General features: G+C 42.4%; 2 protein-coding genes across 2 annotated transcripts in view; one reads left to right on the top strand and one right to left on the bottom strand.

Annotated features, from left to right (window-relative positions):
- Positions 1-291: 291 nt before the first annotated feature.
- On the bottom strand, positions 292-116,391 carry LPCAT1 (lysophosphatidylcholine acyltransferase 1). Its single transcript, XM_075921518.1, is given in 16 exon segments — positions 292-2,679; positions 19,052-19,190; positions 34,067-34,168; positions 35,354-35,507; positions 41,922-42,047; positions 49,389-49,471; positions 54,561-54,615; positions 56,491-56,525; positions 62,165-62,223; positions 64,450-64,510; positions 73,370-73,482; positions 103,247-103,461; positions 104,467-104,609; positions 116,103-116,245; positions 116,248-116,289; positions 116,292-116,391. Coding segments are annotated over 16 exon segments (1,740 nt in total). The 5' UTR covers positions 116,377-116,391; the 3' UTR covers positions 292-2,494.
- A 164,332-nt stretch (positions 116,392-280,723) lies between these two features.
- The window catches only part of LOC142827230 (uncharacterized), a 10,375-nt gene continuing 2,740 nt past the window's right edge, over positions 280,724-288,358 (top strand). The window contains exons 1-2 of the mRNA XM_075921519.1: positions 280,724-281,334; positions 287,698-288,358. The exon at positions 287,698-288,358 is cut by the window's right edge and continues 2,740 nt beyond it. Of these exons, the coding sequence (XP_075777634.1) occupies positions 287,704-288,358 (655 nt within the window). The 5' untranslated portion in view covers positions 280,724-281,334; positions 287,698-287,703. The remainder of the gene's footprint in view (positions 281,335-287,697) is intronic.

The following is a 288,358-nucleotide window of genomic DNA, read 5'->3' on the forward strand; positions in this document are numbered from 1 at the left end:
AGGGTTGTGGTGCCAGAAGCAAGCTCTGGCTGGGAGACTTACCTGCTTGACTCCCTGCCTGTCCCACCCCTGCACTGGCTGCAGGGGCCACATGGTTTTTCAACAGCTATGAGCCTGAGGGGAGGGGACATTGACAACAGGCAGCTCACACTGGCCCAAAACCATACACTGTGGTTTCTGAGTATTTTTTTTAGAATTCCCTATTTGGGGAGAGGAGGGAAAAAATTGTCAAGTTAATTTCTTTTTTAAAATGTGGCTTGTTTGAAGCTGCTCAGAAATTTCTAATGTTAGAGCAAGTTCAGGGGCGGGGAGGGAGGGTAAGTAAGCACAATGAGGGTTAGACATTACATTAATTTTACTCACTATTATACAACAGAGCACATGGAGAGAGCACCTTCACATATACAAGAGAATCTCAGAGTTACAAACATCTCAGGAATGGAGAATGTTTGTAGCTCTAAAATGTTCATAACTCTGAACAAAATACCATGTTTCTTTTAAACATTTACAGCTTTGAAACTTTACTATACAAGAGAAAAATGCTGCTTTTACCCATCTTAAGCACAATTGCCTTACCTTGTCATCTCTTTTTAAAAATGTCCCCCTTTTAGTAGTTTACCTTTAACATAGTGCTGTACTGCATTTTTTTTAAATCTCTGCTGCTGCCTGATTGCATACTTTTGCTTCCAAATGAGGTGCGTGGTTGCTCGATCAGTTTGTAGTTCTGCTGTTCATAACTCTCAGGTCCTACTGTATGGTGTATAGAATGTAGCAAACCAACTACACAAATGTGCTACTCATAGAATAATTTGCATACATATGTGCAATAACTTACTGATTTACTTACTTTACATGAAATCACCTTCCCTGTCTCTGTCTAGATTTCTCTCTAGGAAACGTCCTAAACCTCAACAAGTTTCAAGCAACTACCATTTTTAAAAAACAACTTGCCAGAGAAGGGTTTCTGCCTTCTCTTTCCCCTCTCCACCTATTACCCGAAATTAGCATGGTTTGTTGGCCGGGGATGGACAGGATTAAAATACAAAATCAGCGTCCGTTTTTCTAATCAGAAACATGCCTGAGTTTTGAAGTCTAATATAGTGCAGCTCTGCAGAGATAGTAATGGGTTTACTAACCATGTAGGATTAAGAATTTTTACCATTAAGAAGGAGAGAGATTCCTTTGGTCTCATTGGAACCCACCATTACTTCAAGCCCTTAAGGCACATTCTGGAATTTCAGTTTTTGACATTCAGAAATACGGTATCATTTTAGGAAGTTTATTATATTAGTTTTGATGTCTCTCTCCTTATGAGTCCTGCTCAGTTTTATTCCTTGTAACTAAAGTACCTGGATTTACAAAAGGAAAGAAATAAGAAATAGTGTCAATAACATTTTTTAAAATTTCTGTAAAACATTCCTAATTTTTTAAACATCTGCATCCTTTAGAATATACATCATGACATTCCTTTGGGATGTCTTTATATAACTCACTTGTGTCTGCCATTCCTAACTAATGCAACCTTTTCAAAAACATGCTGATAAAAATCTTTATTCCGGTGTACAACATATACTTAATTACATATGCACTCATGTGCATGCGTATCTGTTATAAGACTTTTACCAAAGAAGCTGCACCTGTGTGATTCCTGGTTAATATTTGGAATTAGTTTATAATAAATTCCTCATTTACTAAATGGAAATGTATGAAAAAATTTACAGAAAAGCATGGAAAGCATAATTTGTTTGCCACATATTTGTACACAGAGACATATGTTTGTTTTGAAAGTATTCCATATTTCACTGTGTTTTGTAGAGATGTGTATGAGAATAAATGTCTGGGACCTAAAGCCTTTCACTTTTGATTCTACTATGTAATGGACTCAAAAGACAGCGACAACTTCATCATTTAACAACAAAAATAAAGCAAGTAATCGTTGGCAAAAAAAAAATTGTTTTGCATTACTGTTTCTTGCACTGATTTCTAAAACCAACACAGGGGGCCAAAATTTAAATTTGCCTTTCTCATGTGAATAATCCTACTTAAATCATTGAAACTGCTTATGTAAATAAGGACAGCAGATCTGACCCTAAAACACCTTCCTAAAAAGGGTGGGGGGAGAAACTAATCACCAAAGTGCATTCACCACCAGTAGCTACAATTCTTCATACATTTACACTTTGGGCAATATTATGTACATGAAAAAAACCAAATATAAATAAATGTGTAGCTTCCCTTTAAGTATGCACATTTATAATGAAGCACATCACATTCCTGGCTTTCAAAGAACATTTTGAAAAAATAAAATAAACCCATCTCTTGACAATTAACCTTGAAGATATCGATAAATACAGCATGTAGGAATTAAAGAACAGTAATAAGGTAGTAAATCTTTCACACAAAAGTTATGGTTGCTGTAGAGTTGGAGTGACTATGAAGATTCCAGGAAAGAAAATACTCCTCTCACCAGGAGAGGAGTAGGATGTCTGCAGTATTAATTCAGTTTCTTCTCCAGGGGACTCTTTTTATCATCAGCATTTTCTGGACTGAAGTCAGTACAGAATCCATTAGGGGCTGGCAGAGAAGAAGTCTTCAAACAATTTTCAATGTCCATCTGATCATTGTACAGATACTCTTCTGCAAAATCTGGATACATTTCTGCATATCTGTAGAAGTCATCTAAAAACAGACATTTTTGTTACAAGGAAGCAATACCACGAAAACAAAGACCATTTAACTTTTGGATATTTAGAACCATTCACATTTCACTGATAATTCTCTTCTACTAGAGGACCACTGTCACATTTGTCCTCTTCCCCTTTTCACATCCAGCCTTCCAGAACTGCTCCTCTAGGAAAGCAGGTATATTAACAGATAGTACATTCATTTACTAATTCAACTAAAACACTATACTTTGATAGTGTTCCTCATTACGAAAAGAAAGATTTTTAATTTTGTCTATTGTTGTGATGATGGAAAAGAATAAAAAAGTTCTCTTTACGAGAAAGGATTTCTTTTATAGTGCCAGAAAAAGCTTCTGTTTTGTGTTAATGAGTCTGGCACTGGCATCTTGCCACCAAGTGTTTTGCTTATATTTACTCAGACATAGCTTTAACTGTAAAATACTTTGGAGACCTCAAGTCGTAACAAGCAATTTTCACACCATAAAGGATACTGATGTCAGAGGCAGCAAAGTGCAAATTGTAGTACTTCCTACATTAAGATTATACTTCAGAGTATTTTATATACAAACATGCTATATTAATTTGGCTTAAATGTGTCAGATCACTGCACCATTCCAGAAAAGCATGGTGAGGGCTTGTGCTTGGTTTCCCTAGTGTGAGGGCTATTCTTTAGGACAGTTCTACCCTACAGCCTAAAGCTGATAACATTTATGTTGCTCAGGGGTGTAAAAAAGCTCCTCTCTTGAGCAATGGAAGTTTTGTGCTTTCCACACTGGTGCTATGTCAGTGGGAGATGCATTTTCTGCTTCTCACCAAGTAAAATCATGCTAATGGGAGAGTGCTCTCCCCCAGGCATAGTGCATCTTCCCTAGACATGCTACAGCTGCATTGGTGCAGCAGTGCCAATGTACTGCTGTAGTGTAAACCTGGGCCTGGTCTACACTATGAGTTCAGGTCAAATTTAGCCATATTAGGAAAATTTTCTCAAAACGAGTCCACACCACCACGCCTGTTCCACCAACTGTAACGGCTGCTAAAGTTGATTTCAATCCTCATGCTTGTCATGAGGATTAATGGTAAATTCAAGCATACATGGTCGAATTTCTGGTAGTGCAGACCGTGCTGTGAAAGTCGATGTTTTTGGCCTTCGGAAGGTGTCTCACAGTGCCCCAATGTGATCGCTCTAGCCACAGCTTTCAACTCTGCTGCTCTCCAGATGCACAGGAAAAGGCCCAGGAAAGTCTGAATTTTATTTCCTCTTTAGCCAGTGTGATGAGCAGAGGCGGCAGCACACCTCAGCAAGATAGCTGACCATAAATGCTCCGGGTCAAAAACAAACTTCATGGATTTGATTGCTGTGTGGGGATGGGAATCTCTGCAGGAAGAAACTACAAAGCTGCAGAAGAAATACAGATATCCATGCCAAGATCGTAAATGGCATGGAAGAGAATAGATACACTGGGACACTCACGCACACATACAGAAGACAGAGGAGACAAGCGGATGATTTGAAAAGTTCCTTGAAAGAGACCTTATGTATGCAGAAGTTTTGCAGCCATTGCTGGTCATCCAATAGCTGCATAACTATGCAATCCCACCAGTCTGTGCTTGTCTCTCAGCATCAGAATAGGCGGTCCACTGGATTGACTGTTGCCAGCATCTGCTGGCTACTCCATGCAAGTGTTTCAAACATGTCTGTGTTCATGACCTCATTCTTCCTCGCTCTGGCAGATCCTGACTAGGCTCTGAACATACTGCAGCATAAGGCATGAGGTGTTTGCAATGATTAACACAGCACTTTGCAACTGAACACTTTATAGCTGAATGAAGTCCATATTTCCTCTGCTATGGATAACCAAGGGAAAAGGGCACTAAAGGTTGTTTGCCTTTGCTTTCAGGCAGGGGGGAAGGAGGATGAGTGCGCAATGGGACACGGACAACATGTCGTCATAACCACCCACTACACTTTCTATCCCATCAGGCACTGTGAACCTAACTCAGAATGCAAAGGGGCAGCAGGAACTTCAGTTTAGCTACCCACAGTGCATTGCTGTCAAAGTTGACAGGAGCCATCCTACTGGAGATGCACTACATTGAACTCTTGCACAACTGGGTGCTAAAAAAATGGATCTTAATAAATTTGACCTAATCTCAGAGTGCAGACATGGCCTCATGCTCAAAAAGGTGCAAACTGCTCCCCTTGGTGCATCTGGATTGGCATGGAGCTCGGAGGGTGGCAATATCTTCTCTTTATTACCCCATTTGGGGTGATGTATTTCCTTTGTGTAGGGAAAAGTCATTGGGCTTAGGTGAGCACTGCATAGTCTTTAAATTGGTGTTTAAAAGGGTAAGTGATTTTACCAAGTCTGCCCTCCATCTTCCAATGCAATCTGGATACTATATAACCCTTTATATTTTGTTCCATCTTTAATCCTACACTTTACAAGGACATGTCCTCTCAGGCCTTAATTCTGTGACTTCAATGGAAAATGATGATGTTAAACACCTCAAAATCTGGCTCTATCGCATAAGTTGAAAAACTTCTTGTATCTTTTTTAAATGTGTATTTGCTTCTTAATTTTGCACTCCTGCCTCTACAATCCCCAAACAATGGCTATATTCAAACTAGGCTAAGAAGTGAATTTAAACATGTCGAAGTCTCTGGTGGGGGAAAAAAAAAATCTCTTCACAAAAAGAATAAATAAACCTGGAAAAATGTGAGTAGCTGTACATTTTGGCATATTTGAGCAAAAACAAACTGAAATGTAAACTCAAGGAGCAATCTTTCTTTGCACTGATGTCACTGGTAGCAAAGAGGAATTCATCCTCACACTGCTAAATCAATAGAAAAAACATGTTTTGTCTGACAAATCTTTTGCAACGTTTTACTTCTTAAAAAGGATGAACATTCTGTCCAAAATAATGCATTTAAAACAAGGGTTTACAAATTCTAACACAATACAATCAAATATTTAAAATATACAGTTTTAATACACCGATTATTCAGAACTGGAACCACTTACTGCACTCAACAAATGTGATACTTACAAGAATACTAGTGACTGAAAAACTGTGCTGTCACACAGCTACAATTTGTACTCATATGAGTAAAAAAAAGCAACATGGCTGAGAATTTAAAAACTGAAGGTTAACAGATTGTGAATCCCAGTGATAAATGAACTTAGTGATATTCCAAACAAAAGGAGCACTCAACCATGCTTTGTAGCTGTTTCCATGACTTCACAGTGACTCACCCATTCTAAGCTTCAGTGATATTTGGGGTTATTATATATACTGGCTCTGTTGCTGTGTGGGTAATTGGGTTGATTTGTGTTTTGTGTACTGGAGCAGCTATGGATGGTGAATGAAGAGTAGGTGCTGTGGTGCAAATCATGAATTTTGTGGTTATTGTGTATTCTAGTTGTGTCGCTAGACTGTGTTGATGTGCGTAACTGTGTTGATTTATGTCTGGGGGCATTATTCTGGGATATTTGTGTTTCTTTGTGCAGGTGGCAGCTGGGCCTAGTAATCCACCATCTGTGCAGTTTCTCCCATACAACCAATGAAATTGCTGCATGCAAATAGATGGTGACTGGCTCAGTTACCTCTGATAGCACAATAGTTTAGGACTCTTGGGATAGCCTTACTGTAGCTGTACACTGCATGGGTATGAAGTCAAAATGTCAGAGAACTTAAAAATCAGTAACACACTATAAAACTCAGTCATGATTGAACCTAGCGATATTCTGAACAAAAAGTGCTCACCCACCCCGTACCTATTTCTATCGCCTCAAACTGACTGATAACTGGCTTCAGAGACAAAGTGACAATTCTGGAACCTTATTATATAGGTAGTATAATACAACACATGGTAACAAATTTTAATGCACTAACTCAGGGGTGGGCAAAGTACGGATGCAGGTCACATCTGGCCCATCAGACTTTTTAATCTGGCCTCAAGTTCATGCTGGGAAGCAGAGTCAAGAGCTTGCTCTTTGTGTGCTCCCACCAGGAATGGGGTTAGGGGTTTGCTTTGCCCCATTCCATGTGGCTCCCAGACACAGGAGCAGCCAAGGGGCTCTGCACACTACCCACACCCCAAGTGCCAGCTCTGACCCCAACCTTCTGTCTCAGCACCGATCCCCCTCACATCCTCCAACCCTTTGTTCCCAGTATAGTGCACCCTCCTGCACCCCAAACCTGATCCCAGAGCTTGTAACCCCAGCTGGAGCTCTCACCACCCCTCCATACAATTTCCATCCTAAGATGTGGCCCTCAGGCCAAAAAGTTTGCCTGTCCCTGCTCTGAGTAATGCACTTGACTAATCTCTAAGATGAGGGGGCCTGACATTTCTCAAGCTGTCCCAATGCCTCAAATACAGTGGTTTTCTGACTATATTTTTCTAGTTGACTAATAAAGAAGGGTTCTGGAAACATCTGAAGTAAGGATCTTGAGAGTCATGTAAAGTTCGGGCATCATCTCATCAGTTTAAGTATTGTTTGGGAAAGAAAATGCGGAGGTCCATGGTCTTTTGAAATCTGACACCAGCATGATTAAACATTTAGGATAAAATATCACTACCACCTTTTCCCCATGGAAGAAAGTAGATTTCCACGACAGTTTAGAATCTCACTAATTTTCCTGGCAGAGGTGGTAGTCCCTCGGAAGTTAGTGGAGAAAGTAGTTGGAAGGAGGTTCCCAGAAAGAGGGAATTCATAAACTATGGAATAGGCATGAAGCAGTCCTTTTACAAATTCTAAAATATTACAAAGGTTGAGCATTGTATAAATATGTCCTGGAACTGGCATGTTGAAACTGCAACTAAGTGGACCCTGACAGAAATAATGATAAGGCTCAATAGCATGAGCTGAAAGTTGCAGTCCAAAATCTTGGGAGTAGGAGCTTCTAATAGGTTTGCACAATGTTGTGAAGCCTAGATGTGATTTTTTCTACTTTGAATTGTTCAATTATTTTAGACTCACAGAGTTTAAGGCTAGGAGGGACCATCAAGTTGGCGCTTTTGTGTGTCATAAGTGTTTAAATTTCACCAACTTATCCCTCCATTAAACTCAGGAACATGTGTTTAACTAAAGCATAAGTTCAAGAGAGGCATCCAGTCATGATCTGAAGAAATGAAGAGCTGGAGAGTTCACCACTTCCTTTGGTAGGTATTTTTTCCAAAAGGTTATTCACCTTGATTGTTAAAAATATTGAGCATCATGGTGGGCTGGATCCGAACATTTGACAGGCCACAGGCCGTATTTTGCCTGCTCCTGTCCTAACCAGGGTCAAACTGAGGATGACTGACTGAATGAGTTTCAGAACCTTTCTTGGCACTATCATGGGGAGCTATTAGGGTAGAGAACCAGCTTATAGAGGTTCTGAGAGAGTGGGTTCTCTGCGATAAGACAGCTTTTCTGGGAGCAGAGGAATGTCTTTGCAAATCTGACACTCCTCTCAAGCACTGCTCCAAAAGCAGAGCTTTTGCCAGCTCTGGAGTGGTGCATTCTGATGGAGAAAGATCAACATATGGGGCAACAGTCCAGGACGCAGCTCACATCCAAACAAAAAACATTGTGTTCACCTGTTAATGGACTACGCCCTTCACACAATAAGCATAAGATGGGGGTTTAGGCTCAGCCTTTAGAAGAAAGGTGCTTTGATGCAGAGTAGTAGTCAGAAGAAAGAAAACAATGTTAAAAGTGGAGAATTGTTAATAGGGCATGAAATATCCATAAACTATATAGATTGTGGTAAATGCTAACATGTAAAAATATTTATAAAATGGATTTGATAAAAGGTGATTACAGTATATCCGGGTCACATTGCTGAATTTCTGTCTCACTTCCACTGGAAGTAAAAGAGAACTGAGAGACACTCAGACCTGCTCGTCCGTATATACCAGGGGTTCCCAAACTTTTTGACACAGGGACCAGTAAATCCATTGACAAACTTTCAGAGGACTGGTAATGTTCATTTGCATATTTGCATATTCATTAATCAAATGATGAATATTCAAATAAGTTGTTTCTGATCCTCCCAAAACCCCCAATGCCAGCTTTAGCAAAGCTTCTGATATGGTCACCCACAATATTCTTGCCAGCAAGTTAAGGAATATGGATTGGATAAATGGACTGTAAGACATACAGAAAACTGGTTAGACCAGGGTTTTCCAAACTTTTTACTTTAGTTGGAAACCTTTCTCTCTCCCCCCCCCCCCCCCCCAATACTGCTTTTTGCAGCCCAAAAATATAAACACATAAAAAACAAACTGAGAAAATACCAGACATATAACATGTCTGGTATTTTCTCATTTGGTAAGTTGTATTATTACTAGATGTATCAGTTTGTAGTTTTGAACTGCCTGGCTGGTAAATGTGCTCAGGCTGCATGAGTGTGTCTGCCAGCCAGACAGTTCACAACTACTCGAGGGATGTGTATGTGGGGGGACAACAGAATCCCCGGGCCGGACTAACTCATGCTTTGTGCTTTGCGGGGGGAGGGGGAAACAGGGGCAGCATCTCAAGATCTACATATGGCCGGGTCAGTCCCACTCCCCGCAGTCCGATTAATTCCTCCCCCCTGCTCCTCCCGCTGTGCCTCTGGCCAGCCCCACTTCCCCCAACTCCCTCCCGGGCAGCCAGTTCTCCCCCGCTTCTCCTCCCAATCTCCTTTGGCCAGCCCCACTGCCCACATCCAGCCCTCCTTCTGGCGGCCGCTTCTTCTCCCCCCCCCCCCCCCCCACATCTTCCCTGGACAGCTCCCTGCCCCCAACCTCGCACCTCCTGGCAGCCCTGCTTCCACCGGCCCCCCAATCTCCCCAGCCTGCCCAGATTCCCCCATCCAGTGCTGCTTCTGGTGACCAGCTCTCCCCTCCTCCTCACCCGAGAATCCCCTGGTACCTGCACCTTCCCTTAGCCCTACACCCTCCTGATGCCTCCCCCTTCCCTTACTGCCCCTGCCCCCTTTGTCCTCTCTTTCCCAATACCCACCCCCTCAGCACTCTCTGCCCCATCCCCTCCTGCCCCTCTGTGCCCTCACACATGACTTACTCCATCCCCACCTCTCTCATGTCCATCCCTTCTTTCAAGTCTTCTCCCAGCACCTCCCCCTCCAGCCCCCAATGCCCTTCCCCTTTCCTCTCCTCTCCCAGCATCACCCTGTCCCCCCTCCCACTGACACCTCCCCTCCTACTCGTTCCCTCATTGTCTGCACTTGGCCCCCTGGCATTTGTCTCTCTGGGTATGTCTACACTACCACCCTAGTTCGAACTAGGGTGGTTAATGTAGTCAATCGAAGTTGCAAATGAAGCCTGGGATTTAAATATCCCGGGCTTCATTTGCATCTTGCCGGGCGCCACCATTTTTAAATCCCCGGTAGTTTGGACTCCGTGCCCGCGGCTACACGAGGCACAGAGTAGGTAGTTCGAATTAGGCTTTCTAATTCGAACTACCGTTACATCTCGTTCCACGGGCATGGAGTCCGAACTATCGGGGATTTAAAAATGGCGGCGCCCGGCAAGATGCAAATGAAGCCCGGGATATTTAAATCCGAGGCTTCATTTGCAACTTTGATTGACTACATTAACCACCCTAGTTCCAACTAGGGTGGTAGTGTAGACATACCCTCTCTCCTGTACCCTGTCACTTGGTGCCTTCCCCTCCCAAGCCCCTTCTCCTTCCACTCCTCCCACTCCGCACAAGCCTGCTGCCGCCGCTGCCACCTCCTTGCCTCCTCCCAGGCACGTTCCCTACCTTATGCCTTCAACATTGCGGGGTCAGAGGCCGCCGGAGCCAGCGTGGCCCCGCCACGTGCCTCCGAAGACTTTTAAAATCCCGGGCCGTGACGTCACGTCACGCCCGGGTGTCCTCCCCGCCCACATGCAACGCTGCACATAGGCAGCAGCAGGCAGTGAGGAGGAGCCGCACATGGCGGGAACGCTCTGAGGGCAGGGTGGGAGGACGTGTGGGGGGGGGGGCGGGGCCGGGGCCGGGGCCCGCTCCAGGCAGAGCCGGGGCGGAGACACAGCTCCACATATCGGTGGAGCAGGGCCCCCGGCTCTGTAACTCGCCGGCACTTCCGGGTTCAGAGGTGCGGGGCCAGCAGCCACCAGGTATGCTGAGGCCCGGTATTTTTTGGGAAACGCTGGTATATACCCTCAGATGGAGGGGGTGGCACAGAAAGATATCCAGGGTGCAGTCACCGCCCCCTATGGACACTGCTGAGAAAAAGATTCCAATCCAGCCCCTTTTAAAACAAGCTAGACAAAGAAAGTATTTTCTGATTTGCTGCATTGCTTCCATTCCTTCTGGCATACTATGGTCTTTACTAAATAGTCAAGTGGATGGGAAAAAACCCCCAGCCATATAACTGAATTAAAAAAAAAAATCATATGAGCATAAATCATTATATGCAAGAAAACAGCATTGACAACACAAATAGAAAGGTGGCTATAAAAATTTCAGAAAATCCCTGCTGAAAAGCCCTGGCAAATTTAAAAATGTTCTATTATAAACAGAATTTTGACCATCTCATTTTCTATTCCTTTTCTATCAGTAATGTCTTCTATGACTGCAGTGTTCATCTGGATGGAAAGAAGATATTTCTCTCATACAGTGTTCATCAAAAACTTATTCTTCACTCATAAAATTCTTAAGATCTAGTAACATTAATTAGTAGGGAACATAATGAGATAGTTATATACACATCCCAGCAAACTGGAGCTTTGGTCAGCTTAATAAGGACCCCAGGGTAATTAAGCAGTTTGTGATGCGTGTAAAAATAATAGAACAACCTGCCTTAAGATTCAGGAACTTCAGGGGGTAGCCGAGTTAGTCTGTTACAGGCAAAAAAACAACAAATGGTCTGGTAGCACTTTATAGACTAACAAAACATGTAGATGGTATGAGCTTTCGTGGGCACAACCCACTTCTTCAAATGACCTCTACACCAACGTTCCACACACAGATGGATTACAGGCCATCAGGAACACCATTCCCGACATCAACACTGCACACCTGTTTACAGAGCTCTGCGACTTTGTCTTCACCCACAACTACTTTCAATTCAGAAACAATTTCTATCTGCAAATCAGCAGCACAGCCATGGACACTCACATGGCACCACAATATGCCAACATCTTTATGGCGGACCTTGAACAACGTTTCCTCAGCTCTCGCCCCCTAACACTCCTACTTTACTTACACTACATCGATGATATCTTCATCATATGGACCCACGGAAAAGAGACTCTTGAAGAATTCCGAAAGGATTTCAACAACTTCCACCCTACTATCAACCTCAGCCTGGACCAGTCCACAAGGGAAATCCACTTCCTGGACACTACAGTACAGTTAAATAATGGACAAATTTCCACCACCCTATATTGGAAACCCACCAACCACTACACTTACCTTCATGCTTCCAGCTTCCATCCAAGACACATTTTTCAGTCGATACAACCAGATTTGCTCCGACCCCACAGACAGAGACAATCACCTGCAGGATCTTTATAGAGCATTCCTAAAACTGAAATACTCACCTGGGGAAGTGAAAAATTGACAGAGCCAAAAAAATACCAAGACATGAACTACTTCAAGACAGACCCAAAAGAAAATATAACAGAACTCCTCCTGTTGTTACCTACAGTCCACAACTCAGACCCCTCCAACGCATTATACACAATTCATCTTGGAAAATGATCCCTCACTCTCAGAGGCCTTAGGAGAAAAACCTATTCTTGCTTACAGACAACCCCCGAACCTAAAATGTATTCTTTCTGATAACCATGCCACACAACCACATCATAGGCCTTCAGGAAGCCAGCCCTGCAACCAAAAAAAGATGCCAACTCTGCCCACATAACTACACTGGCGAATTCATCATGGAGCAAACAACATAAGCCACAAAATCAAAGGGTCATTTGACTGCACATCCAGTAATTTGATCTACGCCATCAAATGCCAGCAGTGCCCCACTGCTATATATATTGGACAAACTGGACGTTCTCTGCGGGAAAGAATCAATGGACACAAATCAGAAAAACGTCAAGGGAACATACAAAAGCCTGTTGGTGAGCACTTCAGCTTGCCTAACCACAGTCTGACAGACCTGCAAGTAGCTGTCTTGTAACAAACCAGCTCCACAAGCCAGATACAGAGGGAGACCCTAGAATCACAGTTCATCTACAATTTCAATTCACAGGCTAATGGACTCAATCTTGATATAGGCTGGTGGGAACTCTACCTACTTAATAACCACTGACGGTGCTAACAGCTCTCTGAGTGGTATCTTTCCTGTCTTAGGAATCTATCTGTTGACTTTGATTTTTATCTGCTTAGGTTTAAGTACCCATTCTCCAGATACTTAATGATGCTCTGTATCCTACCCACCTCCCTTTTTTTCCCCCTCTCCTCCCTCCCCTTCCCCTCTCATTTATTTCGAGTTTTCATATCCCCAACTCATAACTCCGGTCATCTGAAGAAGAGCTTTCATTGGCACAGCCCGCATGATACCATCTACATGTTTTCTTAGTCTATAAAGTGCTACCAGACCATTTGTTGTTTTTTTGCCTTAAGACTGGTATTCATGCTCTTGTGTCACTATTGGGAACATTACACAGACATAGCTGTGGCAGGATTCACCTACTACAGATCAATTAAGTATATCGAGCATAATCCCATGCTGTTTAAATGTTAACTTAATAGTGATGATTTTAAAAGGCAAAAGAATAGACCTAAGACATGAACCAGAGATCACGTAAGGGAAAATTCTTTAGAAGGAAACCCCAGATCAGGAGCTAAGTGAAAGTGGGCCAACTGCAGAACTGGAAAGCCAAAGAAGAGCATGAGCACCTGATGACAGACTGATGTCAGAATTGCGGATCAGGGAGAATGGCTGCATAGAAGAATACCCCTCCTCTTTTGAAAACAGATGCCTATCCTCTTAACCAGATTAACTGGAAAAGTAAGACAAGTTTTTAATTATATGGAGAAGGGTGATGCTAAAGCAAACAAGAAAAGTAACAAAACTATTGAAAAGATTAACGATGTTCCCTGAAACCTATCTACTGATGTACTGAAGTCTCATACTATTTGACAATGTTGCTCATTTTAATATGCACAAAAATGTGTAATTTTATGAAAAAATGGATAAGAGGGGTGGTGATTAAAGGTGACTATGGAAAATAGTCTGATCTAAAGGCCCAGGAATAACTGTTATGGGTAATTGTAGATGAGGTAAAAGCAGTCATCTGCGACTAAAAATAATCATTTTATAGGATGCAGAAATTCCTGATCAATACGTAGAATCAAGGGCCAAATCCCAGGGGGAGAGAAATCCCTTTGTCACTCTGGTTAAGCAAGGAGACAGTATTGAAAATAAACCTAACCCCATCTTTCATAATTCCTCCTCTACTAAGGGAGCCCAGAGTTTAACCCTTCACACATTAAAATGAATAGCAATTAATCTGTCATTAGTATGGTGCTCCCAGCCACATAAAACCTAACTGCCCAAGACTCAAAGTAACCCCATTATCACAGCTCCAAATGCCCCAGCGTATGCTTTCCCTTACTGCTTCAGAGGCAGTGGTCTAGCAGGGAATTCTAATTAATTATATTAGGTCTAAAGGACATGGAAGGTGGAGTGGAAGAGGTCCATGGGTTTGTGCTAATCCTTTAAAAGTAGAAGCTATTTGGAACTGTCAAACAAATCAGGAAGCTACTACCTAACATTTGTAAAGGGATTTAGCGACAATGTGGTTCCTGTAACTGACCTTACAATAAAGAGGGAACCAGACAACGTAATCTGGACTGAAGCCTGTTTAAAAAAAAAAAAAAAAGAGGCTTTGTCTAAAGGGCAAGTTTTAGTCAGCCCTGATTTCAGCAAATCTTTTATACTGTCTACTGATGCTTCTAATATTGGATTAGCTCCGTACGTATGCAGGCTGGGGAGGGGCATAAAACAACAGTGTTGTGAGCCATCCAACCGAACTGTAAACCCCGCATATAATGGAAACCACTTCAAGCCAGGGGCACTGCAAATTAAAGAGCTGCTTTACTATAGAAATTGTTATCTCCCACCCTGAAAGAGGAGGTTGACTAATTACCGGACAGGCTATAAGTTGATTTTACTGCAGGAAATTTTACATATCTGGATTGAGAAATCAACAAAACGACTAAAGACTTATTGTTCTGCTCTCCTGCCTTTGACCCAATCACCTGAGTTCACAGCTCAGAGCACTTGGCAGGAAGTGAATAAAAAGAAGGAACAAGGATCTCTATTTTGCTTGGACTCAGAGTGGGAAGGAGGCAAAGTGTTTCTAGATATAAGAAAGATATCCCCAGCAGCTTAGCCTGGGTTAGCCATAAAGGAAAAACAGAGCTTGCTAATTACAGGAGCCCTTATCACCTCATTCATGTGTCCATGGTTGCTTGCTTTAAACTTGTAAATCTCTCTCATTTCCTTTTCCTGTTTAATAAACCTTCATATAGTTTACTATATGATTGGCTACAAGCCTTGTCTTTGGTATGAGATCTGAATCACAATTGACGTGTGGTAGGTGACTGGTCTGTCGGGATCACAAGTAATTTGAATACTGTCAGGACTGATTGTTGGTGCCACTGGAAGTAACCAGAAATAATATTGCTTTGTCCTGCCTGGTTTTTCTCTGGATTCTTGGCAGTATAGGAAAAATGTATATAACCATGGTAATGATCATTGAACAAGGAATGTGTCTCCCCCCACCACCACTGTGCTAGCTCCAACCATCCCTGGAGCAATTCTTCTGGAACTTTTTGTTTTTTTTATATGAAGTGGTTCTACGATAGGCAGATTCGCTGCTTTAATAGAATGTGGCTTATGAAGCCAAGTAGCTCGCACTCATGGTCTTTGGAGAAAATATCTGCTCAGACTGTCAGTAAGCCTGTTTTGTGCTCCAGGTAGGGGAACATCAGACAGGGAGACATGATACATACACCCATTCCAGCCTCTATGCATAGGCAGGAGTATCTTGTCCCTTCTTGCTTGCTGATAAAATCAACTTTTTCCTGGTGACTGATATGACTACGGCATGCATTCCAGATTAACTGTAGGAAGAGTTTGCACCTTTAGCATTGAACATTCCTCTAATATATTGATATGGAGACTACAGTCTTGCAGTGTCCAGGCAGAGAGGAAATTTTTTTTTAAATCAGATTTTAAAATTAAATACAGGTTTATACTTTAGACAAATAAATTTCTTTAAAACTATATTTGAAATTGACAACCTATAAAGGCTAATCTATTAATCTTCAAATGATGTAAAACCAAAAATATTAAATAGCTATTACATTAAGAAAATTTTCTGCCAACTTATATAGGAAGTTCATTGAACTGGTACAAGTAACTGTTAGCACCTAGTACCATAGTTTGCTGAAGTTTTTAACGCTTTTTTGGCAGCAACAGTCTCTTCTGCAAAGAGAACACATTTTCTTCATTTCAGTTTATTCAACTAGTTTTGTTTGTTTTTATCCTCCACTCCATAGATTTAAAACAAACAAAGAATCAAACAAACAACCCACAGAGTGAGAGGATGAGATCTATTGGTTCTACTATCTTGGAAGCACATGGTGACTAGATAGGATTAATTCAATTTACTAATTATAGTTAGTACTTCCTTTATTTAATAAAAGTTAGTTTTAAACGCAAAGCATGTTTTCATAAATGTCTGGATAATCCAGAACATTTAAGGTAGCTCTGTTCAATTTTGTTTAAATCAATATGCTATTTTTGTGCACCATTAATTGAATTTGAATTTCCAGCCAAATAGGACTAGATACCAATTGCAAATAAAAAAATTCAAATAAGAAATGTTACACTCAATGTTTGCTAGCATTAAAAAGCTAAAAGAATCTACTATATAATTGCTTAAATAAGTGCATAGAAGTATATCTTGATTAGCCGACAGAAGCACCAAGCATGGACCATATGGGCACTGGTACCAAAATCTCTAATCAGCAGTGCTTAGGTATGCTCACACATCTGAAATGGAGCTTCCATAAGGACAATTTGAAGAAAAAACGGGTATGCTTTGATGACACAGATCAGCTGCAACTACAGGCAGTCCCCGGGTTACGTACAAGATAGGGACTGTAGGTTTGTTCTTAAGTTGAATCTGTATGTAAGTCGGAACTGGCGTCCAGATTCAGCCGCTGCTGAAACTGATCAGACCAGGGGGACAGGGAGCAAAGCGGCGGAACACGCGGGCAGCGGACAGCCCAGACGCATCTGGGCTGTCCGCTGCCCGCGTGTTCCGCCGCTTTGCTTCCTCTCCCTGGTCTGCTGGAGACCAGGGAGAGGGAGGGCCCCGTTCGTAACTGCGGATCTGACGTAAGTCGGATCCGCGTAACTCGGGGACTGCCTGTACTGCCAGGACCTTTGTAAACACTGAGCACTGTTCACAGGGGTGATGTATTGGTAATGTCCAAAGCCAGTAGTAAACCTGGGCAACTCCTGTGTGCTGGGTATATGTCTAAGTGAAAATAAAGCTTCTTTCTGGTTTTGCCCACAAAAGGGCATGATACTATATAGTGGTTATTCTCTAAGGTGCTACAGAACTACTTGTTTTTAAAGTTACAGACTGACACAGCTACCCCTCTGAGTCTTTTGGGTTGACTTCTAGGAGAGAGGGAGTTTAAGTGACAGTTGGTGCCAAGAATCTACGTAGCTGAACAATGGGTTTGTCTCTCAGGAGGGGATGCCAGAGACAGTGTACATGCTCTGAGAATATGCTTGCAGATACAAGTGAGGGGCAATGTCTGGGCTCCACTAAGGCTCTGAAGGCTTGAGAGAGACAGCAGATGAGACCAGAGAGACAGCAGATGAGTTATGTCATAACGGTCGAGTTGAGTTCCCACTTGTTTTAGGATTTTCTCTGATTACGCCTATTTAAAGGTTAATGACTGATGATTAGTAATGAAGTCTTTTACAGCATTCACATTTCTGTACAAATTAGATATATTTTTAAGTACAATTTCTTTAAAATAAAAATTTGAAAAATTATTACAGTAAGAAATTATTTTTATGCATGGGAACCACAAACATACATGCAAGTCGCAATCACTTCTATTTGGGGATGCTGCTGCCCTTAGGTTTACTGCATCCAAACCTTATGGCTGTGTCTACATTGGGGCACTTATTCCGGAAAATCAGCCACTTTTCCGGAATAAGCTGCGAGCTGTCTACACTGGCCCTTGAATTTCCGGAAAAGCAACGACGCTCTACTGTACAAAATCAGCCGCTATTCCGGAAAAGCTACGCTGCTCCCGCTCGGGCATAAGTCCTTATTCCGGAACACTGTTCCGGAAAAGGGCCAGTGTAGACAGCCCAGTAGTCTTTTCCGGAAAAAAGCCCCGATCGCGAAAATGACGATCGGGGCCCTTTTCCGGAAAAGCGCGTCTACATTGGCCACAGATGCTTTTCCGGAAAAAGGGCTTTTCCAGAAAAGCAGCCTGCCAATGTAGACGCTCTTTTTCCGGAAATACTTATAATGAAAAATATTCTGTTTTAAGCATTTCCGGAAATTCATGCCTGTGTAGACACAGCCTATCTGATGCAGTCACTTGTAGGTAGGGCTGCCTGATTATTATTTGTTATTAATTATTTTTCTTCACATCAATAGTACCTGAAGGTCTGAACAGAGATTAAGGTGTAATTATGCTGAACAATGTACAAACACATAGTGAAAGAAGATCACTACTCCAAAGGCCTTGCAACCTAAATACACAAGACAGCCAAAAGGTGGGAGAGGAAATGGACAATGACTTGCCACAGGTCACACAAATCTCCTGGCTCCCTGTACAGGACTTTGCCCATGGGATTACACTGCCTCTCTGCTGCACCCTTTCTTCTAGGTTACCCTAGTTTGACTAGAGCTGAACAAAATAGTTGACAACAAATGTATTAATAAAGTAACCTTTTTTTCCTGTTCCTGACCTGTCTACAAACATAGAGGGGGGAAGTTTCCCTGTCCGCACATTGCAGATAGATGACAATTCAAAGACAACAGGGAAGAGATACACAGAGGGAGTAATGAAACACAAAAGGACAAGAGAAAGAGGAAAATCAATCACAGAGCAAGTGTTGCCTAAGAGCAGCTCATCCAGGATCACCTGACCTACGATAAATTAAATAAATATTGAAAATGAAACACCTACTCATGACATTTGATATTTTAGACACATTTTTTGCCTAAATAACTTGGCAGAAGCACTGCAAATGACATTTTTAGCTATTATAAAACAAAAGAAAATGAAAAAGAGTTAGCAGTTACATCCTTGATAATCCATAGTTGTGCAAAGATTTTCAAATATATTTAATTACTTGCTTACCATATGTGATTTTCCCTTTTTCTTCTGCATCTATAGCTTTAAAAAGGTGTGTTACATTAAGCTCTGACACACCCAAGGCAGTCTTCAGAATGCAAGCTAAGTCGTCTTCTGTTATAGTTCCATTTTGTGATTGATACATCTATGAAATAAGGCAGGAAGGCAAATCATTGCAAAGCCAAGTACTAATTTTCAAAAGAGCAACACATTTAAAATAATGTTATATGGGTAAGCTTTCTTTTTGAAAAGTCAAATTAATCTCAAAGTGATAACAATCCAGTGAGAGCTTGTGGGTGGCGTATCTGAAATAAATGAAGACTAGACACAACCAAGTCATTAGTGAACCACTGTATACTTAGTGAAAAAAGACTGATAAATCCTTCCTTGCTGGATGCTGAACTGATGATTTTTCATATATAAAGTACAGCAACTCTACTGCTTGAAATAAAGGTCAAGAAGAAGAACTGCTACTAATAGTAGTGAATCTTTGCACACATACAGTGCTTTCCATGTGAGGATCTCAGAATACTTTATAATAGTTAATTAATAAAGCATCATAAAACTTTGTAAAGTAGTTGATTAATTCCATTTTACAAACACGGAGGCATAGACTTTGGAGCCCGACTTGAAATTCATCAGGACTAATTTTCAGATGTATGATAAAGATATTATGCCACAATGGGAATAGCCGATGAAACAAAAAAGGTAGAAAATTTTATATAGTTAAAAGGAAATACCTTGTCACACACAAATTAGTACAGAACTCACTGCAACAGGACTTCAAAAGCTTAGCATAATCAAAAAGAATTAACTATTTTATGGATAACTTATATAGTTACAAGAACATTCTTACACTTTCCCATTAAAAGTCTAGCTACTGCTGGAGACAGAATGCTGGAACAGAAAAACTAGCTTGATGTAATTCATAAATGCTCAGAGGCCAATAATGAAAGTAGGATTCTGCCAGAAGGGGTTGGAAGAGCCTCATAGCTCTTTGCTGGCTCAGACAAAGATGGTTCTCAACTCCTGTCTCAAGTATGAAGGCTAATATTGTCAGGCTCAGGGGCTTGCCTCAGGCTATATAGATCAATTGAAAGATAGACTTTAGAAGTAGCTCATACACAAGATTTCTACGAATCTTGCAGTTTCTGCATTATACTTTATCAATATTATTTGGAAGAAAGAAAAACTTTCACACTTGTTGCTAAATTTCTTAAAGGATCCATATTAAATGTAATTTTAACTTATAAACTATGTACTGTAACTTTTCACAAAACTTTGCATTCTCATTCTGTATTCAAACAGTGAGACTTGGGGATACACTGTGCTATTTATAAAATAACAATAAGTGGCTCAAGCCTTGTGTTAAGTGCAAGACTCAGCCTTCACAATGTAACCGTGACCACCAATTCCACAAAATAGCCTAAGAAAGGGAGGCATGCAACATCTTGTAAGGAGCCCGGCTCACACTCTCCCCTCTTAGTGCTGCCCTAGAAGGCCAAAAAACATGAGCTGTGGGAATTCTGTTGGGTGTATGCCAGAAAATACAACTCCAGGAATAAGAAACCTATTAGATGAAGCCTTCAAAGAAGCAGAAATACAGGCAACAATTTTCGCTTTCTTCTTCTGAATCTCCATCTCTCACCCACCTACTCCTGTCTTCATTCCTATTTCCATTAAAGCTAGTTATGTTAAATCTCAAGTGATAGAGCCACCACCATAATAATTTTTTCCAACCCAGGTAATTTAAATGAGGATTTAATCTTTGCAAAACTAATTAGGATTGTCAAAATGTTTCAACTGACCCATGAGTATGTATCTTTGAGCAATGGTCCTCAGCACATGCTAATTTGTATCAATGTGTGAGCAACTGTCTTACTTATAAGTGGTATTTAATTTAGTTGAAGGATCTCTTAAAGTGAAAGGTTTCAATATTTTGCTTTAGAGTTTGAAAAATGTATCAGATGCTTACCAGCCAGAGGTAAAACCTACCAGACACAGCAATCCCAAAGATGGGAAGGTATTCAATACCAAAGTCCAATGATAGCACTCTAGTGTAAATCCAAGGCCCCCTCTCCTTCAGTTGCTAGAGAAGGGGGAGGTGCTGGAAATGCTGCCAAATCTTTGACCATGCTTGAGAACCTTTGTTACCAGAGGGTTTCATGGGAAGATATACAGAAGTGATTCCCCCCAAGTCAGGGGGGGCCACTTCAGAAATTTTTGAGGTGGTCCCAGGCCACCCTGGAAGGGGCAGGACCTCAGGCGGGAGAGGCGGGGCCAGGACACTTCTGTTCTTCATCACCCAGAGATCCTGATTAGTCTGGGGATGGGGATGGGGAAGCACACAAAGTCTTTGCCCTCCACCCCCCCGAGAGAACTGCCAGCTGTTCTGAAGAGCTGGCGATTCTCCCTCTAGGTACTTGTGCCCCTAGCAATGGGAGGAGACTTTGCGTGCTCCCCACTGCTGCCCCCAGGTCAATCAGGGCCTGGGGAGGAGGCGCACGTGAAGTTTCTCACTCCCTGCCCCACCCTGAAAGGGGGCACTATGCTTGGAGTCAACGGCCAGCTGATTGGCTTGGGGACAGGGGAAGCACGTGAAATCTCCTCCCACCCTGCACCCCTCACAGGACCAATCAGAGCTTGGGGGCAAGGGGAGCATGCAAAACCTCCTCCTGCCTTGTTAGGACTGCATGGCACTGGGACCTGGGGGTGGGGAAAGCAGCAGGGCCTCTGTGGGATGGATCAACTTGCTTGACAGGCCGGGTCTGGCCCACAAAGGCCCTTTTGCCCACCCCTGCCCTAAGTGAATGGAGAAGGAATTCCTTACTAGAACACTGAGGTATACCTTGAGCTGGGCTTTGGGATATCTAGTGGATCCTTCCATTTTTATGGTTGGGTTGGCACATGCATCCTGATTGGCAGGGACTCCAGAACACCAACCAACCCCTGGATGTTCCTAGGAGGGGGCTTTGGCCCACAATGCCAACGCCTACCTTAAGGCAGTGAGATAACTTGCATACACATTAATCTTTTCCTGTAAGTAGGGAACAGAACTACTTATTAACAGAATAACATATTGCGGTCCTGTTGCTTTTTCTCACAAATGGCTGAGCCATGGAGCATTCATTTGCAGATGTATCTGATTCAGGGATTCATGTGCCTTTTCCTTTAGGTTAGATAAAATTGCTACCTCAGCCTGTTCAAGGGGCTGGATGTGTACCAACAGAGATATTGCTTCTTTAAAAGACTTTTGCCAGGTACTATACTCTGGGGCTACGTCTACACTGCAGGCTTCTTGTGCAAGAACTGTTTTGTGCAAGAGTTCTTGTGCAAAAGGTCTTCCACAAGAGTGCGTCCACACGGCCATGTGTTTTTGCGCAAGAGATGTGCTTTTGCGCAAGAGCATCCATGGCAGTGTGGACGCTCTCTTACACAAGATAGCTCTGATGGCCATTTTAGCCATAGGGCTTTCTTGCGCAAGAAATTCATATTGCCTGTCTACACTGCCTTCTTGTGGAAGAGCTCTTGTACAAGAGGGCTTATTCCTTGTGGAGAGAGGAATAACTCTTCCAGAAGAAGCCCGGTTTTCCAACGCTGTACTGTAAATTTACTTGCACAAGAACGCACGTGCAGTGTACACACTGCAAGTTTTTGCACAAGAACAGCTGTTCTTGCGCAAAAAGCCTACGGTGTAGACGTAGCCTGGGGGGAAAGTACTCCACAATGCTTGGTCACCAGCAAGCTGTAACATTTTAACAAAATCATCTTCGGGCAGTGTAAACACTTAACCTATAACCTCCACATAGTGTGCACAGAAGAATCTTCTATTGGTACAACCTGATTGGCCACCAAATGTAGTATTTTAATGTCTATGACTACTCAGTATGGTATGGAGTATCAGAAGAAATGCTATCTCCAGAGTGCACCTCAAAATATAATTCCCGGAGATATGAGTATTGGTGGAATATTTCCAGCTGAGCATAAACTCCTCATCGACAACATCCCCATAGCAGAGAAAGGAGGCTCCAATTCAGGTTGGGGCTGGGATAGGTACAAAGGGAACAATTTGGGTAAACACAATGGATGGAGAAAGTCTGTGGGGCCTGGGTGTGAGTATTGACCATGACTAGGGCTTGCCAAGCGGCGGCAAGCCCCACTCGCCAGCCGCGTGGTTTCATGCTGTTCTGCGCATGCGCAGATCGCTCTGCACCGGCTCTTCCGGGTCATAATCTACTCGCCTGTGGCGAGTAGATTACATTATTTGTTGATATTTGTCGAGCCCTGACCATGACTGACTTGTCATTATTGTTTGCATGACAGTGGACTGCAGGTGACCACCCTTCTTGGTGAGTTCTGAAGAGATTGCATCTGCTGTGCTGGTTGGCCCTAACTCAGGATATGACGATAATGCTCCTAGCTTTGTCCTGCCTGTGGCACTAGAGTGGGAGCATTTCTTTTTTTTTATTGGTTTCAGTTAAGAAATTACAGCCTCACTCACAGTGGATGCTTGTGACACCATGTCTTCTAAGCCCCTGACAAAATTGATTATGGTTGGATAATCAATTGTCTCCCCCCCCCACCCCCCCGGTATGTTGAAAGTATATGCTACTCCTCTGTCTCATCTCTTTAATCTGTGTCTCTCCTCCCCCACCCCCCAGTTCTGTGTCAATCTTTCGATCTTCCCACTACTTCAGAACTTCCCTCTTAGCGGTCAGTTTCCACATCCAAAAGAATGGGGTTAGGTTTACTTAACTTCTCCTCCGCTACCACTGTACTCAGTCCTCCCCCTCCCTTTCCTCCGTTCTGTTTGCCAGTGGCCTTTCACTTTAAAATAATCAACTTCCTCATTTAACTTCTCCTGCTGCAGCAGTTTCTGTTACACAGCAATGAGCTGTGCTGCCCTGATTCTCCTAGCTTCTTTGCCCAGATGCTGGTAACTGGTTCTAGGGATTGTTCTGTCCTTTGTGGTTCCACCATACTAATAGGGACAGGAACCACTATTTGGCTTCTTACCTCCCCAGGAGCTCTCTGTGGGACAGCCTGCACTTCTTTGTACACTTTCCCTCCTGCAGCTAAAATGCTTTCTTTAGCATTCAGCTCCTGCAACCTCCAGAATTTGTTGGTTTGCCTTGTCTTTCCCAAATTCTGTAGTATTTCAGGCATTCTCTAATCGCCTAATCAACACCAGCAGCAATTCCTGGTCGCCTTCCGGTGACCTTGAGCAAGCAGAAGCCTTAGCCTGCCAACAAAGCACTATGTACTAAACATCCTTTGAGTCTGACTTAGCTCTAATCTTTTTTCCAGTTCCTGTCTCTCTCAGTAAAGCAACTGCTCCTCTGTAGAAGCATGCAATAGGTCTTTTAACTGCTGAGTAACTTTTCTCTCTTTTTTGAGAGTCTGCTGTGTCTGGCTGTGCCTTCTTTTCAACTTACGTGCCAATGCATTACATGCCAAAAACATACATTAAACAGTATCTCTTTCAACTCTCTAGTCTTCCCTTCCCTTTCTTTTGCCTGCTTCAACCTCAGACAGCCTCTATCAATTTACTGAGTTTTGGTGTTTGTTTCTCCTTAGGGGGAGGAATGAACCAAGGGAAGACCACCACAGTTTACAGGTGTAACCTTGGGAATCCACAGTTCTGAGGGCTGCAACTGCAGACTGATAAAGTATCTTTGAAATGTATTTCAGTTTCACAGGTTTAAAATTTGAGGTACAGAGCACTGAGCATAGCTCCATAGCTATAATCATCTCAAACCACCAGGCTATATCTTCTTTGCAACGGCTAATTGATCTATGTAGACTGCTGGTTTGCAAAGAAGGTTCCCTGATGTGCTTCAACATTTTATAAATAGTACCATACTTAAGTATACCAAGCAATCTTGAGTGCACACCAGACACAGCAGACACAGCCAGTGCACACCAGCTGTGTCTGGATCAATTAATGCACAACACATCAGTGTACTTTGAAACTCACACCCTTGCAGACCACATTACCCCACCACATACAGAAGCCCTGAGACTGGCATCTCTTAGGACACAAAATGCTAGCAAAAGGCAGCTAGGTTTCAAACAGGAAGAAGTGGTCAAAAAGGGTCGAGAAGTCTTTCAAAAGAGGAAAGAAGAATTACAAAAATAAATGTAAAAATATGTAAAGTAGTGGGAAATAGTAGGGTAAATGTTAGAAATGCCTATTACCTCTTGTCCTGCTGCTGGGAAATATTTTCCACCTCCCCTCACTGCTCCTAATGAAAGGCATATTTACTTTTTCATACAAGGCATTTTAATGAATGAGCAAAGCTTTTGAAGATATAAGCTCTTTCAGGATGTGTATTAGTAGCCTATTTGTGCATTTTTCAGATGGATGAAGGTACTTAGCATCATTCTTTATTCTCCTGAACTATGGCAGCATATCTCTTTCTAAAACCTTGCAATGTTGCAAAGCATAAAGTTACCAAGAGAATGGTTTTAAGAATTTTTTTTCCAATGGACAACCAGTCATCCAGTTCACAATATGTCCAGCTGATTGCTGCATCAAGTGACTGATCAGTCACCTCTTTCTTATCTTCTAAAACATTTTGCTCTTTAAAAATTTGCAGTTCAGATGTAACGCTTACATGGGTCAACATAAAACACCAGAGGAGCTGTTGTAATTAATCTAAACTTTAAAATTAGATACTTAATTATACAGAGAGTGGGATCAAAAAGATTGAGATGTCATGCAAAATACTTGATATGGCAAAGTCTGTAACATCCTTTACTCTGATTTTTTTTTTTTTTTGCTATTCTTTAGCCACTCATGTTTGTTTATATTTAAATTGTAGTGATGAATGCAAGTTTTCTAAAACTCAACAGGAGTAACAAATCAGAGTATATAATTAAATGCTGGATTGCTATATCTCTTGCTTAAGGGATGATTTTTCTGCACAATTTTTATTTCACTTGGAGAACTGATATAAGCAAAGCAATCAAAAGCATTATTTTGCTGATAGTAGCTGCATCTACATGGCAAGGTACTGCTGACATAGCTTTACTGGCAAATATTTTTCAGGGTGGACCTGGCCTTGGGGTAATGGAAAACAAATATTAACTCCTCATTATCCCCCCTCCCCAAGCCTGTTGAATTGCACTATTTCTGCCTCTCACCAATGCAAAAAAAAAAAAAAAAAAAAAAATCACAAATCTATCTACATTTTAGAAACATGCATCTGTCCATTTGTTAAGAATTCCTCCTAAACAGTAAAGAGCTAGGACTACCAAATTTTGGTATGCAGCGTCCTCTTATACTAACTTAAAGCAAGTTCAGGAAAAAGGGATGTGCCTGGAATCCGATTGTTTTCCACAACATGGAAAGGAAGAAGGCTAATGGGGGGGCCGTCATACTGCAGAGTGACAACTGGGGGTAACAAGCACCGCTATTAGCTATACTGCAGAGTGACCACAGGGGGACGGCCGCACCAGGAACAGAGAGGCCAGCTGGAGCCAGAGTTGTCTATGTTGCCATCCACCATCCACAGGTGGCCACCTCTGACCCAAGTGCATTCCTCCCAAATAAAGGCAATAGTATAGTAAATTAAATCTTAACTAATTTCTAACTACAATGCAATGGAGATAGGCACAGCAACACTAGAAACACATTACCACAAATTTAGTACACAAATAGGACTTATGTGGATTCATTTTTAAACTCCTGCAATACATTATTATTAATGTGGCTCTGACATTAAAGAATTCCTAAACCTTAATATATAATGTATTCTATTGGACCTGAGGTCCCAACAAATCACCAGTCCGATATGTTATTTCTCCTGAAAGACTCGCAACAGTGATCCAGACTTAGCCACCCACTTTTCAGCTCAAGTCTAATTCTGCCTCCTCATTCTCTTCCAGATCTTGTGCTAGTGTGATTTACACTGGTGGCTGCTGTGACATACAGGAGTAGAACCAAAGGCATCTCAGGGAAGAACACTCCTGTGAACCACAAGCAGCACAGGATCCTGGAAGTAGGGTTGGGGATAAGAAAGACAGTAATGATCTAAACAAGGAGATGAAGGAGAAAGGTGCACTCATTCCCATAAGAAGTTATTCACCTTGTGCAGTAACGATGGTTCTTCGAGGTGTGTGCTCCACTGTGGGTGACTGTGGGTGTTGGGCCCGTCCCGGTGCCGCAGATCGGAGATCTCAAAGGTGTTGTCTGCCAGACCCTGCATGCGCGGTGGCCATCTTGCGGCTTTTCGCGCCGTCTTCTGTCAAGCGGTCCAGCTCCCGCCTGTTCAGACTTCGATGCTTAGGAGGAAAGACAGAAAGAAGAGACTCCAAAGAGGGGAGGAGGGCGGGTCGTGGAGTACCCACGGGGGGACACACCTCGAAGAACCATTGTTACTGCATAAGGTGAGTAACTACTACTTCTTCTTCGGGTAGTGTCCCCGTGGGTGCTCCACTGTGGGTGATTTCACAGCAGTAGCCTGGATGAAGTTGGCGGGTTCGGAGTTAGTGGGTTACCACCATGGTTAGCACTGCAAAGGCTACGGCTGCGTCTGTTAGAAGGATGTTCTGCAGGGCATAGTGTTTAGCAAATGTAAAGTCTGAGGACAAGGTAGCTGCTCGGCAAATGTCCTTCAGGGGAACTCCTTTGAGGAAGGCCGCAGAAGAGGCTAACGCTCTCATAGAGTGGGCTGTAATGGTCTGTGGAAGCGGCTTACTTCTTAGTTCGTAACAGCGGGTTATGCAGGAGATGATGATTTCTGAAAGTCGCTGCAAGGAGAGGGGAGCCCTTCGAGCGAGTGTCTAAGGAAATGAACAAGTGCTGAGAGTTACATGCTTCCCTAGTTCTCTCAATATAAAATGCAAGGGCTCTACGTACATCTAGAGTGCAGTCTTGCTTGGTAATCTGAGGTATGAGGTTTCGGGTAGAAAATTGGCAATATAATGGGCTTATTTATGTGGAAGGCGGAATTAACCTTAGGTAAAAAGGATGATTGGGGACGAAGGATAACCGCCTGAGGAGTAAAAATAGTTTATGGTGGCTGAGAGCGCTGCCAATTCTCTTACCCTCCTCACAGAGGTAATAGCCACAAGAAAAATCACTTTCATCGATAGGGTATTGAAATCACATGTGGCTAACAGCTCAAAGGTGGGGGGGGGGGTTGCATTAATGTGTCCAGGACCAATTCCAAATTCTAGGGTTCTGGAGGACACCTGTGCTTGGTGAAGAGATTGGTAAGGTCTTTCAAGAATATCTTCATGGTTGGGTAAGAAAACGGGGTAAATCCGTCAATTAGTTGATGAAATGCTGTAATCGCCGCCAGATGCACTTTGAGCGATGATAAAGCGAGACCAGCTTGTTTAAGACGTAGGATGTATTCCAGTATGGAAGGCAATGGGCTAGTGGTGCAGGGCACTTTATGGGACATGCACCATTGTCGGAATCTATGCCATTTTTGCAGGTAAGTCACTCGTGTGGAAGATTTTCTGCTGCTAAAGAGAACATTCTTAACCTCTTGAGAACAACTTATTTCTGTTTGTTTGAAGCAACTAGCAGCCAGGCATGAAGGGCGAGGCGGTGTGGTTGTGAGTGCAGTATTCGGCTGTGATCTTGTGACAGGAGATCTAGATGGTCCAGGAGATGGAACGGAGGATGAGAAGACATTCGATACAGGTAGGGAAACCATATCTAGCGAGGCCAGAATGGAACTATTAGAAGTACTGTTGCCTCGTCTAGGAGTATCTTCTCCAATACTCTCATTACTAATGGAATGGAAGGGAACACATAAATGGAAAGTAGACTCCCTTTCCAACTGAAGAGGAAGGTGTCTCCTATTGAGCCTAGGCCGATTCCTGCTCGTGAACAATTCTGCGCACACTTTGTGTTGTATCGCGTGGTGAAAAGGTCGATGGAAGGGTCACACCACCTGTTGAAGATGGTATGTATGACATGTGGGTGTATCTCCCACTCGTGCTGGCAAGCGAACCTTCTGCTCAGTGCATCCGCCATGGTATTGTCCTTCCCTGGTAATTAGGCGGCGATGATGGTCACACCGTGCTGGTTGCAAAAGGTCCAGACACGGATCGCGTCTGTGCACTGGGAATGGGAGCACACTCCTCCCTGCTTGTTTATGTAGTAAACGGCAGTAATGTTGTCCGTGGGCACTCTTGCAACCTGATTGCGAAGGAGGGGAAGGAAATGTTTGCAAGCATTTGCGACGGCCCGCAACTCCAACAGATTCATGTGGAGGAGAAACTCCTCGGGAGACCACCGGCCCTGAATTTGGATGTCTTGCATGTGTGCTCCCCATCCCAGTAATGAAGCGTCTGTTGTGAGCTGAAGCTTGCATTGTGGTTTGTGAAAGGGGATACCAGCCAGCAGGTTGCCTGTAATGGTCCACCAATAAGAGATCGCTTGACCATGATGGGAACCACTACCGTCCTGTGCACATCGTGCCTGCCTGGTGAGTATATTCTGGACACTCAATGCTGGAGGCAGCGGAGGTGGAGCTGCGCGTTGGCTACGATGTATGTCATGGAAGCCATGTGCCCTAAAAGTTGTAGACACGTGAGGACAGGTACTGTAGGGCTCGTGTTTATCACCTGAACCAGATCTTGAATGGCATGGAATCTGGCAGAAGGTAAATAGGCTCGAGCTGTTGTGGAGTCGAGATGGGCTCCTATGAACTGTATAGACTGTCGAGGAGTTAGTGAAGATTTGGGACTATGAGACCCAGTGTATGGAACACGAGCCTCATCGTGGCAACCGCCCACTCAGCTTCCTGGAACGAGCGTGCTCTGATGAGGCAATCGTCTAGGTAGGGAAGGATGATAATTCCTAACTGACAAAGAAAGGCTGCCACTACGGCAAGCATTTTGGAGAAGACCCTTGGGGCTGAGAATAGGCCGAACGGAAGGACCTTGTACTGGTAGTGGGCTGTGCCCACCAGGAAGTAGAGGAAACGCCTGTGTGCAGGATGGATGGGGTTGTGAAAATAGGCATCCTGCAGATCAAGGGACGTGAACCAATCGTTCTGTTGTAGGGATGGGATGATTGTTGCTAATGTCACTATCTTGCAGCGCTGTTTGCGTACATATCGATTCAGTTGCCGAAGATAGAGTATGGGCTTCCACCCTCCTGACTTTTTCTCCGTAAGAAAATAGTGGGAGTAAGAGCCCCTGCTGTGGAAGGCTTCTGGGACCCTCTCTATCGCTCCAATACTGAAAAGGTGGTCTACCTCATGAGCGAGAAGAGACTCGTGAGATGGGTCCCTGAAGAGGGAAGGGGAGGGAAGAGTAGTGGGGGGAGAGGGATAGGAATGGAATCACGTAGCCAGATGTTATTAGCTGCATGACCCATCAGTCCGATGTTATTGTGGCCCAATGGTGTTGGTAGGGCTTCAAATGATGTTGAAAGAGCACTTTGGTAACACTGTGAGTAGGTAGCAACTGGATGGTTTGCAGTCCCTCGACGCTCCCATCAAATCTGCTGTTTGCCTGCCTGTTGGTGAGCTGGTCTGAGCTGTTGTGGGCGACGCCTCTGGGGGAGTTGGCGACCTCTTTGGGCTTCATATTGTCTCCTCTGGGGTGGTGCATAGGGGAGCGGTCTCTGCCTCTGGTATGGTGTGTAGCGCCTCTGTCTAAAAGGCAGAGTGTACATACCCAGAGTCCTTAGTGTGGTGCGCATGTCTTTGCCAGAGTGAAGCACCTGGTCTGTTTTGTCCCCGAACAAATTCTGTCTGTCGAATGGCAAATCCTCGATTTTAGACTGGATTTCCTTTGAGGCTGCCGCCATGTGGAGCCATGATGCCCTGCTCATCACAATGGATGTGGCCTTGGTGCGGGCTGCTGTATCAACGGAGTCCAGCGCAATATGGAGAGCAGAACGGGAGGACGTCAAACCTTCTTGTATCACCGCTTTCAATATCTGGCGTTTAGACTCTGGAAGGTGCTCGAGGAGGGGGACAAGTTTGGCGATATTATCGAAGGTGTAATTTGCGAGCAAGGCTGAATAGTTCACCATACGGAATGATAATGTGGCGGACAAGTACATTTTTCTGCCAAAGAGGTCCAGCCTCTTAATGTCTTTATCCTCTGGAGTAGTCTTATGATGGGGTGCTTTGGACCTCTGTTGGGCAGCATCGACCACCAAAGAGTTAGGAAGCAGGTGGTTAAATAAGAACTCCATGCCGGTGGCCGGACCAAAAAACTTTTTGTCCGCAGGTGGGATGGAGGCCGGTGTTTGCCAAATGCCATCAGCTATTTCCAGGATAGCAGCATCCAATGGGAGGGCAACTTTTGAGCAGTGAGAAGGATGAAGATTCCTCAATAAATGGTGTTGTTTTTGTTGCACCTCCCCCACTTAGACGTTTTGGCTATCAGCAACCCTCTTGAAGAGTTCCTGAAAGTCCTTGATGTTGTCCGTAGGTGAAGAGTCCCCATGAAACACCGCATCATCAGGGGACGATGATGCTACCTCTGTGGGGGACTGGTGGTGAGAGTCCTCCGTGTCAGAGGGATGGCCGTCATCGACATCAACGGTCTCCACTGTAGTAGGCTGAACCACCGAAGGAGTAGGTGGCCTGTCTGACCATGGGGAGACGGATGAACTCCTAGGTGGCGGGGGTAGTGGAGAAGATCATGACGGAGATCTAGCTGTAGAATGAGGAGGTGAACGCAGAGATCGGTTCCTGGAAGTATAATATCGGCACCACCTGTCATCGTGGTAAGGTGAATAATGACGGTGAAATGAGTAACGATGTTCGTAGTAAGAGGTTCTATGGTATGTTGGAGACCTTGGAGACCTGGAGCGCCATCTAGAGTAGGATGGAGATGGAGAGTAATATCAATAATAGTGATGTCAATGGTGCGGTGAGGCAGTGTCAGTTTGGTATACTGCGGGAGAAGGAAGGCGGGATACACGAGGCAAGCATATGGGTGGTGAAGGAGGCTCGGGAGAGAAAGCCTCTGGCCCAGGGCTTGGAGACAGAGAAGATAATCTGAGAGTTCTCTCCTTTAATCTACCGCAGGCCTGGATAGGTGATGCAGATGAGACCGACCTCGTAGATGATGGGAGGGCGTGGAAGACTGTGCTTCGTGCACGTCGGCGCCAGCTTAGCAGAAGTGGAGGCAGAGGGTGCCTTCGAGAGAGGTGGTGCTCGTACTGCGGTGGTCGGTACCGGAGGCGGAGCCGTAGTTTTTGGTGCCGATGAGTCAGTGTGCTCTGCAACCAACGGTGCCGAGGCTACAGGGGGTGCCGTAGCGCTCGGTGCAGCGGCCACCGGTGTCGATGGTGGAATTGGTGCCGTAGCTCCCGGTGCTGAGGGAGTCGGTGCCGAGACTGCCGGCGTGGATACCGGTGTTCGGAGTGGCCACAAAGGAGACGGCATCGACGGTGCCGGAGCTGATTTGGGTAGGTGTGCCGAGCGGTCCAACGCACTAGTCGTGAACGCGCTACGAGGCAGTTTGTGCTTCTCCGTCTTGTGGGAGACCGTAAGCCCCGAGGTCCCAGGCTGGTCTGTCATGCTCACTCTTGGTGGCAGAGAACGGGACGGTGATGGAAGCTTTTTCTTGTACGCCGCTTTGGTTGGTATGAGGTGGGGTGGATCCATGGGAGGCTCCAACTGCAGCCAAAGGGCTTTGTCAAACAATAACATCTTGAGACACATTTCGCGATCTCTTCGAGCCCTGGCCATCAGTTTTGAACAGTGAGGACACCTTTGTGGGATGTGCCCCTCACTGAGAAATTTTATACATGTGGGCTGTGTCTACACTGGGCCACTTATTCCGGAAAATCAGCCGCTTTTCCGGAATAAGCTGTGAGCTGTCTACACTGGCCCTTGAATTTCCGGAAAAGCAACGACGCTCTACTGTACAAAATCAGCCGCTATTCCGGAAAAACTATTCTGCTCCCGCTTGGGCATAAGTCCTTATTCCGGAACATTGTTTCAGAAAAGGGCCAGTGTAGACAGCCCAGTAGTCTTTTCTGGAAAAAAGCCCCGATCGCGAAAATGGCGATCGGGGCTCTTTTCCGGAAAAGCGCGTCTACATTGGCCACAGATGCTTTTCCGGAAAAAGGGCTTTTCCGGAAAAGCAGCCTGCCAATGTAGACGCTCCTTTTCCGGAAAAACTGAAAATGGAATAGTATTCCATTTTGAGCAGTTCCGGAAATTCATGCCAGTGTAGACACAGCCGTGGAGTGGCCGTCCGAGGCAGGCATGGTGTCTTTACATGCTGTGCATTTCTTGAAGCCTGGGGAGCCAGGCATTGTGTTATCTAAACTACTAACTACTAGAAGAAAAATAATTTTTTTTTAAAAGAACGAACTGTTTAACTATTTAAATACTAAAGAACTATACTATTTACAGAAATAATGGTACAAATTCTCTCCTCTCAGGTTCTAACAAATGACATGAGAGGGAGCTATTTCTCCATCTGCGCCTGAAGACGGCTAGGAGGAACTGGCGGGAGCCGGACTGTGCGACAGAAAACGGCGCGAAAAGCTGCAAGATGGCCACCGCGCATGCGCGGTCTGGCAGACAACAGCTTTGAGATCTCCAATCTGTGGCACCAGGATGGGCCCAACACCCACAGTCACCCACAGTGGAGCACCCATGGGGACACTACATAAAGAAGAAATAAAACATATAAAATTTCACCTCAAACCATAAATGTTTCAAAAAAAATAATTTTGTGAAAAAAGGTTACAACAAACACATTTTAATAAAGCATAAGCACAAGAGATAATGGTTAAGTTTGGAGATTTCAACATAACGGACCCCTGTCCTCCAATGAAATGTGCTAATAGGTCATAGTTCATGAACAGAAGGAACCATGCTAAAAGCATATGGTGGGACTGATATCTAAATCTGTATTTCATTACTTCTGAGGTGCCTGATCTCTGAAAATAAGCAATTTATTGATGCTTTTTTAATGTGTAAATGTAGATAAGACTGTATGGAATAAAATTCAGTCACATCAATTATTCTTTATTTTCTACATGTTGTAGGAAGAATATTGTAAGTAGTTTCTACTTGCCTTAAACGCCAACTGAATTGTTTCTAAAGTTTTGGATGGCCTACATACTACAGATAGAGCAGTCACGTATTCCCGTACATCAATTACATCATCATCTTCATTCTGTAAATGAAATAAAATAAGTCAGAATTCAGTTATATGCCTCAGAACTTCAGAAACTTTTAACAGCTATTAAAAGAATGATAAAGATTAAATATCACACACATATTGTAGATGTTGAGAACATCCAAGATGGGGGGGGCCTACCTCCTTTGGTTCTTTTAAAAATCCCAACCTCAGGCTATAATTCTATGCCGAAAATTTGTATTTCTAACTTGGAGTAGAGTGAAGAACTAACTAGTATCATTAAGACAAATTACTATGATCAAAATTCAGTCCAAAAAATTAGTTTTAATTGTGAAAGGATTTTCTCTTGTTTCCGTCATGGGATGGAGAATGGCCATTTTCTAAATACATTGTTTTGGAAATTGTGGGTGACAATCAAGGATTCGGTGCTATTCTGAAAAGTTACATTACAAAAGTTCACTCGTTTGTCCAGAAATGTCATTGTGGATCTGACAGAATACATTGTTATTTCTTCCATGGGAGAAATATCCCATTTCAAAAGGACAAGTAGGTAGGTTTAGATTCAGTTAGTTAGCTGGAGTACATTTGGAAATTTTGTCATCTTCGTAATGCGGATGGACTCCTAATCAATGTGAGTGCCTAAGCAATGAGAGAAATTCCAGCAACCATCATGGAGAGTAAGCAGAAACCGAAAGGGCACAGAGTTGGTGGAGCCCTTTATATTGGTGTTATGTGTATGCAGAAGCAGAGGATTCTGGAACCAATCCAACAGATACCACTGAGAACAAATGCCAGCAACTCTCCATGGGGAGCACATACACCTACACTGGCATGAACAGTAAAACACCCGAAGAAACTAAAATCTGAGGAAGCTTCTCTAAGTTTGTGTTTCCGACATTAGACAATAATTTGTTTCAGTACTGAAATACTAATTCTGTGTACTTACACTGTGAACAATCTTTGGTCTTGCCAGAAAAGCAGCCTATGAAGAACTGTAACATAAGTTTTAGAAAGCGATAAGAATTTGAGTATGGTGCCAAGCGTGGAAGGTGGGGTATCCAAAGTTAGGTAATTTTCACCTGAATTACCCTGATGATGAAGTGTGTCCTATTAGCTCCAAACCAGGAGCAGTTTGAAAATTTCTATGCAGAGAGAATTAGGAGGCAGCACAGTTAGCAGGTACAGCTCTGTAATTCTCTGTAATATTCTGGTATTTCTTACCTCAACAAAAAGAGAAAACATGTTTTTTAATGTGTCAGAAGTTGAGACTTCCAAGTATGCAGCAAACTCTTTAAGGCTGATTCTTTTCTCTTTCATTTTCTTGGCTCTTTCCGAATATCTATCAAGATCTTTTTCAAGTGTCTCTGGTTTCAGCCTATATAAGAAAATTGACAGTTTCAGACTACTTTTAAGAAATATTGCAGACTACTTCTAAAAAGGTTCTTGCATTTTGTAAAACAATGAATGGTAGCACTGTAAGATCCTATGCAAGAACTAACTTACTTATTCTGATTCAGAATTAACCAACATGCTTGGGGACCAATATTTAAGGCTCTAAAGACAAATCACCCACTTAATTTCCAACATAGCTCAAAAACCTAATATTCACTTTTATTGTTTCTATTAAGTGTAGGGTCTGGGAGCGCATAGTCATAGATCAGGATCTCATTCTGCCAATTCTTTACCCTTTCATGCAATTGGCAATTGCAGACTATTAGTAGAACAGTGACAAACCAATTTATTATTTCCATGTCACAGAATAAGAAAGACAAGACACATGTGGGTGCAAACCAAGATTATTAATAGTCGTTTCACTCCTAATTCTGTTTGTCAGAGTCCTCCCTTTTCATATCCTAACCTGTAAATGCAGTTACTGACTGCACTATCACCTACCAACAATCAAGGAGACAAAAAGATCTATCAGCTAAAGCTAAAACTTAATAAACAACAAAAAGTCTAGTAGCACCTTAAAGACTAACAAAACATGTACATGGTATCATATGAAGAAGTGGGTTGTGCCCACAAAAGCTCATGATACCATCTCTACGGGGCTACTAGACTATTAGTTGTTTATAAAGTTTTTCCTGTTATAGACTAACTCGGCTACCCCTCTGAAACAGTTAAAGCTAGTTAGTATAGAACTAGCATGAGTTCACCCATTTCTTTTCCAATTACAGAGCCAGATTCTTATCTAAGGCCTGGTCCTGCACACAAATTTTGCGCTCTTTTAGTTATGGGTATGACTTTATCAAAATAGTAATATACTTAAAGTGCTAATGATGGAAACTAAAAGCTTCTAAAGTTGTATGCTTTGGGTTACATAAAGAGTAAGTTCCATGCCCTTCCCCCATAGTATCCACAGAATCTCAACCAGCAAATTTATTTTGAATGGTGAGTAGCCAAATTAACACAGGACAATGTGCCCTTTTCAGTCTGAGGATAAATCCTTTTAGAAATAAGGTAATTCAGTCAATGCTATAGGTCAGTTTCTATGACCCAGTTAGTTCCTTTCTCTGCTACTCAGGCATAACAAAAAAAAAAGGAAGCAGGAAACCCACTAGGGATTCCCTGATGCTGGGGACGTTAGGGGTGGTTTACAGCTGCACAGCCAGGTCCCACAACTCCTTTCTTCCTTGCAAGCCTTAGTGTTGCAGTCCACAGTGGCTCAAATCTGATCCCTATCCTGGATTGAGGGAGTCATCTGGAAATCAAAACAGGCTATGATCCCCCTCCCACTTTCCTGGCCTTCCCAGGTCTGGTGTTGAGCTCATATCCTGCTCTCTGAGGCATGCTGCTCGTTAGAGATGCTCACAAAGCAACCACAGCTATTCTCTTCACCCTTCCTATGATGCAGTACCAGCCAATGGAGGAGCTGCAGCAGGAAAGAACAAACAGCTGTTCAGAGAGTTCTAAGCTCAGCCAGAACTGTCCTGAGGCTGCCACTGAAATTAAAAGCAGCAGCTGGGGACACAGTGTCCCTACCCATGTCTCTACAGAAATATGACTAGTTCACTTACAATTAAAAAGTCACAGGCTGCAACTGGGAAAGTACATTTCAATTCAGAATCCAATACAAATTTCTTTATCATCACCATGGTCTCAATGGCCACAATTTAGATCAAGGGCTGTAAGTGGACCACTGTTGTTGTTGGTTGTAGTGACAGCACTAAAACCCAGAATTCAAGAGGACATAATTTGGTGAACAGCTTTGAGGCTGACTGGTAGCCTGCTGAGCAGGAACAGAAGCCAGTCAATGTTGTAAGACGACTAAAATGAGCTTTAGGATTAGCACCTGCATACTAAAGGAGGAGGTGGGGTTTAGTCTGAGTCTAGATCAGGACTTTAAAGGTAAGTTTGGTGTGGAAAAGAGACCATTTCTGCTGAATCCCTGTAGCAATCTCTCCTTGCCTGTTGGAGATCTTTTAGGTGCAAGGTCTCTATAGAAAAAGGAATTATTGTTTTTGTTGTTCTTCCATCTTCTATATTCCCTATACTAGAAATTATTTTCTCCTTTCCCTCCTTGTATGTACAGCTGCTGGATTAATTGGTGAAAGGAAATAATTAGAATTGGGAATGGAAACATGGGTTGCACTCCATGCTTCCAGGTGAAGCAAACAAGAGAACTGGAAAGAAAGTGGCCAGACTGGTGTTTATATATCAGCTTTAATCAACATTGGTAGACAGAATCTAAAGTGTTCATAACTACTTCCTCTGGACACACCAGGAGAGGAGCTACCAGTTGAATCACGGGGTATATACATTTGTTGTGTTATAAGATTACCTAAGACTTGTCTGAAATGTAACAAGTGTGAGATTTTAAAAATAAACCCAGTAAAATGACTCTAGGCACTTCAGGAAAACAAAACACCAATAATACTGTTTTGCTAGGCCACACTCCAATCAAGAAACACATCTGGGAACAATCTGGCAATAAAACAGAAAAATCCTCCTCCTTTCTGTAAATTGTGCTACCTAGATCGGCCATTATACCATACTCCTTCCCCCCCCACTCCCAACCTTCTCTTTACCTCCTGGGGGAGGGCTGTCCCCATCCCACTCCATTACGCACTGACCCAGCATTGTTTGCTGGGTTTTGACTGCCTGTCCTTATATGAAAATTAAGAGATGAGTGGGTTGACTCCTTGCCATACAAGACATTAGGAGTCCCAATTTCATTCCCAACCTTCTTTAGGAGATAACTTCTTTTAATATGCGGTAGAGCTGCACCACCTATCAAATACTACTCCACACGAGGCACCCACCCATTTGTTACGTGCATTTTACAATCTGACTGAACCCAAGAATTTCCTATGCTGCTGGAGAAAAAAGTGAGAGCACCTCATAGTGTGCCCAAGCCAATCTGACAGCCAAGGGAAAATTCCTTCCCAGCTCCTCAAAAGGTAACTAGGATGATGCCCAAATCAAAGCCTCAAAACCTGGGTCCTACCCAGTGTTCCCTGTAAGACAGGGGTGGCCAACCTGTGGCTCTTGAGCCACATGTGGCTCTTTGCTCACAGAAATGCGGCTCTCAGGGTTACGGCTCGTTTGGAGCCACATGCCTGCTTTGTGCACGCACCCCAGTTGCTGGAGGGAGAAGTCCGTGGCTGTGGCGGTGGCCGCTCCGGTGAGACCCAGGCATTGGGTTAGAATGGGAGTGGCCTGGGGGGTGCCTTGCTCTGGGGGAGGGATGTGTGGCTCTTTGCACTACTATCCACAGCTTTTTTGGCTCTTCGTGTCTAACTGGTTGGCCACCCCTGCTCTAAGATTTTCCATCCATAAGTGGAGTGAGTTTTGTCTTGTGCACCAATATTGAGGTCATGTGTGCATGTACGGATGTGTGCCATAGTGGCACACAAGTTATCAACAAATTTAACTATCTTTAAAATGTTATGGAAAAAAGGATACTAAAACAAGGAATAATTAGCAAGGTGCATGACAATCTTCTTTTTATTTGACTTGAGAGTAAATAAAAATTTAAATACTGGAAAACTTTCAGTAGCCAGCTTCCTGTTAATAGTCCTCTCCCAGACCCTATCCAAGATGGGCTTCCTCCTCAATTAAACCCAGCTCTCCTTTCAGGGAACTGTGTTAATTGGCCTTTCTGAGCTTGTGTAGGTATGCAGTGGAAAGTGTATCCTACACAACAGCTTATTGAATATTTCTACTCATTCACATTGTGTCTCAGGGCTATACTTTATTTTGGATCAGAGGTGAAGTCAATTCAGTATAATTCTAGACAATTCTTTTTATTACAGATAAATAGCCAATTTAAGAAATAGTAGTTACATGGAATGCTTGTTCTGCATACAAGAAATATAAATCAGAGTTAAGGCTCTCTGATGAATCAAGTGCAGATTATCCTTGTCTGATCTGATCCACTCATACATATTCTCCAAAGCTTGAATGTCTATTACTAAATATAACTTATAAGAAAGGTGACAAATAATATTCTATGCTTTATGCCAGATTGCATAAGTACTTGATTGTATCATTTCAAGTGATCAACTCAACTACAAGAGTTATTTTTCCTCAAAGTAAAGAAATGTGTATTATCAAAGAAAGATTATCAAAGGAATTTATGTAAAGCTAAACACATGCTGGATGAGTTTAATGAATTTTTGCACTTTTAAATTAAAAAAAAAAAATCAAGCAGACAAGAAAACAAGGGACATTTAAGGCCTGTTCTGATACTTCTTGAAGCTAACAAATACATCAAAGTATTCAGAGAAAAATATTTTTTCTCTACCGTTTTGTAAATATAGAAACAAGAACTGATAAAGGTCCTTGTAGGCCAAGAACTTTCAAGGTCCTCTTTTATATAAAAAATGGTACTGAGTAACATTTCTATACATTATGCAACCATCTACCTTGGTGGCTCTGAGCTACAGACAACTTCTGTCTCCAAGTTCTTAGTTGCAAAGCTTCCAGCTGAACAGATCTGTATTTTGTGTTATGAATGCAATAAGCACAATCTCTTTAGCACCTGCACCTTCTCTTACCCCCTTCACCCTCCTGATACCTCCCCCTTGCCTTACTGCCCCGTCCTCCTTCTCCCTGATGCCCACCCCTTCACCATCCTTTGCCCCAGTTCTCACACATGATTTACTCCATTCCCCTGCCTATGTCTCCTTTCAACCCCACTTCTCCTAGCACCTGCTCCTGCCCTCTCCTCTTCCTCCCTCTTTCCCCCATTGCCCCTTCCTGTATCTTTCCTTCTGCTTCACCCCCCCCCCCCATCCCCTTTCCTTTCCCAGCATCACTGTTCCCACCTTCCCTCTCCTCTTCCCTCCTGCCCTTTCCCCTCCACTGTCTCCTCTTGGCAAGCTGGCATTTGTCTCTCCTCCACCCTGCCCCTTAGTGCCTTCCCCTTTCTTTGCCTGCCTTGGCCCCCCTCCTTTCCTGTCAGCACAAGCCCCTTCCCTTCCTCTCCTCCCACTTTCCCCTTAGTTCTCCCCTGCCCCTTCCCTCAACTTCTGCCTCCCATGTGGCAAGTGGCTGGAGCACAGAACTAAAAATAGCATTGCGGGTGGTCCCAGCATGTGGGGCAGCCACCTGCCATGCAATCCTGCCCTGGGAGCAGCTGGGGTCCGAGCTGAGTGGCAGTTTTTGGGCTGGGACCGCAGTATTAAAAATAGCACCACAGCTCTGGCTCCAGTCCCAACACACGGGCAGCTGCCCCGTGTACCAGGACTAGATCTGGGGCCGTGGTGCAGCAGCTCCTGGGCTGGGGCCATGGTGCTATTTTTAGTACTGTGGCCAAGGCTCCAGCTCTGGCAGCCGCCATGGCACACCATGGCTGCAGCTTCAGCCCCGGGAAAGGGCTGAAGCTAGGGGCAAGGCTGCATAGTGGCTGCCCAGCTGCTCCTGAGGTGGGGCTGTTGCTCACCATGCCACCCACCCCGGGGCAGCTGAGTGGCCTCTGCGTGGCTCTTCTAAGAAGGTGCACGGGAGTCAAATTCTTGGTGCACTCACACACAAGTGTGCTCCTTAGAGGGAACCCTGGTCCTGCCCTCATCCCAAGAGGAAGAACTTTGTTCAGGATGAAGAATGATGCCTCAGGCAGGGGAAGGGCTTAGAAACCCTCAGCTGAATACTCAGGAGCCAAAAGACAAACACTGCAACCTTCTGTCCAGCCAGTTAGTCAAAGACCCCACTCCCCAGCCCCAGAAGTTCTTCAGGGAGAAAATCAGAGGTAAATCTTTAAAGAAGCAAATGATTTTTTTTCACCTGCTGGTCCAGACAAAGCCTCTCAAATGTTGGAGGGTGCATGGAAGGGGAGGAGAAGGGCTGGCCTTCGCTGAAATTAACCTCTAGTGTGGTACTTCTTGAAATATAAATTAGTGCTTCCTATTTGTACAGGTTGAACCTCTCTAATCTGAAACTCTCTGGTCCAGCAATGTCTGTAGCGTGATTTTAGTTAGCCAGATGTCCACTTATCACTGGTCTGGTCAAGTTTCCTGAGGTCCCATAAAGTTTGTTTACACCCACCAGTCCTGGCTCTTAGTGTTCTGTACTGTTATTTAGCTTTAATTTACCCCCTAAATGTCTCCTATAGGCCCAGTAAACAGTGGAAGTGTTGGTAATGCTGCTAGACAATATTGACCTCCTCTGGTTCAGCAAATTCTCTAGTTCAACATCAGTCAGGTCCCGAGAGTGCTGGACTACAGAGGTTCAACCTGTAATAATATAAAATGCCCTTTTCCACTCAGAGGTAACGTGCATGTGTATAAATATTAGTGAAACAATATTGGAATAATCATGCTTTAGAAATAAAATTGTATGTGCTCACCCAAGGCTTCTCACGAGCTTTGCAAACTCTAAAAGGCAGGTATCTGAAGGCAGACGAAGTTGTCCTTCAGCCAAAGCTAGCTGGCAGTCTTCAAATGTGTAGTCTGTTACTGAAACTCCCAAGGCCCTTGAGTAAAGAAATCTGATAAAGTAAGTATCTTTTGATACACACAAATGAAATCTTCTACACACATGCACAATATTAATTATCCTGGTTGTACCGAGCATTAAACCCTATACCAATATAACAAAGCAAAAATTTTAAAAAGTGAATAGCCAATAGGAAAAATGTAAGTACAAAAAGAAGATATATACTATGGAAACATGCTGCAGAATGTTTACTTTACCTCTTCAAATACAAGTCCAAGGGGATGCAAAAGAAAAAACCCACTACGGATAATATAAAAGGTGAACAAAATTAAGTAAATAAAATTAATGTTAAAGCTTCCTGAAATATGAGCTTGGAAAAAAGTAGTACTGAACTACAGGGTCCCAGAGCCCAAGCTGTGGCCCAAGCCTGGAACACTAGAGAGCAATGAAATGGCTCCATAACATGCCCAAGCCAATCTGGCTGTCAGGGAACTGGCATAGGCCTGCCATGGAGTTTTCTCTGTTGTGTAGAAACTGAAGAGCATGGTGTCCTGAGGTGAAATTGACATAGGACACTGTGAAACTGAACAAGAAGCCCAGAGATGAGGTAAAATTAATGAAGGCTCATTAATTACAAGAATGCGTGTGAAAGCAAGGATGGCACTGTGAGAAGAGTGATTTGGTATGGACACATACTATTGGCACTAACTTGACTGACTTCTTAGCTAGTACTGAGGATGTTGGTTTGAACTAAGGTGACCCTCAAGAGTCTTGTTTCTTTCTCCCATGACTAGCAGAGGTCTCTGAATGCTCCAATAAGAATCTCAGTCTGTTGTAGCAGATTCTTATATTTATAAGGTCTCTTAAGACCTCTACTGCTTGGAGAGAGATTTCCCTTATAAACAGACATATGCCTTGATTCACTAACCTTTCATGTTTGTTCTTTGAAAATCTTGAAAAAAAATTTTGCTGTCAAATGGATTCTCCCTAAGGAAGTATTAACAGTTGTGTCCATCTTTCAGAAGTATCACTGTAGAAGCCAGGAGAGTGAGAGGGGACAATGCATACTGTAGGCCCTCCAATGAAATTTCTTAATACCTTACAACTAACCTGGTACTTAAGCCTTTTTTAATACTAATAGCCCTCCCCCCAAAAAATCTATACTAACTGCTACATGAACCTACATATCGTAATCTAAAACTAAATAAAGTTATAGGAGGAACACTGAGAAGTTCTAACTCTTCAACAGGGTGATCACAGGTTGGATCGCTCCACCTCTTATGCTCTCTCAAGGGCAGAAGCTTGATAGTATTAGGAGCAACTGCATGTCCCTCACTTCCAGATTTAAAAAATTCCAAACCCCTACACAGGGGTGACAGGCATCATAATTGTAGCTCACAGAACATTTCCCCAAAAAGTACACAGTGAAAAACACCAGTATAACTAGCCTGAATACAAGCAAGGGTAAATTTCCCTCAAAATATTTGGAACCAAGTGAATACAGTAAAACTCTGATAGTCCGGCATGCAATTGTACGGCACTCCCAATAGTCCAGCATCAAAATGGCAAGAGCCTAGTGAGTGAGCTTTGGCCAAAAATGAGTCACAAGGCAGCAGTGGCAGCAGCTGAACTGAGTGAAAAGGGTAAAAAAGGGTTTAAAAAACTAAAACATTACAGTATACTGTATATAGTATGTACAATAAAAGGGTTAAAAACACTTTATATACAGTATATACTCTGTACCAGTGGTCTCCAACTTTTTTATACCCAAGATCATTTTTTAAATCTCAGAACAGGTGAAGATCTACCGCCCCGCCCCTTCCTTGAAGCCCTGCCCCCCTATTCTCCTCCTGTCCATCACTTGCTATCCTCAGCCTTTATTTACACACTCTGATAAACAGTTTATTTTTAAATTATGCGATATATAAAATTAAAATCACATGTTTATAGTTATGAAATAAATGGTCTGTTTTTATTCATGCTATTTAAATCTAAAATGAAGCATTTATAATTATACATTTTGTGGGGACAGAGTTCTGCAGCCGGGGGCAGGGGAGAGGGAACAGGGTGCTAGGAGGGGAGAGGACAGGGTTCTGTAGCAGAGGACAGAGTGCCAGTGGGGACAGGTTTCTGCAGCTGGGGACAGGGTGCCAGTGGGGACAGAGTTTGGGGAGTGGGAATGGGAATAGGGACAGCGTTCTGCAGCTGGGGACAGCATTCTGTAGCTGGGGAGTGGGGTGCCAGTGGGGGCTGAGAGTCCCCTGTATCTGTCTCCTCCCAGGATTCCCCCCAGAGGGAAACCAGCACGTGCCTGCCCCGGGGCCGACCCTCCCCCCCAGCGGTGCAGGGAAGCCCCACGCGCGCCTCCCCCGGGGCTGACTCACCCCTCCTGTGCAGTGCAGGGAGCCGATGCGCCCTCCCACAGTACACGCGGCAGACCAGCTAGAGCACTTCCGGAATCGCCGCGAAGCTGCGGGACTTCTGTCCATCCCCGGGAAGCCGACACTACCTCCATTTTCACTTGAGGTAAGTAGTGGGGCTTCTCGGGGTGGGAGGGAAATGGGGGCGGGGCCGACAGGACACCTCGCGATTGACTGGCCGAGGCCTCGCGATCGACCTGTTGGTGACCACGGATGTATACAGTGCGTGCGTGCGCGTGTGCATGTACATGTGCGTGTATATATTAAAAAACCATTTTATAGTACCTCCTGATAGTCCGGCATATCCAATAATCCGGCACCACCTAGATCCCAAAGGTTCCGGATTATCAGAAGTCTACTGTATAAAGAAAAAATCCTACAGTTCCCATAATCCAAACAAACTATATTAAAAACTTTTAATCTGCATGGAGACTGACCCTATGAGGTGCCAAAAAGGGACCTAAACTGCCATCAGACTACTGAGTATTGTTTTCAAAAAATGTAGTAAGCATGCCACAGAAAAAACGTCCCCTGGACAGAATATAATTATCAAAGGCACGGTTACATTGTCCAACTGAGAAAAGTTTCACAGGTAAGAATTTTTCCAGTCTTCTCTCCATGTCAGACAGACAGTTAGGGATGTAGAAAGCAGGAAATCATCCCAAAGGAGAAAGGGCAGGCAAGATTCAATTTACCCATCTGGATCTGAAAAGGCATTGAAGAGGTTACTAGAGCTCAGCAAGGGTAAAGATGTTGACTATGTTGTTTGAGAAAGCATGAATGGAAGTCCCTGTAGCAGCCTTAAAAATGCCTCCTAAAACTACAGGTGGAGGTCCTTTCTGATGATTTTGAGGTCAGTTTGCTCCATACATAAATCATTCTGTTCTGGTCTCATTCCTAATCAGACAGAATGCTGCACGTTACTATAGTGAGAAATAATTACAGCTGTAGACAGCTAGTCCTAATGCCCTTCACATGCTTAGTAGCAGCAGAAACACTGAAAACACAAGAGAGGATACCAGTAGAACTATTCTAAATGCTGTTACAACATTTTATACAAGTACTTCACTTTGGTTTGCCTCTGTAGAGGCCAATGTTGAAGTCAGAGAGAGCTCTGTAATTAATCCAAACAGATCTTTGCAACTGGAAGTGCAATCCTTTCCTTCTGTTCATTTTAAAATAAGTTCAAGTGTTTGAATTTTCTTCAGGATAGAGAAATGCCTCTTTCAAGTACCCCAGTGGACCCTGAAATTCACAGCAATAATCTGGCAATGAAAACTTTGTACTTCCAAAGAATCATCAGGAGACAGACACAAATTCTGACATCAGTAGAATCACATACATCTCCTTAAATATCCTATAGAGCACACTGATACTGATACATCCCAAAACTAAGAGAAGAAGAGGGATGTAGAAAAAACTTGCAGTCACAATGAAAAGGAGAAGCAAACAAACACAGGCATTTCAGGTGATCTTTTACAAAAGGCCCTTTGCTCCCATGTGCAAAACTATATAGATCATTACAAAAACCCAACAAGAGTCTTATTGGAGACATTCCTTTCTGTCCTGAAAGCAGAAGAGCTACTGTTATAGATGGAAGAGTCTCTACTATAAGAATTACCTAGGGCAACATTAAGGGTTAACTACTAAGGTCTCTCTCACTTAGTAGCTAAGGCAACTCAAATAGCTCTTGCATACCAGCCTCAGCATATAAAACTCTATTATCTGAATCAATACAAAAACCCCCGAATTATCAGGTACTTGAGCATGTTAGTAATCTCTACTGGAGAGTACATAACAGGAGTTGACCACTATTTGGATCTGGAGTTCATTTATGTGGTCTATTGGGCAACTTCTGATCCACTGAAGTACTTCAAGGTGATGCTTCATGGAACCTGTGCTAATGTTGCAGAAAAGAATTCTTCCAGATGTTGCTGAAAAAAGCCTTGTCTTTTCCTTTTGCTTTAAGGGGAGGAAGAAATTGTGATTTCTCTGTGATACTATAAAGGAAAGCAGAATCTATTAAGTCAGTCAGTCCTAACTAATCACACGGGTGCATGACATAGAACCCCTAGGGCTGCTACTGGTTTCTGTAGCCATGTGCCCGGAGGCTTTAGTCAACACCAAAGACTTTGGCAACCAGGATTACTTAAACACTGAAGAAGCCATCACACTCAAGATGACTCAGCCTGCACCTAAGCCATATTAGACAAAGATGACTTGAGAACTGATCTAGAAGCTGATCTTCTGGACCTTTACAGGTACTCAGCTCTGAAGCAGGTGGAACCAAAGATTGGCCTTCAGCGTCTCCTATAAAAAAGAAAGCCTGTAGACAATGATATCTTTATGAGCATGAGAAGATGCTACTCCCTAAGCACTTAGCAGGGAAGTGACAAATGGCATAAAAATTTCCAGAAATTTTACTGCCATCCAACACACACCTATTAAAGCTTTTTTTGTCCAAGTATGTTTCGTTCAAAAGCAACAATGGAATTGGTTCTGTTTAACACGGCTGTCTTGCAGGAGCAGCAGCTGCCCTTAAAGATCACAATCCCAAAAGAATGTGGATTTTTCCAAGGAAAACTATTTTCACCTTCTCATAACTATTTTTAGAAGTTATAAGGGATCAGTGGAGAAGGGGATACTGCTTTAAGTAGAACCTTACATTTCAAATTTGACAAAAAATACCTACCTCATATGGATATAGAAGAAACAGTCTCTTTTGTGCAACACATGCTTTGTTACACTTCAGAAAAAATTGTTGAAGACAGACACCCAGGTACAAAATGCCTTTCCATATTAGCAGGCACCTGAATGTGTCGTCCAAATATATGTCGTGTTAATTTTGGTGCCCAGAGCCATTCTAAAGTAGTCCAAAATTCTAGACAAGTTCAGGAACCATTTGGAAAAATGGTTAATTCTTTTTACATACTGAACTTCTGCAGAGTGGCCTTAATATTCATTTACAGTTTAGAAAATGTATTTAGTTAGACTGCCTTCCAAGACCTGGGAATTTTCAATTCCATTTCCTGCTTGCTGACTCAACGTGGGAGGTCTTATTGCATCTTCCCAGGAAGATAGCTGGTTAGAGCAAACACTTCCCACCTGGACCACAGCAGAGCTGTTGGATCTAATCAGTTTACGTGAGAGGAGTCTGTGAATCCTATCTGCACTTGACCCAAATAAATGAGGTTACGTATGGGCACATTTCTCAAGGCTTGCGCAAAAAGGGCTATGATCAGGAGCTGAGGTAGGTATACCATAAGATGAAGGAGGCAAATTGTTTCTCCAGTGCTGAACTTAAGATCTACCATTTCTATAAGGAGCAGATGCTATCCTCATTGGTGACCACCTCCACCACCAAAAGCCCGGTGTATACTTCAGAGGGCACAGAGGTGGCAGAAAAAGGAACTAATCTAGAGCAATCATTAAAAACATACATCAATACAATCCTATCTAACCCTTTATGTGTATGGGTGAGTGGGGATGGTTTATGTATGCATGTGCAATACAGGGTTACTGACCAAATTAAGATAAATATATAGAAAGAAAAACAGAAGTTTAAGTCAAAAGAAACACTGGACTATTATGAAAGGGGAATGATGTAAGAATAATACAGTTCCATGTGCATTGCTGAGTTGGTACAAAAATTGTACAATATATAGTATTACTCGATAAATAAATGTATTATTGTGTACTTCTCCTATCAGTGCATAAACATAATGGAATAGTGATGAAGTTTGTGGATTGCATGAATTAACTGTGCAATATTATTTGCCCTGATAGCAGTGTTTTACATTTAATCAGTATTATATCATTAAGGCAGTCTGAGCTCATTACTATGAATCTTTTTTTATTTCTGTATTTTAACTTTTGAAATAATGTCAGACTGAAAAATTATATACAAATTTATAATCCTAGCTGTAACCTATTTTTCCTCTAGTTTTTTAAAACAAGTAAATTCACTTATATAGCTTAAACTTCAAGTTATAGTTACTATTTCTTTTTGCTGATTTGAGTTAAGTTGGCTAAAAACTATAATAAAGGAAACACACTGATTCTATATTACTTGCTTTCTTCCAATCATTGCAGTTTCTTACTTTTCTCAAACAACAAAATACATCAGAAAAAAAGTTAACGGTATATAAAAAGTTTTAAATAAATATATCAATAAGTAGTGCCCTACCAAATTTACAGCCATGAAAACTGTACCACAGACTGGGAAATCTGGCCTCTTTCCTCCTTCCCTCTTCCCATATCCCAGTGAATCTGGTATTTTCTGTGCTTTTACTCTATACTATAGAAATTTCACAGGGGAGACCAGCGTTTCTCAACATGGGGGGACTGACCCAAAAGGAAATGGCACTACAAGAGGAGGGTGAGGTGCTGCCACCCTTACTTCTCCCCTGTTTTTAGATCTGGGTGGCTAGAGAGCAGCAATTGTTAGCCAGGCACCCAGCTTTGAAGACAGTGCTTTGGCAGTAGCAACGGATCAATAAGGGTAGCAATACCAATACTTTGACATCCTTATTTCTGCAGTGCTGCCAACGGCTATCCTGTCTTCAGAGCTGGGCTCCTAGCCAGCAACCACCGCTTTCTAGCTGCCCAGCTCTGAAGGCAGCACAGCCACCATCAGAAGTGAGAGTATAAATACCACAACAACCCCCTAAAATAACACTGTGACTCCCCCAGAACTCCTTTATGAGTAAAGACCCTTAAAATTATAACACTATGAAATTTCAGATTTAAATAGATTATATAATGCAATATATGATTTTTAAAACACGAAGACCATAAAATTGATCAAAATAGACTGCATTTGATAGGGCCCTATCAATATAAAATGTAACCTACAGGCAGGCAAAAGTTTATAATGCCAAATATTTCTTTTTGATACCGAAGTGAAATCAAGCATCTATTTTTCTAGTCTATAATCAATATATTAACAGAATACTTACTCTGCCATTATTCGTCTGACATTATTTGCATACAAAGATGGATTTTTCTTTTCCTCTTCTGAAGGTATATACACAGGTAGAAACTGTACAAAGAAAACTAAATTATAGCAAAATATGTAATATTTAAAAAACATTTATACAATCACACTACAGTGAAAGAGTAAAGTAGAACTGCTACTTATAGTTATAGAAATGCAATAATAGTATCAAGTTGAAAACAATAAAAATTAAGAATATTTCAAAAAAATAAGTTTTCACCGTGAGTTAAGAAAAGCCATATCAAATGCCACAGGTGACCATAGAAACTTTGGCTCTGCTTACTTCTACCTTACAAACAAAAACTAAGTGATATTAGACTTCCTCTTTTGAGTCAGTCAGGAAGATTTGAACTGTTTTCCCAAGCTCAAGGATTTTCCATCTTCACTCTGTATACCATTTCATAAAAAACTGGTTTAGAGACAATTCCCATACCTCCAATCTTTCAATCCCCCATTATCTGGCTCCTGAATGTGTGTATAATCAGGAAGAGCAGTGACCACACCAATGGCAGTGATCCATACCTTGTTTTAAGAACTTTGATGGTTCTAATTCATTAGATGTACTTACTGCTTTCATTATCCATCTTAGGGTTATATATCACTGCTTAAGCTAGCATCAAAACACACCTTTCACCTAAAACCAATTAGCAATAGTAAAGATCTTTGTGGACATCAGGCAGTGTCTGGCTTTTCTCCCTTTTTGGATACTGTGACCTAAAGCACCATGTATTCACACCCCATTTGTGACTATAATAATCTTTGTATAAAACATACCTCATGAAATATTAGTTTAAAACTAATTGACTAGTCAATAATACCACGGTGAAATGTATTTAGCATCATATATAAAGTTATGAAATATTCCGGCTTGATGTTTTAAGCACATGTTGAAAATCAGATTGCTCTACTTAGCTTGAAGAATTCTGAATTTACATATAAGTACTAAAGAGGGTCTGAGACACAGCAACCAGAGGAAATGGCAGGAGAAAAAGCAAATCTGCATTTCACCAAACACAAGTGAGAAGAAAGAGCATAGGAGCCTCCTTCACCACCAAGCTCCACGTAGCCTTCTTTAACTGTTGGAATAAACTTTGCTTTGAGGGGTAACACTCAGAAGAATCCACTTGAAAGACTATAAGAGAAAGTGGAAAACACCAAGCTTGCTCTCTCTCTTCTACCTAAGACAACAAGGGAACCAGCCCTTTGATTTCAGAATGAGATCTTTACCTGAGAATGTGGTCAGCCATGTTGCTGAAAATATGTGGTAAGGGATTTTCCTTTAACCATACGTAGAATATTAAGTTTTAAGCTACTAGAAAACATTTCATCTTTATTTCTCAGGTTTTCCATCTCTGACCAATACCCTACACTCGAATTCACTTAAAATTCTATCTTCTTTTATTAATAACTTAAAAATTTTAAATGTAACTCTTCGCTAACTCCAGGTAAAATGGCTAACTGTTGAATTTGACCCTTTACAAGGGCAATGAACTATTAGAGCCTGAACCATCCAGGAGAAGCCTGGATAGTGCAGAAGATGCATTTGGGACTGGGAGTGTGTTGCGGTCAACCAGCAAGTAGCAACCAAAGCCAGTGGAAGCCAGAGTGTGACCGGTGTATTGTTGACAGTCCACTGGAGTAAGAACTGCTAGACCAGGGCTGCAGCGATACAAAGCCAGCGTATGACCTGCATGTTAAGGGGCTTTTTGTGAGTGGCCCAGGTTGGGAGCTACAATACCAAAGCATTGTGAGGCATCCATGGTTGTAGGGCAGATAGTGGGAACCCCTAACTTATTTATCTGTACTGCACACTAGATTGTGACAGGTATCTAAAACTTTTGTCATGCTGTTAAATTTTCAGTATTTAAGTGCCTTATGAGAATTACTTGCTTGTCAGAAGTATACAATTTATGACAGAAGTACCCTTGTAATGCTTGCGCTCTGAAGGTATATCACCAGGTTTCAGTGTGGAGCTACCAGTGCAGACAACCAAAGATTCTCCTCACATTTAAAGTTAGTTTGTTTTTTTGGGAGGGGGAGGTCTTTCTGGTGCTGGTAGCTGTAACCTACAGTGTTCTTACCATTCTATAATACCTTTTCTCCTAAAATCTTCTAAATAAATTCCTTAATTAGTGGAAAGCAATGACTCCTAAATTTCAGTGAATTCAAATCATTAAAATTACATCAAAAATCTAGATGTATGAATAAAATTTCAACTTTTAAAGAGAGTGGGAGATTAATAGGCTGGGTCAAATTCTCAAATTCAGTGAGGCTTCTGACATAATGTGTCAAGAAATTTGTGGTTCCTGGAAAGGTATCAAATGAAAAGCTGGCAATCTTAGCCAGCAAAATAAGAAACTGGGGCAACACTGGATATTCTAGGAACAAGTTAAAATGTGTCTGAGGGTACGTCTAGACTACATGCCTCTGTCGCCAGAGGCATGTAGATTAGGCTACCAGGCATAGGAAAATGAAGCGGCGATTTAAATAATTGCCACTTCATTTAAATTTACATGGCTGCTGCGCTGAGCCGACAAACAGCTGATCAGCGGTAGTCTAGACGCGCGGGTGTCGACATCAAAGGCATTTGTCGACCACCCAGGTATACCACCTCCCAGGTATACTTCCCTCCTTTGATGTCAACACCCGCGTGTCCAGACTACCGCGCTTAGCCAACAAACAGCTGATCATTTTCCTATGCCTGGTAGCCTAATCTACATGCCTCTGGTGACAGAGGCATGTAGTCTAGACGTACCCTGAGCTACCAGTAATTGAGAGTAATGTTTCCCAAAACTTGGCCTGTGGATCAATGCTGGTTCCTGAGATCTCCCAGGCACCTTTCTAAAAGGCAGCAAGACAGTTCTTAATATCCAAAAGATTGAGAAATACTGATTTTGATAACCAGGATACCTTTGACAGCTAAGAGTTCCTTGCTCACTTATACTGGAAATACAACATTCCTGAGCAGACACCAAGTGCATAGTACTTTAAAATGTATTTGTAATGGATTTTGTTTAAACTTGTTTAAAACGTAGACTTTACTTAAAAAAATGTTAGTATAGTCTAGGTGTCAAATACATTTTATATAAAAGGTTACCGGTACTTTATCTTAACTAATACCAGAATTATTTTTTAATTTATTTCAAATACCCACTTTTCATAGAAATGATTGTTTAGATCTCAACTTTTCTTTTTGCCTTTCTTTTTAACACCACTTCATTAGCTATTTTAATTTCATTTTGAAATTTGGAAACCTTCTCAATCTGCTAACAAAGTTAAGTGCACAAATACAAAATGATCAATCCTTTGGGACAGGGACTATGACCTTCTCTTGGTACAGAATGACAAAGGCAAATTTTTGTCAATTATAATTGTATAAATCAAAATTAATTACCCTGACTCAAAAGTAGTTGCACTCTGCATCATTTTTGTCTCTCTCAAAGATGATAAAGTAAAAAGAGGTTGAGAGAAGGCTCCTACAAGAGGCAGATTCAATTGCCTTAATTTCTCAGAAGTATTTTACTATCTAAACAGTAATAATGATTTTCCATTCAACGTACCACAAACATAGATTTGGACTAATGGAAACATAAGATAGTATGCAAGCAAGACAAAGGGTAATAGAAGCAGGCCCTTTATAACTTGTAGGTGTTATAAGGTGAACGTAATGAAGAATCCGTTCACATGCATATTATGAAGGTATATAGGAGGAAGCTCCACTCTAAAATACCTTAGGAATAAAATGTCACCTACTGCCACATAGTTTTAAGTTCATCTGTCTATGAGGTGCACAAGAATGGAACTTGTACTGAGTAATACACTATTTATGCCATACATTGTTTTAAAAAAAATAACTTACACTTACCCAGTGGTATATTGTGTAACAGAACAATAGAAAGCATTAGTTTTACAGTTAATTGCCTCATCTCTTCTACTAAATTATCAAATTAGATCATCACAATGATGCTTTCTGGCCTTAATCTACAAACCTACTGCACCTAAGGAAGTTTGTGTTGCTGGTCTGACAGAAATAGCTGGTAAGTTATTAAATATGTACCCAAGACAAGAAAAAGAAACGATCAAAGATACCCTGGACAAATTGTATAAATATTCAAGAATGAAATATAGTGCAAAGTGTTACAATGCATAAGGAATGCTATCGAAAATTGCATGTTAAACTATTTTTTGAGAAAAATATTATGTGATCATGTAATTAAAGACTACGGTAGTAAAAATGCACAAGGGAACAAAGTTAAGGTTGTATACAAAGTCTTAACTTTTGCATTTCCTGATTCTTGTGTGCTTAACTGTGCAACTTTAACATCTGAGACATGAAGCAGTAGTTTATTGGGATGAGAAGAAATTGTAAATTGTTACTTTTACTCCTGAAAAAAAATCTTTAGTTGCACATTAATATAACTTAAAAAATTAGGCATACACCATGATCAGCATGTTAACTTAAGAATGACAATAAGCCCTACAGACGAAAGCATTATGTTCCCTTAGGAGACAGAAATACACGGTGATAAAGAGGTTAATCTTTTAAGTGCAGAAGAAGGCTAGTTCTCCTGAAATTTGGTGAATCAAGCTTTCAAATAAAGAAAACAATTTATACAAAATATGAGTGGTAGCCAGTCTGTATCAATGCAGTTTTAACATTTTAAGTCTGATCATACATTTTCATTATACTGTTTGGCTGCATCTAGACTGGCATGATTTCGCGCAAATACTTTTAAAGTATTTGCACAAGAGACTGTCTACACTGGCACAGATGCTATTGCGCAAAAGACATCTTTTGCGCAAAAGCATCCGTGCCAGTGTAGACGCTCTCTTGTGCAAGAAATTAACTTTCCTGTCTACACTGGCCCTCTTGCGCAAGAATATTTGCACAAGAGGGCTTATCCCTGAGTGGGAGCATCAAAGTGTTTGCGCAAGAACCACTGATTTTGTACAGTACAAAGTCAGTGTTCTTGCGCAAATACTCGCAGCCAGTGTAGACAGGCGGCAAGATAGATCTTGGCAGTCTATACGCACCCTTTTACTGCAGAAATGACAGCATGCAATACATATGTATCTACAAGAAATGAAGTTTGGTATTGCCTAAAATAGAATGCATTACTGCTTTTATACTAACCTCAATTTCCACAAAACTGTGAAACTGACACAAAGTAAGCCACAGAATTTCCAGCCTTAAAAAAAAAAGAAAAAAACAAGACAAGTTTTGAATGTAGCAAATAACCAAATAGCACACTGAACTCTTCACCTAATGGTATGTCTTTTGGGTAAGATATATCTTTAATATAAAAAACTATTTCTGGATTGCATCTTTATGTGCTTTTATGGGTTTCTGGAAGCATATAAGAATATTTATTCCAAAGTTGCATATTAAGATCCAGGCAATAAAGTGGGAATTCTAGAGTAGAAGACCCCAGCACATTTATATACTTTTAACAAAATAGTAAATTTGCATTTAAAAAGTGTCATGGTAAACAGCGGTGTCATTGAAATAGAAGTAGAAGTTGCCAATACTTTTTGTTTTGACGTATGGAACAAAGTATTACCTTCTTTTATTTTGAAGTTGGATATAAAAACAGAACAGTTTTATTAGTCTAGTCTAATGGTATGTCTACACTTGCACCCTCTTTTGAGAGAGGGATGCAAATGAAGACATTCAAAATTGCAAATGAAGCCAGGAATTAAATATCCCATGCTTCATTTGCATATTTGCGTTATGGCACTATTTCGAAATAAGTTAAGATGCGGTTATTTTGAGAGAAAACCCTTCTCTCGAAATAACCCTTATACCTTATACAATGATGTTTACCAGTTATTTCGAGACAAGGATTTTCTCGTGAAATAATTGCGTTTTAACAACATCTTAACTTATTTTGAAATAGCGCCATAACGCGAATATGCAAATGAAGTGTGGGATATTTAAAGCCCGGCTTCATTTGCAATTTCTAATGTCTTCATTTCCATCCTTCTCTCGAAAGAGAGTGCAAGTGCAATTGTGCCAGGTTGCAGAAGAGGAGATCTAGATTGGATATTAGGAAAATTTATTTCACTAGGGTTCTCAAACTTTGTGATACCATGACCCCCCTCTAAGTTGCTCGCGACCCCCCAGGGGGTCGGGACCCACAGTTTGAGAAACGCGGCACTAGGAGGTTGGTGAAGCACTGGGATGGATTACCTTGGGAGGTGGTAGAATTAGGCCTGGAAGACCTGGCTGGGACGATTTAGTGGGGGTTGGTCCTGCTTTGAGCAGGGGTGTGGACTCGATGACCTCCTGAGGTCTGTTCCAACCCTAATCTTCTATGATTCTATGCTATATCACAGTAGGTGAGATCAATTGATGCACTCAGCTAATAGCTCAGATACAGGAGGCTGATGGCTGGACATTTTCCATAGAATTCGTTTTTCCTCTTGATCTACTAGATTCAAAATCTGTCACTCAGTTCTTATTCAAAATGCTCTATCTTCAGACATTTTCTGAGTGGAAATAGAGCTAAAATAAAATTCACTGAGGTGAGCGTTTCAACTGTAAACATTGATCTGTTTTGTACTGTACGGGACGTGGCTTTGGTTAATTCATTTTGGAAGGGCTTACTGAACAACGGATAGTTTTATTTTAAACCACCTGCTCTTCTCACTTGTGGAACAGATCGTTTTCAAAAGATAGCAATAAAATCATAATCAACATAAAAATGCCAAGTGATACGGAGTCACTAATAATATAATGAGTAGAATGATAATCTCCTTTCACATAGGTGAGCCAGAAGTATTAAAGCTGACATACCAAAACAAAAATACACAGCATAAGTCTTCAAAATGGTAGTAGCAAGACTTACTTTCCATTTACATTTGGGCTCTAGTTGCTGAATATTTTTATAATGCAGCAACCAAAGAAAAGGCATAATTTCATTCTGTGGAATGCTCTAAATAAAGTGATCTAAATAATCAGAAATATCTATTTGAAAGTACACTTGTACAATTTCAAATAACAATACCAAAGTAACTGAAGAAAGCAATTGCAGAACAAAGAGAAAAGAAGATAATTAACTTACGCTCCTGGACCTTGCCATGTCCATGTGATCGTATCCTACATATGAACAAAAAAGACAACACATTGAAAATTAAATTAATTTGTATTATAAAACTCTTTCACGGCACAATGAATGGCATATATTCTAAATCACTACAGAAACTACAATCCACCATTTTAACAATCCACTTTACATTAAAAGCCAGCTCTCTAAGACGGGATCTTCAATGAAAATAAGCCTGGATTTTACACACAAAATAATCAAATGTATAGAACACTTAAAGACCCAGAGATCACTCAACAGACAGAACATGGAAAAAATATTTAGGAATAGATATGGTGCAGATTCGTTTCCTTTATTAGCAGATTTTTCACATAAAAGCGAACACTTTGTCAGCATTGTAGTAGTTCAGGACAGTGATAATGTAAGTTCAGGATTCACTGGTGTGGCATCCTGACTCCATCAGTGATGATAAATTTCAGCTGCATGTGTTTTCATATGCTCCCTCAGTACATCATGCCACCTGTATGCAGGTAGCTAGCATAATACACTTCACGAGAGCCTCCAAAGACCATAGACTCAGATAAGATATGAAGGCACATATGAATGTTAATAGCCAGATGGCCTCTGAGCCCCTACTCGTTTGTATCTGTGACAATGGACACGGCTCAATAGTATGGATGTTACTATTGCCCCGTAGGCTGGACAAAGAGTTAAGTCGAGGTACCCCATTTATAGACAGAGATCAACAATCTATAATACACACCTTAAGTATCTCACGCATTAATGACACATTTGGTACCCCCTTTTGTATTTTCCTCCAAAGCATTCACTACCCATTGTTATGCTTTCACTCTTGTTGTTTCAAACTATTTTATTATGTACTCAGCCGGGAGTTCTTGTACTGTCCTGGTTAAATGTATTTACATATTTCATGTGCTTTTACCAGTGCTAGCAGTTTTAATGCCAAGAGACACTGACTTGCAGGCAATCATCTGCTTTAGACATGGCCTGTCTATTACTCATAGTATAACTTTTGCTTACTTTGGTTTAAGCATCTGGCCCATGCTTCAGGCTCTTTCTTTCTTTCTCCTACAAGCATACTTATCTGTTGCTTAAAAAACTCCAAACCATAAAGGAACAGAAATACTGTCACATTGTCTCTCTTCTGAATCTCCATATTGACCTGAATAGTTTATTTTTCTCTGAAGTCAGCCAGCCATATAAAACTGAAGATACAATATGCAAAACAAAAGCCTTACAAAGATAGCTTCCCCAATTATCACCTTTAATATCATTAGCTCACAGACATTTACCTCCCCCCATCCTCCTTCTGTTCTGAAATTTGATTTGTCCTTTTCATACGTGTTCATTTTTTTAATTGTATCCTTTGGTATATATGGTTGTAACAATTTTCTTCCACTATTTGATCTGAGGAAGTGGGTCTGGCTCATGAAAGCTCATCACCTAATAAATCATCTTGTTAGTCTTTAAAGTGCTACATAGTCCTGGTTTTTGTTTCAGTTACAATTACTCCACACTCTGCCTTATAAATTTTTTCATAATTTAATCATGTTGGAGCTCTGCATTGACTTTGTGACAAGAGAATTACCAAGAAAGGCACTCATTTATATAGCAGCAGAATTCAATATATGGTAGGTGGTTTGCCATGAAGAACACATAATCCAAAAAGACAAAACTAGTGAAAGACAGAAGAGAAGGATATAGCATACAGACAAGCACCAATTTTTATTTATTTATTTTTTTTAAGTTTGGTGACTTCCATTTTTGTTACATAGAAATAAAAGCTATTCTCAATTGCACCTCTATCTTGCCAATATAAGCTGGCTACCTTTTTGTTGGCATTACAGTAGAAGTGGGACTTAAGTGGTATTTGAAACAGGAGAGGGTAGTGCCTTTGCACATTAGTTCAGAAAAGGAATTCCATGTGTAGGGGAAAGCCTGGAAAAAAGCAGAGAAATTATTGTGGAAGAAGTGGAGAAGCTAGGCTTCAATGCTATCCAGGTTGGAGTGGCACATGACATAAGAGGCAGGGGTAGAAAGAAGGAAGAGATGGTTATAAAGGGTCTACAAGGGGAGCCCAAGAAACAAACTTGATCCAGTGAAGAAAGGAGAAATAGGGAGATGCAATGTTTAGATCAAGCGAGGAAGGTTTTCTTCGTGCCCACATTCTGAATGGGCAGGGATGGGAAAGTGGGTACAACATACGTGCTAGGGAGGCAAAAAAAGGAGCAAGTGACAGAAACCAAAAGGGAAGACTATGGGGCCTATACAAAAAAGTTTTCATTGTGTGGACAAACAGAAAAAAATACAGAACCTTAGAAATTCTGGAAGAAGAAATTGCAAGATTTGGCAAAGACCCAAATTTGTGGGATAAGGGAGGGGAGAAGTTTATGATGACTTCTGGGTTATGGGCTAGAACAACTAGGTAGATGGAATATAAGACACCAATGGACGCGGAGTAAAAAGGATTTAGAAGAAAGATGAGTTAAGTTTTCAAGAAGGAAATGTCAGATAAATAGCAAACAAACAGCAATGTAAGCATTACAGCAGGCGTCTCAAACTGCTGGACCAAGGACCATCCCCGGCCAGCGTAATTGCACAGTCCAGCCACGACTCCCAGAACTGTGGGCTGGGAGCTTGAGACCCCTGCACTATTCTCTCAACTGTATTTTCTAAATTTGATACTAGGTACCCAAGCTCAATTTAAAGTCAATAAGATTAAGAGTCCCAGGATCTTGAAAGTTATACACAATGGCTGCGTCTAGATTGGCATGATTTTCCGGAAATGCTTTTAACGGAAAAGTTTTCCGTTAAAAGCATTTTCGGAACAGAGTGTCTAGATTGGCATGGACGCTTTTCCGCAAAAGAATCTAGATGAGCTTTTCTGCAAAAAAGCCCCGATCGCCATTTTCGCGATCGGGGCTTTTTTGCGCAAAACAATCTGAGCTGTCTACACTGGCCCTTTTGCGCAAAAGCTTTGTGCAAAAGGGACTTTTGCCTGAACGGGAGCAGAATAGCATTTCCGCAAGAAGCACTGATTTCTTACAGTAGGAAGTCAGTGCTTTTGAGGAAATTCAAGCGGCCAGTGTAGACAGCTGGAAAGTTTTTCCGGAAAAGCGGCTTATTTTCCAGAAAAACTAGCCAGTCTAGACACAGCCAATGTCAATATCTTAAATATTTCATTACTGCCTAAAACACAAACAGAATAAAAGAAAGTAGAACGTACCAAAAAGCCCATTAAAGAAAAGGTTAGCAGCTTAGAAAAAGAAATTTGACTATAACGGATGAATGAATTATAAATTATGCCTTGATTTTAAAATTTTGTGATTTCAATAAAAACAAAAAATGTTACATTAAAAGAAAAGGGGCCTTTCCACCATCACCAATTCTGGAATGTAACTTTAGACTTACCTTTACCCCTAGGGTGATGTGGTGACTTCTAATAGCCAGTTGTAATTTTCCATTGTTAGAAGGGCTGCTATTAGTGATATTGGTGCTACTAAAATACCCTAGCACTGCAGACCTATTAAGTCTGGGTTTTTTGGTCTTTCATTTTCAGGCACCCTTCTTTAGGCTTCTGAGTGTGTGCCTAAATCTCTCAAATCACAGAGTGCACTTATGGCCTAGAGCAGCGGTTCTCAAACTTTTGGGGCTCCGGAGCCCTTTACATGCGTAAAAATGTATGCGGAGCCCCAGCGGGCCACTGATTGTATGTGTTGTACCTATCAATGTTTCCAGTTTGTCAACCTCGCGGAGCCACTGGAGATGTCTCGGAGCCATGGGGCTCCGCGGAGCACAGTTTGAGAAACACTGGCCTAGAGCATTAACTATAGCCCTATAAATATCAGAGAAATTAAGCCTCTTATCTAGATTGCCACTATCTGACCGGCAAATCTGATAGCCAGGTCTCAGAAGTGGGCAATTTAATGGTAACTCATTTTCTGGGCAGCGATATCATTAAGTGATAGATTCAACACAGCATTCTGCTGACTAATTTAAGCCACTAAAATAGCATCTCTTACCTGGGAAATTCTAGCAGTTTGTTGCATCTGTTACCATTCCTAGGAGAAACTCTCAACCCAAAAATCATCTCAAGTAGTTGTAAATCATGTCCCTTCCATCCCACGTGTGCATTAGCTATCCCTGCTGAGTAAAGATATGGGAAGCAGCTGCAAAGACCAATGATCAGTCTCTATTTTGGAATGTGGGGTTCGGACTGCAGACAAAAGACCTGAGTGAAGCTTATAATAGTCTCTCACTACCTGGGTATATAAACATAGACAATGACTAATTCCAGGAAAGTGAGGTTACCGTTGTCTGGAATAGATACCCTAAATACTTATAATAGCTTTTAGCTCTCATGAACAACACTGATTATGATAGGGGCCTAGCACAAGCTAATGCTTGTGTACCTAGAAAGCGAAGCTCTTGAAAGATTGCTCTTCCACACAAGAGTGCAAAAGGAACAAGAAAGCGTTGAAGAATGTGTCACAGGCTTGATGCTCAAGACCCAGTCTTGCAATTTTGGCCCCTTTGAGGTTTTCTTGATAAGAGACAGGCTGGTGATAGGATACAGAGATGAGAAAGCACATATACATATATATATGGAGAGTTTGTTATCTGACTGGAGAACAAACCATAGAAATCTTGCAAGGTAATGAACTAAGTAAAAGTGCTATTGTAGGCTTTAAGGATGAAAGTCAGAAAAACAAAGGAAATTATCATGCAGCAGAATATGAAGGTGCATGAAAGTAATACATATAGAAATCAGATTGTTAATGATGTGGAATGTTGCAAAGGCTATTAAAGATATCAATGCTACTAGTGCTGCAGTTCTTGGAGCTCCAGCATTAGCTGCACTAGCAGAGTGCAATTTGCTGATTCAACAACCCTTGATTTTATTTAAAAAAAAAAAAAAAATCACAGGTTCCATTTTGTGTCAAAGGCACTTAAGCCAAGTTTACCGGCAACAAAGCACAGTACTAGCGCCTCACAGGAGCTACAGGTATATTAACACAGGAAGGCCTGCAACAATGGTACTAATTCAGTCAGGATGCAAGGATCCTGTTCCCTAGACTAGCTCAAATATTCTCCTGCTATCACCTCTTTTATATACTGATAGAAAAAAGTTATGTACTGCACTGCAGGTGTTGTTAGTTACTAACCTGATCCTCACACATGAGTTTGAACAAAAGATCCACATTCATCATCCTGTCAGCCCCTCCTTATCTTTACAAGGGGTCAGCATATTCGTGTATCATCTCTTAGGAATGCTTTCGGATACAGATACTTAAGAGATCTGTGTCTTTTTTGGGTTAGGTAATACGCAGTATGTTATTATTCTACCAAGGCCAGCCCTACTCTGGTTCACATGGCTAGTTATGCTACGTAGGACTCCTGCAAGGCTTACATTCCCTTCCTTTTTTTATTTTTATGATGAAGAGGTTTACCCGTCACCCCAGAAAAATATAATGAATTAACTGAAAATGATCCTGTGGATTAAATATTATTTCTTTGTCATTTTAATTTACCCATCTATACATTCATGCCCCAACTGTCCAATGGTCTGAACATTCCCTGCCTACAACCTTCATTTTTCTAACTGTTCTAAGAATAGGTCCAAAAATTAATATATCCTGTACCCTCAATCTGCAGAGTAAGCGGAACTTACCAATTTGTTAGGATAACGTAAAACTACTGGCTGGACAGGAACTCCAGGAATAAATGCTCCTGGAAAGCACACAATACACATCATTACTCTTTGGCATATATTTTGATATTTTTAAATAAATTACTTATTTCCAAAAAAATTGTGACCATTGGTTACATCACTACTCTGATATGTACAGTAGCAGAAATTCATAGCATGCTGGTGAAAAAAAATACAAGTTCTGGAAGTAGTAAAATCTCTCTCAATATGCCACAAAGAAATTTTTAAATATGTGCCTATATTTATTTAGAAGACACAAGCATTTCAAAGACTGGAAATATAAATATTCAAAATCCCCCAAAGCCTACATAAAACATAATTAATTATGAAAACATACATTTTCTATTACAGCCCAATCCCTTACATTTGACTCATGGCAAGATCAGCTCATATAAACCAACTGACGGTATTAAAATGGCCATCCAACTAGGAACAAAGGGACGTAGGTCAAACAGAATGGGGAATGTATTCTGCAAAGCAATGACTCTGAGAAGGTCTTATAGCACCAAGAAGCAAGTGGGAAAGTCAGAGGCAATAAGATTTCAGAGGAAGGGGGCGAAGGGAATGGAGAGTTAGGGTATGTCTACAGTAGACAGTTTTGTCAACAAAATGAACATCAACATTCAAAAATCGACAAAACAAAAATCGCCGGAGGCTATTTGCACTTGCCCTCTCTGTCGATACAGCCTGTCCACTCTGGGGGCATCATCATCGGCAATGGGAGCAATGCACTGTGGGTACGTATCCCACAGTGCATCACTGTGGGAAGATACAGATGATCACAGCGCATCTTGGGATTCCCTCTGAATTCTCCCACAGACTACTCAGCTGCCGGGAGTAGCATCATGAGCAATTCTCTGATCTCTCCCTGCTGAGGAATGTCTAAGTGGCACAGCAGCTTGTCCCCTTCCCCTTGAAGCAGCAGTTTGCCTACCACTGTGCCTCTAGTGCAGGGGAGAACAGGAGCATTCTAATGATTTGCTGTTTACCATACTCAGCTGTCCTATACTTCCCAGAGCTTTGAAAAGGGAAGGGTGTTTGCCTACAGGGCAGCAGAGATCAAAACACTCTGCAGAGATATCAGGGCAGGTATTGTGGGATAGTTTTGTAGACAGAACTGGCTTCCAAAAGTAACAGCAGTGTCTATGCTGGCTCTCTCTGAGAGGAACAAAGTCTTGTGCACAGAGGAAGCTTTTTGTCACCAAAACTGGACATTTTTCCTGACAAAAGTCGTACTGCAGTGTGAACGCTATCACTGTTTCATAATCAAAAAGCAGTTTTTGGCAACAAAACATAGTAAGCTGCTATTCACATTTGTTGGAGGGATTTTCCCCGATCAGTACCCATCAGGTTGGCTACAGAGCTGCTGAAGTGCCTTCATGGGGCCTGAGCTCATCGGTTAACCTTCACAGTTACACGCAGCTCTCCCTCCCATGCTGTACCAGAGGCAGCAGAATAGGATGGGCAGGCGGCTCCCCAGGAACTGGTGCTTGGTTCTCACCTGTGCCCGTGTGTAAATGTGTAACCACTGATTTTTACACGTTTACCTAAATAAATACTTTTTAACATTCCTAGTATATAGAACCGTGCTGACCTGAAGAGGTACCACTAGAAGGTTGCACAGCTGACCCAATGGGTACTGCTAGGGAAAAAAGCTTCTGACAACTGTGCACACACCTAATTGAGAGGGACATAAGCAAGCATTTGAAATATGGCTTTTGGCAATACAGAAATTTTGAATGGAAGGGTAAGGTTGGGAGAGAGTCCTCCTAGTTGACAATATATTGCCAAATGCTCCAGCATAGGGCTGGTCAGAGGGCATCTCCTCAGAAGAACATGTGTGACATCCAACGGGAAAAGCAGAGTCAACAACAGGTTACCCAGCAGCAAGTACTGCAGCAGCCTCGAATAGTCACAAACGTACAATAAATCTTTAGTCTACACATTTCACAGAGGTGCTAAGATTGCCCCAGCACTAAAAGGTGTACAAAAATTCAGCAGGAGAAACACTTGTCTTTTAGCTTCTTATACAGATTCCAGAAAATAGTCAAAAGTGTTAATTTAAGTCAAGGTAAGATTTCTGTAATAATAAAGCTAGAATCCATCTATAGGATCAAAAGATTCCACTTCAACCACACTTCAGTACCAGTTTTAATTCAAATTCAAAAACTGCAAACTACTGGCAATAGCAACCAATATATGAAATATGAGAACATTCTTTAAATAAAAATATGCTTCATGCCTACCTGGCTTGAAGGTAATTAGACAAGATCGGTTTGTGCAAGTTCCTTCTGGGAATATCATTATCTTGGAACAAAAACAAAATTTACTGTTCTTTATTATACTTTTGAAAACCGGTATTAGAACTCTTCACATCTGAGATACAGTAATTTAGGAAAAAGTAAGCAAGTTAGGGAAAATGTTTCAATGACAGAATGGCCTTTTGAAGACAAAGACTTTCATATGCATGGAAACGGAGATTAAAATATCCTATTCCGCAGGTTTTTATTCTTTAAATCAGTGTTTATACAGGGTAGCACGAAGGATTAGCTGGTGGGAAAATAGGGAGACTAGATGGTCACTATTTTCCAGATTCTCAGGTTCATTTAAAAAAAAATACATGAACCACATGTAACTGATGCAGGAGGGCCTGCCTGACTTCGAAAGAGAGCATGACAATCAATGGCTATAAGATGTAACTGTCACATTCGTTTCAACAAGTGCTAACTTTGCAACCATACTTTAAATATCAACATTGATAACTACAGTATTCAGAGCATTTAAGAAAGGAAGCACGACTGAGGTTTCTCAAAGTGGTTTCTATTTGGGAGGAGTGACCACATGGTGTTAACACTCCCAACCTCAGTTTGGGATAAAGGTCTCAAACAAAGCAGTATGTGTTCTGCTTAATTTGTATTTAAGCATTAAATAGAGTACTCAAATAGGAAAGGAAACAAAGAGGAGGCTTCAACAGGTGAGGAAAAGCAGCAGGAAACGTCCTTTCCTATGGAAACTCTGTCTCCTGAATCTCAGCTGGAAATGTGTACCAAAAAAAGGCACCCATACTACAGAAGTGAGGGACGAATACTTCAAGCCACTGCTCCTCTTTCTCTGTCCATCAATTCACTATACGAAAAGGAACAAAGGAAGCAGCCAATGAACCAGAGAAGCAGTCCTGAACCAAGAAGTTTGATCAGAGAGACTGCTGAGAGCATCTGGTGAGAAATTTTTTGTTCTGAATTCAACATAGTTTATTAAATTAAGTACTAGTTAAGTTTTGTCTTTATTTTTCTAACAACCATTTGCAACTTTAATGCTTCATCACTTGTGTACACAAAATCTCTTTTTACTTGGTAAACTTGGTTTATTGTTTAATCTGATGTGTTTATATTGAAGGGTCTGTGAAACTCCTTCTGAAGTAACAAAATATGTGCATTTTTATTAATAAAATGTGGAATTTTTTATAAAAGTTTGCATTGTCCAGGAAAGAAGTAGACAGCACAAGAAAAATCTATAACTGGAGATTGAGAGTCAACTTCCAATGTAATCAAGGTGAGGACGGGCTGGCTGCAACACACACGCAAACAGAGGTGGGAGTGACACGTTGGAGGCGCCTTATGGGCACTCCTGACTAGAGGTTGCTACAGATGTTAAGTAGCATTTAATTAGCTAATCCAGTAGTCGACTTGATTAGTCGATAAGTGCTCCCTACCCCTGCTGCAAATTTGCAGTTTAAATTTAGTAGGAGCTGGTCGTGGCCCAGCTCCTACTACATTTAAACTGCAGAGCCAGAGCAGGCTTAGCTCTTGGAGGGTGGGGCAAGCTACGACTGAGCAGTCCCAGTTAGCACTGGGACTGGGTCCCCCACTGGGGCTCTGCCTTTCAAATGTAGTGAGAGCTGCCTGGCTCTCACAATATTTAAAAGGCAGAGCTACAGTGGAGGGCCCAATGCGATCCAGGACTGAAGCAGTCCTGGCTCGCACCAGGTCCCCGACTTCTGTGCCTCTGCCTCCTCCTATGGAGATGGTGCTGGGGGGAAACAAACCCAGCTCCCCCCAGCACTAGGTCCTGCTTCCAGAAAGGCAGGGGGAGGGAGGGGGAGAGGAAAACAAGTAGTTGAGTAGTGATAAGTCTAGGCCTATTGGGTAGTCGACTACTCGACTAGTCACTGACATCCCCAGAGTCTACAGCAACAAAGCAGTTTAAAGAGCACCCCATGTTAGAAGGCATGAGTTATAGAGTCTCGATTGTACCCTGGGTATGTCACAGGGGAGGAAGGAAAGAGAGAAGGAGAGGCAAAGGACTTGCCAACAGGGCATGGAAGATGCATAAGTTAAACTAGGGAGACTATGATCAACACAAAGTGAGGTTACATGGGGTGCAATTCATTTCATTTTCCTGAACAAGAGCATGGCATTGAAGCGATTAAGAAACACTACTTAAACTATACCATTTATTTATATTTTAATTGCAGCAGTAAGCAAGATTGCATTACATTTTATTTTACCTTGAGTTGCTCAGCAAAGGCATAGGATCAAATATTAAGGACCCAATTGTAAAACACTTCTATTAAATCACTGACTATCTTATGGCATGGAAGTATTTTGTTTCTTATTCATGTTGGCTATAGGATTAGAGTGTGTGTTTAAGAACAGCTGTAATTTAGGTTGCTTAATATTTCATTCTATAGGTTTTTCAAAAGTTCACAAATTTTCATCTCTCAGTTACCTTGCCTCTCCCAAAATAGGGTTTCGCAGTTCGGTGGTTTGCTTTTTTAGTCTGAACCAAACTAGTTCTGGTTTTCTGAATGTGAAGATAGTGGTTGGGAAAATAAAGGGCAAGGATAATATTTATATCAATTAGAAAGCACTTTTTTAAATGCACAGGTACTTTGTGATGGTATGCTGTAAAGCTACAGGCTCTTCTTCCTTGTGGTGGGTCCCAATGCTTTAGGAAAGAGAACATACACTAACTAAGACCTCTCTCACTGAGGGACCCTACACAGTAAGGAACTAATTTAATACAAATGTAAGCCTATTTAAAATGTACTTGTTTGCCCAATCATGTAGGCAGATATGCTTATCAAATATGACTTATTATATGCACTTATAGAGATAAGGTATCACACAGGTGCATATCTAGCGCTAATACTAAAGCCAAAGACTTGGCATCTTCAGAAAACAGGACAGTTTTTAAATGTGCTTCACATTTTAAAATAAAAATGCACATGATTCTAGAAAGTTTAAGGCTGAAATACCATAGCCATAATCATTTCTTCTTTTATATTACCTCTCTTCATCCAAAAAGTGTATCACATCATAACAATTATAATTCAAGAGCAAGAAGAGACATTTATTCAGCTGTGCGGTAACTGAAGTTCTTCAAGATGGTTGTCCCTGTGGGTGCTCCACAGCTGCACCTCAGGTTGGAGAATTATAGCAGCAGTGCCTTCCGTAGGCTATGCATGCAAGGCAGCCCCCATGCACTGTTTGGAGCAGTTACACTTCAGTTCTTTCTCTGCCACAGAAAAAATAAGATGCTCCGAAGCAAAGGGAAAGCAAAGGGGAAGGAGGAGGGATGGTGGAGCACGCACAGGAACAACCACCTCAAAGAATCTCAGTTACCGCACAGCTGAGTAACTTTCCTTCTTCTTCTTCGAGGAGTGTACCCAGGGGTGCTCCACCTTAGTTGACTATGAAACAGTACTTGTGCTTGCAGGAAGGAGCTTCAGAATTTCCACCTGTGCGGCAGACAGTACGGTATGTCCAAATCATGCACCAGAGGCTGAGTAGCTCTCTAAAGCATAATGCTTAGTAAAGATGTGCATAGAAGTCCAGGTGGCTGCCCTATAAATATCACTTAGAGCAGTGGTCCCCAACCTTTTGAGGTTGTCGGGCGCCAGGGGGCGTGGCCGTTCGCCCGCCAGGCGCCAAGGGGCGGGGACACTTGCGCGCCCGGGGGCGGGGCCCCCCATAGCCGCATGCCCGGGGGCAGGGCCCCCTCCAAGGGCCGCGTGCCCAGGGCCGGCGCCCCCACCCTCAAGCGCCGCGCGCCCGGGGCCGGCGCTACCCCCGCCAAGCGCCGCGCGCCCAGGGCGGCGCTCCCCCCGCCAAGCGCCGTGCGCCCAGGGCCGGCGCTCACCGTGCGCCATGTGCCCGGGGCCAGGCCAGCCCCGAGCACCTGGCAGGCGCATGCAAATGCCCCTGCGGGCGCCATGGCGCCCACGGGCACCGTGTTGGGGACCACGGACTTAGAGCAAGGGTTCCAAAGTTTGGGAACCACTGGCTTAGAGGAAAGTTCTAAGGGCTATAGAAGCAGCCATTCCTCTTGTGGAATGAGCCTGCACACCAACTGTAATGTCTTGATTAAAGGGGTCATAAGAGAATTGAATGCATTTGGCGATCCAATTAGATAATCTGTGCTTGGAGACTGTCAGGCCTTGAGATCTTTTAATAGAAGACACAAAAAGTCTTGAAGATTTAGGGAATGGCTTAGTTCTATTTACAGGCAGTCCCCGGGTTACGTACAAGATAGGGACTGTAGGTTTGTTCTTAAGTTGAATCTGTATGTAAGTCGGAACTGGCATCCAGATTCAGCCGCTGCTGAAACTGATCAGTTTCAACTGCGGCTGAATCTGGACACCAGTGCCGACTTACATACAGATTCAACTTAAGAACCCCAGGCGTCCCCAAGTCAGCTGCTGCTGAAACTGATCAGCAGCTGATTCCAGGAAGCCCGGGGCAGAGCAACTCTGCCTCGGGCTTCCTGTAGTCAGCCACTGGTCAGTTTCAGCAGCGGCTGACTTGGGGATGCCTGGGACAGAGCAGCTCGGGTGCTGCTGGGTTGGTCCAGTAGCGCGGCCGCTCCTCGGCGCAACTGGACCAACCCAGCAGCACCCCAGCTGCTCTGCCCCAGGCGTCCTGATTCAGCCGCTGCTGAAACTGGTCTGCTGGGGGGGGGCACTAGCTGCGTCCCCCCCAGCAGACCAGGGAGACGCGGAGCAGAGCGGCGGAGGACCCGGGCCGGACCGCGGCACTTCCAGATCAGCGCCGCGGTCCGGCCCCGGGTCCTCCGCGGCTTTGTTCAGCGTCTCCCTGGTCTGCTGGCTCCCCCAGCAGACCAGGGAGACGGGGAGCAGCTTTTCTCGCCCTGGAGGAGGCGGGCGGAGGGACCAGGCGTCCCGCCGCTCCAGTCCTCCGGGGTGAGAAAATCCCCGTTCGTAACTGCGGATCCGACATAAGTCGGATCCGCGTAACTCGGGGACTGCCTGTATATAAAATGCAATAGCTCTGAGAACATCTAAGGTATGCAGGGCTGTTTCTCTGTTGTCTTCATGAGGCTATGGGAAGAAAACAGGAGGTATATTGGCTCATTACAGTGGAAGGAGGTAGGTACTTTAGGGAGAAACTTGGGATGTGGACAGAGAACAACTTTGTCTTTATAAAAAATTGTATAAGGAGGGTCTGCCATGAGGGCTCCAAGCTCTCCAACCCTTCTTGCCAAAGTGATGGCCACCAAAAAGGCTACTTTCATGGATAGGTGTAATAATGAACAGGTAGCCAAGGATTCAAATGGCTTGCCTGTAAGTGTCCATAGTACCAAGTTGAAGTACTATGCTGAAGTTGGGGTTTTTACAGGCAGGTATATATTTTGAATTTTCTTAATAAAGCATTTGACGCTGGGATGAGTGAGGACAGAATGGTCTTCTAAAGGCATATGAAATGCTGTTATAGGGAACTAAGGGAGAGGCTGGTGTGTTTGAAGAACAGAAGATATTCATGTATTGCAGGAAATGGAGTTGACGTAATTTGGAGAAAGTAAGGGAATCATGTATGTCTGGGTCAATTGGGTGCTACCAGAATGACTGCAGCCTTGTCCTGTTTAAACGTCACAAGTTCAAGGTGCAGAAGTAGGTGTGGTGGAAAAGCATACATGAGGGGTACAACCCACTCTATTGTGAAGGCAATCCCTAAGAATGGGGACTTAGGCCTGCTTGGGAGCAGTAATGTGGGCATTTGGTATTGACGCTGGTTGTGAATAGATCTATTGTGGGTTACCCCCACCGTTTGAATACAGGGGTCAGCATTTTGGAGTTGAGTTCCCACTCATGATTTTGAGTGAAATTCCTGCAGAGATTGTCCACTATGACATTGTCTTTTCCAGTAAGTAAGCATCTCTCAGATGTATGTTGTGGGGAATGCACCACTTCCACAGTTGAACCACTTCTGAACGTAAGGGGTAAAAGCAGGCTCCACCCTGATAATTTATGTAATACATCATTGTGAGATTGTCTGTAAAGATCTGAACCATCCTGTTGTGAATCAAGAATAGGAAGTATTGGCATGAATTGCACACCACTCTCAGTTCCACGAGATTTATATGAAGTTTGGATTCCTCTGGAGATGAACATTCTTGGACGGTATGATGGTCCAGGCGAGCACCCCAACTAATGAGATAAGTGTTTGCAGTAATCGCTACGGATAGTGGTTTGGGGCAAAAAGGGAGTCTGCTGCAGACATTGGATGGGGTTATCCACCAGGATAGGGACTCTTATTTTGGCTAGTATGGTCAGCTGGTTGTTGATCTGGTTATTGTGTAGTCTATAGACTGCTCTGAATTGTGTCTGTATTGGTCTCATGTGAAGTCAAGCATGTTGGATGTAAATGTGGCTGCTGCCATATGGCCTAGCAGCTGTAGACAAGAGTTTGGCCGTGACTTGGCAAAGAGCTTGGAACCCTCAAATGGCAAGTCTTCTACCACTAACTGGACCTCCCTGAGGAAACCTGACAGGTGTAGCTAGGATGTCCACTGCATGACCACTCCAGTAGAAACTGCTATGCTGCTGTGTCCAGTGTGGCCTGGGGCACTGTGTGGGAAATGAGTGAACCCACATTGGTATTTGCTACATATGGTTCTTGTTTGTTGTCTGGTATTTGTTCAATAAATGACATATTTTTCAAAGACATTGCGAGTATATTTGGCTAACAAAGCCACATACTTTGAGTTGAAGGGTAGTTGATGAGTATACTTTCCTATCAAATAGATCTAGGCATTTCCAGTCTCTATCATAGGGTGTAGTATGTGCAGCATTCTGCTTGCCCCTTTGGTTCACTGCATTCTCAATTAAAGAATTCGGGGGGAGGGGTTAGAACATAAAAAAAATCTGCTCCCTGTGGTGCAACATTGTACTTTATCAAACCTTTTTACAGAAGGGAAGAATGGTGGCAGGAGTCTGCCATATGGTCATAGCAGCGTCCACAAAAACTGGGTTCATTGGGAGGACCAGTTTTGCACCAGGGGAGGCATGAATAATTTCTGTGGGTCTCTGCTGGGTCTTTGGTAGATTTTCTAGAGAAATCTCTAAGGAGTCAACAACCCTTTTGTAAAGTTCCTGAAATGATTTCATATTGTCCCCTAAAATGGGTGGAAGGCATTATAGCGTCATCTCGTGAGGAAGAGGATGGGTGTGCCAGTGCTCGTGAATCAACAAGTGGATCCTCTTCCGTCACCTCAGGGTCTTCCTCCTTTTCAGCTACCGATGGATTAATTGTATGAGCTGAGACAGCCGGTGACCTGTACGATGGAGCTGGCTGTGAGGCAGGCTGAGATTGCTGAGGTATGTACATGGCCCATGGATCCCAATACAGCCTCCTGGATGGCACAAGTATCAGTGGGGGCAGCCACAGAAGAGGCTGCCACTGAGGTGGTTGTTGAGTTGACCTGGCCGATGAGTGACAAGGGATGCAGAAACCCAGAGAAACTTCTTCCTTCTTATTGATTCGGTGCCAAACAGTGGTGTTCCAGGCACTGAAGTAACAGAGGGTATGTCTACACTACCCCCCTAGTTCGAACTAGGGGGGTAGTGTAGACATACCCTATGAGATCTGCATTGGTAGTAGAGGACTGCTGTACCTGGAAGGTCAGCACCAGCGTGGGTGTCAGGGCAAGCACTGGTAAGCTGGCCTGCACCAGCCGGGCCAACTGATTGGTATGCAGAATAGATGCAGCAGACGGTGGCATGGAGATGTTTGGTGCTATGGTGGAGCATGGCTTTGTTGGGGCTGACAGGGAAGACTTAGGCTTTCCTTGAGAAACTGCTTTAGATCTGACCTGTGCAGAGTCTTTTGCTCCTTCGGCTGCTGGACATACCCAGGGTCTCACAATCTGGAGCTTTCAGTGCCAGAGCTGATTTCTTTGAAAGAGAGCACTTCTTTGCAGGGGAATCACCCCAGGATGAAGAGTGAGGCCTGAAGCAGAGTCTGTGGAGCTCAACTGTGAGGGGGGTGATTTCTCTGACACTGGAGACTGTTTTCTTGGTAGTGTCATATGCTCTAGATCAGAGGCCAGGCAGAGTCACTTCAATTTAAGCTGAAGCTTGCTAGCCTTCCTGGTCGTTGTGGTGAGCTTCTTCTAGTGGGAGCACTTGTTAGTTGAGTGCGCTTCAGCCAAGCAACGGACAAGTGCCCGTCAGAAACAGGGACTGATAGTCTGCAGGTCAGACACTGTTTAAAGCCTGGGGAACCAGGCATGTCTGAGAAACAGACCACCTCAGAAGCAAAAAAAAAAAAAATTTGTTCCTAAGTGTAACTAACTAACAATTAACTACAATTAATTAAATAACGAATAATTATAGAAATGTTACAGATAACTACTAAATCTAATGGTTTGTTTGCAGAGGCTGAGAGAGTGACTGCTGAGTTCCAACCGAAGCCTTTGGTGACAGAGAAAGAACTGAAGGGTCAGTTGGCAGCGCATGAGGTGTAACTGCTCCAAATGGTGTGTGCCAGCTGCCTCACATGAGCAGCCTGCCAAGGAAATTGCTATCATAATTCTTTGACCTGAGGAACAGCAGTGCTCAAACACCTAAGGTGGAGCACTGATAGGGACATTCCTTGAAGAACCTTAGGGGTTATTAAATTTAGAGACTTCAAATGCTTCTAACATTTTTGGACCAATGGAAATTTTCTCCAAGAACTAAACATTTTTACAATAGAACTTAAAGATCATGCTAGCAATGTATTGTACAAAGAAACATTTTAAATCTTGCATTTGTGGAGAAAAAGCATGTAGGTCTAGTGTGTCCTCTAGAGAGAGAAAAAATTACATTTGGTTCTCAAAGCCAACAAATGCTAAATATCTTGTCACATAAAAAGGCTTATAAAATACCTGTGGCCATTTGCCATTAGATTGAGCTCGTCTCTTTATCTCTTCAACAGTTTTCCTGCGAGAATCCTGGTCTGACCGAGACACAAATACTGGTCGTATATATTTTATTAAAGCTGAAAAGAAACAAAATTTTCATAAAATTGCTTTAAAATCTATGAATCTATAAAACAGTCAAAGAAGGGATCATTGTGATCATCTAGTGTGACCTCCTGTATACCAGACCATAGAACTTCCGCAAAATGATTCCTAGAGCATAGATTTGAGAGAAGATAACCAAACTTTAATTTAAGAAATGCCAGTGAAGGAGAACCCACCAGAACTCTTGGCAAATTTTTCTAATGTTTAATTAGTCTCACTTAAAAATTTACACTTTCATTCCAGACTGAATTTTTGTACTTTGAAATGTCTATCAACTGTACCACATTATACCTTTCACTGCTAGACTGAAGAGCCCATTGTTACATATTAATTCCCCGTGTAGTTACTTGACCACTGCAATCATATCACCCCTATATCTTTCCTTTCTTAAGCTAAATAAATTCATGTTATATCATGCCCATCCTTTGAACAGGAGACTTTCTTACCAGCAAAGAATGACTCTTGATTGGCTTACATTACTGCATTACAAAGTAAAATTAAAGCAAATCCTTGACTCATTTACACTAAGCTGAGAGAAACACTAAGAGTCAAATGAATAATGAAAAGTCAACTAGACCTTATTTGTAACAGGAGACTTTATGTGAATGTGATTTTAAAATAGGAATTTTAACTTTAAAGCAGGATTACTTTTTGGAAGCAGAAAAACAGTTGTCTGACCACACATGGGCCAGAACATTTCCTCCTGTGACTTAAGGGAGGAAAACCTTTGCAAGAATCTCCCACATTGAGATCCCTCTCACAATCCTAGTGGAAAGCAGAATTTATTTGTTGTGGTGTAATTCACAAGACATGCACCAAACATACCTTGGTAAAGATGTTTGGAACTTCAAGTTGCTGCTTTACAAGTCTCCATCATGGAAACCTTCTTAACATATGCTGCTAAAGCGTCTATGGCTCTTATGGAATGTGTCTAAACCAGGGAAAATGACTTTCTAAATAAGGCAGAACAGTATATTTCTTTATCTAGTGGAAAGACGTTAATAAAAGATTCTTCCTCATTTCTCCCCTTGGGCAACAGATTATCTATTTGATTTTCTAGTGGCCTAAGTCTTTTCTGGATAGATTAACAAAACCTTTAGTAAGCCAGTATTTTTTCTTGTGAAGGATCTGATAACATGGTAATTAAGTCACCTTCTAGCCTTTTGGATAAGCTAAAGCGAACTACCAAAAGTCTCTTCCTGTAAGGTAGTAGAGCCCATCCTTATTACATATGAGGGCCACATAAACCTAAGCATAATCTTGTGTGGGCCAAACAGATTCTATGTATTTTAATATTTAAACTCACTTGTACTGATTTATATTTTAAGTTCAGCTGGCTTCATACATTTTTAGGTTTCTAGATACAGTATTGTCTATTTACACATTCACGTAAACTAAAATTAATGTAAATATAATGAAAAAATGCTAACAAATCAGCTATTAGTATACTGTGTTGAAGCAGACTGTGGGCCTTGGGAAAATGCTTTGGTGAGCCACATATGGCCTGAACGCCATAGGCTGGGCACCCAAGTTATAAGGTATTTCTCTGCCACTCTCAAGTTGCTTTGTGGCTCTTCTTTGCACCCTCTCCCATATATCAATACCCTTTTTAAAACATGGACAGCAAAACTGTATGCAGAATTCTACAATTGGTGTAACCACTTAATTTTCAGAAATAAAAAGCATAATATTACTCCCATTTATACATATAAGGCTTGCATTAGCCATTTTGCCACAGAATCATTGGGAAAGTGTTACTTCCCGCTAAAACCCCTATATCCTTTTTATAGTCACTGCTTTTCAGAAAAAACTTAAACAATGAATAGTCCTGCAGCACCTTAGAGACTAACAAAAATTGCAGATAGTATCATGAGCTTTTGTGGCACAGCCTACTTGTTCAGATGAATGGAGCAAGGGGTACAGAGGCACAAATAAACAGCAGAAAAGGAGGGGAGATGGGGAGGGAAAGAGAAAGAAAAAAAATCTTGTCAATTAGAGTATCCGTGCTAAATGAGGCTAACAGAGTGGGCTGTAAGTGCCCGATGTTTAGCTTTTTATGTCATTAGGGTTATTGATTGTAGCAGCCCATCCAGGTCAGGTCTTTGTTTAAACCTTGATTAAAGGTGTCAACTTTGCAAATGAAGGCAAGTTGCCAGGTGTCTTTATTAGGGATATATTAAAATATCCCACCTGCCTCTCCTCCCTCCACTGCTGCCTCTGTGTCAGAGTCAGCGGTGTGGGGGGAGCATGTGGCTCCACGGGAGCCAGTGCTCACGGGGAGCTGGCTTTTAAGCCAGTTTGCTGTGAGCACTGGCTCCCGCCTGCCCCTCCCTCCACACTACTGCCACTGTAGGGGGAGGGAGGGACACGGCTCTGTGGGAGCTGGCTCCCCGCATATACTGTACTGGCTCCTGCCTGCTTCCCCTGCTGCCTCTTTATCAGAGGCAACAGGGCACAGGGAGGAGGCTCCACAGAAGTTGGTATGTACGGGGAGACGGCTTAAAAACTGGCTCCTGCTAAATGTCTTAACTAAAGCCTTTTCGAATACTGGTACATTAACCTTTCTCCAGTCTTTTGGAATTTTCTGGGTATCATGATTTATTAAAAACTATCAACAGGCCAAAGAACTCCTCACCCAGTTCTTTTAGAGCTGCTGAGTGTAATATAGTCAGGCCTGCTGATTATAGAATATTTTGCCTTAATAGAAGTTAATATGCTCGTGGATTACGAATGGACTGGAAAACAATTAATCTGTCTCATGCGAAAAGAGTGTATTATCCTAATATTTTCCAAGTAGAAAACATTGAATTGAATGGTCTTTCTTTTCTGAATCATTAGTAACAATTTATCATCTCTAAAGGACCTTTACCCATTACCAAGATTTTTTTTTTTAAGTTCTTCATATACTTTTAAAAATTCATTGCCCGTGTAAGCCATATGTTTTCCCTAATGTCCCTGGATTCCACTTTTCATCTTTCTATACTTCCTAAGCTTTTAATTTATATCAATTACTATCTACTTCCCCTTTGTTATATATTGATTTATTTCCAATTTATACCATCACTGAACCATATTTTATTGGTTCTGACGGTCCTTCATTTGCCCATACTGAGTTTCATTGGGTTGTGATCATTAAACCGTAGGCAACCATCAGCATCTGTTTCAGCAATTAATTCACCTTGGTGTGACAAAATGAGGTCTGAAGTAGAACCACCTTGTGTTGGATGGAATATATTTTCTATTAGAAAACTACCTATAGAATGTCTAAAAATTAATGATGTTGTACTACTGGCTGCATGAAACCTTTAGCAAAACACTACTGACAGATGCATAAGAAGAAAGTAATTCTGTTCTTATTTGATTCAAATAATCTGTAGAACACCCCCACCAATACCCCATTTTAGGCTTCATTTACATATTGATCCAAATGCATTCCAAGATGCTGCAGTTCTGAGTTATCAAGAACTCAAAATACAGGCAATGATATCCTTAATATGAATTGCCACCCACCGCACACACAAATTATTCTGGGAGATTTCTGTGATAGCAGTTATAGTATATTTATTTTCAATAAAAGTTTCCAGTTCTTGCTCTTTGCCCAGAACCCAGACATGTCTTCTCTTCACATGCGTTGCCACCTTGATTCAAGTTCTTGACACATTGAGTCTCTACTGTACATGGCTTTCTAGCACTCTCCCTTCACACTGGGGAATGCTCTTTGATCCAGACTGTCTCCAACTGAAAAGATTAGCCACCCTGTTTGTGAGGTGCAGTCCCATTCTGTTTATTCCTGCCCAGATCCTAATGGAACTTGGCCTAATGCTTCAAAGAAATCAAAATCTTCAGCTTCACACCAGTAACACAGCCAATGGTTCGTCTTCAATATCTTCTGCTTTCGTCCTCATGAAACAAACTATTTTCAACAAAATAACATGATCTTCCCTCTTCTGCTCTCTTCAAAGTTCTCTGAAGTCTTTTATAGTGGGTGGTCTTCCATGTGATGACATGATCCTAATGTACATTAACACCAGCAGAGAGTTGCCAGATATTGCATAATCCCATTCAATCACAGTCACAGCTCATGTTTTCACTCCAGTTAGTCAGGCATACTATACTGCTGTCCTTTCTGAATTATCTCTCCATGCTAAAAAGATTTATCAATGATAATTGCTTACATTCTTAGGATGGCTGAAGTACCTCTCTTGCTAGCTGCTTGCTTCACAAGAACTCCCATCAACAATGTAATTGTAGCTTTTGAATTCTGTTCTTTCATATATACCTTCTCCAGTAATTGCTAAATACTTCGTAACTTTTGATATTTCCAGCCAGGCTGAATGATTCCTGGCTACTAGATGTTTTAGGAGCTAAAGGAATTCTTTTCATTGGTTTATATTGTGAAGGACTGGAGGGAGACTTCCACTCTTGAGCCACACATTTCAGGTTTCAGATCTGAGGAAGTCTCAGAATTACACTCTCTATCAGTACAGAAGGTTTTGGAACAAAGTGATAAATAATAAGATGTCACTAGGAGCAGAGATGGTATTCATCCAAGAGTTCTAATGGAACTCCAATATGAAACTGCAGAAATCCTAACTGTGGTATATAGTCTATTGCAGGCATGTCCAAAGTCCGGCCCGTGGGCCAATTGCGGCCCGTGTTCCGGTTTAATATGGCCCCCCAGGTAATTTGGCAATATCTATCTTTTATGGCCCCCAACGAATCCATATGTATTGAGATGAATACATTGTAAAATCTCAGTTAATGTCAGTTGGTCTAAATCAGTTATAAATATATTTGGACACAACATGTATACTTGGTGTTATGTTCCTGTTCATATTTTTTGAACTTAAAAGTTGACAGACAACCTTTATTACCAATAATATGTAATGTACTTTACAATGTTCCTGACATATATTTCAGCTTCCTGGATTTTTTTTTCATCTGGCCTTCAGATATGAAAGGCAGAATGATTTAACACCTGTTTAGATTTGTCATCCATGTGACGAAATGAAAAGTATGCCATTTGCAATAAACTTTGCATAAAATAGTTAATTTGCATTTAATTTTAATGGTTCAAAGAATGTCAGGCAAAATGGTCGGCCCTCACGCATGTTCACTTCATCAAATCTGGCCCTCTTTGAAAAAAGTTTGGACACCCCTGGTCTATTGCCTACATCAGCCTGTGTACCAGATGACTGTATGGTAGTAAGTCTAACTCCATTTTTTTTTCTTTTTTGTAAAAGGCTTCAGAGGCAATCCTAGAAATTACAGCCCTGTAAGCCTAGAGTCAATGAGAAACAAATTAGTGGAAACTATAGCACAGAACAGAATTATCTGATACACAGATGAAAAAGGGTTGTTGGAAAAAGTTAGCATTGCTTTTGTAAAGGGAAATCATACCTCATCAACAAGGGAAACAATAACCATGTAAGTTGAGGAAATATGGATTGGATAAAAAATATGGATTGGATAAGATGGATAGAAAGCTGGCTAGACTGTCAGGCCCAATGGGTAGCAATCAATGGCTAGATGTCAGGTTGGCGGTCGATTTCTAGTGGAGTGCCCCAAGGATCAGTTCTTAGACCAGTTTTGTTCAATATCTTTATTAATGACCTGAATGAGAGGATGGATTGCACCCTCAGCAAGTTTGCAGATGACACTAAGCTAGGGGGAGAGGTAGATACACTCGAGTGCAGAGATAGGGTCCAGAGTGACTTGGACAGATTAGAGCAGTGGTCCCCAACGCAGTGCCCATGGGCGCCATGGTGCCCGCTGGGGCATTTATGTGCACCCTCCGAGTGACCACGGACAGCCCAAGCCATTCTTGTGCCCCGGGCCTTGGGCAGGCGGCGCATGCATGGCCGGTGGCCCCAAAAGGTTGGGGACCACTGGATTAGAGGATTGGGCCAAAAGAAATCTGATGAGGATCAACAAGGACAAGTCCTGCACTCGGGACGGAAGAATCCCAAGCATTGTTGCAGGCAGGGGACCAACTGGCTAAGTAGCTGTTCTGCAGAAAAGGATCTGGAAATTACAGTGGATGAGAAACTGCATATGAGTCAACAGTGTGCCCTTGTAGCCACGAAGGCTAATGGCATATTAGGGTGCATTAGGAGGAGCATTGCCAGCAGATCTAGAGAAGTGATTATTCCCCTTTATTCGGCTTCGGTGAGGCCATATACGGAGTAGTGTGTCCAGCTCTGGGCTCCCCACTATAGAAAGGATGTGGATGCATTTGAGAGGGTCCAGCGGAGGGCAACCAAAATGATTAGGGGACTGAAGCACATGACCTATGAGGAGAGGCTGAGGCAGCGTTTCTCAAACTGTGGGTCTCGACCTCCAGAGGGATCGTGAACAACTTACAGGGGCGGGGGAGGGCGTCACAGCTGGATCCAGTTTTTTTCTTGCATTTGTGTCTCCCCAGCATCTCCGGGCAGTCCGGTCAATTTTCTCCTGCTACGTCTGGCGGGGACGGGGAAGTGAGGAGCGCTGCAGAGTCTAGTGAAGGGGGGGCGAGAGGGGGCAGTTGCCGGAGGCCACAGTAGGGGGGTGCGGAGTGCGTGCTGCTCTGGGCCACGTGACCAGCAGAGACTGGCAGCTGGCCACGTGATGCCTCCCCTACAAGCTGTGAGCTGAGGCAGCCGGCAGAAGCAGACACTTTAAAAGTAAGATTGTTCCTCCGTACCTGGCTCTGTGGGGGAGGGAAGGGATTTGATTGGAGCGGGGCTTCCGATGCTGATGATGCCTGCCTTGGGGGGGAGGGACAGGAGTCTGGGATGGGGGTGTACTAGGGGGGCCTGGCTCTGAGGCAGGGGTGAGTGCATTGGAGAGGGGTGGGTGCATTGGCAGTTAGTGTGCAGTCTCAAACTGTACAAAATGGTGCAACTTTTGCTTAACATCTTTGGCTTCCTCCCCCCTCCCCCCCCCTTTTTTTTTTTGCTTAACAACTTTGAAGCAGAGGGGGGGAGGGGTTGCCACACAAATTCATTTAGCATTTTAGGGGGTCGCAGTATCACAAAGTTTGAGAACCCCTGGGCTGAGGGATTTGGGTTTGTTTAGTCTGCAGAAGAGAAGAATGTGGAGGATTTCACAGCAACCTTCAACTTCCTGAGGGGAGGTTCAAAAAAGGATGGAGAGGAGCTGTTCTCAATGGTGACAGATGGCAGAACAAGGAGCAATGGTCTCAAGTTACAGTGGGGGAGGTCTAGGTTGGATATTAGGAAAAACTACTTCACTAAGAGGGTGGTGAAGCACTAGAATGAGTTACTTATGGAGGTGGTAGAATCTCCATTCCTAGAGGTTTTTAAGTCTCGGCTTGACAAAGCCCTGGCTGGGTTGATTTATCATAGAATCATAGAATCCTAGGACTGGAAGGGACCTTGAGAGGTCATCAAGTCCACTCCCCTGCTCTCATGGTAGGACCAAATACTATCTAGACCATCCCTGATAGACATTTATCTAACCTACTCTTAAATATCTCCATAGATGGGGATTCCACAACCTCCCTGGGCAATTTATTCCAGTGTTTGACCACCCTGACAGTTAGGAACTTTTTCCTAATGTCCAACCTAAACTTCCCTTGCTGCAGTTTAAGCCCATTGCTTCTTGTTCTATTCTCAGAGGCCAAGATGAACCAGTTTTCTCCCTCCTCCTCATGACACCCTTTTAGATACCTGAAAACTGCTATCATGTTCCCCCCTCAGTCTTCTCTTTTCTAAACTAAACAAACCCAATTCTTTCAACCTTCCTTCATAGGTTATGTTCTCTAGATCTTTAATCATTCTTGTTGCTCTTCTCTGGACCTTCTCCAATTTCTCCACATCTTTCTTGAAATGTGGTGCCCAGAACTGGACACAATACTCCAACTGAGGCCTAACCAGCGCAGAGTAGAGCGGAAGAATTACTTCTTGTGTCTTGCTCACAACACACCTGTTAATGCATCCTAGAATCATGTTTGCTTTTTTTGCTACAGCATCACACTGCTGACTCATATTCAGCTTGTGGTCCACTATAACCCCTAGATTCCTTTCTGCCATACTCCTTCCTAGACAGTCGCTTCCCATTCTGTATGTGTGAAACTGATTGTTCCTTCCTAAGTGGAGCACTTTACATTTGTCTTTATTAAACTTCATCCTGTTTACCTCAGACCATTTCTCCAATTTGTCCAGATCATTTTGAATTATGACTCTATCCTCCAGAGTAGTCGCAACCCCTCCCATCTTGGTATCATCTGCAAACTTAGTAAGCGTACTTTCTATGCCAATATCTAAATCGTTGATGAAGATACTGAACAGAGCTGGTCCCAAAACAGACCCCTGCGGAACCCCACTAGTTACACCTTTCCAGCAGGATTGTGAACCATTAATAACTACTCTCTGAGTACAGTTATCCAGCTAGTTATGCACCTACCTTATAGTAGCCCCATCTAAGTTGTATTTGCCTAGTTTATTGATAAGAACATCATGCAAGACCGTATCAAACGCCTTACTAAAGTCTAGGTATACCACATCCACCGCTTCTCCCTTATCCACAAGACTCGTTATCCTACCAAAGAAAGCTATCAGATTGGTTTGACATGATTTATTCTTTACAAATCCATGCTGGCTGTTCCCTATCACCTTGCCACCTTCCAAGTGTTTACAGATGACTTCCTTAATTACTTGCTCCATTATCTTCCCTAGCACAGATGTTAAATTAACTGGTCTGTAGTTTCCTAGGTTGTTCTTATTTCCCTTTTTATATATTTGCCCTTTTCCAGTCTTTTGGAATCTCTCCTGTCTCCCATGATTTTCCAAAGATGATAGAGGAGGTATCTGAACCTCTAGCTATCAGCTCCTTGAGTATTCTAGGTTGCATTTCATCAGGCCCTGGTGACTTGCAGGCATCTAACTTTTCTAGGTGATTTTTAACTTGTTCTTTTTTTATTTTACCTTCTAAACCTACCCCTTTCCCACTAGCATTCATTATGTTAGTCATTCCTTCAGACTTCTCGGTGAAGACCGAACCAAAGAAGTCATTAAGCATCTCTGCCATTTCCAAGTTTCCTGTTACTGTTTCTCCCTCCTCACTGACCAGTGGGCCTACCCTGTCCTTGGTCTTCCTCGTGTAAACCATTTATAAATGTATTTATAAAAAGTCTTCCTTCTAATGTATTTATAAAGAGTCTTCTTGTTTCCCTTTATTCCCGTAGCTAGTTTGAGCTCATTTTGTGCCTTTGCCCTTCTAATCTTGCCCCTGCATTCCTGTGTTGTTTGCCTATATTCATCCTTTGTAATTTGTCCTACTTTCCATTTTTTATAGGACTCCTTTTTTTAGTTTTAGATCATGCAAGATCTTGTGGTTAAGCCAAGGCAGTCTTTTGCTATATTTTCTATCTTTCTGACGCAGCAGAATAGCTTGTTTTTGGGTTCTTAATGTCCCTTTGAAAAACTTCCAACTCTCCTCAGCTGTTTTTTCCCTTAGTCTTGATTCCCATGGGACCTCACCTATCAGCTCTCTGAGCTTACCAAAATCTGCCTTCCCAAAATCCATTGTCTCTATTTTGCTGTTCTCCCTTCTATCCTTCTTTAGAAGTGTGTACTCTATGATTTCATGATCACTTTCACCCAAGCTGCCTTCCAGTTTCAAATTCTCAACCAGTTCCTCCCTATTTGTTAGGATCAAATCTAGAACAGCTTCCCCCCGGTAGCTTTTTCAACCTTCTGAAATAAAAAGTTGTCTCCAATGCAGTCCAAGAACTTATTGGATAGTCTGTGTCGCGCTGTGTTATTTTCCCAACATATATCCAGATAGTAGAAGCCCTCCATCACCACCAAATCTTGGGCTTTGGATGATATTGTTAGTTGTCTAAAAAAAGCCTCATCCACTTCTTCCACCTGGGTAGGTGGCCTGTAGTAGACTCCTAGCATGACATCACCCTTGTTTTTAACCCCTTTTAGCCTAACCCAGAGACTCTCAACACTTCATTTAGTTGGGATTGGTCCTGCTTTGGGCAGGGTGCTGGACTTGAGGACCTCCTGAGGTCTAGCTCTATGATTCTATGATCAACTGGAAATAGTACACCTGGACTTCCTGAAAACCTCTGACAAAGTCCCAGATCAAAAGCTCTTAAGCAAAGGAAGCTTTCATGGCATAAAAGGGAAGGTGATTTCATAGATCAGTAACTGGTTAAAAGGGTGAAACTTAGGATAGGAATAAATGGTCAATGTTCAGAATGGAGGTAAACAGTGGGGTGCCTCTTCTCCCTCCAAAGCTGTATACTGGGACCTGTGCTGTTCAACATTAACAAGTGATCTGGAAAAGGGGGTAAACCATGAGGTAGCTAAGTCTGCTGACAATACAGTTAAGGTCAAAGCTTATGGTGATGAATCACAAAGAGAGCTCACTAAACTGAGTAACTGGGCAACAAAATAGCAGTTAAATTCAGTTTTGAAAAGGGGAAAGTAATGCACATTGGTAAAAATAATCCCAACTACACATACAAAATGATGAGGACTAAATTAGCTGTAAGCACTCAAGAAAGATTTTGTAGCTATCATGGATATTCTGAAAAAGTATTCCATGTGCAGCTGCAATCACAAAAAGCTGAAAGACTGTTAGGAACCATTAGGAAATGGGTAGAGTTATGAATTCTGGTGTTCAAAACTCAGATTCTGTGGTTCTGTTTGTGCCATCTGGGCCAGCGCGTTGGGGGTCCCCCGTCTCCTGCACCCCGAAATGGCACAAACAGACTGCACCAGCCGGTGGAATAGAGGAAGTTTATTGCCTCTCCAGGATACAGCACAGCACAGATGTAATCTGGTCACAGAGCTGCGCTAGGATGCCTCAGGCCCCCTTGAGATGGGGGGAGACTGGGCCCCTAAACTCCAGTCCCTTTCCCTAGGCTGTCTCCTCCATGCTCCCAGACAACAACTAACCAACTCTCTTCCAGCCCTGCCCCCACAGCCAGGGCAGCATTCCACCTTCCTTTGTTCCTCTCCATGGGTGGTGTCTGGCCATACCGGTTGAGATATCCCTTTGCATAGTGACCCATCCTGTTTTGCTGGGTCGTGGTACCCATGGCAACCAGTGGGGGTTACCCCAGAGCCAGCAGCATAGAAACCAGCCAGGCACCCCCACTACGTCACACCATCTCAAAAGAAATATATTTCAAATGGAGAGAACAACAAAGAAGGGCAACAAAAATTATTCTTTTATTATGTCATATCCCATAGATTAAAAAGAATGAAACTATTCATCTTAGAAAAGAGATGACTAAGGGTCTATTAAATTATGAATGGTATAGAGAAAGTGACCAAAAAAGTGCTATTTTATCTCTTTAAATAAATAAACCAAGAACCAAGGGTCCCCAATTATACTAATAGGCAAACATTAGTGCTTATCCACACAATGCACAGTTAAGTTGTGGAACTTGTTGCCAGGTGATCCTGAGAGGGTGAAAACTATAAATGGATTTTAAAAACCAAATAATTAGATAAATTAATGGAGGATGTGTCCATCATTGTCCTGGGAATGGATGACCCTAAGCTGTTCATTCCCTCTCAAGCATCTGGCACTGGCCGCTGTCAGAAGACAGGAAAGATGGACCATTAGTTGGACCCAGTAGAGTCATTCTAATGTTCTCACTCCCCCATAACATGAGGTAACTTCTTGCTGATGTTTCTGGAGGCTAGAGATGAAGCTGTAGTTGAAGACTTTTCCAAAGGGATATAAAGAGAAAGATACTCACTGTGATGGGGTGTCTGCACCACAGTGACCCTACCAAAAGTTAAATCCAACCCTATGAGAGGGTTGGGACTGTGGAACCAACATCTGAGGCAGGTAGCAACCAAATAGGGCCCAGCTGAGGCTATATAAACAGGGACTTCTGCAGAGAAAGGAGAGAACACTCTTGTTCCAGCTGTTGAGCAGGAGGGACCTGAGACAGGGTGGTGCTAGTAAACGGCAGGCAGAGCTAGGGAGCTCTGGAAAGGCCCCAAGCTGAGGCCTTGCTGCCTCTCTCTATCCTGGAAGCAGCCAGGATAGAAAAAGCATCAGATCCACATCCTCTTGCCAATTAAGGTGGCCATTTCAGACTTCAGTTTGCCTGAGTCAGGGGCTAGATGATGATGTGCAATGGGACACTGAGGCAAGTTGTGTATAGAGGGCTGGGGTTCTCTTGGAGGGGAGGACCCCAGAGTCCAGGTGCATTGTTGTAAGGCAGTATTGCAATGAAAGGGCACCATGAGAAGGAAGGTCTAGTCAAAGCCCTGCGAACTAGGTTGATTTCCCAGGCTAGATCATGTGATGTCACATGCGGGAAGAGTGTCCTAGTGCCCTTAAGAATCTATGCATCAGCCAGGTGAGCAAATACTGAGAAGTATCTACCTGGTGGTGGAAGGCCATTTTCACTGCAAGATATACCTTCACAAAGCTCAGTGAGAATTTAGACCTTTTGAGGTCTAAAATATAGTGTAAAATCAGAGGGAGGGAAGATACAGTTGGGTCTATGTATTTAGATTAACCACAACTCGGAATCATTTCTATTTTGAAGGTACAATCAGTCAAGTGGTCAACTTTGGCTGTGTAGCAATACATCTTTTATTTCATCAGAGCATTCTGTCTCCAAGCCTTGGAACTTAGAAGGAACCACCCCTGAGGGTGAAGGACTCACAAACTGGAGTAAAGGAGCAGACCTTTCCTTGTTTGAGGAATCAGCCGAGGAGGAACAGGAGGGCATATTGCCATCTGTGTCAGAAAAGGGAGTCAGATCTGTCTTGTCTAAAAGGAGCAATTAGAATAACTCCCACTTTGTCTTGCTGAATTTTCAACCAGACCTTGGATAGAAAACTGGGAAAAGGTATACAAAAGGTTCCTGTGCCATGAGAGGAAGAAAGCACTTTCCAGTGAATGTATCCACAGGCCAGGCCTGCGCCAATAACAAGGACATTTCTTGCTCTGGTAAGTAATGAAGAGATCTGTAGTCAGGGTTCCACAAAGAGTGAATATACGTCAAAACACCTATGAGTTCAGTATGGGTTGTGACAAATTCTGACAGACTGTTGTCACACTCTGTATCCCTGGTAGATGGATAGCTGGGATGAGCACATTGTGAGGGATGCACCATTTCCAAAGTCAGTGCTTCCCTGATGGAGGGAGGGACATCTGGAACCCTCCTGGTGATTTATGTAAAACAGAGAGATCATATTAAGTCCATCATGACTTTCACATGGGTGTTTTTGATGAAGGCAGAAGTGCATACAGGCACTCCCGTCTGCAATTAGTTCTAGAAGAGTGAATGGAGGGTCTCTTCTGTGGAAGGCTATTTTCCCTGAATCTTGTAGTTGTGTAGGTGAGCTCCCTAATCTATTAAGAAGGTATCTGTACCAGTGTGGTGAGTCCTGTGTACTGCAGGGCTACTCAACACGTGGCCCGTGGTGCAGTTTGGATTTATGCAGGGCTCAACATGCAGCCCATGGGTAGGAGCCAAAACAAAAAAGTAGTGAATATAATGGTCTTCTATTGATATGTGTTTTAGTAGTAATTCCTGGACTGTCATTGCTCATTAAAAGTGCTGTCATATGGGTGGAAATTGGGTAAATATTGCATTTTATTAAGATCAGTAGCACTGACTTAAATGGGGCCTGTGTGTTGTGTAGTCTTGCCTTAATCTTTTTATTCAATCTTTTTAGTCAGTGTGAAATAAACTATTTGCATATATATTTGCAAGTATATGCAACTGCACTTAAATTGTGGCCGTTGGCATGTGCTGTGAGTATCACTGTGGACCCTGGGGCTTCCAAAGTTGAGTAGCTCTGGTGTAGTGTGTTGAAGGGAATGCTGAAACACTCTGGTTGGTGTACCGAGTTTAGTGCTCTGGTTCAATGAGAGAACCTTGGAGAATAACCTGGGTGGAGCAGTCTGCACTGGTAATGATCTTGCCCAAAGAAACTGTAGGAAATCTCATTGTTCGATGGCTGAAACAATGGCTGCGAGCATGGCCATCTTTGAACATCTGTGCCCTCCCATATTTGTTTAATACCCTTACATGTAGAATGGAAATCCAACCTCTCTTCATTATGAGGATCAGTAAATAATGGGGGTAAATTCTCTTGCTCCTGAGTTCCAACTGGACTGGTTCAATAGCATAACAAAATGATATATTTCCCGATGAAGTAGGTTCTCATGAGAAGAGTCCCTGAAGAGGAACAGGTAAGGAAGGCTGGAATGAGGAAGGGACATGAATTGAATATCATAACTCTTCAAAATAATCTCTGACAGATGGATCCTGGAGATTGTACAATTGCTAAGAAATAAGGCCAGGCAACTTCTGAAGGGGAATGACATGTCTATAGTTGGCAGTTGACATTGCATCCCAATCTGCTACCTTTCAAAGCATTTCTTCTAAGCACTTTTCATGGGGCAAGCAAGAGACTGAACAATTATATCTTGCAGACTGCTTCCAGTTTTAAGCCCTGGTCCTCTTACATTGTAGCTTGTAACAGTGCTGAGATAGTGAGTATGTGTGGCTGAGAGGTATATCATTTTTTCTGCTCTACAGTGTAGATTCCTAGGTACTGTAATGTGGTCCAGAAATCCAGGATTGGGGAGAAGAATCTATCTTCTCCGTAAAAGAGTTTGGGCCCTTCAGACAGGAAGTCTTTTGCAACTTTTTGGGCAATCCAAAAAGGTGTAGTCAAGAAGCCCACCTTAATACCACCATCATGAAGACAGGGCAGACCACGGTATCAGCTATGTATAGTGCTCTCTCTAGCATCTATCTGGTTAACAACTGACCCTCTTTAAGGATGGCCTGAAATTGCTACATGTGTCTCCACTAAATGTTCCAGAAATGCTCTGAATTTCCTATAATTACTAAAACTGTATTTGGCCATAACCATTTGGTAATTCACAATTCTAAACAATTATGTCAGCAACAAATATTCCATCTTGCCAAACATGACTAAGGAGCTGAGCTATTATGTTGTTTGTTTCATGCATTAAATCACATTCACAATGATGGAGTTGGGTTGTAGATGTTGAAAACGGGAAGTCTGCTACTTGCAAGGATATAAGATGTTTTCTGTTGTTGTTCTGTTGCTATGGATGACTTTAGTAGGATCTAGAATCACCTCATAAATTGGAAAGGTAATTCTGAATGAGGAGGTGGTGTGCAGAATAACCCCCAATTTGTGATGTGTAACTGCCACCCTCTTGTAGGGGAATCTGCAGCTCATCTGCCATCTTCTTGGCAAGATCATGAAAGTTCTTAAAATCATCACCTAGTGATGGGAAAAGTGGGGGAAGGAGGCCTCATTTGGTAGAGATAAGTTTGCTGGAAGGGTTGCTTCCCCTTCGAGCTCTTCTTCATGTTCAGAAAAAGCTTCCGCTGCCCCTGGCTCACGGGCTCTGGACAGCCGTGTTGTATGAGACCATTTGGTGGACTCTTTCAGAGAAACTGGATGGTTCTGTGTGTGTGTGTGCACACCCAAGGATTGCAAGGCATGGATTATGGGGTTACCCCAGGTGTCCCATAGCATGATTTATGGATTGACTTGATGGAAATAGGGAGGATTCTTATATTGTGACATTGGGATATGACTTCCTCCTGGCCACTATGAGACTTGCCACCGGGTATGGGCGTCGCTGACTGGAGTAGCGGCAGTATGCAGCCCGCTGCCAAAAGCTATTCCATGTACCTGGATGCTTTTGGTACTGAGGCCCAGGCACCGCATAATGGGGATTGCTGCTCTTCCCCATCCATCAGGTTGCCAGTGAATCAAAGTTCATGTCTTGAGCTTAGTTGGTACCGCAGAGGAGTGTCTATGGTACTTTATCATTAACCATGCGTGAGATGATGCAGTGTTCTCCCTTGATGAGAGTTTTGCTACACCAGATACCGAAAGTTGTCAGATCCACTCTTTTAGAGATGGTACAGTAACTCTCTTTCCCTGAGTACCAAGGCCACAGGTCTCAAGGATACCAGAGCTCATGAGTTACCATGAGCTCACATGGTACCACAGAGGAATGTTCATGGTACACTGTCAGTACTTATGGTTGAGAAGATGCAGAGCACTCCCTTGATTAGAGTTCTTTCACATCTGGTACCAAAAGTTCTTCTTTGTGCCACTTTTAGAGATAATGCAGTAATTGTCCATTTCCTTAGCATTGCCTCAGAGTTTGACTGCCCCTGGTTGGTACTGAGGTTGGTGCCAAGGTGGTCAGGCTGAGGAACCGCCCTGGCTGGCCAGTCACTCATAACTTATTTTTACAAGCTTTTCTGAGAGAAGTTGCTGTGTTGTTGGGTTTTTTTTAGTGACTCTACCCCCTTTTAACTTAAAGACTCTGGGAATAATCCATCAGGGAGTGCCCTGGAGACTGACGTACCCTCTCCATAAAGAGGAATTTTAAACTTCAGCTCCCAGTTTCTGTGAGACTGCCATTCAGTAATTGAAGTTAATCTGTGAGGCTGTTCCAGGTATTGGACACAGTAAGAGTATCTGGCTGTTATAGGAACCACTTGTAGAAGAGGCACCTTTCAGAGCTGGGAGGGGGAGGGGGAAGAGATGGGGCAAGACCAATCTTTAGTAGTGAGGAATGTAGAAGAAAGATATTCTTTGTTGCTCTTTTCATTTTTTAAACCAAGAAAACAAACAAACAAACACAAAAACAAAAAAAGTCTTCTAAATGCTGGAGGGGGGGGAGCACGATTCCAGACAGGAAACAAACTAAAGTTTTTTCTTTCACTTTTTTTAAATCGCAAGGGAATTATTATTTTTTTAAAAAGGAAACACTATTAGGGAGAACACAAGAAACAAAAACAGCTACTAATTATGCTAATGATGCAGAAAAGGAAGGGACAACTGCTCTCTCAGCTGTGAGGCCAAAGATGGCTGAGAAGGAAGAGAAAGGCTTTTGCCTGTGCAGTGCTAGATAGCCTTGAGGCTGATCAAAGGGAGAGCACATGCCTGGGCTCAATGGACACTGCTACCAAAAGACTCCAGAGGTGCAGGGGCACACATACACCTATAATGGAGCATGCATAGAGACACTACTCAAAGAAGAAGAGGAAGTTACTCACCCTGTGCAGTAATGATGGCTCTTCGAGATGCGTGTCCCGTGGGTGCTCCACTATAGGTGTTGGGCTTGTCCCGGCGCCACAGATCGGAGAATTTTCGTAGCCGTAGTCCGCCGGACCGCGCATGCGTGAAGCATGGCTCGTGCTCTTTCGCGCCGTTTGTGTTCGCACGGTCCGGCTCCCGCCAGTTCCTCCTGATCCTCTTGGTCTGAAAGACAAATAGAAATTCCGAAGAGGGGAGGAGGGCAGGTCGTGGAGCACCCACGGGACACGCATCTCGAAGAACTATTGTTACTGCACAGGGTGAGTAACTTCCTCTTCTTCGAGCAGTGTCCCGTGGGTGCTCCACTATAGGTGAATTTGCAGCAGTAGCCCCTAAAAGGAGGGGGGTTCGGAGCTATCGGGCTGCAGCTGTGGACAGCACCGCTGTTGCCACTGCTCCTTCTGGAAGGTGGAGGTTGGGAATGGCATAGTGCTTGGCAAAGGTGAAATTTGACGACGACCATGTAGCAGCCCTATAAATGTCTTTTAGAGGTACGCCCTTCAAGAATGCAGTTGATGTAGCGACTGCACGCGTGGAACGCGCTGTCGGATTCTGTAGCAGCGGTTTACTACATAGGGTATAGCATTCCTTTATGCAGTTCACTATGACTGACGAAATGCGTTGTGCTGACAACTGTTGACCCTTAGAACGATCGGCTGTAGACACGAACAGATTGTTTGTCTTCCTGATGGACCTGATTCTGTCTATGTAGAAAGCCAGGGCACCTCTGGCATCCAAAGTGTGTAGCCGAGCTTGTTCTGCCGAGATGTGGGGCTTTGGGTAGAAAGTGGGAAGCACTATCGGCTCATTGATGTGAAATTTTGAATTCACTTTTGGCAGGAAAGTGGGTTGAGGACGTAAAATGACTCCTTGATCAGTAAACAGAGTGTATGGGGGTAAGGCCGATAAGGCAGCCAGTTCACCAACCCGTCTTGCAGAGGTTATAGCCGTGAGAAAGATAACTTTCATTGTAAGAGTGCGCAAGTCACATGTGGCCAAGGGCTCAAAGGGTTTTTGAGTTAACGTATTAAGAACGAGCTCTAGGTCTCATGGTTGTGCTGGTTGTGTTCGGTGTGGAAAGAGATTATGTAAGCCTTTCATGAAACGTCGCATCGTTGGCTGAGAGAAAACTGAGTAACCATCCACAGTGTGGTGTAACAGTGATTGTGGCGACGTGCACTCTAATAGAGGAGCAGCTGAGAGAAGAGTTCGAGATGCACGAGGTAGTCCAGAATACGGTGGATGGGCGCGGAGTAAGGATCCAGGGATGCCGACGCACACCATGCGGAAAATCGTGCCCATTTGTGAAGGTAGGTGAATCTCGTGGATAATTTCCTGCTATGTAAAAGAATGTGTTTGACCTCTTGCGAATAGATCATTTCTGTTTGTTGGAACCAACTAGGAACCATGCCGTCAGTGCCAGAAGATCGATCCGGGGATGGAACACGTGCTGCCTGTTCTGGACAAGAAGGTCGCACCTCTTGGGCGGAGGGAATGGATGCCGCACTGACATATGATGGAGGTAAGGAAACCACGTTTGTCTTGGCCAAAAAGGAGCTATCAGTATCTTTTCTAATACTCTGGGGATTAGAGGTGTGGGAGGGAACGCATACAGCAGTTGACTCCAATTGTATAGGAAGGCGTCTCCCTTGGAGTTCCGACCTATTCCTGCCCTTGAACAGTATTGGGGGCATTTGGCATTCATGCGCGTCGCAAATAGGTCCACTGTTGGGAATCCCTAGGAGCGGAATATGGTTAAGAGGACTTCCGGGTGAAGCTCCCATTCGTGCTTCAGGGAAAAATGTCTGCTTAATGCATCGGCTATAGAGTTCTGCTGACCGGGTAAGTATTCTGCAATCAGGGAAATTTTGTGGTGGATGCACCAATTCCATAAGGCAATTGCCTCGGCGCAGAGTGACCGGGATCGGGCCCCGCCCTGCCTGTTTATACAGTATACTGTCATCATGTTGTCGGTAAAAATTCGGATAGTTTGGGCACGAATCTTTGGGAGAAAGTGACGACAGGCATTGCGCACCGCTCGTAATTCTAGGAGATTGATATGCATCATCGACTCCTCCGGGGACCAAAGCCCTTGTACCTGATTGTGTTCCAGGTGTGCGCCCCAGCCTATTAAGGATGTGTCGGTGGTCAGCTGTATTGTTGGGTGTTGGCGATGAAATGGCACACCCGACATCAGATTCTTGGGGACTGTCCACCAAGTTAGAGAATTTGTGACGTGCACGGGGATTGATACCCGTTTGTGGACGTCTCGAACATTTGGAGTATAAACCGTAGCTATCCAGTGCTGAAGGCAACGGAAGTATAGTCTTGCATGCTCAACGACGTATGTTGTGGCTGCCATGTGTCCCATAAGCCGGAGACATTGTAGGACCGAGGGTCTGGGACTGGTGGTGATGGCCTGTATAAGGTCTTGCATTGCTTGAAATCTGGTTATTGGCAATAGAGCACGAGCAGTGGTTGAATCGAGTTGTGCGCCTATAAATTGTATTGATTGTTGTGGCATCATGGCCAATTTTGGAATGTTGATGATCAGGCCCAAGGTTTCGAAAACTGTTTTCGTGAGGCGTGTCACGCGCAGAGCCTCCGCCGCTGAAGGCGCCTTGATTAGGCAGTCATCTAGGTAGCGGAATATTATTACGCCTAGATGTCGTAGGTACGCTGTTACTACTGCCAGCGTCTTGGAGTAAACCCTGGGAGCCGACGAGAGACCGAAGGGCAGGACCCTGTATTGGAAATGGCCTGCTCCTAGTTGAAAACGTAGAAATCGTCTGAGAGCCTGGTGTATCGCTACATGAAAGTAGGCGTCCTGTAAATCGAGGGACGTGAACCAATCTCCGCTGTGAAGCGCTGGAATGATAGTGGCTAGGGTAACCATTCTGATGCGGTACCTCCGGAGGTACCGGTTTAATCCTCTGAGGTCGAGGATCAGTCTCCATCCCCCTGATTTTTTCTCTGTTAGGAAATATCGAGAATAGAACCCCCGTCCCCGGAACTGTTTTGGTACTATTTCTATTGCTCCGATGGTGAGGAGGCGATTGACCTCTTGTTGTAAGAGAGGCTCGTGAGATGGGTCCCTGAAAAGGGATGGGGCGGGGGGATTGGGTGGGGGTAGAGTGGTGAATGGAATGGTATGCCCTAGTGTGATTGTTTGCAGTACCCATCTGTTGGTGGTGATGTGAGACCATCGGTGTTTGAAAGGTCTCAGGCGGTGGTGGAATAATGCCTGTGGAAGTTTGGGATGGGTGTTCAGCGGAATGGTGCACAGTCCCTCGGCTGGGATGTCAAACTTGTTGCTTGGCATTTAGACGGCCAAATGTTTTTGGCTGAGGTCTTCTCTTCTGCTGTCGCTGCCGGTTGCGTTGCTGGTCCTGCTGTCTGTATTGGGATGGCTGAAAGGCGAACGATCTCTGTCTCTGATATGGAGTATACCTTTTCCGACAGAAGGGAGGAGTATACATGCCCAGAGTCTTGAGTGTGGTTCTAGAGTCTTTACCCAAATGAAGCACCTGATCAGTTTTGTCAGAAAAGAGATTCTGTCTGTCAAAGGGTAGGTCTTGAACTTTGGTCAGAAGGTCTTTAGGAACTGCCGCCTGGTGTAGCAACGAGGCCCTGCGCATGACCATGGATGTAGCTGTGGTACGCGCTGCGGTGTCAGCCATGTCCAGAGCTATGTGAAGAGCTGTTCTGGAAGCTGTATAGCCCTCGTGGACCACCGCTTTAAGGACCTCCCTTTTGCCCTCAGGTAGATGGTCCAGTAGGGGTGCTAGTTTGGCATGGTTATCAAAGTTATGATTAGCTAATAGTGCCGCATAATTTGCCATCCGGAGTGAAAGGGTAGCAGACGAGTAGACCTTTCGTCCGAAGAGGTCTAGCTGTTTCATGTCCCTGTCCAGGACACTCGGTCTTTGCTGCGGGCCCCTTGTTCTTTGTTGGGCCACATCGGCGACCAGAGAATTCGGTGAAGGATGAGAGAGAAGAAACTCCATCCCTTTCGCCAGAATGTAATATTTGTCTGCCTTTTTGTTGGTGGCCGGTGCAGAAGCCGGCAGCTGCCATATGTCATCAACAATCTCCAGGATAGCATCATCCAATGGGAGAGCCACCTTCACCTGTTGTGAAGAATGAAGGTTTCTAAGCAAGTGGTGGGATTTCTGCTGAACTTCCGCAAGCTGTACTTTTTGTGATACCACCACTCTTCTGAAAAGGTCTTGAAACTGACGAAGGTCGTCCGACGGTGATATGTCTTCCTGAAATACAGCATCACCCAGAGAGGAAGAGGATTGGTCGGTAAGAAACTGATGTTGAGACTCATCCTCAGTGGTATGTTGTAGGAGTATCTGAGGCTCAGGTGGTTGGGGCGGCGGGATACCTGATGGAGTTGGTGGTCTGGCTGCTGCTGGTAAGGATTGACAGTCCCTGCTGGGTGGTGTGTGTGAATGATGAGGAGAGTAGGACACCGATGAATGTTGAGACAGAGTAGTGCCTATAATAACTGTGTTCTGGTGACCCATGATAATATGAGGAGCGGTGCGGAGATCTAGAATAGTAACGGGATCTGTGAGAGGTATAATACCCATAATGCCCGGAGCATGATGGAGACCCAGGAGATCGAGATCGTTCTCTGGATCTCGGGGTTGGTGGAGGTGACCGGTGATAACGGCATCTTGGCGAGACACGTGGAGAATGGTAAACCCTCTGCGAGTGTCTGATAAATTGGGGAGAGAGTCCTGATGAAGGAGAAGGCGGTTCAGGTGAAAATTGGATGTTTTCTGGGAGAAGGTGTAATGATTCTCCTCAATGTTCGGTGCGTGGATGACGCAGTTCGTCCCACAGAAGGTTGTGCAGGCTGCACATTTCCTTCCATCGGTGCCGATGGAACAGGCTCCTGAGCCAGAGAGAGTTCCTGCATCGAAGAGTAGCTCGGCGCCGACTAGTTACTCGGTGCCAGCGAAGCGCGCGGTGCCCAAGCATCTGACGGTGCCAGGGGGCGACGCGGTGCCAGCAACGCGTTCGGTGCTGGAGGTTCCTTCGGTGCCGAGGTGGAAATCGGTGCCGTAGGAGTGGTCTGCGTCGGGGTCGCTTGCGGTGCCGCCGTTGGCGGTGCAGCAGGTGTTCTCAGTGCCGCATGTGATGTCGGTGCTGGGAACGGCTTTGGTGCCAACGATGACTTAGGCGCCTGAACAGTCGCGGGCTGCGGCGCCGAGGTACTGCGGCTGGGCTTCGCCTTAGAGCCATGCACGCCCGAGGTACCAGGTTTGTCCCCCACGCTAACACGCGTCGGGGGAAGGGAACGAGAAGGCGATGGTCTTTTCTTCGTCTTCTTTGGGGACGGCTCAGCTGAAGGACCAGGGAGGGATCCGGGATTTGCTCCATCTTGTGGCTGTAATGCCCTATCAAACAGGAGCATTTTGAGCCTCATGTCCCTGTCCTTCCTCGCTCTCGCGGTAAGCTTGGAGCAGTGAGGGCACTTCTGGGGTATGTGCCCCTCACCCAAACAGCGGATGCAGAGAGCGTGACCGTCGGAGGCAGGCATTGCTTCGCGGCATGAGCTGCACTTTTTAAAACCGGTAGAACCCAGCATGGTCACCTCTGTCTTCTTCTGACGGGGTAAAGAAGAAAACTATCTACAGTAGAAACTATTTACAGGTAACTTCTGAAGAAAAATTTTTTTTTTTTAAACTAACGACTACGACTAATACTAATGTCGCTATATAACTGGAAAGAACTAACTATGAACTAATCTAATTCCTAAAAGTTCTCTCTCTCTCTCAGCCTGACAGAGTCTGAGGAGAAAACAGTATTCCGTCCACGGCCGAGGACGGTCAGGAGGAACAGGCGGGAGCCGGACCGTGCGAACACAAACGGCGCGAAAGAGCACGAGCCGCGCTTCGCGCATGCGCGGTCCGGCGGACTACGGCTACGAAAATTCTCCGATCTGCGGCACCAGGACAAGCCCGACACCTATAGTGGAGCACCCACGGGACACTGCTCGAAGAAGAACATTTGCTTATTTGGAGTTCATAATCACCTTTGTAAATGTTATGATTTGCACTGGAGTTAACTTTAATTCACTTTGAACCCCAGGGAAATGAGGTTAGCACTGTGCATAAAGAACTGGTCATCTCTGTGACAGAGTCTATGGGGTACAACTTGGACTATGAGACTGCTAAGCCCTGTGTCCCAACAACCGAGGATGCCTCACATGCTGAAGCTGGTATCAAGCTACAAGCCTCTAACTAGCAATGCCATACATCAACCTGTCACTTACACAATCATCCACCAGCATGGACACACTCAACTGTATTCATCAATGAGCTCACAGCCATTCATAAACCATTAATTGATACACTCCAGCCAATTCTCCCACAAACTCCCTGACTTTGTACCCCCACACTGTAGTGTCTTGCACTGGTCAGAAGCCAGACCAATGCAAATTCTTTACTGAGATCATCAGGTGTCCATAGGAAAGTGGACATGCACCAGTCTTTATAGTCTCAGCTGAGAATTTCCAAGCACTCTTTCTGAAATACACTTGTTTAGGTAAAATATAAATCTGTTTTATTAACAATAAAAAATGGATTAAGTGATTATTAGTAGCAGACATAAAAATTAAAGTTGGCAACCTAAATTTTTTTTTCAATTTAAACATTTAAATCTTGTTTAATGTAATCAAGCAATGTCCCAGGGCAGGTTTACACTATGGGTTAAATTTGACCAACATTATGCAACTTCAGTGTCCATTGTGCTTCTCTAAGGAGCCTCTGGGACAGTGGAATGTTTTCTTGTGTGGGCCATTAATGCTGTTTGGACCCTTCTGTTTTGCAGCTGAAAGGCTGGTTGTGGATGTTCCCAATCTCACAACATATTTCAGTAACACACCTAGAAATACTTCTTAACTTCAAATACAATAGTACACAAAACCCAACAGGATACAACAGATCAAGATTTACAAGATGAGATCTCACAAGGCAAACTTTGTACAAAACATATAATCATAACACACTGGGCTAAATGTGAGGGTTCCAGGTAGGGATGTTAAATTTAATCAACTATTCAATAGAATTTCTATTGACTAGTCGATAAGAAGGGGAGCCGCAGCGGGGTTAGATCCCAGCCCCAGGATTCAAATTAGATGAAAATGAGAAACAGAAACCATATACACAGTCCAAAAGGTTACGTGTTTCACAATATTTCAACTACAGCATAAGTGGAGGTAAAAAGTGGATATCCAAACAGTCCTCCAGCCCCAATCTCCGCGGGATAGCCCCGCTGCCCCAACCCTGCTTCCGCCGGCCGCCAGTCCACCAGCCCCCATCTCCACAGGACAGCCCTGCTGCCCTCAACCCTGCTTCTCGGCGGCCAGTTCCCCCCTCCCCACACACACCTCCTCCCAGCCCGCCCTACTCCGCTCCCCTCCTGGCAGCCACGCTGAGGCCCAGTATTTTTTTCCCGCGGCCCAGTATCAGGCCGCGGCCCGTAGTTTGGGAAACGCTGCCATACACTATGCAGCTAGGCAGAAAGGATCTGCATCTGATCCAATACTGCATGATGTCGATCCAAAAAACAATCATCTACTTTGAATGTTCCATATACCATCTTTACAACTAATATCACAGAATACACAGCAGAACCAAAATTCAGTGACTATGTCTTGACAGAATGTTTTAATAGATACAAATGATTGTTCTCCAGCTCTGAAACCATAAATACAGGATATGGTATTTTTCTTCAAATGTTAAATTTTAAAAATCTAAAACAGGCTGAACAGGTTTTAATGAAAAGCAAAGCAACAATAACTCTGTTAATTACATAATACTACATGGCTATCGTTCAGTCACCTGTTCATGAAGCTGATACACTGAATAATGTTAGGAAAAGATTTGCACAAGTCACACATTACCTTCAACAAAAAAAAGGGAGGGAGGGTCTTGACTGTTGCTTAAATACTTTACCCTGCTCCCCTGTACCACAATTAGGATGTCTGGATAGATCAATGAACTTCCTAAAAGTGCTGGGGTAGCATACACAGAATTCTGGATTGTTATGCACGTGGACTGAAAGTGGAGTTTTAGATAGATGAATGACAGAGCGTGTAATTGCTACTAAACATAATGCACAAGCCACTTACCCTCACAAGATCACTCTACGGGCAATTTGGCAACTGCTGTAAGCACAACTACAGAGCTATCTAAAGCAACATAAGAAACTCAAAGGAAAACTATTGGATTTTGCAAAATATGATGCTGCAGAAGATTACAATAACCTAGTGCCTATTCTGTTACCAGATGGCATCATTTGTGCAGTGCAATATGGACAACCACCTCAATTTCCAATATGGATCTCAGCACATGGATATGGTGTGTATTTTCCTACTCTTCACCAGAGCTCAACAGAATGCAATTTGGGAGCTTTTTCTACATGCCTTCACAAGAATGTTCCATTCTCTCACTGGTATAACCACACAAATTACGCTCAATGTGGACATGGGTACTTATGCAGAGATGAACAAGCTCCTAATAGAGAGGTACTTGAAGAGTTCCAAAGAAGGCAACTGGGTACTGAAAGATTCCAGCCACAGATTCAGTGAGGCAGATCTGGATCAGTCCCTAGAGTGCCTCAATGCCATTGGTAAAAAAAAAAGGAGGAATGAAAAGGTAACAGAACTGTAGCCTCAGCACGTAGAAAATGGGATTTCCTCTATAATCCATGTATCCAAATTGCAACCCAAACGAACAAATTGTTCAGTCTTGTACCTGATCTTCGAATGATGCACAGTGAATCAACACCAGCACAAAAGCAGCGTGATCATGTTGGTGGAAATAAAGAGATGATGACACTTCAAAAATTCAGATTATTAACAAGTGAGTCAGCCTCCAGCATGTTGCAAAATATTGCAATGAAAGATTTGGCTACAGAAGTGACTCTGGAAGCTCTCCTAAATGAGGAAATATTTGGCCAGGAGAACATGAATCTCTTTGTTCAGGAAAGAGTCATGACACCAAAGGAAAGAAGATCTCATAACAAATTCTGTGACCTACTGAGGAGGACAAGGGCGCTGACATTTTTCTCCCTCTATGCTGCTGGAAAAGAGCTGAAAAGACAAGGTAGTCACAATAAAGGCCGATCTTCTGATACTAAGTGCATAATTATTGCCTATAAGGACTGTGGATTTGCAAAAAATAGTGTGTCCTGAGCAAATGCTAGTTCCATTTAGTCTGAGGTGAATGGGTGTCTAATTTTAAAAGTGTATTATAGCAGTCTTATTTCTAACTAGAGACATCCTTGTCCTCATGCAATAACACTTAATACTACATCCTTTCTAGTGAGGGATGGTCAAGCATGTGTAGTGGCACTGGGAAAACCTTTTTGATGTACAATCATTGAAGCCCCTGCAATTATGTTTGTTGAGTGAGATCATCATTCTATACTGCATTTTAGCAGGGTAATGTAATCTTTGACAGGGAGAGTCAGGATTCTATTAAAGGAATTATGGAACACACGCTCCAAAGCTTCTGGACCAGTGGATCTAAACTTTTTGGCCCACAGCTCAATGAAGATCTTTCCATGGACCACCAGCCAACTACCCAAGATGATAAAATAGGTGCAGGAGTGCGTAGGAGTATGGGATCTGGCCGTGAGGTTGGGCATAGGAACAGGCTGAGGGTGGAGGTCTGACCAGGAGGTTAGGTGCAGGAGCAGACTAAGGATAGGGGATCTGGGAGGGAAAGAGCAGGAACAGGGTCTGGCAGGAGAGGGATGTGAGAGGGGGATTGGAGTGCAGGGTCTGGGAATGAGAGGGATGGGGAGTTACCTGTCTCCATCTACTCGCAGACACTTGCCCCCTGCTGCTCCCAATCACGTTGATTCTGGCCAATGGGAACAGCAAGAAAAGCCTCCAGGCAAGCAGTTTCCTATGTTTCTGTTCCCCCAGCCACAAAGGAGTGGGAGCAGCAGTGCACAGAACTGCTTTCTTCTCCCAGAAGCTGGATGCTGCCTGCAAGGCTCACATTTGCCTCCCCCCATCCTGCAGCAGAAAGCCAGTATTAGTGCTCCAAACTCGGTGGAGGTGGGGGCAAGGTTGGAGTGCCAGCGCAGGCTCCTCGCTAAAGGGAGTGTGAGAACCCGAGCCCTCAGCCCACCTGCAAGTGTTATGTGTGGGCCATGAGAACCAATGTTCATCTGGACCAATTTGGAAAGTCATTGAAGACAGATCTGTTCCATTCTACTGCCAGCCGGAACACTTAGCCCATCCCAAAAATAAAACTGATTTGGCTTATTTCATCTTTAAAAAACTCCTACCCAAATGTTCCAGATACCAAAACAATTTTCATATCTGGACAGTTTAAAGAAGGCAGTATGGTTAAATCAAACCCAACTCTGGACACAAATGAGTTGCAGAGCTGTTCATGGAGAGGCAGACACCAGGACTATACTGCACAGTATGCATATAGAGATTGACTAAATCATGTCAGCACAAGACACTAATATTCTACTGGTAGTGGAAACCTAATAAGATGCCTTGCTGTATTTTGTTTTTTTCATTCACATTCTTGTGCATACTGTGTGAGAAGCTTCTGACTGTATTTCATCAAGCAGACATAGGAACAATACTTTCCTTCCATGTACTGACAGGCTATGATACAGTTTCCCATTTTTCTAGGCATAGGAAGAAAACTGTTGATAATATTTATGGAGAAAACAAGGACTTGGAAGGATGACCTACAGAATGAAACCACCACTTCAGAAGAAAAGTTAATCTAGAACATATACTAGGGGCTGTGCCCCCTGCTCGCCACACTCGCCAACTCACCTCCCCCCTCCCCCCCGGGGTAGGTGTCTGGCCAGGTGGAGGAGGAAGAGCGGGCTAGGGGTATGGGATCTTGGCGGAAGTAGTGAGGGGGTCAGGCTAGGATGGCAGAGGGAACCTAGCTCCAGCACTCCTCCCCAGCAGCGCAGCTGGAGCAGCTCTCCTCTCCCTGGTCATTTTCCAAGACAGGTTGTAGATTGTAAATGATGCACAGGAAGGATTTAACCTGAGGGGCTGCAAGTGCTGACCAGTGGTGTTCTGTCATTTTCCTTAAACGGGCCTGCCTTAAAGTATGCAATTTCTGGATACCTATCTGGCTCCGTCCACATATCTATACAAATGACACCATCACAGGATTTTACCCGTGAAAGATCAGGATATATTTGTTAGTCTCTAATGTGCCATGGGACTTCTAGTTGCTTTTACATAAAGTTACTCTCACACCTTCAACACAATCTAGCCTTCCTAAGTGACATTTAGGCAGATATTAAATTCCACCCATTTTTGTCAGTCCACCACATTTTAGTAATTACTATTGTAGAAAGGTCCTATTTCAGACAAACTATTTTTGCTTTTAGGCTTCATTAATTTACATTCAGAAATCTGTAGTTTTTGTTTTTAAACCACGTGTCTACCTCTACAAATACTACAAAACTCTTTAGTATTCCGACTTTGATTAAATAGTGACTTTGCTGTTTCCTGTATTGCTGTAGTTCTAATCTATCCTTTACCTGGAATAGAGATACATCAATGTCACTGACATCTCTAACAGATGTCTTCATCAGACTTGATTGCTCAACACTTGTCAATTCTGCTCAAACTTCTAGTTTAACCATGTCCCCAAAACTTTATAGTCATATGTACCCACCATCTGGTTTCTGAGGTGGAATTCATCCTATCTGTACAGATGCTCTCTTTCTGGGAGTGTTCCACTTCCAGTCCCTAATTTAACCCCATTTTCTATAGATCTTTATATCCATAGACAGAGAGTGCTCAGCATCTCAATGTATCTGGCCTGTGTGCATGAAAACTAATAGCTTTATCTAAATGCTTCTGACCAGGGACCTCTAACCCTACATCTTTCTAACAGTCTGAATTCAGCTTCTACAACCTCTCTCCGATACCTCCTTACGTCATCAATATATACCACAACCATAGGCTTCTTTCCACACTTACTAGACATTTGTTTACCTGTTGTGCAAGATAGAGAAGTTAGTGGGATCTTAAAAGCCATCTCTCTTTCTAATGATGAAACTCCAAATGACCTCGAGCTGCCTCTCTCAAATCTGTAACCACATTACTGAGAGCCAACTTTTTAGAGTAGGAGGGATGAAAAAGAAGAAATGTGTCCTTCCATTTCACTTAGATCCCTTCCTTTCCTGATTTTTCCGCTTGAGGAAGCAGTTCTTGTGAAAGGAATTCTAGGTGGACTTGTTTTACAGTATCCTTGCATATCAGAATTTGTAATAGCTGTGTCTCCCTCTTCTCTTCCAGTCTACACATTGCCCTCAGGATGCTATGTTCTGAGGGATATGAATTCAGAACTTACCTCTGGAGTCTGTGGAATTGTTTGGTTTTGATTCCTATAGTTGTTACAAAAGTTAAATGACTATGTCTTACTTTTCAGTTAACTAATTTAATACATCAAAACAGCCTGATAAAAATCTCACTTCCTCACTTGTTCTAACTTAACTTTGTTACTTTGCTTAAGGTCTATGCTTAATCTGCCAAATTTAACATGCAGTCATGACACTTCTAGGACTTCATTTTTAATCTTACTTGGAAAGTAGAATTTTGATTAACTGAACTTACTTCCCCATACAGGAATATCTTTGCTTTCTGCCTTCATCACAATGGAAGCCATAGTCATGGTCACAGGAATGGCATCAAAATATGAGGAATGTGGAGCCAGAGTTAATATTGCTGCTTCTGTTGGTAAAGCCTGTCTGCCCTTTACATTTATCCAATGGAATCCTCCAGCAAGCCACATTGCTCTCATGATTGCTTTCAGCAAGAAGTCCACTACTCTGTAAAGAATTTAGATAATGGTTACACTACTTCAATAATGTAAAAGTGATAAATGTTACAAAAAGTATTTTAAACATGTTGTATATATTCAAATTAAAGCTTTAAACATTTAAAAACACAAATTGTCAATATCACATCAAGTAAATATCTTTCAAATCAATAAATGAAATTGTTTTACTATTCATTTGTACCAAATTTTTTCCTTTGTTTATATGCAAATTTTGATCAAAGGCATTTTTACTGGTTTGTGCCTAGATAGTGAAATTGATGTTCACTGACATTTACTAATAAAAATCTAATCCTTCCAAACCCAAGTATTGTTTTATTTTACCAAAACCAAGTTATTTTATTCTCATTTTCTGAACATGGGTAAGCCATTTTCAAGCCAATAGCATCTAGCTCAGCTATATTTTATTTAACTCCTGTGTATTATAGGCATCTTTGTTACACAGAAGTCCTCAAATGTGAAGCAATTAATGCAAACTGGTTGTCACCATCAAGAAAACCATCAGTGGATATAGACTTTCAAGATTAAGAATGCTTTTTATGAAGTACTGACTTTAGGAGAGGTCTTAATTTAAAAATTATGTAACTGTAGTGGTCTAATATTTCCCCCCAAAAAAACCTTCGTTTCAATAAGGAGAAATAGCTATTTATTGAAATAATGCAAGTTAAAGAATATTAAAATAAAACTGCACAAATTGCATATCACTAATCTAAGTTAAATCCACCCTTTCTCTGTAACCTAAGGACCAAATGATAATGCACATAAGTATTAAAGTCAACTCACATATTTTTAACTTCTCATTAGGGAAAAATCTGCTAAAGTGACAGATTTTACACCTGGCACAAACCTAACTTTCCCCTATTGAAAGGAAAACTCTAGTATTGCCAGGTTATTCCAAGATTTCCCTCCTTGAAGCTGCTAAGTTACATAATGGTTATCTTTTTTTTTTTTGTACCTTAGTGTATGCTTTATCAAATCAGTGAATACAGTGACTCACTTTCGCCACCAGGAGAGGGGCTTTTCAAGTTCTCTCTCAGCAGATCCCATTGATGCAATGAATGCAAAAGGCCAGGCCAGTAACATCATAAAAGCAGCAACAAAGAGTCGGATGGGGAACAAAGTCAATGTCATGAATGCAATCTGCAAAACGCAAACAATTTTGTTAATACATAATCTAGAGTGATGGCAACAATTTTAGTATTTTAAGAAACAGTTAAGAACATTGGTTAAACTGTATCATGCGTAAGGGTGAACTCTTAACTATTTGAGCCAAAACAGATCAACTGAAAATGAAATAATATTTTTCATATAATGACAAACGGGTAAACTATCTATTACACACAGTTACATTAGAAGTACATTGGGATGGGAACCCTGCGGTGCAGTTTCAGACTGTGGGACCACTCCCCTCTTAATTCTCCAGCCTGGACTATCTCTCACAATGCTTTGCAAGTGACTAGTGGTAAATCTCTCAAGGCTTATCAGTCAGCACAACCACATGTGAAGCCCCATACCCTACTAGATTGCATGACTGCTCCTAGAGCCACTCATGAAATCACACGAAGAAAGGGCACCAGCCAAATGCCCCCGACTCCCTGCCTTGTACCTCAGGAATAATACCATCCTGCACTGTTCAAGACCTTTCCTGAGGAATTCAAGTTTATTAATTGGTTCACCACTTCATCAATGGCAAGTGGATATACACTAGCCTTCAGAAATCTGAGGGATTTACCAAGAACTCCAAGCAAACTCATGGGTAAAGTTAAATAGTAAAAACTAATTTATTGCTTACGAAAGACAGATTTTAGGTTAAGTGATAGGCAAGCAGTCAGAATGGTTATAAAAATAAAATATAAGCACAAACTCTGAACCTTAAACCTTATTACACTAGATACTAGTTAGCTCAAACAATGTTTTTACCCCCACTGAATCTTATAGTTCTTAATACACAGGTTGCCTCTGAAACCGAGGACAGCCTTCTCTTTTGGAGTCTTCAGTCTTCTAAGAGACCTTGTTGATTGCAGCATAGGTAAGGGGAAAAGAAAAGGCAAAGTACTGGGCCACTATGTTCTGTTTTATATCCTCAGTCCATGTGCTTGGAGAACAGAAGTCCAGTTACCTCTAGTTGGCACTGCGGAGTCACCAGGTAAGGCTGAGCAACTCCCCTGATACAGCCTTGTGAAAATCATTGCATTGTAGCTTCTTGCTGGATAATGCCATTTGAAACCTGTCCAGGCATTGGTTATTCCCCTGGTTACTGTCTTTTGGGCAGGTAGTACCTGGGCACTTCCCAAACCCACAACATATTTTAGTGACAGTCATACAGAACAATTTTAATAATTTCATATTCATTAATGGTATACATATTTAGATGAAACTGGGTCTCAGCTGATCATAATCTTTCCCCTGATACCTCTCAAGGCATACTTTCTATGCAACCTCACAATCAGATATGGATGATGAATACGGGGAGGGGTGGTTACAGGGCTCCCCACCAAAGTACAGAGTGTCACATACATCATGGCTGCAAAGTCAAGAACTCAAAAGCAGTACTATTCTAGAACTGATTTTGATCCCTTGTACATATGTACTATGACAATCTTTAATTACACAATCACATACTATATTTTTCCCACAGGACCCCTGCCTCATTCTGTGCATAGAATGGACACTGTACATTTAATTAACAATATTTGTTTTATCATACGTATTGTGACCTATTCTGAAGAATTATGGCTGTTTTATGGCAGTATGGTGGGTTAGCGGTGGTCCTCCCCAGATCAGTGAGAGGCCACAACACCTCACTATGCCTCTGGGCATCAACCACAGTTGGGAATTAGCAGAGTTACAAGCAGGCTGTAGTCATGGGCAACTGTTCAGGCAGAGCCACAGTCATTTGCAGTCTCTAACCCACAATCAGGACACTGAAGAGTCTGAGGCGCAGACCTGAAATCAGAGCCAAGCAATAAACAAACAGCGAACAGGACAGGCACTCAGAGCAGGGCAGTAAAGAGACTGTGGCATGGGCAGTTTTATTCAAGACTGAGTAACAAGAGGGCCGAGCATCCTAGCTCTGGTGTGTGGCCAATGCAAGCAGGCTTCTTGGCCTAGAGAAGGAGGACTTCCACCACAGGGAAGCAGGAGTAGGGGAGACTCAAGTCCACTCATTCTACTGCATCCCAGCCCAAGGCCCTAACTGTGGCAGGGCAGACTGACACTGGGCTGGTAGGGAATTCAGCTGCAACATGCTGACCAGTCTCCTGTAGCAATGCAGCCAAACTAAAATTGGCAGTCCCTGTGCCATTTTCTACTTCTTCCTTGGGATGTACCTGGATCTTCAGGAGCCCTCTGGCTCATCAGAGTAGAAGGCCTGTGACAATCCTAACACTGCCTCCATGGTTTGGTCAGTTAATGGCTCCTGCAGTTCTGCGGAGTCTGCAGCTCCACCAGAATCCATATCAGTCTTCTAGCTCAAGAGTAGGAAGGAGGCATCTAGTTTCTCCAGCAGCTGCAGCCCAACTGAGCACCAGGAGCTGCCTTTTATACTTCCTGTTCCACTGACTTCTGGGGGGTGGAGGGGCAAGAGCAGGCTGGCTCCATCCATCGGTATTCCCAGAGTGGCTGGCCCCTATCTGGCTCAGTAGGAGGCCACTCTACCTCACTACAAGCTTTCATCACTACAGTACCGGTGATTCACAAATATTAACTTTATTTTCACAAAATGAAGGGGTAGTATTCCCATTCTCACAACAGGCAACTGAAATACACAGAGATTAAGGTAAAAGGTGTCAGCTAATTTTGGGTGCCAAATTTGAAATTCCTAGTACTTGATTTTTCAAAAATACCTAGGGAGAAGTGCTATACAATGCTGAGTTTTTAAAAAAGCAACCTAAAAAGCCCAATTCAATCAATTGGCATCATACTGACATCTACCTGGAATATCAGTAGGGTTGGAACCTTTAAATTAGGAATGTAATAGTATAGTCCATTAACTGATAAGCTATAGGTTAGTTAGACTACAGTCATTTCCCTCTCCCCCTTTCCTGGGAACCGCTGCATTAACATACAAAGACACCAGGCCAGGTTTACTGTTGACAAAACAAGGCAATAGCACCTGGAAGACTCTATGAGCATACTAAACATTTATGCCTGGGACAATGGATGCAGTTTAGTCAGTGGTGAGTAGGATGGATTTAGGGCAGTGCACCCCAAACTGTGGTCTAGCCAGCACTGAACATTCATAAAAAGATAGCTAATTTTGTTTCCAGCTACTAAATTACATAAAAAGACAGCCAAAACCATATAAAATATTAGAGTGCCTACCAGGTCTTCCACAGTTAAGGCAAACACTAAGTTTCTGTTTAAAGCTCAGTATTTGCAACCACTCAAATTCAGAGAAAGCAAACCAAACCTCAAAATTGATAGATGTATTCTGCAGAAAAACAAACAGGCACTCCCAAGACTGATAACAGCTTCATTCTGCAACTGAGGCACCCTAATTGCAGAAGTTTAACAAAAAAATTTTCAGGCACTTAGATAAACAGGCAGGAGACTCTGGGAGGTATTTCATTAGACACCAAACACTGAAATGTGGTGCAAAGTACCAAAAAGAGAGCTCAAAATTTGAAACAAAGTGTTCAGTTCTTTTTCAAACTCCAGAAAAACCAATGCTGTAGTGATACTTCTGTGGATCGCTAGCAAAGTAAGGAAATTCCTTAGCTGTACTCCTGACAAAACTTCTGCACCAGCTGCACTTTCTGAACCCAACTAGGACTAGAAAGGGAATAGAATGGAATAAAAATTGGCACTGACATTGTACAAGAAGCACAGCGAACACCTCAGCTCCTCCAGCAGCTGATTAAATTTAAACTTCCTACTTGTATTCAATCCCATTTTGAAGAAATACAGCTAGTTCTTCAAATTGAGTAGCAGCACAAAAAGCTGAGGACAAGGACAAAAGTTTAGAAGGGATATTCAGAGGAGGAAAATGGGGGCATAACTTCTCTGTCCCAAATATTAAATTACTTTGATTTAAATTGTGATTAAAATCGGTGGTTTAAAGCAGAAAGCAGGAAACCTTGATTTAAATAGATTTTCTTTTTGTTTTGCATTTGTACTTTAATTTTCTTAATGAAAACTCATTCTCATTGCTATTAAAAACATATTAATTTGCAACTAAATAGAGCCCCTCACACCTAATTTGATACTTTCTGCTAAGTAGTAGGATACTTAAATAAATTTATATAAACAAAGTGTAATTGTATAGCTTAACATATGTGACACTAAACCAGCGATAATTAAGCAACCAGCAGGCTGCATCACCCCTGAAAGCACTGGGACCTGATTAGTATGTACAGGCTAAACTTTCTATAATGTTTCATTACCATAGTTTATTGTGTCAGAGATCAAATGGAGATATTATCATTTAAATGAGACCTGTGGGGTAATATTAGTCTTCATTTCTCTTTAAAATGTGTGACTCAACCTAGTAAAACTACCTGTGAACTGTCTGAATGATTATGCTAATGAATGCAATTAGTTATCAGTATATGCTTAGTACACGAAAATTAGCATCAAAGTATTAATGTACATTTCCCATTCCTCATCCAAGGAAGGTCTACTGCAGGGCTGGGCAATAATTTTTGATTGGGGGTGGGAGAGGCCCTCCAAGAATTTGGAAAGTGGTTGAGGGCTGCACTCTTCCATGATATTAATAGAGGAGATGCAGGATCTGGGATGGAGGTTGGGTGCAAAAGGGAGATTGGGGTAAGGGAGGGAGTCTGGGTGAAGGAGGCAGTTGTGACCTGGGGCACTGGACTGGAGTGGAGGGGGTTGGATTGTGACCTAAGGTAGGGAATTGGGGTACTGGAGGAGGTGCAGGGCTTTGGGTTATAAGCTAGGGCAGGAGGAGACTGATGTGGGGCAGAGAATTGGGGTGCCGGATCTGGGAGGGGATGTGGGTACAGGAGGGAGACTGATAATATGTGTATGTGGAGTAGGGGGTACAAGGCTGGGGAAGGGAGGGACTGGGGTGCCAGAGGTAGGCTCTGACAGGAGACTTACCAGCCAGCAGCAGTTCCTGAATCAGCCTCCCTGCCTGCCCTGTCCCCGCAGACTGCAGCCATGTGTTCTAGAACCCGTTGTGCTTCATGGCTGCCTGTTAGTGAAACAGGCAGCTCCCACTGGCCAGTTTCTGGCCAGAAACCATCCAACTGGATTATGCTGGGAGCAGGAACAGTTCCTACCCCCACTCCCCCCCGGCTCACAGTTTTTAAAGAAAAACCAACCAACAGCCATGTTTCTGAGCAGTGTGTGGGTGGAATGAAGCAAGTGGAAGCCTGCCTGGGACTCCCCGCAGCGTCCAAGGGCCGGATCCAGTGGCTTGGCGGGCCGGATGCTGCCCAGGCCTGGCCTACTGTGATCATTTGCTGCCAAGAGACTTATCAGCTGAGCTTCAAGCTATAAAGGAAGCATGAATCAGGCCTGAAACTATCTCAGATACACTTAAACATTGACAGGGAAAGTCCAAGCTTCTAAAACTGAAATCTCCACGTCTATTCTGGATTAGCCCTGAAATTTCTCAGGGAAGAGTTTGAACACATTCTGCACATGGACTCCATATGGAACTACAGTAAAACTCCAATAGTCCATCATCCAGTTGTATGGCACTCCCGATAGTCCGGCATCAAAATGGCAAGAGCCTGGTGAGTGAGCTTCAGCAAAAAACGAGTCACAAGGCAACAGCGGCAGCAGCTGAACCGAGCGAAAAGGGTAAAAAAGGGTTAAAAAAACTAAAACATTACAGTATACTGTATACAGTCTATACAATAAAAAGGGTTAAAAACACTTTATATACAGTATATATACTGTATATGGTATATAACCATCTTATAGTACCTCCTCATAGTCCGGAATATCCAATAATCTGGCACCATCTTGGTCCCAAAGGTTCCGGATTATCGAAAGTACTGTATAACCTTTTACATTGATTTCAGAAGGACTCTTACAAATCTATCTCTGCCATGAAACTGACCCAAGAACTCTATTCATATCTGTGTGTATAATGATCTTGAATCATACAATTCTTTTTACTTTTTTAATAATAAATCTTAGATTTAATTAATAAAGATTGGCTGTGAACAAGTATTTGGGTAAAATCTGAAATATTCATCCATCAAGGCTGTGTCCAGACTCAGGGGTTTTTTCGGGAAAAGTAGCCTTTTTCCGAAAAAACTTCACCTGCGTCTAGACTGCAGCCGCGTTCTTTCGAAATTAAATCGAAAGAACGCGGCTTTTCTTTCGACGGCGGTAAACCTCATTTCACGAGGAAGAACGCCTTCTTTCGAAAGTGCTTCTTTCGAAAGAAGGCGTTCTTGAATGTAAATAGGGCTTCTTCGAAAGAGAGCATCCAGACTCACTGGGTGCTTTCTTTCGAAAAAGCGGCTTGCTCTTTCGAAAGTTCCGCGTGCAGTCTAGACGCTCTCTTTCGAAAGAGGCTCTTTCAAAAGTATCTTTCGAAAGAGCCTCTTTCGAAAGAGGCTTGCAGTCTAGACATAGCCCTAGTGGGGTAATGTGTCTGATCTCTTGGGACTGATAGAAATCAATGGATAGTGAATAAGGATTTTAGTAACCCTCCTATATTAGACTCGGCTGTCTGGGTGGGAGCCAGAATTGTATTTTGGCTTCTTGGTAACCAATAAGGTATTACAAAAGCTGTTTGGTTACTGTCTTGGTGAAATCTAATTATAGACTAAACTGCCAGTTTGAGGATCAGCTGCCCTGACCGAGTTTTCTCAGTGCAGCCCCTCCACTGACTATGATCAAAACATACATTTATTCAGATTCTTAATTTTACATTTGTAGTACGTTAAGATGCTGCATGACATTCCTTAACTTTTTACTTGTGAATTTCTATCAGGCTACATTTGGATGGAAATTGGAATTCAATTAAAATGCACAGGAGCAGAATGTAAAGGTATGTTTTGCATTGCAAGCTGTTTTGTTGAAAACTTTTCTTACGTATCCAGAACATTTAAGTTTAATAAATCAGTTTGTTTTAGTTAACAAAAGGAATAGTAGTTAATGAAGTGAAGTGATTGTTTCTGATCACCATGTCCTTTGAGCATGTCTATCTACTAGATTTCATCCTCTAATCTGGTTATGGTATTAGGCCATGTCTATATTAGTGAGCTTAGAGTGACAGCTGTACTGCTACAGATGCGCTACTGTGCACTTATGCAGTCGCTCTATGCTGAGAGGAGAGAGCTCTTTCATCAACATAAAAAACCCATTTCAACAAGCTATGTCAGCAGGACTAGCTCTCTCACAGTCATAACACTACCACTTATGCCAATGTAATTTAGGATAAACTTAAAAAACAACAAATAGTATGGTAGCACTTTAAACACTAACAAAACATGTAGATGGTATCATGAGCTTTCATGGGCTCAGCCCACTTCTTCAGAACTTAGGTCACTCAAAGGAGGGTTATTTTCACACCCCTGAGCAACGTAAGTGGTAGTGAAGACTTGGCCCTAGACTGGAGGAGGAAGACAAGCTTTTCTCCTAATTGGTTTCTTAACTTTGAATTAACTAGTCCAAATGAAAAAAAAATTGTTTGCATACACACAAGAGGCTACTGCCGTCAAATGCTGATTTGGCACTTCAATTAATGCTATTTACAGCTGTCTACCTGTAACTTCCATGAGTTTCATTTTCTTTAAAAGTCAGCCAGCAGACATGAACACCTTGAATGGTTCACTTCCAGCCCTGAAATATATTATCGATGGCATGACTGATGGATGATTAGGCCACAGCAGCATTTTTCTCTTCTGCGAGTAAGGCTTCTATCCTGGTACTCAAGATGGAGCTGAAGATGAAGCTAAAGGAGCAAGGAAGGAAGTTTCACTCCAAAAAGCTCTCAAGTACTGTCCCTCCCTGATACATTGTGAAGATTACCCAGGCAGAACTGGCAGCAGAGACCACAGCTCCTACTTTCAGCAGCTCCGGCCAATGAGCCAGCCATTTTTCACCTGGACGACAGCCTGAAAAACAGGGCTTCTCAGTTCCCGTGCCAACTTCAACTAAACTGCTAGCTCTGCTACACAGACCTTTCCACCACAATTCTTCCCCCTTCTTACTATCCCATTGATAGACTATAGAACATGATGGGAAGGAGCAAAGACACAGATGACAGAACTGGAAGCAGCTTCTCCATCTGATAAATCTCCTCACTGAAGAATCACAGGAAACATAGTCCAACAGACATTATCAGGTGCACCTTACGGACAAGCTAGGAATACCCATAGAATCTGGGGCATAATTTCCCCCCCAATTTCCCCACATTTTTTTAAAAAGAGGAGAGAAACAGACAAATATTGGCAGAGAGATTGAAGAATAGGGTCACTACACAGCCTAGCAGCCTAAAATTAGTTCTCTAATATTTCATATCAGTCTCCATCACACAACTTTATTCCACAGTTGATATATATTAACATTCATTCTTACTTTTAAACAAACAAACAAACAAAAAAAGGATGGGAAGCCACAATTATGGATGTTCATAAGGTGAAGGTTCGTAAATTAGGAGATACAACAAGAAAGCTACCACAACAAAGAGGCAGCACTAAGAATGGAAGTAGCTGGCAGATTTGGGCGATTCTGTCACTTTTTGTTGGGATAAACAGTTATGAGTAAGAAGAAATAACTTAGATTATGTTTGCACTTAGGAATTTTTGAAAATGAACAGCTGCCCCAGACTCCTACCCCACACTCCCTTCTGCATTCAACTTCCATTCCAGACCCCACACTCCCTCCACAGAAAGGTAGGGCCCCTGACCACTTACCAAAATTGGAGTGCCCCCCAAAAGTTACTGCCCACCTCTGAGTTATCTAATTCTCTGCAACTTTAAGTTATTAGATATTGATTCCTTAGAGCTGAAACAGATCTGGACAGTACAGAAGACACATTCCGGGGTTCAAACTGGGACTAAGGCCTTTTCTACAGTACTGTACGTGGTAGATCAATGCTGAAGCGATGGATCAACCGGTCAATTCATTGTGTCCACTTAGACATCATAAGTCAATCTCTGAGCATGCTCCTATTGATGCTGGTACTCCACCAAGACAAAATGGTAAAGAATTACAGTGGAAGCCAGAGTGTGACTGATGTGTGGCTGGCAGGATGCAACTATGCACAGACATGTACTGTTAGCTGCATGCTGTTTGTGATAAGTCCAGATTGGGAGCTACAGAAGTAAAGACTTATGAGGCACCTCAGTTTGCAAGGTAGGGGAAGGGAAAAGATCACAAAAGGGAAAAGTCAGAATGAGACTGGGGTCTCCAGTGGCTATACTCTGAGGACAGCACCGCCAATCACAAAGATTAAAGAAATAGAGTCAGGGGTCTCCACCACAACACCAGGAAGGGCACAATGAACTCAGAACTTGTCATCTTGCGCATGGGTGTTATGTTTATTGGGCAGGGAACTCTGAACTCCAGCAGCAACCCCAACACCGGTGGAAGAGAGAGGAAGGTGTAAGTGCTTTACAGTTTCCATGTAATGATGAGAAAGTCACTTAACCCAAAAATTCTCTCCCAGGTGGCATCAGTTGATTTTTTTAAAATTTGGGGTATCTGGGGCCTCATTTGCAGAAGGACTGAACTATCACTAAAGTACCTGCAAGCTGTGTTTTGAACATATAAAATGCTCTTAAAAATCCTAAACACTATTAAAAAGCCCAAGGTATCTCACCCCAAAAAAATCAATGAAGACTATCTTCTTTGCAAAGATTCCCATCTTTAAATTAGGAAAAATGCCCATGAAAAATAATTTTCTGACAAAAAATACCCTTCTGTCAAAACCAAAGTTTTCTTTGACAAAAATTTCAGTTTTGCCACTCTATTTCAAATTTCCATTGGAAAAATAGAAATGATAGGCTCCCTGGCTGCCTGCCCGAAAGCTGTTTTCAATTTCACTTTCTTCCAGTAAAACTGACGAAAAGATATTCAGTAACAGGGAGGGCTAGATCTAAGAGATAAAGAACATCAGGGAGGACTCTCTGTTTTACTTCCTCTGGAACTTTGGAAGAGGGAGAAGAAAAGAATCCAGGTGCTCCACCTCTCTCCCCCCCAGGGCTAAAGAGGAGCTAGAGAGTCAGTGTGCTCTGCCCAGTTGAATGCTCTTTTCAATTTAAGAGGCAAAATGGCAATGACCTGGGGAAGGGAAAACCAGAAAATTCTGGTTCCACTCTCCCTAATCAAAAATTTGCTTTAAATTCCTTTGGGGAGGAAAGGGGGAGGGAGACGACACATTTTCAGCATTATTCAGGTGAAAGTATTTTTTTAATGCAACATTTTTCCATAAGAAAAGGATTCCCTTCTTCAGTCAGCTTTAAAGATAACAGCTTAGTTTGAAGCACTCAGATGTTAGTGACATGCTTTGGGAAGAAAAGGCCACGAGGAAATTAATTCAGTGCAGAGGCATTATTAATGGTCAATCACAAGCCATTAATAATGCCTGGAACCATGCACTGAATGACAAGCATAAAAAGAAATAATGAATAGCTTTTCATTCAGTAAGCACCATCCATCCTATGAACTGAATGAGGCAGAGGTCCAGTGGAAAAGAGAATAAGCAACATGTTATTAAAAGCTGTATGATCACAAGACGGCTAAATTAAAGTTGCGTAGGCTACATTAGTTTTGGCATTTCATTAGTTCTCAATTCTTGACTTCCCATATGAAAAAACATACTTATACCTCGGATAGTAAATTTCTTAGGAAATTAACAAGATCTCCTTTCAAAATTCTGCTAGGAGCAACCAAACAAACTGCTCACAATGATATTTTGTTGTCATATGGTTATAAAAACAAGACAACTGTTTTCATGATCTGGTCACTTTCACGTGATAATATCTCATCTGCTGCCAGGAAGGCTCACACATTTCTAGTGAAAATGCATCAAACAGATCCTTAGTTTTTTTAATGGCTTAACCAAGAAAGAACTTGCAAATATTCAAAGCGTCACCATAGTCAACAGCTTATAAAAGGCAATTCTTCCACCTATCCTTTTCAAATCATACAATTTTCCCCTCCCAAGTAGAAAAATAACATTTAAATTAGGAAAAATTTCTTATTGTTTTCTTGTCTTGCATGCAAAAGACAATACACACTCTCCATGCGCTCAGGAAAATGTATGTCCACTGCGGTAGGCACTAATCCTTTTATATGGCCCCTTAACGCACACTACAACTAACAACGATGAAACCTATTTATTTCATTGGGTGAAAACTTGCATTTCCAAAGCACTGCTAAGGAATCCTGTATTAAAAGAAAAATTCTGGCTGGCACGCAAGTCCTGTGCACACACACACACAAGGCGTTTCTGCCCGTGAAAAGGCCGGCTGAAGCAGGGCTGTTTTCAAATTTCCCCCTTAGCCCGTTTATTGTGCCGTTCACGTCAGCTCGATGTTTCCTGCCAGTCTTTCCCCCAGGGGCCCGCAGCGGGGCCGGCACATTGCGGGGCGGGGAGGGAGGCTACCGCGCGGGAACGGCGGTGCCGCGCTGGGTGGCGGTGCCGCGGGGCCATGCGCCCCGTCACCCCAGCGGGGCCCGGCGGGCGGGGGGACCCACCTTGGCTTTCTGCAGGGCGCTGAGGCGCAGCTGATGCACGAAGGGGCTGCGGGGCGGCGGCGGGGGCGGCCCGCGCTCTCTGCCGCCCGCCGCGGAGCATCCCCGGCCGCGCAGCCTCATGGCAGGGCAGGGGCGCGGAGCAGCCGAGCGGGGCCTGGCGGGGGGCGGAGGATGCTGCGCAGCCCGGTGGCGGTGGCGACAGCAGGAGGATGCGCGACCCGGACCCGAGCGACGCCGCTGCTCGTCTGCCCCGCCCTCCCAGGAAGCCGCGCATGCGCCCCGCGCTACCGAGGTGGCGGCGGCGGCTGCTGCTGCTGCTGAGCTCCGATCTGCGCGAGGGGGGGGGGGATCGAAAGAAGAGACCGTCTCGCGCCGAGCCCGCCCCCAACGTCTGCGCCGAACCCCCCCCTCCGCATCTGGCGCCCCCCCCATCAACCTTCCTGCAACGGCCGCACCACGCCCCCCCCCCAACGCTAAGCCCTAGCAACCCCGCCCCCCTGCGTCTCCCAGACCCACCCTGCCCTCCTCACAGGAGCCCCCTGCATCTCCAGGACCCAGCTCCCCAGGGGAAGCAGCCCCCCAACCACCCCTCACAAATCCCCAACCTCAGCAGAGCAGCCCCTCCAGGAAACAAAACCCCACCCTGGTCCTGGAGCAACTCTCCCTTCATTGCCCCCCCCCTTGGAACAAACCACTAACCTCCCTTGGAAACAGCCTCTCCAGCCCACCCAAAACAACACCCTAGCCACCCACCTACTGGTAGCCAGAAGCAAGCCCTGCTTTGCCACAGCTGTCAGGGCTCTGTTCCCAATTGCACATGTATGTTTTGAGCTGACTGGCAAAGGTGGGTTTGATCAAGCTGTCATGCATCCCAGTGTCTGCTATGTGAAAGGCTACCAGATTTCAGAAAAGATGCGGGGACAGCCAGGGAAGAAGTTGGATTATAAGTAAAATCATCCAAATGTCAAAGTAATTTGTCACCTATTACAGATTTAAGATTTATTGTTGCTATAGCCTTTCCAAAATGGCCCAATCTGCAAAAACTCACTAATCTTTGTAATGCTGCCAACTGGGGTCCGTGGCATTGGCTTGCCCTTCTTGGGAGACTCAGCTGCCTTCTGGGCTATATCTAAGCTTTTGGCTCTACAGATCAGAAAGAGGAGGAGTAAAGTGGTGGTCTTCTCTCAAACTTCATCCACCAGTAGCACTAATGAGACACTGTTCACAGTAGATGATACAGATCTGTGATCCTTTCCACATTTCTTGCATACTTTTGAAATCAGTGCAATAGTTAACGTTGACATTTAAATTATGATTGGGAATCTAAAGTGGAGGAGGTTGTTTCCCAGGGATGTTGAGTGTTTATTTTGGGAGACAGGGAAGAATGTTTTCCAGTGGAAGTTAAGGTTTAGTTCTGGGGGCATGAAGAGACTTGAGGTGCTGTTGCAAGATGATGGAGTTCTGAGGTAACTGGGCAGTTTATACCTCTCCGTGTTATTGTTTCAAATGGTTTGATTTCAGGCACACACAACTGAATTTTGAAAACTGTAATAAGAGCTAGAGAAATATTTTGACAACTTACTTTTTTATGAAAGACTACATTCTGGAGAAAAAAATGGCACAATGCAGGCAGAAAAAGGTCTGGATCTTACAAATTCGAAGGAAAAAGTAGCAAGATTTTGACATTTCCTGTCTATAGACAGAATAGAATAGAAGATGGTTACATATGATCATGGGATTTGTCATGTTGGATCCCACCAATTGTCCTTCTAGTCCTGTACAAAGGTGCCACTATCAAATGTTTCAGGGAAAAGTATCAGAAACCCTAATATGGGCTGCTATGGAATTACCTGTGTGGCCATTCTTGGGGCACCCAAGGACTGAAAGTCACCTTGTTACATGCTCCTGTTGCCAGCAAGAAAGTGTTGCATGTGGTGTTTGGGCATTATCCTCTTCCTAACACCACCAGCTTTTCAGCCACTCAAGCACTCTCCTCTGGGCAATGCCAGACCTGTTTCTTTCAGATTAACGATAAATGTGCCAGAGTCAGTTTGAATTATTCCCTTGTGGTATTCAACCCCTTTCACTGGCTACTCACAGAATTCCCAGATCTTTGGCACTCACGAACGGGTGGCATATACCGTTTACCAGTTTTTCCTTAAATCACCAATCCCATAGAATGCAGCACTGTTCAATACTTAGAATAAAACAAAAGTAGATGCATTGAAGAAAGAATAGGGAGTTGGCTGGAAATGAGAGAGTTGTGGAAACAAATGGTTAAAATAAAAAACAAAAGAATAAACACAAACCTGAGTCTACAATTGTTTGTCATCTCTCCTCAGTAATAAAATAGATTTCCTTCCAAAGTTCAGTTTGTTGCAGAGGTGACAGGTTTGTGGGAACCAGGATCCAATTTTTTGTAATAACTTTCCCAGTCTCCAAGAGGAAAGGACAGAGTGCTTTTCCAAATCCTCTGTCAGACCAAAAAAAAGTTGTATTTATTCTTATGCAGAGTGATTATTATAAATGTTACTTTTTTTCTCTCCATGTGGTTTTAGTTGTTTAAAGTTGTGTCTGATGGTTTTCTATTGTTAAATCTTGGGATAGATAGAGCAAGGCTAGACCACTAAGCCTTGCACTCTATCATCGATTGAATAGGGCAGCGTGATAACTCCCTTCTGCCTGATTGGTCCATCACTGAGACATATTATCTCTGAGAACTAACTTAGCGCAATTCTGTAAAGGATATTTTTGACATTATTACATCATCTCACAATGATTATGAATCTTTGTAAATTACAAGCTTTCTGTAGATACCTTACATCCCACTCTTTATGGAGAAATATCTTGCACAATATGCCTGGTGTAGTGAGTTTGTTAGATCTGAAATGAGAGTTGCTTGCAAAGAAAGGGGGACCCTTTGCTGAGGAGCCTCTGTGTTACATCTTACTCATCTCCATTCTAAAGTTAAGAGTCTCAGTCTTTGTAATCAGTCTTCATATAGAAATTTCCCATTCCCCTAATCATATTCATGGCCCAGCTCTGTCCATTTTATAGGAAACACTTCAATATGAATATTTCTTAGTGAGTAGAAGAAATTTGGCCAGACCCCATTCGATCCTGATGCCTTCTGTATTTCAAAATTTGTATTGCATCTGCATCAATGTGCTAACTAACAATGCCCATGAGTGCATACATTGCCCAGGAGTGTATATGTTGTCTCACAATCAGGAACTTCCACAGAAGTATAGTACAAGTGGGTGCTCATTCCCAGTGTCTTCCTAGGTCGGGGGTGGGAAGCGTAAGGGCCAGAGGCTGGATGCTTGCCTGGACCCAGCCCCTGAGGGTCAGGGCTCCTCCCAGCATTGGAGAGTATGCATTGGTGCTCCAGATCCCCAACACCCCACTGTGTGGCTGAAGAGCACAAAATTTTGTAGAGCTCTCCTAGGCTCTGATGTGTGAGGGGAATGTGGGGAATGTCTCTCTTCTTCTCAGGCAGGGGCTACATCAGTGAGAATTTGTGGGTTTTGAGGTGGGTTTTTTGCTTTTCACTTGTGTGCGGCCCCCGACTGATTTTTCTGTGGGTCAGCAGGCCCTGACCCCAAAAGGTTCTCCACCCCTGTCTTAGTTGAAGGATTCTTTCCCCCTCTCTTCTATAGTCTAGTGAACCTTTGAAATGGAGTCCTTCCAAGGTTATCCCCTAAAGGAAAGTCTATGGTTAAGAAAGTTTCATGCTGGTTTCTTCCCTTTCTGGTATTTGCTAAAGTGCAGATTGATCTGCCCCTACAATATCCTTCCCATACTCTGATGCTGAGTGACTATCTCCTTTCATTGTTAGCTTGATGGTTTTATTATCCTTTAATGTAAATTGGAAGTACCTTCAAAGCTGTGGAGTCACTTTCCTTTGACTAGGGTGTGGTAGCTTCAGCCCTGCCTGGCAGCACACTTTAAGAACTTAATTCCCAATGGGCTCGTCTACATTGGCCCCTTTTCCGGAAGGGGCATGGTAATTTTTGAAATCGCAATAGGGAAATGCGCGGGGGATTTAAATAAGATGGGGGATTTTGAATAAGATCCTCCAGAAAAGGGCACTTTTTCCGGAGGATCAGGGCCAGGGTAGATGCTCTTTTCCGGCTTTTCTAAAAGCCGGAAAAAAGCGGCAGACATTTTTATTTAAATGCCGCGGGGGATATTTAAATCCCCCGCGCATTTCCCTATTGCGATTTCAAAAATTACCATGCCCCTTCCGGAAAAGGGGCCAATGTAGACGTAGCCAATATGTTTGTAATTTTGCATTTGTCCTCTACTACGATACACCACACAATAATATTCATGATCCATATATTATTAGTTTTCTATTGATATCTTGCATGACATCTTTTAGTCATCATGATACTTGTGAGTCAGTACACAAAACTGGTCAGGCCAGCTGAAACTCACTGTCAGCAGGGGCTTGTCCTCTTGCACTGGGATGATGTTAGGGTTAGAGCTGCTAGCCTGTTTACTGCAGTTACATCTGTTGAAGACAATATGGACTGGTGTGGGAAAACAGCTTTACCACATAGAAAGCAATATGTGAAGGAGTGGAAAAAAGAGGGACCGGTGTCCCAAGGGTTAAAGAAAGCCTTTGGGCCCGCCTAGCACCACCCCGCTTTATCTGCAACTAATGCCAGGCCCGGAGGAAGGAGAAAAAGGAGGCGCCTGGTTCAGTTTGGGGCTAACTAGCAAGGTGGCAGGAGCCTGGGTCAGCGGTCTAAAGGACACAAACCAGAGAGCCTGTTGCTCAGTAGCCAGGGGAGTAAGTAAGCCTTCACTCTACTCCTCTGGGAAAAGGGGGGGGGGCTACTGACAATCCCCATCTAAAGGAAATCTGGACTCCTGGGGCCATGCCCAAAATTTAAGGACTTGAACAGGGAGTGATGTGGCATTTCTGGGAAAGGAACAGAGGGGGCCATTTCCCCCCCCCCCTTTTTTTTTCTGCCTGCTTATTCAGTGACCTAGCCACTAGGCTGCACAGGTGCTAAGAATCTGGCCACATTGCCCACTCTAAAAACTTTCAGAAGAGTACCCTCCGCGAAAATTTAATTAAGATCTCAGGGGGATTCAAGGGACATCCTGGATTATATAAACAAAAACTGCTCTGTCTGGTCCACTCTAGCAACTCTGCAGGGGAATGAAAAGCAGGTAACAACTCTTCCTCTGTTTGTTGTATTGCTGCATCCTCTACCATGAATAAATTGATGAAAAGGTGTCCTGCTACATTGGAGTCACATGCCAACTGTATATTTAAACATGGGAAAAGCATGAGCACACTTATCTGAATTTCCTTCCCCCGCATTAGGCTTACCAGTGCTCAGGTGCAGCAAATGGTTAGACTATTGTGATGGGGCCTCAAACAGGTCCTCTCCTGGATTCCATCATCATAGGTCTCCCATCCTCTTCCTTCTTGCTTGTTTACAGTAGGTGGTCTGTGTCTCTGGCTCATTGGAGTTATCTATAGGGCTTTATGGTGAGGTCTCCACTCAATAGGGCATGCAACAATTTGGAGAAGTGGCACATGCCTGCTGCAATTCCTTCATTTTCACAGGAGCAGCTGTGATCCTAGGCATACCCCTTCACCAGCATTCTCCCTGCAATCTGCTCTTAGATGTCCATACTTCTGTGATTGCTCTGTAGCTGTGTACATCTTCTTCCCCCAAACTGAAGAGATCCAATATCCAATCAGGAAAAGGCATTTCAAATATACCTGGGGTTTTGAACGGGTCAAGGGAATTCTGGTCTCCATGATTCCTGGGCAGTGGAGTTCACAACTGTGACCAGAACAGTCAGTGCCAGGCATTGTTGGAGAGCTGTTGGAGGACTGTTAGGTCAACACCATCTACGCTCAACTCTGCCTTTGTTATACTTGTAGAAATAGAACTAGCAGAATCTTGTCAGGGGGATAAGGCAATGTGCCACGTTTATTGTGAAGGCAGAATTCATGTACTATTCTTTGCTATGAAAGTTATCCAGACAGTTCTACAGATGGGATATAATCACCAGCCTCTGTTACTCCTGCTGATTCACTGTCCAGGCAGCCTAGACATGAGGAGGGGAGCCAGCTCGTGTCAGTGCATACTAATGCTCCTGGAGAATGATTGTGGAACTGAAGGACCCAATTTTATAGTTTTGCTCCCGTCTTTTTATGCTTTACTCCATGGAGTCTGTCTTGTCCCACTGCCCCAGGACATTGTATGTCCATGAGTCATCAGTTAATGACAGATGTGACTTTGATCTTCTTTTCTTGATGGGGCTTCTGTTTCTCTTTCTTGGATGGGTTCTTTTGCAGGGCTTGCTCACATTATTCTTCAGCCATCAAGGTGGTGCTAGCATCTCGTCTCCAGGCTGGCTGGGTTAAGGGACTGATTCCCCCCCCCCCCCCCCACACACACTTTAACACTTTTACATAGACACACACCTAACTTTAAACAGATTTAAGGCAGTACATAGTATAAAATGGGCTTTCAGTTACAATATGTAAAAAAAAAAGTTCAAAAAAAGAATAATAGGTTGTCCAAAGCCAATTCTTAACAGGTTACTAACAAATTAATTCCAATCCCATTCATAAAAATTTGGCCACAATTCATGAGGTTACATAACATCATGGTGATAGATATAATTTATTAAAGGTTGATTTCATTCTTCAGCTCCACATTGTCCCCCTTTTTACTTTCCACTTTTATAAGTTAATGTGTAATTGCCTTAAAGCAATATTTATTGAGTGGTGACATCAGCCTGAGGCTTTAGTTTGTCATGCATTTTCCTTATCCAGCAATATATGTCACACATACACCCAGCACAGTACCAATACAATTAGCAAAGGGTGATATATATTAGATAGTATGCCCTTGGATGTGGGGGACCAACCTGTGAAAATATTATACTAGTGGTATACAGTGATTCTTTTTAGATTTAGCAATTTTTAACGTTTCCATTTGCACGTATTTTAGTGACATTTCCATATGTCCTCCCGTGTTTGTTATAAAAACTGAGTTACCTTTGTTTCTTTAAGGGAGTGATTAGTCAAATCATGCCAATCCAAACCAAAGTTAACAGAAAAATTAACCAGATTGGTAGCCATAGGTCTCTGTACTTTTTTACCTTTGGTAAGTAGTAAGTGTGGTTGCTAGCAAACAGCACAGTGACATTGCATCTTCATATGTCCACAGGTGGCTGGCTAGTACTTCCATCTTCCCAAAATACATTTTCCTAGGCAGTAATACATAAACACTGTCTGTTACACAAAACTCATGCTACATTTTCTAATTCATCCTAGTTCCCAGTGATATATGTATGCTACATGGTTATGTGGTGACAGGCAAGGACAAGCATACCATCTTCTAAGCGCTCCATTCATTACACCCCTGAGAATCCAAAAATGTTTTACTTTCCCATCTCTCTGATTTATAACCTGAGGTAGCTGAAAAGATCCCATGGTCAATATTAGGAGTGGGCTTACCTATAATGTCACAGTGATAGATAAAATTTATTAAAAGGGGATTTAATTCTTCAGCCCTACACCTTGACCACAGAAGGTCAGTCATGGCTCAGGGCTATTTGTGGAGATGGTGTTGCTCTAATAGGGAGACTGCATCAATGGAAGACAAATTTACATAGATATATGTACAATTAGATTGTTGCAAGGCAATTTACATCTACTTAACTTTGTAGTGTAGACCAGGCCAAAGCAAATCCAGATTGTGTCGCTAGTGCTGACCCTCACTTGTAGTCTCACTGCTGGGAAAACATAGGCACAGCATAGTTCTCAGACACTGCAAGACCTGGCAGACTTACCAGTAATGGGCTATTTAGGGCATTGATTTTAATTGCCTTTTTCTAGACATAGGCTTTAGCAGCATTGCAAAATGCGTAGTCTTGGCCAGCAAAGTTCCACCCTTATTAGACAGACAGATGGATATATGAAGGAGGATGGATAAATAAGTTAGGGAAGGAAAATGAGGGAAAAGAGAGTTTCACGTTCCACGTGGAGGTGAATCTCACTCCATCTCTAGCCCTTTCTGGTCAGAATATCCATCAGGATTAGGATGATGAAAGACCCTAGGAAATGGTGAGGGTGGCAGTTATAATGGTGAAGCTCATTTTAGCAGGCCATTCCCATGCCCTCCAGGACTCTTTAGGGACCCCAAGAAGGAGCAATAAGTGGAATAGCATGCCCCCTCATTATTTTATCCACCAATTAGACCTAATTTCTGACACACCAATTTTGGTTAATTGATTTATGGACTCACAATGTTTTACCTTGAAAGCATGAGCTAAACACAGTCCTTGAGTTATATTAGGAGGCCTTTTTCTTTGGACTAGTTCATTCTGTCTTGCTTTTGCACCTTTTCCCAACAACATCTATTTTATAGGTAATTATGACATCTTACACTCACCTTTTACAGTGGAGTCCACAATTAGGGTAAATGTGTACACCCAATAATAACAGAAAGCATTGGGTAGACAACTGCTTTATGTCTACACAGACAGTAGTAAAATATCAATAGTATCAATTTAGCACCAAAACACAAGATGATACTACTTTAGACCTCACCTGCTCATGGTGGATTTGGCACTGGGCAAAACCTCAGTCCTGCCATGAATGATTTCAGTTTTCAGTGATTTCAGCTCTCAGCTCAAAATACAGCTTAGCCATAAGAAATTTCATATTCACAAGAGTAAATTTAAAATAATCAAGTCCTTATAGAGCTTATTCTAGCTTTACTCTTGAGACAGTGGGGAAAAACAGGCTGAACCAGTCTTACAGCCAATGCCTGGAGGACATATCACCTGCTGATTGAAAGACCTGCCCTCTTCCTTTAACCATCACAGAACTCTGACAGAGAAGCCTTTGTTCAACAGAGATTCTTTAAACTGACAGTGTCTCCCTCCTTTGAAAAGTTAAGCACAGTCTGTCTTTTCTGTATTCCCACAATAATTTCAAGCATTCAACTGGTGATCATAGTTCACACTTCCTGCATTTAGTATTAACATAATTTGTGACATACAACAGTTAAATTGATTACAATGAGCAAAGGGCTACTCCATCAGCTGAATAGCTAACAAATCTAAACAAAGCAGGAGCAAACTGTACTTACATAGATACATCTAGGGTCTCTTCCAGCTAGCTGAAAGAGATGCATTCCTTCAGATCCTACTTACACATCCTGTTTCAAATAAGAGACTGAAAAATTGGGGAAAATGCAGAAAAGAATCACAAAACATTAAGAAAATGCCTTCTCAGTTGAGACACTTGCAAAGCTTTATCTGTTGAGTCTATTTAAAACATTTCAAAGGTGACTTAATTAGTGTGTAAGTGTTTTCACAGGTAGGAAAATATTGGGTACTAAAGGCTTCTTTGTGGACAATGGCATTACAAAAAACAAACAGTGGAAGCTAAGCAAATTCAAATTGGAAATCAGGCACACGTTTAACAGTGAGTGTTCTGTGCGAACTATGGAGGGATGTGGTAGATTCTTCATTCCTGATGTCTTCAGATTGAGACAGGTTGCTTTTCTGGAAGATATGTTTTAGTCAAACACTAGTTGTTGGGCTCAAAAAAGAGATAACTGGGTGTAATTTCCTGGCCTGTGATAAATAGGCGATCAGACTAGTTGATCTAATGATCTCTTTTGGCTTTAGAGTCTATTAATCTATTTCTTAATTTTCCTAAACCAACAGCTGCTTCTGAAGTTAGGTGAAATAATTTTACAAATGCATGTTACATTTGTAGTACCGTCTAGAATTGTTGTGTCCAATGAGGAGGTCCAGAGATTTACAGGAAATACAGTAATTAATCTACTATTTATTTAGTATTTATATAAAGTTTTCTTTTTAGAATCATTTGTAACTATGGTATCCTCATGCCCAAAATGGAATGTGCTTTGTGGGAGTCTCCAGAAGAGAAAAGACTCTCACAGAAGCACAAAATAGAAGCTCCTTCAACCTCCACAGGTACCTGTTTTAACCTCCCACAGGTAAATACATGCACACAGCATAGTACAACAAATATAGCAAAGGGTTTATTTAGAGCAGTGTTTCTTAACCTGGGGTGCACGCACCCCCTCGGGATGTGAGACATGCCAGATTTTTATGATATATCTTAGGTTTAAAGAACTGACCTACTTCAACCATTTTTAATAAGGGTTGCGAGAACATATTTTGAGAACCAAAGGGATGCAGGCTGCAGTAAAGTTAAGAACAACTGATTCAGAGGGACACATGGAGAAAAACAGGAGGAGAAGAGTGGTAAAACAGGGTCACATACCACTAGGTTTCTGGATCCTTGTTGTGTATCACAGTATAAAAACTTAGATGCAGAGCAATGTGTCTAGACTTAAAAGTTAAGCAATCCCTAGCAGAGTTCCAGTCCAGCAGGGTCATCTTTGGTGGCAGTAAGCTTTCCCCAATAAGCCCCTCTGATGCCCTCTTCTGCAGCACTCTGTAAAGCTACACAGAGCAACAACCTCTCCATTTAACTAGTTACAGCCTCCTTCCTTATCCCAATGCAGTTCACAAGCCCCAGTACTTATGGCCCCTGCAGTTCTGGACAACAGTGATATTGAGCCTGAGCCAGTTTGTTCTTTCAGATGATTCCTGCCTGGCAGGGAGCTCTTCCTGGTTCCTGTCCTAGGAAGCCCACAGCTGGCAGCAATCTTTCTTCTATTTTTTTCCATCCATGGGCAGAATAAATGTTGTTGTGTGTGCTGAGGCATGTGCAGATGTACACCACCAATTGAAACACAGGCTGCTGGCTGTGGGTGTTCTGCTAATCAGCTTGGCAGCATTTGTAGCTCTCCTATGGCCACCCAAGTGCTCACATTACAGGGAATACTGGTTGGCAGCTCTGTTCCTCCTGGGCTTTGGGCTAATTCTTGGCTTCTTTGCTACAAAAGAGTCTGTTTGCTATAGGCCCTTTTATCTGGTGCACCAGACACACCACGTCCCTGTTATGCTCTCTCTCCTCTATTCTCTCCCTGGCATAAGCAATACTTCCTCAAGATCAGGTTTTCAAGGGGCCACGCTCTTTAAAACCCAAGAGAATTAGTATAGGCTTTGTGTGTTTTGGTGTTACATTTACAAGCATTTTGCTATTTATTGCTATTTTCAGAGCATGTTGTGTATTATGTGAGATTGGTGATTGCTTTCACTATTACAAGGAAGAAAATGCAGTTTCTATAAGGTTCTGGGATTTTATGAGATTACACAGACTCTTATGACAGTTTCAAATGCCTCCCCGGAGTGACAGCCAAATGTGCTTAACCAAATTGTGTAGTGGGCAATGTTACTTTAACTGTGCATTTTTGATTGTTCTTAATTTGAGGGAAGGGATTCTCTGTCTTGATATGGCCCTTTTACTTTGTGGCACTTTAAAATCCTAGACAAATTTGCCCCAGTGCAGGTAATGAGAAAGACAAACCCTCTCCCACAAGTTGTAGTATAGGGGGCATGTAAGGGCAAGGCTGGAGGAGAAGGTGAGTGCTGCTGTCCCCAGGCAACTCAATTTTGGTTGCCATAACAAGGATGTGTATCTGCTCAGAAACAGAATAGCAACCTTAGCCTACAGAAAAGCCATTTTAGCTGCCCTTTCTCCCATACCGAACTGCAAGATTTCACCTGACACGTGATTTATTTATTGTATCTCTAAGTAGGCAGGGGAGAGTTTGTGCAGATATACTGTCAGGAAGGCAATACTTTAACTGTACTGATTTTCAGTTTAGTTTTGTTGTTCTGTAGTCCCATATTCCCAAAAGGTTTCACAGTATAAATTGCCGTAGCAGTATACATTGGCGATGTGCCAATGTTAATTCAATTGTAGCATAGTTTTTTTCATAAGCAAATTTGGATACTGAATGCATTTGGATAAAGATGCTCCACATGCTTTATTTCGAAATAGCTATTTTGGAATAGTCATTATTTCTTGTAGAATGAGGTTTACAGATTTCAGAATTAGCCATCCGTTATTTTGAAATTATTTCAAAATAACAGAATGACTGTATAGATGCTTGCATTGTTATTTCGAAACAATGCTAGTTATCTCAAAATAAGGCAGTGAGGCTGGTTCTTAGACTAACTCTGTTCATGCATTCCCCATACAGCCCTTACACCTGCAAGCAGGATCAGGATATCTTGCTTTTATAGTAATAGCTTGAAATTCCAAGTCTTCAATACACTACACAAAACACAGACCAGGATAATAATTTCAAATTATAGCCAAAGAGTTTTAATTAAACTTTGAAATTATGTACTTTTTTATTTCTTTTCTTTCCAATCTTTTTTCTATGTTTCAGGCATGTTTCATTTGCACAGCAAATGTTGATAATGTTACTGTATTTTCAAGAAACATTTTATAAAATTTTGTTACAGATAGCACTGCAGAATAGCTTATTACCACGGAGACTATTGTCACTGTGATCAGATATGTTGTCATTAAGAAATAACAGTCTTGAAAAAAAATCTAGAGTCTATTCTTTCTTCTCAACAACATTACTAATAAGTTTTCATTTCAGAATCTGTATTTCAGGTAATAACACAAAATAAAAGCATTCTTGATCCTGTTCCCAAACTGAATGACTCCTTAAGGATTTTTGAAAAGAGATTTTGATTTGTGCACTGAACAAATCTGTAATGCAAGTCACTGAGAGAAAATAAATATGGGCTCTATAATATTAACTGTGAAAAGTGCACTTTTCAGAGTACACCCTTACTTGAAGAGCATTCTGAGAGGGAGCAACTGGTTCTATTGCATATAGAAAGTCAAGGATTGCCATCTTAAAAATCAAAGCAAGGATCAAGACTCATTGTTCTCTAGTATGAAGAATGTTTTGTTTTTGTGCAGTACTGTGGTCAGACTACTTTATCTGCTTTTTGTAAATATTTGTAGATTTACTTTTAAAGGAAACCACTTAGGCTCAGATGTTAAATATTGAATTGTCCTCTTCCCGGCTCTGAGAGAGATACTTCATAGTTAATATTTATATGTGTTTTATATAAAAGTACAGTTATATATAAACCATATAAAGGTAGTATACAAAAGATTAGATCATCCAATCCAGCTTTGTTTCTGTGCAGAATGTCCCCCACAATATTACACTGTTTTGTCCAATCTAGTTTTAAAAGTTCTAAATTCCATAGTGTCTGCTGGGAGATTTTTCCTTAGCCTAATATATTTATTGGGAATTCAGTCTAATTTTAATGCACTTAGCTCATGTTTGTATGCTAAATATTTTTCTCTATTATTAGTGTTTACTGTACATCCTTTGTACTGTGCTTAAGTCATTGCTTAGAAAGCTACATTATGGAAGCATTGCTAGCAATTCCAGTGTTATGGCTGAACTGTTATTTTCATTTAAGGCGAGACTAAAATTCCAGGTTTATACTCGAATGATTGCTGCTATTTCGAAATAGTCCCTCCCCAGGGCCATTTTAAGTTATTCCTCCCCAGTGCCTCCTGGGGCTCTAAATCAAGATAGCACGTCCACATTAGGGAAGCCTGCCTTGGACTAATTTTGAGGCTTCCCTGTGGGTGTGGATGCTCTGTTTTGAAATAAGCTATTTCAGAATAACTATTCTGGAATATCTTATTTTGAAATAAGGGTGCAGTGTAGACCCCAAATAAAACCATCTTACCCTGTATTAAAGCTTTACACAGAGAAAATTCAGCAGGTGACCCCTGTCCCCCATTTTATCAATGAAAGAGAGATATTCACAGTGTTTGCTCGCCCCACCCCCAGGTAACAACTATTTGCCTGGGGCAAAAGGTGTGTTTTTATTAAGTATCAAACGTAGGATTTAAGTGATTTCAGGTGAAAATAAACAGATCAAAGTACGTTACTAAGATAAAATAAACAAAAGACACCAGCTACTTCTAACCCAAAAAACTTGTTGCATGCAAAGTCTTACTTTAAAAACAGTGGTTCTTATCTCAGGTAAAATGCTTCAAGCCAGAGTTGAGCTTTACGCTGGCCTGGGTCTACAGCTTTTTTCAGAGTTCTTTAGAATCCTTTGTTTTCAAGCTTCTTCCTGTGTATCCTCTTACTTAGGGCTAGTGAGGCAGTCTCAAAGGCAAGCTGAAGACAAAGACCTGATTGCTTTCCATTTCTTAAGTAGACTTTCCCTCAGGGCAGGAACCCTTTGTTCAGTCTCCTCATCCCTATGGAAAAGTACAATATTCAAAATGGATTCTAGTCCCAGGTGCCATGGTCACATGTCTTTCTAGGACCAACCTCAGTCTTGGCTTACAGGACACACAAGACCATTCATAGGTTGTTGATTTGAGTACTAAGCTATTAAGTTCCTAAAGTATCCCTAATGGCATGCATTAACACATTTAAAATTAAAACTAGATTCATGCTTCATATTTCTAACTTTACATATAGGAGTGATTCATGCACAAAAATAGGATATGCAGATTCAGCAGATTGTAACTTTAAAATTGATATGTTAATTATATGATGCATTTTGCATAAAGTGTCTTTGAGTTATGTATATTCATAAGCCAATTTTAATAAAGCATAGAGGGGGTTTGACAGTAGTGTTATATTACAACCTTTCAGAAAGAGATATTTGTGTGTTTATTCACAGCATACTCAGAGAAATGAGATAAACGCAGAAAACTGGTGATGACGATTATTGTATTAATGATAGAAAAAGAGTAAAGATAAAATAACTGTATATGGCAACATGGATAACTTCCAATGAAAAAGGGAAGATTTTCAGAAATATTTTCAGAGGTTTGAGTAGTGTTTTTATGTAAATACCATAGAACATACTTTGTAAACAAAGGGCTGTTTCCCTAACATTGATGGACAAACCAGCACTTTTACAGTGCTTAACAATTTGTTTTCCACAAGAACTGGGTGAACTGGAGTACAATGACATAACAGATTCTAAAAAAAAAAAAAAACCATGTGCCTATCACCCATTTTTAAAAACAGAACTATAACTGAGTCAGCATCCAGTTCTCACAAATGCCTGACTCTGGTTGGGTGTGTCTGCAGTCTTTAGTTCTGGCAGTTTTTTTCAGTAACACAGTGCTCAAGCTGAGTCACACTGCCTGCACATTAACCAGAGCAGAGTCTTTTTAAGTGTGCAGCCCACTGGGGCCTATCTCAGTACCTTTCTGGTGTTTCTCTAGCCCTCCCCTGCACTTTGATTTTTAAATACACCAACTCTGGTATGAGCAGGGCTGGACGGAGGCATGGGCGAGCCAGGAAGCTGCCCAGGGTGCCAACCAATGAGGGACACCTGATGGCAGCTGTAAGGGGTGCGCAGCATCCCTTACAGCTGCCATCGGGAGCCGTATGCCCGGCTCCCGCAGCGCCGGCCCGCTCGCATCCCCACGGTGCTGGCCAGCAGCGCCCTTCCCCCCACGGCTGATGGGCCCTGCACAGCCCAGAGCATGCGCCAGCAGTGCTGGCTGGGCCAGGCTGGGCAGCGCATGCGCTGTGAGCCCCGGGGGGTGGGCCCACGCACCCTTGGGGGCGGGCCCGCACTCCATGGGTGGGCCCCCACACTCGCCCTGCGCCTGGGGGCGGCGCTGCGCACCCAGGTCCAGGGCACCAAAAGGGCTCAGGCCGGCCTTGGGTATGAGGCTGTATCCCTAGGGCTTCCTCCTTGGAGACACTATTGTCCTGCAGCACTCACAAGGCTGTCCTCAGTCCTAGCAGCTAGGAACAGCTCACACTCCTGGTCCTTGCTCAAACTGAGCCGTCGATGGCCCTGCTGCTCTTCCGAGCAGCCAGGCATGCTCTTCATTTTTTTTCCTGCTCCAAGCAACAACTAAGTGCTGCTCTGGTCTACAGCTCCTTTTATATGTCCTGCCTGGGCCCCTGTGTCTCCTCCACCCCAATGATCCACTCCAGGGCTATGTCTACACTCGCGGCTTCTTGCACCAGAAATATGCAAATGAGGCTAAGCATGGACTATCGCTGAGCCTCATTTGCAGAAGAGGCTCTTGTGCCAGAAGGAGCTGTCTACATTGCCCCTTCTTGCGCAACAAAATCCCTCTTGCGCAGTGCTGTTACACCGATTACTTTTCAGGAAGAACGGCATTGCGCAAGAGGGTTTTTACCTAATAAAGCCTGTAAGTCATGTGACAGCAGCCCAGCAGTGGCACCTCCTATAAGAAGATTGCTGATTCATAAGGAGTAAGAAGTATCCCATGGTTGAGCCAAGGGGGGGTAGCTGGGGATTCTTATCAGGATAATTGCAGAGCCCCTAGAAGGAGGGCTTTGGGGTAACCTGCATGGAAAGTGAACACTTGGAATATGTCTGCACTATAATTAAAAACCCATGGCTAGCCTGTGCCAGATGACTCAGGCTTGCAGGGCACAGCCTAAGGGACTGTTTAACTACTGTATAGATCAGTGGTTCTTAAGTAGGGGTACCCGTGCCCTTGGAAGTACACAGTGGTCTTACAAAGACCACATCAACTCACTTAGGTACTTGACTAGTTTTGCAACGGAGTACATAATAAGCCCTGCTGAAGTCAGTACAAACTAAAATTTCATACAGATGATTTATACATGAACTGAAATGGAAGTACAGTCTTTATATTCCAATTGATTTATTTTATAATTGTATGGTAAAATGAGAAAGTAAGCAGTTTTTTAGTACTAGTGTGCTGTGACAATGTATTTTGATGTCTGATTTTGTAAGCAAGAAGTTTTTAAGTGAGGAGAAAGTTGGGGGTACACAAGACAAATCAGACTCTTAGAAGGAATACAGTACTCTGGAAAGGTTGAGTGCCACTGGTGTAATTGTTCGCGCTTGAGCTGGAGCAGTAGTGTGCAAATACTGGCACATGGGCTGGATGTGGTTTGCCAGGGTTAGCCTCTGGTGGACTTCCGCCACTGTATTTACCTGCATTTCTGCAGATGCGGGCGCTTGCTGCTTCCCTTGGCTAGGAAGGGCAATCCACAGCCAAAGGGAGCTGTGGGAAGTGGTGTCCCAGTCTACGCTGCTTCCTGCAGTGGCCATTGGCTGGAAACAGCGATCCACACCTGCAGAGGCACAGGTAAATAAAGTGGCAGCAGCCAGCTAGGGGCTTATCTCCATTTTTATTGCCCACCCCTGAACTGGAGCCTGGGCTCTAGGACCCTGTGAGGTAGAAGGGCCTAGAGTTTGGACTGCAGTGTACATATCTGGGCTCAGACTGCAATTAAATGTCCCTTAGTCCGAGCCTAGCATGGCTGAGTCAACTGTCATAGGCCTGCCACAGGTGTCTAACAGCAGTGTAGACATACCTGTGGAGTTGGAAATACTGTAGTTACATTGTGCTTTGTAACTTCTGTAAACAATATTTGTAAATCTGCAGATCTGTTGACAGAGGTGGAACATATATTCTCTATTTCTGTAGATAATTTTTTTATAATCAAAAGATACTTTCTCGGTATCCATTTGAGTTCCATGCACAAGTACAAATTAGCCAAAATAATGCTAATATGACATTACTGGCCCATTTAATTTCTGCAACTTGAAATAATAATTACAATGTCAATACCGTCTTAAAGAATGTTACTTTTTTCTAGAACAAATGATACAATTTAGATAAGGACATCTTAAAGTGTCTGCAGACCTCATAGCTGTAACTTTGTTTAAATATTACAAAATCCTTTGCATTCCAACACATGAGAGCTTTTCACTTGCATATGTTCTTTTCTAGTCTACTTGCCTGATAGGGATTATGATTTGTAAGTTATTTGCTTATCTAGATATTTCATTACACTGGCTTTATTTTAAAAAGCAGTCATTTAACTCCATTTAAGTAATAAGTAAAGCAGTAGCTCAAAATGGCTCTTAGATTATTTAGGGAGTGTTGTATATTATTAACAAAAGAACCGGCATTCTGGGTCAGACCAAAGGTCCATCTAGCCCAGTATCTTGTCTTCGGACAGTGGCCAGTGACAGGTAGTATAGAGCAGTGGAACAGGCTTTCATCAAGTGCTACATCTCCTGTTACCCATTCCCCAGTTTCTGGGAAACCGGTGAGGGACACCATCTTCGCTATTAGGCATTGATGGACCTATCATCCATTAATTTAGGGGTTTTTTTAAACCCTGTTTCTTAGTCTTGGCCTTCACCACATACTCTGGGAAAGAGTTCCACAGGTTGACAGTGCATCAGGGAGAGGAGGGGGGGGGGGGGGAGGATATTTCTTTTTGTTTCTTTTAAACCTGTCGCCTTTTGATTTATTTTTGGTGACCCTTAGTACTAGTCTTACAAGGAGTAAATAAAACTACTTTAATTATTTTGTCCACAACAATCGTGACTTTATAGACCTCTATCCTATTTCCCCCTTTGTCTCTTTTTCAAGATGAAAAGTCCCCGTCTTATTAATCTCACCTCAAACTGAAGCCATTCTATACCCTTAATCATTTTGCTGCCTTTTTCTGAACCCTTTCCAATTCCAATAATTTTTTTTTTAGATGGGACAACCACATCTGTACACATTATTCAAGATGTGGGCATGCCATGGAGTTATTGAGGTAATGTGGTATTTTCTGTCTTATTATCTATCCTTTTTCTAATAATTCCCAACATGATGTCAGTTTTTTTACCACTGCTCCACATTGAATGGATGTTTTCAGAGAACTATCCACAAGATTTTTCTTCAGTAGTAACAACAGCTCCCATTGATCATGTTAGTTCCATTTTATATGTTGGGTTGGCCCTGCTTTGGGCAGGGGTTTGGACCTGGTGACCTCCTGAGGTCTCTTCTAGACCTGTAATTCTATGATTCTATGTATAGATGAAGTTATATTTTCCGAAGTGCATTTCTTTGCATTTATCAATATTGAATTTCATCTGCCATTTTGTTGCCCAGTTTTGTGAGATCTCTTTGTAGCTCTTCACATTCTGCTTTAGACATAACTGTCTTGAGCAGTCATGAATTTGTTGGAATAGGACTGATCGCAGCAATACAGACCCTTGGGGGACACCACTATTTACTTCTCTCCTTTCTGAAAACTGACCAGTTATACTTACCCTTTGTTTTCTATCTTTCAACCAGTTACTGATCCATGAGAGGACCTTCCCTCTTATCCCATGACAACTTACTTTGCTTGAGAACCTTTGGTAAGTACCTTATTAGAGTGTATTTAGATTTTCAGAAAGCCTTTATCTATTGGATCACTTTTATCCACATCCTCAAATACATCTAATAGATTGGCGTGGGATAGTTTCCCTTTACAAAAAACATGTTGACTCTTCCCCAACAAATTATGTTCATCTATGTGTCTGACAATTCTGTTCTTTACTTTAGTCTCAACCGGTTTGTCTCATACTGAAGTCAGATTTACCAGCCTATAATTGCCAGGAATCTCTCTGGAGCCCTTTTAAAAATTAGGGTCACATTAGGTAGCCTCCAGTCATTTGGAATGAAAGCTGATTTAAAGGATAGGTTATAGACTACAGTTAATATTTCTACAATTTCACATTTGAGTCCCTTCAGAACTTTTGGCTGAATACCTTCTGATGACTTATCATGGTAATTCATCAGTTTGTTCTAAAACCTCCTCCAAGCACACCACAATCTGGGACAGTTCCTTGATGTATCACCTAAATAGAGACTCAGTTTTGGGAATCTATTTTACATCTTCTGTGAAAACTGATACAAAGAATTCATTTAATTTCTCCACAATGACCAGATCATCCAGTAGCTCCTTTGATTGTTTAGCAGCTTCTGATTGATTGATTGATTGATTGATTGCTATTACTCTTTGTCTGTGGCTAACTGTTCAATTTTTTTAGGACTTCCTAATTATATTTTTACACTTCATATTTCCAGAGTTAATGCTCCTTTCTATTTTCCTCACAAGAATTTGACTTCCACTTTTTAAAGGGTGCCTTTTTGTCTCTCTGCTTCTTTTACTTTGTTTAGTCACAGAGGCACTTTTTTTTTGGTTCTCTTAATGGCTTTTTTTAAAATTTGAGATCAACATTTAAGTTGCACTTCTGTTATGATGCCTTTAAAAGTTTCCATGTAGCTTGCAGGGATTTCACTTTTGGCATTATATCTTTTTAAATTTCTGTTTAACTAACCCCAGGGATGACTGTGGGGAAGGGTGTTCCCCAAGGCAGCTGGCCAAAAAAGATGCCATGTGCTGGGTTTGTCTGATTTCTACCTCATCTGCAGAGAGCCACTGAGCTGACAGAGGCAGCAGGCAGGCAAGCAGTTGTATTTGGAGGGCGGGGGTGCTGGTGGACAGAGAGACCCAGGCTGCAAGGAGCAGTTTGATGACCAGCCAAGCTAATCATCTGAGAATGACCCCTCTTCTCTTCTGCTCCTCTACCATATGCATCTGCCATTGCTACCCCCTCCCATATTCCTCACCTGGACTGGGAATGTCCTCCTGCCTGCCAGGTAGGGGAAGGAAGGCTGATTCAGTGTCTCCTGCTGATATACCCGGTCTCTTCTGGATTGGGGTGACAGGACAGGAAGAATCTGTATTGCTGTTGCCTCTCTGGGTCCAGGAACTGCCTGAAGCTGCTTGTGTGTGAACAAACTATCAGGCACCTGACCCTAAATGCTTCCTTGAAGAGACAGTGCACTTATAAACTCACACAGTCTACCTCATGCAGTGTTCCTAGCACACACAACCCCAAGGCTTCCTGCGTCCAGGTCACTGTCCACACTTGGGCAGTGCTGTGAGGCATCAGGAGCTGCTGCTTTCCTGCCCTCTCCTTATGCAGTCCAGATGGAGAATATGCCCTGGATGCAGAGAATCCTGATGTTGTTCCTCACTTCCCCCACTCACAGCTCCCTAGGGGTGCATGGGATGGAGCAGCAGCAGTACAGTGGGGGAGCGAGCCAACTGCTCTATCAGAACATCCAGTTCAGTTTTCCCATGTGGGCACAGGAAGGGGATGCAAAGGTTGGGGTGCAGGAAGGAAGTTGCAGGGGTTAGGCCGAAGGGGCAGGGATTAGGGGTAAAGGGGGCACAATGTAGGAGTTAGGCAGGAAGGGAGTGTGGGGAGCCCATGCAGGCTCGGGGCAATGGGTGGTATGCTACACTCACAGGGGACAGAGCACCAAAATACAGTTTTCCCAGAGTGCCACTTTCCCTAAGGCCAGCCCTGACTAACTTCCTAATTTTTGGTGATGTTCCCCTTTGTGAAATTAAATGCTATAGTGTTAGGCTGCTGTGGTGTTTTCCCCACCACAGGGATGTTAAATGTAATTATATTATCATCCCTATTACCAAGCGGTCCAGCCATATTCATCTCTTGGATCAGATCCACTGTTTCCCCAGTTCCTAATACATGTAAGTGTCTCCTCCATGCATTTAGACCCTCAATTCTGCCTGTCTGTCTGGTCCTGTGTGTGGATCTGGAAACATCTAAGCAAATGCTACCAAGTGGGTGGTGGTGCCAGGGCTGATGAGGGGTGAGACCGTGAGGGTGAAGGTGGGCTGTATAGCACCATAGTAAAAACTGAAAAATGTTTCATGACCATTTTATTAGATTTAACTCATGTTTTAAAATCACACAAATTAAAGTTGGCTACTCAAGCCTTCTATGAAGCACTACATCTACATTCTTCTTGGTTTCTTGTTATAATTTTGCACAACTCTGTTAATGAACTTCTCGAATGCAATGTGTTCATCTTCAGTGACTTCTCGTGTGTCCGGTACTTCCATTCCTTCAGTTTATATGCTCATTAGTTCATTCACATGATCAAGCAGAAGGTGACTTCTTTCAGAACACAAAATTCTATTAAATGATGAAAAAGAATGCTCAACTGTAGCTGTTGTGACTGGGAGTAGCAAGAGATGAATTCCTACTTCTTTCATCCCAGGAAACATAGCACAAAGATCCGGTCAAGCCACTAGTGATGATAAAAAAGAAGTTGAAGTCAAATCTTCATTCATTCGTCGTATGATATTCCACTGTGTTCAAATTCTCTATTCTGTCCTGAGCACATGGCAACCCCATTGCTGGTAGTGCCTCACTCCTATAAAACTGCCAGTGTTTTATAGGACAGGCATCTGTAAAAGCTACGTAGAGGTTGAGTAGAATCTAGAAGTTGCTGTTGTAGATTTTTAAGTATCAAGTCTGTGTACTTTTTCAGTAGTCTTAACAAACACTTCTTGTCCTCTTCACTTAAGGATTCAATATAAATGCCTTCATTAGTCAACTTCTGGACTGAAATATTTGCTTCTTCCAGTACTTTTTCAATGGATAGCTCTCTGATCCAAATGTAGCTTCTATAGCTGGACAAAGATCTACTACTGTTGTAGCAGATGCCTGGATGGCATTGTTTAATGACCCAAGTGGTTTCAAAAGTAGATTTGAGAGAGAGAATGGCAATAGTCTTCTCTGAACGTAGTAGCAAAAGTAATCCACCAGCCTCACTACTTAGATCCACCGCATCTTGGTAGATACTTTCCAAAGCCAGTAATAAGGGCTGAAGTAATTTTAAGACAACAGCCAAGGATTGCTCATGAGAAAGCCAGCGGGTTTTCCCAGGTTGGGCTAATTTGTATCTTCTATATTTTCCAAGATATTCAGTCTTTTTGGATTCCTGCTGAAAAAAGAATATAATGAAGACATTACATTTATAGCTTTTAAAATGTCTTTTGAAGACTCTGAAGCTCGTACTAGTGATAGTTGGAGTAGATGGCTTCTGCAGTGTGTATAGGAGAGATTAGGGTTACACTTTTCTCTGAGCAAAGCTTGTACTCCACCATGTCTTCCAGAGAAGTTTGCAACTCCGTCAAATGCACAAGCAACCATCTGTCTGGGGTCCAATTGACAAGCATTTAACTCTTCTAAGATGTGGGTTGTCAGATGCAGCCAAGGTGTTTTCTATAACTTGAACATCTAGAAATGCATCTACTGGCCTACCACTGACATCAAGATAACGTACACAATGACCTAATAATTGATGCCCATTTGCACTGGTGCATTCATCAGCCATGTATGCAAATTTTTTGAATGTGGTGAGAGAGTTCTTCACTTTTTCAACTGTTGAGTCTTTCACTGTTGCACCACATGCTTCTAGCCAGTCAGGTGAGTTTCTTGCAGAAAGATAGTGAGCATTTGCTGGTCTTGTACAGAACAACCTTGGCAAATAATTCATTTTAAAAATCTTGGCCTACTAGGAAACACATTTATATAAGTTTCCATTCCCAGTCACAAACCTAGCATTCTGGAGCAAAGTCACTAAAATATAGTCCAACAAACAAATGTTTATGTAACGTGCCCCTCATTTTTCCCTCCACCTCACCCTACTCACCGGTGTTGTCCTTGGTCAGTGGAGACTCAGAGTTCAGAGGTGCTTTCACGTGAGTACACCTCCCAGGTGGGGGGCAAGAAGGCAACTTGCTTGTTCCTCCAGCTGCTCACGGTTCGCTCTGGCCACTGTTGTTCGTTGTGCCACTGTTCACTCCATCACTCTGTTACCAATGGCCCTGTGCCGTCACCTTCTGCTGCCACCTGCCACGGTGACCTCTGCGAGTTGGTCTCTTGAGGTTCCACCCAGCTCTCAGTGATTTCAGCTGAGCTCACAGTGGGGGAACCTCGTTGCTAGTGCAGTCTGAGCTGTCTCTTACACAAAAACACCGTACCCACAGGAACAGTGTCCCCATAGCAGGACTAAGCACTTAGACCAGATTATCAGTGATTTCAGCTGTAGCGATCACTTAACAAAACAAAAGACTATATATGGAGCCTAATCAGCTCTGTCTTTAAACAGTGGAGAGAGGCAGGTCAAATATAGCCTTTCCCCGAGTTACGAACGAGTTACAGACCAAACACTTGGCCGTAACTCGATCCATTTGTAGCTCGGTCCCCATTGAGTTACACGCGACCGCGCTATTCGTAAGCGCGGGTCGCGTTCATAACTCAGGGGCTGCCTTTACGACCACTCCATGGGAGCTTTGGTCGTAAGTACGAATGGTCATAACTCGACTGTTCGCAACTCAGGGGGTGCCGCGGTAAACTCTAATGCGTTTACCCAGCGGTGGCTGTCGGCGCAGGTGCAGGAGACTCCCCGATGGGCCGCCCACCCACTCGTCTGTCCCCCCCCCTGCAGGAGGCATGTGCCGGCGTCCCTGAGCAAGGGCGCCGGGTTTAAAAGCCGGGAGGCTGGGGCACCAAGGGGCAGAGGGAGCTCCGGTGAGAGGGCGAACAGATAACCCCCGGGGACGGCGGCACGGTGGAAGGACCGACGGCAGACCCAGGACAGGCAACCGAGGGCCCCGCAGCCCAAGTGGGTGAGTCACCCCTGGCGCCCCGCTGAACCAGACTGAGCCATACGGACCCGAAAGGGTCAGAGGAAGCAGCCCAGGACGGGGTCAGAAACCCCGGGGACCGGTGTGTTGCGGCTGTAGCCCCCCCGGTCAGGCTGCGTGTCTTGGACGCACTCCCTTAGGGCCCTGGGCTGGGACCTGGAGAGGGCACGGGCCCAGGTCCCCCTCTGCCCCGGTCGGTTACCGGGGGACTACTGAGGAGTGAGACAGTGGAGCAGGACGACCCCCCCCTCCCCGCGAGAGGCAGCGGGGGCGTTACAGTGGGCAGGGGGAGAGGGGCTCATAACTGGGAGGGGAGGAGGTGGCTCAATGTGCCACCTCGGGTGTGGGGACCTCATCGGGATTGGGTGGGTCCAGGGAGCACAGGAGGGTGGAGAGGAGGGGGGCTTGGCATTCGCAGGCGGGCAGGGAGAGGGGCCCTAGGCATAACTTGGAGAGGGGCATGGGCATTGCTAGGGGTGGGAGGCAGATGAGGAATGGGCATAGCATGGGGGCAGGAGGGTGGAAGCCAGGCACAGCGGCATCAGGCCGGTGTGCCGTCATGCGGGCCATAATAGTACACGTTGTCACACCGCTGCATCAGCTGGCCCTGCTACTCCAAGACCACGTGGACCTTGTGCGCCAGGGTCTGGTGGATGTCACGAAGGACACTGATGTACTGCTGCATCAGGTCTTCATGGACCCTGGTGTGCCGGGCTCAGGCGGGTGGCTGCGGTGGTGTGGCTTCCCCCTCAGTCCCAGGTGGTCCGGCTGTGGAGAACACACAAGAGGGAGAGGTGTTCAGTCATCCCTGCAGACACTGTCCCTGAGGCCATGCCCTCCTCTGTGAGCAGCGACCAGCAGTCTGCAGCCCAGAAGAGGGGGATGTCCCAGGTGCAAGGCCATGTGGGGACTGCACAGCAGGCCCTGCCTCATAGGGACCCCGACGTGCTCAGAGGACCGTACTACCCGCTTCCCACTCCCCTGGCCCATGGACAAGCAGCCAAGGAAGTGTCCAGCCACAATGGGATCTCCTCATGGACAGCAAAAGAGCCAGGAGCAGCCTGGACCTCTTTGGGGTCCGCACACACAGGTGCGGCTCGCAGTGCTCTGTGTGGGAGCAGCTGCTGCCTGACACGTGCAGCCATGTCCGTGTGCTGTGTGCGGCGCTCCTCAGTCTGTTTGGAGTCGTGCCTGTGCCCTTGTGGCTAGGGGCCCCCGCCCCACATGGCAGGATGTGTGAGGCCTCTCCTGAGCCTGGGAGCAGGATCCCACCAGTGCTCAGGGGCTGCCTGCTGCGTCCATGTGCCGCACAGTAACGCAGCACATGGTTGCACATGCACAGACAGCAGCACGATATCCAGCCCAAGTGAAACTTGCCCCCCACCTCCTGTGCACCTGCCTCCCCCACCTTGTGTGTGTGACAAAGTGAGACCACTCACCTGAAGATCCCTCCCAGGCATCTGAGGAAGCCTGGGAGACATGTTGGCTCACAGGCACCAGCTCGAAGGACAGGGTCATGGTGCCCATCTCATACTCCTCCTCCTCTACTGCTGGCTGGGAATGGCTCTCCTGCTTCTCCTCCATGGAGACCTCCATATGGGTGATCACAGGGGTTTTGAAGCCCGAGTCAACGAGGATGGATGGGGCTTCCCCACCCTCCAGCATCTCATGGAGCTCCTTGTAATAGGGGCAGCTGAGGGATCCTGTCCCCGAGCACAAGCTGCGCTCTGTGGCCTGGACATATCTCTTGGACATATCTCCTTCACCTTACTCTGGACCTGTTCCAAGGTCCAAGGTGGGTGTCCACGCTCCACCAGGGACTCATCCATCTGGCCATAAATGTCCGCGTTGTGGCAGTTAGCCCAGGGATCTTGTAATGTCTCCTCCTTGCCCCGCAGTTTGAGGAGAACTGGATCTCCAGGCCAGACCAGGATGGGGTGCACCTCTTGGTCCCCGTGAGTGGGTCCTGGGACCCTTGGGGCTGCTCCTGCTGAGGGCCAGGGGGGTTGGGGTGGCTTCAGGTGTGGACATGGCTTGCAATGCCTGCGGCAGGGAGAGCTGTGCAGTCAGGGTGCTGCTCTGAAGCCAGCTTCCTGCCACAAGGCTTGTCCAGGGGGTCTGCAGCTTTGAGAGGGGCCAGGAGACAGGAACTATAGCATTGTGATTACTTTGTATGGAGTGGCCACCAGGGCACTTGTGCTATTTCCTGGAGGCCTCTTCTTTCGAAAAAACACCCCTCCTCCCCGTCCACACACACCTTTTTTCTAAAGAGCTCTTTCGGAAAAAGGCTTCTTCCATGTAGAATGAGGATTACCGCTGTCAGAAAAAGCCCTCTGTTCTTGCAATTTACTTTTGAAGGAACACAATTGCAATGTGGACGTTCCTCAAGTTTTGTCAGAAAAATGGCCATTTTTCTGACAAAACTCTGTAGTGCAGACATACCTTAAGAATGATTAATGTTACCCTCTATAGCTGTAAAAACCACCCCTTCTGGAGCAAAGGCAGTCCAAACTAGATAGTTTGAAGAAACATTGCAACATAGTATTTCTTTTTACTTTTTCATATGCCAGTATATTTATGCCTGCCTATTTCATTTCCACTTCATCATATGATGAAGTGGTCTTTTGCCTACAAAAGCTTATGCCTAAATAAACCTGTTAGTCTTTAAGGTGCCATAGGACTCCTAGTTGTTCAAGTGACCAATGCACTATACATAGTTTGGGCCAACTTCTAGAGTGGAATGTGACTTTCTGGTGCCACAGGTAGAATCTGAAGGTAAAGCTAGTGCATCTGACATTGGGAAAATCATTTCAGTGGATCCTCTGATGACACAGACCTGGCATGATGGCTCTTAAACCTCACTCTTCTCTGCTGCTGGACAGAGCAAAGAATTCATGTCTAGGGCTTCGCTACAGTCTGCCAGTCCCTCACTGCCATTTTGGTTGCTTGAGAATGTTGATTGCTCAAGATCTTCTCGCGGTGGATTCTGCTCTCACTTACATCAGTTTTGCTAAAACTGGGAATGTAAATAAATGAACTTTATGCCATCTACTGATCTTTTTTTATCTCCATTCTTATTTCTACCTGCATATGACATTAATAAAGCTAATAGTACCATCTGGTGGCCATCTAATTTTTTGTACTGGCTAAATCAGCAAACACAAGCAACATTTTACAAGATATTAGGAGAGAGGATTCTACTTCACAATTTTAAAAAAGTGAATATAATATCTTAGTGTTGGTTCTAGTGTTTCTAAACATTAAAGGAGATTAGTTCAAGTCTAAAGTCACAAAAGGAATATAGAATGAAGTCTATTCTATCAAACACAAAACGTGTTCTTATTCCTTTACTTGCTCCTTTCCAGTCATTATTACATAATGATAATAATTAAGAGCCACATACTTTTATATGAAACTGTTTTTAAATGCATTTGGATTATATTTTGGTATGTACTTAATATAATAATTATTTAAATATTTATATTAGAGAATTACTCTGTCTTGAAATACCAGTTTACATATCAATGTTATGTTGTATGAACATTTAATCTAGGATGGCTGTAAAGGACAATGGTATCCATTTTAGGTATAAAAAGGTACATTCTAAAATTTAACAGTTTATATTTAAATCAACTAAGGACACATGTTCATTTGCCATGTCTGAGATTGACATTCTGGCATTTGTTTTAATGGATATAGTATAGGCCTGTTAATCAAACACTGGAGGCAGCTCCAGCTTGTGCCTGTGCTCCTCACAGTTGTAAGGAATAAGGGAAGATGATGGGAGCATTTGCTTCTCTCAGCCTCTCACCGTTTGGATGCTGCCAAGCTTGGCTTAAGGTAGGTAGAGTTGTGTACCTTAAGCTGACTTTCCAGGTCTAGTGAAGACCTGGCCTAAGAAGCAGTAGAGTGATAACAGAAATTGCAAAATAGCTGTAAAATAACTGTCAGTATCTTCTTTTAATTCTTGTGTCTATTATATCGCCCCTAGAGTTATTGTTAAAGCTCTAGAAACTGTTTTTAAGGTGTATTACCTAACATCATTTAACTGCAGAGTTGTTTTGCTGTGGGGGTTTCTTAACGATTTAAAATTATTATACAATGAACTCAGTTCAGACTGTGATGTCTAATTTTCTATAGGAAATTTTCCATTTTTCTTTTCTGTCCAAAGTTGTCCTTTTGTTGGAAATTTCATTAAAAAACTTTTGGCCATTCTAAAATTAGGTATGGGTACAAAATTATACTTTTTCAATTAAAAACAAATATAAAAACTACCTGCATGTGTAACCCACACATAGAGTCTATGTCTACACTCGCAGCTTCTTGAGCAAGTAATATGCAAATGAGGCTAAGCGTGGAATATCGCTGAGCCTCATTTGCATACCTAATGAGCCACCATTTTTTTCAGAAGAGGCTCTTGCGCAAGAAGGAGCGTCTACACTGCCCCTTCTTGCGCAAGAAAAACCCTCTTGTGCAATGCCGTTACGTCAATTACTTTTCAGGAAGAACAGCGTTGCACAAGAGAGTTTTTCTTGCTCAAGAAGGGGCAGTGTAGACACTCCTTCTTGCGCAAGAGCCTCCTCTGAAAAAAATGGTGGCTCATTAGGTATGCAAATGAGGCTCAGCGATATTCCACGTTTAGCCTCATTTGCATATTACTTGCGCAAGAAGCCGCGAGTGTAGACATAGGCCTAGTGTGGTTTCTGAGTACTGCAAGTGGCACCTAGACCACTGCAACAGTTAAGATCAAGAGACCTCTATAGCATGGGCTAGGAGCCAGCTGGCTTTTAGCTCAGATGGTAGAGGCTCCCTATAGTCAGCTCCTGAGGTCCCAGATTCAAATCTGCCTTGGTGGTGGTTACAAGTGGGGGCTTGTCTGGGATCTCAACTAGGTTGTGGAAGCTTGGGACGTGCTTCCTCACCTAGGGGAAGTATGTAACCCACACACCTAGTGTGGTTACTGAGTACTGCAAGTGGCACCTAGACTACTGCAATAGTTAAGATCAAGAGACCTCTACAGCATGGTCTGGGAGCCAGCTGGCTTTTAGCTCAGAGGGTAGAGGCTCCTATAGTCAGCTCCTAAAGTCCCAGGTTCAATCCATCTTGGTGGTGGTTACATATGCTTAACAAGATTAAAGCAAATATAAATGAAGTTTGAACTTAAAGTTTCACATGAAAGTAGTAGGTCTAATTTCTTGACTTTTTAAAAAATGAATTTGGTTTTGTTTGATGAGACTGCACCCTCTGAGGCCTTAATCCTCAAAGGCTTATGCAATAATTAACTGTACGAACTCTGGATAAGCTTACTGACTCCAACAAGACTATTCAGTGTCTAAAATTAAGCACCCATATATATCTTAGCAGGGCTATGGTGTAAGTATGCACAGCAGTTCTGTGGTTTTAACCTCCCAACCTCTCACTACTCTAGTGTCTTTTTTCCCTAGTTGCGTACAGGGCTGGACCGAGCCATTCCGGCGCCCTGGGCAGACAGTTTAATTGCGTCCCGGGTTGGGGGAGGGCGCATGCGCTGTTCTGCTCCTGCACCAGCTCGTGCGAGAGGGTGCACGGAGCTGGCGATGGAAGGACGCACGTGCTCAGCCCGGCCCAGCCCATCTACCGCCGCTGGTGTGCCCGGCCATGCAGGGCCCTGCAGCCGCAGGGGGAAGGGCACTGCTGGCTGGTGCTGTGGGAGTTAGTGTGGCCCCCACCCCAGGTGGCTGCTGCAGGGTGGCCTCTGGGAGCTGCTGCAGCCTGTGATCTGGGAGCCGGGTGCACGACGCCCCTTACAGCTGCCATCAGGCACACCCCATAGGTTGGCGCCCTGGGCAGCTGCCCGGCTAACCCATGCCTTAATCCGGCCCTGGTTCCATATAGTTAGAAGTATGCTTAGTGTTAGTTAGATTTGTGTTAGTTATATTTAGTAAGTATTCCCCTGTCAAACTCACTGGGATTTAAACATTATTTGTTGTGTGTGGGAATGATCCCCAGCAATGATCCTCACGTTCAGTGCTTGCTGTGGTTGAGTGAGGCCCATGGCAAGGAGCAGTGTTCAACCTGTAGATCATTCACAAAATAGATACAGGTGACTAGGGATTTTTGTCTAAAACAGCACCTGCTTGAACAGACCATGAGGCCTACTTCGGTACTGAGAGCCTCCGTGAATTGGAGGTCACCCTCAGATTCTGAGAATTCTGTTGCTCTATGCTCCGAAGCAGGCATCTCTCCAAAGACAGTGCAGACATTCCCTGTTAAGTGTGCTGAGGGAAAGGTCACATAATACCACTCCAGGTCTCATGGTGACTCTTTTGCCTCTCCTAGGAAGCCCGTGGACCAGCATAGGGCCCATGCAGGTTGGTATAGGTTCTATGCACTCTCCTGTACTTAGTGGAAAGGTTAGAGACCCTGTATTGTCGCTTCTGAGTCTGGTGTTTGTGCCAGCGTTGCCTTTGATAGACCTATTCCACAATTATGATGTACCAGGTGGCTATCGACTTATTCTGCCTTTCTGTCCTGAACTCTCTTTTGATCCAGAACATTTACAGAGCTGTGTGTTCATTGCCTCTGTTTTTCATATGCAGACCATGGCCGTGTCCAGACTCAGGGTTTTTTTCGGGAAAAGTAGCCTTTTCCCGAAAAAACTTCCCCTGCGTCCAGACTCAAGCCGCGTTCTTTCGAAATTATTTCGAAAGAACGCGGCTTTTCTTTCGATGGCGGTAAACCTCAATTTACGAGGAAGAACGCCTTCTTTCGAAAGTTCCTCTTTCGAAAGAAGGCATTCTTCAATGTAAAGAGGCCATCTTCGAAAGAGAGCATCCAGACTCGCTGGGTGCTCTCTTTCGAAAAAGCGAATTTCTCTTTCGAAAGATCCGCCTGCAGTCTAGACGCGATCTTTCGAAAGAGGCTCTTTTGAACGAAGCCTGCAGTCTAGACATAGCCCATATGAAGGGAGAGGCAGACTCATGGGAGATGACTTCTATGTGGAAAGCTTCCTGCATCAAGATCGTGTACTAAATAGCTTTGGCTATCCCACCTCTGTGGTGCACGCTCATTCTATGAGAGCACTAGCTATGTCAATAACATTATTAAATGATGGCTCAATACTGGATATTTGCAGGGCTGCCAAATGGTTGTTGATACATATATTTACAAACTATTGTGACATTATCACAACATCCAGAGCAGAGGGCTGGGGTTGTCCTCTCTCCCCAGGGTAGCCTGCATACTGAACCCTTCACCCTATCCCCATTCCAGAGCAATGATTGACATGGAGAAAAACAATACTTATTTGAGTTAAGGACCCGAGCAACACTGGGTAAATCATCTAGCAGTAAATAACAGATACATGTATTTTACTAGATCTAGTTCTTTATTTTCATACATTCTCTAGCTCAAGCAAGACAGGCAGAATATCAATGTCCTGAAAAGAGCTCACTCACACACACATCCTGTTTTCCCATATACCATAGACCTGGAACTTAAAAAATTATTTTGAAGTAGTTTAAAAATTGTATATTTTCATAAAGATTTGTGTATAGATGAAGTGTTTATTTTTGTTTACCGTAACAAATCTCTCAAAGCAAGGAATAAAATCATGGTGCCAGGATGCTCCCCCATGGCTGCTAGAGTATGTGGTAAGAAAGGAAAAATAAGAATTTAAAATGTCTTTTACTTCCTTGTAAGTTTCACTTGGAGAACCTTTTGGTATACATTAGATAGTGCTAATGATTTTATAAAGAAATTGAAATATATATTTTTGAGAGACATTTCTTTTGACTCATTGTTGTAATTCTGTATTTTGGAAGTTACTATGTATTTTGAACTGTGACAGGAAGCACCGTGCTCTGTATTACAGAAAAAGGTAATACCTCTGTACAGCAGAAAGATGGGTAAAATACTATCAGTCCTGTGAACATTGAAATACTCTTTGGTATGTATTAATGTTTTGAAACCAAATCTTGATATTTCAAGAAATGTTAACATTTTTCAGTTTTTCCTCCCCCCCTAATTTTAAAACGAGACTTTTGATTCCTGAATATCTCTTCTTTCCATTGTAGGAGGAATAATGCTTATAAAAAATGTCCAAATCTAGTGCTTTCAGTAGCTTTATTTTTTTTAATAATCTTGTCTCTTTTGCATCTATGAATACTGAAAACTTTTTGGTAACTATGGTCAGTTTTCAGGAGGGAGAGATCTAAATAAGTGTCCCCAAGAGATTAGTACTAGGAACAGACCTCTTCAACATATTCCTAAATTATCTGGAAAAAAACAGTGAGGTAGAAAAATTGCAAACTACTCAAGAAATTAAATACAAAGCAAACTGCAAAGAGCTACAGAGGGACTCACAAAATAGGGTGACTGGACAACAAAATGGAGTAGGAAGCATGCATGAAAATAATCCAGTACTCAAATATGTATAATAGAGAGATCTTCAATCAGATCCAACCAGGTATAACAAGATCCCCAATGACTGGAAGGGTAGATATACACTACGGGATAAGATCGAATTAAGATATGCAACTTCAGCTACATTAATTGAGTAGCTGAAGTCGAAGACCTTAACTCGACTTTTGGGGCTGTCCACACTGCAGGAAATAGAAGGGAGAACACTCTCCCTTCAACTTCCCTTACTCCTTGTGGAAGCAGGACTACTGGAGTTGACCGGCGTGCCTCTCTGTTCAAATTAGCGTGTCTTCACTAGACCCACTAATTTGAACCCTGGAAGATCAAAAATGACTGCTTTGATCTACTCTGTATTGTAGACATACCCAAAGAGAAGCTAGACAAATTCCAGACTGGAAATAAGGCACAAATTTTTACCAGTGAAAGTAATTACCCTTGGAACAATTTAGAAAGGGTTGTCATAGATTCTTCATCAATGGCATTTTTAAAATCCAGGCTAGACATTTTTCTAAATGATGTGCTTTAGTTCAAGCACGGCTATTGTAGATGAAACAGAAATTAATTCAGGCAAGTCTTATACCCAGCATTATGCAGAAATGCAGACTAGATGAAAATATTCAAAGATAATCTAGACAGTTTTTCTGTATGTCACAAGCTATTACATTACACCTAGTTACTCCTGGACTGAGCCCAATAATTTGTGTTTGACTAAAGCCTATCTCCCAGAGAGGCATCCAATCTTGATATGAAGACATGAAGAAATTCTGTTTAGTAATTTGTTCCAATGGTTAATCACATTCACTCTTAAAAATGTGTGCTTTAATTATCATCTGAATTTTTCTGGCTTCATCTTCAAGCTATTAATTCTTGCTGTGCCTTTCTAAGCTTTCCTTCTCCGCCAAGATACATACTGTCATCTAGTTGACTTTTAATAATTATTGAAAAACAAAACAGACTAAGTTCTCTAATTCAAAGGCATTTTCTCTAGCCCTAGATTCATTGGTGTAGCTTTTGCCAACACCCTATCCAATTTTTTAAGCATCCTTTTAAAAATGTTAACATTAGAAGTGGATTCAGTATTCCTGTTCAGGTCTCCCCAAAGCTGCATAGAGAGGTAAAATAACATCCCTGCTCCTACTCATCACAGACCTGGTTATACTTCCTGGATTTCATTAGCCCTCTTTGCCACAGCATAGCACCAGAAGTTCATGTGAAGTTGCTTGTCGACCATGACCCATGGATCCTTTTCAGAGTCACTGCTTTCCAAGATACAGTCCCTTCTTCTGTAGGTCTTGTACATTATTTGTTCCTAACTGTGTAACTTTGAATTTGGCTATATTATAACTCATTGTTTGAATAGACTTAGGTTACCAATGATCCAGCTTGCTCTGTGTGACTGCCCTATCTTCTTCATTACTTACTACTCTGCCAATCTTCATGTCATCTGAAAATTATACCAAGAATAGTTTTGTATTAATTTAGTTGAAAATGTTGAATGGTTCAAGTATTGATCCCTACTGAAACCATGAGAAATGATTTCCCATGGACAACCACTTTTTGAAATCTGTCGTTATCCACGACTTATTTCAGGCTACAGGGAGATTTCTAGAAGAGTATCTTAGTTCCTTAATTCCCAAGACTGATCCCTATCTTAACATTTTTGGCATTAAAAGTGGGCGTGCGCTAATAAAACTTGCTGATGTTACAAAGTTAAAATGTATTGTTCTGGAAAATCATACAAGATCTGAATGACGTTGAAAACTGGAGTAATAAAAATGGGATGAAATGTAATAGTGCAAAGTGTAAAGTCATCTATTAGGGATTAACTGCAAGAATTTTTGTTATAAGCTTGGAACTTATCAGTTGGAAGTGACAGAGCTGGAGAAAGACCTAGATGTATAGGTTGAACTCAGATGACTATGGGTTAACAATATGATGTGCCATGAAAATGGCTAATGCAATCCTAGGATGCATCAGGAGAGGCATTTCTAGGAGAGAGAGAGAGGGTACGTCTACACTACAACGTTAATTCGAACTAACTTAGTTCGAATTAGTTAGTTCGAATTAGCTTAGTTCGAATTAACGCGTCTAGAACTAAAAACTAGTTCGAATTAGCGTTTTGCTAATTCGAACTAGTGCGTCCACATTAAGTGGACCCTGAAGCAGGGTTAAGGATGGCCGGAAGCAGTGCTGGCAGGGCATCAGAGGAGGACTTAGAGCGTGGAGATGCTGTCTCAGGCTAGCCGAGGGCTGTGCTTAAAGGGTCTCGACCCCCACCCCGGACAGACAGTTCTCAGGGTGCCCCACTTGCAAAGCAGTCCTGGCTTGGATTGCCCGGAGTACCCACACTGGGCACATCACACCACTCGGCCATCAGCCCGGCTGCACTTGCTGCAGGCTGCCATCTGGGGAGAGAGGGCAATCGGGGGGCTGCAGGAGAGCTTCCACCCCCAGAAGCCCGCAGAGCCAGCCTAGTCCTCCACATCGGGGGCTCGTACCCCATTCCTCCCTCACCTCCTTCCACTTACCCTTCCCTAGCCCGCCTTCTTATTGATGTACAAAATAAAGATAACGTTTCTTCCAACATTGACTCTGTCTTTATTGAACAAAACTGGGGGAGACTGGGAAAAGGAGGTGGGAGAGGGGAAGAGAAAGGCTTGGAGAGGGGAGGGCAAGTAACATGATCAGGGGTTGGGAACAGGTCCCAGATGAAGAGAGGCTACAGAGACTGGGACTGTTCAGCTTAGAAAAGAGGAGATGGAGCAGGGACAGGATAGAGGTCTCTAAAAGCAGGGGTTGGGTGGAGAGGGTGCATTCATAAAAGTTCTTCATGAGTTCCCATAAAGAAGGACTAGAGGACACCAAAGGAAAGGAATGGGTAGCAGGCTTGAAACTAGTAAGAGAAAGTTGTTCTTCCCAAAGCAAATAGTTAACCTGTGGAACTCCTTGCTGCAGGAGGCTGTGAAGGCTACAACTAGAACAGAGTTTAAAGGGAAGTGAGATCAAGTCATGGAGGTTGGGTCCATGGAGTAGTCTTAGCTAGGGGGTAGGAGTGGTGTCCCTGCCCAAAGTTTGTGGAAGGCTGGAGAGGGATGGCACGAGACAAATGGCTTGGTCACTGTCTTCGGTCCATCCCCTCCAGGGTCCCTAGGGTTGGCTGCTGTCGGCAGACAGGCTACTGGGCTAGATGGACCTTTGGTCTGACCCAGGACGGCCATTGTAAGCTCAGGGCTCAGGGTCGGGGGTCTCAGTGGACCCCCTTGATTTTCATGCACACCTGCTCCTGGGTGGCCAGGCTGGCAGCTCTCCTGCCCTAGACGGCCACTTTCCTGTGCCTAGTGTGGAGATCGTGGATGAGGTCCACGATGTCCGCACTAGCCCAGGAAGGTGCCCGCCTCTTGCGGTCCTGGGCAAGCTCCCGGGAGCCGCCAGCCTGGTCCTGGGAAGAGGGGGTGGGCTGGGAGACATCGGGTGGGTGGCTCTGTGCCGTGCCAGGTGCAGGGTCTGCTGGCTGGGTGCTGGCAGGCTTGCACCTGACACGGGCACCGTAGCCAGCCCGTGCCCCTTTAAGGGGTCCGGGGCCGGGAAGGGGGCATAGAGTTTCCCGGGTGTTGGCCAGAGTGGCCACCAGGGAAAGCTGGGGAGGGCTAGCCTCCCACTAGTTCGAATTAAGAGGCTACACACCCCTTAATTCGATCTAGTAAGTTCGAACTAGGCTTAATCCTCGTAAAATGAGGTTTTCCTAGTTCGAATTAAGCGCTCCGCTAGTTCGATTCAAATTCGAACTAGCGGAGCGCTAGTGTAGCGGCTATGAATGTTAGTTCGAACTAACGTCCGTTAGTTCGAACTAACATTGTAGTGTAGACATACCCAGAGGTACTAATATTCTATATACAAGGCACTGGTGAGACTTCCACTGGAATATTCAATGGCACAAGTGAGCCACTACAACCCGTAATGCTACACTGGCATGTTATCTGTCACTGGTATGGTATACTGGAAAGACTTCTTCCCAGCAGCCCCAGCTCCTTCACTGGCAGCTGTGTCTCTGTGTACAGGGCTGGGCCTGAGGGTGGGGCTGGGAGTGCTATGGCAGCTGGAAGAGCTGCAGGCATTCTGCTCTTTTCCCTCTTGGCCCTCCCAGCAGGGAAAGGAACAGCCCCATCTCCTCAGCCCTGTACACAGAGAATTTGAAATGACATTTTAAAGTTATGAAGCAAAATTCCGATATCTGAACTGATATTTTAAAATGGCCTGTGTTACACATGAGGTCAGACTAGATCACTCATTCTCAACCAGAGGTATGTGTATCCCTGCGGGCACACAGAATCCTTCCAGGGAGATATATCAACTCATCTAGATATTTGTCTAGGTTTACAAAAGCCTACATGTAAAGTACTAATGAAGTCAATAAAAACTAAAATTTCATACAGAGGACTTCTATATATGTTGACATGAAATGAAAATATTTATATTCAATGAATTTATTTTATAATTATATGATAAAATATAAAAGTAAGCAATTTTTCAGTGGTAGTGTTCTGTGGCACATTTGTGCTTTGATGTCTCATTTTGTAAGCAGGTAGTTTTTAAGTGAGATGTAACTTGGGGGGTATAAGAGAAATCAGACTCCTGGGAAGAGGTACAGTAGTCTGGAAAGGTTGAGATCCATAGGACTAGACTAGATATTCACAGCGGTCTCATGTAGCCATAGAGCCTATGAATCTGCAATTCCAAAGCCAAAATTTTTCTGAATTGGAAATGTTTTAGAAATTCCAGTTCAGCTGTTCCAAATCAGAACAAAGAGACATTGGAATAGGAAATTCTGTGGTTTTGACCAGCTCTTATCAGGGCTAGAGTGATCATTAACAATTTTGCCCATGGGAAATAAAAAAGGATTACATAATAGTGAAATTAGTCATACTTTCATGGAAAAGATACAAAAGTATACTCTTAAATACTATTATGATGACTAGGCACAAAGCCAAACAGTGTCCAGTTTTGGTGTCCACAATTTAAAAAGGATGATGTCAAATGAAAAAAAAACCCCTCCCTAAAATGATTGTTTTAAGTCTGATAATATTGACTTAAAGTTATAGACTAAAGAAGCTCAAAATTCTTAGGTTAACCAAGAGAAAGATAAGTGCTAGTATAGGCAGAAAAGATTTCTGATAGTAGAGGGGCCCTTTAATCTAACAGATAAAGACATAAGACACAGGAGTTAGAAGGTGAAGCAAGATTAAGAATAAAGCACACATTTTTAAATGAGGGTAGCTATTAGAGTAATGTACCCATTGTGGATTATCAGATTATCAGTGTCTTTCTAAAAGATATACCCAGCTGAACTAGAAATTACTGTCTTAAAGCAGGAAAATTCAGTAGATGAAATTTTATTGGTTGTGTTACACAGGAGATCAGACTAGATGGTCATGATGGTCTCTCTTGGTGTTACAATCTGTAAATCTATGAAAAGCAATCAATCTGTGTTTACAATGTGCTCATTAGATGGAGAGAGTGGAGGACGTGGTAATGGCTTCATCTGCATCCTATTTTCTTTTTGTCCCTGATTTACTAGTTATTTTCTCAGAGGGCCACACATACCAATGCACTAGCTTATGATTGACAACTCTGTTGCTCTCCCTACTGTATAGGTAGAGCAATGTGCTGCTGAAAGGTGTTAGTGATGGGGAATGCAACCATAACCGAGTCAGAGAGTGTGCCAGATGCTGTTGGATCACTGATGAGGGCAAGATCAGATATCAGTTGTTCAGAAATGAGTTCACTTGGTACTTCTGTCTTGGGGAGCATGCATGAGAACCCAGTTTGGGCCTTGTTCTCAGTGCACGATGAGGGAGTGGTGAGAGAACAGGGTATGCTGGGAAAGAGAGCACATCTTCATCAGCCCATATGCCTGTGACAGCTCACATAATATTGGGGTGGACTGAAGGGGAAAATTAAGTTAATTACAATATCTAAACAACTAACTACTTGACAGTTGCCAGGAAAAGACTCTAAATTCTGCAAGCATCTTTTGACTCTACTATTGATGATTTTTCATTGCACATCTTTCTCAGAGTGGCATTGCCCCCAAGCACTGCAACCAGCAATGAATAACAAGACATGTGTCCTCTGACTCCCTATCATAGTATCTTGTCATCTCAGTGTGATCACATTATTTTCTAATTGTAGGAGGACTAAAAAACTGGTGATGACAGCACAGAAGAGCCTTTGGTATTTCTAACCCTTAGACATATGTGGCACATAAAATCCAAGCACACCATTAGCCTAACCATTGTCAAGTTTGGTAGGTATTACAGCAAAGTAATTTTCAGGAGAGATCTGAAAGAAAACAATTAAGTAATTTTGTGGATGTTTACAAGAAGCTACTCCCATATAAAAGGGGTAACATGAGAGAAAGTATTGAACAGATAAATATGGTCCAGAGTTTTATTGCGGATGGCTCTCATTTTAACACCCACAATTAATTTTAACTTTCTTTTAAGAGTACAAAAAAGAAGGAAAGATAGTTAAAGCATTTGAAATGTACAGTTATTTATTCCAACAATATTCCTTGTTTGCTTTTCCCTTATAGACTTTTCTTTAAATATGGAAAATACCTGTTTGACAGTTCTTAGAGTGTATTAACGGTGGTATTCATTGTCCTTTAGTGGGAGAAAACATAATGTAGATAGTCTGGAGCTGTTTTTTGTCACTGTGGTGTTGGAGTCCACTTCTGTTTCAAGAGAAAACACAAACAGGAGAAAAAAGACCAGCAAATAGAGAAAATGAAGCTTCTGCCTTTCTAATACAGTACTGACTTTCAATTGCTGCTAGGGAAACAGAGGCCCAGGCCTTGGTCTTATCAGTGTCTCCAAGATATGGCAAATTTTTATCTGCATTGGGCTGTTTGAGGCATATCTTTTGGTTCCTTTTCTGTTCAAAAGCTCACATTAGTGTTGCTGTTTAAACCAGAGTTTTATTACCCAGAAGATAAAAAGGAAGAATTAGGGTAAGAAGGGAAATTGACAGATAAAAGAGAGGGGCATAGGGTGAGAGCAGAATCCCAAATATTGTTCAGGATTTAGCTGAAGTTGAAAGAGATGTCATGTTTCCCTCTGGCAGGACTAGACAAGATGCCTTTTAGGATCAGGACATAAAGCCCAGTCCTTCCAATCCACATGTCCCACAGCTCCCAATTAGTATCCCTCTGATAAAATGTCTTCTGGAATAGGCAGTATCTTTATTCCGTAAGAATTAACCAATCAAAACAAATTTTGGTGATTTCATGTATAAATTTTTTTTCCCTTTTCTGGATTTTTGTAGCTTGCACTTATGTGAATACGTGCTTTTACCAGCATTCCCTTATCAAAGTTGTTTTAATTAAACAGCTCAGGTAATAACAGCCTATTTGTCTCCTAATTTCAAAGACCACTACAATTTTAACTGTGAGCTGACTGGGCTTGTTTTGTAGGACAACTTATAGTACAGGTCTTTGCACAGAAAAAGCTCACTTGCAATGGAGGTGAGCACTTCCCTTATGTCCCTTTGTGCCACACTCTTGCCTCCTTGCCCCCGACTTTCTTTCACCTGTTGGATCCTCAAAAGGATGCCATAGGACCAGATCATGCATGCTCTAGCAGCTGAGCAGAATGTTACAGGAGCAGAGGAGAGAAGTCTAAAACAACTGGTTGGTGCTTGTGCCTGCCGTCTTATATATATGTATTGCACCTGTGTCAGCTTCAAAATAGGAGCAGGAATAGAAACAGGTTGACTTTCAGAGAAGCACCCACAGTTTTAGCTAGAGTGGCCAGAGCATATTGGCACCTGGAGCCATGCAACTTTATCCACTTTATTCTCAACTGTCCTGTGCTACCCCCAATCTCCAACTTGGTCTAGAGCCCTCACAGGGTCACACTCATAGAAATCTTTGCATTCAAATATGACTAACATGAGCATATAATTGGCCCCATTTATACAGCCTGACAGTATAACCCCATGAAGTCACACATTTATATTCCCTCATTAATTAGTTAATATTTACTGTTTGGATGTTTTATTGGCAGCAGGAGTCAATTGATGAATGGGCTCCACTCTCAGGAGCATGTACTGATTCTCATTGCTGATTATCCTGTCACTGAAATATACCGTTGCTTCCTAAATGCAAGGTTCGGTGTCACTTTGTTCTTTCAACTTTGCATTTCGTTTAGCTGAGTTTAATTTGTTCTAATTGTCTTCTTAGAGATGGGCTTGAGGCACAAAATTCAGATGTGGTTTCAGCACCAGATTTTGAAGAGCTCAGAGGTTGAGAGGTTGTTCAGATCTGGGGTTTTGCTTTAATACACTGTAGTGCAGGGGTCTCCAAACTTTTTAACCACAAAATCACTTTTTCAATTTAAGTGCAATGTAAGATCTCCCTCAAATCCAAATACTCTTGACCCACTTCCTTCCTGCCCCTTCTCTGAGGCCTTGCCCTGCTCCGCCCCTTCTCCGAGGCCTCACCCTGCTCACTCCATCCCCCTTCGTCCCCGAACCTCATTCACTTTCACCAGGCTGGGGTAGGGTTACAGGCTTGAGTCTTGGGCCAAGGGTTTTGAAGTGTGAGAGGGGCTCTGGGCTTAGCCCAGAGTGGGAGATTAGGGCCCAGGAGGGGCTTCAGGGTGCAAGCTCTGGGAAGGAGTTTGCGTGCAGGGGAACTCACGTCTGGGGCAGGAGGTTGGGTGTAGGAGGAGGTTCAGTGCTGGGACAGGGGTTCAGGCTCTGCTTGGGCACTGTTTAACTGCAATGGCTTCCGGGTGGTGGAGCAGTGGGTTTAAGGCAGGCTTACTCCTGCCCTGGCCCTGTACCACTCCTGGAAGTAGCTGGCATGTACAGCAGTGGCTCCATGGCACCATGTGTGCTCCTCATATACAGGCACTGAGCCCACAGCTTCTACTGGCCACGGTTCCCCATTATTGATCAATGGGAGCTGTAGGAGCAGTGTATGCAGGCAAGGATGGCATGTGGAGACCCCTACTCTGCCTTTCTCAGGGGCTGCAGGGACATGCCAGCCACTTCCAGGAGCACCAATTACCACAGGGATAATTACTCCAACCACAACAGGTTAGGCATTTGAGAACTCACTACTTGAAGAATTACATTTAAGCATAAGAGAGAAATAAAAATGATGAAATGCACAGAAAAACCCAAAAGAACCCACTTTGCAAGCAGTAAAAGAAATAACAGCAACCCCCCATATATGTGTTGGGTCCAGAGACGAGAGTGAAGGACCGGGTGTGGTTGTGAGAATGACAGAGACACACAGAGTGTGAGATTGTCAGAGATTTGCATTGCCAAACTTCCCTCTGTGTGGAGACAGGGTACAGGAGTGGGGGGAGGAGGGATACCTTGATATCAGCACCCCGCTTCTTCTCCCTCCCACACCCTGCACAGCAAGCAGGAGGCTCCCAAGGGGGCAGCTCCAAGGCAGAGGGTAGGACAGTGGGCGGAGGGGCAACTGAAGTGCCAACACTTGGTAGCTTCCTGGCCAAACCAGTCACGATCACCTGTCTGAGATTCCAAGATCTACTGGTAGATCCTGATCTACTGGTTGGTGACCACTGCTGTAGTGCATTCTATAAAATAAGTATAGCAACAGAAGAGACTGTAAACCTTATGCTCATTTAAGGGTTATTTAAAAAAACAAAGGTAGAATAGGTGACCTATCTAAGGATTCTCTTGTGAATAAAAGTCGCCAGACTGGGCCATAAATTTGGATAGGTAATTAATTCACAAATGTCTACCTATATTGGGAAAAACATACAAGTACTACAAAATAAATTATATGTAACATTTTGTAAGCACTAAAATTGGTGTAGTATGAATTTGTCACTTTAACAAAAAGTTATAGATTGTTGATATTATAATTTAATTTTTGTAATGTAAAAAATAGGAATCTTGCCCTTTCTGGCCTCTTGAGAAGCAAAAACCAGTGTATCTAATTATGTGAACACTCAAGAACATAAAGGAATAGCAAGTAGTGAAATTATAAATCTGTTGGAACAACTCCATGTTTTCTGATTAAACTCTATTTCTGATGGCGCTCAGAAATCATGTTCCTCCTATGTTCATAGTAATTGCATGTGTCAAAGCTGAAGCCTTGTGTAAACTGTACCAAATGAGTTACAATTTTAATTTAGAAGGAGATAACTGTATTTGCCCCTGCAGGCAGATTACATCAGGTCAGAAGTATACAACCAAGAAAGAAAGGGGGGGAAGGGCTTCCAGGTTAATAATAAGTGGGAAATCTAATAAGGCCCACAATATAACAGTTGAATTTTAGAAAAAATGTAATTTCCAGGTATGAAGCCAACCCCCACTACTACATTTATCAAGTCAAAGGATGTTTATGCATGCATATGTGTGGGATGTATAGAATCCGCATGCAGGATTATGTATAATTTTTTTATAGCTCAAGGGCACAAATGCATTTTAACGACTGGAACTACGCTGATGAAAAAAACTCTGACGTCTTTTGAGAAAGAAGATATATTTTTAAAAAGTCTTTGAAAACACCCAAGAAAGTGTGATGTATGGCCACTAATTAAACATTCATATTCAAATCTTTAGATTTTTGATTTTCAGATTTCTCCTTTTTTGAAAAAGATATTAAACAGTTTTCTCAGGATTACATTTCCTGAACAATGTTAGTGATCTTCTCCCGGTAAAAAACTGAATCATTTTTCCAAATCTAATAAAAATTACAAGTTGATACTGAAATATTAAATCTAAAAACCTACAAGCAATCTATATACCTATAGAAACTATTCATGATTAGGCTCATAGTTATTCATTTTTGCTTCCACAACCCATTATGATGTGGGCTAGAGGGTAAAAGGTCCAAAATGAAAAATTATGCTCCTTGATTATGGGCCTAAAAAGGAATACCTAAACATTTTCAGGGTCCAAAAGTCACTTTTCAGTGATCAACTCCTGATGGTAAATCAAGTATTTGCTTATTGCTGGGGATTATAGAGCCAGTCTTTATCAGAGCTGTGGCTCAGAGTTATAGGAAAAACAGAAAGGCTACGTCTACACAGCTTCCCTCTTCTGCAAAAGCCTATGCAAATGAAGCACTTCATTTGCACAATTAATTAGGAGCCGGTTTTGCTCAAAAGGCTTTTGTGCAAGAGCTGTTCCTCCTCATTTTTTCAGAAGTATGGTTTCTTTTGAAAAAGGGTTTTTTTTTTCTCAAAAGAACCTCATTTAGACTGCGTTTTCCCTTTTGAAAAACCCTTTCTTGAAAAAGCACTCAGACGTGAATATACAAATAAAGTGCAGGATATTAAAATCCATGCTTCATTTGCACTTTCGATTTGCCTCATTTACATTCCTCTTTCAAAAGAGGAATGTAGTTTAGACGTGCCCTTAGATTCACAACTTATTGCTCTCTATTGGTCAGAATCAAGTCTAAAATAGCTGTCCTCTAGATTACTTCCTTTGCTTTTTAAAACAAAAGACTGTCCCCAATACATTCCAAGAACATATTGGAAATTTCGAGTTTTTGCTTCATTTTCCCAACAGACAACTGGATAGGTAAAGCACTCCCTCTCCATTCCTAGCAGGTCTCATGTTTTGGATATATGTGTTCTAGGCATGACTCATCCACCTCCTGTTCCTCATTTGGTGATCTATAGTAAACCCCTACCTTGATCTCACTCCTCTTACTTCCCCTTTTGAACCTAGTTTAAAGCCCTCCTCACTAGGTTGGCAAGTTGGTTCATCTTCTAGGTCAGATGGAGCCTATCTCTTCTCAACAGTCTTTCTTCTTGGAACAGCCTCCCATGAGCTGAGCTGTTATCAGTGTCTGTGTTGCTCTGTGGTGGGGGTCTCAGTCTCTCCTGGTTAATGCTGAAGCCCTTCTGTCAACACGGTCTGTACAATCATGGATTCATCCCCAGGTTGCCCCTGGCAATATATGTATATCTATATAGATAGATAGATAGTGTATGTTTTCTCACTTTTTAAATAGGGCTAAAAAGGGTTATTTAGCTTGATTAAAGTAACATAAATTGGTTCTTAAACAAACAGTTCTGCTATGATGACTCTCAAATGAAAAATATTTCCACAGAATTGTCTTCAGAAATAGCTATTAACACAGATGTTTTTAAATATTTTAGTCTTCTTAGGGAGCACTATAGAACATAGTGAAGCCAATTGGAGTCTTGTATAAACTGACTATTTGAAAAAGTAATATTTCCATGGAACTGTTTGGGGAAACATATATGGATCTACTGTAACTTATTATCTCCACCATGACAGTTAAAACAAAAGAAATGTGTCCTTAACAATAATGCCAGAATGTGTAACATCAGCCAGTCTATCCTGGAGCATCCAAAACTGACATAATATGACATCATGTTATGGTTTTGTTAATCCCCTTTAAGTCTCAAAAGGACAGAATTAAATGTTCATCCTGCTCCCATCTGGTCTATTATCAGATGTACTTCTGTTGCAGCCAGCCCTTTTAATTTTCTCAAGAACAAGTATTTGTCTAGTATTAGAGGAGTTTAATACCAAATGTAAATAAGTCAAAACGAAGTCCCATATTAGAGCATAGTTGAGATTTTATATGCACAGAAGACTGGACGATGTGGATGTACCATGTCCAGTAAAAATGCTTTTCAGTTTTAAAATGTTTGCAGGCAGTGACTGCTTAGCTTTGTTTTAAAAATTTTGGAAGGGAACATTCTGATCAGTGGTCATAATGCACATGAATTCTACTAAGAACAATGGGCCAGATTTTGCTTTTATGTCATTGTAAAAATGGAGTGTCTCTAATGAAATCAGTGAAGATAAAGAAGTTTCACATTATCATAACGGAGAGGAATTTGGCACAGTATTTCCCAGACTAAAAGTACTTCTTTACTCTCTGTAATCCAACTTCATTGCAGTGACATAAAACAGCCTATAGTCTGACTGTTAATTATTGATTTCTAAACTATAATAGTCCAGAGCACTAGACATCAGTAATTCCTCAGAGAATTGCTATCTTAACCCAAACTAATTTGGGTAAGTTGCAGATCTCTTATGATTACTAAAAATTAAAACTTAAAATTGAATTCATTTTCAAAGCTGCTTTAGAGCATTTATTTCTAATAATTGCCAATGGCATTTATTTTATATTTGGTTTATGTTGATATTACATAATTTTCTGGAAATCTTAGAGTAGATAGTCAATACAACATTGGCTTAATTCTTTAAATAAGTGGCAGCTTATTTTAATATTTTTTCTAAAATATAAATAATTTGAATAAGAAATAGTGATTGAGTTGTAACTCTTAGAACAGCTTATCGTGATTCTGGTGGATTCTCCATCACTCACACATTTTAAATCGAGTGTGGATGTTTTTCTAAAAGAGATGCTGTAGTAATTATTTGGAGGGTGTTCTATGATCTGCTATACAAAAAAGGTCAGACTAGATAATCACAATGATCATTTCTGGCCTTGGAATGTAGGGAATTATAAATGCTGTGAGTAATGTTCTTTTTTACTTTTGTTTTTATTAATTTTAATGTAAAATATAATATAATGGTTTTGTAACCTAATTAGAACTGTGAAAAGGGCATGCCTGCTTCTTTTCCCTCTGTTAAACAGGCCAGGAACTGTATAAGGACTAGAGCTGGGAATATAATGGATTTTTTTGTTTGTTTGCTGGCAGTCCTGAAAAAATCAGACAATTTCAGTTTAACTAGCGGCCAATCAGAAAAACTTTGGCAAATCAAAAAAATCTGTTTCAGGTTCAACTAAAAGTTTCTGGTCAATTTTATATGGCTAGAGGGGGGGAAATGGCAGGTGGAAGAAGACCTTCTTGTATTATCAATGAGCTAGGGAGAGTCTGAGAGACTGGCTCTGCAGTCTGGTGGCTAGGAGACTCCTGTAGGGGACCTAAGTTTAACCCTGGTTCCAAAGTCTATTTATTCAAAGGAAAACAAGCATTAGCTGGAGAGATTGAGAGCCCAGAGTAATGGTTAATCGGATGGTTAGGGCATGCCTCAAGGAGAGGGTGAAACCTGAGCTCAAATCCTTGCTTCAGAGTGGGAATTTGAATCAGAGTCTCCCACATCCCAGGTGAATGCCCTAACCACTGGGCGAAAGGATACAAGGAGTGTTCCTTTACTCACCGTCCTATGAACAGTACCTATGACTAAAATCACCTTTTTATTTGAAAAATAAACTATTGATCTGAAACATTTTGCCTAGCTTGAACAAAGCACCTGGCCCCCCAATCATATTAACCCCCCATTCTAGGAGAGGGCTGAGCACTAAAAAGCACAGCCTCCTGTTGTGGCCAACAGCAGCCCTTCACACCCCTAGGAGCTGCCTGCCTTCATGTTTTCCACTTCTGTCTGAACTCAGGACAAAGTTAAAAGCTGATACACTTTTCTACCTACACTGTAATGTGTGCTGCCACCTTCATACTCCTCGCATTCAACAATCATTCCCTCTCCAATCCATAGCTGCTGGAACTAGGGGAGCTAGTGCCCTCTGGCTTGAAGTAATAACAACCACTCAAATACATGGCTTCTGCTGTCAGCATCCCACTATACAAATTATTCCAGTGCCACTGCTCCCATCCCTTTCCTTATCTTACCTTTCTTTTATCCTTCATCTCTTCTTTTCCTTCTCCTCCCTTCTCCTCTTGTTCTTCCTTCTCTCCTTTCTTTTAGTCACACCATCCCTGTCTCCCCTTTTTTTTCTCTCCGAAGGGGTTTAATCAGAAGTTATGTACTTCTTACAGGAATGACTATTTGACATTCTATTGTTGCTATTATGGAGATCAGACTGTGTAGAATGGTGAATATGAGGCTATGTCTAGACTGCAGGCTTCTTTCAGAAAAAGCTTTTCTGGAAGAGATCTTCTGAAAAAACTTCTTCTGAAAGAGAGCATCTACACTGCCAAAGTGCATTGAAAAAGCGATCTGCTTTTTCGAAAGAGAGCATCCACACTGAATGGATGCTATCTTGCGTTTAAGCTGTGATTACTATATACGGAGTGGCCACCAGGGCACCTGTGCTTTTTCCTCTTTCCTCTTCTTTCAAAAGAACTCCCTCTTCCCTGTACACACATGCCTTTTTTCGAAAGAGCTCTTTTGGAAAAAGGCTTCTTCCTGGTAGAAAGAGGTTTGCCAATGTTGGAAAACCCCCTCTGTTCTTTCAATTTTTTTTCGAAAGAATGCAATTGCAATGTGGACGTAAGTGAATTTTTTTTGGAAAAACTACTGTTTTTCTTAAAAAAACTCTGCAGTGTAGACATACCCTGAATGTGTTTGAGACTATGGGTTGACTCGGGCTGGTCCCCCTTATGCTTCTTCTGTGTTATAAAGGAGTCAGAAGGCATTTGACTCTCCCCAGCCAGAGACTTCAATGTGGGAAAGTCCAGGGCTGGCAAAGAGAGAATAATAATTAGTTCTCATACAATAATTAGTTTTATATTTCTTTTTTTTTGAGGGCATTTTCTATCATTCCTAGGTGGTAGTGGAAGAAAGATTTGCTCTAAACTCTCTTTGCTCCTCCACCTCCTTCTGTGGTAGCAGCATGATTAATATGTCTGCTAGGGAGCTCTCTAGAAGGGGTTTCCCTCACAGATATTCAAAAGATCTGTAGCTCCATGTCACTCTCTTAAGAAACTTTGCCTAACTGGGTTGTAGGGGTGGCCTTTTCCTTGCTGCTGTCCTGGATGAATACTTCCAGCTCCTTGCTACTATTCATGATCATTACTAGCAGGAGGAAGCACATGCCCCCTGTATCTGATCCAGCTCCTTTTCTAAGATGTGGTCTTGTATTCCCCACCAATATCTTAGCCTTGAAGGTTACCTTTGGGCTCTTAAGGCTAGTTTGTCATTGGTTGATGTTCTGAAGTGTAGGAATTTAGCCAGCCCTTCTACAATCTGACATACACGTGTGTTTCCAGGACATGATAAACAGCTATTTCTAGATCTTTGCTTTAGAAAAGATTGAAACTATGACCTAAATGTCAGCCTCTGGCCAGTTGGCAACTCAATTATATTATGGACTTCCCTGAGATATGGTATTTGAATGAGCAAAGCATCAAAAGAAGAGAGAAGTTGGTTGCCATGGCAATAACAGATGATATCTGCTAGAGGTACAGAGTGTTTGCCTACTTCAGACTACTGAAGTACCAGCTTTCCCTCTTATGGGGCAGGGCAATGGGTCTTCCATAGTAAAGGCCTGATATTCGAGCCTATCCTTGTCTCATCCATAATATCTATTTGTTACCACACGTGAGACCATGTTTTCCACTCTGTGGGTTAGTAGCAGGGGACCTATTGTAAGAATATACCCATGGTTACATATGACATGCTGTAAAAGTAAAAATGGAGAGTAGGACTTTCTAGAAAGATTAAGATTAGGAAGTGTACATATCTGAAAGATTTCCTTGAAACATGTTTGTTAGAATGAGATATGTTTTACTACCACAGAATAGTTGAATTGTATGGTAGTACTTGAACATCCAAGTTTCAATATAAGGATTATATTTAATATGCTGCTTTTTTCCTCTTGGTTTCTGTTAGACTTGATATGCCTCAGGAAATGGAGCTTTATGAACAATTTTAATGAACAAACTAAAAAACAAAATCCAATCTAGGTCAAATGACATTTGTTTTAGGTTCAGTGTTTCTCAGGTTAAATTCTTTAGTCAGGTAGTGGTGTTTATTGCAATACAGAATTGATTGGGTCATGTAGGGCACAGAGTACAAATAACTGTGTCATTCACCAGTAGGCACCACAATTTGTTCCAACATGTACTGAACTCCTACTGGTCCTTCTAGCTCTAGTGGAAGAAAAACAGAAGAGAATGTCAGTAAAATCTCTTCGTTTTCATTTCTATACCTTAAATAAGCCCGTAGGCTAAGGCTCAACTAACTGACAGCCTGGCTTGTGTTGTTTGAGTCTACAAAAATGTTTTATCAAATCAGTTCTGGTGTATGTCAGTCAAATATGACCTCTGTATGGAAAATGTTTACACGGTGTTATTAACTGTTTTGCTGCAGGGGTTTTCTCATGAATTTGCTATATTCTTTGCATTAATAACATTAATAGCCATTATGTATCTGTAACCAACCCTGCTCTGACTCTGTTTTAGGCTTTCCCTGTTCAGCAACACAAAGTAGTCAGTAGCATTTCTTTCAGATTGTTGTACCTTATATATCCACGCGTTTGCCAAATCCCTTTGGTTGACAATCTTATGGCAAGAAGTTCATCCAAAATTCTTAACTATAGGTGTCTAAATTGAATTAGAGCAATATTGACTGAATTTCCATGTCCTCATCTCAGTAACAGGTAACAGTTCCAAATTTAGTTTGACTTGGTTAACAGCATGTATAATAGAGAACAATGAGGGTATGTCTACACTACAAAGTTAATTCGAACTAACGGACGTTAGTTTGAATTAACTTTCATAGGCGCTACACTAGCGCTACACTAGTTCAAACTTAATTCGAACTAGCGGAGCGCTTAGTACGAACTAGGTAAACCTCATTGTACGAGGACTAAGCCTAGTGCGAACTTACTAGTTCAAATTAAGGGCTGTGTAGCCCCTTAATTCGAACTAGTGGGAGGCTAGCCATCCCCAGTTTTCCCTGGTGGCCACTCTGGCCAACACCAGGAAAACTCTATTGCCCCCCTCCCGGCCCTGGACCCCTTAAAGGGGCACGGGCTGGCTACGGTGCCCGTGCCAGGTGCAAGCCTGCCAGCACCCAGCCAGCAGACCCTGCACCTGGCACGGCTCGAGCCAGCCACCCGATACCCCCCAGCCCTCCCCCTCTTCCCGGGACCAGGCTGGCGGCTCCCGGGAGCTTGCCCGGGACCGCAAGAGGTGGGCACCCGCCTGGTCCCGTGCAGACATCGTGGACCTCGTCCACGACCTCCGCACTAGGCACAGGAAAGCGGCCGTCTAGGGCAGGAGAGCTGCCTGCCTGGCCACCCAGGAGCAGGTTTGCATGAAAATCAAGGGGGTCCACTGAGACCCCTGACCCTGAGCCCTGAGCTTAGAATGGCCGTACTGGGTCAGACCAAAGGTCCATCTAGCCCAGTAGCCTGTCTGCCGACAGCAGCCAACCCTAGGAACCCTGGAGGGGATGGACCGAAGAAAGTGACCAAGCCATTTGTCTCGTGCCATCCCTCTCCAGCCTTCCACAAACATCGGGCAGGGACACCACTCCTACCCCCTGGCTAATACCACTCCATGGACCCGACCTCCATGAATTGATCTCACTTCTCTTTAAACTCTGTTGTAGTTCTAGCCTTCACAGCCTCCTGAAGCAACGAGTTCCACAGGTTGACTATTTGCTTTGTGAAGAAGAACTTCCTGTTATTAGTTTGAAGCCTGCTACCCATTCCTTTCCTTTGGTGTCCTCTAGTTCTTCTATTATGGGAACTAATGAAGAACTTTTCTGTATGCACCCTCTCCACCCCACTCGTGCTTTTATAGACCTCTATCATATCCCCCCTCCATCTCCTCTTTTCTAAGCTGAAAAGTCCCAGTCTCTTTAGCCTCTCTTCATATGGGACCTGTTCCAAACTCCTCATCATTGTAGTTGCCCTCCCCCTCCCACCCTCTCTCTTCCCCTCTCCCACCTCCTTTTCCCAGTCTCCCCCAGTTTTGTTCAATAAAGAGAGATTCTATTTTTGAACACAATTGTCCTTTATTTTGTACATCAGGAACGGGGGCTAGGGAGGGGTAAGTGGAAGGAGGTGAGGGAAGAATGGGGTACGAGCCCCCGATGGGGAGGACTGGGCTGGCTCTGCGGGCTTCTGGGGGTGGAACCTCTCCTGTAGCCCCCCAATTGCCCCCTCTCCCCAGATGGCAGCCTGCGGCAAGTGCAGCCGGTCTGATGGCCGAGTGCTGTGATGTGCCCAGTGTGGGTACTCCGGGCACTTCAAGCCAGGACTGCTTTGCAAGTGGGGCACCACTGAGAACTGTCTGTCCGGGGTGGGGGTCGTGTCCCTTTAAGCACAGCCCTCGGCTAGCCTGAGACAGCAGCTCTACACTCTAAGTCCTCCTCTGATGCCCTGCCGGCACTGCTTCCGGCCATCCTTAACCCCGGTTCAGGGTCCACTCTGTGTGGACATGCTAGTTCGAATTAGCAAAACACTGTTTTTTAGTCTGGATCCGTTAGTTCGAATTAGCGCTGTAGTGTAGACGTACCCTAACAGAAAATCATCCAATTAAAAATGAGGTAAATAACACACCTCCATCTAATACCAGCTAAGCGGGCTATAAAGTTTAATTTACATTATTACAAATTCTATCTTTGCTTTCCTTGTTGAGGGAAATCAACCTCGTTGCCAATGAATAATAATATTATCAGATGTCCTCCAGTTGCAACTAGATTCTTTGGTTAGTCCAGTCCTCACCTCTAACATCATAGAAATGTCTTTGGTTATCCCCTAAACCACTTTTTCCTTTCTTTTTATTCTGTTTAAATGACCAATTTTCAAATGGCATTCACAATTTGTCACATAAGGCCAAACCTATTTTAGTAGAGAGTCATCATTTGCCTTCTTTCATAAGGGTGGGCTTATGTCTACAGATTAGTTTCTGTCCTTCATGTTTGCATTCTCTTGAAGACTAACAAGAAACAGTAACAGCAAGAAAAGTTGCTGAGTCCACTTTCCCCTGAGCTGGATCAGCTTCTTTCCCATGCAATGTTCCTGGTTGGTTTGGTGGGGTAAATGGACCACTCTAGCCATGGGTTTGGACTAGGAGTCTTCCAGAAGACCAGGTGTGTTCCCCTCCCTCTGGAGCAGCAACATGAGTTTAGCTTTAGGTTATTCAGTAATTTGGAGGGTGGGAAGGAGGAGGGAAGGCAGACTTTTAACCTTTACCTGAGAAATGCCGGTGAGAGAAAGGAAATGAAAATTCTAAAAGTTGTATCTCTCAGCTAAGTTTTAATAGAAATTAAAGGGACTAAGAAAAGGCACTTCTGTGGCCTGCGGGCTTTCCCCTGCTGAATATTAAGCCTGCTGCAAACAGTGGAGATGCAAAAGCTTCTCAAAGACAATTTCAGAAGCATACTCTACTGGAAAGCACAGGCAACCTAAAAATAGGTTATGCCTACACTACAGACTTTTTTCCGGGATACCGTATCCTAGAAAAACTTTGCCACATCCAAGAATGCCTCCACTTTTTCATATCAGTTGTTGAAAAAGTGGGCATGCTTTTTCAGAAGCCCTGTGTTCCTCATTTTATGAGGAATAAGGACTCTTATGAAAGAGGAGGTTTTCCCCACATTTGACCCCCATGTAGATGGAACAAATGTCAGAAAAGCCTCTTCCGAGAAAAAAATCGGAAAAAGGTACACAATTTGCAGTTCGCAATTTGCATACCTTTTTCTGAAAAATAACTTCAGTATAGACATAGCCATAGACATTACTCTCCACTAGATATGCTAGTATGAAGCTTGTCCAGCATAACTGTTTATCAGTATTATGGTACGACCTTAAATTGGCGATAATGAGTATGCATTATGATAGAATCATAGAATCATAGAATAATAGGACTGGAAGGGACCTCGAGAGGTCATCGAGTCCAGCCCCCCGCTCAAGGTAGTACCAAGCTCCGTCTACACCATCCCTGACAGATGTCTATCTAACCTGTTCTTAAATATCTCCAGAGAGGGAGATTCCACCACCTCCCTTGGCAATTTATTCCAATATTTGACCACCCTGACAGTTAGGAATTTTTTCCTAATGTCCAGTCTAAACCTCCCCTGCTGCACTTTAAGCCCATTACTCCTTGTCCTGTCCTCAGAAACCAAGAGGAACAAATTTTCTCCTTCCTCCTTGTGACACCCTTTTAGATATTTGAAAACCGCTATCATGTCCCCCCTTAATCTTCTTTTTTCCAAACTAAACAAGCCCAGTTCATGAAGCCTGGCTTCATAGGTCATGTTCTCTAAACCTTTAATCATTCTTGTCGCTCTTCTCTGTACCCTTTCCAATTTCTCCACATCTTTCTTGAAATGTGGCACCCAGAACTGGACACAGTACTCCAGCTGAGGCCTAACTAGTGCAGAGTAGAGCGGCAGAATGACTTCACGAGTTTTGCTTACAACACACCTGTTGATACAACCTAGAATCATATTTGCTTTTTTTGCAACAGCATCACACTGTTGACTCATATTCAACTTGTGGTCCACTATGACCCCTAGATCCCTTTCCACCATGCTCCTTCCTAGACAGTCGCTTCCCATCTTGTATGTATGGAACTGATTGTTTCTTCCTACGTGGAGCACTTTGCATTTCTCTTTATTAAACCTCATCCTGTTTACCTCTGACCATTTCTCTAACTTGCTAAGGTCATTTTGAATTATGTCCCTATCCTCCAAAGAAGTTGCAACCCCATCCAGTTTGGTATCATCTGCAAACTTAATAAGCGTACTCTTTATCCCAATATCTACATCATTGATGAAGATATTGAACAGTACGGGTCCCAAAACAGACCCTTGAGGAACTCCACTTGTTATCCCTTTCCAGCAGGATTTAGCACCGTTAACAACAACTCTCTGACTACGGTTATCCAGCCAATTATGCACCCACCTTATCGTGGCCCTATCTAAGTTATATTTGCCTAGTTTATCAATATATATCAATGATATAGTCGTTCTTTACATGACCACATGCTATTTTTTCATAATACGACTACCATTTCATTCAATGCAAAAGACTTCTGGTGCTCCATGTATGAGGCAGATGTTGAATATTTTTAAGATATGTGGCATCTGATTTTATTTATTGAGCACCATCCAAACCGTGCACACAATAAGATTTGTTTGATTAATTTGTATGGAATTTTTTATTGCACAGATTACTAAATTAAAGGATTTTAAGGGAAGATTAGCCTGTAAGTATCCATATAGAAAATTTGCTACTTTAGTCTGGTTGTATGAAGATACCAAATTGAGACTACTAAAATGTATTGCTTCTGACATTTTATCCAGAGTGTTTGCTATGGGAGGGAGGAGATGAAATGAGTAGCTATCTTGAACTGTGTGTGAAATAAGTCTCCTATAGTCAGTATATAGCCTTAAGTCTCTGGCATTTTCATAATTACAATTGAGAATGCCCATTTTGATATGGATTGCTTTGTCCGACAATCCCCCAGTATGCAATTTAGCTTCTCTTTCACTGCGACCTGACTGTAAGGTCTGAGGCCCCTTTCTGCAGTAAAAGCAAAAGCCAGCATGAGAAATAATAGCTGTGAGATAGGTTGCAGAGTTACATCCATATGCTCCATATATTGCATCAAACCCATGTAATATCAGGCTGTTAAGAAGGCACACCTGTCTTAATAGCACCCACTGTCACCAGATAAAGAAACAGAGCTTACTAGAGAAAACTTTCATTGATAACATTGGGTACGTCTAAACTACAGGGTTTTATCGACAGAGGCTTTTTCGACAGATACTGTTGACAAAGCATCTGTGAACAAAGAGTGTCTAGACTACATCCAGTTCTGTTGACAAAGCAAGCTGCTTTGTCGACATGACAGTGTAGACGCAAAGAACAGTATAGATGCAATAACACCTTCTGTCGACAGAACTCTGGCAACAAAAGGTGTTATTCCTCATAGAATGAGGTTTACCGCCGTCGACAAAACTGCTGAGTTCTGTCGACGTTGTGTTGACAGAACTCGGCGGTAGTGTAGATGCAGGTATAGTTTTGTCGACAAAAGTCGACTTTTGTCGACAAAACCCTGTAGTCTAGACACAACCATTCTGTCTGGCAAGAAACCACTTATCAACTGTTGTGACTGTGAAATCTATACTTCTCTATTGTTTGGACTTTGTGGTTTCTACTTCTCTATTTATCTGCATGGTTTCTCTACCTGATTCTTTAGTCGTTTCTATCTGTCACATAACTAATTTTGCAAGATTAGAATGAACTAAGATGAGATTGGTTAAATAATTGTTTTGTAATGGGATAGGATTGGTTAAAAAACACTGTTTTGTAGTACAGTAGTTTAAAATGATTGAAAGGCATATCTAAGGAGCTTCTTCATAATCTAACTCCAGGACACAGCTCGAGATCAGACCTCAATACCCTGCCAATTATACAGTGCAGAAGCTGGAGCCCCAGGCATTCTAACTTTGACCAGCCATCAAGAAAAGTTCATTTGCCTTATTGAAAGTGGTGATTTTAGTATGCTGAGACTGTGCATTCTTTTTGGTAACTGTTAATAAATAGAGGTTAAGGATATTACTGTGTAAAGCTCTTCCACTGGTAAAGGGCGGCACAGATCTGTAAAGCCCGGAGCTCATTTAAGATGGTCCTTTCATATTGTTTTATCGGCAGGACCCCTCTGTGAAAATGAACAATACTCGGTGAATGATGCAGCTGTTCAATCAGTGGTCCCCTCTCTTCTTGAGTGTTCACTATCCAAATGCTGCACAGAATAAGGATTGTGTTCCTTTATAAGCTTTTCTATAGCTCTCATTTTTATTATATGTGCCCTATAATCATTAATGAATCCATTTTCACAAAACTGAATTATGAGAGATGGAAAGCAGAGACAAAGAGGTATTAAATAATTTGCAAATGGTTGTCCAAGATGTGTGTCAGGGACAGAAATAAAACCCACTTGCCTACTTTCAAGCACAGTGTCTTAAGCACAAGAGCATCCTTCCTCTTTCTGCAGACACATCCTCATTCATTACACATCATCCAAACTACAGCAAATGAAGCGGGGGTATTATGGGCTTGCAGGGCTCAATCTAAGGGACTGTTTAATGGCACTGTAGCTGTTCAGGCTTGGGTTGCAGCCTGTGCTCTGAGAACCCCCAGCTAGTGAGGTCCTATAACCCGGCTCCAGCCCAAGTCTGAATGTCTACACTGCAATTAAGCAGCCCTTTATTCCGAGTCAGCTGGCATAGGCCAACTGTAGTATCTTGCAAGATACTAAGAATACCCTCGTGTGCATTATCTTAATTCACTTTGCAAGTGTAGTAACTTCAGCCACCTAAAGGAACTGTTTAGGGAGTATTGTGTACAGTGTAGCTAGTGTGCTTTAAATTCACACCCAGCCAGCAATGAAAGTAATTTAAAATTTCTTACAGGCACTGTCCTATTGCAACCTGAGTCCCTACCAGCTCTTTAAATAGCTCCCTGCTGGCTTTTTGCAGAAGCTCAGCCAGCTCTTGCTGGAGCTGTGCACCAGGGTGCACTTGCTTACTTTCACTTCTGCACTCAGCTCACTGTGCACTAATTTCCCAGTGTAAACAAGCACTGTAATTTATTATTATTCTTTTAAACTGTGTGGATGCGTCTAGACTGGCAAGATTTTGCGCAAAAGCGGTTTCTTTTGTGCAAAAACTTGCCAGCTGTCTACACTGGCCGCTTGAATTTGTGCAAGAGCACTGATGTTCTAATGTAAGAATTCAGTGCTTCTTGCACAAATACTTTGACGCTCCCTCTCAAGGATAAGCCCTCTTGCGCAAGAATACTTGCCAGTGTAGACAGGCACCTTAATTTTTTGCTCAAGAAAGCCCGATGGCTAAAATGGCCATCGGAGCTTTCTTTCCAGCACTTTTTGCGCAAAAGCATCCGTGCCAATCTAGACGCTCTTTTGCGGAAATACTTTTAATGGAAAAACTTTTCTGTTAAAAGCATTTACGCAAAATCATGCCAGTCTAGACGCAGCCTGTTAGTCTGGTCCATTTTATTCTAGGAGCAAGAAAAGTTGCTTGCAATGACCGGTAAGGTTCAAACCTTTTGTTACTCCAATCCAAGTTTCTCCCAGCAGGTGTCACTAATTCACTATGAGACAGAGCTGACTGCTTTTCTGAAAATGCAGCTGGGGTAACACTGAATAGAAATTATATTTAAAATGAGGTACATATTTACCCTACTTTTCACATCAGTACAGGTGAGAATGTAACTAACAGTTATCTGTTTTCCTAAAATAATAGTTATGTAACAAATTTCGGTTTTTTTTAGAGAAGGATAATTTGTAATGTCAATCAACAACAAATAACTTGCAAAATCATAGCCTAATTCCTATCTCCCTGTACTTGTATAACTCTATTGACTCCAGTGGTGATATTCCTGATTTATATTAAGGAAGTGAGATCCATGTATTACAAACCAAGCTTTTTCATTAGATGAAGACTAATCGCTGGGAGAGCAGTGATTGGTATGAATGCACGTAAAGATTACTTTTTAAAAGCCACAGTTTCACAAATGGATATGCCCAGATGTTGCTGAAGTATTGTGACAGATGGTGCTTTGCCAGGCCTACAGTCCAGTCTGTTTTCTTTCTTTAGCTTTGAACATGAGCTGCTGTAGTTGAACCTGTTTTATGCTCTGCTGTCAGCACAGTCAAGTACAGGCAGTCCCCGAGTTATGCGGATCCAACTTACGTCGGATCCGCACTTACGAACGGGGCTTTTCTCGCCCCGGAACTCGCGGGCGGCGAGACCACCCAGACGCGCAGTGGTCCCGCCACCGCGTCCTCTGGGGCGAGAAAAGCTGCTCCGGGTGTCCCTGGTCTGCTGGGGGGAGTCCCCAGCAGACCAGGGACACCCCGAGCAAAGCCGCAGAGGTTGGTAGTGTAGACGCTCACCTTGTTATTTCGAAATAAGGGGACAAGTATCAGAGGGGTAGCCGTGTCAGTCTGAATCTGCAAAAGCAGCGAGGAGTCCTGTGGCACCTTATAGACTAACTGAAGTGTAGGAGCATAAGCTTTCGTGGGCAAAGACCCACTTCGTCAGATGCGGACTGCCTTTGCCCATGAAAGCTTATGATCCTACACTTCAGTTAGTCTATAAGGTGCCACAGGACTCCTCGCCGAAATAAGGGGAGTTATTTTGAAATAAATCCCCAGTGTAGACATGCCCTTAGGGTATGTTTACACAACATAGAAGATCAAAGCTGCTGTTGTCATTCTTTCAGGGTTCGAATTCACAGGTCTAGTGAAGACACACTAATTCAAATTGAGAGGGGAGCTCTGGTCAATGCCGGTAATCTTGCTTCCACGAGGAGTAAGGGAAGTCGAAGGGAGCGTGTTCTCCCTTCAACTTCCTGCAGTGTGGACAGTGCCAAAAACTGAGTTAAGGTACTTCGACTTCAGCTACGCAATTAATGTAGCTGAGGTTGCATATCTTAATTTGACCTTATCCCATAGTGTAGATATACCCTGAGTGAGCTAGTAGAAAGCTCTGAGTTCTTAGGTTTAATATATATTCCAGGTCTAATGGGAGTGGAGCCTGGAGTGCAAATATGTGTTTGTTCTGGCACCATAGGAAGAATCTTTTCCATTTTTGGAGCTAAGTGATATGTGTGTTTGGTTTCCTGCTCTTTATTAACACCTGTTTTACTTGTTCTGAGTAAATTAATTTGGTTTGGAGGAGCCAAGCCTTTAGGTGAAGCCTCTCCAGGTCTGGATGGAAGACTTGGCCTTCATCTTGTGAGAGAAGATTCTGTTGTTGAGGGAGAGTGTAAGATGTGCAGATCACCACACTTCTCAGGTAGGGAAACCAGGTGTGCCTTGGCCCTGTTGGGAAATATGTATGATCTTGGCTTTGTTGATTTGTATCTTGTGCAGTACTCTGGAGATTAACAGTATCAGTGGGAATGTGTACAGAAGAGGGGTATTCCACCTGATGAAAAGGGCATCCCCTAGAGCTTGTGTCCCTAATCATGGGCATTTTTTGTTTCGTGCTGTCACAAATAGGTCGATGTGTGGGGAACCCCACATGTGGAATATGTATTTGTTGTGCTATCCTGTCATTCATGTCCTATTCATGTTCCTGGGAAAACTGTCTGCTTAACGTGTCTGCTTCATGTTCTGACAACATGGGAGGTATGCTGCTTTCGTGGTGATGTTGTGCTTTATGCACCATTTCCACAGTTTCATAGCTTCTTTGCATAGGGAGTGAGACTGTGGTCCACCTTGTTTGTTTGTGTAGAACATACATGCAATGTTGTCTGTCATGACTTATTTTTTTGTTTCGCATTATAGGGAGGAAATGGATGCCTGTGTTGAAAACTGCTCATAATTCAAGCACGTTGATGTGTAAATGTGTGTCTATAGGAGATTGCTTTCCTTGGACTGCTCAATGGTTCAGGTGCGTGCCCCATGTGATCAGTGATCAGATGGTTGTGGTCAGTATAGACGATGAATCCTGCTGAAACAGGATCCCTGAACATACATTTTCTTGACTTGTCCACCATCATAATGAATGTTGACTTTTGGAGTTAGTGTGAGCCTTTTGTTCAGCCTATGCTTTTGTGATATGTTTACCAAGCTCTGGCATTCCTGTAAGCAGCACATGTGTCATCGTGTTTGCCTATGAAAGTGGTGGTCACCATATGTTCCAACAGTTGTGGGAAGGTACACCTGATACCTATATGCTTTTTTTAGATAATAGATTTGAGAGAAGTCAGTGCTGTGAATCTGGGCATCAGTAATTATGCCTTGGCCTCTATTATATCCAGATGCATGCTGATGAAATCCAAATGTTGCACTGGGATTAGAGTAGATTTCTGTTCATTGATCTGTAAACCCTGGAGAGCAAAAGAGGGTGATGGTCCTCTGAATAATCTTTATTGTTTCTGCTTGAATAGGTCCTTTCTGTAGACAGTTACCTGGGTATGAGAAGATCAATATTCTCTGTCTACACAATTGTGCCGCTATGACAGCTAGGGTTTTGATAAAAACTCTCAGAGATGCCAGGATTCTGAATGGTAGTACTCTGTATTGGAAGTGGTCTTTTCCTACTGTGAATCATTGGAACCATCTGTGTGCTGTAATGGTAATATGAAAGTACGCATCATGTAGGTCAAGTACTGGGAACCTGTGCCCCTTTTCCAGTACCGGGATAATGAAGTTCATTGTGACCATTTTGAATCTCTGGGTATGAAAAAATTTGGGGTTTTTTTTTTAGATCTAATATAGGTCTCCATCCACTGTTTTAATTTTGATTCAGGAAGAAGTAGGAATAAAATCCCTTCCCCATGTGTTATATTGGTATTTGTTCCACAAGACCTAATTATGGAATATGACCTGCTTCTTGTCTTAGAAGGTGCCAATGAGAAAGGTGGGAAAAAGGGGGTCAGTAGTGTTATAGAGGTAAAAAGGGCCTGTGTGAATAGCCAGTGGTCTGAGCTGATAGAGGCCCACATACGGTAAAACGGTTGGATTGGTGATTGTACAGACATTAATTGTTAGGGGAAGTCAGTCAGACCCATGATCAACATTTCAAATTGTGTCTTGGTTGGCAGTACTTGGGACACCGCAGACTGAGACTGGAGAGGAAGATGTTTCTGTGGCCAGTGTCTTTGTCTCTGGTTGTTTGTATGTCTTCTGCTGGCATTGTGCTGTGTTGTTTCTCTTGGGAGAGTTAAGCTGGTATTACCTTCATCTATTTGGGGACACATAAATGCTGAGCTCTCACTGTTGCCAGTGAGTTAATTCTTCATGGAATGTAGGACTTCCTGTGTCATGGCAGAGAACAGCTTCCCTTGGGATTGCCAAAGAGTAGAACTATGATGATCTGTACATGACTATGGTTGTTGTAGTGTTGTATATGGCCATGTCTGATGTTAAGGGACTCCTGAAGTGCTATTCTGGTTACAAGCTGTCCCTTGTATTGATGGATTAGCATAATTCTTGTCCTCCTAGGATTTCATTGAGGAATTTAAGTTGATCATAATTGTCATGGTCATATTTTGTGAGCACTGCTGTGTAGTTGGTTGTGCAGAATTGTAGACTTGTGGAAGAATAGAATTTTCATCCATTTGGGTGTGGACCAGGATTGCAATTGTTTGTCTTCCTGATTGGCTGCATCCACCACTAAGGAGCTGGGCTGGAAGGTGCAAGAGCAGGAAATTCCATGTCTTTATCAGGTATGTAGTACCTTCTGTCTACATGTTTGCAAGTTGGTAGGGTGGAGGTGGGTGCTGGTTCCATGAAAGCCTTGTTTATTGGTAAGGTTATCTATGTCTTAGAAGATGTATAAGGTTTTTAAGAGTTGGTGCTGGGTCTCTGTTACGTCTTTAATTGGAATATTCTGGCTCTGCATCACATATCTGAACAATTCTTAAAAGTGATTAAAATTATCTGCAGCAATGGGAAGCAGGAGAATCATTGCCTCATCTGGAAATGATGAAGAATTGTGATTTGGGGAAGTATTTTGTTCTGTGGATTCCTCCCTGTCTTCTTCGGTCTCCACTGCTGTCTCTGAAGGCTCTGGTACTGATGCTGTTGTTGAGTATACACGTCTACTTTGATGTGCAGGAGGTTTGGGGAAGTGTGATCTGTAGGCTGCTAATGGGCCTTTGTATAGGGAATGGCTTGGGAGAGCATAGCAAGAGATTTTGGAGCCAAGAGGAATGTTACTGGTAAGCTATTCTTTGGATCTAGCGTTCTATGGACTCATGAATGATGGTGAGGAATGACCTAATAAGAAGACTGCTTCCTTAATATTGTTCTTATCTTCTCTTGAGAATGGGGGATCATTGGGGGATTTTAGTTGATTTGGGGCCATCAGTATCAGTGAGATGTTGGTGCCCAACAATAGAGGTCTAGGAATGGAGGCTATCTCCATGTCTGATTTGTGTCAGAGGATTTGACTTTTCTGTGTCAGTGCATTAGATGGTAGCTTGGTTGTTGCTGATTGTTTATGCATGATCTTCATTGGTGCCTTTCTTGGAGTTTCTGTGGGTGGCTCTGGTGGAATTGGTGCTCACTAAGTTGATTGAATGTCCCGTTTTTAAGGGACAATCCCATATTTAAGCCCTCTAACAAATGCACAGCCTTTTTATTAAAAACAGCCAAATTGCCCTGTACTTTCTGTCTCATCCCCTCCGTACTGGCAGGTCCTGCTACTGGCCAGATCCCTACTCACTAGCCACACGCCTACCAGTGGTGTCTAGTGTGTACAGTGGCTGACAATGGGGGGAAGGGAGGAGCAAGGCTAGTGGTGAGGTGAAGTTGCAGTGCATTGGGCTGGCCACTCCCTTGCTGATTCATCAGTGTAACCCCCCCTGCACGCCAGCACCTAGCCATCAGGACCTTGCTCCCCATCCAGTTTTTCTGGTAGGCATTGGCTACATGCTGTGAGCTATGATAGCTGGTGAGTGGGGGAAGGTACCAGGCAGTGGCTAGTTACATGTCACCTCTGCTGCCCACCCATTGGCCCTTTACATGCTCCCCATTTTGATGTCCTCTCCCTGCCTTGCCCTTTTGTTCCTGTGCCATCCCCTGCTGCCCCTGCATACGCCTCCTCCCCACCCTTCTGGCCTGGGACACTGGCCAGGAGGAGCCAAGCCTGGCATGTGCCAAAGTCCTGCACCATGCTGGCATGGGGGCGCTTCTCAGACCCTCAGGTAAGCTTTGAAGTGGCAAGGGGAGCAATTTAGAGCCCAAACCAAAAGGGTCCACAGCAACCCCCCTGGCAGGGCTTAGCATCCTCTTCACTTCTCCCCACCCGGGGAGCCCAGGGTTACTCAGTCCCCTCAGCACCCTTTCTTGCTGAGCCACCTCTTTGGCTGGGTTCTCTGGGTTTGGGGAACAGGCGGGTTATGTCAGTGGTCAGCAGCAACCTGGAGACGATAGCTGCCTTTCGACACTGTGTGGGTAGGGAGGGCCAAGCTGCTTCCAGCCACAGGGTTAGGAGGTGCAGCAGAAGAGATGACCTCTGCAAAGACAAGGGCTAGGTCATTCCTCCCCTCACTTCTCTGCATCTGGAAGTAGCTCCCATCCCTGCCCTTCCCCACAGTGCCAAAAGGCTTCTGCTGACCACATTCTGGGGTGAATCCTCCCCACAACACCTTGGAAAGACACGGTGCCAGGTACCAGGACAGGCGGGTCTGACCTGGCTTCCAGTCAGCCATGGAGGGTGCTCCAGGCAGGGAGTCAGTCAAATACACCCCCATATGTGTGAGTTTGGGGGGGTGGGGTTGGGGTGGGTAGGTCACCCCTACCAATGTGAACCCTAAAACCTTAAAGATAAGAGAAATAAAAATTGTCCGACTATAGACAGTGTTTCGTTTTAATGGGGCTCAGTCAACTTGATGTTAATTTGAACATTTAACCTTCATCATTCTGATTGGTGTTGATCTGGTTGAATAAATGGTCAGAGACAGCACCTGACAATGGTGATGGGAGGAGAGAGACGCAGGAGAGGAGAGTCCTCCCTTGGGTCAGTGAAAGGAGGAACAGTGGCGCAGAAAGGGGGTAGGAAAGAGCTGGATTCCTGGGGCTGAGGATTGGGGAGCAGAAAAGGGGGAAATTTAAGAACTGGGTGGTCCCAGCTAGATAGTTGGGAGTGAGCTGTAGGGGGAAAAGGAGGGAGCAAGTTTCATGGGTGGCAAGGAATGGGATATTGGGGTCCAGCTGGACAGGTTGGATCCTGCTGACTGTCTAGAGTGCTGTGTAGCCTCCTCACTGAGAAATGTTCATGGGACATTATGGCCAGACTCTCATTCTACATTGTCTCTCACAGGACAGGGTGGATCGATTTAAATCAAAGCGATTTACAACAGCAATTTAAATCACCAAGTGGAAAGCCTCAATTTAAATAATCAATTTCAATCAACTTCAGCTATTTTCTGAAAAAATGAGCTCCCTCACCAGTTAATATAATTATCAAAACTTGCTGATTTACAACTAAACGAAGCCCTTAGAATAGATTTGGTACAACTCTTTGCTTCCTAGGAGGGTGCACTATAAATATATACATTTACTTAAGCAATTTCAGTTTAGTATGTATTGTACATTTTTAGTAGGTTAGGAAATATTGAATGATATATTGCTTGTTTACTAGATAATTAACTTGTTGCTCATGATTTGTGTCAAGTTGCTTTAGGATGGCAATTGGAATTTAATTAAACACACAAAAGAACATATAAAATTTACTTTATTGAACAAAACAACCTAAACGGTTTTGTATACATAGACTTCTCTTATCAAAACATGTCATTATAAATGTGAAACATTATTTATTACAGGAACAGAGGGATTAATTGTAGTAAGTGAATTAAGATGTTTATTTGAGGTCAGCCTGGGAAAATTTTCAAATATGACTATGTAAAAGTGATTAGAGCTTTAAGTTCCTATTTGCCTAAGTTTCAGGAAAATGACAATCTGAGGGCATGTCTAAACAGCAACATTATTTCAAAATAACATAGTCCTTGTCTACACTGCAAGCAGTTATTTTGAAATAATGTTGAAATACTGTCAAGCTGGAGGACTTCTTACTCCAGCTCCTATAACCCTTATTGTACAAGGAGTAAGGGAAGTTGGAGGAAGAGTGCTCTATTTCTAAATAAGGCTATGTCTAGACTGCATCCCTCTTTCGACAGAAGGATGTAAATTAGGCACTTCGGAATTGCAAATGAAGTGGGGATTTAAATATCTCACGGTTCATTTGCATAATCACGTAACGGCGCTCTTTTGAAAAAGCGCCATTTCGAAAGTAAAACCGCAGTCTAGACGTGGTTCTTTCAAAAATAGAAGCATTTTTTGGAAGATCCTGTAAACCTCGTATTCTTTCAAAAAAGCGCCCCTTTTTCGAAAGAACCGTTTCTAGACTGCAGTTTTACTTTTGAAATGGTGCTTTTTTGAAAGAGCACCATTACGTGATTATGCAAATGAAGCACTGGATATTTAAACCCCGCTTCATTTGCAATTTCGAAGTGCTTCATTTACATCCTTCTGCCGACAGAGGGATGTAGTCTAAACGTAGCCTAAGAGCTGTGTAGATGCTCTCAATTTCGAAATAAGCTATGCATTTGATGTAGTTCAATTTGCGTAGCTTAATTCAAGTTAAGCCCTGCTGTGTACTTAGTAACTTTGGGCATATCTAGACACCAAGGCTATTTCGGGATACTGGAGATATCCTGAAATAGCTACCCCACGTCTTTGAAAAGCACCCTTTATTTTGATTTTTTTTAAAATATGTTATTCCAGCATCCCTATAATCCTCGTTCCATGAAGGTTAAGGGATGTGTTGAAATAGTGCGTTATTTCAAAATTTGGTGCTGTGTAGATGTGCCAAATTTCAAAATAAGATATTTTGAAATACAATTGAAATAAGATACGCAATTTGTATAGTGCAAATTGCGTATCTTATTTCAAGTTTAGGGTGCTATATAGATGCACCCTTAGGCTGTTATTTTCCTGAAACTTAGGCAAATAGTTATTTAGACTGTCCTTTAAACTTTAAAATAAATAGATCTTATCCCCTCATTCCTCGTTTTTACTCATAGACTAGAAGAGAAACTTTTTCTGCTTTTTCAATTCCCAGTTAATTTCTCAACTTTGAATGAATTAATCTAAATGAAGACAATATTCCTTCTGTGCCTGCAGAAGTGGCGATTGCTGTCCAAAGGTAGTTTAGCACTTCAACAGGCTCTGATTCTGGGTGCTTACCTAGTGACTTCCACCATTCAGAAGTGTGACTTTCTTTAAACACCAGCAAACTTGCACTGCTTCAATGGTTCGCTTCCATCCTTGAAATGGATTATGATTAACATGATTGAGTGTTTATTAGATGGCAATGTCATAGCAGCATCTTCTTCCTTAGCAAGCATCTATCCTGATACAATACTGGCAAGAAAATGAGGTGGAGTAGTGCTTGATCCATCTGTTTCTTTACTAACTTCAATTTAATTTTCTAGGATATTTCTTTCTTCAATGTCCCTTGCAATTCTTTCCAAATTTCAACAATATCCACACTACAGCAAAAATCTTTCTGCAGATTTTCCAAGGCTATGGAAACAAGTTTCAGCATATTAAGCAAATCTTCTGTATTTCTCTTTAGTCCAATGTTGACTACTTTGGCTATGATAGTTCCATCTATTTTGTCATGGTTCTCTAGACTTAGGGCATGTCTACACTGGGGAGTTATTTTGAAATAACTCCCCTTATTTTGAAATAACAAGGCAAATTACCACACTACCAAGTCTGTTATTTCAAAATAATGAGCTTGTTATTTTGAAATAATAACTCCTGCTTGTGAAGAGGAATAAGCTTATTTCAAAGTAGTTATTTTGGGAGTGCAGACATAGCCTTAATAAATTGCCATCAGAATAGGCTGCTTTTAATAAAGAACTTAAAACTGAATTCCACTGTACATATGGGGCAAGAATTAGTTTTGATTCTCCTGCTCACTTCAGTGAAGCTGAAGCAAAGTAGTTGTGGAAGTATTTTACAATTTCAACATTTTCCATTATTCCTAGAATTGTAGTTAAGTCTATGGCCATAAGATGTGTCAAAAGAGCACTGCACTCAAATGCTATAAAGGTCAGGTTCCCTTCATTATCTTCTTCTAGATTTCTTCTAATTTCTGCTATATTTGCAGCATTATTTATGATATAGCTAGGCGCTTAACTTTTTATTTTTGTTTGCAGTTTGTTATCAGTTTTACTGCAATTTTTAAAGTATTCTTCTGTTTAGGCATTTCCTAATGTTTCTGTAAAATAGACCACCTCATCTCTTGTCACAAAAGCACATATACCTTGCTCATTGAGTATATTGCTCCATCCCTCAAGGTTCAAATAAGCCAATTTCCCTCACTTTCAATTTCCTTCTCATAGACTGTATTCAGCAGAGTCCAGTCTCCATGCACTTTGTAAATCAGGGGATCAGAGCATGTGGGATCAGTTGTGAGACCAAATATTGTCCCAGTCTAGAGACATAATGATGTGTTGTGACCTGCAGGACTCTGAGGACACGTCTACACAGCAGGGCTAAAGTCAAATTAAGCTATGCAACTTCAGCTACATCAATTGCTCAGCTTATGTCAAAATAGCTTAATTCAGCTTTTGGCGCTGTCTACACAGCAGGAAGTTCAAGGAAGAACACTCTTCTTTCAACTTCCCTTACTCCTCATGAAATGAGGGTTAGAAGAGTCATAGTAAGAAATCCTCCAGCTCAACATCCTTTCAAAATAAAGGCTTGAAGTTCAGACATGCACTAGGTTATTTTGGAATAATATTGCTGTGTAGACATACCCTGACAGTGTCCTGGGAGTGTCAACCCCTGTCTAAAGATCTTTAATCAATGAGTCAGGTACTCCACCCTGAGCAAAAGTCTCAGCAATATAAAAAGTGGGAGGAGTTCATTTTTATAGTGCCTATTGACCCTGATCTGCCTCCTTCTGCCTCACAACATCCATTTGTGGATCTAGTCCAGAAAAACCCTGGAGAGGGCTAGGGCAAGGAGCAGTAGCAGTGCTCTGTTCCAACACGCCCTTCTCTGTGACCTTGACCCCTACATCCTGCTCTCAGGCATAGTCTAGGCTGGCTTTGATAGGCCATGGTATCTGTAACTATAGAGGGGCTTTGGGTTAAGAGAGGGTGGGCTCCCATGGGGACAAAGAGTCAGACCTGGGAATCTGGTATTCTTAAGTCAAATTCCTCTTCTCTTGGGTAAGTGGTTAGAGGGCTGTGCTCCATAGCCCATTCCTGGCAATTTTGTGCCCAGCCTTGCAGCTCTTCTCATCATCTTGTAGTGGGGATAGGGAGGGGAACGAGTCCTTTTTTGAGGGTTCTGATTTAGCCTTTATGCTCCAGATTCCCCTGAGGACACAGAATAAGAGCTCAAGTTCCTTTCTCCCAACACCTCTTGCAGAAGGACTGGGAGGAGAGAGACTCCTGGCTCAGGAGAGACTGGGAGATGAAGGTGAATTTCTGATGATTCCCCTCTCTTTCTTCTTTCATTAGAGCTCATTTCCCCTTCCCCAAGATGGGTCACCTCATGGCATAGTTGAATCACCCTCGAAGCCAACGAAGCACCCTCGAAGCCAACTAACCCAGCGAAGCACACTACCTGGCAGGCCAGGGAGAGGATGTAAGAGATTGTAGTGGGGTGGCTGCCCCACTCTGGCAACAGAAGAGTTAAAAGCAGGCTGGAGGGAGCTTGTGCAGACCCAGCCAATCAGGGTGCAGCCAGACAGGGCCGTGTGTAGCCCATCCTACACAGTGCTGCTAACCTTGTGCCCCGATGCCTGACTTGCTCTTAGCAACACAAACATATGCTTACAAAACTGGAAAACTGGCCACATTAACTAGCGCTGACAATAATGCTCTGTTGCTAACAACATATTCATGCTCAATGGCTGCCCGAGCATTGGGACTGTGGGAACCCTGGAGTCCCATGGTTGGGGTCATGCCAACCATGCTGGCCACCCATCTGAGCACTAGGGCTGGGAGTTTCCTGGAGCCATTGGGTTGGGAGTGCAGCAATCACCCTGCCCAGCTGCCCAAGCACTGGGATTGGGGACTACCTGGAGCCCTAGAGCTAGAGGCACAAGAACCACGCTGCCTGGTAGCTTGAGCACCAGGGGTATTGTGGCTACTCTGCCCAGGAGCTGTGGGTGCTCAGGTTGAGGTGTCCTGGGGCTGGGGCCTTGCCCCCATCTTCTCCAACACTGGGACAGTGAGCTTTGGTCGGGGGGCTTTGGGCTTCTACAGGGAAGAGAATGTAGATGGGAAGGGAGAGGGGGCACAAGGAGAGGGGCCAAGGGCTACCTGCCCATGCCCCTCCTATAGCAATTCTTCAATGACTATTTAAGGCATCTGGACATCTTAGAGTGAGGGACTGTGTGCATGCCCGGAAGTAGAAACATAGGCACACAGGGGACATCCACAATGAACTTTTAGAGGACTACAAGTTTAGGTGTCAATGGAGCAGGGATTTTTGTGACCTGCACTTGTGCATACAACTGGGACTTAGTCACCTAAACATCATTGAGAATCTGGGCCTAACTGATTTATCTAAGGTTGAACAACTAGTTAAGGGCAGATGTTTGACTATAAGCCAGTATTCAAGACTCTGTTTCTTATTCTCCTCACCAATCTAAACTGTGTCTCCCAGAAACTCCGCACTGTATAGCCTCTTCTGTACTACAGCTTTAGGATAAACTTGTTTTCAGTTGAACAATGATAAGTAAGGAGCTGATCCTACATGTGTTGAAGTCAATCACAAAACTTTCATTATTGTTAATGCCGCAGGGTCAGATCTTAAATCTCAGGATTTGGGATTAACTAATTCCTAAAGTATAAATATATCAATCAAATCGCCTTTTTCTATTTTTACATAGAAGTAGTAAATCACAGATTATATTCAAAATAAAAAGTCTCAGATTAAAAATAAGATACAGGAGGTATATATCAAAGATGTGATTTATAATTCAGAAGCACAAGCTATAAATCACCTGAACATCTTTTAAATGAACAGAATAACATATAAAGTGGCGTGACTTCTAAATCAGACTCATATTTCATAAAGCCAGTCGGTGGGATATAAATCTGGTATTTGACAGGATTTGTCAACAAATCAAACTCTAAATGGCATATTTTGACAAAAGAGTTTTCCTCCGTTATAACCGTTGCACAAGGAAAGTGAGCAAAGGGAAAGGACAGCAGAATTTTTTGTATTTGCTGTACAATACAGGCTGTTACATAGAGGAACCAGTACTTTCTGTCAACTAAAGCCCCATAAACATTTTAGGGAATTTTTCAAGGGAACTTTACAAGTGTATTAATACAAAGATAGCCAGAGCTAACTGAATAATATAAACTAATGCTAGGGAGAACTAATAATAAGGATGAAGTCCTCTATTCCTTGCAAGGGTGGGGGTATGTAAGGAATACAAGACTGGTCCTCAAAGACAGAACTGGGTATATTTTACTTAGATATTGTCATGCTTAGTACAGGTTTATTCTTAGGGTCCTATCAAATTCATGGACATGAAAAATGCAGTGAGATCTGGTCTCTCCTGCCCCTCCTCCCTGTGAAGTATGTTTTTTTGGGTACTTTAACATCACACTGTACAGATTTTGCTGGTGAGACCAGCGTTTCTCAAACCAGGGATCCTGACCTAAAAGAAGGCTGAAGGTGGGTCACAAGGTTATTGTATGGGGATCAGGGTATTGCCACTCTTACTCTGTGCTGCCTTCAGATCTGGGTCACCAGAGAGTGACGACTGCTGGCTAAGTGCCCAGTTCTGAAGGCTTTGCCCTGCTGGCCACAGCACAGAGGTAAGGATGGCATAGTATCTCCAGCTGCCCAGCTCTGAAGGCAGCACAGCAGTAGCGCAGAAGCAAGGGTGGTAATGCTGCAACCTCCCTACAGTCACCTTGCACCCTCCCTACTGCCCCATTTTGAGTCCAAAGCCCTACAGGTACTACACTGTGAAATTTATGATTTAAATATCTGAAATCATGATTTTTAAAATCCTATGACCATGAAATTGAGCAAAATAGATCATGAATATGGTAGGACCCTGTTTATTGGACATAAGGCTGACTGAAATCACCCAAGACATATTGATATTTTAGCCTACCACACACTCAAGTGTCTTACTGCCATTGTGAACGGAGCTAATAGTTTGTGAATATTATCAGGAAATCCTAAAAAGAAAAAAAAATCTGTTCAACATTTTTATTTTTAATATGATTAATGATTTTCAAAAGATGTAGCTGAAACATCAGGCCTCTTATCAAACATAAATTCCTACTAGGAACCATTTGGAGCTACTGGAAAACTGAAGCTCTTTAAAAAAAAAACTGTTACTTCTTAGAATTGGTGGTTATTGGTCAGTTATGAGTTGGGATTTCCTAGTGCTGTAAGGGACCCTACTACATGTGAGTTTAAGGTCTTGGAAAGGAACATGGACATTGCTGTAAATGTCCTCAGGGTCCAATCCTTCTGACCCTTCCTCAGAGTATTTCTTACTCACAGAGTAGTTCTATTGGCCCTAAGTGAAACTACTCCTGAAACGAAGGTCTACATGGCTGAGTAACTGTTGCAGGTTCAGATCCTAAATTGTTGTTATTGGTGTGTGTGAAGTTGCCTACTGGTTAGGGGACTTTGAAGTCAGTAAATCTTGGATGAAACCCATGAAGTCAATGGCAAAAGCTCCGAAGGATCATAGTGATTGGAGGTGGGGCTTTGGGGAAGAGGTGAAGTGGGGGTATAGCCTCAGGAAGAGGTGGGCCTGCAGTGTGCAGTTTTTGCAAGTGGAAAGTTGGCAACTCTATTATAGCATCTCTTTCACAGGTGTGCTTTCTTCTCACCTAAAGCAGGGATTAGCAAACATCGCTGCACCAAGACTCCCAACAAAAATGACTACATGATCCCAGGAAGGGGGACAAGGTGGACAGGGGAAAAAGCCTGATTCCCATTGCTCCAAGCAGGGGGCTAAAACTGAAGGCCAAGGGGTTCAGCCTCAGGCAGAGGACCTGTAACCTCAACCCCGCACAAAGGGTTGAAGCCCTCTGTCTTCAGCTTTGGCCTTGGCCCTGCACAGTGGGGCTTGGGCTTCAGCCCCGGAGCCCATCAAATCTCAGCCAGCCCTGGCAACCCCACTGAAACAGGGTCACAACCAGCATTCCCTCTAAGATTTTCCATCCATAAGTGGAGTAAGTTTTGTCTTGTGCACCAATAGTGAGGTCATGTGCGCTTGCTCGGATGTATGTCACAGTGGCACTCACTAGTTACTAACAAATATCTTATATATGTCTAGGTTATGGAAGAAAGAATACTAAAAGAAGGGCTCCCAACTGTGAGTAGTCCCATCATGAATGGGACTATGCACAATAACAAGCATTTTGTTTGGTAGTTAGTGGTAGCCTAATCAAGCTCCAGCTAATAGTGTTTGAAAGTCATCTGATATATAATAGCGATTCAGTAGTTTATATGAAAAGAGGTCTGTGGTCTCAGCTGACAGGTGTCCACGTTACATAGTATCTGTGGCATTGCAAGTTATGGGCAGCTGCAAAGCAAGATATAAATTGGGATTTTGAATTTTTATGCTGCTTGAGGATACATAACAAAAGCCTTGATGGTTATTATGGTTTTTTGCATTTGAAATTTAGGTTTTGAATACTTTGAAATTCTGTAGGCAGCTGGGGAACTATTTTTTGTTTTATCTGTAATTCCATGATATTCAAATATAAGCAGTTGAAAGTGGTGGGAGATTTGGTTTTAGTTAGTGTTTACCTATTTTTTTTAGGGGGGAGGATAGGGTTAAAAATATATCTAACTCAAATGTCTAATATCCAGGACAAGTGATGTGTTTGTTAAATATTAAACACACCTATCATTTCAGTTAAAGTTTGCGCTTTCAGCCTGTATCTGAAACCTCCAACAAGTTGTGTCCTAAAAGCAGGAAAAGCTCATCTAACATTACAGATTTCTTAAGATAAAAACAGGCACAAACATCCTCAGAGGAGAAACCTGCATGGCTATTTGCTTTACATGGTCGTTCAACTTAATGCATTAACATTTAGTAAGATATTTAACTGTTTGCAATATATGAGTATTTATGCAGGTTTGACTAAAGACTGAACATTCAGTCCAGCATGCACTGAGCTGAGTATGAAACTGAGGATATATTTATTATCTATGTGTATGTCTTAAAGTCCTTGAGGTACATTTTCATGACATTACAGACAAATATAGCAAAAATGTCTTTACCCTTTACATATTATTTTATTAAAATATTATGTTCTCTCTGAAGATTTACAGGATAGTTTAAGAAATCAAGCATAACACTTGACTCTTTTGCTCAGTTTCAAGGACTCTCATTTTCTTAGTGTCATTGGAATTATTTTCTATGAAACCTAATTACCACTTTTTTCTTAGAAATGGAAACCTATTTGTTACAAGATTATCTTTATAGTAAATTAATGTTTTGTTTTCCCACATTTTCCAGAATATTGCTCCACAAACAAAACTCCACATACTTCAGAATAAAAATCTAGAAAGATTCTGTCAGCAAAAGACCAAAATCACAAATGGGCAAGGCATAGAAGCAGGCCCACCACCATGTGGCCTCAGCTGCCATCCACCCAGCAATCCCCCTACCACGCCACCTGAGCCAGCCCTGGCTTGGAGCAGCTGGCTGCAGCACCTCTCACCTTTGAGCAGGAAAATGAGTGCTGCAGCACAGCTTTGCAAATGAAAATGAGGTGGGCAGGCAGAGTATTTTTTATGGGCAGCTGCGCAGGTGCTCACCTTACAGGGCACTCTGGTCTTGGCCCCATGCTTTAACATTTTAATCAATGACTTGAAAGAAAATAGAAAATCACCAATGATAACATTTGCCAATGACGCAGAAATTGGGGCAGTGGTAAATACTTAAGAGGACAGATCACTGACACAGAACAAGCTGGATCCCATTGAGCTGTGCACATGAGGAAACAGTATATACCTGAATACAGCAATATGTCAATACATCTAGGAATAAAGAACACAGGCCATCCTTATATGACGGGGGCCTCTCTCCTGGGAAGCAGTGACTTTGAAATAGGTTTGATGGTCGTGGTGGATAATCAGCTGACGTGTGCTTTGACTGCAATGCTGTGGCTTTGTTGTTAGTGCTGTGGAAGGTTGTTGCTGATGCTGTTGTTGCCAGTGTGTTCTTGGAGCTCTGATGCCATCTGCACTAGCAGACAGTGTGGCATGATATTTCAGCAGACCTTAATGTTATCCATAAGAAAGACCACAGGCTCAGTTCAGTAGTAAAGGTGCTCAGCTAGGTTTGTTGTTGACAAAACACAGTATTAATGCCCTATACTTCAGATGCACTAATACATGTAGGCCTGCCACAAGGTATCTTCTCAGTCAGCACACCAGGATGTTGTCCCCTCGGCAAGTACGGTTGCCCTCCTATGACTCCTCCTTTTATATATTCATACAAAAAGGTTACATATTATGCTCCAGATCCTGATAGTTTCCACCCTTATCCTTGTACATGTTAGTTTGAACAAAATATTCTTATCCATTGTCCTGTTATGCCGTTCTTATCTTACAAGAGATCTGTGTGGTTTTGGTGCCATCTTCTCCAGCCTGGGAAGTGCTTACTTGGTGTTGGCTAATGCCTGCTGTGTTTTGATTTTGCAAAGGCTGGACCTACTGTAGTTCATAGCCTGTGATGCGCACTGTTAGCTATGCCAGGGCTCCACCAGGGCCTAGATGGCCAAAGGGGATAATATGGTCCTGGAACAGGATAAATAAGCAGGGGAATCTTGAGTAGTAGTAAAAAGATCATTCTACCTCTGTATATAGAACTAGTGAGACTAGAAAGCAGTGTCTGTAATTCGAAGAGGTTTGGAGAGGGTTCAGATAAGAGCCACAGGATTAGAAAACATGTAGGCTGTGTCTAGACTGGCAAGTTTTTCCGCAAAAGCAGCTGCGGTTGCGGAAAAACTTGCCAGCTGTTTACACTGGCCGCTTGAATTTCCGCAAGAACACTGACGATCTCATGTAAGAAATCAGTGCTTCTTGCGGAAATACAATGCTGCTCCCGTTTGGGCAAAAGTCCTTTTGCGCAAAAGCCTTGCGCAAAAGGGCCAGTGTAGACAGCTCAGATTTGTTTTGTGCAAAAAAGCCCCGATCGTGAAAATGGCAATTGAGTCTTTTTTATGCAAAAGCGCGTCTAGATTGGCACAGACGCTTTTCTGCAAAAAGTGCTTTTGCGGAAAAGCGTCCGTGCCAATCTAGACTCTCTTTTCCGCAAATGCTTTTAACGGAAAACTTTTCCATTAAAAGCATTTGCGGAAAATCATGCCAGTCTAGACGTAGCCATATAGTTATAAATGGAAGGAGCTCAATCTATTTAGCTTAACAAAGAGAAGTCTAAGGGGTGACTTGATCACAGTTTGTAAATATTTGATAATGGACTCCTCAATACAGTGGATAAAGGTGCACCTTGATCCAATGGTTGGAAAGTAAAGCGAGACAAATTCACACTGTGAGGATAATGAACCATTGGAACAATGTATTAAAGGTTGTGGGGGATTTGCCATCATTGGCAACTTCTAAATCAAAATTGGATGTTTTCTAAAATATATGCTCTGTATAATAAAGAGTTATTTTAGGAAGTTTGTTGGCCTGTTATATAGGAGATCAGATGAGACGATCACAATGTTTCCTTCTGGCTGTAGAATCTATGAATCTGTATGTTAACTTTATGGCTGTGAATTCCATTCTCAGAAATCACAACCATTGACTGCAAATGAGAATGTAAATTACAACCTAAACCCTCTACAGTACAGACCCGTCTATTCTATACAGTATGTTCCTAGATCCCACTGGACTGCCTTTAAAATCTCAACCAATGAAAGCGATTGCAGTACTAATGATATATTTGTGCCATGATTAAGTGGATGGCTCATGTGGATATGAAGTTAGAGAAACCAGGTTTTGTAGCACCTCATCTCTGAATTTCCTAACATTCATCCAATTATTTTTTTAACTATAACATTGTCATGACATTTTTGTTGAATGTAAAACTTATTGGCTACGTCTAGACTACATCCCTTTTTTGGGAATCATAAAAATGGCTGCCGCTTTTTTTCCGCACGGAGCTTTGTCAGAAAAAAGCGCCAGTCTAGACGCTGATCTTTCGGAAAATAAAGCCTTTTCTGAAAGATCCCTTATCCCTCTTGAAATAAGGCATTTTCCGAAAGATCCCTTATCCCTCTTGAAATAAGGGATAAGGGATCTTTCAGAAAAGGCTTTATTTTCTGAAAGAGCAGCGTCTAGACTGGCGTTTTTTTCCGACAAAGCTCCGTGCGGAAAAAAAGCGGCAGCCATTTTTATGATTTAAATCCCTGCTTCATTAGCAATTGCGATAAGTCTAATTTACATCCCTTTTCCGAAAAAGGGATGTAGTCTAGACGTAGCCATTCTGTCTCAGAACATTTTTATTGGGATTTATCACTCTTGCCTTTTACATCTGAGGTCATGAGAGAGCATCTGTTCCAGTGGATGAGGCATTGAACAAGGAGTAAGATGACATGACTCATAGTCTTGTCATGAACAAGTTGCTTTCCTATGTCTTAGTTTTCTCATCTGTCAAATGGTAATAATTATGCTCACTCACCTTTATAAAATGCTTTGAGGTGTACAGATGATGAGGAGATTAGGGTACTCAGCTGATGCTTATTGATATCCCTTCTCCTCAGTAGACATGTTGAACTGCTGGCCTCCCACCTCCCAGGTGAGCACCTTAGTTGCTGAAAGTTCTGAGGGAAGGCCTTCTTCACATTTTGTATGGAGATAGGGAGCCACTGAGCATGCTTTCCAGATTAGACCTCACAGGGGAGGTCTGACAGAGGATTTCTGTGTTCTCCCAGTTTGTGCAGCATTCTGGGGCTTAGGCATCTGCATGCCCAGAATGAGGCCGTGGTGTTCATGCCCTGAGACAGAAACATACACACTTAGGGAATATTTACTACAAAAACAGTGGCACTGAGTGAGTTTAGGCACCTACAGTATTAGGTTGCACCTGCACAGGAGTTTTGTGAATACCAGTGAGGCCTAAATGTTGGACTCACATACCTAAGCCCCTATGTAAATTTAGCCTTTGGAAAAGTTGATCAGGAAATATTGGATAGGGAAATCTCAACAGAAGTGGTTTTAGAAATAATATCAAGTATTATACCTGTTAAACTGAACTGCTAGCTATATTTTATAAAACTTTTAAGGAAAGAATGTTTTAGAGCTAGTTGATTTTTTTTCAGGAAATAGAGAATTCACAGAAAAAGGCATTTTTTCAGGGTATGGGTTGAATTCTGTGAATACTTACCTCAACATTTTATTTTGGGCAGCCAACCATTTCATTTTGACATTTCTGAAATGAAACATTTCAACATTTTTAAACCAAAATTGCAGTTTGTTTCAAAATGTAGCTAGCTGAAAATAAAAATAGCAGTGACACAAAAGAGTGAAAAAAAATACCCCAACTGATTCAAAACAAATAAAAAAACAAAAATTATTTTGTTTGGGGCCTAACAACTTTTCCTGGGCTTGGAGTCAAAAATTCGTCAAGAACAAACAAAGAAATTCAGTGTCAATTTCAAAACAAGCTCTTTTTTTTTGTTTAGATCTCCAAACTGAAAAAATGTTCTAATATTCTCTCAGTTCTAATCATGTTAGAACCACTAATGTGTATAACATTTTATTCAGTAGGGCGAGGAAATTAATCTAACAGTGCTTGTACAAAAATTATTGTTTTCTCTAAATCAGAGAGAGATCTATCGTAATGCAAGCAAACCACACTCTTTAGTAAATACAGGAATCTATATTTGTTAAGTATTGAGTAGCAGACTGAACAATATACTTGCCGACTGAATTAATAGGGACCAGATAGATTTAATAAAAGACAAATAAGTAGTGGAAGCCTGGAGAATAATTGATCCCAGTTGCATTAAAAAGTAGTGTGAACTGATCTTCAAAAAAGTCTAATGGATTTAGGAGCACAATTCTTATGAATTCCATGGGAGTTGTACTCTTAAGTCCATTTCATGCTTTCAAAAATCTCTCCCCAGATGCGCATTTATCACTTTATGTGGAAAAATTGATAAAGTCATGAACTCATTCCTAAAAATATAATTTACAAATTTTATTTTGGTTCAAATTTCCAAAAAGTTGGTGGTTTGTATAGAAATCTCATATGCAGCATTGTCTCTACATAGATGTATGTAGGAGAGGTTTACATTATACTGAAGGACAAGGCAAAGTTGCCCTTGATTACCAAAGTAATTTGCTCTGGCAATGTTTTCTCAAAAGATCAATGACAACTTAAAAATAAAGACTATGAAGAATATGCCACAGGAGCTCGCACTATGTGCAGATACAATTGCTAACATTACCATAGAACACCTTGTTCACTGTTAGAATAGAAATTTAAACATTTGTCATGTTCTTTTGGCAAATCAAAATGATACAGTTTTTCACCCTCTTTGCACTGGTGTAAACGACTACATGAGATGCAGATCAATGAAAAATTGGGCTCTGAGAGTTAAGACTCTGTTCTATATTATCCTCTAAAAATGTAAATCTGCGTACTCTCAGAAGAGAGGCTGAACTTTCAAATATGTAAGATAAGAGTTGCTATATATTGAGTGCCACAAATTTCTGATAATGACACCAGATGGAACAGATAGAAAGCCAAAATCTAGGACTGCATACAATAATTAGACCTCCATTAGCCTTAGTAGCGCATCCTAGCCTAGAAGGAAACAGCTATCTGTATCTAAGGGATTAGAAATGCAATTTAAATTGTGGCAGAGGAGGTTGAATAACAATTGCCCATAACAATGAAAATGGAAAAATTGGAAGGACACCTTAGGTGTGACTTTTAGGTTCTGACTGATTCCTAAGAGGCCTTTGAGAGTAGAAAACCATTTCCATCGGAGGACCATATGCATTTAGTTACGTTCAGGTGATGGAAGAAAGATACCCTGTTCTCTGATACTTGCCTTCCTTTCAACAGAATAAATTAATGGTGGGGGCATCCACAATGAGAGAGAAATGTAAAGAAAACTATGTAAAACCAGCAAGCATTTGTGAAAAAACACCATGTGACTGCCCAAAATAAGACATTTTCCGCTGTTTTTGTTTAGCTGGTTTAGGCCACCCAGAAATGATGGACAGTTACAGCTTTATAGGTAATCCTTTACATATCTTGATTTTCTGTATTCAGAAAAAATTGCCCTCAAAATTAGGTTATTTTTGCACAACCACCCACACTAGAGAGCATCTTAGAATTCAACCTAAATAATAATCTGAGACATTTCAGTGAATTCTTTTATTGTTGTCCCTTTTTAACAGTAGTACTCAGGGTTTTTTTTTGTTTGTTTGTTTTTTTTGACTGCAATAAGAGTAGAGCAGCTGCCCACTGATTTTAGCTAGTTTGGGACTAGCTGGCAAACAAAAGAAAAAGTTAATGAAACTTTGAAGCATGCGCAATAGGGGCACGTTTACACTATGCACTTATTTCAAAAAAAGCTGTTTCAGAATAAAAACTCCAAAATAGCATACTCTTGCCTGCTTTTACTAATTGCAGCAAGAGGATAACCATAAGGAGAAACATAGAAGTTGCCAGGATATTTGAAGAATTGGGTGCTTTCTGCTTGTTCAGCTCAGTGATGTGTTGGAATTAATGCTAAATCCATAGGCTATGTCTACATTCGCGGCTTCTTGCGTGAGAAACATGCAAATGAGGCTAAGCATGGAATATTGCTGAGCCTCATTTGCATACCTAATGAGCCGCCATTTTGCAAAAAAGGCTCTTGCGCCAGAAGGAGCTGTATACACTGCCCTTTCTTGGGCAAGAAAACCCCTCTTGCGCAATGCCGTTATTCCTGAAAATAATCAGCATAGTGGCATTGTGCAAGAGGGTTTTTCTTGCGCAAGAAGGGGCAGTGTAGACAGCTACTTCTGGCGCAAAAGCTTCTTCTGCAAAAATGGTGGCTCATTAGGTATGCAAATGAGGCTCGGCGATATTCCACATGTAGCCTCATTTGCATATTTCTCGCGCAACGAGCCACGAGTGTAGACATAGCCATAGTGTATATTTTAAATGCATTGGATTTCTGTCCTATGTACTAGTTGGTATGGAAGAACTTGATATGTTTAATATGAACTTTGTTGTTGTTACATTTACTCTGTTGAAGCAATGATAAACTTGTGTTTATGAGGAATCTTAGTTGACCCTCTAATGGTCTGCTTATAAACCTACAGATTTATTACACTGTTGTGTCTCTGTTCCAAACTTGAGTAACTGAGGGTATGGGCATGCATGACTATGCAAAACTGCATTTTTATCTTATGTGGTATTACTCACAGGTGGGAATGCCACTGTCAAAACAGACTGAACTTGCTCACTATTTCTGCAGTAAAATGGAATGGTAACAGATGCTTGTGTAATCAAAGTTTTGTGGGTTATAAATGGAAGAAAGCAGGAATAATGACAGTGCATCAGTGCTGATGACGTATGTAATTCTCTTCACTGCTGACTTAGTTCTGGATTCTCTGCATTCCATTCTCTTCTCCTCTGGACTCACGTGTGCCTCTTTCTTATAGCAAAGGATAGCTCTCCAGTTCTTAACATCTGCTTCCCCTAGTCCACCTTCCTATGTGTTTGAGTCTATGGAGAAAGTTCCAGAAATCCATAATTCTTATCTGTCTGTTCTGCTACATATCCCTTGCCTAGCTGCACTCTTTCATCAGACATAGCGACTCCCATGCCCACATACACAGATACTTTGTTACTTCTGTCATTTTTAAAATCCAGTCGTCTGGTCTCAAGCTTTCCAAGCAAGGTCTCACTGAATTTTTGAACATTAACAAGTTCTGCCATGATCTTCCATCATCTTATCACCCACCCCTGTAATGCCCTCTTATTCGAAGGGGAATTTACACAGAGGTTTCTCACTTACCCTCACTTACTTACTGCTCCACCTATTCCTGTATGATGCTGTATAATTAAAATACAACATGTATATCAGTGATATTGCCACTCTTATGAAAGTGCAACACATCTTGTGCAAAGCATGTCATGTAAGATGTGAATAGAAAAGTTATGAATGCCTAACTTGGGTTATCTTGTTTATATGCATATATCATTTTTTCATCTAAAGTTATGAGCATTTACTATGCACTGATATCTTATGTATGTGCTGCATTCCCGGGCAATGCCTACCAGAGAAGATTTACATTTAGGCTAGACAGCTTTGTGTTGATGGCCTGTCAAAGACACTTAGCTCTCACAAGGGGCCATTGAAGAAACTCATTCTGCCCAAATGGCTTTTCTTGCTGACACCTCAGCCTCAAAGGGGCCAATGGCTACCTGCGGTGGGCCAACTAGTCAGGAAAGGACATGTGATATGCTCATGTGACCATGGAATCAATATTGTGCTTGTAACTTCCCACAAACAGAGGCTGTAAGCTGTGTTTTGAAACAACACATTTCCAAAGACATGGCAGAGAGTGTAAAAGACCCCCAAAATGATTCCATTGTGCCTCTTTCCTGCTCTGATTCTCTGGACTGAGGATTTATAACTAAAAGGAGTACATTGGACTATGAACTGAGGACCTTCCAATATTTGGGAAATAACTAGAGACTTTACAAGCCAGAAGTCTATGATATAATGGCTAGAAACCTGACATAAGAACATTTTAATTATTGTATCTATATGGGCTGTGTCTACACTGCACCCCTTTTCCGGAAAAGGGATGCAGATTAGACATTTTGGAATAGGCAAATCCGCGGGGGATTTAAATATCCCCCACAGTATTTGCATTAACATGGCTGCCGCTTTTTTCCGGCTTGGGGATAAGCCGGAGAAAAGCACCAGTCTAGACGTGATTCTCCGGAAAATAAGCCCTTTTCCGGAGGATCTCTTATTCCTACTTTGAAGGAAAAGGGATTCAGCCTAGACACAGCCCAAGAGAGGAGAAACTGCTTTTGTAATTGGCTAGCCATTCACAGTCTTTGTTTAATCCTGAGCTGATAGTGTCAAATTTGCAGATGAATTGCAGCTCAGCAGTTTCTCTCTGAAGTCTGGTCCTGAAGTTTTTTTGCTGCAGGATGGCTACCTTTAAATCTGCTATTGTGTGTCCAGGGAGATTGAAGTGTTCTCCTACAGGTTTTTGTATAGTGCCATTCCTAATATCTGATTTGTGTCCATTTATTCTTTTCTGTAGGGACTGTCCAGTTTGGCCAATGTATACAGCAGAGGGGCATTGCTGGCACATGATGGCGTATATTATATTGGTATATGTGCAGGTGCATGAGCCAATGATGGTGTGGCTGATCAGGTTAGGTCCTGTGATGGTGTCACTGGTGTAGATATGTGGGCAGAGCTGGCACCGAGGTTTGTTGCAGGGATTGGCCAAACTAGACAGTCCCTATGCATCAGAAGGTGTTGAGTTGCACAGTGGGGTAGTTACCCATAGTGCATCCAGGATGGCATTGAGAAGACAAAGTCTAAGCAGAACCGGTAAATGGCATGTTTGATAATGTGGAAGCAGGAAACGGGGATAAGGGGATTTGTGTGCAACCATTTTAGGGTTTGTTAGTAGCAGCGTACGAGTCAGGCTAAGTCTGTGGCCTGACAATGCGAGATCTGTAATAAGGTGCTGCCTTCGCCTTTCACCTTGCTTTAAGAGATAAGGATAGAATGCTGACTGAAGCATCCACCTTGAGATAAAGGAGCATCTGGGTGGAACTAAAATAACTGTTAGCCATTGGTGTTTGTAATGGGAAGAAGACTAATTGTTTATTGTTATTATATATAACAGACAGTATATAAACTGCTTCATAATTGCTTGCATTTCGAAGATCTGCCTGGTGGGGTCCCCCCCACGCCCAAATCAGGCTTCCCTTGCAATATTGCTCGAATAAACTGCCCTGAGTACTTGTTGCTTACAAACTCAGAGTGAAGGCTTGTTTTCTTCCGCAGTAAGGTTGCAGAAAGAAAGAAGAGTCATAGAACAGTAAGTAACAGAGACAGGGAAGCAGGGAGAGTCAACTATTGTTTTTCTGAGGATAGGTGAGACCAGAGGCTGTTATTGTTTTGAGGGGATCCTGTCAGAAGAGGCGAAATGCTGAGAAGAAAGAGTAGCAGTTAAGGCAAAGGAAGATAATAGCTAGGTAGATTGGGAGATATCATTGTGCTTCACTGGGTCACAACTGAGAATACTGTTTCAGGACAAACTGCTGAAAAGTAGGGCTCACTTTTATGATAAAAGAACCACTATCCTCAGATTATACCATGTCAGTGAAAAAAGTAAACTTCTGTCTCACCACACTGGTTAACAAGAAGTCAGAATTGCAGTCATCTTAGGCATTCCAGCCCTTATCTCATGACCCAGACACTGGAGTCTATGATGAGTAGTTATTGAAAACCAATTTAATCACATATAGGGTCCTTCTAATCTCAAGACATCAGCGACATCACTGAAATCTTACCCAATAATCACACTGCTGCCAATCCTTTAGTAATTCAAATTTAAAGGTGTATTCATAAAAGAAAAGAAGAGAGTTAACATGATTAATACACCATGGCTGTGTCTACACTGCACCCGTTTTCCGGAAAAGGGATGCAGATTAGACACTTTGGAATAGGCAAATCCATGGGGGATTTAAATATCCCCCACTTAATTTGCATAAACATGGCTGCCGCTTTTTTTTCCGGCTCGGGGCTTTGCCAGAAAAAAGTGCCAGTCTAGATGGGGATCTTTCGGAAAATAAAGCCTTTTCCGAGAGATCCCTTATTCCTCTTTAAAAAAGAAATAAGGGATCTTTCGGAAAAGGCTTTATTTTCCGAAAAAGCCCCGTCTAGACGGGCACTTTTTTCCGGCAAAGCCCCGAGCCGGAAAAAAGCGGCAGCCATGTTTATGCAAATGAAGGGGAGATTTAAATCCCCCCCTTCATTTGCAATTGCGATGTGTCTAATTTGCATCCCTTTTCCGGAAAAGGGATGTAGTCTAGACACAGCCTAGGTGTTCACACCTCCAGATCAGCTGCTAGAAGTGGGCCTCATCCTCCCTGATTGAATTTTTCTCATTATCTCTAGCCTGATTCTTGCGTGCATATTTATACCTGCCTCTGGAAATTTCCACTACATGCATCTGAAGAAGTGGGTCTTTGCCCACAAAAGCTTATGCTCCAATACATCTGTTAGTCTATAAGGTGCTGCAGGACTCCTTGTCGCTTTTGCATATCCTGGAACTGTGTCTGGAGCTCGCTTCTGTTCTGCAGGGCAAGGACACTGGAAACAGAGCTGTCCTCAGTGTGGAAAAGCAAGTGGTGATTGCTATTTAAGTGGCAGCTCCACATTGCTACTGGTTACATGCAAATCACGTTGGAGTTGGGAAGCCTACCTTGGGGGTTGTGGTAATGCCATTAATTGCCTCCTGCTATGAATAACTGACTCTGGGCAATGGGCGAGAAATAGCAGGTGGCTTTGCAACAATGTGATTCCCTAACTGTGTGTGTGTGGGGGGGGGGGGGGGGGAGCATGGTGGGCACAGGTGTCTTTTTTGGCCCCAGACCATCTGGTGGCAGAGTACATCAACTGAAAGGGGAACTTCTCTATGATACTGCAGGCACTAGTGGATCACCAGGGCCATTTCAGTGCTGCTGAGATTGCATCTTCCTCAGTTTTTTTCTGAACAGGTCCAGATGAAACCACTAAACTCCTGAGGATCATTTATTACACAGGAGGGAGCCAAGGAACAGGTTGGGGCTTCCCCACGGGAAAATTAGAGTTTTTCTAGTGGCTAGAAGAGGGATTATGTGGGCAGAAACTTCGACATCATGGTAGGAAATCTTCTAAGGAAGTAAGTGGGCAACTCAGGCCCATAGGCAGTGTTATGACACATGCGAATAAAAGAAGACACATTTATTTCAAGGAAGCCGGTAGTAAGGCAGTTCTAGAAGACTGATGCAGGGCTGGTGTTTGTCTTGACTCCAAGGACTTCAGTAGTATTTTAATCTGGCCCAAGCAAAAGGCAGCCTACCAAAGAGTCTGTAAACGGATACTAGACAAATTCAATCTAGAAATAACATGTATAATTTTGAAAAAACTTAAAAAACAATAAATAGTCTTGCAGCACCTTAGAGACTAACAAAATATGTAGATGGTATTGTGGGCTTTCGTGAGCACAACCCACTTCTTCAGATGAATGTATAATGTTAACAGTGATGGTAACTAACCATTGGAAATGACCAAAGAATTCAGTGGATTCTCCAGCACTTGAAATCTTTAACTCAGGACTGGATGTCTTAAAAAAAATGCCATAGTTTAAACAATAAATTACTGGGTGAAATTCTATGTCCTGTATTATGCAGGAGCTCATAATGATCCAGTATGCCCTTAAATTATGGGAATCAGGGGCCCATGTGTGATTCTAGTGCAACTAGAAGCAGGGATCACACATCCATTTCAGCCACTTGGGCTGAGAGATCTAGCTCTTGGGGATGAATTTGACCACTGTGACGAGGTAGGGGCGCCCCGCACTGAGATGACCCGCCCGACCGCGTACGCGGCGGTTCTCGAGGGACAGGCCGGGAGCCCCGAGCGGGGCGTGCTGCGAACAGCCGCCCATGCGGCCCTTGCACGCCCCGCCAACCGCTGTGTCAGCTGTTCGGCGGCGGCGGCCTTCCGGCTAGAAATGCCGGAGGATCCCAGGGAGGCAGCCAGGTGGATGACGCCATCGCGCTACTCTGGCCGCCGACGGGAGACGACACCACGCCACGCCGGGTGGGGCCGCGGCAGCGGAGCAGATCCGGGGATTTAAACGCCGCCGGCAGGGAAGGAGGGGGAAGCAGGCCGCAAATGGCCTCCCTCCCCGGGGCCGTTAGGTGGAGGGGCCCGAAGCCGAAGGGGTAAGCCTTGCTCAGCAGGGTGAACCAGAATGGGGAGAGAAAGCAGCTCAGGGCGGGCGAAGGGAGCCTGTGGGCTGACGAGTTGCGGCTACGGCCCCGTCAGCTGGACCGGACGAAGGTTCTGTCTGAGTCCTTAGGGCCCTGGGCTGGGATCCATGAGAGGGGGCGGGCCCGGACCCCCCTCTCCCCACCAGGAGGAAACCGCGCAGCCGACGTTTCGGGGAGACCTGGCAAGTTAATGACCTGATTAGTTGGGACGCACATAGGTGACCGTGAGGAGGGGTTTGAACTAACAACCCCGTGGGTGTTGGGAAGGGGAGTACCCCGTAACAAAGAGGGAGGGGTACCCCACTACCACCACCCTTTTGACTAGCTGAAGGGATCTATCTGTGGTGAACATGGGGGAACCAGGACCTTCTCTTATGTGTGTGCACTATATGCAAGCATTGGGCACCATCAGGAAAGGAAGAAGGTGCTTCTAATTTGAGATTGAAGTTGGAGGACAGTTTAGACTGCTTTTTTTACTAGTGGAGAGAGAATTTCTTTTTGAAGACTATGGGATTTATTGGATTACGGTCTGTGTATAATTGTTGTGGTTAACTAATCATACGTGTGACTCATTAGTACCCTATAGTTCACTTCATGCTACTAGATGGCTGATAAAGATATTGGAATATACCATTTAGTTATTCCATGACACTGATTGGCTCTCATCTAGATGATTTTTTGAAGAGTTTAAAACTAGGTTTGCTCTTCATAGTATCTTGTTTTAACCAGATATTTCTCTTGTGTGTTGGTCCAATAAAAGAGATTACCTAATCCACCTTGTTTTTCTATGTCATACGCATAGCATTTAATTTGCAGCTAATGCATAAGATGGATGACAATTTGTGAATATTCAAAAATTTCTGAAATGTTCTTATCTTCAGATTTCTGCAATGTAATGTCATTTGTGTTTATTTCAGTGAAAGATGAATAGATGCATACAAAGAAATTAATGGAGAACTAGAAATATGCACTTTTTGCTCTGTTCATGTATTTCAAAATCCCACAACACCAACAATTCCCTAGCTGATTCCCATCCCTCCATTATTGTATGAATAGGGCAGCACACATCTGTCCTTTGATGAAATGCTTGTGCCCGTGTTGTCACTATCTAACAAATGTAACAGCACTCTCCCCTGAGTGGGGATGGGTTTGAGTGTATGTGTGTCTGTGCATTTGTATTGTGATTGCCTGGTGCTGGAAGGTGACAGTGGTTCCTAGGGAATCCTATCCTTGTTCTTGTGATATGCTGCTTTGCAACAGACAAGTATTAATGCCATGTTCCTCTTCTTTCCCCCACGACTGTAAAAATGTGGTTTCGTCATACAACATTGTTCTACAACAGTAATGTTCATTTTAAAACAGCCCCACAAATCATATACACACAACCTCCACAGTCTGGGTTTTTTTCATACTTTTGGAAACTTTGAAACTGAAGTCTATCAGCCTTTCGTGAAACCAAAAGGCAATGTTCTCAGCCAACAAATGGGGGAGCTGTTGCTTTGAGAAATGACCAAGCTACACACTGCTGAAAAACGGATGCAGAAATTAGACCATCCAAAGCATATGCACTTTTTACATTGTAGGGATAGTGAAAGAACAATTCTACTTATTGGGATTCTGCCGTGGCAGGACGCTATAACTAAAATTTATTTATTTATTTATTTATTTATTTAAATTTTTTACCCCGCCTCTCTATTTAAAATATTTGAGGCAGCTTACAAAAAATGTTTAAACACAATACAAATATATATAAAATTTTAAAATACGAGACCCCAGAGGGACATAAAACCTGATAAAAACATAGAAAAAACACACACATAGAGACTCAAACATTAATAAAAGCATGAGTAAAAAGGGTGGCTTTAGCCTGATGCCGAAACAACACTAGCGTTGGCGCCATGCGACTATCCCGAGGAAGAGAATTCCACAGCCTGGGAGCAAAATCTGAGAAGGCCCTGTTCCACATAGATGTTAATCTTATCTCCACAAATGGGGAACACAAAGCAAAACCTCCCCAGCTGACCTCAATCCCCGGGCAGGTTCATATGGGAGAAGACGGTCTTTCAGATACCCCAGACCCAACCCAGTTAAGGCTTTATAGGTCATAACTAAAACCTTAAATTGTGCCCGGAAACATAGCGGAAGCCAGTGCAGCTGCCGAAGCACTGGCATAATGTGCTCTGTATAACGAGTATCAGTTAAGACTCAAGCAGCCGCATTCTGGACCAGTTGAAGTTTCCGAAGGCTCTTTAGAATCAGCCCCACATAAAGTGCATTACAGTAATCCAGTCAGGATGTAACAAGAGCATGGATCACTGTGTCCAACTCATGTTTGTTCAAGAAGGGTCGCAGCTGGCGGATCAAACAAAGCTGCCCAAAAGCACTCCTGGCCACCAAAGGAATCTGATTTTCAAATGTTAAAAAAGGGCCCAGGAGGGCTTCCAAGCTCTATGCCTGTTCTTTCAGGGGGAGAGTAACACTGTCTAGAACAGGTGCATGCCACATTCCCAAAGGGTATGTCTACACATCAAAGTTAATTCAAAATAACAGCCGTTATTTCGAATTAACTTTACTAGGGTATGTCTACACTACCCCCCTAGTTCGAACTAGGGGGGTAATGTATGCATACCGAACTTGCTAATGAAGCCCGGGATTTGAATTTCCCGGGCTTCATTAGCATAAAGCCGGCGCCGCCATTTTTAAAAGCCGGCTAGTGCGAACCCCATGCCGCGCGGCTACACGCGGCACGGACTACATAGTTCGGATTAGGCTTCTAATCCGAACTATCTGTACGCCTCGTGGAACGAGGTGTACAGATAGTTCGGATTAGGAAGCTTAATCCGAACTATCTAGTCCGTGCCGCGTGTAGACGCGCGGCACGGGGTTCGCACTAGCCGGCTTTTAAAAATGGCAGCGCCGGCTTTATGCTAATGAAGCCCGGGAAATTCAAATCCCGGGCTTCATTAGCAAGTTCGGTATGCATACATTACCCCCCTAGTTCGAACTAGGGGGGTAGTGTAGACATACCCCTAGTGTCTACACAGACAAACCACTATTTCGAAATAAATTCAAAATAGTGAAGCACTTATTTTGAATTTGGTATACCTCATTCTATGAGGAATAACACCAAATTCGAAATAGCTAATTCAAAATAAATGCTATGTACACACTTATTTTGAAATAGGGGGCCTCCAGCCTTCCCAGGGTGCCCTGGTAGCCACTCCAGCCTCAAACAAGAAAACACCTCTCTCTCCCCTCCCTCCCCGGAGACCTTAAAGGGGTTGACTCAGCCACAGTGCACTGCCCCGACCCAGTGGCCCCAAAACATGAGCCAGCAAGCCACTGGCAGCCAGCTCTCCGCCACTCCCCAGGAGCAGACTGCCAGCTCCCAGGAGCCTGCCAGGGCCTGAAGAAGGCGGGCACCTTCTTGGTCCAGGGTGGAGATCAGGTTGGACCGTACTCAGCTTTGGGGGGATGCCCCCAATGTCCATGATCTCTGCACTAGACAGAGGAACGCAGCCGTCTATGGCAGGATAGCTGCCAGCCTGGCCACGAAAGGCCACATGCGAACCCAGGAGCAGGTTCACATGAAAATCAAGTTGGTCCGGCAAGATCCCCAACCCTGAGCCCTAAGCTTCCCCTCCCCCTTCTTCCCTTTGCTTCCCCCATCCACCTTCGTCCTTCCAGGTTTCCCTCTCTCCTCTCCCACCCTCTTTCCTCCCCTCTCCAACCTCCTTTGTCCAGTCTCACCAGTTTCATCCCCGCCCCAGTTTTTTTAAATAAAGAGAGTTTGTGTTCATGAAAATACGTGTATTTTATTTGACATCAGGAAGGGGGGCTGGGAGGGTAAGTGGAATGATGTGGGGGAGGAATGAGGCACAAGCCCCTTGTGGGGCAGACCACGGAGGCTCTTACTGATCCTCAGGGTGGAAGCTCTCCTGCAGGGCCTCCTGTATACTGACAGCCCCTCGATGGATCTCCTGAATGGCAGCCTACAGAAAGTGCAGCCAGGCTCGCAGCAACGTGTTCATGAGAAGCACCAGAGTGCCCAAGGGCCACTCTGGCTCCATGTTGCAGAGTGCTGTGGTGTCCTGAGTGAGGGCAATCAGAGCACGTGGAGACACAAATATTTTGCTGTCCCTCATCGAGGTAGGCAAGCAAGCAGGAAAAGTTGAGAACTGGCTGCCCGGGGTGGGGGTCCCTTTAAGCACAAGCCTCAGATTGCTTCAGGCAGCAGCCACACAAATAAACTCCTGACCTGATGCCTTGCTGGACCTGGTTCTGGCCGGCCTTAAATATGATTCAGTGTCTACTCAGTGTGGACACGCTATTTCGAAATGCATTTTGTGTGTAGATGTGTTATTTTGAAATAAGCTATTTAGAATTAACTATTTTGAAATAAGATATTTTGAAATAACACTGAAGTGTAGACATACCTGAACAGATGGTCTCCTGATCCACAGGACCTCAGTCTTATCTGGATTCAACTTCAGCTTGTTTGACTTTATCCAATGCACCTCTCTGTAAGAGATAAACAAAATGACTGATTGTGCAGGACATCTATATAGAAAAACATGGGCTAAAATATATTAAAATTATGTTCTTGAAATAGAATTGTACTTAGAATTCTAAAATTAGTTGAGAATAGGTTCTAAGATACATATGATTTTTTAAAGAATATCTTGATGTATAACAGTGTATTAATTCTCAATGGCAAATGTACAGTTTATGTTCATTTCTTTTGAATACAAACAAAAATATAGTAGAGCTTTGCTGAGAACCTATTTTTTAGTCTTTTGAACAGCAGCATTTGTGTTAGCTGGGACATTTTTATAAATTTGTACATTAAATACAAAAAGGGATTATAAAAATATCATCACCTGTGAGAATTCTCTGTAATTTGAATTAGAATTTCAGTCTCAGTTTTCCCCAAATCTTTATAAAAACATGTTCAAACAGCTCTTCCTAATAAACGAGGATTTTCTTTAATTTCTAATAAGAGACTTTAGGACAGAAATATGAGTGTTATCAAATATTTATTCCCTTGCATGGACAAGCATTCACTGTGATTATCTTTTGGACTAAAAAGCATAAAATGTAACATAGCCGATTAAGCTTTTAAAAGGTCTATGTAAAGCAGAATATTACATCAGAAAGCCCAAACCCCTCATTTCCCAAGAATGCCTACACAGAATAGTTAGACAAGTATGCCAAGCACAACCTCCCCTATAACCACTAAGAAATAGAGAAAGTGTGGTGGCTAGTTCCACCCTAGAAATCCCTAGATCAGGGATTAGGAACCTTTTCAGACTGAAGAGCCAACCTACAACAAAATTCAGAACAAGTGGTCAACAAAGAGCAGTATAAGAATGCCCATTTGCATTACTGAAAATATGCAACTTAATGTTATTGATAATTGGCATAATGATTAACAATAGCATAAATAAAACGTACTCACAGACTTTATTTACATAATAACTGGTCAAATCCAGTTTCATGCATGCATTCAGCTATCTTCTGTCAATCTAATGGCAGGAGGCTGGGATGCAGGGGTACAGGAGTCTGGGTTGGAGTATATGAGGGGCTCAGGGCAGGGGGGCTGGATATATGATCGGCTCAGGGCACAAGGTTGGAGTGTGGGGGTGTTATGGCTGGGAATGTGGGAGTGCAGGAGTCTGGGGATGTGGCGATATGATGGACTCAGGGCAGGGGGTTCAGGTGTATGATGGGCTCAGGGCTGAGGTGTGTGTGTGGGGGGGGGGGGGATACAGGAGTGTTATGACACTATGGACAGATGGGGACTTGCTGGCCACACTTCATTTTTAAATAAAGTAAAGTATTATGTCCAACACGAAGCGTTTCAACATTGTCTTTATTTATGGCAGGGCAGAGGTGGGAAAACTTTTCTGGATTGGGGGCCACTGACCCACAGAAAAATCGGTTGGCGGCCACAGAAGTGAGAAGCAAAAAAAAAAAAAAACAACCCTCCAACCCCCACAACCCTTGCTGATGTGGCCCCCAACTGAAAAACCCTGGCACTCCAGCCCCATGGTAGGGGGAGGCATGGAGGTGTGAGGTTCAAGGCATCAAGCCAGATTAACTCTTCTGAGGTTCCAGAGTTAGTGGATTTTGTGGCCTTCCCCTAGGCTCTGATGTAGGGCCATAATGAGGGGTTAAGAGTGCGGGACAGGGCTGCCAATAAGTGGGATAGGGATGAGGGTGCAGGATCTGGGCAGGAAGTGGGTTGCAGGACAGGGTGACGGGGTGAGGTCTGAGTGTTAGGTAGGGTGCAAGAGCAGGCTGGGAGTAGGGTGTCTGGCCAGGAGGAGAGGATAGGAGCAAGGGAAGGTACAGGAGCAGGCTGGGGGTAGGGTGTGGGGCTAAGGGAAAGGGTGCAGGAGTGCACCGGGGATAGGGGGTCTGGCCAGGGGGGAGGTGCAGGAGCAGCATGGGGGTAGGTGTTTGGCTGGAGGGAGGGGGGAGAGTGCAGGCACAGGCTGGGAGTAGGGTATGGGGCCAGGAGGGATAGTGCAGGAGCAGGCTGGAAGTAGGGTGTGAGGCCAAAAGGGAGGGTGAAGGACAGGGTGTCTAGCCAGGGGGGAGCATGCAGGTGGGGTCTGGGGTGTGGATTCTCAGTGGAGGGTGTATGTGAGGTAGTGGGGGTGCAGGCTCTCAGCTTGGGGTGTGTATATGAGGAGATGGGGGTGCAGGATCTCACCTTGGGAATATGAATCAGTGGGTTGGCATGCAGGTTCTTGGCAGAGCAGTGGCAGGGTGGTGAATGAGGAGGTTGGGGGTGCAGAGTCTCGGCAGGGAGGTGAGTGATGGAACTGGGGATGTGGGGTCTCAACTTGGGGGGTATGAGTGAGGGGGCTGGGAGGTGCGGGTTCTCAACAGGATGCTGTGTGAGGGACCTGGGAGTGCAGAGTCTTGGTTTACAAGGGGGGGGGGGGGTGCTTACTTGCTTTTGTGCCACTGGTATCCCAGGCATGGTCTTTCATTGCTCTCATTGGTCAGATTCTGGCCAATGAGAGCAAAGCCTCCAGGAAGTGCATCCCTGTGCTGCTGTTCCCTCAGCCATGGGAAGGGAAAGCAGCGTGTGGAACTATTTCTTGCTCCTCTTCTTCCCTGCCAGCCCTATCCAGCAGGAAGCCTCAGGGCTTTCTCCTCCTGCCCTCCCCCCCCCCCCCCAAGAAGCCGGCACTGGCATTTCAATCTTGCAGGGGCTGTGAGGCTGGAGGGCCAGTGCGGGCTCCCTGCTACAGGGGAAGTTAGGGGGAGCTGAGCTTGAGCAGCAAAAGGTCCATATTTGGTTTCCTACTGAGCTATACTTGGCTAGCCAGTCCTTATACTGAGTTTGCAACTGGAAAAATCTGTTCAATTTCTTAGTCATTTAAGTGGTGCTTAGAAGTTATCACCATTTAATATCAACTACCTAAGACCCTAATCCTGCAATCAGATTTGTATAGGTGGAACCCAGGGGTCCCTGAACTCTGTAGAGTCTTATTGAAGGAATGGGCACAAGGATCTATTTGCATGTATCCATTTGAGGGGAATCAAGGTCTAATTTTTGGCCTTTCCATGTAGCATTGTGTTTATTCAGCCTGGCTGCAGATAATTCCATACGAAAAAACAAAAACAAACAAACAACCCCAACCCCAAAACCCCAATGTACCCAAGACATAGTTTTTGGGTTTAAATCAAGATGACATTCTAAATCCCAAGCAAGAGATTCTTTAGATTGATTGAAATGAGGATAGAATTTGAGATCTTCATTAGAATTTGTGCTTTGGAAGGAAAGCTCCATCGTTCCCTGTAAGCTATGCACGTGGGAGGCCACCAGGAGAGATGAAGATGCCACCTAGATGATTAGCTGAGTGCCCACAGCCAGCAGTATGTGTTTCTACTGATGGCGCTCATCTGCACGTCTCGATACACATAACAAAATTTATTCTGCACATGGATGGAAAAAAATGAGAGGGAACACTCTTTAGCTCTATTCCATCTGTGCCACTGGCAGACCAGGTGCCAGCTCAAGCCAAGGCCCTAGGCCTCACTGAACCCTATCAGATGCATAGGCAGAAAACAGTCTGGCTAACCTATGTGTAGACATAGTTTATATACATGTTAAGTTGATAAGAATGTGCTCAGTGTTGAGACATGATGAAACGCTTGTAGGGTGCTACCTGTATTAATCTCGCTTATAACATCTGTAGTCCATGGATAAATATATATTGAGTGTTCGCATTGTACACCTCATAATTGTTTAACTCACCCAACAGTAAGGAAGCTTTAATTAGTGTAAAGTGCTGATCCTGCACACAAGAAGGTCCTTTGAAACCAAATGCGCTGCTGTGACATATCAAAGGACAAAAAATTGTGTTGATTGCTTCTCCCACTTGAAGTGAGACCTCAAAAGCTCATAGATTTTAAGAACAAAAGGGACCATCGTGATCATCTAGTCTGACTTCCTGCACATTACAGGCAACAGATTCTTCCCCAACCACTCCTGTGAAAGATCCATAACTTCTGGTTCAGTTACTGAAGTCCTCAAATTATTATTTCAACACTGCAAGCTACAAAGAATCCACCATTTACATTGGTTTAAACCTACAAGTGATTTGTGCCCCATGTTGCAGACGTGCTCCCTCACCCTGGGTTTTGCCTATCTGACCTGGCAGAAAATTCCTTCCCACTCCCAAATATGGTGACCAGTTACATCCTGAGCATGTGGGCAACACTCACAAGCCAAACACCTGGGGAAGAACTCTTTGTAATAATTCACAGCCCTCCTCATCTACTGTGTCATCACTGGCCATTGGAGATATTTGCTGCTAGCAATCACAGAGTGATACCTCTGTAGATATTCTCATCATACCATCCCCTTCATAAACTTATTAAGCTCAGTCTTAACACAAGTTAGGTTTCCTCCACACTGATTTGCAAGGTGACTGGAAACAGATCACTGTTGTCACATCCTTATAGGTAAGTACATAATTTTAAAGTATTATTAACTCAAGCTACAACTGTTTGATTGTTAGTTGACTTTACAAACTCCAAATCTGCGAAAAAGAGTGTAGGCTTCTCCACAGTGAAATAATAATAATAAAAAATAACATCAGTGTAGGGTGGTTGAGAACGTCTGCTGATTTGTCAAAAATCAAAGAACTAATTGTGTTTCCAGCTAACATTTCTTTAATTGTGTTGCTCAGAACACCACCATTCTCTTTCAAATATTTATTTGTGAGATTGTATAAAATTTCTGACCAGCTTCAAGATCCTTGCCAAACTCAATTGAAGTCCTGCAAAGGACCATTGGCATGGCCTTGTGGCTGCTCTGAAAAGCAGAGAGCACGTTCAAATTCACTTACTACATCATATTGCTCTGACTCTTGCTGTTGTTTCTGGACAAATACTCAGCTTCCTCCTTTTTGCACGTTTTTGTTTTTTTTTAAATCTTTTTTGAATACTTCTCTATGTTCTGAAATGTATCCTGATACAGATTTTTATTTTCTTCCCATTTTATTGTCTCAAATCTTTAAACTGTTATCTGCTTTCAGCTTGAAATGTGTACCTGATGGGTCTGAAATTCATCAGTATGTTCAGATGCATGTGAACTTCAAAGATTGTGTGCATGCCTGTTTGTTTATTGTGTGTATCTTTTAGATTAATACATAGCCTTACTTCAACAGGCAACTTTGTTTACACACACAGACAAATACAGTACAGGCAGTCCCCGGGTTACGTACAAGATAGGGACTGTAGGTTTGTTCTTAAGTTGAATCTGTATGTAAGTTGGAACTGGCGTCCAGATTCAGCCGCTGCTGAAACTGATCAGTTTCAACAGCGGCTGAATCTGGACGCCAGTTCTGACTTACATACAGATTCAACTTAAGAACAAACCTACAGTCCCTATCTTGTACGTAACCCGGGGACTGCCTGTACTGTATTTGTCTGTGTGTGTAAACAAAGTTGCCTGTTGAAGTAAGGCTATGTATTAATCTAAAATAATTAATTCTGACGCGTTCTGGGCTGTCCGCTGCCCGCGTGTTCCGCGGCTTTGCTCCCCGTCCCCCTGGTCTGCAGAAATTTGCATATCTTCCAATCTCACTTTCGAAAGCAGGACTTTTGAAAGTGAAAGTAGTCTGGATGTGGTTTTTACGGAACCCTCTTCTCTTTTTCAAAAAACTGCTCTTCCTTAAAAAATGAGGTTTATGTGGTTTTTCACAAAAGGGTTTTTTTTCCCCAAAAAAACCCCACATCCAGACTACTTTCACTTTCGAAAGACTCACTTTTGAAAGTGAGATCAGAAGAAGATATGCAAATTCTTGAGGAATCTGCATATCCTCTTTTGAAAATAAAATGTAGTCTAGACATAGCCCAATTGTTTTTCCCCATAGACTTTCTTCCCATGGGATCTAAAATCTGATTTCTTAAAATCTGTTATCTTGATGGGCCTTTTTTCCTCCTAGCATTTCTTACAATCATGAATGCTACCATTGCATGATCACTTTCACCTAAGCTGCCTTCTATTTTCAAATTCTTAACCAGTTCCTTCCTATTTGTCAAAACCACATATAGAACAGCTTCTCCCCTAGTAGGTTTCTCCACCCTATGAAGTAAAAAATTGTGTCTGATACATTCCAAGAACTTGTTCCAGGGGTAATCTGTGCCCTGCTGTGTTATTTTCCCAACATATAACTGTATAGCTGACATCCTTTATCACCACAAAATCCTGTGCTCTGGATGATTTTTTTTATTATTATTAAAAGCCTCATCCACTTCTTCCTGGTTAGGTGGTCTGTAGTAGATTGCTACCATACTTTTTACTGCTTTTATCCTTATCTGGTGATTTTTCACAAGTCTGTCTCCTATTTCCATCTTAACCTTCATCCACTAGTATTGTTTTTATATATTAGGGACCACCACCTCCCTTTTTTCCTTGCCTGTCTTTTCAGAGCAAGCTGTAGCCTTCTGTATCAATATTCCAGTCACGTGTATTATCCCACCAACTGTCTGTGATGCCAGTTATATCATAGTTGTGTTTAGTATGTCATGGGCTAGCTTCTTTACTATTTTTGGGTGGAGATTATCTGGGCCCCCTGATTTAATCCCATTAAAGTGTTTGAGTTTGACTTCCACCTCAGATACGGTACTTGCTACTTCCATGACATCTATCCCATTAGCCACCCTGTCAATAAGCTTATGTGCTTCGTTAGTCTTATTAAAAACAAGGAAAAGCATTTGTTCAGATGTTGAACCATGCCTAGATTATCTTTAATATCCACCCATCTTCAGTTCTTCCTATTATTTATACGGCCATAGAACCTTTTGCTACTATTTTCAATTTCCTTTGCAAGTTCAAGTCATGTTTGGATTTTTGGCAATTCTCACTTTATCTCTAAACCTGTGACATCCAAAAGGTAGTTTTCCTTGCTGAGCCATCTTTGCAAGCTTTCTGTTGTCTCCTTATTACCGGTTTGAGGTGTTTGCTCATTCAGTTTGGTCTGTGGTTATGTCTAGACCGCAGGCTTCTTTTGGAAGAACCTTTTTTCAGAAGAGATCTTCCAAAAAAACTTTTTCCGAAAGAGATCATCCATACACAAAAGTACATCGAAAAAGCGATCTGCTTTTTCAAAAGATAGCATCCACACTGAATGGATGCTCTCTCGCATTTAAGCTGTGATTACTATGGATGGAGTGGCCACCAGGGCACCGTGCTTTTTCCTCTTTCCTCTTCTTTCGAAAGAACTCCTCTTCCCCGTCCGCACACCTTTTTCTGAAAGAGCTCTTGTGGAAAAAGGCTTCTTCCTTGTAGAAAGAGGATTACCAATGCTGGAAAAACCCCTCTGTTCTTTTGATTTACTTTCGGAAGAAAGCGATTGCAATGTGGACATAACTCAAGTTTTGTCAGAAAAACTTCCTCTGTAGTGTAGACATACCCTTCAGCCCTTCTCTACAAATTTTTCCCTCTTGCTTTGGATGCAGGTCTAAGACAGTTTCTATAATTTTGACTTAAAGTAACTCCTCCACTCCATTCAGGTTCTTGAGTTCTTCAGTCCAGTCCACTTCCATAATTAATTCTCTTATTTTTTAAAAAATTGACTTTTTGAAACAAGGACTTGAGTTGCAGACCAGACCTATTTTTTTGTTTATCCTTTCATTTAGTTTCATCTGAACTCATCCTGTCAGCTAGAATTCTGGGGGAAAGGAGTAAAAATGTCTGAGAAGAAGGAACTGTATCACTCTTTGGCTTGAAATTCAGGGAGAGAAATATTTCTAAACATAAGCAAGGGATTTCCAAGCTGCTTAGTTTGGGTTAGCCATAAAGAACATATAGAAGAGTTACTAAAACCTTTTTGATCATAAGAATAACTCACTTGTGTAATACCTGCTTTAACCTTGCAAGTAACACTCTTATTTTTTCTTAGTTAATAAGTCTATAGTTAGTACAGGTTTAACCTCTCTAGTCAGGCACTCTCTGATCTGGCATGATTTTAGTTGGCCAGGTGTCCACTTATTATGAGTGTGTCCAACTAAAGTTTGTTTACAGGCACCAGTCCTGATTCCCAGTGTTCTATGCTGTTATTTAGCTCTAATTTACCTCTAAATGTCTCCTAAGTGCCTAGTAAGCAGCGGAAGTGTTGGTAATGCCGCTAGGCTATATTGACTTCCCGTGGTTTGGCAAATTCTCTGGCTTGGCTCCGGTCATGTCTGGCAGGTGCTGGATTAGAGAGGCTGAACCTGCATTATAGGATTGGTTCCAAATATTATCTTTAGTATGGTGGTCTGAGATGCAATTGACCTGAGGAAAGTGACTGGTTCTTTGGGCCTGGGAGTAACCTGAATATTATTGTGAGGAATCATCTATCCCAGAGGTCAGCTTGCTTAAGTGGCAAGGCAGAGTGGAGTGCCTGCGGGGACCATCTGTGGCTCCATGTTAAAGCTGTTGTAGTACTTGAGAAACAGATCACACTTGGTAGGCGACAGGATCTAAATGAAACTCAAGTATAAAACACACAACCAATTTGGGGTTTGTGCCCTGTTTTTTGACCACCTGCCCTGAGATTAACATTCATGCTTGTGAGCCACTCCAGATGGCTTGACATCCTCCATTATCTGCTGCCAGAGAAACTCAGTCTAGGAAGTTATCCAGAGGTGTTTTTTCCCCCCTCTAGACCTATGCTTTAAAGTTGGGAACTATGCAGTTTGTAATCTGATCAGAAGTTCCTTATTTGGCACTGACTATTAGATGCAACAACAGTTAAAATGTTACCTAATTTCATATATTTTCAAATGTAGCTTATGTGTGTGTTCTCAATGAGATCTACCTATACTGTTAGTTAATGGTTAATAATAAGCCAATTATTAGCTAGCGATCAAAGAAAATGTCAAATACTCAGGCTACTGCTACAATGCCGTTTTTTTACAGAAGAGGATATGCAGAAGAGGATATAAAAAGCCACGTGTAGATGGGGCCATTTGTTGGAAAAAAACCCCTCTTTCACAAGAACCTTGATTTTTAAGGAATAAGGGATCTTGTGTGAAAGGTGTTTTTTCCAACAAATGGCCCCATCCACACGGGGCTTTTTAGCGGCAAAACCTCTTCCACAAAAAGAATCAGAAGAAGATATGCAAATGAGAATGTGATTTGCATATCCTTTTCCGCAAAAAAAGGCAGTGTAGCCATAGACTCAGAATTCAAAAAGTAAATTTTATCTATTTAAAATTCCCGAACTCTTCAAAGTATTTCCTTGTAGCTTCCCACAAAATCCATTTCTATTTTAACTATGTGTATGAGTGTGTTTATTGAGCTCCTCCCTTATTTCTCAATAAAAGACAGAATGGTACTACACTTGAGCAGTTAGGAGTGGTGATACTTATGTTCTTATTACTTGTTTTGGGTACCAGCTGCCGTTGCAGGTAATTAAATCAGATTGGCTTCAAGTCCCACTTGGGTATAGAAAAATTCTCTTATAGATTTCTTTCATATTTCCTCTGGGGACATGCTTTGGGTTTGCTTAATCTTTCCTTAATATTTCTCTTTATTTGCTTTTACAGACTTTTAAAAACATAACATGTAGGTGGAGAAGAGTAAAGCTTATACTAATGCTCACTCAAGGATGTTGATTTTGAAGTCAGCTCCTCCATGAGGGGATACCCTAGGCATATTATAGGAAGGGTATACTGTCAAACCTAATTAGTCATGCCTCTGTAACTCATAGTATACATTTCTTTGGTCTCCGAGACACTTACTGAGACATTTCACATGTTAATTTTTCCTAAATAAAACATCTAGGGCAGGGGTCTCCAACCTTTTTAAAGTATGAGATCACTTTTTGAATTGAAGTGCAATCCAAGATCTACCTCAAACCCAAATACCCTTGCCCCACCTCCTTTGTCCCCCTTCTCTGAGGTCCCACCCCTGCTAACTCCGTCCTTCCTCCCTCCCTCCCCTATCCTCCCTCACTTTCACCAGGCAGGGGCAGAGGGTTGGGGTGAAGGCTCTGGTCTTGGATTAAGGGATATGGAGTGTGAGATGGGCTCTGAGCTGAGCTTAGGGCAGGCAATTGGGGTGCTGGAAGGGGTTGTATGTGCAGGCTCTGGGAGGCTGTTTGGATGCAGGAGTGCTAGGGCAGGGGCTTGGGATGCAGGAGGGGTTCATGACTGGGGTAGGGTTTCAGGCTGTGGGTTCCAACTGGGCACTGCTTACCTCAGGTGGCTCCTGGGTGGTGGTGCATTGGGGCTAAGGCAGGCTCAGCCCTGCCCTGGCCCTGCACTACTCCCACAAGCAGCCAGCAAACACCATCCCAAGTTCTGTTGTGCTCCCTCTCTGCTCTGTGGAGATAGGATACTGGGTGAGAGAGGAGGCACCTTGACATCAGCACCCCTCTTCTCCCTCCTTGCCCTGCACAACAAGCAGGAGGTTCCCGAGGGTGGGGGGAGGACCGCTCCAAGGCAAAGGGCAGAAGGTGTGCAACAGAGTGGGGAGGGGCAGCTGAAGTGCTGGCACTTGATACCCTCTTGGCCAATCCAGTCATGATCACCTGTCAGAGGCTCCAAGATCAACCAGTAGATCCCAATCAACTGCTTGGTGACCACTGATCTAGGACCACATCTTCAGTTGAAGTAAAGTGGCCAATATACTTCAGTTGAGGATGCAGACATAAATCACAAAGACTGAAAAAAATTCTGCATGGGCAAATCTTTAAACTATTAGACTATGTCTACCCTGCAGGCTTCTTGCTCAAGAATTTTTTGCGCAAAAGTTCTTGTGCAAGAGCACGTCCACACTGCCATGTGCTTTTGCACAAGAGCATCCATGGCAGTGTGGATGCTCTCTTGCACAAGAAAGCTCTGATGGCCATTTTAGCCATAGGGTTTTCTTGCACAAGAAACCCCTGTTCCCATCCACACTCGCCTTTTTGCACAAGTGCTCTTGCGCAAGAGGGCTTATTCCTCATGGGGAGGGGAATAACTCTTGCACAAAAATCCCCTCTCTTCTGATGATCTACTGTAAACTTTCTTGCACAAGAACAGGCTTGTAGTGTGGACGCTCTGCAGGTTTTTGCACAAGAATGTCCGTTCTTGTGCAAGAAGCCTGTAGTGTAGACATAGCCTTACAGTTTCTAGATTTTAAATAGCTTTACTTATAAATTTAAAATTTTGCATTGTGTGCACAAAAAGAGAATTAGTTATTGCATGTTTGCACAGTTAAATGCTTTAAAGCCAGTAAATGCCAAGATGTCTGAATATGACCCCACACTACTCTCTCATGTATGTATGTTACAGTAATCTAGATATGCATGACCAGCATCCAACTACCACGGTCACTATATTGGCAATGGCAGCTGCTGGAAGCCCTGGGCCCTTTTAAATCACTGCTAGAGCTCTGGGTGGTACATGCCTGGTGGTCCTGGTTAGGGGAGACTAGCCCTCAACCCCACCCCTTTCATCCAAGGCCTCATCCCATTGGTCCAGATCGGAGGAGAAACTGATGATAGAGTCCAGTGTTTTTGTGATGCAATTCTGTTTTATTTGCAGATAATTTACTAATTCCTGTAACACAACAGGGATCAAACAATGTGGTAGTGTCTGTGCTCAGATTCCAAGCCTCCCTTGGCCAGCATTTGGCCTAAAAGCTCTCTCTCTTAGCTTCTCTCAGGGCCAATTTCTCACTGCTTATGCCGACTGTATCCTTGATTTTTCTACTCCTTTTCAGTGTCCAGCTGTGGTGTTTGTCACTGCTTCTCCCTCCCGCCCTACCCTTCTTTACAAAATCAATAACTAACACAGCCCCTCTGCCTACATAGTTCAAATTCCTGCGTGGCCTTACATTGTCTTTGCTTTGGCCAGTGACATGTACTTGCATTTTGTTGCAGGCCCCTGTTTTGTATCTACATGCTTCCAGAAAGGATTTTAATAGCTTATTTTTTCATAGATTCCAGGGCCAGAAGGGGCCATTGTGATCATCTAGTCTGACCTCCTGTATCACACAGGCCATAGGACGTCCCTCAACGAACTTCTGTTTGAACTAGAGCATATCTGTAAAAAAAACCCCTGCAATCTTTGTTTAAAAGTTGCCAGCAATGAAGAATCCACCACAATTCTTAATAAGTTGTTCTTAAGCTTCAACTTCCAGCCTTTGGATCATGTTACACCTTGAATTGTGGACCCCAGAACTGTACACAGTACTCCTGCGGAGGTCACATCAGTATCACAGATCTGAGGTAATATGCCCTCACCACTCCTACAACTTCTGTTTCTTTGAACTGTTTTAAAAGAAAGTTTGTATATTCACCAAAAACAAACAAACTATATGGCTACGTCTACATTGGCCCCTTTTCCGGAAGGGGCATGTTAATTTCATGAGTCGTAATAGGGAAATCCGCGGGGGATATAAATATCCCCCGCGGCATTTAAATAAAAATATCCGCCGCTTTTTTCCGGCTTTTAGGAAAGCCGGAAAAGAGCGTCTACACTGGCCCCGATCCTCCGGAAAAAGCACCCTTTTCCGGAGGATCTTATTCCTATACTTCAAAGTAGGAATAAGATCCTCCGGAAAAGGGTGCTTTTTCCGGAGGATCGGGGCCAGTGTAGACGCTCTTTTCCGGCTTTTCTAAAAGCCGGAAAAAAGCGGCGGACATTTTTATTTAAATGCCGCGGGGGATATTTATATCCCCCGCGGATTTCCCTATTACGACTCATGAAATTAACATGCCCCTTCCGGAAAAGGGGCCAATGTAGACGAGCCCGATAAGTTCATGGAGGATAGGTCCATAAATGGCTATTAGCCAAGATGGCCAGGGACATAATTCCATGCTCCAATATCTTATAGCCTCTAAAATTCTGACTGCCAGAAGCAGGGGTGGGACTACAGAGGATGGAACACTTGATAATTTCTCAGTTCTATTCATTCCCTTTGGGGCACCAGGCATTGGCCACCATCAGCAGACAGGGTACTGGGCTAGATGGATGTTTGGTCTGATCCAATATGGCTGTTCTTATGTTCAGTGATGTTTAACACAACCTTTTAAAAAAACTATTTTAGATGCATATGTGTGGTATCTAGTGAAACATTCATTTGTGCAGGCTTACCCCCAATTTAATTCTTATTACAGACCATCGAAATCTTATAAATTATGATATTTAATATTTTATTTTTTTCTTCTAAGATATGTATTTTAATCTTCTATAAAGTAATCTATATTTAGAGTCAGATTGTTGCTGGCTCTGTGTGGATGCCAAGTTTAGACCAGCTTGGTCAGAATTCAGGATGCTATCAAACAGGCATCAGCCTCTCTGGCTTGACTGAAATTCCTTTGAGAATTCTGCTACTAATCAGTTCTTTATGCCTAGTCCAACTGTGACAGAATCAAAATAGATGACTATAGGAGAGTAATTGAAGACAAGGATATTAGCTCCAGATTAAATAAATCTCCTTTCCCTGGGTAAAATAAAAAGGGCTAATCCAGAACAGTCAGAATCAATCCAGAACTTGCCAGAATCAATTAAGGTAGACAGACCAATTGAGACAACCAGTTAAGGTAGACAGGCCAGTTGAGATACCTGAAGTAAATCACGAACCTTCTAGAACCAATAAGACACTTGGAGTTAATCAGTAAGTTTTCAGAATGAAGTGAGGCAGGATAATCAGGACACCTGGAGCCAATGAAGAACCAGGTGAGACTGGTTAAAAAGAGCTCCCCTTCGTTTTGCTCATTGTGTGTGAGGAGCTGGGGAGAGACAGTACTGTGGAAGGTTTAGGAAGAGTAGGTGCAAGTAGGTACCTACAGGAAGAGCCTATAGCAAGGAAGGTGCTAGGGAGGGCCATGGGGAAGTGACCCAGGGAATCACTGTTGTCACACAACTGATCCTCCCTACCCTCAACTCCCTATTCAACACAGAAGGAAGACTAATATGGGTAAAGATGTCTGCCCTGCCCCAAATCACTTGGGCTACGTCTATACTCGCGGCTTCTTGAGCAAGTATGGCCGTTCTTGCACAAGAATCCATAGAGCATCCACGCTACCTGTCGGCTCTTGTGCAAGGACATTTATACTACGGTGTGGTAAGAGAGGGCTTCTTGCACAAGAGCTACTTTCTTTTTTAACAGGTGTAAGCCCTCTTGCGCAGGAGCTCTTGCACAAGAGGGCAGTGTAGAAGCTCGGCAGGGATTTCTTGCACAAGAAAGCCCTATGGCTAAAATGGCCACCAGAGCTTTCTTGCTCAAGAGAGCATCCACAAAAGCACAGCTTGTACATGGCAGTGTGGACGTTTTCTTGCGCAAAACTTCTTGTACAAGAACCCTTACGCAAGATGTTCTTTTGCAAGAAGCCGCCAGTGTAGACATAGCCACCGAGTGGTAGCAAAGACTATAGAGTTTAGTCTCCTCTCTTTTCCCCATGCTGGCCAATGCTGAGGGGCTCAATCAAATGGCAAGCTTATGCCCTAGAGAAAGTGTCAGAACTGAGGGCTGCCATGAGTCTCTGAAGTGAGCAGTTTGGTGGCAAACACAGATCCACTAAGACAGAGGAAGAGCTTTGTCACACAACAGGTAAGTACTTTAAAGCTATAGTTTAACTCACACAAAAGAGGTTTCATTCTAATTTGGAAAAAGAAACATCCCAGTATTAGACTATGTTTGTGATACCTCACAAACAGTATTGTAAGGAAATATCCATGCAAGGTTTTACTTTGTCAAAAGTTACATTTGATTTGTAGGTATTTGACACACATTCTTCAGTGTTGCCATCCTTAATATGAAGCACCAGAATCCCCTGTTTGGGCCAACAGAACCAAATTATTCTTGATCAAAATAATCAGAAATCATCTGCTATTCAGAGAGGCTTATTGAATAGCTCAGAACATATAATTCTTCATCTATATTCATCACCTTCTGTTGTACTAGAAGACCAGATCTTAGAACTTCCTTTTTGAACTTCTGTACAATTACTTTTACACATCTTAGTACTGGTTCAACTAATCCAAATTATGTGACAATTGTGCTAACACTGTCCTGTTTTAATAGTTATTAAAATGTGCTTAGTCATTTTCCTGCTCTCAATACATCACATGCCTGCTATAGTATTTCCCAATTAAATAAATTGTATTACAATAACATTTTAAATTTATGAAGAACCTTTCATTCTAAAGCACTGTACAAATTATCTTTATTACTTCTACTTGTAATGTAGTAATTGTCACAGCAACAATTGATGTTGTGATTATAGTCGGGGCCAAATCAGTCACTGAACACATTCTTAAATTGTGTTGTTGTGACATCCCAGATAACGCAGTCAATCATTATCCAAACTTTCAGGGGGAAGCTCAGTCCCTGTGTTACTCTCGCCTGCAGGCTTTGCTCTGCATAGCTCTCATTGGACAGGAAGCATGGCAAACGGGATCTGTGGGGGGCAGTGCTTGTAGGCAAGTACAAGACAGTGTGGGCTATGCTGAGCCATCTCCAGCCCCCCCCATGGGAGCTGCTCCAGATAAGCACCCCATGCCCCAATACCCTGCCCAGTGCTGAGCCCTCTGCTACATTCTCCCTCCCTCCCAGCCCACTGTCCCATCCCTGAGCCCCCTCCTGCACCCTAAGTCCCTACTTCCCTCCTAGATGTCTGGAGGAAGCTAAGGGTTGGGGTCTGGTCCCAATCCCACACCCCATATCTCAACCTTGAGCCCCAGCCCCGAACCCATTCCAGCACTCCTCTATTCCCAGGGCTGAAAGATGGTGGTTGACACATCTGTGATTTAGATCTTTGGGATGAACTTTCTTCAGCCAAAGGAAGTGTTCAATGTTCATTCCCCCTTATACTTACTCCATAGACTGTGAGTCAGATACACAGGCTAGTTCTTTATCTTGAGCTATGGCAAGACATTTTTTAAAAATTCTTGTGCTCCTAAATTCAATCCCTGGTGTTTTGGCCAAGATAGTGGTTGCCATATAGGTACATGAGCAGTTGCCTTGACTTCAACATTCAGGTTCTTAAAGGTAAGCATATTCTTGAGTGAATTTCTGTGTCATGGCGAGAGTGTTCAGCATTTTTCAACGTCAATTCCAGTGTGAAGAAATAACAAGTTTAGTTAAAAGGACAGGGCCAAATGCAGAAGGTAATAATGATTGCCCTTGTTTAGACTGTTACCTTTAAACCCTGAACTGGATTGAGTCTAGGGACTTGTTTAGTAACTGCTGAGCTGTTCTTTTATTCTCTGGGGTGAAGAATTCAACAGAGCCCCCCTGATTTGAGACATCAGGAGCTGCTGCTTTAGTTCCCTCTCTCCATTCTCTTCTCTGCATAAGGGAGGGCTGCTTGGCAACAAGGCTGCTATTTTTTTGTGCTGTAATGTTTGGCCCTGGCTCAGACTGGGTAAGGTTCACAGCTCTCTCCCGCCCCCTCATGGTAAGAAGGGTAGGGAAGTTACACTCAAATATTCATCGAGAATTAATCTATAACCCAGGTACATAAGAACAGCTATATTTAATAAGACCAATAGTTCATCTAGCCCAGTATCCTGTCTTCTGACAGGTTAGATGTCACACCCTGTGCCCCATATGATATCCTGTACCTAAGATTCACAACTTATGTGGTTGTTATATTTTTTACAAAGTATGCTTTGTAAGGTATCATTTAAACTCTTAAACTGGTGAATATCATTGTCCTGTTTAGATGTGTGTAACAACAATGGATATAAAGTATGAGATTTTTCTACATGATTGTTACTGGGATATGCTATAGTTTTGGCTAATACTCACAAACTAGTTTTTCAGAGAAAAAGACACACTGGCAGTCCCAGACAGGTACCAACAAATTTAGGTGAGCTACAACTTAAGCAGCCATTTTTCAGCAACAGAGAAGTATAAACAAGTAATTTACTTTTCCTACACCTAGTGTAGTATGTGTGTATGTGTAATTCTCAAAGGTATGTCTACACTACAGCATTATTTCAAAATAGTTATCTTGAAATAAGATCTTTCGAAATAATGCATCTACACACAATGCATTTCGAAATAGCATTTCGCTATTTCAAAATAGCGTGTCCACTATATATAAGAACTAGGGCCCACCAAATGAAACTAATGGGCAGCAGGTTTAAAACAAATAAAAGGACGTTCTTCACACAGCGCATAGTCAATCTGTGGAACTCCTTGCCTGAGGAGGTTATGAAGGCTAGGATTATAACTAGCCTTAAAAGAGAACTAGATAAATTCACGGAGGTTAAGTCTATAAATGTCTATTAACCAGAATGAGTAAGGAAAGGTGTCCCCAGCCTCTGTTTGTCAGAGGGTGGAGATGGATGGCAGGAGAGAGAACCCTTGATCATTACCTGTTCGATTCACTCCCTCTGGGCCACCTGGCATTGGCCACTGTTGGCAGACAGGGTAGTGGGCTGGATGGACCTTTGGTCTGACCCAGTATGGCCATTCTTATGTGAGAAACATTTGCTTCAAATCCTATTTAGCTTGATAAAGTTATGAAATTTGCTTGCAGTTTTATCTTTTTATTTCTCTTTTAAGCAATTCTGACTTATAATCACATATAATCTCTTTCTCTAGTTAATAACTAATTGTATTGTTTTGCCCAAACCAGTGTGTTTGGTTGAAGAATTTGTGAATTTCTATTTAGGCCAGCAAGGCTGATATATATTAATTACCTGTTGTTGGAATGGTGGACTGTTTCTGAGCTTGTAATATCCAGTGGGCAGTACAAGGTGTGGTGAGCAGAGGATGGACAAACAGAAGGAATTTGCCTTGGAACCATCCAAGTGGAGCTACAGTGCTGGGTTCCTTTATTAGTAAGAGTAAAACTTAGGCTACTGTGTGGGTGAAGTTCTGAGTGCAGTTTCTTGGGCTTTTCCTTTAGGAATGCTTGCTTTTAGATAAAATTTTTGGAGTTATGAAAATGTTGTAAAACTTGAGTTCCAATGGCAGCCAGTCAGAAAAATCTTTCTCCTGCCACCTTGCATCTTTTCTGGGAGGTGGAGTGGGGGAAGAGATTAACATTGTGTACATACAAAATTCCAGAAGGGGAAGTGCAACATTTCTCTAAGAACAAACTCTCCATGAACCATGTAGTCTACAGAATTAAATCTGGACCTGCAATCTAGGATTATCTGATTTGTAATCCCACCTTTGCCACAAAGAATTTACTAGCACCTAAAGAGCCTTGCTTAGTTACAAAACAGATGCCGGTTTTTACTGCCAAGGAAATCAAGACTCACAGACTTGTCCATGTCATCCTGTCACACAGCAAATCAATGTTAGAATCAGGATTAGAAGAGATCTCCTGGCCCAAGCCCTGCCCAAGGCAGCCTTAATGTACATCTTAGATTTTTTTCTATTTGTATTAGACAGGCAAATACGTTTACCATAGGTGAAATCTGAAAATATATTGGACTTAAGTTGTCTACACCTTCAGGACAATAGGTAAATAAGTATTAGATACATTTTACAGATTCATCATTTGAAACTCAGTCAAACTAAGGACAAGATTCTACTACCATTATGTAAGCGGGGGAATGGTCCCGCTCTTGTGGGGAACTTTCCTGGCTTCTATACACCCCGGTGAAATGAACCAGCGAAAGGATCTGAGTCCCCGCTCCCACTTCCTTTACCCCACGGCTCCCTGATCCTGAGGGCTCCCCCTCCACTCTCCTGAGTAGCAGAGCCCTTGAAACCCCAACAAGGCTGGGCCCAGGTTTCCTGGGGCTTAATCCCTGACCTTGTAGTCACTAGGGGCAGGAGTTAGGGTGTCCCCACTCCGAGGTGCTCTCTTTACACTGCAGGCCTTCTTGGCCCAGTGATCACTTCATAAGGTTCAAAGCAAATACAATTTATTAAACATCAACTGATTAAAGAGAATAGAATAAGAAACAATGAGAATGGTTAAATGGGAACACACAGCCCTGCTCTGTAGCACAGGGACATCAAAACAGCAGTCTGCAGAGTGTAAGGACAGTTCACAGTCTCTTCCTTAGAAGCCCTGGATGTGCTGCAAGGGGCTGCAGGCTGGACACGCTTGCACTGGCAGTGACCACACAGCCTCAGTCTCTAAGTGGCCAGACCCCTCTCCCAGTCCAGAGCCTTTCCCCACACTTTGCAGGTCCCAGTAGCTCACCACATCCAGCTGCAGGCTGTGCTGCTTGGCCAGTTCCAGCTCCTTGTGTTGTTTCTCTGTTCCTTTTGGCTTTCTGAGCACTGCCAGTCTGCTGCTCAACACAGGGTCTGCACTGCTTGGCCTGTCTGTGTCTGGTTCTGTCGCTGCAGGACTTCTTCTTGTACTCCTCTTTCAGCTCTCTGTCTTTGCAGGACCTCTTATGCACACAGCTTGTTTGTTCAGAGACAGAGCCAGAACAATCCCCACTTACAACCTTGCATGTAGAATAGTGATAGAAATGTAGCCGTGTTAGTCTGGGGTAGTTGAAGTCAGTCAGGCTGAGCTGGAGTGTTGACTGCTTTCCATTGTCTCTGGGGTCTGTCAGTCTCATGAACCCTTCCCCTTCTGAAGCTGGTAAACCAAAAAACTCCCACAGAGTTTTAGTAAGGGGTAACAGTCCCCTTACATTTACACTAAACAAAAGACAGGACTATGCAGCACTTTGAAGATTAACAAGATGGTTTATTAGGTGATGAGTTTAGTCTTTAAAGTGCTGCATAGTTCTGTCTTTTGTTTCAGCTAGACCACACTAACACGGCTGCATCTCTATGACTATTTTACACTAAACAGTGCCTTATTCCATGAATAGACCCCTTCATTCAAATGGAACTACTTAAGAAGTGAAATGTTATTTCATATGAGTAGGGAGGTTGGATACGTGTAAATTCGCAGGTGTGGGAATGTGGAAAATGAGATTAGATATAAAATTGGTAGTGAAGAGACTTAGGTTGCATAGAATTTAAGGCCAGAAGAGACCATTACAACATATAATCTGACTTGTGTATATCACAGAACATTGAATTTCACTGTTATCTTTATTTTGAGCTTAATAACTTGGGTTAGACAAAAACATTTCAGTCCTCAGGAGACTACTGGTGATTTTCACCTGCAGAGAACCAAGGTATTACCTTTACCTAAGCCCGCTCCAATAGTTCCTGCATGCCTCTGGCTCAGGCCTTTGGTTCACCCCCAAAGTGTCTCCATGGATCTTTTCCTTATGTACTCCAGAGACTTGACTGGGTCACAAAACCTTCTTTTTCTCTGCCTGAAGTGGAGTTGGTTGTGTGTAATGTTAGCTGTATCCTCCAAAAGGGTCCATCACTCTCTTTTTCTGTCATGGCTTTCCAGAAAAGCTTTCTCCATCCTGAGGTTATAGCTTGCATTTCCTTTTGAAATCCTATCACCCACTGTCTGTCCATGAACAGTTCTGTTCAGGTGCAGTCTACTATGGAGTGCCATGTGCTTTGTGCTCTTCTTGATTTTATTTTTTGCTGTTTCTTTTAATATCAAATAAAGTGTATTCTGGATGAAAGTATGTCACTGCTCTTTTGGTATGAAAAATATTGAGTTTCCACTTCTAGAAAACAGGATCAATGTTATTAATAGGTAATTTTTGAAAATAACAATATTTTATAAGCCTGTGACAGACAAATCTCAAAAGATATTTAAAGCTATCAGAATTAGCAACTCAATTAATTTTGTAACTCATGATTTTTCTTCCCAACTGCTCATGTTCAACACACACAATGAAAACAAACACATAGTATAACTGCAAAACAGCATCCACAATTTGTTACTATGGGGTGGCTCTGGAGCTACAACAACAGCCTTTTATACTGTGGATTAGATGTAAGGTAAATATGGACCTTAAATACAAATTGAGATTTGCATCCAGAATTTGAAACTCTGAAAGTGAGGGAGTATTTGTATCCATTTTAGGAGTGGGGAGTTGGATGTCAAAATTGAATCCTGATCCAGGTTTGAATTTTAATACCCCAAAAGTGTATTGGTGCTTGGATCGGGGTTTTGTTTGAAAACATCTGCAATGTAAAGATTCTTCCAGCTTCCAGTCACCTTACAGATAGCCTGTCCCATATTCCCAAGAGAGACACTTTCCATGCTACTGAATAATGTGACAGCTTACAAAATAAAGGCCCACAAAAATGAAATGGCCAATAAAAAGATAAATATGTCATCTGATACTTCAGAAGATGGAGGGGAACTATGGAATTCCAGCAAATTGTGGAGAGCTCTGCTTCTACACTTGTTAACTGATTGCACAGGAAGAAAGACAAAGGAGAGAAGCTTAGTTTAGGCATCTGCTTGCCTGTGAACTGTGACAAAGACATGAAGAGGCATTTACTTGTTATCATCAGCCCAGAGAGAACCATTCTGAGAATGGAAATGCTAATCATCAATCTCCCTGTGCATGCAACGTCTCTGTTTAATGGCTGATAGAGTGTCTCCAAAGGGGCTTTTTTTGCTCTTTGTTTAAAATGACATGTAATGGACCTGGACTTATCAGTGTCTCTAAATGCATTTTCTGTGCTTTATCCTTACTAAGGGATTTAGTCCAGTCTAATGAATACGTGCAGAATTGATTTTGAGCTTGGTATAATTTAATCCATCAATTTAACATTAAATTAATATGCAAAGGGGGCCTCTTTGTGGATAAAAAACAGAAGGGGGACATTCTTATTAATTTTAAATGGACTTGAGAAATGGAAAGAGGCTGCTGTAATTAGTATCTGCCACTGGGTTCAGCCCCTGGTTTGTGTGTTGCCTTGTGTGAATGCTGCAGCTGCTAAAACAAGTCTACAGCTATTCAGAGATCCCTAGAACATGACAAGCTTAGAACTTAGAAGAATGTAGTAATTTCTCGAGATTTAGAATGAAAGAGAAGGCCAGCCCTGTAGTTCTGAAGACTGGGCAGCTTGCCATCCCTCTACCAAAAAAGAACCTTTTGTATTGACAGCCAAATCTGTTACACCTTATTTTCTGGATCTGAATTGAAAGACACAGCCAGGATAGGACATTGATTGTATAATCTGAAATTACATCAAGCAACAAGGATTTAGATATTACTTTTAATGGATTTTAGAATACACTGATCAAAAATGATCTATTAAAACCCTCAGCACAGGGTGTATTTAACAAAAGCTAGTATGAAAAAACCCTTAAAAATGTGTATTAAAGGATATGCAAGAGTTATACATCGCTACAAAGAGATATACAAAGGACTGAAACAAACCAGAAGTTTATCACTTATTTGTTGTTTTAATGGAAAAAATCTTAGAGTAAAATGTAATGATTTGTCTCCATTCTTGTGGAAAGATATTGAACACCTGTGAAGAAATGTTCTTTTTTTGGTATACAATATATACTGGGTTGCTTTGATATATTTCTGCATAAAATAGTAATGTAAAAAGTTGTACTCCACAGACATTTTATTCTTTGATATGGGACAACAGAAACTCTTGGAATTTTTCTTTTCTATGTCTTGCTTACCTCAACCCTGTCCATTTCACCACTATGTTTTTCTTTTAACCAGTTTGTAAAATTTCCTTTTGCTTGTATCCATATTAAAGCCATTCCTTTCATTTCTTCACTCATGTTTGCTTGTCTGCTTGCTTACTACTTCCAGAAAGTTTGCCTGCACTAAGATTGAAAAAAAATTAGTTTTATTCAGAAAGCTGCCATATTCAATTTACCCTCATAGGAACACAGGATTTGCCATTCTGTGTCAGACCAATGACATATTTATCTAGTATCCCATCTCACACATTCTTCAGTACTAGATGATTTGGAGGAAGTTGTATATTTTGATTAGACTAATATGCAGCCTAATGCCAATGGTAGGAAAGGGTTCTGCTAATTCTAGGCAGTTAATCGTTGCATTATGGTTTTGATTCTTTATGTTTAAGATAACTACCTTCCTTTTAATTTTAAGAACGTTTAACTTTTTGAGTTCTGCTCAACTCTTTCATTTAATACTATCTTATGGCAGTGAGTTCCACATATTAAATATGAATAATGTAAAAGTATTGTTAGTTTAAAATTTGCTTACTTTAAAGCTAATTATGTACCACTTCTTTTTTGTACTATAAGAAGACTCAACTGTTCTTTTTATAACTTAGATGTATAAAAAAGGCATAATATAGAGATCTATCTAAATTAAGGAGACCTAATTGGTTCACTATTTTGTCACATGGAAGTGTTTCCATACATTCTGTCATCTTACTGCTATACTCTGAATCTTATTTCTGCTATATCCTTCTTGAGATGGAGATCAAAAGTAAAAACAGTATTCCAGCTAGAATAATGTCATTTTATATGGTGACTCTATAATTTTTCCATATAGCTTTTTTAATATACCATAATACTATGCAGTGGTGTTCTCTGGCATTTTGGAAGAACAGGGTATGCAGTGTAGTAAAATATTCTGGTTAACCAAGACAGCTGTGTGTGTGTGTGTGTGTGTGTGTGTGTGTGTGTGTGTGTGTGTGTGTGTGTGTGTTTGGGGGGGGCTTCTAGAATGAGACAGGAAAAGGTGTGAGGGGGGATACGGACTGTGGGTGGGGACTCTGGAGTGAGGCCAGAAATATGGGGGTTAGGTGCAGGATTCAATCTGCTGTAGGAGGTTGAGAGGTTGAGGGCTCTACCTGGGGGTTCAGGCTGTGGGATGGTGCCAGAGATGGGTGGCTTGAGGTGTAGGAGGGGACTCCAGGCTGGGGCTGAGGGGTTTGGAATGTGGGAGGGAGTTTAGGTGCAGGAGAGGGCTTGGAGCATGGGATTGGGGGTATAAGAGCGGTTTCAGGGTATCAGATCCAGGTATTTTGCTTCTTTCAGGGAGCTATGCAGAGCCAGGTAGGGAGATTGCTGGTCCCACCAACCGGACTAGAAACTAGGTTTTCAGTGAAGATTAGCAATATGAGTTTGTAGAGCTTTTTTGGTTGATAGAGGGATGGATAACACAGCTTTTACTAGATATAATAATTGTCTGTAACCTATATCCTGCAGATGTGTTCTTTGAGCTGTCTGCAGTGACAAGGTTTTTCTCGCAGTGTGGCAGAAGTAAATTTAGAGTGCAGCAATGTATATTAGTAGGGTTTTTTCTTCAAATTTACATATTTATACTAATGTTCTTTTCCTATTTTATCTAATTGAATAGCTTTCTAAAGTCCTTCCAGAATTCCTGGTAGTCCTATTTAGTCTTTATTTTGTACCATGTGCAAAATTTCCACCTAACTGTTTGATACTTTCTACTAAATACAGTTATTAAAAGACACTAATCTTAATATAGATCCTGGAGGTACTTCACCAGTGATTCACTTTATTATGGAAAATAAAGAAAATCAAAGAATTAGAACAAATGGTTATCAGTTGCCAATCCAAACCAGCACTTTGCCCCTCAGTCTGTGACCATTCTGTTTTCTTGGTAAGTCTTGGATCACTGTGGAAGATCTAGGAGACCAGAAGTAAGCTAATGTGCCAAGTCTTAAATGGGGTAAATGGGATGTCTTGGTCAATTATAGTGCTATAAGACTGACATCAATCTCAGGCAAAATAATGGAGCAGCTGATACAGGACTTGATTAATAAAGAATTAAAGGATGGTAACATATTTAATGGACATCAACATTGATGATGGAAAATAGTTCCTGTCAAATTAATCTGACATCTCTTTTTGAGGAGTTGCAAGTCTGACAAAGGTAATGTTGCTGCATTATGGTTAAACTTCTCTAAGTGCTTTAACTTGATACCTCACAACATTTAGATTTAAAAAAATAGAACAACATAAAACTAACATGGCACACACTTAATGGATTAAAAACAGGCTAACTGATAGGTTTCAAAATGTAACTGTAAATGCGGAATCATCATCAGGTGGATGTGTTTCTAGTGAGTCCCACAGGGATTGGTTCTTAGCCTTATGCAATTCAATATTTTTATCAGTGACCTAGGAAAAATCCCTGATAAAGTTTACAGCTGATAGAAAAAATGGGAAGTGGTGAATGATGAAGAGGACAGATCACTGTTTCAGAGTGATCTGGATCACTTGGTAAAACTCATATTGCTTGCTTGCATTTTTCTTAATATGGCTACATATAAACCTGTCCTCATAGAAGCAAAGGATGTAAACCATACTTACAGAAGTAACTATCTTAGGGGCTATGTCTACACAGCAGCATTATTTCGGAATAACATCAATTATTCCAAAATAAATAATGTAGTGCGTGTCTACACAGCAAGCCTGTTTTTTCGAAATAAATTTGAGATAACGGACTTCTTACGCCAACTCTCCTGTAACCCTCATTGTAGGAGGAGTAAGGGAAGTCGGGGAAGGGTGCTCTATTTTGAAATAACTGCGACGTAGACGGTGCAAAAAGTCAAAATAAGCTATTTCAGCGTAAGCTACACAATTTGCATAGCGCAAGTTGCGTAGCTTCTTTTGAGTTTAGCCCTGATGTGTGGACATGCCCAGTGTAAACTGTTCTGGGACAAACATGTCCATGATCTTCCCCCACTCTCTCAGTATCAGGTATTTGCTGTGTTTGTAGGTATTTGCTCACACACCATCGTGAGTAAGAACATATATAAAGTATATTACATTGGCACTGATATCTTTTATCAATCAAATTTGTGATCACACCATAAAGTTATCAAATTAGTTTGACAGGACCTATTTATGGCTGTCCCCGACTTGCGATGCGATTGGCTGCAGGGATAGCGTTGCAAGTCAGGGGCATCGTAACTCGAGCCTGAATTTATGACAGGTGTCATAAGCCATCGTAAATGCGAAGCCGAGGACATAAGTCGGGGGATTCCGACCCCTTCTGCATGTATGGAAAAGATCATAAGTGCGGGGGGGGGGGGGGAAGTGTTATAAATTGGGCTGTTGTAAAAGGAGGGCCTCCTGTACCATGAACCTAGTCGATTTGCTTTAATTGTATTACCCTCTTTTAATTCTTTATTAATAAGGCCCTGTATTTGCTGCTTCAATATTTTGTCTGGGATCAATGTGAAAGTGACAGGCCTATAATAACCCGGTCATCTTGTTTACTCTTTTTAAATATTGGCACAACATTAGCTTTTTTCCAGCCTTCTGAAACTTCCCTGCTGTTCCAAGAATGATTAAAAATCAACATTAATAGTTCAGAGAGTTCCTAGGCCAGCCCTTGTAAAACTCAGATGCATCTACTACAGATTAGCTGATTATAAAGGGACTAACATTAACAGCTGCTGTTTAACATCCTACTAAGATGCTATTGATCTGGAAAGTATTTCATCATCATCTAATACAAATAGATAATTTGGCTTCTTCCCAAATACATAGTGTGATAGGGTCATGCCAGAGGGATCCAGAGAGTGGTAGATGGCAAGTATATTAGTTCTAGATTGAGTGAGTCTCTGTACCTAGGGTAAATTAACAAGGTCTAACTCAGAACCAGAATAAACCTCCTGGAATCCATCAGACCAAATAAAGCACATGGAGACAATTGCGAAGTTTCAAGAGTCAACTGGGTGGGACTAATCAGAGCACCTGCGATCAATTAAGAAGCAGTTGTGACTAGTTAAAAAGAGCTCCTGTGCAGTTGGTAGCACATGAGGTGTTTGGATGAGGGAAGGAGCCTAAGATCTGAGAGTGAGAAGTGTCTGAATGAAAGCTGGGGTCTGTGGGTAAGGCAGAGTGCCATGGAGGAGCATGGCAGGGTTGCTCAGGTACCACAGAAAAGATAGTAGGAGGGATAGTTTGGGGAAGCGGCTCAGGAAAGAAGTTGCTGGACTGGGAGTAGAACAAACCCTGTTTGTTGCTGTTCCCTTAGGGTTGGAATATTGAGTGGGCCTGGGTTCCACCCAACCTTCCCCATGCTGCTGCGGAGTTTTCCCTGAGTGGCAGGGGTTACACCTGTGATGAGAAGGGATCAGTAGGCTGTAACCCTTGCCACCAGTAAAGGGTAAGGGGCTGTATGGAGGGTCACAGTGAGCCTCTGAGGCAAACACACTCTACCAGAAGTGTGGGACTCTCAGGGGCCCAGTTGGAGCTTTGCCACGATACCAAAACATTTAGGCTGTGTCTAGACTGGCAAGTTTTTCCGCAAAATCATGTGATTTTGCGGAAAAACTTGCCAGCTGTCTACACTGGCCGCTTGAATTTCCGGAAAAGCACTGACGATCTCCTGTAAAATCATCAGTGCTTTTCCGGAAATACTATGTTGCTTCCGTTCGGGCAAAAGTCTTTTTCCGAAAGACTCTTGTGCAAAAGGGCCAGTGTAGACAGCATAGTACTGTTTTCCGGAAAAAAGCCCCGATCGCGAAAATAGTGATCGGCGCTTTTTTGCGGAAAACTGCGTCTAGATTGGCCACGGACGCTTTTCCGCAAAAAGTGCTTTTGCAGAGAAGCATCCTGCCAATCTAGATGCGCTTTTCCGAAAATGCTTTTAACGGAAAACTTTTCCGTTAAAAGCATTTTCGGAAATTCATGCCAGTATAGATGTAGCCCATAAGAATAGCCGTACTGGGTCAGACCAATCATCCATGTAGGCCAGTACCTTTTCTTTCCACAGGGGCTGGGTCTGATGCTTCAAAGGCAATGAATAAAACAGGGCAACTATTGAGTGGTTCCTCCCATATCGTCTAGTCCTAGCACATGGCAACACACAAGGTTGTATCCCTCATCATTTTGACTAATAACCACTGATAAACCTATCTGCCATGAATTTATCTAGTTCTTTTTTGAACCTAGTTATACTTTTGGCCTTCACAACATCCCTTGGCAAGTAATTCCACTGGCTGACTATATCCTTTTTTTTTTTATTTCTTGCTTTGTTTGTGCTTGTTATTTTGTTGATAGTTTGTATGTCTTTTGCTAATTTCTCTTCAATTTTTTTTGACTTGCCTACTTTTATGCTTGTCTTGCTAGAATTTGTTTTCTTCCAGGGGATTTGACTTACAATGTTTAAAGGTGTATTTTTCCCCCTCTAGCTACCTCTTTTACTTGGTTGTTTAGTCAAAGTGACTGTTTTTGGTCCTCTTACTATTTTTGTGATATACATATTTTCTGAGTCTCGATGTCTTTTAACAAGTTTCCATGCCCTTTGCAGGCATTTCACTCTTATGACTGCTCCTTTTAATTCTCACTTAGCTGACTTCCTCAGTTTTTGCAGTTGGGAGATGTGATGGATAGGAGGAGTGCTGGCCAGTAATTGGTAATTAAAGGGTTAAAGTCCGGTAACTAAAGGTGTTGGCAGAGGACCAGAAGAAACAGTGGTATACAGTGCTGAAAATTGAATTGTATATAGATATGTTGTCTGCTTTCTTTGTGTGTGAGTTTAAGCCAGGAATGGAGACACAGAGAATCATTTAAACCCAGGCAGGACTACCATGCCTCCAAGGAATTAGGGGCATGGAAGTAAGCTGAACTATGAAGGGATCTTTAGTAAATAAGGGACAATGTGCATTTAGTTATGGTCATGGTATTTTTCTTTGTTTTGGTTGCTTGGTTAAACTTCTCTGTGTGAATCTATGCCTTCCCTCCCCCCACTCACCATATTCAAGCTACAGCCCCAAAAGCTATGGTTCTTTGTGTTTTGATCTGTTCTTTTCTTAGTTGCTCTGTAGCACTTATCAATCAATATGCTTTATCAAGTATACCTTTTTGTTTTGTTAATAAAATCACCTAATTTAAGGCGATGATTTGATTCTTGTGTCCAGGAAGGTAACGGGAGGGTCTGTGTGTGTGCCTGCCTAGCCTGAGAGGTCAGCTATCAGAGATACAGTTTGTTTTCTATAGGGTTTTTTTGCTTCTTTTTTCAAGCTCTCTGGTGGCAGAAGAACTTAGGGTACCCTGGAGAAGGAATTCAAGTGGTCCTTCCTAGTTGTTTAAGGTTCTTTAAAATCACTTGATGGTGGCAGTCTGTCTTGCAGAGCCCATGCATCTGTGACTCTGGGGAGTTTTTTGTAAGCAGAGCCTATGGAAGCAACGTATTTAAGGTCTTTTGCATGTCCCTCACCTTCTGCATTCAGAGTGCCAGAGTGGGGAGCTGCTGTGACAGTAGGTCAGTAGTATATCCCTACTGCCATACTCAAGTTTGGAATTTCTAGCTATAGAAATTCTGTGCTACTGTTTGATTCATTCAGGCTACATCTACACTAGCATGATCTTGCGCAAAAACTCTTTAGCGCAAGAGTTCTTGCGTTATAGTAGTTGTGCAAAAGAGCATCTACACTGGCATGTGCTTTTGCGCAAGATCAGCTCCGATGGCCATTTTAATCATAGGGCTTTCTTGCACAAGAAATTCATGTTGCCTGTCTACACTGGCCTCTTGCACAAGAACAGTTGTGCAAGAGGGCTTATTCCTGAGCGGGAGCATCATAGTTCTTACACAAGAAGCCCTGATTTCATACAATAGAATGTCAGTTTACTTGTGCAAGGATACACGGCCAGTGTAGACAGGCAGCAAGTTTTTGTGCAACAGCAGCCACTTTGGTGCAAGATCGCGCCAGTGTAGACACAGCCTCAGGGTTTCTAATAGATTTGATTCTATGCTGCTCTTTATTTCAGGACAGTTTCCAGCAGGAAGCGGGAGCAGGGTTTCTTGGCAGCTCTAGCCAACAAGATGTCAGACTGGCAGGAGGGGTTAGGTTCTCCTTTCTGCTCATCCTCATTGCCAGTCAGGGCTCTGGAAGCAGAGCCACCTTTCATAGTATAGCTGCGGATCTTTGAGTTTTGTTCACCAGGAAAGTTTCATGCTTTGCTGAATATGCACTGAGCTGACAATGAGGGAAAGAGCAATCCAATTGTAAGAGTACTATCTGGCAGTACTCCTTATCCCAAACGTTGGAAGAATCAGTGAGGCATAATGTCAACCTCTCACATATAGTCAGAGCTTCAACAATCTGTCATTTATACCAGCATATTGGTTCTCCAAATGAAAAACAAGTTTCTTTCTAATTGCAAATCCAACTACTGCATCATGTGCCTTATTCTGCAGGCACCCCTTCCAGAAGGAAATATACCCAGCACTCTCCTCATTCAGTTGACCAGATATAGCCCAGCGCTGCAATGTCAGTGCAGTATTCTTTAAGTTCTGAAGCAGCCAGAATGGTTCACTTAGCAGAATGGCTGACTTGATTTGGATGATCAAGGAGTGTATGGACGTGCCACAACACTGAGACAAAAGGAAATGTTTATGAGAATTATTTAAGTTTTCACTATGGATGGGACAGCCTCCAGCCATGGTAAATTAATCAGGGATGAGTAATTTTCATAGCACATTTTCTAGCTCCCTTCTGAGTTTGAAGTCAACTGTGCTGTCTCTGAATAGAGCAGCCATGTCAATCAATATGGAATTTGTTTGACATAAACAAGGAGTTGCACACCAACTTGCACATTCTGTCATCCAGTAAAAACATTTCTGATGGTAGCATAAAGTCACTGGCAACACACAGCCTCTAGACAGCTATAGACAGAGAGGCATTGGCAGAAGTGTCATGTAGCTTAGTCAGTACTCTCTTTCCTTGATTGCTTAAGCCAGGCCTTAGGTGTCACGTATTGTCCAAGGAATCTAATTACAGGAAACAACAACAACAAATCTAATGGTACCAGTAATACAGAACCCAGGAACTATGCTACATATTCTTGAATGCCATCCAATGGTATGTTATTAGTTGTGGGCTCTGGTAATAGGGTTGTTTGCTGTTGCTTTTGAAAGATGAAGGGCTTGCAGGAGCTTGCAGGAGCTTACAGGAGGGAAAATCAGTTGGAAGTGAGTAGAAGGAGGTGAGGGTTCAATACTTGCTCTAGGTACTCATCATTGTTTACTTAACTTCATGCTGTAAGCATCAATGAAGAAACTGGTTTGTTTTCTGCATGGTACTTACCTACCTTCTCCCTTGTTTTGTTTTAGGGTTTTTTTTTTTAGAAGGGAGGATATATATAAACTTCAGTCATCAACATTTTAATATATATATATATATATATATTAAAATGTTGATGATGACTGAAGTTATCTCAGATATTGGTGCAGAAACACACAAGGCATCCTGGATGAGACAACAAATTAAATGCTCAATCTCTGGCCAAACAACTTAGAGAACACTAGGAAGTCAGAAGTAAAAGACCAAAAGGATAATTTAAACTGAACTTTTCATATCCCAGGTCATAAAATTTTACCCATTTACTCTAATTAGCTCAATACTTTAGGTTTGGCTAAAGCATATCTTGAAGAAAGGCATCCAGTCTTGAGCTGAAGATCCATCTTGGTAGTTTGTTCCAATGATTAAATATCATCACTGTTAAAAAAAAATTGTGCCTTATTTTTATTTTGAATTTATCTGGCTTTAACTTCCAGTCAATAATTTTTGTTATACCTTTTTCAATTAAAGAGCCCAGCCTTTTCTTCCTGTGAAAGCACTTACAATTCGTGATCAAGTCACCTCCTGATATTTTTTGATATGCTAAATAAATTAAGTTCCTTAATTCTCTCTAATGCATTTTTTCCATCCTCAAATCATTTTATGATTCTTTTCTGCACCCTTTTAAATTTTTCAACATCCTTTTCAAAATATGAATTTCATTTGTTGGCTTTTTCTTTCAGGCTGTGTCCAGACTCAGGGGTTTTTTCGGGAAAAGTAGCCTTTTTCCGAAAAAACTTCCCCTGCGTCCAGACTCAAGCCACGTTCTTTCGAAATTAAATCGAAAGAACGCGACTTTTCTTTCGATGGCGGTAAACCTCATTTCACGAGGAAGAACGCCTTCTTTCGAAAGTTCCTCTTTCGAAAGAAGGCGTTCTTCAATGTAAATAGGGCTTCTTCGAAAGAGAGCATCCAGACTCACTGGATGCTTTCTTTCGAAAAAGCAAGCCGCTTTTTCGAAAGTTCAACGTGCAGTCTAGACGCTCTCTTTCGAAAGAGGCTTGCAGTCTAGACATAGCCTCAGAGGTTATGTCTACGCTACAGAAAAGATCGAAGTTGCCGCTGTCAGTCTTCCAGGGTTACAATTAGCAGGGCTAGTGAAGACACGCTAATTCGAACTGAGAGGTGCACTCTGGTCGATGACAGTAGTCTTGCTTCCACGAGGAAGAAGGGAAGTTGGAGTAAGCGTTCTCCCTTTGACTTCCTGCAGTGTGCACAGCCCAAAATGTCAAGTTCAGGTACTTCAACTTCAGCTATGCATTTAACATTGCTGAAGTTGTGTATCTTAATTTGACTGTATCCTGTCATGTAGACATACCCTCAGGCTAGATCTACTCTACCAGGTTATTTCAAAATAAGTTTTCAAAATAATAACTCCTGAAATAAATATTTTAAAATAAGCTTATTCCTTTTCACAAGCAGGAGTTATTTCAAAATTACAGGCTTGGTAGTGTGGATGCTCACCTTGTTATTTCAAAATAAGGGGAGTTATTTTGAAATAATGCCCCAGTGTAGACATGCCCTCAGTTCTTTACAGCAGAAGTAAGAGAGCAGCTGCAGACCCTGCCTGCGTCCTGCTGACACCAGGACATGCTGTTGCGCTGAATGAGTTTGTCTCCATAACATGTGAGCTGTCTGTCTTCTTGTGAGGCCCAGACTCTGTTTGATTGATTTTGGTGTCTGTGGAGCTTATAAAGGAATGCAACAAATCACACAAGACAGCTGATAAAACAAATGGCTCCGAGGGAAATGTTTAAAGCTCTGTCCCCCAAACACTGGGATGGGTATTCACATCTTATTCAATAACCTACTTTTTGCTAGCAGATAAATGGCCACCTACCAGACTGTCAACATTCCTATCACCGTACCAGTGAGTGGGGGCAAGCCTCCAGCACTGGGATGGATAGGTGATGTCAGAAATTTTGGTTCTCCCTTCTTTCATAATGGGCAGGATCTATCTGTCATATTTTCACTGATGGCTCCTTCACTCAGGCAGATGGGTGCTGTTGTGATAATTGTACCTATAAATTTACTCAAATTATAAGCTCAGTTGTGGAAAAATATGCTAGTTTATTAGAGGATTGTAGTGATCCCTTGCTTTCCAGTGGGGACTGAGGCCACTCTGCCTCAGGCTTGGGTCACACTGGTTAGGCTGAGCTGACCAGAAGCCTATGGTTCTGGCCCAATAAAAGAGGCAAACAAGCAACAAGAGTCTGGTGCTCTTGCCCTCATGGTTGGGCAGGGCAGCACACTGAACAGTCCTTCATCTGGGCTGACAGTAATTAGCAGTCTGGAGCCCTAGCCTTTGGGGAGCAAGCTGTAGCCTGGGCCCCCTGGCCAAGGCAGCCAGCTAACACACAATTTGGGACTCTAACCCTTTGATTGGGCAGAGCAGGGAACAGGCTTTAGCCAAAGCTTGTAGGCTAATAGTCTTGGGTTCAGATAGGGATGAGCATTCACATGTCTAAGGGCTATGGAAGCAGGGGAGGAGCATCCATATAGTCTACAAGATCTGAAAGGGTGAGTCTAGCATCCTAGTTTGATGGACAGGAGGTCCACACAGATCTCCTAGCCTGTGGTAGGGAGCTGGCTACCCCAGGTGTGGGGTGGAAGGGATAGGGGGACTCCAGCTCACCCAACTCCATTGCCAAGTTGGTCTGTCTCTGGGTTATCAGGAATCCAGCAGCAAAATGTCAACCTAGAAACAGTCAGCCAGAGAGCCAGACAGTTGTTGGCTGCCCTTGGGCTACGTTCCACCTCCATCAGTTTTTTTGATACCTCTTGAATCCAGAGGTCCTCTGCTCCTCTATGTACACAGTGGATGGTAGTCTCAGTAGTTTTCCATCTGGGTCTGTCTCCTCCAGGGACAGGGTGCTGCAGAGTTAGCTCCTAGGTGCTGCATCAGAGCAGAGGTGTCCACATCCTTTGGTGGCTCCCACTCAACTGAGCTGCAGAGACCTTATACTTCCCATCCCACCTTGTTACTTCCAGTGAGGGGAGTGAGATGGATTCTGTTCCGCCCACTAAGAGGAGTGTAGTGATCCTCACTCTCCAGTCTGAAGGGAAGCCACTCTGCCTTGCTACAATGATACTGCAATGTGTAATAACAAATGTTGATGGAAATCAGGTCAAGATGCTTTCAGAACTGAAAGTTATAAATAGGTGTAAGAGAAGGATTAAATTAGTTCTGCAAAAGGGGCCATGTTGATTATTTTAAAAAAAGAGCCTCGGTGAAGAAAGTAAAGAAGAACAGGCAGAGGCTACTACAGAGAGCTTCACCTTCATGAATGCCCCCCACCCTACCATTTTCTGGGACCCAGATCTTCTACTTCTTACACCTGAAGGGTATCCTGACCAGATTAGGCCAGAGATAGGGACCCAGATGATATCACACCTCAGACTTTAACAACAGCAACAACAATAGCTCCAATTCATCTCAAATAACTTCTTCCCTTTTTTCCCAAAGAACAGTTTTGGACTTTGTCAGCAGTGGCGGCAGCAGCAGCAGCTCCATCCCATCTCAGCTAGTTAACTTCATCCCTTTTACGCCTAACGACACTCATTACCATCTTTGATACCATCTAACAGAGTGTCAAACAAAGGGGGAGCAATTTCATTCAAAGCAGTTTCTCCTATTTAATGGAAAAGGAACAAGGGATGTGGTTAAAACAAAAGCCTAACTTAATCTCTGTTTACCAAACCTTGCTAAACACAGTGAAGGAGTTATGTTGACACATTGCCTATATAGAGCATCCAACAAATCACTTAATCCTTTAGTGATGTGTTAGACAGATCTGTGGCTAACAGAGGGACAGCTTGTGATTGGGGTGAGTCTTAGCTGAGGGTCTATTACAAGCAAACACAGCAGCCATTCTACACTCAGCTCCAATCCAAAATAAGATGGTAAAGCCTATTAGAGAGAGAGAGGGGGAAATCAGTCCCAAGTATCAAAGTGGGGAAAAAAAATCAAGGGCACCCATTGCTCCTTAGTTTTCAGGAAGGAGGATCCCTGCTCCTGCATTGGCCCAACCTCTGTGCATCCAGGCCCTCTCATCCCCAGACCCTTACTTCCCTTCACCCTGAACCCTCCCCCCACCCAATGAGCCCAAATCCTCCTCCACCTGAACAATCACAATGAGCCATTTGCACCCCAGATACCCACCCCATTGAGCCCCAAACAACAGTGCCTGGATCCCTACATCACTGAGGCCTAGTCTTCCAAAATCGTCTGTACCCCCATGGGACCTCCCACACCCAGATCCCCAGCAAAGCCTCAACCACTGTCACCTGGACCCCCCTACAGCGCCTTATTACTATTGCACTTAGAACCCCCCAACAAGCCCCTGTGCCTCCAGGTCCCTGACACACCCAGTTCTCCCACTGAACCACCTGCACCCAGATTACCTCACACAGAGTCCTCTCACTCCATATTTGGATCTCTCACACTAAGTCCCTAAGGGGTGTTTCTGGGATAGGCCTGTTCTTTGTCCTGTGTCAAGGTTGGTTGCAACTTCACTGTTGAGTCTGTGTCCTGGGGGATATAGCTGTACAGTAATCTCCCACCTCTGTGCAGCTGGTGCCCTGTGCTTTCCAATGCCATGCTGAAGCCTCCATATTTATTTGACAAAATGTTCAGAATTTTGCAGAATTTTAAAATATGTGCAGAATTTTTAATATTTTGGTACAGAATGCTCTCGGGAGCAAATTCACGAATAGTTGTGAGAAATCAATGGAAACAGTCAAGACTTTAATTTTGGACAACAAACACATTTGCAAAAATCTAATGTTGTTGGCAAATAATTCAATACCAGGAAAAAGATATTCAAGGATTATTATTATTATTTTGCTACCAACTGTTCACTGAACTCTAAAGTGAGATTTTCAAAGGTACCATCACCCATTGAAATTCAGTAGGTGCTAGGCAGCCTCACTCCCCTAAGAATCCTCATAGTTGCTTGCCTCATCCTAATCATCATCTCTCAGGTAATTGATCCCACTGTGTCTCCTGCATCAAGCAGTTCTATCAATGCCAATCCATTCTATGACTCTATAGAATCAAGTACAGACCAAAGTTGGAGAGGATGTGACTCACTGAAGAAACCAATGCATACAGACCCCCATGAATTCTAATATAATTTTTCAGCCAGATCAGCTACTTTGAACATGCCTGTTTTGCAGCTTATCTCCGTTTTCAAAATCATGTAATTTCCAAAACAAAATGAAATAGCATTTCACCTCATCTTACTCTCTTTCCATTCGCAATAAGTTGCATTTTAATTTAAAATAGTAATTTAAAATTCAATTCATTTATAACAACGTTACTGTAATCACAATACAAAACATATGTGTTTTAAGTCATTTAATGCTCTTAACAGTTGGATCTCTGAAGTGTGGCAATAACTAATATTTTTCATCAAGTGCAGTGACTCCAGTGAAAAGCATCACTATTTTATATCCACCAAAGCCAATGTATGGAGAATGAAATGGTTATAATTGCAAGATGAGAAAAAACTACTTGTAAATATGTAGCAAAACTAGAAAATACATAAATAATGCCTATATACAACTAGTAAAGAATGGAATGGGAACAAGTACCTTGACAGTATCATAATTTAAAGATACATTTCAGAATGATTTCTTTCAAAAACTTGAAGAGATATATTTGAGAAACTGTATTGCTGAGAGTATAATAAGTCTTCTCAACAAAACAGATCGATAACTCTTATTATATCAGACCATAATCGTACACCTTATAAATGGTAAAGCAAGCACTCACAAATCCTGCCTAAATGATGACATACGCTATTGCTCCATGCATTTTTGCATTTTGATACTTTTCCATAAAACTAAAAATAAACAAAGGACAAGATTTTCAGTAAAATAAAGGACTTTGACATCAATGGAGTTACACTGATTTACACTAGCTGAGAGTTTGGCATGCATTGTTTCTTATACACCCGTAGGTGCATTGAAGGCCCCTTTGGGGAGACTAACCCCTTGCCTCCACCCTTTATGCCTGAGCACCTCCTCCCAGCTTTGGTTGAAGCTGAGCCCCCACCCTCACCTTGTGGCTGCAGGACCTCCTGGCTAGCCCTGCCACTGAATGGGAAACATGCCACGCTTCCCCTCCTGAAACCCAAAGCCACTCAGTGGGAAAAGCAAAAGCTCTTCGTAAAGAAAGCTGAGCATCTTTATATGTGCCATTCCAGTTCCGAGGTGGTTGAGGAGGTGGAATCTGCTACTAAGCTTCCTGGGCAATCTCTCTGGACTCCAGAGATTACTGAGGAAGCGGAGTGGCCGATACCACATCCTCAGCCACCCTGGAACCTGCATGGTGCATCATCATAATAAAAATCTTCCTCCAGAAGAAGCCCACTGTCAGCCCATGCAAAACCTCACAAGCGGGCATCCTCCATGGGCCTATCACACCCACCGCTTATGATTTTACACATTATATGTGGCTGACAAATGGCAAACACCAACTATCATGTAACAGTTTTAGAAGAGAATTAAATGCTCTTCCTCGTCAGGCCTCAAAAATGCAAAGAGAACCATGCAGACAGACCCCTGTGCCAAATGCTACAGAAGTCAATGGTGCTGTACATGAGCACAAAAGTACACCTATAGAGTTCTATTTGTAGGACTGATCAAGGCCTGTGAAGAAAGGGAAAATCTACACTTTTTTCAATCTTTACTATGGTAAATCAGGCATTACTCTATTGAATTTCATGAAGTTAAAGTAGTGGAAAACCAGTGTAAGTAGGACCAGAATCAGAGCTAGTAGATTTTGGACTCCTGAGATTTTGCAGTATATTTTAGCTTGTTACAGGAGACTTTAGCTAAATTAGGATACATGGCTGGGCTGTTGTTGTTGTTCGTCCATCGTATTCGAAGAGGACCTTGACATCTAACAGGTTATGGACTGTTCATGGTGTGTCTGCAAATGGCTGATAAGGCCGATACGGGCACCGAATGTTCTACCACAGGTCGGGCAGACATGTGTGGGCACCACTGTTGCAGCTTTTGCAACTCTGGCTTTACGGAGTGCTCGCTTCTCTTGTGCTATGGTTGTCCTTCTGGCTTCAGATGTTTGACAGCCTTGGTAGATCAGCGTGTGCCATGTTGCTCGGTCTTGTGCCAGGGTCTCCCAGGAGGTGGTGTCAATATCCAGGGACTTGAGAGAGGCTTTAAGCGTATCTTTGTATCGCTTCTTTTGTCCCCCGTGCGATCGCTTCCCTAATGACTGGATGAACTTCCAGTCATTGTTCCACCCATGTTTTCTAATTCATTTGTTCTTGGTAACTTGCTATCCATCAGAGTTTGTTCATTCAATAAGTAAAATACAGTAACAGAATAGCTGTTTGATGCATTCAGTTATAGAAACTTTATGGAAATGAAGTTGAATTCTTGTTGAATTTTTTTTTGCTTATTCAGTTGAATTAAAATTTCCATTTCCTTTCCATTTACAAATTCAAAAATTATAGTAAAATGAAAAAAATATATATAAACCAAAACAACATATTGATTTTTCTCTTCTACTGTACTGTATTGATTTTCTCTTCTACTGTTTAATGTCTGGATAATCAAAAATAGCATTAGTTAATGGTGTGCGGTGCTTTTTTGCAATCCTGATCTCTTTTGTGTGAAGAAAATATATACTTTGTAAAATGGCCATTTGTATTTTGCACGATATAGAGAGTGCAGAATACATTGGATGTGGTCTGATGAGACTGTGCAACTATGATTTTCTTACACACAAAAAGAGACCCATTTAAAACGGTGCACTTACGTGCTGGATTTACAGAAAAGTAATTGTTAGATAGTCACATTCCTTTAAAAGAAACATCACTATAGTCCTTTCATTCTGAATAATAATATATAAGTATTTTATTAGTAGTAGCTAGTACTGTATAATAAAAGGGCCCAATCTTGCTCCTATTGAAATCAATGAGTGTTTTGAAAGTGATTTTACCTGGAACAGACTCAGGAATAAAACATGCTAATTTCTTACTAGTCTTTATTCAAATGAAAAGATGCTGTCTCTAGCAATTGCTCCATAAAGAAAAAAAGGCTGTTCTTTTATATTATTACTGGCTTTTCAATTCTTACATTTGTCATTGATATATGTGGTATGAAAGTAAAAAATGCATACATAGCATAAAGGCTGAGTAAATATACATTAAGGAGAACTAACCCATCAAGCGATTTTACCCTTATCTGCATTTGCAGGTTGGTTAGATCCATCAATGTATGTGCAGCCAAACTCTATAATTCCATTATAGTTATAGCATAGGAGGAAGGAGGTGGAAGGCTTTCAGGTGATGCCATGTATTGTAATAGTAAAATCCAGTGAAGTTTCACTTTCAAATATCTATTGGGGGTAGGGGCAAAGTATCTGAAGTAATTTTAAGGACATTTCCCAAATGTTTATTTAGATAAAAGATAGATAACAGTAAAACTATAAAACCTGCAGCAAGATAACTAGGTTTTATTAATGACCTGCCATATACTGTGACCGGATAATTAAAGTTTTTCCCCCCTCAAAGAAGAGAGTGGACAAATTTATTTGATAGCTTGATAACCATGGGACACTGGTTGAAAACTATTGATATAATCAGAGCTTATTCGATTTGCTCACGACAGACACTCCTATCAGCTAATTTCACCTGTGAATAGTTAATTATCCCCTGAATGCATATGGTTGGGCCATTAATAAAATTTGACTATGTCATAGGTTTTCGTCTTTTTTTGTCATCCTTATGTGCATTTTATCTAAGGGAATCTTTGTCTTTTTTTTGTACTGCAGAAGACAGATGTTAGTGGTGTGGGTATTTCAGCAGGGCTACATTATAGATGGCATGCAGCATGGATCAGGAGTGCTCTTTTAGCCTGAAAAAGACTGGGCCTGGGTACATAATGAAGTCACGGAAGCATGAATGATAATGGAGTGCTTAACCATTTCACATTTTCAAGCCATGCTTAGGGAATTTACTTCCAACTAAACAAAAGCAAGGAAAATGATGTTGGATTTGGGCAGGCTCATGATGCTTTTACATGAGTGTTGGCTGGTTTTACTTCATTTTCTTTAAGTTTCTTTCTCAGTGTTTTTTTCCTCCCCTCATCATTTACGTGGTTGAGGGGAGGATAAGTATCAGACAGCAGGGTCTCTTCCCTCAGCATCTAACTGTAATCAAGTACATATTGGATGCCGAGAGAATTAGTTTTCATCTCCCAAGGGCTTGTCAGGAATCAGTGGGGACCTAAATTTCATACCTTCTAATTTGCCATTTCTTTCATTGTGGGGAATTATTCTTCATCTCCCACCCCCACAATTGAAATTTCATTCTCGGTACTTTTTAAGAATATATTTGATTGCATTTGCCTGCTAATGGTTTTCTACTAGACTACATTGCACTGTTAAGGATGGCTCCTAGAAACCTAAGGACCTTGCTGGAACTCTGCAGTATTTGATTCCTGAACTGGCCAAGGATGATTTTTTTAACCAAAGGAAGAGTCTTTCCCCTACAAAACAATCACTTACTCTACTTAAGGCCTCATTGTGGAAAGTTTACAACACATAAACTCTATGATGTTATATAGAACCTATTAACTAGGGTGACCAGATTGCAAGTGTGAAAAATCAGGACAGAGGTGTGGGTAATAGGCACCTACATAAGACAAAAACCCTGAATATTGGGACTGTCCCTATAAAATCAGGACATCTTGTGACCTTACTATTAACTTGAATTTAAAAGTTTCAATGGAAAATATACTGTTAAGCACCCTTCACAAAATTACATCATTGTTATTATGAAATCAGCAATATAGGAAGTCAGTTATTAGTGGCAGCCGTATATGCCCAGACACCACAGACAATGGATTTGATATTCTTCCTGTTTCATTAGCAACGAGAGATGCACCAAGTTCAGCTCTTTGTGGAAAGGCATGTGATTTATTACATGTCTACATTGATTGGCAGTCTATACTGATTGGACCAATCAGAGCATCTGTTTCCGTTTCAGTATGCCACTGTTGGTTTCTATAAGGCTTTTTGATTTGAATGTAACAGATTTCTGATTTCCTTATGGCTGTATTTGTGTGAGCACTGCTCCTAAAACACATGAAGATGCATTTAACACTACTGCTGTTGGATAGCATATTGTACTAAAACAAGTGGAGATATCAGTAATTATTTTATTTTGTTAAATATGTTTTGGTGTGTGCACTCCCACAGATTTACATGTTATAACTATTATGCAGCTCTCGTAAGAGTTTTGTTAGATGAGCTAAATGTGATAAGAATTTTTCAAATGATTTGAAATGCCCAGATATCTTCTTACAGCAGAAATATTTTTGGGTGTGGGTAGGTAAGTAATGCCTTGAGTCTGTCTGAATTCCCTGCTTGTTAATTATGAGTCTTACACATTTTATCTGCACCTTTCTAAATTCAACATTTTTTTTTATTCCGATTGAGGTTGGCTTGTTGGAAGCATGTAATGGGTTTTGCCCTTCCAGGTGGCTGAGGGAAGTCTCTCAGTCTTTACTTGCCCATCTGGGCTGAGTCAATGTTCAAGCAGTGGCCGTAGATCCAGCATCTTTGTTTACCCCCCTGTTCCAGGTGTAGTTTGCCAGGAGCTTGGGGGGGACCCACCCCCTCCCACTCCTCTAGGTCCTGGCCCAGGGACCCTAAATAGCAGTCATCTGCTTATGTTTCAATGTCCACAGTTGCTGTCACATCCCTGGGCCACTTACCCAGGATGCTGTTCAGTCCAACTGCTCTATAGGGTCTTGGGATTGAATCCCCTTGTCCAGATTTGGCCAGTTTGCCCTGGCTTCTTGGCAAGCTTCCAGCCATAGAACCAGGCTTTATCCAGCTACACTGTGCAGCTCCCGCTCGGAGCTGTCCAAAGTTCTGAGGTTTCCCCAGTCACTCCTGAGGCCTGCTAGGGTTGAGCTCCAGGAAGGAACAGCCTGGCCCTGGCCTACCAGCTCCTTTTATATCAGGCTGTTGCACCCTGATTGGTTACCACAAGGGCTGCTCCTCTGCCCAACTCAGAGGACCTTTCCACTGCTCCTGCTGCTAGCCAGGGGGCTGAAAAGCCTCCAGTAGGAGGGTCAGCTTTGTCCAGCCCATCACAAAGCATTTCAAAGCTACATGTAGACACACATCATGTTTATGTTAGTCTCTACTGTATATACCAACACATCAACTGCATGGCAAAAAATACCAGTCAAACCTGATCCAGTCTGAGAGATTCCTTTTTTTGGAAATATTCTGGTGCTAAAGCTATACCTAACTAAAATTAATTGAGTACCTTCTAAAAGGGATGATTGTGTAGCTGCCCTATTCAAGATATAGATTTTTTTAACAATGAGGTTTGCCTGAGGTCTGCTTTAGCATTTAACTTTGAGAAGATTTTGCGTCTGATAACAGAACTGTTGTCTGGTCAGTTGCAGGAAGCATGTGTCTTTCTCTGCACAAACTTTTACTGAGTTGTGTAAGAGCCACATGGATACAAATTTTAACACTGAGCTTAGGTAACATAACCATCCCTCACAGAAGCCAATGGGAAGATAACAGCCATATTTTTCTGTATCTTTAATTCTTTTTTCATAGAATCATAGAATACTAGGACTGGAAGGGACCTTGAGAGCTCATCGAGTCCAGTCTCCTGCCCTCATAGCAGGACCCAGTACTTTCTTGACCATCCCTGATAGACATTTATCTAACCTACTCTTAAATATCTCCAGAGATGGAGATTCCACAACCTCCCTAGGCAATTTATTCCAGTGTTTAACCACCCTGACAATCAGGAACTTTTTCGTAATGTCCAACCTAAACCTCCCTTGCTGTAGTTTAAGCCCATTGCTTCTCGTTCTATCCTCAGAGGCCAGGAAGAACAAGTTTTCTCCCTCCTCTCTGTGACACCCTTTTAGATACCTGAAAATTGCTATCATGTCCCCTCTCAATCTTCTCTTTTTCCAAACTAAACAAGCCCAATTCTTTTAGTCTTCCTTCATAGGTTATGTTCTCTAGATCTTTAATCATTCTTGTTGCTCTTCTCTGGACCTTCTCCAATTTTTCCACATCTTTCTTGAAAGGTGGTGCCCAGAACTGGACACAATACTCCAATTGAGGCCTAATCAATGCAGAGTAGAGCAGAAGAATAACTTCTCATGTCTTGCTTACAACACACCTGTTAATGCATCCTAGAATCATGTTTGCTTTTTTTGCAACAATGTCACACTGTTGACTCATATTTAGATTGTGGTCTGCTATAACCTCTAGATCCCTTTCTGTCATACTCCTTCCTAGATAGTTGCTTCCCATTCTGTATGTGTGAAACTGATTGTTCCTTCCTACGTGGAACACTTTGCATTTGTCCTTATTAAACTTCATCCTGTTTACCTCAGACCATTTCTCCATTTTGTCCAGATCATTTTCAATGATGACCCTATCCTCCAAAGCAGTTGCAACCCCTCTCAGCTTGGTATCATCTGCAAACTTAATAAGTGTACTTATGCTGACATCTAAATAATTGATGAAGATATTGAACATAATCAGTCCCAAAACAGACCACTGTGGAACCCCACTTGTTATACCTTTCCAGCAGGATTGTGAACCGTTAATAACTACTCACTGGGAACGGTTATCCAGCCAGTTGTGCACCAACCTTATAGTAGCCCCATCTAAGTTGTATTTGCCTAGTTTATTGGTAAGAATAGCATGCAAGACTGTATCAAATGCCTTACTAAAGTCTAGGTATACCATGTCCACCACTTCTCCCTTATCCACAAGACTTGTTATCCTATCAAAGAAAGCTATCAGATTGGTTTGACATGATGTGTTCTTTACAATCCGTGCTGGCTGTTCCCTATCACCTTATTATCTTCCAAGTGTTTGCAGATGATTTCCTTAATTACTTGCTCCATTATCTTTCCTGGCGCAGAAGTTAAACTAACATTGTTTAGCTTGGATTCAGCATGGAGTTGGGAGGACAGAAGTATCTGATGGCCTCAGTTTTATTTTGTATTCCCCTGTATTCAGTTTTATTTTGCTTTCCTATTCCTAGGACAATGTATCAATACTTTTCTTGTGTAGTTTGCTTTTGGTATTAATGCATTTCATTTTCTCCGTAAGGTGTAGTCTTAATATTGCTCACAATCCTTGAGGAGAGTTGTTAATTCTTGTATCACATATATTTTTTGTTGAAGAACTTTCCCTTCTTTCTTCAGTTTCCCGAGGAACCAGCCACAAACTAATGGATTGGTTTTAGCCCCCCCCTAGAATCTTGTTTGGTCTTTGTGTACCCCCAGACTGGAATTATGACCTTTTTTTGAATTGCTGTGACTGGTGCTCCCAATCCATTGTACATTTAAAATGTTGTCCATTTAGATTCATGCTTGCCTGCCAACATGTATCCCGTTTCATTTATTATATAGCCCCTAGAAGTATAAACTCATTGTCACTCAATGATAACATAATCTCTATGATTCTTTCTACTAGTCTTGATGACTTACATGCATTGCAAAATTCTCCATTTTGAGGCATCACCAGTATTCTCTATCTTTTGATGGACATTGTGGTCAGCTGTGACTGGGTGTCTTGCCACATCTTTCATGCCTTCCCCAAACTTTTCTGTTAAGGTTCTTTGGCCTTCTATTACTTAGTAATGCACTGTTCTTGTTCATATATTCTATAAGAGCAACTACGCAGCAGGGCTAAAGTCGAATTAAGCAATGCAACTTCAGCTACGCCAATTGTGTAGCTTAAGTTGAAATAACTCAGCTTTTGGTGCTGTCTACACAGCCGGAAGTCAAAGGAAGAACACTTTGACTCATGGTGGAATGAGGGTTACCATGAGTTGGAGTAAGAAGTCCTCCAGCTCGACATTAATTTGAAATAAAGGCTTGTAGTGTAAACGTCAGATATTCCGAAATAACGCTGCTGTGTAGACATATCCTAAGGCTGTGTCTACACTGGCCACATAACCCGTAATAGCTATGGAAATGAGAGAAGTCAGATTAGGGAAATGGGCGGGGGATTTAAATATCCCCCGCGGGATTTAAATAAACATGGCCGCCGCTTTTTTCCGGCTTGGGGAAAAGCCGGAAAAGAGCGTCCAGACTGGCGCGATCCTCCGGAATAAAGCCCTATTCCGGAGGATCTCTTATTCCAACTTGCAAGTAGGAATAAGAGATCCTCCGGAATAGGGCTTTATTCCGGAGGATCGCGCCAGTCTGGACGCTCTTTTCCGGCTTTTCCCCAAGCCGGAAAAAAGCGGCGGCCATGTTTATTTAAATCCCGCGGGGGATATTTAAATCCCCCGCCCATTTCCCTATTCTGACTTCTCTCATTTCCATAGCTATTACGGGTTATATGGCCAGTGTAGACACAGCCTAAATGTGGTCTGACTGATTAGTTCACATTTGTGTCTTTTCTCTTTACAGTGTCAGTATTGTGTGAAGCAGTCTCTGCTATGCTGCTAACATATAAGTCACACTGCTGTTTCTTTATGGTTTCTCGCCTTCTCAGTTTTTGCTATAGCTTTTTGCTAGTGCAAAATCTGATTCTAACTGAAGCTATGCTGATAAACTAGTTTCTCATATCAGCAATTCTTGTTAGTTCATTTTTTCACATTACCTATTGGCAATATTCAGAGAGACTATGAACTGCAGTATGAAAAGCCTAAGTTGCTTCCTGTTGTTCTTGATAGCTACTATTAAATCAGCCCCTTTCACATATAAATTGTGATTCCCTATGAAATGGGCATCAAAAGACTTTTTCACTTAACTTCATTTCTTTTTTAATGAGAGGGGAGGGCACATAAGATATCTTCATCGCCCATGGCAAACACCAGGGCATTTATTTGGTATTTCTTGTGCCATTTGCATTATGGGCTCCATTGTTTCTGACACCATGTGGTGTAAGGACATAAACACAAAAGGCCATTCTTTAAGCAATAACTAGAGAACTCCCAGATTGGAAAGTCTCTCTCTTAATCAAGCAGCATCTGTAACAGAGTCTTTCTGGTAACTGAAGGAGCAAGGACTCCACATCTCCTGCCTGCTATGCCTGCTCTATTTCAATCTCCACTGCTTTTCTGAATCCAGTCTCATCTGACTTTAGGATGCTTCTCCCTTTTCTTTGGTAAGAGGGTGTCCTTTGTAAAGCATGTGACACATGCGTTCAGGGACCTTCATTGGCAATGTGTGAGCTTTCACATACATTTTAAAGTGGTGGGTTTTTACCTTTTAAAGCCCTGCATGGTCTGAGACCAGCCGATCTGGGAGACCAGCCCTTCAATGCCCTATAATATACTGCAAGACTTGCTGTTAGTGTATGTACCGATGTAGATCCCTCTTAGTAGAATAGAAAGGCAGTAAAATAACTTTTGTACAGCCCATAAGCTTCTAGAATGCTTTCTTTTCTCTTGTCCAAAATAGTTCAGATTTATCGTCTTTCAGGATAAGATGTAGGGCACATTTCATTTATCTGGCCTTTGAAGAGAAGTTGATGGAAAGAAGCATAGGCAGATGAATGGGGGTTTTAGCATTTTAAAATAATATAAATAACAAATTTAAAAATGACAACATTACAAATGAAGTTAAGCTAGGCTGGACATACATAGATGCCTAAATTAGCTGTATAGCGAAAGTTGAGTATTGTTCATCAATCGGTGTGTATTAACTGGGAAATAGTAAGCAGACTAAGATTCAATTAGCAGTTAGGTGCACTAGGAATGAGCCTGGGCTGTTTCATTTACTTCACATCTTATTGCTTACATGTGGTAACATGTTATTATCATCTTACACTTATGTACCAGTCCAACTTCCATTAAATACAATGAGTATTTTGTCAATTATTCCAAGTGAAGTAGGAACCTGCACACTGAATGAGGCAGGCTTCCTATGGGAAAAAACAAACAAACTATATGTTTATGTAACTAAAGGGTGTGTACTACTATGCATGCAGAAGAGTGTAGGATCAAAGTTGGACTGGAAACCTTAATTCTGGCATTTCCTAGCTTCCAAATGCTTCTATTAGAACCTTAACTTTCTTTGTAACATATTTGTGTATGAAATGTCCTACATTTTTACGAAAAAAATGAAATAGTAAAAACAAACTGTAAAAAAACAAAACAAACCCCAAAACAAGGCTGTACAGCACAAAACAATGTATTTACCTGTTCATGGGCAGGTTCATTTTACACAGTAAGTTGTTAATATTACAGGTATTTGTCTCTGCTACAGGATGTGAATGAAGGGAACAAGGTCATGGGCTCAGCCTAGGGCAGAGGTGGGCAAAAGGGCAGGGGGAAGTGCGCAATCAAAGGGCAGGGGGAATCAAAGCCTGGGGGCAGGGGAAAGTGCGCAAAGTCTCCTCCCACCCTGCAAGGGGCTCAGTACTTAAAGTCAACAGTGAGCTGCTGCTCTGCTGGCAGTTAACTCTTAGTGCGATGCTCCCCTGCAGGGCGGGGGCAGGGAACAAAAGACTTCACGTATTCCCCCTCCCTAGGTCCTGCTTGACCTTAACTGTAGCAGGGGGGAGAATGCGAAGTCTCCTTCCACCACCAGGGGCCTGGGTACCTAGAGGGAACCACCAGTAGTTCAGACTATCTGGTGGAACTCTGGGGGGATCAAAGACTTTGTGTGTGTTCCCCCACCCTCAGACCAATCAGGGTCTGTGGGTGGGGAAGCATGGAAGTGTCCTGGTCCCACCACTTCAGGCTGACGCCCTGCCCCTTCCAGGGCAGCCTGGGGCCACTTAAAAAATTTCTGAAGTGGCCCCCGGTCAAAAATTATTGCCCACCTCTGGTCTAGGGATGGGTAGTGCAGAGCCTGGCTTGGCCCCCTGTCCTTACAGAAGCTGAAAGAGCCTGTTTGCCATATAGTATCCACAAAGGGAGAGATGGGCTGCTGGGCTCTTATGCTGAGTCTGGAAGGCTGTTGGTGAGAGCCTTTTCCTTTCCTCTGCACCTGTCACGAAAGGTCCTCCTGCAGCATCCAGGTTGAATATCTGCTTTCTAATTTCCAAGTGTATGCTGCTGTTGCTGCCTCTCCTGTGACAGCAGTGAGTACAGAATGGCCTATAGAATGTCCAGTGTTCGGGCTTGCTGCCATTATTCAACAATTCAGTGCAAGCCACTGGTGGGAAATGGCAATTTTCAGTACTTCATCACTCAGCCACATCTGAATGGAATTTCATGGCACTGAATTTCCCCATGTTCTCCACCTGGTACTGGACAGAGAGGGTGAAGCCTTCTCCTGCCATCCCCAAATGCTCAGCTAGCATTCTGGATCCAGGGAGAGACAGGGCACAATACACCTCCTCACTTATCCTTTCTTCTCCTTTGAAGGTCAATTACATTGAACCTCTGCAGGTGTGGAGGAAACTGTCTTCCGAGCACAGAGAAAGTGGTTCTTTTGCCCTTGAGCAGGTGGTTTCCTGAGGTTTTCCCTCATGTGGAAAGACTTGGGACAATTTAATTTGATTCTGAGGGCTTCTCTACACTAATGCGGTAAGTTGATGTAAGTTATAAGTTGAGGTAACTTAGGTCAATTACAGTTGTGTCCATACCATGTTATGTCAATGGGAGGCGCTCTCCTGCTGACTTACCTTCTGCCTCTGGAGGAGGTGCAGTACAGATGTCAATGGGAGAGCGCTCTCCCATTTACATAACATGTCTTCACCAAACCTGCTAAATCAACACTGCTGCATCTATTGCAGCACTGCTGATGTTGCTTGTAGTGTAGATATGGCCTGAGAGATGCTGAATACCAGTAAGTTTTGTTAACATCATATTCTCCATCACAATGAAAATACAGTTGTGCAGTAGGTAAGAAGGTCTTTGCATCTGTGCCATGTAGTTCTTAGGAAATGTACCAGGAGCATGTAGAGTGCATGCTAAGAACTGTGTGATATGGTGGAATTTCTTGTTTCCTTACTCCTAAATATTTGCATGTAGAGTAAAAAAAATTAAAAATAAACTGTACAATCTGCCAAAAATTGTTTGGTTTCAAAGAACTGGACTTTTCAAATTCCTTATGAAGAAAAATGTTCAGATGAACACACTTTCTTTTTATTGGGATGGATCATTTTAATAGAAATTAAATTAAAACCAAAATTAAATACATGCCCTGGACTTATTTTTAGAGTAGCTGTTTGAAGGGTCAGCCTTTTAGTAAATCTAAGTAAAATCACAGAGGTACTCACAAAAAGCATTTGGAGGAGGCTTATATCCCAAATCATTATTTCTCAGGGAAAACCCCCTTTTATTATCTTCTATTTATAAGAAACAGTCTACGTTGTTGAAATACATTGAACAAAACTCAACGTGACGTAGTTCTGCCAAGCAACAAAGGAGCTGCCTGAATAGAACAGAGGTTCCCAAATCTTTTTGTGCTGTGCCTCCCCTTGGAGATTCATTCCTCATGTGCCTCCCTCCTGCTAAGAACCAATGTGTCCATGGAGGCCTGGTGTCTGAGAGCCTATTCTTTCTCGGACTCTCTGCTGCTCTTTGGCACCTGAATGTCTCCTGTCTGGAATGTGGTCTGGGCAGGCAGCCCCAGCAGGGCACAGATAGCTGGTCTGTGTCCCTCTCCTTATGCACATGCTCCTGGAACCCCTCCCAAAAGCACACAGAGGCTTTAGGCTCCTCTGGCCGTGGTGCAACACCTAGCCCACTTGCACAAGAGCCTGCACCTACAGCAGGGGTGGCAATCATTTCTGATGGAGGGCTACTCCAAGATTTTGGAAAGTGGTTGAGGGCTGCACTCTTCAATTATATTAATGGAGGAGATGTGGGATCTGGAATGGAGGTTGAGTGCAGAAGGGAGCTTGGGGGAACAGACTGGGGTGCGGGAGGGAGACTGGAGTCTGGGAGGGAGTTGGGTTGAAGCTGGCGGTTGTGACCTAGGACAAGGGACTGGAGTGAAGGGGTTTGGGATGTGACCTAATGTAGGAGGGGATTGTGATCTGGGGCAGGAGATTGGGGTGCCAGATCTGGGAGGGGGGTATGGGTGCAAGAGGGGGACAGAGGGTTTGGGTATGTTGAGTGTGGGGGCAGAGATTTGGGGCAGGAAAGAGCTGGGGTGCCAGAAGCAGGCTGTGGCCAAGAAAATTACTTACCAGCTGCCAGACTAGCCTGCCTGCCTGCAGACTTAAAATGTTTCCCAGCCTGCCTGGCCATGTGCTTAATGAATGATAGAGCCCAAGAGAGGCGGTGTGATTCTTCTTAGCTGCCTATTATTGTAACAAGCAGTTCCCTTTCTGCCTGGGGCTCCCCACTGCCTCCACAGGCTGGATCTGGTGGCTTGGTGGGCTAGATCCGGCCCTCGGGCCGTAATTTGCCCATGCCTGACCTAGAGGAAGGGATTACAAGCCTTCCTCCTGTGCAGGGTTAGGCCATGTCTCCTTTCTCCTCATCCTTCTCTCCTCCTTCTTGGCAGCAGGAGACTCATCTGTTAAGAGGTATTCTTATTTTATCAATAATATTTAGAAGATGCAAGAAAAATTCTGAACTAGTCAGACACTCAAGTCCCCCCTTATAACCTTGTCTGTCCGTCCTACCTTACCACCAGGGGCACATGCTTTCCTGGTTGAAAACCAATGGTCTAAATAAAATCAGGTACACATACTGTATTTTGAATAAATACAACACCAGACAATTGGACATTATTACTACAGCAATTACTTTCAGTCTACAAGTTTTTTTTTCTATGGGAAAAAGATGTGTTTAAGTGAGCAGGTTGTTAAGAGATTGGAATCTTCAGTTTTTCTACAAGATATATTAACCTCTGTTGTAACTTCCTGTATTAGTACAATTCTTCTTTTGATCCATTAGCACAATATCCATCAAGCCGATGTATCTCACCACAAAGGTTGGGGCACATTAATCCTAGCACTTGTCATTAGGTATTTAAGTGTAATGTTATCCTTCCCTTGTGTGTTTTGCTAGGCAGCAGAAGGTCAGAATACACAGGTTCACTATATACTTATCACTCCTGATAAGCAGATTATTGCTCATTTGAGCATTTCTATAAGCTTAATTGAATCCCTGTCCTAAATGCTTTGTATAATCTCCAGGTGTATAGACATTAGGAATATGCTTTCATTGGAAAAATCAAATTTTATATTTAGGGTCATGCAAAGAAAAAATTATGGTAGAGGCATTTGAGCTACAAAGCTTAAATTAATAGACAGGAAATGTACAGAGTTTGCTAGGAGTGACATCACTATCACTAGTAATTGTGTTGAAAGTGAGAGTCATACATTCTGTCCTTTACTTTTGTCATTTCTATAAGTGTTTCACCTGAAGATCATTTTTGCTACATCATAAAAGTTAACATAACATCATAATTTCCTTCCAAAATCATGTTTCTGTTTTTTAATAGCCTAAAATTTCTCTTTTTTGGGGTGCACAGCGGAAATGATAGAGATTACTGGATTGTGTGGTGTTGTATAAAGGTTTTATCTCATTACTTTGGAAAGGATTCATTATTCATGAATATCAAAGCCATAGGTCCCAATAAAACCTTTATATCGTATCATGACACACTGTCATATCTTTTCATATATTTAACAGACTGTCACAAATGTTTTAGGAGGGTTGAAATAGTTAAATATATTTTAAAATCCTTCCACTGTAAACTGGACCTATGTTGTATAAAAAGACCCCTTAGTTTTTGTGGTTATTCCCATAGAATATGATATTTATATTTAATTTTAATAAGAACATAAATAATATGGATAGGACAGGAACCTCCATGTTTATTTTTATATTAAACTTATTTTATGCTGTTCTTACATTTATAGGAGTCAGTCCTCTGACCCAGTTACCTGTCTCAGCAGCGCACAGTCTGGAAAACTCCCTAAAGGAGGAAAAGACTTTGGGTTTTCCATAGGTGGTTCAATGCTACCTGCTCCCTTTTTTAGATTGATTTGTTTCAGATTACTTTTACTTTTACTTGGTTGAAGGCTTTTAGGATGTCAGTGTTTTTACAGGCATTTTTATAACAGAAAAACCTTTTAAACCAGGAAACTTTTGCAGCATTTCCTAAAGATGGACAAAATCTGGATTCACGTGATTGCTGGAATTGTGTTCCATATTCAGGTCTACTCAGACAGAAATGCTTGTCTTAACTTTCTCATGCATCATTCCTGGGCTTTCTGATCCATTTTGTCCCAGAAGAGCAAGCTGTCTCAGTATTCATACATCAAAATACAGTCTTTAATGTACTCAGGGATCAATCCATTAACTGCATCAACTATTAGAACCAAACTAGCATTGGAAATGAGTGGAGGACATTGAGCATGGGTCTGACATGCTCACAAAGGCCTTCCCTAAAGCATATTGTTTGGCTGCTCCCACTTTATCAAATGCTCCAGATTGTTCTGTACCAAAAATTTGTCTGTATCATTATTTACCTCCTCCTTATCTTTGTGTCAGCTGCAGAGTTTATCATCAGTAACTATATATTCTCTTCCAGGTCACAGATAAAAATATCCAGTAGTGGTGGACCGGCAACCAGTCCCTATGAGGCTACAAGCAAATCAATTTCACTTGTTGAGGACTCCCCTCAGTGCATAAATATGTATTCAACACTTCTGCCTATTCTGCTTCATTGTTACCTGTTTTATTAGCTCCATCCAATAATGGACTTATGTCAATGTTAGATTTCTTTAGTTCTTGATGTATTTAAAAATTCCCTTGTTGATCTTAGAAAATTCATTAATACCTTTTAGCTTTCCTTATCAGTTACCTAGTTTTAACATCTAATGCACAATCATTTCGTCTCCCCCTTTTCCATTAGTTATATATTGATTTCTTATTTTTATTTCTGGTTTTTATAACTCTTGTCTAGAATGCATATATGATTCTTATAGGTCCGGGGTAGCCAACCCATTTAACAAAGAGAGCCAAAACAGTGGTGAAAAAAAATGCAACGAGCTACACCAGAATTGTTGAGGGAGGGGGAGGCGGAAAGGAGACTGCCCTTTTAAGAAACAAGTTTAGGCTTTTTGGCTACCAGATTGCTGGCCAGGGGCCAGGTGGTGGTGGGGGGGGCTGTTTGGGGGGACACACTTTTGGGGGAGAAGAGCAGTATGTGGCTCATGAGCCGCAGGTTGGCTACCCCTGTTATAGGGCATGACTACACAGCAAGGCTAAAGCTGAGATAAGCTACGCAACTTGAGCTATGTCAATTGCATAGCTTAAGTCAAAATAGCTTATTTTTGCTTTTGGCTCTGTCTACACAGCAGGATGTCCAAGAAAGAGTGCTCTTCCTCTGACTTCCCTTACTCCTCATACAATGGGGGTTACAGGAATCAGAATAAGCAGTCCTCCATTATAACTGCTTGTAGTATAGATGCAGACTTTGTTATTTCGGAATAATGTGTTATTCCAAAATAACGCTGCTGTGTAGACATAGCCATAGAGACCCATTTTATAATCTATCTACGTTACAAAATGTAGTCTTCCTTCCTTCAACTTAGCACTGCAATGTGTTTTGTGTCCAGGTTACATTTCTACTAGTATCTCTGAAAGCAGTTAAGCCATATAGAAATTTTTTTTCTTTTGGTTATTTTAAATAAATTATCTGTAGCTAGACAATTTAAATCAGATTGACTTTTTACCTGTTGCAGCCAGCACAACTAATAATTTAGGGTGTGTCTACACTGTACCGTTATTTCAGGATAACTATCATTATTTCGAAATAACAATGTGAGCATCTGCACAGCCATTCAGTTATTTTGAAATAACAGATGGCTTATTCTGAAAGCTGTAAACCTCATTCTACAAGGAATAACGCCTATTCCAAAATAGCTATAGACGCTCCACTCCCCAATGCCTCCTGGGGCTCTAAATCTTATTTTGAAATTTCCCTGTAGTGTAGATGTGCTAATATGAAACAATCTATATTATTATTATTATTATTAAGCTATATTAATTTATATTATATATTCTTATATATAGCTTATTTCGAAATAAACGTGCAGTGTAGACGCACCCTTACAGACGCATTTAGTGGGAAGAAACCATTTCTTTCAGAATATCTGTAAAGGCTTTTATTACGGGGCGGGGGCATAGTCATGGTACTTGTCACTACCTGACATTCCTCTTGTATAATTTGTTTAATTACTAGGGATTTTTATCAGGTATGACTGCATCAGATGATACTGTTATAACTGGGTTTCATTATCAAACCAAGCATATTTTTTTCTTTTTAACACTTTAATTTCCTATTTTAAACATTTAAACATTCTTTTAGAACTTTATTATTTTACTATCCCTGATTTAGTCCCCTCCAAGTTCTGCAGTGCTAAATTGGGCAAAACTCTTTTCACTGCACATATCTTTTAATTAAAGTCACTTCTTTTAGCTTTTTTACTGTTTAATAAGAAACATTCCAAGACTTTATTAGCTACCAAATTCTGGGATTGGAGCTCATCTGTCTTATTTTCCAGAGTAACACATTTTAGCTGACTTTTTCTCAGCTGCTCTAAGTTTAGCTGTTATGGTTTTGCACTAATTGTTTAACTTCATACACTTTCCCCGAAAAAACTATACTCTCAAAACATAGTCCTTGAGGGATGACTGCTTTTTACTTTGGATTTATGCAAATAAGTAATGACATTGTATTTCCCCTAACTTTTCAGGAGTTTTTTTTCCCCTATTTTGTCTGATTTGCATTTTACGCCTTTTTGCACTTATCCCTTAATGTGGTACATCTTGTTTGCCAAAGTTTTAGCCACCAGAAATAGTCCTTGTAAAACTTTTGCTTCAATCAAATGCTATTTTTTTCAGGGCTGTGAATGGGTCTTATTTTTGAAAAATTTAATGACTTTCAACCAACATTTGCTATGCTCAGCTAATAATTTATTTATTTATGGCATTCAGTGCACCTCTGCCGTGCTCTGCAAAGCATTCTTTCTTCTTCTTTGAATTGAGTTCCACTCTTTGGAGTTTCTTTTTCATCTGGTGTCAGTCTTTCCCTAATATTTTTCTCTCGGTGCCATTTCCCTCCATGCTAGGTTGGACCCTCATGCTAAGGCATGTATATGTTACCTGCTCCAGATGAATTGATCAGAGTCATGGCACCACTTTCAACATCTCTTCCACTCAGTCCCCAGGAACACAATCCGATTCCAGTCTCAACACTCAGAGTTCCTTTATTTGGCATGTAGCCAAGCTACATGGAAAGGATCAGACTGAAAAGTAAGGGGTGGATCTAGAGTGTACACCCATCTGAAGTTCTATAACAAACCACTTCCTTTAAGTACATTTACACATTACATCACATACTCTATACATTGCTTGGCATATTTTGTAGTAACCAATCCCTGTACAGCATGTTTGGTTTTATACTCGACTTGCTCTTTACCTCATCTTATTTACAAGGCTATTTTATCCATTGTTATCTTTGCTCATTGTAAATGGATGTTCCCTCTTATCTCAGCTAGTACAGACATTCTGTTTCCATCCTGCTGATCCATTTACCTCCATAATCCTGTCTCCAAAGAAATGAGGCCTCTCCCATGTCCAATTACTCATGTCAAGCCAGGCCTACAAAAAGAAACAGATATGGGGTATCACTGGAGGAATTTTCAGAGGAAAGCTTATGCAGATGAAGCTCTCTCTCTAGCTGTATTTCCCCTCCAATCCCATTCACCAATACATAGGAGCAGAGTGAAATTTTTTCTAGGGAATTTCTGGTGATCAGGGTTCTGGACAAACTGTGTGTGCAGTTGAGGAAGCTCTGTGACAATACTTCCCCCTCTTCACCAACTGATGGGAGCAGAGAGCATTCCTTACCCGCTAGAGCTTTATGTCACAGAACTTACATCATGTGTTAATTAAAGGAGGGAGTAACTGTGATAGGGATAGCCTGGGGGAATTGGATGGGTGACCAGGTTTTGCAGTTGAACACCCAGTCAAACAGGGATCCTGGTGGCTCCACTCAGTACCACTGATATGGCCATTGATTGTCTGGTTGGTAGCATCATGTCACTGCTGTACTATGCAGCAGGGTTGATAGGCTCCCTGCTAGTTGCTGCCCATACATGTCCCAGTTCCCGGACTTTGAGGCTATAGCCACAGCTCCTGGTGCTGTGCCTCCTAGTCCTTGCGGCAGCCTCCTGCATTGTGCATTGTCCCTCACCCTCTCCATCTCCCCTTCCCTTTTCCCAGAGGCACCACCAAGGCTGCAATCCTGGGTGCCACTTGTAGCACACATGGGTAAGGGAGGGCGTCCAGATACAACAGTGTGTGTGTGTGTGTGGAAGGGGGGCACCTGCAGGTTGACCCTGGCCTAAGGAAGGGAGTCGCTGCCGAGGATTGGGTTTAACTGCAGTTGAGGGGTGATGCAGATGGGGCAGAGAGAGGGGGCACAGAAGGGGAATGTGGCTGGGGGCAGAGGGAGTGTTTTGAGGGGGAGGCTGACTGGGTGCAGACGGGGCTGAGGGAGTGAGGCACTGGAAAGGGGAGTGTTTGGAGGGGAAGGGGAGAAGGGCATACTAGGTGTTGGGGACAGGGAGAGTGTTTGCACATGGGGCAGCAGGAGGTAGCTGGATGGGGGAGCAGGAATGCAGCTTGGGGTTACTGGGGGAAGCAGAGTCTAGCATTGCTGGCCTGAGCTTGCAAACAGCCTGCCTCCTGTGCCTGGGAGCCCTGACTGATTTGGAAATAGCTAAAGCCCCTTTGTCTACTTCTTACTATCCGCGATCCACATCCCCTGTCTGAGGCTGCCTCTAAGCTGCACGGTAGGGAGGGGACATGTCCCTAGCAGCTGGGAGAGACCTGCTGCTGTGTCCTCAGCAGGGAGCTGCTTCTGTAGCTGAGGAAGACATGCCCCTCCCCCAGCCAGACAGCTGTGTGCACGAACCCTGGCTGGGCGGGGCTCATTACACAGCTGTGGGGCTGTGCGACTGTGCATTGCCCTTGTCATTCCATCCTTCCCCATCCCACTTCCTGCCACTCATACCCCTCACTGCATCCCTATCGTCCCAACCTCACTATCCCTCTGTCATTGCATCCCTCCCTGTCCTACCCTTTCCCCTATACCACTCATTGCATCTCTGCCCCTCCCCCTTCACTGCATTCCTCCCTCATCTCCTCCTGTCCTGCCACTCCACCTACCCATTCCCTTACAGCTCTCTCCCACCCATCCTCTCCACTTCCCCATGTCCCTCGCCCCCATAATCTTGTACCCCATTCACCTCCATACATTGCTGCACTTCTACTATTTCCCTATACACCTTTCTACCCCACATCCTCATGCACCAGTAGCCTTCAGCACCCCCTGCATACCCATCAACCCCACATACCCCCCCAACACTGTATGTGTGTTAGACTTTGTGTGTCTCTGTGTGTTTGTGTAGAGAGGTATGTGTACAGCTGCATGTGTGCTGTGTGAATAAAATTTGCAGGCTAATGCTATGACTTTTATTCCTTTTGCTTGTTTGTGTACAAAAAATTGATGACATAAAATATGTATATTTACTTCATAACACGTTTTGAAAAGAGAAGGGAACTCTGCGAGTTTCAGAGTTAAGGTTATCAGAAGGTGTGGTTTGATTACCATAGTTCTTTATTTCCTGTTTGTCACAGGTTTAGGTTTATCCTCCCTCAACAGTCTGGAAGCAGCAACAGGCAACTTTAACTCTGTGTCACAGAAGCATGTCAGTGAATATAATGCAAATAAAGTAAATTACACTGAGAAAATATGCAGACTACATGTCAGTGATTTCTCTTCCAACAGGAAACTGACCTGCATGGCCTTGAAATCTACTACCACTCAGCAGAAGGCCAACAATATTCATGCTTGTGTACACAGAATAAATTAAGCTATTTTCTAAAAGCATATTAGACTTTTTTCATGGTATTGCCATACAGCAGAATTTATTATACACATTTATCAACATATTTGAATTTCTTTAAAGTTTAAATTTAATTTTGACTATTCTGTGTTTATTATGCTTATTTTGAAATTTATTACAACATTCATGTAATGCTTTTATACCACATTACAGATACATCCTCACTACCTTAGCAGTTCCTGGAAATTTCCTTAAAAACTATTGAAATTTTCACACCTGAAGAGTAAACAAGAAACCCAAAGAAAATGTTAGCAAGCACTATTTAAAATGATTTTTCAGCTGTCCCTATTAAATTATTTGGCAGATATAAAATTGGCTTACTTGATTAGTGGGCTCACGTTGTATTGCTTTTTTTTAATGTAGTTTTTTTAAAACTAAAAAGAAACTGGAGAAACACATCTTAGTTTTCCATAATATCTTTTATGCTAATTTTAACAAAATGTTTCAGAGAATTAAGTAAGATGTAGAGCAGACATACAGAGAGAAACTATGTAAAGGTGAGTAGTTGTGTTTCCAAATGAGATTAGAAAATGCATTGAGAGTCAATGTGTTACCAGAAGACTTGATTCAATTATATTAAACCAATTACATAGTCTGAAAAGAATGCTTTTAATTCAAACCCTTTATTCTTAATTTATCTAAACAGGCAACCAAGATTGTGCCATACCCTAAAGGAATTTCCAGAGAACGCAGCCTAGTTTTGATGAATACATCCCTCTGATCAAAAATAGACAAGCAAGCAGTAAATCTTACAATAAGAGTAGAGATAGATATAATAAAATGTACAGTTAAGAGTGAAGCAGCACAGCAAATAAAAGCAACGCAATAACAATATAACTATACATGATAATTCAATTCATGATCTACAATGTAACAATACAACATACTAGCAGGCTGTGCCCTGTGCTTACTACACTCGCCAACCCCCTTCTCTCTGGCCACTTTCACTTTCGTGGCTGTGTGTGAGAGGACATCATTCTATTGCTCATCAGGAAAAACTTTTAAAAATATATATAGAGATAATACAACTTAGCACTTATTGGATGTTTAGTGTTGATGAGGCAATTAAATAGGTAGGGTAAAATCTTGTTCAAATCCCAGGCATCAGCTTTATTGGCAAATAAAACCCATACACTCTTTAATAATGAATAGGCAAATTTGCATTCTTCTAGTTAAATTCCCCCTATTTTGTCTATTGGCCTTTCTGTTCTGTCAATAGGCACTGTTTTCTGCCACTGTCTGCTTGCTGTTGCTGATGAAGTAAACGTGTTGTTGGCTGGGCTGCTAAGGAAGCTGTTGCTATAGCAAGCATCAATTTCTGTAGTTGCTGCTGCTGCTGCTGCTTCTGAGACAGCTTCTTTTCCATAGGGTTAATTGTGGCTGCTGCATCCATTTAGGTAGTTTCCTCTGTGTAGTCATCTTGCAGCTCCTCTTTCAAGGCCCATTTCCACTACAAGGTTTAGTCTGTTGGCTGCCACTCTTATACAGTGGTTGGTCAACCAAGCTCAGCCAAACAGCTTCCAGAGATTAGCATATATTAACAAAGTCCCATCTAGCCATGTGTACCTATATGTGACAGGCAGTCCAATATGTGACAATGTATTCTGCTGGCATTTTGATGAGTCATTCCCCACCAGAAGTGATGTAATACTTTATTGAATCATCTGAAAATGATGCAACACTGTTCTGCTATTACATCATAACTATGTATTCTATGGAGCTCCTATGTATTACTGAGTCATTCCCACCAGAAGTGAAATTTACCATTGCATCACAGGAATTGAAATGATTACATCATAGATGGAATTCTGTGTTCTTTAGAAATGGAATCTTCCAAAGGAAATGGACCCTTCCATTATATTACAGATAATGGAGTTTTCCATTATCTGTCATTTTGGTCAGCCATACTAGATTTTGTAAATTTAAATAAGTATTCATGTTTATTGTGTCAAAGCTTTGTTCTTGCAACTAATTATTAGTCTAAGCATTCCAAAGGGTCTTGACACTATCACCACCCGTTTTATAATTCACCGGTCAAGTGAATTATAATTTTTTCCTGATTTTAAACCCATCCTGTGGTTTTCCAGGAAATCTTCAATTCAGATTCTGCAAGGTAATTCAAAATAGCTAGAGCAAAAATCTCTTACTACAAATGAGGCAGAGAAATAAAGGAAGGTTGTGCTTATTTGGCAGGCACAGTAAAGATGAAAGCTTTTTCATCCGTTGTGATCAGAATGTGAAGGGACAGAAAGGATTTTGTTGTTATTTGAGCAAAAGGCCCAGGGAAAAGAAAAGAGACAGAGAAAGTCCACAGAGCATTTTTTTAAAAATGAAAGCAATTTTGAACTGAGCCCTGAAAAAAACAAGGGAAGTTAGTGGATTTGGAGAATAAAGTGTTTGTATCCTTTGTAGGAGCAAACAAAGGCAGCTGATTTCTATGTTCAATGGAGCATAGGTGACAGAGGAGAGAGATGAGTAGTCCAAGAGGAAGGGCGATATGCAGTAGGGTAGGTGATAATAGGCAGATTTGTTCACAATCTATAGGGGAACTAGGAGAATAAGTAAAGTTCAAGAACAAAGGTGGTAGCAAGGCATTGGAATTACATCAGATAAGATACCTGAGTTGTAGATGTAATTGGAGGATCTGAACATATATTTAAGGATGCTCCTCATTTCCAAGAGAAACATCATTGTATTTAAAATGTTAAATAAAATATGAGATGAAGCCACAAGTTATTTGGTTAAGACAAGCAGAGAAGGTGGATTGAGAAGAATTATTAAAGCTGTTCATACATGGAGTTTCTTCTGTCTAAAGGTATTAGCTAATGATAAAGTTGGAAATAAGAAACCTGAGATGGGAAAAGTAGTAAAAGAACACAGGACTACAAATCTTAAAAGAAGGATCTTGGCAAGTGAAAACCACTACCAGAGAAGGACAAACTTAATTTCTGTGTTATTGCTACTTCAGAATAAAATTGGAGAAAGGGATATCATTGATATTCTTATATATTCATTACATTCATTTATTTGAAGTAGTGCTATATTAAGAATATCAAATAATAAAAGGTCTCATTCTTCTTTTAGTTACACTCTGTTAAGTTAGTTAAGTTAGGAAGCGCACTACTGAGGCCAATGGTATTACTACTGTGGAAGAAAACAAGCCTTCACTCTGCGTTTGTAAGCAACAAGTAGCCAGAGTCAGTTTTATTACGAGCTGCAGCAAGAGAAAAACTGGTTCGGACGGGGGGGGAGGGGAGCCCCCCCCTTCCGAGGCAGATCTTCAAATACAAGCAATTATGAAGCAGTTTATATACTGTCTATTAGATATAATAACAATAACAATTAGTCTCCTTCCCATTACAAACACCAATGGCTAACAGTTATTTAGTTCCACCCAGATGCTCCTTATCTCAAGGTCCCTGCCAGAGTCAGCATTCTATCCTTATCTCCGTATGGAGGCGAGAGGCGAAGACAGCGTCTAATTACAGATCTCGCGTTGTCAGGCCACAAACTTAGCCTGACTCTTGCTCTCTTGTTAACAAGACCAAGATGGCTGCACACAAATTCCCTTATTCCCTTTTCCGGCCTCCACACTACTAATTCACTTTCCGAAATGAAAGCAAAAGTTGACTGTATACTAGTATTAACTAATTCTTGGTTTTTGCACAGAACACCTATGTGATAGATAAATACTATCCCTGTATTACAGATGAGAAAACCACTCATTCATTGAGGTGTGACATAACCTTAATGCATTTCACCATTGTGATTAAGCTAGAAGGCAACCTGATTCTCACAATCACTCTGCCTTTATGAAAAATCAGTATGCAACTTCTTTCAGATGTACATGGTTAAGAGCAGGTTAGATAGATGTCTATCAAGGATGGGGTAGATGGTACTGGGTCCTGCCGTGAGGGCAGGTGACTGGACTCAATGACCTCTTGAGGTCCCTTCCCGTTCCAATGTTCTATGATTCTATGGTCAAAATATTCCAATCACAAGTGATCCTCTACCTCCTATGAATAGTAAAAGTTATGGATTGTTCTTCTAAACCTGTAAGCATCCTAAAAGTGCATAGAACTAAACACATTCTGTTGATATAATTCCATTTTACCCCATATTGGTAATCTAATGATAGTGCACTCAGCAGCATGCTAAACTTTGATGTCTGTACCTCACTTTGTGTTCAATAAAAGATAACATGAGAGATCATTAGAGCAACTATGTCAGATTAAATGTATTTCCTTGTACAAAAGTAAAGTCCCTTCAGGAATCATTGCGATTTACTTTGTCTCACAGAGAACAATATTTCCCCAGTAGTCCTCAACACAAAGGACCATTACAAAATGTAATTCATATTTAATATGTTCAGAAATGTTCAGCACAAATTACAAATGGACGCTTTAGTGCAGTATTTATGTTCTGTTACCAACAAGATATGTATAAATAATATGTGTCCCCGGGGACCTGGTCTACACAGCTTACATTTATTTGTTACAGGGCGCACTTATACTTTGCAGTTATACACAAGGTAAGTCATGTTACTTCTTTAATAACACAGAAATGTGCAGCCGACAAAAACACATAGTTTCTGAGATTTTTCAACCACTGCAGAGTACAAAAGGTGTTATAGTTTATAATGGTTAAAGTGTGCTGCCAAAACTTTAACAAGGAATCACCACAAAAGTTTTCCCCTTCAACAATGAAAAACCCTTTCCAACATGGATGCATCCTCTCAAAAGGTAAAATTCACTCCTGTGGCGAGGGGCAATAGAAAACCGCACAATTTAAGTCTCACTTACACCCTGTTCTGAGGACTACAGTGGGATGTAAGTAGCTCATAGGTTTTGTGGTGATGCCTTCCACAGGTATGAATTTCATGCAAAGAAAGGAGTGGTGAAGGATTGTTCTTGGGGAAAATGTGTAGACATTGTAAAAGAAAAAAACCCTGCACATATGATAGTAATTGTAGTGTTCTAGTCAGATACTTTGAAAATCATGTGTAGGCCTATTAGAAGGATTTGAAGTGTTATCCTCCTGTGGAACATTTAAAAAAATCTGGTGCCTGCTGTATACAAAAACATTTTAACCTGAAACTATTCAGCAAATCCTATCTGTATTTTTAAGAGATCTTTTTGATAACCATCAACATTTTTAACAAAATTTACATTTATTTTATGTTTTTAAAAAGTGAGATTTAAAAAAAATCAGTTGCTATTTGAATTTGGCATATCTCAGGCATATTGTGAGAATTGAATGTTACAGAAAGAATGAGATTCTATGTTAAGTGAAACAGACTTACTGACAACTATGATCATATGTTTTCATTGCAAAGCAATTATAAATTCAACAAAGTAGACCTCTAATGTTGCAATATTAATTTCAACTCACACTCACTAGTGGCTGCTGTCACAGTATTTTTCCTTTATTCAGGTAAGTCACCTATCAGGGACCACACTAATGCTACTCTTCCAAGAGTGAGCTAGTTGGTGGTGCCGCAGAGCAGCAGAACTATGCAGTGAAACAAACCTATTCCATAATGTGTTTTCCTCACATATGACACTATGAAGACAGATACCTCACTCTCCACTCCCAACCTGGGTTATAGGAGTTTGTGTGTGGAACTCCTGTGTACCACCCTGAAAATACATTCTGTGGAATTTGATTGACTAGCCACAGTATAGCAAATTAGTATTCTTGTAATCATCATGATTAACTAGTTCATAACTATTATGAGTGGTATTAAAAAGCACTGAAAATGACTGGAAGTCAATAAAGGTTTTATATTTCACTGTACATTTTTTTTGCCATTGTTTAACAACTCTCATGATTTTTTGAGAGTCTGAAAGATTTGGTGCTTTTTATTTTTATTTTATTTTATTTTATTTTATCACAGGACCTTTCTATTCCTGACTTTAGAACTCATAATATTTCCTTAATTGTAATCAGAGTCTCCCAAACTGTGGGTCGCAACACAATCCTAGTAGACAGTAGTACACTGTCATGGGTAGTGTTTGATGGTGGTGAAAGGTGGCATCAGGCATGCACACTGCCACAAGAAGCAGAACAGTTTCCATTATGCCAGCTAGGTACTGAGTGCATGGCCTGGTCCCTAGGTAACAGCTTCTCCCTGCACACTAAGCTATGGCCCTGTCTGCTCATGGCTCCTAATTACCTCCTGCTTCCTCCCTATGCTATCCCCTGCCTGCACAGAGACCCAGCTACCCACCTACCTGCACCTTGAACTACACCCCTCTCTGAATTCTCAGCTATCTGCTGCCTGCACCAGCTGCCTGCATTCTGACCATCTACACTGCAGCCTTTTGCCAGCAGAGAGTGTGCTAATGAAGTGCTCGTTATCATTTGTCACACTGTCATTTGCATAATCTCTGCTGATGCTTTATGCGCAAAAGGTTTTTTCACAAAACCAAGCAGTGTAGATAGATCCGTTTTGCATAAAACCCCCCGTTTGCACAAAATCCTTATGCCTCAAAAAAGGCGGTATAAGGATCTTGCACAAAAGGGGTTTCTTGCACAAAATGGACCCGTCTTCACTGCTTGTTTTTGCGCAAAAACCTCTTGCACAAAAAGCATCGGCAGAGATTATGCAAATAACAGAACGACAAATGCTAATGAATGCTTCACTAGCATACACTCTGCCTGCAAAAGGCTGTAATGTAGATATAGCCTGAGCTACACTGCTTCCAGCCCCTGTCTCCTCTACACCCTGAGCTACACAGTACCTAGCTACTCCCTTCCTGCACCCTGAGATACACCTGCTTAGTACTCATCCCCTAGGTACACGCTTGCCTACAGCCTGAGCTAACCCTCTGCCTGCACCTTGTGTTGGCTGCAAGGCCGAAAATCGAAGATGAGAAAAGACTGAAACTGATGTATGTCCCCTATGGAAAAAACTGTGCAAGAATCAGGGATATCCATCCAATTAAAAAGACTCTGTAAGTTTTATATATATATATATATATATATATATATATATATATATATATATATATATATATATACACACACGCGCGCGCGCACGCACAGTTGGTCTGTAAGTTATATATACAATATTTGATTCTTTTCTAATTAGGAGAGAATAAGAGCTGGGTTTTTACTTACATAGCACAGAAATTTAGGTTTTATCTAAAAATAATTGAAAACATAATATGGTGTTCAAAGTCAGACAAGTATTTTCTTTTAAAGTCAAATAACACAATGGGTTTATAACAATTTGGTTAAGATTGTTGGGTCACTTATTGTTCATTTTTATACAAAATTGTTTTTTTCCTGTTTGAAAACCACATGTTGCTCTCAACATTCTTCAAAGTGTAGTTTTGTGAAAAATGTTTGATTTTAAAGATCTTGAAGCATTTCTTTGAGTGCATATTGCTAGGGATTTCTATCATCACAATTATTTACATTCAAATGGAAAGGAAACATTACTATTTATTTACAGTGTTATAGTTTATATGAATATAATAACAAAAATTAGTAATTGTCCTCAAGAAGTCTTAGTAATGGGCCACAGGGCCTACTGCAGCTCACAGGGCCTCAGAGGAAAAAGTCTGGGAGCCTTTCTTCTAAATAAGCAATATCTCCCATTACTTCCAGTGGAACAGAAGCCAAACTGTAATATTGCTGAGTCTCAGGATATCATCAAAAGTCATGTGATTGTAGCTCTTATTGGAGCTGGACTTGGATGAAACTATAAGTTTAGCCCCTGTACACCATTTTCAGTCTTCCCCACAGGGAAAAAAAACAAAATAAAAAAAAAAGTTTTTGAAATTTTGAACAATTTCCCTGTTCAGATAGATAGATAGGTACATACACATATATAATTTTCTTAAGTCTTATGATATTTTGAGGTCTACAAGCATGATTTTGGACACTTGGAGTTGACAATACTGAAATATTTTGTTGTGCTAAATGAAATTACTTTTCTATAAGTATAATGTATAGGTTAATGGCATTCTTACCCTGTTCTTAACAAAAGTATAGGTCTAAATGTATCTCTTTCTTGGGAGCTGGATTTATGGTTAGCTTAAAGAATAATAAAACACAATCTACAATCTGTGCTTTCCCTCAAAAATTGACTATTTCTATAGTATTTCCCTGCAGGAACTCTCTATCTCTGGTCATAGGCTATGTATAGACTTAATTGCTTTTTCAGGATACTGGAGGCATCTCGAAAAAGCAAAGCCACATCCAAGGAATGCTTCTGCTTTTTCAAAAGAACGGATATGCTCTTGCGCCATCCCTATAAACCTCATTCTATGAGGAATAAGGGATGGCTTGAAAGAGCACTTTCTTTTTCAATTTGCGCCATGTAGAGACACCAAATTTTGGAAGAGCCTCTTTTGAAAGTAAATCAGAAGTGCAAATTGCATATCTTTTTTCCGATTTAACAGTGCAGTCTAGACATAGCTTTAGTTCCATAAACCTCAGGGGCTGTAACTGTCATGCACTCCTAGACTGAAGCTACTTGGATAAGCCTCAATGAATGTGTATAAAGGGTTCAAATACTGTCATCAGAATGTCTCCCTTGACAAATCCCATATAGGAACCTAGAGTATACATCCAATTGTTTAATGCTGGTTCCATTTTAATATATTTCTATGTGATGCTATAAATTTTAACAATTAAATATTAAAACATAAGCAAGAAGGCAGTGAAGTACTGGCTTGCCAGGCTCCTGGATAAGGTGGAGGGGTGTGGCTCCGTGCTTCTAGAAGGGGTGGGGCCTTAGGAAGAAGGGGTGTGGACAGGGCAGATTGCCTTCAGCACCACCTGGTACACACTGCCCTGTCCCCTCCCCCCCACCAGCCTTCATAGCCACATGGAGAGTGCAGCACAGTGCTCCAGTGACAATGTAAAAGGCCCAGAGCTCTGGGAGCCACCGGTCCTGTGCTACTGGTGGTAGTGGCAATGAAAAGCTCTGGGCCCTTTTCAATCACCAGGTGTCAGGGGAACTGCTCCCTATTGATGGTCCTGACTGTAGTACTATTACCTGTGGGTCAGCTTTCATGACTGACTTCACCATCAAAACTAACATTTAAAGGTGATACTGTGCCATAGGAAAGATGGGCTTCATTGTGCAGTTACATACCTTTCAATTCCCTGTATCAACCTTTCGGTAACAGTGTTGCCCTGTTGCCAAGCAGTAACAGTATATGGGTCAGTCTGATACTAAATTATTTATTTACCACAGCTGGGATTTTCAGCAGCTTAAAGGACTTACCTTGAACAGGGAGAGTCAACATAACAGAGAGAACCTATGTAGGTAATTCTATGTGGAGAATCCCCAGCTAATGAATCTCTGTAATAGCCCTGTAGTGAGAGAGCTGCTTTCCACTGTGACTTTGGGTTCAGCACAATATCTATGTTGTCCAGCCTACTCCCCAAGCAACACCTGGGGGATCCCTCTGCTACTATGACTATCTTTTGATTTTTTTATTGGATAAACTTCAGAACATTTTGTGAAATAGTTTATAGGCTGCCAACAAATACTGGTCATTGATCTGTGTGAGTAAGAGGACCAAGCACATTAATAACAGTACCTGCCATCAGTCATAGACTTTATGTGCAAGTTTTGATGCTGGTATTCCAGTTTATGAATCTTTTGGTGTGGGGAAAATTGATTTTACAATAGAAAATAAATTAAAACTTTAACTACAGGGAAATTACTGTTTCTCCATAATTCCTCTACTAATCCTCTAAAACACTCAAGTATCCCCAACACAGATTATGAGTGACATTGCATATAAAAGTGAATGATTTTAAAACATGCAATTGACATTTTAGGTTAGATTGTGACAAACCCCTCAGAAAGTGTATCTATGTATATTCTTTCTGTGATAACCTCTACAGAGAGTACCATCTGATGGCATTTGTGAGATATATGGGATATGCTAAAACACCTTTAAGTTCAAAAGTATCATGGAATAAAACTGGGAAGTTCAACAGAAACAAGAGAAGATTATTTGAGACTGGACTTCCAACAGAATTTTTGCATTGAAGGGTGATATAAAAGAACTTTGACAGGGTGAAGGCAGAATAGTGCCAGAAGAAAAAATTGGAAAAATGTACTCTTTTAAAAATAGTTATTTTATTGCAACTAGACTTAAGGTAAACCTGGTCAGATGTGCTCTGCAAACTGCTGATCTTTTTTTTCCCTTTTAATATACAGGCAGTCCCTGGGTTTCATACAAGATAGGGACTGTAGGTTTGTTCTTAAGTTGAATCTGTATGTAAGTCGGAACTGGCGTCCAGATTCAGCCGCTGCTGAAACTGATCAGTTTCAACAGCGGCTGAATCTGGACGCCAGTTCTGACTTACATACAGATTCAACTTAAGAACCCCAGGCATCCTCAAGTCAGCTGCTGCTGAAACTGATCAGTGGCTGATTCCAGGAAGCCCGGGGCAGGGGCTTCCTGTACTCAGCCACTGGTCAGTTTCAGCAGCGGCTGACTTGGGGATGCCTGGGGCAGAGCAGCTGGGGTGCTGCTGGGTTGGTCCCGTAGCACCGCCGCTCCTCGGCGCTACTGGACCAACCCAGCAGCACCCCAGCTGCTCTGCCCCAGGTGTCCTGATTCAGCCGCTGCTGAAACTGATCAGCAGTGGCTGAATCAGGACTCCTGGGGCAGAGCAGCTGGGGTGCTGCCGGGTTGGTCCAGTAGCGCCAAGGAGCGGTGCTGCAGGACCAACCGGCAGCGCCCCACCTGCTCTACCACAGGCCCGGGGCTTTGTTCCACGTCTCCCTGGTCTGCTGGGGGGGGGGGGGGGGGCACTAGCTGAGCCATTCTGAGGCTTTGCTGATTCCTTTCTGCAGTACTATTGCCTAGACCAGTGTTTCTCAACATTTTTTTTAATAAAGTACCCCTTTTTTTTAAAAAATTATAAGTACCCCCTTTAAAAAAATAAAATTAGAAGTACCCCTAGTACCTACAGTTTTCAGATACACACAATTTTTTTTCTACCATTGCAACACATTTGTTTAAACAACTTAATTGTAACCGAGCAGGCGATGAAATTTTTGGGTATAAAAAGTACAAAACTAATAAAGTGCTGTAAAACTTACAGCACAATTCAGTTTTCTCCAAATTTCAGTTGTGTTGATGTACCCCCCAGACTTTTCTCGAGTACCCCTAAGGGTAGTCGTACCACTGGTTGAGAAACACTGGCCTAGACAACAGTGGTATAGCTAGCATGGGACTTTTGCATGGGCCCCAGCTTTGGGTGGGTGTGCAATGACTGCAGGGACAGAGGGAACAAGAGGGATGGGAGCCCACCTCCAACTACTTCCTGCAGTCCAACTGGCCTTGTGGAGGGCAATGGATGCTGTGGACATGGCTCACCAGTGCCCCACACGCCCAGCTCCAAAAGGAAATGCTGCTCTCTAATATGCATGGCTCCCCACATCTGTCCCTACATACTCTGGGCCCAGCTCTCTGAGGGTATGTCTACACTAGCCACCCTAGTTTGAACTAGGGTGGCTAATGTAGTCATTCAAACTTGCAAATGAAGCCCAGGATTAAAATATCCCAGGCTTTATTTGCATGTTCCCGGGCACTGCCATTTTTAAATGCCCAGTAATTCAAACCCCCTGCCCGTGGCTACACACAGCATGGGCTAGGTAGTTCGAACTAAAACCCCTAGTTCGGGCTACCGTTATTTCTCCTGCAATGAGGAAGAGTTTATTTCCCTAGTTTATTAATGAGAAGGTCATGCAATACTGCATCAAAAGCCCTACTAAAGTGTAGGTATACCATATCTACTGCTTCCCCCTATCCACAAGGGTTGTTATCTAATCAGAGAAAGCTATCAGGCTGGTCTGACATGATTTCTTCTTGACAAATCCATGCTAGCCATTACTTATCACATTAGCTTTTAGATATTTGCAAATTGATTCCTTAATTATTTGCGCCATTGTGTTTCCTGGTACAGAAATTAAACTCACTGGTCTGTAGTTTCCTGAGTAGTCTTTATTTCCCTTTTCATAGATGGGCACTACATTTGTCCTTTACCATTCTTCTGGAATCTCTCCCGACTTTCATGACTTTTCAAAGATAAAAGCTAATGGCTCAAATATCTCCTCAGCCAACTGAATATTTTAGGATGTATTTCATCAGGCCCAGGAGTCTTGAAGATACCTAACTTGTCTAAGTAATTTTATCTTGTTCTTTCCCTAATTTATCCTCTAATCCTACCTGTAAGAGGGGGGACTGGCACTGGAGGGCTCTGGGGGGTGAAGCTAATACTGTGGAGCTTTGAGGGTGAGGCCAATGCTGGGGAGCTTCAAGGGGTGGGGAGCTCTAGAAGGTTGGAGGCTAACACTGGGTGCCACTAGAGCATCTGGGGCGGGGAACTGGCACTGGGGGAATCTGGGGACAGGGCTAGTAGTGGGGGTGGTACAGGGCAGGGCTGGCACTGGAGGGCATTGGGGACTGTGTCTGGCTCAGGTGAGGGTTGGGTGCAGTGGGGCTTTGGAAACAGGAGGCTGGCATTGGGGGATCTGGTGGTGAGGGACTGGGGGCTTGCACTGAGGCATTTGGGATGGAGGGCTGGACTTGGAGACTCTGAGGGTGGGATGCTGGCACAGGGTGATTGGGCTCAGAGGACTCCGGGGGATACCACTAGTTACCTTTCTCCATTCTGAAAACTGATCTTTTATTCCTACCCTTCGTTTCCTGTCTTTTAACCAGTTGTCAGTCTATGAGAGGACCTTCTCTCTTATCCCATAACAACTTTATTTAAGAGCCTTTGGTGAGGGACCTCCTCAAAGGCTTCCCAGAAATCTAAGTATACTATATCCACTGGATATTCTTTGTCCACATGCTTGTTGACCCCTCAAAGTACCAATGCCGAGGACCAGGTCAAGAAACAGAGAGCTCATGTAGTATTTAGAGGGATAAACTTTTTGTATTACATATTGCATTTTAAAGATTTCATTTATCTGTTGGTGGAAAATCTAAGGTCTATGTTACAGTTTGAATCATTTAGATTAAGACTGAAGCAGGCCCTCTAGAACTTCAGTTATTTAATCTTCACTTCATCTTTATTCATTTTTGGCATTCAATTATTTACAACATTTTCAGGACAATGTACATTCATAATTCTGCATTATAGCAGATCGCGAGTTTCAACTGTTCAACAAAAATGTGACTAAAACTGTGGTTTAAATACAATAACCTCTTAGTTTTTCTGGGCTACAAATTGTAAATCTATGTGGATTTATGGTCATTTACTGTATAAAGATCAAAATAAAGTAGACTTTATTGAATGAGTGCATATTGTATTTAATAATTCAATCAGAGGGGTTTCTTTTGGCCTCACGCACATCTGTTGTAAATATTTCTGTAAATCCAAAGCCTTCTGGCCTTACTCAGGTGAATAATCTTACTGAGATTAGTGGAGCTATTCACCTACATAAATCCATCAGTTCTTCTCTCATTTATTAAATGAATTATGTAAATAATTTGAATCATATATCCTTATTTAGGGAGCTGATAAAGCAAGGGACAAGTGAGGATACAAATCCTTTAGGGAGGTAACAGAGAGTCTGAACAGATGAATGAAATAATTTGATACAGGCAGCAAGACTACAGGCTTCCAATCTGAGAATATAAATCCTTCTGTATTATTTTAAACCGTGAATCTTTATGTCATCCCACAGTGCTTGCTAGGATTGTTTCATCATGGGGCATATTATAAAAGCATGCAGTCTGAATGCATCACACTTTTTTATTTATTTTGTATTGCATATTGTTAAATAGCATATTGTTAAATAGCAAGAAGTAGCACAACAGCTAAACCTTAATGGGAAACACAATTGTTTATTGAACCAGATACCCATTATTAATTTAACAAATGAATACAAATGCTTCTGGCAACTAGTGCAATAACTCTGTTTGCCTGTTTACTGGAGGTTTGCCAATGACTTCAGTGGGAGATGAATCCTCCCAGATGGAAAAAGTGCTGCTTTTCTAACATCTGGAACGAAACAGCAAGGGCATCTTCCTAATGTTGTTATCTTGTGTATTTTTACTCTCTCTTCTCTCTGTCTTCTATAGACATATACACCTTCTCTAGGTTCTTTTAGTAAGAAGCCAAAAGGATTCTCAATCTCATCATTATACTAGCATTTTAGAACTCCTTTATAATGCTAAATATGTTGTAAAAGTAGTCACAAATAATTTTTGCAGTGAATTTCATACAGAGCCTGCTATATATGAAAGAAATGCATGCCTCCTCTCAGAAGCATGTTTTTTAAAATAAATATTTATTTCTTCAAATCAAAGAGGTACACAACTAGGCCTATAAAACAGATCAGTTTTAAAGCTGTTTTGGCTCTATTTGAGTTATAGCAAAGATGAATTTGGTCCACTGTGGCTACTGAGGGCAGTTTTGATATACTGAATGATAAATATAGTCAAAAATAGATTTTGATTTAGGAGAAACATAAGTTGTACATTAACATCACTATAAATGTCTGTCTTTAGCTTACCAAAAAGACAATAATGTATGCTCATACTATATGTGTATATTTTATACAAATAGTACTCCTTCGCTTGATATGTAATGGGTATTATTTTAGAATAAAATAAATTACAAAGTTTATTTTTTCTCATTGTAAAGCAGGATATGCCAGATTGCACTCCATTATAATCAAAAGCAAAGAGTCAAAACATACCTGTAGCTAACTTCTAGGTTTTACCTGATGGAAACAACCACAAATTCAGTCAATTTAGACCCTGAATTTGCTCTTACATTTGTTATTTTAGTTTATTTTTTTCACATGAAAGGGCTTTTGGTAGACCTGGAATAGTCTAAAATTAAGTCCAATACAGCAGTGAAGATGCAAATTTAATGCCAGTTTTAAACAGATGTGTATAAAGATTAATTACTTATAAAGTAAAACACAAGTTTTGACTATTGCAGGCAGAAATCAAAATTGTGTGCATTGTTAATTTTTCATTGAGGAATACTTAGATTCAAAAAGTGCATTAGTCACTTTGAATATGTTTAATATTTTACAAGAAGTTCTGCAAGAAAACAAATCATCGGTAATGAAAAACAATGTGCAGCTTGTAAGTACTTACTGTGCAAACTTTGGAGACATATGACCTTTGTTTCTTAGCAGGCAAACAATGTTGTATTTGTATTGCTACTATCTGAATATAGGGATGTTCTATAATAATAATTATTATTAATAATAATAAAATATCCAGCTCTTGTTTAGCAATTTTTACCTGTAGCTCTCAAAGTCCCAAATCCACAAAAAGACAAAAGTACTACTGCTTCACCGGGGAAGTGCTGACATTTTTGCTATTAGAGTTCCCAAGGCAGGCACATTTCTACCAGTCAGCAAGTACGCAGTTGTCTCAGTCTAGCCATTCCTATGTCTCAGGTTGTTTCTCAGTCTAGGCAAGTGTTTCCCAAAGTGGGCCGTTTGTAGATAAGGGGAGTTGCGAGGCTCTGTGGCTGCAGAGCCAGTAAGTAAACAAACCAGAGCGGCCCATTAGTAGCTTTCTCAGAGTATGTCTACACTACCCTCCTAGTTCGAACTAGGAGGATAATGTAGGCATACCGCACTTGCAAATGAAGCCCGGGATTTGAATTTCCCGGGCTTCATTTGCATAAGCGGGGAGCCGCCATTTTTAAAACCCCGCTGGTTCGAACCCCGTGCAGCGCGGCTACACGGGGCTCGAACTAGGTAGTTCGAACTAGGATTCCTATTCTGAACTACCGGTACACCGCTGCACGGGGTTCGAACCAGCGGGGTTTTAAAAATGGCGGCTCCCCGCTTATGCAAATGAAGCCCAGGAAATTCAAATCCTGGGCTTCATTTGCAAGTGCAGTATGCCTACATTACCCCGCTAGTTCGAACTAGCGGGGTAGTGTAGACATACCCTCAGAGTGTGCCCATGGTCCACTGTGAGAAACACTGGTCTAGGCATTCCCCAATCCATCTTCCCTGCAGGGCCAGGGTTTCTCAAAGTGGACCGTGGGCCTACTCTGAGAAAGCTAAACCTTGAACAATGGTATAAGCCTAGATGGAGATAGTAAAATTGATAATAATGATTCAGAAAATGCAGAAGTATTCAATATTTTTTCTGTTCTATATTTGGAAAGAAGCAGATTGTTGCTTTGTGTCACATGAGGATGAAGAACTAAGTTCTAGTCCCTCAGGGTATGTCTACACAGCAAAGTTATTTTGAAATAATTTTCCTAGCGTCTACACAGCCAAACCGCAATTTCGAAATAAATTCGAAATAGCGGAGTGCTTATCTCAAATTTGGTAAACCTCGCTCTATGAGGAATAATGCCAAATCCGAAATAGCAAATTTTAAATAAGTGCTGTGTAGACACTTATTTCAAAATAGGGGGCCTCCAGCCTTCCCAGGGTGCCCTAGTGGCCACTCCAGCCTCAACCAAGAACACTCCTCTCTCTCCTCCACTCCCTTGTTGCCTGGGTAAAATACAAAATGGAGTCTGAAAGGTTCTTTTTCCCTCAAAGCAGTTTTCCCGCCAAAAACAAGTAAAGGAAGGCTGTGCACCCAGCACTAAACCTGTGCACTCAGCACCAAAGGCTGTGCACACCGCCCAATTGCCTGCGTGCGCACCCATTCTTTGCACACGGCACCTAAGTTTTATGCACCCCGCTCTCTTCATGGTTTTCCCGCCATAAGATGTTTATATACCCTTGTCAAAGAGCATTCGTGTTCTTTGGCCCCCTTGATGTCCTGTGTGTGCGTCTGTGCTGTGATCATCATTGCCCTGTGTCATCGTCTACCCGGAGGAGGCCAAGGTTCCAGCCTGCAGTCTGACAAGACTACCCATTGCGAGTGACGTTAATTGGAATAAGGGAAGCCTTTTCCGCTCCCACTAAGACTTTGGGACTTATAACTGTCTTGCTTACGGATACTCGGACAGGATCCGGTGCCCACCAAGCGTCAGCTTGCAGGAGGCGAGAAGCATCCATCGAGGGATCGCTCCGTTTGTCCTCCCTCAAGGCTTCTCACTAGCCGCGAGGTTGTAGGTCACGGACATCGAACCTCAATCGCCGCATAGAATGTAATGTATACCCTTGTGTGTGTGGGACTCTTCTATCTTCTTTTCCAGGGTTAGGGTGGGACTGTTGCTGAGTTGTATGCTGTTTGCTGATGTTTAATCTTGCATTTAAAATACATGGTTTGGCCCTAAATTCTTGTTGTTTGGTAATTTCTAAGCTGTTCCCCTGGTGATTAGATACAGGATACCAGGCCGAATCTGGCTTCTGTGGGAGGGCACCTTAGGCTTTAATTAAATTGCATAGCCCATAGCACAGCAATTGTTTACCCCAGCTCTCCGGGTAACAGTTTGGCGACCGCGGCAGGACCTGGTGAGAAACAGCTTTGGTTTCCGCCAGGGCCTAGGCCCACTCCCACTTATAGGAGTGGAGCCGGAGACAAACATCAGCAACAGTGAGCAACGAGATACGGTCCAGTGACTCGGGGTGGGCATCTTCCCCGGGCCCCTATCCCTTTTTCTTCTGTCAGAGAGTGATATCGGGAGTAGCAGAGTGGGGACGCCCCTCTGGAACCCGATTCACCATACGGCAGCAGGCTCCCAGCCTGGCTGGCCAAGGGCTAGGCCCAATCCCCGGGAGCAGTTGGTTGGAGTAGGCCGCGGACCTACTTCCGGGTTTTAAACCCCTTCGCCGCTTGCCGCTTTTCGGGCGAAGCAATATAACTACTCCTCTGTCGTTGTAGCGTTTATTGTTGGGTGTTTTTGTGTATCGGTTTTCTAGCAAGACACCTCCGGCAGGCTTTGAGCAGTCAAGCCTTGCTATAACCAGGTGCCTTGGTTTTCTTTAGTGGAGGCTGGGTAAGCAGCCTTTACAGCAATGGCGGCACCGCAGCTTTTCGGCACCGAGGGATGGAAACCGGCGTACAATAAATTGTCTGTTGAATATGCTGTAAATAGTTATGGAAAGGGAGCTAATCCCTGGGTGGATGGGTCCTTTAAAGGGGAAGATTCATTGGAAAAGTTTACTAACTTATGGGAGAAGTATATGGGAGCAAAACCTCAGCCTAAACGTAAACACCAAAAGCGGGCACTGCTGTATGGGCTAGCAATGACAAGCAAAGAGCTTGCCTCACAGCTTAAAGAGCTAAAAGCCAGATGTAATGAAAAGGAAAATCATTTAGTAGAGGTAGAGAATGCATTAGCAAAGAAGGTATCAGAATTAGAGGTTAAAGACTCCCAGGTTCAAGGTTTAACAGTTAAAATTTCTGGTTTAGAAGGTAAATTGATGGAATTAGAAGAAAAGAAAAGTAAATTAGAAAGAACCATACTAGAGCAGAATGAACAGCTTACAGATAATCAAGCAGTTATTAGACAGCTTCTAAAGGAGGCTAGTAGCTCCAAGGTTGCTGGAGACCACTCACAGTGCCAGTTGGAAGTTACTAAGTTAAAACAACAGCTAGGGATGGCTAAAGGAGTGGTAGCAGCAATCCAACCTAAATACCATCAGGTGGATTGGTTGGGAGACTGTGAGGAAGAATCTTGTTTTCCTTCTGCTCCCCCTCCACAGTATCAAGGAGGGGAAGACTGTAAGGAGTTAGCAATTATGGCTCCTATCACCACAACTAGGGTGCAGTATCCTGGACAACCAGGCCCTGTTATAAAACAAGAACAGCGAGTGCTAACTCCAGAACAAGCTCGCGCTTTGGGAAGGACTATAGGGCCATGTAACCGGGAAAAGGTAGTAGACTGGATTGCCAGAGTGTGTGCTACCCCGAATCTGAGCACAGAGGACATTGTTGTTTTGTTAAAAGAATGCATGCCAGTCGAAGATTATTTGGCTTTGCCTTACAAGGTGATTGGTAATCCTAATATAGAACCTAAAGAATTGTTCACAGCTGTCTACAAGGTTTATTTCCCTCAGGAGGATTTGGTGGGAAAAGCTTATTCAGACACCCAAAAGATAGGAGAGAAACCTGATTCTTATATTATACGGAAAAGGACCTTATTTTGGTTATCTAACCCACAGAATGGTCAGGGGGGTGGCGTCTTCTGTGACACTCCTCAATTTCGGCGGATGTGTTATCAAGGTTTACTCCCTAGTTTAAAACTGGCATTGGGAGCATATGATCATACCAACGCCCCGCTGTCTCTTTTAGAAGATCAGATAAGAGAAATTTATAACTTACAGCAGTTAGCAGGAGCAGAAGTTAAAAAGGTATCTGCCCTGCAAGGAGGGGGTTTATCTGAAAAGCAAGAGAAAAGGAATCTTGAGAAACCATCTTGTGTGTTGTGGGGGAAAAAGGATGAAATTTTTGTAACCAGGAAAGTTTTAGCACAGAGGCTTTCAAAATACTTACCTTGGGATAAAATCAAAGCCCTAAATACTGATTCCATCTTTAATGAGCTTGTATACTGGGAAGGAAAGACCAAAGCAGATGCGAAAGCAAATAATGAAATACCATCTTGTGCGGCTGTTACGGGATATACTACGCCATCTTGTTGTACGGAAACGCCATCTTGGGATGTACAAGGAGGCAGCCATTTTGAAGAGCGTGGGAACCTAGACCGTGGGAACCTAGACCGTGGGAACCCAGACCGTGGGAACCAGGAAGTTCAACATTGAAGGTGCCAAGCTTCCCAGCCCCATAGAATGGAACAGATTATTCCAATTACATTTGATCTCTATGGAAGACCAACGGTAGATATCATCTACAAAGGGAAGTTTGGATGTTTTCAACAACGAGCATTGGTGGATACAGGGGCTTCCACCAGTCTCATATGCACCAAGCAATTACCTAACCTGAGGAATGTACCAGTGGATTACATCCGGACGTTACAATCCTATAATGGCAAGACTTCTTTAGTGCCATTCATTACTGGAGTTGTTTGTCAACTGGGACCATTACAAACCACCAACGCTATTGGAATACAAGAATTAGACTGCATGGGAATCATGGGCATGGATTTAATACAAAAATTTAGACTAGTTGTAGATTTACCCAATCATTGTATGTATAGAACCAGTGAAAGCAATGATGTGGGAACAATAATATATCCTACCCATCGATTAGGAGCGATAAAAGCGTGCCACAGTTTATCAATGCCCACCTGGGAACCATCTATACAAGCTATTGTTAAACAACATCAAGAGGTATTCGCGCCACACAAATTAAGTTGCGGGAAAGTGAAAACATCAGTCAAAGTATCTGGACCAGACCCTAGGCCAGTGCGCCAATACAAATTTCCTAAAGAAGCAAATGAAGGAATAAAAGATACCATTCAGGCCTTGTTGGCCCAAGGGATTATAGTGAAATGTGAAAGCCCTTGCAACTCTCCCATTTGGCCGGTGCGGAAAGCCGATGGGAAATCATGGAGATTGACTGTTGACTTTAGAGAACTGAATAAAGTAACACCGAGATTGACTCCTGTAGTAGCAAAGTACCCCGAAATAATAGCGCAAATTGCAAGTGGAGCAAAGTGGTTTTCAGTTATCGATATTTCTAACGCCTTCTTTTCGATCCCAATGACTCCAGAATCATGGTACAAATTCGCCTTTACTTACCAAGATCAGCAGTATGCATTTACAAGAGTGCCTCAAGGTTTTCACAACGCACCCACTATTTGTCATAAAGTTGTGTCAAGTTTATGGAAGAACAGTAAATTTGCAGAGCGCATTGTGAGTTATGTAGATGACATTTTAATTACGACTGCCAATCGCGAAAAACATCTAGAAGTACTAGAAGAGGTGTTAAAGCTATTAAAGGAAGCAGGATTCTTGATCAATCCGTCCAAGGCACAGTTGGTCCAACAAAAGGTTACGTACCTAGGGGTGGAGTTAGGAGAAAAAGGAAGGAAGCCAGACCACGAGAGGGTCAAGATGATAGCTAGTCTTCCTGCACCAACGGACGTCCATTCATTGCGAATGTTTTTAGGGCTCCTTGGATTCAGCAGAGACTTTATTGAAAACTTTGGAGCCAAAGCAAAGCCTCTATATGTATTGCTTAAACGAAATCAACCATGGCAATGGACTTCTGTTCACCAAGAGGCATTCAAACAGTTGAAACAAGCTTTGATGGAAGCTCCAGCTCTGGCTTATCCTAATCCATCTAAAGAATTCTATATGCAGTTGTCCACCAATAAAGATGGGATTGGAGCGGTCCTGATGCAGAAACAAGGAACTTCCATTAGACCTGTGGCCTATGGCTCCAGAACATTGTCAGAGACTGAGCAACGGTTTTCCACCTGTGAGAAGGAGGTGCTTGCTTTGGTTTGGTCCCTGAACCACTGGGAATATCTTATAGGAATGGCCCCTGTTGTTTTAAAGACGTGTCATTCCCCAGTGAGGTACATTATTTCTGGGCGTGCAAATAATGGTCGAGTGAGCCACCCTCGTCTTGCACAATGGACCTTGACATTAATGAATCATCCAATTGTGGTTGAACATACTAACATGCCAAGTGTCATCCCAGCAATATTATGTCAACCAGTAAAGAGTTCAGAACAAGAAGAACATGAGTGCCCTATCCCAGATATTCGCCCTTCAGAAGTGATGTCCCCTTTTTCTCTAATAGAAAGTTATGATCTCGCCCAGAAGATTACCCCAGACCATATATGGGTAGTGGATGGGAGTTGTCATCGGAAAGATGGAAAGTTAGTAACTGGAGCTGCAGCTCTACATGTCCAATCCAGGAAAGAGATCTTGAAGCCCATTAGAACCATGTCTGCTCAGGCGGCAGAAATCGTAGCCGTAATATTAGCGTTAGAAAACAGCAATTCTGACGTGGATGTTACAGTATGTACTGATTCAGAGTGGGTTCTAAGAGCGCTAGTAGACTGGATGACCATCTGGAAAGAGAGAGGGATGTGTACAACTAACAACAAGCCTGTAGCCTATGCATCACTGCTTAACTATGTATGGAACTTAGCCAAGATGCGTACAGGGAAGACTTACCTATTTAAAGTGAAAGCACACCGTAAAAACCAGGCAGAAATATCTAAATTTAACAATGAGGTAGATCAGTTAGCTAAGACCGCCGCTTCATTGCCTATAGATCAAGCCTGGGAAATGACAGGAAAAGAAGTGGTTCACGAAATCAAACCACCTAATAACTATCCAGATGCAGGTGTCACCGTAGATTTAGTGAAAATGCAAACAATGGATAGAGAAGTAACCACTCTAGCAAAAGAAGGAAAGTATAAGGATCGTCGAATTTTTGTCCATCCTGGTGGAGTAATAATGACTAAAAAAGAGGAGATAGATGATATTCCAACAGTAGTGTTACCAACCGTCCTTAGGCAAGAGTTGATTGCTCTCTCCCATAACCAAGGACATTTTGGGTGTGAAAAGACCATGGACCGATTATCCACAGTAGCTTGGTGGCCTAATATGCAATCTGACACAGAGCATTTTATTCAAAATTGTCTAACTTGTGCGAAAAACAACCCAAAAATGGACCGACACTGTAAGCCAATTCGTCATCAACCGATCCACGGACCTTGGTATCGGCTACAAATCGATTTTATTGGTCCTCTGCCTAAAACTGCAAAAGGAAATTTATACTGCTTGGTAATAGTAGATCCATTTACTAAGTGGATCGAGGCGATACCTACGTGGAATTGCACGGCAAAAACCACCGCCAGAGTGTTATTAAATGCAGTGTTTGCCAGATTTGGGCTGCCCCGTGAAATAGATAGTGACCAAGGCACTCATTTCACCGGTGACGTTGTAAAACAACTATGCATAGCCTTAGGGATCAAACAACGATTCCACATAGCTGGACACCCTCAATCATCAGGGTTGGTTGAGAGATCAAACCGGACGTTAAAAACAGCACTAAGGAAAGTGATTGACTCGTCGGGGAAGAGATGGGATGAAAACATTCCACTGATACTAATGGCCATCCGCTCTACCATAAGTGCAAACGGTTATTCACCTCATGAAGCATTACTAGGAAGATCTATGCGGACGCCAGAACTATGGTGGATACAAGGAGGGGTGCCACCAGATGAGTTTCAGCCCAGAATGATGACCGACAACTATATCCAGAAAATCCTTACAGTCATATCGTCCATACAGTATGACGTAGCATTGAACTTAAAGAAAAATATGAAGAAAATGGACCAGCGATTAGGAAATCAACTGTGTACGCAAGAATGGGAGATAGGAGACCAAGTATTGTATAGGTATATTAGTGAAAAGCAACATCCTCTCAGTCCAAGATGGTTAGGCCCATGTTTCATTATTGGTAAAGCAGGACCTACTGTATACCAAATTGAGATAGTAGCAGGGAAGCGAAAATTAAAGAAATGGTTCCACAGTTCCCAATTAAAAAAGTGGAAACCTAAACATCGACAAGATCCTCCTAATGTTCCGGTGAAAGATGTCCCGGGAGTCAGTTAGCTAATGTTTGTCCTTTTCTTTTCTTACAGAACAATATGGATACTGTTATACTTTTGATTATATATTATATCCAGACGTCATGGGGTCTACTATTTCTAGAAAACGACTACTGGAGATGTACAGCTATCGATAAGCCATTGAGTGAGTGGAACATCCCGAAGACTTCATCCATAATTACTAAGAGGCAGAAGATAACACATCTAGAACAATTCAAATCGCAAGACTTAATCTTGTATGCATTTATGGCACAAGGAAAATGTTACTTCAAGGTCGTAGATGAAAGATCCGGATACCCAGAGTTAACCTTTGCAGCTACCAAACAATCTAAAAAGGTCATCATAAGAACTCTCAATTGGTTTGATATGGGTCTCAACCCTCATGGAAAATGTGACTGGGGAATAGACATAGAGCAAGTAAGATGTACTGAAAAACGACCAATAAGGTGCCTTGTCAACTGTATACCACTCATCAGCAAATGGGACCAAACCAAATGTGTGTTTATGGACATATTAAGTCCCACAGTTGTCAAGCCAGGATCTATGAATATTTCTGTTCAAATAGTCCATATGGCAGCAGGCGTAGAAAAAGTGCCAGTAGTTATATATAGTCCTCATGGTCAGAAGATAACTCGCCAAATTCATTGCGGGATGCACGGACAAACAGCCCAATCTAGTACTCACCATGAGTCGA

The sequence above is a fragment of the Pelodiscus sinensis genome, chromosome 2, assembly GCF_049634645.1.
Source record: "Pelodiscus sinensis isolate JC-2024 chromosome 2, ASM4963464v1, whole genome shotgun sequence".
NCBI lineage: Eukaryota > Metazoa > Chordata > Testudines > Trionychidae > Pelodiscus > Pelodiscus sinensis.